Source organism: Pholis gunnellus (genome assembly GCF_910591455.1).
Source record: "Pholis gunnellus genome assembly, chromosome: 8".
Classification (NCBI taxonomy): domain Eukaryota; kingdom Metazoa; phylum Chordata; class Actinopteri; order Perciformes; family Pholidae; genus Pholis; species Pholis gunnellus.
Window position 1 is genome coordinate 7,506,036 of NC_136534.1, and position 288,358 is coordinate 7,794,393.

A 288,358-nucleotide genomic window follows, 5' to 3' on the forward strand; every position below is an offset into this window, starting at 1 on the left:
TTCCCCCCGACTGCACTCACAGAGTACAGCATTAATTAGTCAGATTTTAAGGCACTTTACAATTTACAGCAAACCTAAACCATTGCTTTTTACTGAATTTAAGGTTACGATATACATATAGCTACATATAAAACACAACAGTAGTGGCTTCCTCCTGCCAAACAGAAACAAAGAACCTCGGCATCTGGGCCATGCTGTTCAACTCTCCAAGATATGCAGATAACATTCATTTACACAGGAACACAATTTATCACTCCCTCACTCCCTCATCAGCAATCGACCTGTGCGCTCTGATCCACACCCATGGAACTGACGGCAGCTTCCGTCTCCCCTCTAAACGAGGCAGATGTACACAACTCAACACCAGATGCGTACAACTTAACACAAGTTAACAACAAACAGTTAACCCCAATTTCAAGGTGATTCTGCATTTATTCGTAACTTACGCTGACCCGTAGTTCAGGTATTTCTAATCAGCTCAGTCCTCAGCAGCCTCTGATTCCCGCTCTTTATTTACACATGTCGCGTGAACTCAGTCCTCTCGCGTAGCTCACGCTTCACGGTTCTTAAAGTGACAGTACAAAAACCTTCCTACCCCCACTTCGCCTGGCTACACATATATATATATATATTTGTGAGCTGTGGCCAGGTTTTAACACGTCAAGCACTTCTACATATCACAATTAGAAGAGCAATATACACTCTAAAAAGCACAACACAGCAAATGTGTAAACCATTCGCCGTCAAGTCAAGGCTCGCTCCGCCGTCAACTGCCGACAGGCTCCGCCCCGCCCCATCCCGCTCCGCCCCACCCTGCCCCGCTCCGCCGTCAAGTGCAGACAGGCTCGACGGGCTCCGCTCCGCCGTCTAGGCCGACAGGCATGCCGACAAGCTCCGCCGAGCCACAAGCTCCGCCTGGCACACAAGCTCCACTGAACCGACAGGCCTCTGCCAATGCCAACAAACTCCGCCGAATCCGACAAACTCCGCCGATGCCGACAGGCTCCTCCGATGCCGACAGGCTCCGCCAATCCCGACAAGCTCCACCGAGCCGACAGTCTCAATAGACTGTCGGATCGGCGGTGCTGCTCCGCCGAGGCTAACGCTCGGCAGAACCTGTCGGATCAGCAGAGCCGCTCGTCGGACGCTCGCGGATACTGTCGGATCGGCGGTGCCGCTCCGCCGAGCCTGATGCTCGGCGGAACCTGTCGGATTGGTGGAGCTGAAGGCAATGAAGGCAAAGCTCCCGGCGTCAAGGCTCAAGCGGCCGCCGTCTAGGCTCAAGGCTTCGCCGTCTACACTCAGGCTCCAGCGTCAAGGCACAAGGCTTCGCAGTCAAGGCTCAAGGCTCTGCTCCGCCGTCTGTTCTAGGTAGGGCCATCCAATCAATTTCAGCAAACTTCCCAGTATGATTTAATGCAAACAAATTTAGGTATCAAACACGCATTACTACCTTGCAGTTAAATATTTAACATTATTCCAACACGAGAAAAAGCAGTAAATAACATCTTATTTTTGTCACCCTCACAGGCAATTCAATATATATATATATAATAATAATAATAATAATAATAATGACGACTATAATACATTTAGTTTCATTATATTTTTTAAATAAAGATGTCTACATTTCCCTTTCTCTCCTGTAAGCTAAGCTCTTTTTTATTCTACTAAGTAAATAATCAATGTGAACAATTTGATATTCAAGGAGGGATTTGGTAATCCTAAAATCAGTCTGGTGGCACCAAACATCCTGAGCCAAATAACAAAAAGTGGTAGCAGTCAAAGTCTATTCTGAATCCGAAGTTACAGGTCAGATATGCTACTGGTTTACACGACAGGAGTTTGGTGCAAGTATCTTACCACAGCATCCTACATCAGACCCACGGGAAGCTTGAAGTGAGCTCTGAGGCAGACTGGCACAAAGACTTCCTGCCGCCAGGTAGCACTGAAAACTGGCCGACCATCTTTACACTCTGCTGACGGCAGCCTGCGGCTTGCCCCACGCAGCGAAGTAAGCCACACAGTGACCTATCATTGGCAGGACTCAAGAGCGCGACTGAGTCTTCCCCCCAGTTCAAACACTCACCGTCAGCATTGGCTCCGAGAAGCCAGCTACTACCTGGGGGCAGTTCTGAAAATATGCTGCGGCCTACCTCAGAGCTATCCAGCTGTCCTCTGTGGAGTTGTTTTTTTCCATACTATACAACATTTCTACAACTGTGTGATTATAAATACCGTGGCTCATTGGGTAGAGGGGGTCGTCCGGTAACCGCAAGGGCGGCGGTTTCATCCTTGGCTGCTACATGTCCTGTGCCGAAGTATACCTGAGCAAGACACTAAACCCAGCCCACTGCTCTCAATATGCTAGGGATTGGTTAAATGCAGAGCTTGAATTTCATATGTATATAATGACTATAATACATTTAATTTCACTATATTTTTTAAATAAAGATGTCTACATTTCCCTTTCTCTCCTGTAAGCTAAGCTCTTTTTTATTCTACTAAGTTAATAATCAATGTGAACAATTTGATATTCAAGGAGGGATTTGGTAATCCTAAAATCAGTCTGGTGGCACCAAACATCCTGAGCCAAATAACAAAAAGTGGTAGCAGTCAAAGTCTATTCTGAATCCAAAGTTACAGGTCAGATATGCTACTGGTTTACACGACAGGAGTTTGGTGCAAGTATCTTACCACAGCATCCTACATCAGACCCACGGGAAGCTTGAAGTGAGCTCTGAGGCAGACTGGCACAAAGACTTCCTGCCCCCAGGTAGCACTGAAAACTGGCCGACCATCTTTACACTCTGCTGATGGCAGCCTGCGGCTTGCCCCACCCAGCGAAGTAAGCCACACAGTGACCTATCATTGGCAGGACTCAAGAGCGCGACTGAGTCTTCCCCCCAGTTCAAACACTCACCGTCAGCATTGGCTCCGAGAAGCCAGCTACTACCTGGGGGCAGTTCTGAAAATATGCTGCGGCCTACCTCAGAGCTATCCAGCTGTCCTCTGTGGAGTTGTTTTTTTCCATACTATACAACATTTCTACAACTGTGTGATTATAAATACCGTGGCTCATTGGGTAGAGGGGGTCGTCCGGTAACCGCAAGGGCGGCGGTTTCATCCTTGGCTGCTACATGTCCTGTGCCGAAGTATACCTGAGCAAGACACTAAACCCAGCCCACTGCTCTCAATATGCTAGGGATTGGTTAAATGCAGAGCTTGAATTTCATATATATATAATGACGACTATAATACATTTAATTTCACTATATTTTTTAAATAAAGATGTCTACATTTCCCTTTCTCTCCTGTAAGCTAAGCTCTTTTTTATTCTACTAAGTTAATAATCAATGTGAACAATTTGATATTCAAGGAGGGATTTGGTAATCCTAAAATCAGTCTGGTGGCACCAAACATCCTGAGCCAAATAACAAAAAGTGGTAGCAGTCAAAGTCTATTCTGAATCCAAAGTTACAGGTCAGATATGCTACTGGTTTACACGACAGGAGTTTGGTGCAAGTATCTTACCACAGCATCCTACATCAGACCCACGGGAAGCTTGAAGTGAGCTCTGAGGCAGACTGGCACAAAGACTTCCTGCCCCCAGGTAGCACTGAAAACTGGCCGACCATCTTTACACTCTGCTGACGGCAGCCTGCGGTTTGCCCCACCCAGCGAAGTAAGCCACACAGTGACCTATCATTGGCAGGACTCAAGAGCGCGACTGAGTCTTCCCCCCAGTTCAAACACTCACCGTCAGCATTGGCTCCGAGAAGCCAGCTACTACCTGGGGGCAGTTCTGAAAATATGCTGCGGCCTACCTCAGAGCTATCCAGCTGTCCTCTGTGGAGTTGTTTTTTTTCCATACTATACAACATTTCTACAACTGTGTGATTATAAATACCGTGGCTCATTGGGTAGAGGGGGTCGTCCGGTAACCGCAAGGGCGGCGGTTTCATCCTTGGCTGCTACATGTCCTGTGCCGAAATATACCTGAGCAAGACACTAAACCCAGCCCACTGCTCTCAATATGCTAGGGATTGGTTAAATGCAGAGCTTGAATTTCATATGTATATAATGACGACTATAATACATTTAATTTCACTATATTTTTTAAATAAAGATGTCTACATTTCCCTTTCTCTCCTGTAAGCTAAGCTCTTTTTTATTCTACTAAGTAAATAATCAATGTGAACAATTTGATATTCAAGGAGGGATTTGGTAATCCTAAAATCAGTCTGGTGGCACCAAACATCCTGAGCCAAATAACAAAAAGTGGTAGCAGTCAAAGTCTATTCTGAATCCAAAGTTACAGGTCAGATATGCTACTGGTTTACACGACAGGAGTTTGGTGCAAGTATCTTACCACAGCATCCTACATCAGACCCACGGGAAGCTTGAAGTGAGCTCTGAGGCAGACTGGCACAAAGACTTCCTGCCCCCAGGTAGCACTGAAAACTGGCCGACCATCTTTACACTCTGCTGACGGCAGCCTGCGGCTTGCCCCACCCAGCGAAGTAAGCCACACAGTGACCTATCATTGGCAGGACTCAAGAGCGCGACTGAGTCTTCCCCCCAGTTCAAACACTCACCGTCAGCATTGGCTCCGAGAAGCCAGCTACTACCTGGGGGCAGTTCTGAAAATATGCTGCGGCCTACCTCAGAGCTATCCAGCTGTCCTCTGTGGAGTTGTTTTTTTCCATACTATACAACATTTCTACAACTGTGTGATTATAAATACCGTGGCTCATTGGGTAGAGGGGGTCGTCCGGTAACCGCAAGGGCGGCGGTTTCATCCTTGGCTGCTACATGTCCTGTGCCGAAGTATACCTGAGCAAGACACTAAACCCAGCCCACTGCTCTCAATATGCTAGGGATTGGTTAAATGCAGAGCTTGAATTTCATATGTATATAATGACGACTATAATACATTTAATTTCACTATATTTTTTAAATAAAGATGTCTACATTTCCCTTTCTCTCCTGTAAGCTAAGCTCTTTTTTATTCTACTAAGTTAATAATCAATGTGAACAATTTGATATTCAAGGAGGGATTTGGTAATCCTAAAATCAGTCTGGTGGCACCAAACATCCTGAGCCAAATAACAAAAAGTGGTAGCAGTCAAAGTCTATTCTGAATCCAAAGTTACAGGTCAGATATGCTACTGGTTTACACGACAGGAGTTTGGTGCAAGTATCTTACCACAGCATCCTACATCAGACCCACGGGAAGCTTGAAGTGAGCTCTGAGGCAGACTGGCACAAAGACTTCCTGCCCCCAGGTAGCACTGAAAACTGGCCGACCATCTTTACACTCTGCTGACGGCAGCCTGTGGCTTGCCCCACCCAGCGAAGTAAGCCACACAGTGACCTATCATTGGCAGGACTCAAGAGCGCGACTGAGTCTTCCCCCCAGTTCAAACACTCACCGTCAGCATTGGCTCCGAGAAGCCAGCTACTACCTGGGGGCAGTTCTGAAAATATGCTGCGGCCTACCTCAGAGCTATCCAGCTGTCCTCTGTGGAGTTGTTTTTTTTCCATACTATACAACATTTCTACAACTGCAGTTGGCAGAGCGCTACCGAGTCTTCCCCACAGTTCGAACGCTCACCGTCACCTTTGGTTCCGAGAAGCCATGGGCTACTATCCAGAATGTAGTTGTTAACATATACTGCAGGACACTCTCCAAACAGCTCAACACAGTGAGCATGAATCTGCTTACATGAAAGGGCAACACCCGACTGTAATAGGTTGAAAAGCCTCAGCCAACTAGCCGGATGATAGACCTTCACGTCAACAGGGAGCCCCCCCAGGAAGTCTGACCACAGTCAAATAAAATAAAACTGTACTATATATTATGAGCAGTTGTTTTCCCACGGCCTACCTCAGAGCCTCAGAGCTGTCCGGCTGTCCTCTGTAAAGTTTTGGAAGATACTGAGTTTAATTTGCATATTAACCTGGCTTCATACATAAGATGACACGTCAACATTCTAATTTATTCGAGTCAGAGAACAGTGCGTGTTCCATCCAGCATTCTATTCTATTCTCAAGGGCAGATAATGTCTTCTTTTATGAATTCACTATTTGCTAGTCCAGCGTTCACTATGTTTTCCATGGCACAGTTTTCACAAAACTCCACACATTATGACCAGTTAGCAGTAATGAAATAACACTGTATATTACAAATAAAATGTGTCTATTGCTTTGCAGAGTCACAAGTCAGAACAAAAGTTTAAGCTGTTGCAAGTAACTCAACAAATTCTCCTTTTAACATTGTTAAGCTGTCTATGTTTGCAAATTCATATTCAAATGCTAATATATTGCATCCCGTGTACTTGATGGTAACTATAGCAACATCCAATCTCACCTGCTCCTGAGTTTGGGAATTAGTCAGTTGATGGATTTAAGACCTTAAAACTGTTTTGAACTGAAGTATTTGGTGGTTAATAGTTATTAAGACAAATAATAATAATAAGTCTTTCTATTACCCAATTTACATTTTACTACTATGACTTTTTTTGACATAATATAGGCCTACTATGACTTTATTCAATATGCTATACTGTGACTTATTTATTACTTTATTCGACATGCTAAAGCTAAACTATGACTTTTTTAGCTTGTGAAGTAATTCATATTTTTCTAGCTACAACGTTAGCGAGCAAGCAAGCTAAGGTTAGCCAGCTAGCTGCAATTTAGCTATGCTGCATGGATTTGGCAAAAACGTTTTGGACATACTTTATATGACTTTTTTCAATATACAATACTTAAACTTTTTAGACATACTGTAATATGACTTTTCTTTGACTTGGTCCATATTATTTTGCGACAAAGGATGCTCTGCTTAATATTTAAAATGTAAAGGTATTGTGGACTCTCATCTTAGTATAAATATTCATTTTTAATTGAAAGCTTCCTAAAATTCCTCTTTTTGGGGTCCCAGTAAAGGAGGACGATGCTGTAGGATCTCTGAAGTACTTAAACTGCAGGCTTGCTATCTTAGTGAGTGTGCAGTATGAGAACAACGGAACTGTGACATCAGTGGCGGCTGGTGGAAAATCCCAGTATGGTTTAATGCAAACAAATTAAGGTATCAAACACGCATTACTACTTTGCAGTTAAATATTTAACATTTATTCCAACACGAAAAAAAGCAGTAAATAACATCTTATTTTTGTCACCCTCACAGGCAATTCAATATATATATATATAAATATTAATATAAAATGCATATATAGATATAAGCTATGATGAGTTTTCACTGTTAATTTACCATCTCAATTAAATATTGATGCCTCCATGACCAAGTTAAGCAGATGAGACTGAGGACAACTATGTACAAGAAAAGATGTTCACTTTGCCTAATATGTAGCTTGACAGAGTTCTCATGTGTGCCCTGGTGTTCTCATGTTTCCTTACCTCCTCATCCCTCACTCCCAAACCTGGTTTTTTCATGTTTCCTTACCTCCTCATCCCGCACTCCCGTAACTGTCCGTGCTGGATCTGTTCCCATTGTTTTAAGTTATTAGCATGACTGCATCCAGCTAGCCAAACCTGTCTGGTACAGCTAGTAGAGAAGCTTCATGTACTGCTTCCTTTTCCCGCTAGTCTGCTGTCTGATTGTGAGGTCAGGCTTATCTGGGGTCAGCTCTTTGGCCTGTAGTTTCTCCTAAAACTTCTCCTCTCAAACAGGTCTTGGGGGAGTAGCGCTCGCGCTCGCCTGTGGAGACTTCTCCTGACGAGAACGCGCAGCTTGAATCTATTTGAGGACGCTGATTGGGTAAATTGTATGTCACTCATTTCTATCTTTAATCAGCAATTGGCTAAACTGCTTCATAGACCCGCCTCGGTGGGGCCAGCCCCACTAGCTGCGCGTTTTGAGCCGTGCACACAAGCGGAGATGATGAGCAGACAGGCTGCATACAAAATCCCCTTCAAAATAAAAACACAGGATTTTCTTTTCTTCTTTTTTTTTGGGGCTCAAGGTGGGGTCAGGCCCCATGGCCCCCTATTGACCAGCCGCCACTGGAACCAATGTTCACAGGGTAGGCATTGCACGTAGAAATGTGTTCTCAATTATATGTTATCTATTTGTCTTGTCATATGCAGGCTTTATAGAGTTAATTCAGATACTGTGTGATGGACAAAGAGAACAGCCAATAAGAGGTGCTGAAGGTGACGTGTCAATGAAGTTTTACTTTGAAAAAAGAGTTCCACTGAACAGAAGTGATGCCCCACGTTGTTTTATTCCTCCGTAATTACATTCGGGTTAGCACTGGGTATACACGCCAGCATCGCTGTACAATCTACATCTGCTAACAGGTTATGGGCCCAGAGTTATCCAGAGCTACCCAGGGTCACCCAGAGAAAATTATGCAGCGAAGTACCACCGAGAGAAAAAGTCGCAACGTACCGCGTGTCCACTGAGAGTTCGCATACTATGCTAGCACCATGAGTAGGCGAAATTATGAACTGTGGGAGACAAAATTTTTGGGCCATCTTCGGTTGCAAGGGCTAAAGGATACTATTTTAAATGAGCCCACCGAGGATGAAGAACCGGCAGCCTACGAGACGAAAAATGCCAAAGCATACGCAGAGCTAATCCAGTTTCTGGATGATAAAAGTTTGTCGCTAGTAATGAGAGAAGCGGCAGACGATGGGCGGAAAGTACTGACGATTCTGAGAGACTATTATGCTGGCAAAGGGAAGCCACACGTAATTAGTGTGTATACAGAACTGACTTTGCTTCAAAAGTCGAGCAGTGAGAGTGTGACGGAGTATGTTCTACGCGCAGAGACCGCCATCACAGCATTGAGAAACGCAGGTGAGACATTGAGTTACGGGCTGTTAGTAGCAATGATTTTGAAGGGACTGCCAGAATCATTTAAGAAGAGGGAGATTGGGAGCTTGTATGTCATATGTGATGAATATTTTCTTGTTGATACAACGCCAAAGTTTATGGGCTGTTAAGTCCCATTAATACAAATATATATATACATAATCAATCAAGTTGTTGTCTTGTAATAGCTTTGCTTAGTTACACTGACATTCCGTGACTGTTCTTCCTTTTTGTGCGGTTCACCAGAGCTTTGTGTACATTATAGCCCAAACCTGAATGCTCTGCTATACCAAATTGTGAGAAAACAGAAAATCCAGAAAAAAGTATTTCCTATATTTTAAATACAAAATACATGTATTTTGTTACATTTTCTGGCACCAGTATTTTGTATTTTGTATTTTGTTGTAATACATTTATTTGGGGGTATTTTGTATTTTGTATCAAAATACATTTTGATGTATTTTTGCCCATCTCTGCCTAGAATGAACATTAAAGTGGTATCACATTTGATAAAACTTTCTCATAATTCTAGCATCTTAGGATTACTTGACCTGTCAGTATGAAAACAAAAAAAACAGCAGAGTCATGAATATACATGAATAAATAATGGTGGACATGAAATAAAAACTATTAAAAAAACTAAAACTATTTAAATTGATTGTTGGCATTAATAGAACCAATGGCCATTTCATTTCTCAGTGTAACTCACGTCTGGTCAAATACAGTCTCTTGTGCAAAAAGCAAAATCCCCGACTTCACTCACTTTCATTGACTGAAAACCCTGCTGGCCTGTGTGCTCACTCGTGTCACATCAGTGTCAACAAACAGAACCATGAATGGCTCTACATCTGTTATTTTTAATATGAAGAGGAAGCATCACCTTGTCTTTTAACAGTAAAACCAATCACTACAATTTGAGTAACTACTACCAGCGGTCTGGAGTTGTTGGTCTGGACGCTCACTTGTTTGAAGGAAGCTTTTCTCAAATCAGTCAAAGCAACAAAACAAGCTTGCTTCCACTTGAAGATGAAGAAGTGTAAGTCTACATGATGTTCCACAAGATAATATCAACACTTATATTTCATTTTCTTGAACGGTAACCTGTGGGGGGTGGAATACGTTGAACTTTTATAATACATTCAATTTTACGTATTAGAAACCTTCTGTATTTGAGTTAATTTCCAAATGTCTCTGATCACGTCAGCTTTAATAATCAAAACCCTGTTTAAATATCTGAGTCTATCTGTAAAGCCTTGCTGCCCAAATGAAAAGTTCACTCTTCTCTTGTTCTAGTTCCAGAAAACACGTTACTAAACTTTCTGCACGTCGTCATGTTAGCAGGAGGATTGCCCGTTTACGTCCTCGGTGTGCAAAATCCCCTTTTTATTTTGAATACATTTATTATTTGAATGGTGTACAGTCACCCTCTGAACACAACCGCAACATTTAGTCAATGCAAAAATACAATATAATAACCTTTTTTTCATAATTTCTCCAATTCGTAAAAAGAGCTTTGTTTTCCCCCCAAAATGAAACATTTTTCAAAACATGCAATGAAGTTCTCGGCCCATAAAAGAGATCAACTAAACACATCTTAACTCAGTCTATGTTCACTTAACATGAACTGAGTAGAACTGAACGCACCAAACTGAACCCAGAGGGACACAGGCCATTATAACGGCTCATCAGACCATTTTACAAACAAAGAGGTAACACTACCACCTGCAGATCTACAAATATAACAAAACTGGACAGTAAATCTATCATTATGTTGAGCAATTATTACCTATTATGGTCTGAAGAAATAAAGAATATCTCTGAAGTCGCAAACCCAGTCACCCCCATGATGTGACTTGGACTTGGTACATTCTGATTGGCCACTTCCTGATTTACAGAGCTCTGCTTAGGGGCTCCATCTTTTGCTCAGGTCTGCCAAGATGTCCCTCCAGCAGCAGCAACCAGCGGCGGCCCCCTCCTCAGCACTGGTAACTCAACTAAAATGACTTAAGGAGAACTAAAATGTGACCGTAGAGAAGTTAACTTAATGTGTGCTCTCAGAATGGAAACCAATGTATTGCCAACAATACTGAGACTATGAGGTAATGTGATGCACGAAACCAAAGCTCTGTGTGACATTCATCTGTTTGCTGGTGGAACCATAGAAAACTAAGGTGTGTGCAGGAGGGTTAGAGACATCTAAAAGTGCAGCCGTCACAACCACCATCAGCCTTTTCACTGGAAATATTTAACTTGTCATGTCAGGAGAAGGACATGTGTTACTACTAATATTAAAGGTGCTCAGTTCTATTCAAGTATCCCAGTTGAGTCACGACAGTGAGCCAGCATGCACAATACCAGGACCTGAAGCAGCTAAATGGAATTCAGCCGTCATTCATGTTCTTGTCTCCACCTGTGCTTTTCCTACTGGGACATTTCAAAGTCTCTTTTGTGGAAAAAGCTCTGTTTGCATTTGTAATTAAAACACTTTAACACACGTTGATGTAGTGACACTAAAGTTTATTGTGATAATACACTGCAGTATCAGATATTTATTAAAAACATGGTAGTTGGAGCAGAACTCCTCAGAATTTGCAGCACAATCCACAGACTCCGGGACTGCAGCAGTTGCAGCAAATTTTGCACTTAAGGCCGCGCTTCACTCTGTTGTTATACGTCATCTGTGTGAGAGATAAAAAACATGATCAATGTGTTCATCTCCAGCATCATCACTCACTCTGTTTATTCTCTCTCCTTCAGAGAGCATCAGGGCTCTTTGTGGGGGAAACACATCCACTTACACTCAAATCAGCTCATTGTGTTCGTCCTCATTCATTCAGTGAACTCAACATACCTTCCACGAGTCCACTGATGTCTCCTCATGTTCACCAACGGGGTGGTCAATGCTCATTGGCTCCTCCAGCTCCTCGACCTGTTGATGAATCGTGCACATGAAGAATAGGAGCCACATTTTAGGACCTGGAGAACATTTGTAGATGATAAGTGAGTATAAGTCAAGTTCTTACCTCAGTGATTGGGACGGCAGAGCTCTGCTGAATACAAATAAAGGTGAGCACGACGGCCACTGCAACAGCAACACTGAATGTCTTCATCTTAGCACGGTTTGACTGGTTTAAGTTTTCAAATCAAGCAGATTTCTTCAGATCTTTTGGTGACTCTTGTCAGCTCCTCTGAGTTCTCCTGTCTGATGGTTGGATGTGTAACATGTGCTGGTATTTATACTCACTTGGACCACTGTTGCCTCATCACTGACAGCACTTGCCACACTCCCTATTCCCAGCATCCCTACGTGATCCTGCAAATGGGAAATTCCTGAAGACTGGGAAATTCTCTGTTTTTGTTTGTGTGCCACAGTTTTGGTCCAACATTAAATCAACCATTACTTTTGTATTGTCCTACTTTACGTCTTACTTGCTTAGAAGAACAGCTCAATCATACAGCACCCTAATAGGTAATTGATCAAAACAAAAAATGTGACAAAGCGCAATGGAAACCGACATTAATAAAGAATAACTCATGAGGTATGAAGTGTGACCTCCACTGAAGCTTCCACTCCTCTGAAGAGACAGAGGAATCATACACAGATCTGTGTGGAGCAACGTTGTTCCTTATTTCTTTGCAATTGTTAATTGGACCCCGACAATTAAACAAACTTTCAATTAAACCTGGAATGAACATTAAAGTGGTATCACATTTGATAAAACTTTCTCATAATTCTAGCATCTTAGGATTACTTGACCTGTCAGTATGAAAACAAAAAAAACAGCAGAGTCATGAATATACATGAATAAATAATGGTGGACATGAAATAAAAACTATTAAAAAAACTAAAACTATTTAAATTGATTGTTGGCATTAATAGAACCAATGGCCATTTCATTTCTCAGTGTAACTCACGTCTGGTCAAATACAGTCTCTTGTGCAAAAAGCAAAATCCCCGACTTCACTCACTTTCATTGACTGAAAACCCTGCTGGCCTGTGTGCTCACTCGTGTCACATCAGTGTCAACAAACAGAACCATGAATGGCTCTACATCTGTTATTTTTAATATGAAGAGGAAGCATCACCTTGTCTTTTAACAGTAAAACCAATCACTACAATTTGAGTAACTACTACCAGCGGTCTGGAGTTGTTGGTCTGGACGCTCACTTGTTTGAAGGAAGCTTTTCTCAAATCAGTCAAAGCAACAAAACAAGCTTGCTTCCACTTGAAGATGAAGAAGTGTAAGTCTACATGATGTTCCACAAGATAATATCAACACTTATATTTCATTTTCTTGAACGGTAACCTGTGGGGGGTGGAATACGTTGAACTTTTATAATACATTCAATTTTACGTATTAGAAACCTTCTGTATTTGAGTTAATTTCCAAATGTCTCTGATCACGTCAGCTTTAATAATCAAAACCCTGTTTAAATATCTGAGTCTATCTGTAAAGCCTTGCTGCCCAAATGAAAAGTTCACTCTTCTCTTGTTCTAGTTCCAGAAAACACGTTACTAAACTTTCTGCACGTCGTCATGTTAGCAGGAGGATTGCCCGTTTACGTCCTCGGTGTGCAAAATCCCCTTTTTATTTTGAATACATTTATTATTTGAATGGTGTACAGTCACCCTCTGAACACAACCGCAACATTTAGTCAATGCAAAAATACAATATAATAACCTTTTTTTCATAATTTCTCCAATTCGTAAAAAGAGCTTTGTTTTCCCCCCAAAATGAAACATTTTTCAAAACATGCAATGAAGTTCTCGGCCCATAAAAGAGATCAACTAAACACATCTTAACTCAGTCTATGTTCACTTAACATGAACTGAGTAGAACTGAACGCACCAAACTGAACCCAGAGGGACACAGGCCATTATAACGGCTCATCAGACCATTTTACAAACAAAGAGGTAACACTACCACCTGCAGATCTACAAATATAACAAAACTGGACAGTAAATCTATCATTATGTTGAGCAATTATTACCTATTATGGTCTGAAGAAATAAAGAATATCTCTGAAGTCGCAAACCCAGTCACCCCCATGATGTGACTTGGACTTGGTACATTCTGATTGGCCACTTCCTGATTTACAGAGCTCTGCTTAGGGGCTCCATCTTTTGCTCAGGTCTGCCAAGATGTCCCTCCAGCAGCAGCAACCAGCGGCGGCCCCCTCCTCAGCACTGGTAACTCAACTAAAATGACTTAAGGAGAACTAAAATGTGACCGTAGAGAAGTTAACTTAATGTGTGCTCTCAGAATGGAAACCAATGTATTGCCAACAATACTGAGACTATGAGGTAATGTGATGCACGAAACCAAAGCTCTGTGTGACATTCATCTGTTTGCTGGTGGAACCATAGAAAACTAAGGTGTGTGCAGGAGGGTTAGAGACATCTAAAAGTGCAGCCGTCACAACCACCATCAGCCTTTTCACTGGAAATATTTAACTTGTCATGTCAGGAGAAGGACATGTGTTACTACTAATATTAAAGGTGCTCAGTTCTATTCAAGTATCCCAGTTGAGTCACGACAGTGAGCCAGCATGCACAATACCAGGACCTGAAGCAGCTAAATGGAATTCAGCCGTCATTCATGTTCTTGTCTCCACCTGTGCTTTTCCTACTGGGACATTTCAAAGTCTCTTTTGTGGAAAAAGCTCTGTTTGCATTTGTAATTAAAACACTTTAACACACGTTGATGTAGTGACACTAAAGTTTATTGTGATAATACACTGCAGTATCAGATATTTATTAAAAACATGGTAGTTGGAGCAGAACTCCTCAGAATTTGCAGCACAATCCACAGACTCCGGGACTGCAGCAGTTGCAGCAAATTTTGCACTTAAGGCCGCGCTTCACTCTGTTGTTATACGTCATCTGTGTGAGAGATAAAAAACATGATCAATGTGTTCATCTCCAGCATCATCACTCACTCTGTTTATTCTCTCTCCTTCAGAGAGCATCAGGGCTCTTTGTGGGGGAAACACATCCACTTACACTCAAATCAGCTCATTGTGTTCGTCCTCATTCATTCAGTGAACTCAACATACCTTCCACGAGTCCACTGATGTCTCCTCATGTTCACCAACGGGGTGGTCAATGCTCATTGGCTCCTCCAGCTCCTCGACCTGTTGATGAATCGTGCACATGAAGAATAGGAGCCACATTTTAGGACCTGGAGAACATTTGTAGATGATAAGTGAGTATAAGTCAAGTTCTTACCTCAGTGATTGGGACGGCAGAGCTCTGCTGAATACAAATAAAGGTGAGCACGACGGCCACTGCAACAGCAACACTGAATGTCTTCATCTTAGCACGGTTTGACTGGTTTAAGTTTTCAAATCAAGCAGATTTCTTCAGATCTTTTGGTGACTCTTGTCAGCTCCTCTGAGTTCTCCTGTCTGATGGTTGGATGTGTAACATGTGCTGGTATTTATACTCACTTGGACCACTGTTGCCTCATCACTGACAGCACTTGCCACACTCCCTATTCCCAGCATCCCTACGTGATCCTGCAAATGGGAAATTCCTGAAGACTGGGAAATTCTCTGTTTTTGTTTGTGTGCCACAGTTTTGGTCCAACATTAAATCAACCATTACTTTTGTATTGTCCTACTTTACGTCTTACTTGCTTAGAAGAACAGCTCAATCATACAGCACCCTAATAGGTAATTGATCAAAACAAAAAATGTGACAAAGCGCAATGGAAACCGACATTAATAAAGAATAACTCATGAGGTATGAAGTGTGACCTCCACTGAAGCTTCCACTCCTCTGAAGAGACAGAGGAATCATACACAGATCTGTGTGGAGCAACGTTGTTCCTTATTTCTTTGCAATTGTTAATTGGACCCCGACAATTAAACAAACTTTCAATTAAACCTAGAATGAACATTAAAGTGGTATCACATTTGATAAAACTTTCTCATAATTCTAGCATCTTAGGATTACTTGACCTGTCAGTATGAAAACAAAAAAAACAGCAGAGTCATGAATATACATGAATAAATAATGGTGGACATGAAATAAAAACTATTAAAAAAACTAAAACTATTTAAAATGATTGTTGGCATTAATAGAACCAATGACCATTTAATTTCTCAGTGTAACTCACGTCTGGTCAAATACAGTCTCTTGTGCAAAAAGCAAAATCCCCGACTTCACTCACTTTCATTGACTGAAAACCCTGCTGGCCTGTGTGCTCACTCGTGTCACATCAGTGTCAACAAACAGAACCATGAATGGTTCTACATCTGTTATTGTTAATATGAAGAGGAAGCATCACCTTGTCTTTTAGCAGTAAAACCAATCACTACAATTTGAGTAACTACTACCAGCGGTCTGGAGTTGTTGGTTCTGGACACTCGCTTGTTTGAAGGAATTTGGAACATTCATAATACATTCAATTTTACGTATTAACCCTTAAATGCTGTTAGGGTCAAATTTGACCCGTTTTGACAATTGACAGCAGTAAAAATACCCTAAACGTCATTCCTTTAGCCTGAAATTTGATTACTTTTCCTAAAGTGACCCAAAATACACAAAAATGAAAATATTTTAAAATTGTATACTTTTGTACCAGTGCTACACATTTTTGTACACTGAGGCTGTTTCGTATTTATTGAGATGGATTTTAGATCTTAGTGTGGGTCAAATCAAGGAAAATGGTGTTTTTAGGGAATCTTGAAACTCTACAGGCCATGTTAGTGTGTATTTCTTATGGGACAGTGGTGACAGAGTTCAATTGGGACCTTGACACTGTTATGAGAACTGTCTGCGTTTCAACAACGTTTGCCCAGGTTCCCGCAGAGACAGACACCTGCTGGTCTTTGAAGGGGCATGGGGGGGAAGCCTCGAAACAGTGAAATAGTAAAACAGCACAGGATTGATCATGGCGCACAAAGGGAACGGAGGTCATCCAGAGGTCAGAGGGTGCCTTGTCACAGACACAAGATCTGTACCAGCAAGCACAAGCACTTGCACCTGCAATATTATCAAATAATCTACAAAGTAACACATTTGAATCAAATTGGGTTGGGAGGGTGGTGGTGGGGGGCTTCATAACATTATAAAAGGTACCTGAGCTGCCATCTCACTAACTGACATCATGGCAGCAAGATTTAGTGTGCAACAGGCCGTTGATCTGTTCTTCCAAGATGAGGAGGTTGATAGTGATTTGGAGGATGTGTCAGAGCAGGAAGAAAACTCTAATTACTGACTGATTATTGACTAGTTTATAATAAGCATTTTATTATGTAATGTTTTGTGTTCTTAGTGGTAAATGTTGAATTAATATTGATAATTATGATGTCTTATGATATAGCAGTGGGGACAGCGTTTAATGGTTGCAATGATTAAATATGGTTATATTATAAATTCCAACAGTTCCAGAATGTTCATGCCATTTTCAAATTCAATAAAATATATTTAAGTCATTATGGCTTTTATGTTTTTATGTCTTATGTAAAACAGGACATGATAATGTGTAATAGTAGAGGTTTTTCTCCAATAACGAATGTTGTAGAACTTAAAAAATACACTCTCCCTGCTCTCTGAAACATTTATTAAGGATTAATCATACATTTATGAATGGGACATAAGCTACTTTAGACATTCTAAATAGATCTGTAGTTTAAAATTTGGTATAGACACTTACTATGAGGGAATTCTTGATCCCGAACCAAAACCAATGGGTGACGTCACAGGGACTCTACGTCCACTTCTCATTTACAGTCTGATTGTCACTCTCACTATCTGACAGCATTTGAGAGGGCTATACACTGAGGGTTGTGATGCTCCTTACAACACAACTTCCATCATTTATTTTGCTTATTAGCTTCAGTATGTTAATAAAGTTTTGTTGTAACAAGTAATCGTCAGAGAAAATGCAGAATGAAGTTTGAGTGTATTCAACTTAAATAGTTACTTTCAGTCCATTTGGCATTCAAGTCGAATCCACTTAAACAAATACATTTTCTCTAGTGTGAATAACTGAAATGTATTTTTTAATACAATCATCTTATTTGAGTTTACAGTGTAGTCAGGTCTCTGGTCCCTCATAACGTGCTATTCTGGTTCATGTGTTCTATAAATGCTTGAACTAGGAGATGCATTCGACACACAGTAAAAAGAAAAGTTCACTCTCACTATTGACACCAGGACACAAAACATAGCTCATGTTAATGCCGTCATCAACGGTATGTCTGTCAGTTGTGCATATTCAATGTTAAAAGAACATGTTCACACGTTGTATAAATGTATATTGTAAAATGAAAGTTTATTGCGATAAACCACAAGTACAGTTGAAAGTTCCACAATTGCTTTAAACGAGGATAAAAAGCATAACAAATAAATATTCAGTGGTTGTTGTGGGAAACTTCATACAGGTGCGAGAATCTTCAGAAACTGCAATTATAATCACACGTGATTTCACCCAAAGAGTTCTTGTAGCAGTAAGGATTGCAGATAAGATACTGACGCTTCTGCCTGATGTTAATCGGCACCTGATTGAAAGAGAGACAGGAGTAAAGTTTTCACATCCAGCATGATCTCTCACTCTGTATGATCCCTCCTTCTCTGGAGAGAGCATCAATTAGCTCATGGTATTTGAATGAATTCATTCAGTTAACTCGACGTACCTGCTGTGGTTCCTCTGGCATCTCTCCATGTTCAGCAGGATCGTCGTTGCTCATTGGATCCTCCCGCTCTTGCACCTGTTGATGAATTTTTTTCTCGTTTAGTAACGACATCTTAGCATTACACTGATAGTAACGGATACAAATGAAATGATTGAAGTCATGTTCTTACTCCAGTGATTGGGACGGCAGAGCTCTGCTGAATAGAAATAAAGGCGAGCACGACGGCCACTGCAACTGCAACACTGAATGTCTTCATCTTTGGAGAGTAGAAGTTGTTTAGTTGTTGGTATCAACTCGATTTTCTCTGATCTTCTGGTGACTCTTGTCAGGTTTGGGTTTTGTCTGTCTGATGGCTGAGTGTGTAAAAAGTACTGGTATTTATACTCACTCGGGTCATTGTTGCCTCACCACTGACACAAACTTACCTGCTTCCCGGAATGGGCTGTGCTGGGAGTAGAATATGGAAATGTTCTGTTTGATCACTGAGCACACATGAACTACAGTGTGAGCAAATCCAATAACACAGATATTTACAACCACAAGTACAATTGAAAGTCGCACAATTGCTTTAAATGAGGAAAACAAAACATAACATATTAATATTCAATGGTTGTTGTGGAAAACCTCATACAGGTGCAGGAATTATAATCTCAATTGTAAAGAAAACACCCAGCTATTATTGGATTTAAATATTTTTTTCTTTTTTAAATTGTATAAGATTTGTAAGAAAAACCTTTGAAAAAAAAACAAATAAAATTAAAGCTGCGAGCAGCATTGGTCGGGCCTTCGCACATTCACGCACGTCGAGGATACTGACTCTGGTTGACGCGGCTATGCATTTCTGTGACCATCAAACACTGCGTGCACGAGTTAGATGATATTTCCTGTATCGACCAGCAGCGTAGCAAGATCGTGTTGCCAGGTCTCAAGCCCCAAATGTGCTGAGAGTCCCTCCAATACATCATAAATGTAAGCCTGTTAAGATCATTAAGAAAATGAATGTGCGTGAATGCGCTTCAGTGTTAGTAACATATCAGACTGTCAGTTTACTGGGATGGGGTTCAACTCCCTGCAGTGTCCTGCTGATTGGATTTGGACTTACATGAAAGTTAAGAAAACAGTAGTGTCATTTGTTTTCACTTGAACACTTTAATTTAACACCGTTTTCATTTTAAGCTCTTCTGTAACTTTAGATTGTAGTGTGAAGCATTCATTGTAATATTTAACCTGATTCTCATGTAGAAGATCTGGACAGATCATTTATACTAATGTCGACTGACATGGTTTGAAAACCCACTGTTATCTAACTTTTGCTCTCCAAGCATCTTAGTTTGCACATATTTAGATCAAAGAAGTCTTTATCTCATGGTGTGCCCACAAACCCTTTTAATAAGTTCAGTGTTTGGGCCGCTGTAATTATAAAATCGTGCTTACGTCTGTGGTTGCCAATAGGTGGCGCTATGAGTATGAGTTAATATTGAAATGCAGAAGTCCTAAAGTCATGACAGTCATCAAGAATGTCAAGTTTGGTGGACTTTAAGGGGGGGCGGGGGGGGGGGGGGGGGGTGTGACGGACCTGCTGGCGTGGCTGATTGACCGATGCAGAGCACCTGGTCCTAGAGGATAAAGCCCTGCTCCAGTGTTGCTCTGGCTGCGGGTTTTCTCTCCGGCATACGAGGAGTGATCCCTGCCATTTGCTGCCGGTTATGTTTGGCTTTCTTTGGTTTCACTGACGACACCCACACTTTATCACACGCATCCACGTTGACATTACTGATGTTACTGACTTCATAAAGTTAACTATTTCTTTATTTGGTTAAAATAAATACTTTACTTTACCATCATCTGTTGTGTCTTTTCCGTATTTGTCATAGCCTAGGAGCCGGGTTATGACAGTTGATGACACCATTTTCCTACATGGTAATGTAGAAATACATTTTTAAATGTGCCTGCATGAGAGTCCTCTGATCTTATCCTTTTTCATTTAGGCTATGGCTTTGCTCCATTTAAAATCTAATCTCCCAACTTCATGTCTCTGTTGTTTTAAGCAGCATCGTCTCTAGCACTCCCACACATTGAAGTATATATCCAAATCATTAGCCAGCAACACAGAATGTACGGCGAGAGCTATCATAACATCCTTACTGTAACCCAGTTGTAAATTATTTGTCATTGTCACAGTACCATATCCTATGTCATCAAACTTTCAAACACATGATGCATTATTGTGTTGACTGTGTGTGTGTGTGTGTATAAACAAAGCAGAGACGGGTTACACTACAGTGGATGATAAGAAAAGCTAGTGAAAATGCTTAATTTAACACCACTAACACATCACCAGGGGCCTGCATTACAAAGCAAGATTAGTGGGTCAACTGAACGTGGACAAGCCTTCTTTTGTCTGACGTCATCAAACAATGAAACCCATGGCTTTGAAAATGAGTCTCTTCACATCTTTCAATTCTGAGTTGAAACACATTAAGCACCAATTAAAAGTACAGCTACAAAGAGAAAGTTGAACCAGCAACCTAAGCATAACTGCCATTAACAACCTACAGTCCTCTGCTGGCTTTAAATGTTGGAAAATACCAATAATTCAGGAAAGATGTGGAGGCATTGTACTGACAACATCAATAAATAGAGAAGTCCTGAGTGCTTTTGTGTCAAGTCTGTCACACTGCACTAATTAGCTCATTTCAATCAGCTGTCTAGGAGCAATCAAAGGTTTTCAGGTGATGGTTAGTGCTAAACACAGCACACGTTCCAGCAAGAATGTGATCCGAATCGGAGAGAAATAAACATCTGCAAGCTAGATTAAAGCTTTCTCTGACGCTTTTGTTCCAGTAAATATTTGCCATTTACTTTACTAATAATGTCCACAGTCTGTCAATGTCAATGTCCACTCTGCTCCAGGGTAGGACGCTGCTTGGGGTCTATGGTAAAACATCTTCGCAAGAAATCCAGGCAATCTGGAGAGAAAGAAGGAGAAGAAAGGTGAGGGCGACGGCTACAGTGATCCATCAGAATGTCAACTGAAATCAACAGATATGTTTCTGCTGACATGTTCGTGAGTATGTTTTTCTTACTTTCGGACAGCGTCTCGCTGATTTTCACATGGTGTCTCAAGTACATGTTGGTGGAAAAAGCTACATCACTGTGGAATGTGTCATAGAGGACCCCTCCCACCTGCCACACTGAGGTGGGTCCGGCTCTGTACCTACGACATTTCCACCACTCTGGGGGGATGTAAGCAAGGGTACCTAGAAGATACAGACACAATACGATGATGAGGATGAGGAGCTGTGTCTAATTGTAAAAGTCACAGATGGGTAAGTTAGTGTAGAGCAGGAGTAAAGCCAGACATCTTACCACAGAACATGCGATAAGTGGCTCCTTTGTTGACGAAGCGGCTCACACCAAAGTCAATGAGGCGAACTCGCGGGACGTCCGAGCTGGTCTCAATCAAGATGTTTCTAGTCTTAATGTCCCGGTGGAAAATGTTTTCCTTCTCAAGGTCAATTGCTACATCTACCAGCTGTTTCAGTATGATCTGACAGACAAAAAGAGAGAGAAATGAGGGATCACAGTGGAGGATGGTTTGACATGTTTTCATGGCTGTGACTCTGAGCTGACTACAACTACAAAACACAACGTTTCTAAAACCATCTTTAAGCCATAGAAACTGAAATGCACAAGAGATTTTTAGTAGATTGCGTAAAAACCACATCTGTTTATTTTTCTCCTCCAAATAAGTTTAGTTGACCTGGAGCTTTGTCTACCATCTGTTTGACTGCCTCCACTACTGTTTCTTGATCCATCAGAACAATTACTTTGGTGAATACAATGTTACCATGATCAACAGAAACAATGACCTAAAAACTAGGAAAATAAACCTTAAATTGCAAAAGAAATCCTTTAGGTAGTCTCCAAGTTCCTGTTAAAAGTTAAAGACACACAAGGATCGTCCAGCAGCTTACCTTAGCCTCCTGCTCTGGTAAGGAGCCTCCGTTTCCTTCGATGTAGTTGTGTAGGTCCTCGGCGGGGATCGGTCTCTCCATTACCAGGATCAGCTCCTGGTCCAGATCGTACCAGTCCAATAGAGACACGAGTGCTGACATCCCCACTGATCTACTTGTCTTGTCCCCCAGTTTCAACATGATGGCAAGCTCCACGGACAGCTGCTTCCCAGTTCCATCCTGAAACATCACAACAGAGTGGAGGATGAGAGAGAACCATGATTCATCCATAATACATTCAGAAACAGAGTGCAGTGTTGAATACAGAAGATTTTAACAGCAGCAGGTGTTGCTCACTCACCACGTGGTAGAGAATGTTCTCCTTGGGAATGTGTTTGATGGCAACCTACGAGATACAAAAAAGACTTGTGTTAGCACTCCCTGACCATATCGTGTGTGTGTGTGCAAGATTGTGTGTGTATAACACTTACAGGTAGATTATCTGCTTTGCGATAGCCAGCAAACACAGTTCCACATCCTCCTTCAGCAAGCTGATCCTGCTGTTTGTATTTGGCCTCAAATTCAGCTGAACAGAACAACACATATTATGTCTTAATACAGTTGTGAGTAACACCAATTATATGCTACCTAAGCTCCTATATGAATCCCTCCTATATTATACTTAATATTGACAGACAAAGCAGCAAAAGCAAGGCAATAGTAACAACACTATACTGACCTCTTAAGGCATCTAGAGACTGTCTGATCTTCTTCAGGTCTTGCCCGAAGGTTGGTCCTTCCTCATCGGCGACGGCCTTCCTCTTATAAACTGCAACAATTATGTATTGAATGTCTATTGTGATTATTTTATTTGTTGGGAATTAAATGCAAAAGTAGCGGGTTGTATTACACTTTGTCAATAAACGGTAACATTCTGGCATATATCGTAAAATCAAGGTAAAACCTAGTTATCCTACTATCACCAACCGTAATCCAGTAAGTTACCGTTCATTTACTAAGATGAGGTCAAACCTTACATTTAATAATAATAATAATGTTATTTATATAGCACCTTTAAAAAAAGAGTTTACAAAGTGCTTTGACAGACAAAGCAGCAAAAGCAAGGCAATAGTAACATCACTATACTGACCTCTAAAGGCATCTACAGACTGACTGGTCTTCTTCAGGTCTGTCCTCCTCTTCTTTTTTGTCTGTGGTCCTTCATCATCGGTGGCGGCCTTCCTCTTACCGACTCTCACATCCTCCACAGATGTATTGCAGCTTTCTACAGAGGAGAAAAACACCCAGAGGAACATCAACTGTATGGTAATGTTGTGATAGCTTTTTGTAAAGATTAGTTTTCTTCTAAACATGCAGTACATTGTGAGTTTTGTGATGTAATACAAATGTCCCTTTAATATTTGAGAACAAGTAATAAACTGCAACAATTATGTATTGAATGTCTATTGTGATTATTTTATTTGTTGGGAATTAAATGCAAAAGTAGCGGGTTGTATTACCCTTTGTAAATAAACGGTAACATTCTGGCATATACCATAAAATCACGGTAAAACCTAGTTATCCTTCTATCACCTACCGTAATCCAGTAGGTTACTGTTAATTTACAGTGAAATAATTTAGAGTGTGGACAATAGACATCCTCCATACTAAAAGACAAAATGGGCAGATTCAAAAATAGTTTGCCTGCCAAAACCTCAATAAAAATAAAATGTCTCACTGTCCTCTAGTGTAATCTATCCAAGCAGGTAGTTTTATCTGTCCAGTTTTTGACATATCGGTCTCCAGCCCAACACAATTAAGGTGAATGCAATTTAGTTTCTTGTGCTCACAGCATTGAAACATTTAACAACAACATCTATTTCCAAAAACAGGCTCCTTGTGACTCTGGATAATCTACAAGCCTCACTGTAATCAGTATCTATTGGACCAACCTTCTACCAAAGAAATAGTCCAAATGAAACTACAGTGTGTTTGATAGATTATCCATCCAGGGTACTTTTTTGGAAAGAGATGTTGCTTTTGAATTTTAAAATGTCAATTGTTGATGCTGTGAGCACTAAAAATGAAATTCCTCTTTAACACCTGGGTGAAATCAAAACTCTCAGACACAGATCTTTTAAAACCTGAGGAAACCTGGGAGAAATTATCCAAACTATCTGCATAAATAGATACCATTAGAGGGAAGGGATAATTTGTTTTCTTTGTCATTTAAGTGAACTGAAGTCTATTTAGATCAATACCAACACCCCAGTTGATGTACATTTCTGTAAGAGATCTGAGTACATCTTCCACCACTGTCTGAACCCCGTGTTTAGTAAACTGATGATTGGATACACTCCCAACAGCAGATTCACATGATCAGCTTACCTTTCCCAGAGTGCTTTGAGGAGGATGCCGACTCCTTGCCAAACAGGTTGAGGTCAAGTCTTCCCTTTTTCTCCTTCTTCGTTGGTTTTCCCTCTCCATCTTCTGTGGCTTTCCTCTTCACTTCTCTCGCACTGAAGCATTCCTCGGAGGTGGTTGGGTCGTCACTTTCTGAAAGCCTTTTCCTGTTGATGGGGGTTAAACTATCCAGACAGGTCTTTCTTTTAACCCAACTTGTCGTGTCATCCTTTCCGGGAGCTGAACTTTTTGACCACAAGATATTGCCCATGCTGATATAGTTGTGAACTAATTATATGTAGAGATATATATATACGAGACTAAGAGTCCATAAGGATAAAGGTTGTCGAGTGGTAGGTGTAGGAGCCAGGTATGGCCTGTGTCATTTATACCTTTTTTGGTCACTTCCGGTACACTTCCGGTAATTGAGTCACGTGGTGTTGGGGAAAGCAATATAAGCTGTTCAGTTGTTTAGTTGCAGGATTGAAAGGAGAGGCGGTGAGAGACGGAGCCTTATTTTTTGTTGACCGCTACGTCACGATATTACGCACTATTGTCATTGTTTGATCTATGACTGCATTCCAGAATCAACGTTTGTTGTTTACAAATAAACACGCAAAGCTCAACCACTGGATCAGGAAATCATTGATAGCCAGTGCGTCTGCAAGTCTAATCTCCCCTACTTAGCCTCTCGGTGACTATCTGAATGTTGCTGTTAGTCACCTACATTTGCCAACAAAAATACTAAGTACAACGAAGCCTACGGAGCCATACTACTTTTGGCGTTGATGAGCCAGACGCGGAGGATTGCGTTTGCCGTGTTGAGCCTTCACGTTGCTCCCGACAGCGGCCGCCCTACAAGCTCGCAAGCCGAACGGCGATATGTAACCTGTGTTTTCTACTGTGTGTGGCTTGTTTGGAACACAGTTTGAATCGGTTACTGCCGCACATCGAAGTGGTGTGTTGTTTTCTGCGTGGGTTTGCTGCTGAGCAACAAGATCAAGACAAAAGGAAGCAGTTAACGCCGTACATCTCCACCAGGAGGCACCAGAGCTCATAAGACAGAGCACATTTCCAATCACCACAGCTCAACCAGTATCTTATCATAAAGATGTCCATACACCCTCTTTCATGAACAGCAGTAATAATCCAAACCAGTTATTTTCTATAATGGAAAAACAAAATGAAATTAAAGCTGCAAGCAGCGATGTATGGGCCCTCGCATCCTCCCGCACGTCGGGGTTTACTGGCAGAAGCGGCCATAAATATCTGCGACCATCAGACAGCGAGCCCACAAGGTAGACATATTTTTAATGCTTGGACTGTGTGACACTGGAAATTATGTAGTGCAAATATTTCACCAGTTCCTGTATCCACTATGTGGTGCTAGAGAACACGCGCAAACATGCGTTATGTTGCTCTATATCAAGTATAGACCACATCATGTAAATCCAATTCAGTGTGTCACATAACGCTGTCTTCCTGTTGCCAGTAGGTGGCACTATGACTTTAAGTGGAAATTAGCTCATAGACATCCTCAGGCCATGACTATTATCAAGTATAGCAAGTTTGGGACAGATTTGAACAAGTCCAGTGGAGTTACATCAGCTTGTTGTTTAACTGCGAATCACTTAAAATGGCCGCCATGCCACGGCTTCACCATTCCATCAAACGTAAAGCTTTGAGTAAATTGTAATTGCAAAGGGCTTTAGATTGTACTGACCAAATTTGAAGTGGATCTGACAAAGTCCCTAGGAGGAGTTTGTTAAAGTATAGCGACTAAAAATCATGGGAAAATTCACACACAAATCTAAATGACTTCCCATTAATTTTAGAGCATGGTCCCCTAAGACTTTATATTAAGTCACCATGTGATACATGTGCCTACCAAATTTCATATATGTAGGTCAAACGTAGCGCTGGGGCTGCGTTTTTGAAAATTTGTAGGGGGCGCTATCGAGGCAATTTGAATGGGTCAAGCCAAAAAGCCATATGAAATATTTATTTCCATCACCTGTGCAAAGTTCCAAGGCTTGTTGAGCACCCTAAGCCACAGAAAAATAAGCTTAATTTTTCATGGTAAATGACGCGTTGCCACGGCAATGGGCACCACATAAAATGAAGGACGTTCAATGTAAGTAGACCATTTTAGTAACTTTTCATCATTAATATCTTTAGATCATCCTAACCAAATGTGAAGTCGATCGCATTAATTCTGTGGGAGGAGTTTGTTAAAGTACGTCTGAGAACGATGAAAATTGACAAAAAAGCCAAAAATGGCTTAACTACTGTATCGCTCCCTAGTGGTTGAATGGAATGAAAATTGTAGGGTACGTAACAATATACGATGTGCACATATGAGATGAATTTCGCGATTATAGGTTAAATGGTTTTGAAGTTATGAGTATTGAAAAACAGAGGCATGCCTTATGAAGTTCATTGGTCCATATCTTCTAAACGTAATGAGATATCAAACATCTTTTGATAACATTTTATTATATAGATCCAAAACTGATCCACAGCAAATTTAGTAGAAATCGGACTCAGCGTGTAGGAGGTTGCAAAAATGTTTTTTTCACAAAATTCAAAATGGCAGAACATTTTGGTAGGCGGAGCTTAGGGGTCCAGGAGTCTATTTTGTAGACCTCATTTGGTTGTATGCCTGTGTCAAATGTCAAGTTAATTGAACATACGGGATGAGGGGGCTAAATTCTAGGGGGCGCTAGCGAGCAATTTTGTCATGCTCGAGCATGGGACCCATAAAATATCAAAATTTCCCGCAGTCCTGATATGCTCGCCAAATATGGGGAGGTTGGGGACATGATACATACCCTTAAACAGCTTTTCATTCGAGAATATAATAATAAGAATTCCTACAGTTTCAATAAGGACCTCACGGCCCAACGTTGTTGGTGCTCGGGCCCTAATAATCACTGTAATTAAAGTAGGGGCCCTTTGAATCTTTTGTAACTTTGGTCTTTCCAAAAATCTTGCGCAATAATCAAAATCCCTTCCCTCCTGCCACTCTGTCAAAACCCTTCTGACCTGAGCACTTCAACTGATAACCTCTATGTCAACAAACACAACCATGAATGGATCCTGACTAAACTCTTTTATTTTTCAACATGAGAGGAGAGCATCACCATCAGCAAGTCTTAAAACTACTGTTTGAACTATTTCATTTGATCTAATCATGATGAACACAGTGTCATTTAGTTTTCAGAACATCTCTTAATCTATACTTCATCATATTTGTTCTTCATGTGTGGTATTTATTTGATCAATAAAACTCTGTGTTTTGACTGGAGTGGTTGGATAGAAGCGCTGCTGGAACACAAGTCAAAGTTTTAGTCTTTACCCCAACTGGTTAGCTTGTTTCTGCTTCATCTTAGCAATTAAAACTACTCAGTCAGTTTCTATAGTTCAATGTAGTATTTTCTGACACAGTGTAATATCTAAGTGATGCAAAAGATATGTTGGGAGTGATAACTGTGTTTGCTGAATGAGGGACAGTTCAGCCCACAGCACTGAGACAGCTTTGCTCAGGGTGACGAATGACCTGCTGATGACAGCCGATGCAGGATCACCCTCACTCCTCATCCTCCTGGACCTGACTGCTGCATTTGACACAGTGGATCACACTATCCTCCTAGAGCGCCTCCATACCACCATTGGACTATCAGACTCTGCACTCAAGTGGTTTCAGTCCTACCTTTCTGGCAGAACTAAATATGTCTCACTGGGAAGATGCAAGTCCAAACTGCTCCCTGTCTCCTGTGGTGTTCCGCAAGGGTCGTTCCTCGGCCCCATCCTCTTCATTACTTACATGCTCCCCCTCGGTCGTGTCATCAGCAGATTTCCACTATTATGCCGACGACACACAGTTAAAGCCGCCCCAAGCCCCTCTGCAGCCATGTCATGTCTCACCGCCTGTCTTGGGGAGATAAAGGCGTGGATGAGCAGCAACTTTCTCCAATTAAACAGTAGCAAACCAAAGCCCTCCTTGTTGGCACTCCACACCAGGTTCAGTCATCCTCCATAACTCATCTCACCTTCGACGGTCAGGTCATCCCCCTCTCCTCCACAGTCACTAATCTGGGAGTTAGGTTTGACCCTCATCTGACCTTTAATGACCATATAAAACACCTGTGCAAAACCTCCTTTTATCATCTCAAAAACATCTCCAAACTCCGCCCCATTTTAACCCTGTCAGATGCAGAGAAGCTCGTCCACACCTTTATCTCCTCAAGACTAGACTACTATAACTCACTCTACACTGGGATCACTGGCAAGAGCATCCAGAAGCTGCAATACATTCAAAACAGCGCTGCCAGGATCCTGATGAGAGTCCGGAAGTATGAGCACATATCACCCACTCTACACTCACTACACTGGCTCCCTGTCTCATTCCAGATTGATTACAAAGTCCTACTACTCACACATAAATGCATAAATGGACATGCACCTCCCTGCCTACAAGAACTCATCACTCCCCAAACCTCCACCCGCACCCTCAGATCTTCAAACAGCTCACTCCTCCGGTGTCCCAACACCAAGCTCCACACCATGGGCGACCGGGCCTTTGACTCGGCAGCACCGCGCCTATGGAACAGTCTCCATGGCCGCCTAAGGGCAACACAGACACTGGACTCTTTTAAGACTGGCCTAAACACCTTTTTATTCAGGAAGGCGTTTCTGACCTTGTGCTAAATCACCGTCAGCTATTTCTTTTGTGTTTCTGTTCTTACATTGTTTTCTATTGTGCTTATGTTTACTAGTTTTTTTATTATAATATTTTTTAACCCTCCTGTTATGTTGCGGGTCAAATTGACCCGTTTCAAAGTTTGAAAATCTAGAAAAAATATTTTAAAGTACTTTTTCTGTATGAAACTTCTTCTGCTTGCCTTAATTAGTGTAATCAACGTGAAAAAAAATTAAATAAAAAATATCATGCATTTGCAACCCCCCCTGCAGGTTTATATAACAGAGATGATGTTCGGGTCAATTTGACCCGGCAGTAGAAGTGGAGGCTGTAAGGGGTCAGAAGGGTCAAGTTTAGACCATTTCTTTCTTTGAAAATGTGAGACAAAGTATCTGTTACTCCTCCCAACATGTTTCACCCCATTTCACACACACACACACACACACACACACACACACACACACACACACACACACACACACACACATACACACACACACACACACACACACACACAGGTGCGGTCTCACTACCGCACTTGTGCGAGAAAGATACTATTTTGGCGGGAACCTTTTTTTTTCTCGCGGGAAAACTCCGCCCACACTTAGCAGGAGAGGGGAGAAACATACGAAAGGGTTGCTTGGGAGTCCTACCAACATTACACTCTGCAGATACATACAACACAGCAGCTTACTGTAGGACAACATGAGCAACAGAAACAAAAGGATGACAGCCCTGGAGGCTCTGGAGCACATCCTTGATCACGACAGTGAAATAGAGGAGGATGTGTCTGAAGATGAAGACCATCTTGAGGTCAATTCAGATTATAATGGTGCTGATTATGAACCATCAGATGAGGAAACCGATATACCTGTTCCTCCAAGTGAGACATTCGTGTCAAAAAATTGTGAAATACAGTAGTCATCCTCACCCAATACACGTATACCGAAAATATTATAAAGACAGTGGCAACATGTATTAGCACAAAGCACACCGTGACGACATGTCACTCGTGTGCTGTGTAGACACACACACACACACACACACACACACACCTTGTTCATTGTGTTCATATCCTGTTAAATTTTGTAAATGTCTGTTTCTTAACACTAAGTAAACATAATTAAAGTTTACTTTCAATACAAATCCTTATGACTCATTTGGCTTGATTTTGAGTGAGCGGGTCAATATGACCCTGAACAGCAGAGGTGTCTCATCTCCATTTATCTACATCACCCCATGAAAAAAATAATGTTTCAAAATGTAAAAATAATTTAGAGAAAAATACATGTTATGGTAGACTAATGAAATTTACATCTAGATTTTTCCAATGTACCTAAAAAATTGTTTTAACATGTATTTTTCATTAAAACAAGTGCGTTATCCTCATTGAACTATGATCTACGGAGGGGTGAATTACTTCAGTCCACTAAATACTGATTGAATTGTTAGTAAGGGTGTTGGTGATGAGGTACAAACTATATTTATTAGGATTTTTTGGTTTCTGACAACTTTTGGATGATTAAACATGCACCGGGTCATATTGACCCGCGAACATCATGGCTGTACCTAAGAAACGAACATAACAGGAGGTTAACTATGTTTTAACTATGTTTTTAACTATGTACTGGCTCTGTGGCACTCTGAGATTCTCTGAATGAAAAGTGAGTTACAAATAAAATGCATTATTATTATTATTATTATTATTATTATGTATTGATCATCCACCTTAATAGATATTCAACATTATTCATTTCAGATGTTATTTAATGACAAAGTGTGCTCCATCTTTGTTAATGGAGGTAAAGGATGTGTTGTGACTGTTAACCGTGTGAGAGCATCTAAGTGTCTATTAAAAAAACACATAATACTCTGTTTTAAGTTGGTGTGTGCTGTCACAGTTTTACCAGGATGAGAGTGGACAGACAGTGAACACAACAGGAGAGCAGAGAGGGAGAACGTGTTCATTACACAACACTTTATTTTCACTAAAGAGCATTAACAACACACACGCCCTCACATATGCAAAACATGGATCCAGAGAACCAAGTGATATACAGCAACAACAACAAATATACATTTGTTCATTAATATCTCCATATGTGTCCAATGCAGCTTCTAATTTGAAAAATACCCGGTGTAAGTGCAGGACCTTTAACCGCAGTTAATTTATGATGGCTCAATATGTTTAACATTGAATACATTTGTATTGACATACAGTCCTCTGTTGGACACAGCTGGAACATTCTGTGTATGTAGAAAGTACAATACTATGTCATTTTTCTACATAGATGTTCTTGCAAGGTGTTCTGTAGTTTCTGCAGATATTTAGGATAGTGTGTACGGAGGATGCGGTCACATCACTGAGCACACATGAAATACAGCGGAACCAAATCCAGTAACATGCTCAGATATTTACAACCACAAGTACGACTGAAAGTCATCAAATTAGGAATGCCTTGGTAGCTGAGTGGGACCTTTTGTTTATTATGTCATGCCTCTCTGTCTATCTCTCCTGTTTCCATTCTGTCTCTGATCTGTCAAAAGAAGGCCAGAACTTTACCCTCAGTCTGAGTGAGCCATCCTTGTTTAGCGTTAGCTTAGACAAAACGGCAATTATAATCACACACGATTTCACCCAAAGAGTTCTTGTAGCAGTAAGGATCGCAGATAGGATACTGACGCTTCTGCCTGATGTTAATCGGCACCTGATTGAAAGAGAGACAGGAGTAAAGTTTTCACATCCAGCATGATCTCTCATTCTGTATGATCCCTCCTTCTCTGGAGAGAGCATCAATTAGCTCATGGTATTTGAATGAATTCATTCAGTTAACTCGACGTACCTGCTGTGGTTCCTCTGGCATCTCTCCATGTTCAGCAGGATCGTCGTTGCTCATTGGATCCTCCCGCTCTTGCACCTGTTGATGAATTTTTTTCTCGTTTAGTAACGACATCTTAGCATTACACTGATAGTAACGGATACAAATGAAATGATTGAAGTCATGTTCTTACTCCAGTGATTGGGACGGCAGAGCTCTGCTGAATAGAAATAAAGGCGAGCACGACGGCCACTGCAACTGCAACACTGAATGTCTTCATCTTTGGAGAGTAGAAGTTGTTTAGTTGTTGGTATCAACTCGATTTTCTCTGATCTTCTGGTGACTCTTGTCAGGTTTGGGTTTTGTCTGTCTGATGGCTGAGTGTGTAAAAAGTACTGGTATTTATACTCACTCGGGTCATTGTTGCCTCACCACTGGCACAAACTTACCTGCTTCCCGGAATGGGCTGTGCTGGGAGTAGAATATGGAAATGTTCTGTTTGATCACTGAGCACACATGAACTACAGCGTGAGCAAATCCAATAACACAGATATTTACAACCACAATTGAAAGTCGCACAATTGCTTTAAATGAGGAAAACATAACATATTCAGTGGCTGTTGTGGAAAACCTCATACAGGTGCAGAAATAATAATCTCAATTGTAAAGAAAACACCCGGCTATTATTAGATTTAAATATTTTTTTCTTTTTAAAATTGTATAACATTTGTAAGAAAAACCTTTGAAAAAAACAAATAAAGTAATCACTGTGTAATTAAAGTAGGGGCCTTTTGAATCTTTAGTAACTTTGGTCTTTCCAAAAATCTTGCGCAATAATCAAAATCCCTTCCCTCCTGCCACTCTGTCAAAACCCTTCTGACGTGAGCACTTCAACTGATAACCTCTATGTCAACAAACACAACCATGAATGGATCCTCATCGGTTACACTGTACAGCTGACTAAACTCTTTTATTTTTCAATATGAGAGGAGAGCATCACTATCAGCAAGTCTTAACTATTGTTTGAACTATTTCATTTTGATTTAAACATGATGAACACAGTGACATTTAGTTTTCAGAACATCTCTTAATCTATACTTCATCATATTTGTTCCTCTTGTGTGGTATTTATCTGATAAACAGTTGAAGTTGCGACTTGCAAGTTGTCGTCCAGGATTTGAATTGTGCTGCGTTCTATGAACTTCTACATCCCGATCCTGCTGCAGAGGAGCATCCCCATGGCTTCGTAATTCCACCACTGTTGGACGGTGCATTTTTTCTTTTATCTGTGATGTTTCGGTTACAGCAAGCATGGTGTTATCAGGCCATGTTTCGGAGTCTTTTACATGCTGACTGGCAACAGCCACATGATTTCCATTGGTGACTCACCATGCAGCATCGGATCCTGTGCAGAGAGACTCTGTAAGCTTCTTACAGAGGTATAGGCCTCCGTCAATAGTGCCCTCTTGTAAAGAAGCAGATTTACAGCAGAGCTTTATTCTTTCAATTTCTTATGGACTTATTTAGCAATTTTTGCCAGTGAAGCTTCAGGTGTATCATTTTAAATGTCACAAATTTCCAGTGCAAACATTTATTTAGTGTTTTACACATAATTTAGTCCAATTTGTTGGACACAATTTCTTTCAACATGAAAGTATATATCTTTTTTTAGTGATCGATGTCAAAAAAACCCTAGTTACATTTACAATGTTTTAAGAAAACAAAACTTGAACAATACTGGCAGTGTATAGGCCTGGATTTTTCAAGCTTTCTTGTTTTGGTCTGCGTCTTCCTTAATATTTGTCTCTTTTCTTACCCTGGCTGACAATATTCTGGCCAAATAAAGCTGCTGTTAACAATCAATACTGTATACTGTACCTATCCGCCCTGGTCTGGGGCATTTACCCAGTCCGTCTACGTCTCAACATCATCCTGTTTGGGTCTCTGTCCAGGTCTCGCCCCTGTTTCCCTCCGCATTTCTGTTCGCAGGAATCAGCTCAACTTGACAGCTTAATTAATGCCAAACCCACCACATCAAGCCACTCTGCTCCTTGCATCTCTCTCTCTCACCACACTCGGGTACCACAGGTTATCAAACTGTTCCGGTGCCATGGATCTTTACATCCTCCCTCAAAGACCATACCATGGCAGAAACACTGTCTCTACTTCATCTCATGCATTTCTGTGTGAAAATAAAGACGAGTACTGATTACGGCCCTCCGACCGTCAGAAGCACACAACAGCCACTGTGCTAATCCGCTAGACCTTGTTTGCTTCCATTGTTGCTCTCTCCCCTCCTTCCTTCCCTCTCCAAGCATGGCGGTTAGTACCACAGCCAGAACCAGTGAGACGCTCTGACACAATACTGGGAACGTTGCCAAAGCATGTGTAACACAGGATGAAAATCCAATGGGAGACCATTGTAATTAGTCCAATAAATGTTTTCACTTGGATGTATTCGAAACAAAGCGGGGCTTATTACGGCGGGCATGGGTTTTTATTGTGAGAGCTTGTAAGTGGATGATGTCTTCTGCACAGAGTCAAAGGGCACTGCTTTTGCTGTGGCAATGAAACAACTTAACGGGAGCCCTTGCACCAACAAAACCCCTGTTCTGCCACTGTGGACGCAAAAAAAAAAAAGTTATACTGCTGCTCTATTTCCAAATATGAGGACGTAATAAATGCATCAATGGATTTTGCTTTCATTTAAGCTCTGTTTTATCCCTTTCCACTAATCCTGATAAAAGATATAAATAGCAGATACCACTGCAAAGGCCCACTGTTTTTAATTAAGTAACATTGATGCTTATGACTTTCATTAAATCGGCGCACTGAGGCTGTTTCAGTAAAGATTACAGAGCTCCTGAAACTGTTATATGTGTTTTAATGCAGCACAGTAGACTGCCGTGCTCATTGCTGAAGTCACATACAGGCCCCAGAACAGCGTTTTGGAGCCTGTAATACCTCCAACACGTAGATGCAGACACACACACACACACACACACACACACAACTCTGACAGCCCGGCTTTAATGGGCTGGGGCCGCCAGTGAGGGTCCTGCGATAGATGTGGCTTTCCAAAGGGTGTCGGTGGAGGGGATAGTGTGTGTGTGTGTGGGGGGGGGGGGCCAGAGGGGGCAGAGAGGGGGTCAGGCACATTCACCACTGGGTGTCGGCCGGCATAAAATTGCTGCCACATGAATGGCCTGTGCACTTGTGATTAGGGAAGAAGAGGGACGGAGGTGTAGAAGCTGGTCTCTAAGTAATCCCGATAGGTACGAGCACCGAATAAAATGCTAAACAGGGAGTAAACATGTGTGTGTGTGTGTGTGTGGGTGGGGGGTGGACTGGGTGTGCAATATGGCATCGATGAGTGATATGAGAGGCCATTTGCATTGTGGTCGCCATGTGGGAAAAAAAGCCTACAAAGCATCCAGTCAAAGAGCTTCCACCGGCCTTTAATTAGCTGCGCCCGTGTCCCGTGTTCGTTAATTAAGCCACAAGATAGCCAGTCAGACTCTACGCTCTCTTCTTTTTTTTTTTCTTTTTTGCTCGGCTCCCTGGGAGGCGATATATTTAGCCGTCTCGTGTGGCCACGCGGGGCGGCTGTCTTGAGGTGACAGAGCTGTCTGTTGCGGCCCGCTCGGTCGCAGCCTGTCACGCCTGTAAAAATGTTTGTGAAGTGAAGAACCCGGAGAGCTGTGGTCTCTTGCCAAAAAAAGGGTCTTCGCTCGCTCTTGGTGTGTAATGACAGAGCAACACGCAGGTCGCTCCCTCAGTGACAGATCTGCCTCAGGCTGCGACTGCAAGCTTCTTTTTTTCATCTTTTATCGAGAATTATGCCGGAGAGTAAACAAGGGGGGAGGGGGCTTACTTGTGCAGGTCCCATCTTCTGTTTAGATCTCATTAAACGTACCTAGACTGCAATTAGCATGGAATCTTGATTTGCCTGGAAAGTTAATTAATCCATATAACTTTCAAGGCAGGCTCGTAAAGACTCGCACTCGTATGGCTGTAACACGTTATTGGAGACATTCGCCATGGAAATGCTTAGTCTCCCAGCCACCCAGGAGTATTTAGTAAGCAGAAATGGCCTTTTCAACACTGAATCTTGTCCCCAATTCTCAACGGCCCACCGCTTATTTCGAGCGGGCGGTTAAAAAAAAATGAGGTGCGCTGGAAATGGCTCCTGTTTTATCCATGTCGCTTTACACCCAGCTTTTATAACATAACGTGGCAAGCATTACACGATGAGGGACTAATGATATATTTTCTCAGCTGGAACGTGGGAAATGCACCGCCGACCCAACACAGTGTAGAGTCTCAGTAAATTAGTGTGTGCCGCTTAGTGAAAAGTGAACAGCTTGCCAGAGCTGCACTGGCTTGGGACCCATAGGGAACCCGCTATACCGCGCAGTGGGGGGGGGGTGCAGGAGATATTGAACCTTATGGCGAAAGGAAGCCCACTGTCAGCAAGACTCTCCGAAAAACCCAGACTTCACCCTCTGACAGCTCGGAAATATCCATTTTAATGAGGGGGAAAAGTGGATTTGGCCAGACGTCTTCGTTCCTCCCATGGAAACTCATCTGTCCTGGTGTGAGGCGACACCCTCAGTGACTTTTAACTAAAGGGTTGAGCATAGCAGACTGCTGCAGACCAGAGGGCCCCACAGAATGTATCCGTAATGCTCTCCTCTGGTTCCCTTGAAAACAAATTCACTTCAAACACAATTAGCACGAGCTCCTCTGACTACTGCAGGTTGTCTAAGTACGTTGTGTTTTTCTCAGGTTTTTTTATCTATTCTTTTGGAGTTGTTGTTTTTTTTTATATCCAAGAGGGTTCTAAGTGTCAAAGGTCACCGCCAGAGATTGTGAGCATCGTGCGGCTGCAGAGCCCTCGTAGTGTCGAGTTCTTTGGAAGCGACAGTGTTTCAGTCAACATGCTCTGTAAACTCTTTCCTAACAGGGGCATTTCCCTGGATGCATCATCTGGTCCAAAGAGCAAACACCGAATGTTTGCATAAATCAAACTCGTAATCACATGTACCATTTCTTTAAATACGTCCAACAGAGCAATATATTTGTTACGAATAATTGCTTCTTTGATGGTTGCCTAATCTCTTTCTTCCCGAGATTCAATTAGGACAAAAAAATATATAAATGCTCACAAAGGCTTGAACTCTACATTGGTTAACTTAAATTTAAATGTTTAAGAGAGCCACATTACCTTTTTTATGATTTTGATTATAATGGGCTCTTATTCAAAACACATGGGTGTAGTAATATTCAGCAGCTGCGCAGCTCTGCCTCTGGGGCATTCTTTGTTCAGCTAGGAGGAAGGGGAGGGGGGAGAAAGGAAAAGAAAAACTTCCACATGCTAACATTTACACAGTGATTTCTTTTAATTGCACTCTACTTTTTAATTTGCCCTGGACTAATGCTTTTAAAAGCAGGACTGGAGGTATTTTATTGAAGTCGTGCCTAGCACCGGACCCAAGTTTTCCTGATTGCCGTGGCCTCGTAGCCCGGCTCTTTCCGACCTGACAACCTGCGTTATTCCTTTCCTTCACTATGTCAAACATGCCACACGGCATTTGGACTTGGAGAGGCGACGGGAACACACCGACTGGGCGAGCTTCCTCCAGGTCCCCCCTCTTCAAAGGATTACGATAAATTAACGTTCCTTGTACTGGGTGAGCGGAATTCAAAGTCCAGAAAGGATCATGTTTAAAAAGTGGGGTTGAACTGGAAACGCAGATGGCCTAATGGATATGTGTTGCTTTTTAAAGGGGAAAGAGAAGAATGTTAAACAGATCCTAATCTAAGGAGCCAGAGGGCGGGCGTAACGTTTAGTTAAACACTTCCAGTCGTAATGAAGCATCTGTCAAACCAGTGACTGTTTTGACAGTGACAAAACATTCTGCTCATCACTTTTGGGCTTTTTCTGACTTCTTCGGTCCTCTGATGCTTCACTCAAAGCAACAGAGACATTTCCCACCTCATATTTACAATTATGAGCAGCAATTACCCCCCCCCCCCCCCCCCCCCCCCCCCGGGTATGAGGAGGACCTGGCAGAGCCCAGATCAGCAGTAAGACAAGCGTGAGAGCTCCGTCCTCTATCAAGACACAACCGGAGACTCAAATGGATTCACATTTGCGAGGTTAATTGCAGAAAAATAGATACAAAATGAATAGAATCACGTCTGATCCTGTCACAACCCCCGACGCTCAAGTTTTACTTTCACAATATCTTAGCCGCCATAAAATGCTCACTTCTATGATCACAGTTTCCCAAAGACGCTACATCTTCTTGCACGGCTGTGAGTGTGTGTGTGTGTGTGTGTGTGTGTGTGTGCGTGTGGCTGAAGCCAATATATCAGTTTGCAGATATGCTCTTTTTTTATATAGATTCTATGTAACTTTTTCGAGTGTGTGCTATTTTGTTTAACAGCTTCAGAGGTGGCAATCTGTAAAACCTGCGATTAAATCCGACCTCACCCTGCCAAAAAGTAAACTATCCTCAATATTTTCCTGTGATTAAAAGCCCGTTTCTATTGCCAGGGCCTACAACGGTGTTTCAACCTTTACCAATTTTGTATTTGCTGTTCTGCCCACTGTTGTTCCACGTTTTATGTGTTTTATGTTTCGAAGAACTGGGTAAACAGTGATTCTCACCATGGCTGAACAAAAGTGCACCACAAATACCACGCAGTGCTGGCAATAGGGCTTCAGTTATCATTGAAGACAGTGAGGTCGTGTGCTCTGGAACTTGATTTCTTTAGATTTGACTACTTTTAAGGCCAACAAATGGCAAGCAGGTATATGCCGGGCTCCAAGCAATTGATGAAGTTCTGAGTTAGAGTGACACCAAGCTGAGAGCATGACTGAACAGAGCTCAAACAGGTGGTTTAGTTCACACAGGTGTGTGGGTCTGGCACATGGTCAAGATCTGTTCCCGTCTTAATCCATGAGGGCCGTGGATTTTGTGTCCCTGCTGAGAAATTTTGTCGCTAACAAGCTCACATTTTGTAATAGAAAGCATTCAACATGTTTATACAGTAGCCCAGAAGGGACAAACCAAACACTGGCTCTAGATAGGGCCATTCACTTTTCCGAGTTTAGTTTGGCACACGGTAGAAGCTTCAGTTGGTTGCAATCTGCAACCTCACCACTAAATTGTAAGCACTGCACCTATAAGTGTGTTTCAAGCCACCTGTTCAATGCACACTTTAGATTCTTATTTTCATAAAAAAAAAGAGCGGAAACTCATAAAATAAGAAAAAATAAGTCAAAGCAAAACATTCTTTTTTACGCTTTGCTGAGGTAGAAAATTCCACTAAAGATGTGGACCTGTGGGGAGACTTTCCTCAAAGGAATGCATGGAACATAAATGCCACACTTGCAGCATGTTTTCAAAATGATTTTCGTTCATTTTAGGTTTGATGGGTCAAACCACCGTGTTCACCAGACTGGAGAATTAGCTCAACCAGCTTGTTTATCTTGATGTGCTCGACTCCTCGCGTAAGAGCAATGGATGAACACTTGAATTTATTCTCATTTCCTTTCCGGAATAAAAAAAATAAAAAATGTTTGTGCTAAATATGGATGGAAACTTGGTGATTGTTACCATTTCAATTGTTCTTCATACAAAGTGTTCTAACTGGCCTTTTATATCAGATATAGCAGCAGCCTCAGCACATCGGTGTAGCATCAGCTCTCAGAAAAACCACTGCGCCCGATGCTACTGTACGGTGCAGTGAGCCTGTTTATGCTGCGTCCTGTACACACTCTGGATTTGTTGACATCCCTCATCATGACTCTTCACTCAGACTCGCTCAGAGCTGATGCTCTTTTTTCTGATGAATCGGCCGCTCAGAATAAACAGGAACGCTTCATTAGAGGGGTAAATGGAAAAGTGAGTGTTTATGATCCCAATTACCACCTTTGCTTTAGTGCCTACTTTAATCATAGCCATATCCCCTTTTTTTTCCTCACTCAACACTACTAAGCCTGCCACTACAACACCACACGCACGCACACAAATAAAACTGCGCTCGACCCAAGCAGTTCATTTCCAACTGCCATGCAACGTGACACGTTTACGGAATTAGTGTCTGAGCTATTGTCTTTTTTTAAAAATTGTATTCACTATGATACAAGTTTCTCTGCTGACTTGTAAATCATCTTCATCTTCTTGTTTCATCGGCTACAATATGACTCTTCCGGTCCACGTGCAATATTCACAAGCTGTAATCGTTTTTAGGGGCTTTCCTTTTTAGGGCCTACTCTTCCCTGACCGGCTCACACAGTCAAATAACCTGTGGCACAGAACCTTTCACCATGATGATCATCATTATAGTTAATCACCATTCATTTCCAGTTTCACAAGAGCCCACAAGATCAAACATGGAGTATTTTGAGCATTTTTTTTTTTTTCCTATGGCATGGTCTGCAACAACAGTTTGGAGTAATTGAAACAATATGCAGCACATCAACACTCACAGTTACCGAACCATCACCGCAGTTTGCAGATATCGTGATAATGACGCGAGGCCTGTTTTCCTCTTTTGTTTGCTGCCACAACAGCTGCCGCCGCAGCTCGGACCGTACGACGCGCCAGCGACGCCATCTTGTGGACGGAGCAGGTAAAGCCGCTCGACGGCAACCAAGAAAGGAAGCAGAGTCGACCCCAGTCCAGTGGAACCTGTGGGAAACAAACAGTGTTTCCCCTACCAAAGAAAAAACCAAACCTTCAGAAATGAATCAACAATTAACTACAGTCTCCACTGAAAACATTGGCTGCATCAAATCCGACATGAAGACGTTTGCGGGCTGGGAACTAACAGAGCACTTGCTTGGACACAGCTAGAGCATGGGCTGCCCCAAGTCACTTGAAACCTCCACAATACGTTACCCCAAAAAGACGTTCCCCTCTATTATGGCCAACATTTGATTTGTGGCTTTTGTTTCGGAGTTTGCTGGATTAGCCCACATCTTCAGGTTGATGTTTTTTTTTCTTCTTTTTCTTGCGTGTTTCTTATTTCACTGCGTCTTCCTTTTCATGTTGAGGCCTGGACTGCTTGTACGGTGAGATGCGACAGTTCAAACACACTGTGGTTCATTAAAGACATCCTGTTGGCTTCGAGAGGGGGGGAAAAGAAAAAAAAAGATGCCGAACTAGCCTGCTGTTGCTCCGGTCTGCCCTCTAAACCCACACGGGCCAGACCACATCAGCGCTGAAGCTGGAAATCACAGGACGGCGCGCGGTCAACCAAACACACACTGCCATTTCCATTTGTCATGACTTTCCTCCGCCGTTCAATGGCCGGTACAGGGGCGAGCGTTGCTCCGGGACGCCCGGTAAGCCGTGCACATGGCGCCCTGTGATGTTTAATGTCACGTTTTGTAGTGGCAGGAACGTCACACAGGGCCCTCAAAGCCTGACTCGTACTGCACTTCACACACAATGCCGAATTTCTTTCTTTAATGAGACAGATTGGGTTCAAAGTGAGTGTAATAAGAGGGAACAACCGCTGGCTGTAACTAATGGCGTCAGGCAGAGGAAACGTGCATTTCGGGCACTGGAGGGAGAGTTTTTGGTTTCAATAAGTCATGTTGTAATGAGCTGAAGGAGTCACCACCTCGGCTGACTCATGGGAAGAAAGTTGATAGCTGAGGTCGGTGCAGACATTGCTGGGTTCAGGGAGGAAACACAAAGGAAGAGAGAGAGAATCCTGAGGGATCAACGGCATCCACTGCCCTCATTGTGGATGGTTAACTTGAACTCCATTTAGGGAACAGTGGTCACAGTTGTTGAGAAAAACAAACATCTAAAGATGAATTCATTTCACATCCTTCTTTTCTTCTTTTTTTATATACTGTAACTCCCTACATGTGTTGTTCAGAAGCCAAACTATTTCAACATACACCTGCTCTCTTACACCAAATGTCTTAAACAGTCAAATCTGTTGGTAGTAGTAGAGTGAGACTTTTTAGTGGTGTGGCCTCTGTTGCCTTGAGACCATGATTAACAATGTGATTTTTCTTTTTTTAAATTATATTTCTTATATTATTATTTTTTTTATTATTTTGTGTTTTGTATTTAGTTTGGTTTTCTCTCTTAATTGTTTTCTGTTATTTATTAAAGTAATAAAGTATAAAAATGCAATGGACTTTGAAGTGAACAATTGCCTGGAAGATGATGAAAGAAACATTGCAATTAAGTATATTTAAAAACAAAAATGAAAGTGCCAACTCTCAGCCTCAGTTTCAGTGTGTTTACATCAAATTAAATGGGGATTTGTAGCCCCAATTTGAGTGGTCCATTAATAATGTTGACGGTTAACATGAACAATTGAAGTCATCCTATTTAATAAAGTTTTTCTTTTTTTTTGTTCACTTGTTCCACTGACTTTGGGTCCAGCAGTTGTGAAGCAACATTAACATTCATGTGTTTCTCTCCAACTTACGAATAAGTCCAATATTCACACTCAGAAAAAATCTGTCTCTTTAGCTGCTAAATGCTCCACTATGTCCATTCACCAGCTAACTGTGTCTGTACGCTGTTTGGTGCTTGACAGGTAGTGCACTGTGAGTTCACCTGAGTTTCTTGCTGAAAACTGCTGCTGCTGGAAACTACGCTGATGAGAGCGGCGAGAGTGAACCTAAACGGTGTGGTTGTGCACCGTTAAACCAAAACAATGAGCTGAAAGACACCAAAACTCTCCATACAGCTGAGGGAAACCTGCAGAGTCGAGTGATACATCTCTACTGATTGGTGCAGCTTTAATATTTGATTGCAAATCCTTTGACTGAAGTCTGTGAACCACTGACATTCGCAGAAACTTGGTATGTCCCCTGCCAGGCCTGGAGTGCAGCAGGGACTTGTCTGTTCTTCAGAAAGTGAAACACTTGACATTTTGGCTTTAAAAACCCTTGGGTTGCCTTGTACCATTCCTACGCTGTGTTTAATATGGATGTGAATATATCCAACGTCAGCACTTTCACCTCATAGTTACTCTTTCATTCCAAATGCAATATGCTAGTCTGCCAAATCAGTGCACATCTTACAACCCATTCGTTTCCTTTGGAATCTTCTTGCCTTTGTAACTTGCACATACTTCTTCATATTTCTATATCTTCTATCTTCCTTTTTCTCTTTCCCTAAACAAAGTCAGCTTGCTTCGAGCTAAAATAACGCCACTGTCCAAACACTTACAGACGGCACTGTACATCCCGTGTGTGGCATTTGAACATCAGTAAATCTGTATGGTAATAATAGTCCATGACCTCACATCTTCGCTTGTTTAACAGAGCACCCACAATGCATCACCTGTAAATACTGTGTGAACACTGGAAGCAGCATAGGCAGGGGCCCGTTCAAACAACTTGAATGAGTTCGTGCTCATGCATGCATGTGTGTGTGTGTGTGTGTGGGAGGGGGGGGGGGGCAATACAGTAGCTGTGTACCCAAGGCTCCCATCCAAACAGCTGGTGCCCATCTGTTTCTTCTTCTACTCCTGCGGCCTGCGGCTCAGGGAGCGAGGTGCACTGGCATGCGGTGTCTGGGTCTGGACCAGTAGTGGGGAGGTATGCGCTGCAGGAGTGTGCGTGTGTGTATGAATGTGGTTTAAGGCGAGCGAGTCCTCCTGTGTGTGTGTGTGTGTGTGTTTGTGTATATGTGGTTTCGCACTCGACTTGTGTGTGTGGATTGGTGGGTGTACCGCCATGTGTGTGGATTCTGCGTGTTTGTGTGTCGCTGCATCCTGCACGCCTGCGTGGTGCGACTGTGTGTGTGTGTGTGTGTGTGTGTGTGTGTGTTTGGCGGTTAGTAATATTCACATTATGTATCCACTTTAATATTGTTGATACACAGTCGTACGTTACAGCAAAACACAAAGCTGCTCTGCTGCCCGCACAAACTCTCCCATGATGCAGTCTGCTCCAGAAGTGACTCATTGCGGACAAGCGTTCAGTCTTTCCACTTATTGTTTATGTAAATCATATAGAGTGAACATAACGTTTCCCATGGTGTTTTAGATTTCCACCATTACTTTATGGCTTCATTGGCGTGACGCTCGCAGAGAAATATGCGCCTTCCATCACACAAACAGATAAAAAAATACCAGTCTTATGATGCTTTAAACAGAAAAAGGCTCACAGTGGCTAAGGTGGTATTTCCGCTGGGTGAGGGAGTAGATGCCTGGTGAATGTGAAGTGCTTGAGGGATAGGCTGATCTTTATTGATGTGGCCAATGTTAAGTCTGAGGCTTTGTGGATGAAACAGAGTTCCTTCCAATTGGTTTAATAAGTCTGTTCTCATGAAGAATTGGTCAAATAATCCACGACCTGCCTTGAACTCAATCCCATTATTTAATAGAATTTTAAATATATATATATTTTAGAATTCCACTGGAGGGCAGTGTTGGTTCAGTAATACATCCTGGCTGCTGCAGGTGAACGTGTGTTTGGGTGTGTGTTGTCATTGGAGACACAGACGAGTCAGCATCGCTGAGGTCGATTGACGGATGTTTCCCTTCTGTCTCTCTCAGTCTGTGCTCACACGATGCACAGGCCTTCCAAATCCTCCACCGTGAGCCACAAAACCTAGGTGGCAACCTGGCAACCCTTACTGTTGAGCCCTGGGAGAACCTATAGCTTCCAACATTAACTTTCAATAAAGTTTTTCAGAGGCTGTAGTGTTTATGTCTTTTTTTTTGTCCCTATCAGTTACACTGAGTCAGGACACAAGGACAGGGCCCCTTGCTGTGAGATGGAAACCTCATCATAACACAAAGCTTTTCTACTTTCATAACTCCAACAACAAATCCACATAAACCGGCCCCACCTCAGGCTTCTCAATGTACCCTATTCTGTAAGTAAGCCTATACTTCACAATATACAGTATCTGGCCTGCAGTATATGTTCGTTAATACTCTTTTATGATTTGTTCCAAAGTAAAAAGTAATACAAAAAAAAGAATGCATCCACAGTTATTTAGGATTTATATAGTTTGCTTTCCTTATTCTGTAATCACCTGTACCCCTCCAGTGTAGTACGCTCGTTTTAAATCACAGCAGATTCAAGTGCTACGAAGCTCATTCCCCCATCTCCCCCTAAACTTCTTGCTTTGTTTTATTTTCACATGTACACGTATCAAAAAAGACGGTAACATTTAAATGCAAAGTTTGAAGATTGTGCAGGAGAAGTAACATACCTCCCTTATTTGATATAGTCATACTTAAAAAGAAAAATATAAAAACAAAACTTCATAATTCATCACACTTTCAAGACCAATAATGATATAAGCAGCAAATCCAGCATCAATAGAAATGTACAATTTATATAGAAATGTATTGTTTTCAACTTGAGATGCATTACAATGGAGTCCATGAAGTCTTATATAATCTTTGCTAGTTAAAGTCCTTTCCAGATGTTGAATAACGATTAATGCAGGTATTGCTTGCAGTGATGGAAGTTGTTCCAAAGAGACGGTATTTCAATTCATATTACATACACATTTATTTTAGGTTCACAATTGTTACCCTCTTATTCCCTAATATCTTGTTCACTTGTACTGCTATGTTTATGTACATATCAGTATCTACTCTATTGGTATATGTACTGTACTTGTTCATGTATTGTACAAAAAAAATAGATATATATACATCTTGTAAAGCGTTATTAAATATCATCATATATTGTGACAAAAATCACATTTAAACTTATACGTATAGAGAAAGGGTCAAATAATGGGAAAATAAAAGTATGTCAATATAGAATAGTACATTTGCTGTGGTACACCTTGCTTCAAAGTAACCTTCATTTGTATTTCATCCACAATGGAGTTTGTCAAAAAGGCTTTGTTTTGAATGTTGTCAGCTCTGTAGGTTTAACGTTGGCTCTACTTTGATGCTGCCAGCTGTAACTTCACACAGGGTGACAGACTGACACATTTATACTCATTCAACCAGACAGCTGACAGCGGTAGTTACATGTGCTGCATTAGAAACTATAGGCCATTATTTCATTCATGACAACAACTGCACCGGCAGCGGTTAGCCACTTTGTACAACAATGGCAATGTCTCCGGTCCCTTTAGCTCTGTAGTCTCTGAGAAAGTCTTTTCAGCTCTCATTGTGTTCAATGTCTGCCTTCATGTGTATCACTTCTGTTTCTAGTGTTCTCCCTAATGCCCATACTGTTAAAGCTGGTTCTGTGCATGACCTCAAAGAACCTGTGTGATTCCATTAAAGATGTTGTCAGACAAAGATGTATCTAAACCTCCCATATATTTATGGGCCCTTTCCAGGTCACTGGATGTATAAGTGCTGTACAAAGCTGTACACGCCTGGCTGTGAGGAAATAGTGAGATGTTTGTCACTGACAAGATTATTAAGTTCTCCTTGTCGAGCGGAGGTGAGCGGGTACACAGTCAGCGCGTCTTGAGAGCATGAACAAGCCGGGCTGTCTATGACGGACACGTTTTACAAAGCAGGCATTCACTGACAGCGTTGAGCGATATCTGCAGGCTGTCTCAGGCTGCACTGTTGTGCTGCAGTGTGCTGTATTATAACATGTATGTGCTGCGGATGTCCAGTGGTTGTGACATTATAAGTGGCGAGATTCACAGTCTGTTCGACAGGTATAATATTTCATCAGTGAATGCTTATTTCATATCAGCATGATAACTACTCACAACGGGTTGACCAATAAATACCCATTGCTGTTGGATCAATTCCAAATCATTTCTAGCAGGGCACATTTCTTGATGTAGGGCCTATATTATATAATACAGAGCAGTGTCGTCCTTTGACCTTTTAAATGAATTAAAGCAATGTCCCCCTGTCACAGAGTTGTGGTCAGTTTAAACAACAAACAAAGATTATTCCTCTGATTTCTTTTTGAAGGATTTATAGAGGCCTGAAGATGTTCAAGCATTCACATGAAAAAGCCAAACATAATCTTGGGAACCACCGGGTAATTCCTTTTACAGTCTCTGACAGGTTTTCACACCACCTTGAATTTATTTATTGTAGATCCTGTTCAGCGATCTCTATATTTGTTTGCCCTGTATGTGTAATTAGGAACCTGTTTGGCTGAGCACATGAAGAGTACACAGCACCGCATAAAGCAGGAACCAACCCAGGACTGTTCATAGCAGGCTGGCCTTGTGGTGGCTCCCTACTGCTTTGTTATTGATATTATCATTTTATTTTACAAAATTACATTTTATTTCTTAATTTATTTGTATCAACTGGTTTTATTGTCTCATCTATTGTACAGTTTAATCAGGGTTTAACTCTTACCTTGGGTTGTCATGCTTTGTTGTCAAAGCACTTTGTAAACTCTGTTTTGATGGCGCTGTATAAATAAAGTTATTATTATTATTGCCACATGATCTTACATTTTTCTAAAGGTCTTTTGCTGCTTTTCACATTGTAAGTCAAATGTTGCCTGATGGTGAACAGTGACATGATCCCAGGTCTCACTGCCTTTTTTTTAATTTAAACATAACATGTGTCACGTGATATCTGTTAACAAGTGCATATTTAATTGACCGACCTCCCATCCAAATAAGGATAGTCTAATCCTGAAACCTTGTATCCTCAAACTCTGCCCTAAGCCCGGGACGCACAGCCAGCCAGGCAAACCAATCGAGCAGCGAGTCATGCAGCTTTTCACCGCAGCACAAGACCCTGCTGGTGGCGAACCGCCGTTAATTGCCTTCGCTCGGGTCCAGTAGCTCCGCTGCAAGGTGCAGGGGTGGTGTGGATCGAGCCTCCCAGCAAGGACGCCTGCTGCCTCTTGATCTCTGCAATCATGCCGATTACAAGCAGCATTCTGCAGCTTTTTGGGGGGTCGGTGTCAGTTAACGAATGCGTGATCGATTGCCGACCTTTTGAGAGGTGAGGTGTCGCCAGGGTGGCATGTTTAGATGAGAATAAGCGGTGCGGAGCTAAACATCGCAGCTGAATGCGGATTCTGCACGGCGGGTTGTCTCTCCAGCCTCCTCCTTCTCCTTCTCCTCCTCCTCCTCCTCCTCCTCCTCCTCCAGCAGGAGCAGCAGCAGCCCTGCCTCCCGTAAAAGGAGTGGCTTACCTCAACATTACCGGCACACGCAATGCAATGCGCGACTTTTATTTGTTTTTTGCTGCAGGACGCGGACAGAATCCCCGGCATTCATGGCTGTTTGACAGGCTTTTACGCACCGATCCAGCACAGCAGTAAGGTAAGACGATACTGCTCAACACCCGCTGCTACTGTGTGTGTGTGTGTGTGTGTGTGTGTGTGTGTGCGTGTGTGCGTGTGTGTAGGTAGGTAGGTAGGTAGGTAGGTGTGTGTGTGCATGTGCATAGTCGAGTGTTAACTTGCCTTGCTGTGTCATCCCATTATTCATATAAAGAAGTGTGGTTTTAAGTCCTGAAGGTGCTCGTCAGAGATCAATTGCACCATAGCCCTGAATAAAATGTCTCACTTAGAGAATGTTCCAATGAAACTGTAGATGGCACCTCTATTCCAATTCATAAACACACAGGCTGTTTAATAAGGACTGAATCTTATCACATCTCATGAAGTCTCAGACTCTGACATTACAAAAATGCATGACCCAATTAGTTGACTTGCTTTTAGTGTAATTCTGCAGCGCCGGTCATTAATTTATGTGTCAGTAGTGTGTGCTCTATAATGCAGTATACTAAGAATAATGAGTCTGAGAACCTGTGGTTGCTGGAGCTTGTTTATGCGATGACATCATGTGCAAAAACATTTACATTTACAGCAGGATAACTTCCCAAAGGACTGAACTCTGGGCTCGGGTCAGCTGGGACATCATCGAGGCTCGTTGCAGTAAGCGCTGCTGTAACAGTCATCGTCGTCGCTGTTGTTGTTAAGTGGAAGCGTGCTTTCCAGAGCTCTCGAAACATTTCTGCTGACAGAAAGTTAAGTGATTGTGTCAAGAGGTGTCGCCTATATAGAGAGGGCCTCTCAGGAAACGCCACTTCAGTAAACAGACGGTGTTAATGCATGCTGATGACTCCTGTAACTACTCCCTGTTGAGCATAGCTCAGGTTTATCAGTGCAGGTTTGTACTTTCACTATGCCAAGAACTTTGCCAGGGTGTGTGTGTGTGTGTGTGTGTGTTAGGCCTGTTCTCCACACGTGCTCTCACACACCTCAAAACGTTTCTTGATCGTTTAAACTGTCAGCTATTGTTAACAGCCACCATCAGGTTTGAACTGGAAATGAGGCAATACTCAAAAACCCTTTGCACTTCACACAATGCTTTGTGCAAGAACTTAATGGGGAATAGGATGAGTATGATGTCATATGTAGTAGCTTGTGATGCATCACAGTGACACTAACAGATGATTTCCACTCTGCTTTGTCACTATTTACTCAGTAACCCATGCTGCGCATTAAGCTACTGGTAAATATTTAACCTGAAGGCAAAGGTCAGACTGAGCAAGCAGTCGAAACTACACCAATAGTTTGTGATTGTCAGCGGTGTACTGAAAAGTGTTGTGCAGGGTTGACCGAAAGGGGAACTCAAATATGCTGGGGTGTACTACTGCATATGTGGAAAAAAAAGAGCTAATAAACATTATTGTTTGGTTATTAACTGGCCCTTGGGTATTTTTCCAGGGTATCTATGAAATGGTGGACATTTCTGATGGACACTGAAGAAAAACATTTCCCTACCACTGACCCAAAAACTTTCTCCCTTCGTTTCTCATACATTCAATTATCTTTTCTCGTGTACGACGACAACCCACGGGGCGTCTAGCGCAGGTCGATTTTCAGTCTGGTTTCAAATTCAGATGCACTATATCAGAAGTTTACAAAACACCTTGCAGTTACATAAAGGTGAGACGTGGCTAATGAGTGAAGCAGGCTTTAGCCTATTGGCAACTGACGGATTTGAGCAGCAGCAGACCACCATTATATAACCTCTTGATTCTACATGAAGGCACAAGACTGTCGAGCCTGAAAACATGTCAGCCTTCATCTTCAGCGAACAAAAACTAGGCCTGAGTGGAGTCCGTAGTCATTGAACCACGTCCCAGAAAAGTACCACAACTCAGCGGGGCTGTGCTGGGTTGGATGTTGGACTCAGTTGTTTTAAATTACATACAAATAACAAAAACGTGGAATTGGAACCAGCCAATCCAAGGGCTTCACAGAAATCTGTGGGTGACAATGCTATATGATTAAATGCAATGTAAAATATGATTAGAGAATAAACTGTAGTTTTACCTTAGCTACCAAACTACCATCTTCAGTATACTGTATCTACACTTGGTATGTCATTTGCACTTTTTTAAATAATTGTTCAAAGCAGCTAAACATTCTTGTAACAGTGCGTAATCTGATAAGTTGCCTCAAGTGATGTCACTTGAGTCTACGGGGCTAAAGACTACAAGTTGTAAAATGAAGAAAAAAAAAATAACTGTTGGCGTGGAGTTAGAAAGAAGTGAGCTTACCTGTCCTCTACAGCCTGACGGAGGTTAGCTACAATAGCAGCTAGCATCACATAACGTGACTGTTGGCAGTCTAGCTGCATTGTGGGTAGTGTAGGTGCCATGTTTTGACATGAGACAAAATGATATCGCTGGTTCTGCAGCATTTGATTTTGATACTTAAAAAAAAACACCAAAAAACAGATTCTAACGATGTTATAGGAATGCAATACTAAGTCGGTAGAGTCACCCTTGAATAATTCATTCATGTTCTCTAGAAATGTTTTACTTTACCCATCTCTCATCTCCTGCTCAAAGCCCACATACGTAGACCGAACTAAGTCATGGAGCTGCAATGTAGCATATCTCGTATTTTGCATGAGCTGGTGAAGGTCCATGCGGTGCTGTTATCGTGGTCATGGAGCCTCACCCTACCGCCGACATCACCACACACCACCGAGGATATATTTCACAGGACAATGTGTGTCTATCCCTGCGTTTTGCATTTTATGGCACTCTATTTTGAGTTTTATCTGGTCACACATTTCAATGGCAGTTAAACGTTCGGAGAGTGAGGTCACAGCAGACAGGAGATAGCTGACACAACGGCTGACCCCTGCCTGCTTTAATGAAGCCTGGATGTCTCTTTTTTTTCAATTTCTAATGCCTTGGACACCTTATGATCAGTATTGACATGATTTAAACTACGTTATATTATATGATAACCAGGAAAATGAGCCTGACAGTTACTGCTCCAGCTTTTCTCAAACTCTTATATTTTTTTTATCTCGCCTGTAGGAAGGTGATGGCGACCCGTAAAGACAGACGCAGGGATCAACCCCCAGCGGAGGAAAAGTACGGCGTCCCCTGTCCCGGAGACACCCTGCCGTGGAACCTGTCCAAGCTCCAGAGGGTCAAGCGCTCCAAGTCGTCCTCAGGGGAGGTCCTGGATCCCGCGGAGAGGGCTGTCATTCGTATCGCAGGTAGGATGAACACAACAAAACGTACATGTGCTCGGTGACGCAGAAGCGTACCCAACTCACCTTTTTAAGGCCTGGTCACGGCAACATTGGAACATTTATTCCCCCTCTGGCACTTTGGACACTTTTTTCATTCCATACAGAGGTACCAAAGAGGGAAAGAGAAAGCGCTCTGGGCTAGCTTGCCTGCTAACTGTGATTTAGCAAGCTCATTAGTTCGCAAACAGGATAACAAGTTCTCACATTCTCAAGATGCATTTGTACCGTTGACTCTCATAACTGTCAGCAGTTAGTATTCAGACAGAGGACCGTTTGATAACAGTGGATGGTGCCGCGACACAGCAAAAATACTACAAAAGTCCTCCATTAAATGTTAACACTCGTTGGTCAGTGGCTCCATCAGCAGCACACATCTGCTGTGCGTGGTCACATGTGCAACACACTTGAGACTTACAACCAGAAGAGGTCTATGAAACAATCCTTTTGAGCTTGTTGTTGATTTCTGTTTAAAGAAGGAATGTTTGGAAATGTGAGTTGGTGTCCTGGCTGAAGTGGAAAACCAGACTGCTCACCCTGAAAATCAGAAAGATCTTTATTCATAATGTTGACTTGTTCCACTTCTGAAAAGCGATTGTTTATTTATTAATTACCTCTGTGCCATTGTCCTGTGTGGGAATGGCCTTGTTTGCATTCTGGGTAGAACTTGTCAGACAAAATGACATCAATTGGTAGAGAGCTCACTATGAGACATTGATCAACAGGTCACAAACTCCTTTTACAGTGTGCATTTATATTTGGTGTAATTATGCTCTTCTGTGTCATATAATAGCAGAGAGAAGTACGTGGATTTTGTGGACGTCAGTATTGTAAAATCGCTTCAAAGAGATATTGATAAAGTAATAAATCCTGAACTTCTTTGTGGGGGTTGAGGACAGATTTACATGCTGCTCGGTAGGATGCTCTTTTCCTATTGTTGCCCTACTATACATTTCAAGCTGCCTTGACCTGTCCCGTGCAACTTCAAATGGCAACTCACCAAGGAACAGTTAACCTTGTACTGAAATACTGTAAGCAAAAAGGAAAGAAAACAGAACATATGTACGGTTCTTATTCCCCCTGAAGACTGGTGCAGGGTTTTGCCAGCTGAACAGGATGTACACTTTATACATTAAGGCAAGGGCAGTAGTAGCGAGAGACTGTAGTTTTTTCAAGTGTGAGGTGTGGTTCATTTTGCTCAAACAATAGGCTGGGATCCTGTCCAGGTCAACACATTATTTATTTACGCTACGGGCTGGCGGTGCCATCGCCTGAGAACAAGTGTCAGTGAAGAGCTTGTTGTTGACTGCAACAATCAACCTACAACATGTGACATGTCTTATATCAGCACTATAATAGTACACTAGTCACTTTTTAATAACTGAAATCAACCCCGAGTGATATAACTGTCATAATGGTGTCAATGTTATTAACTGTAATGGCCTGTACTTCATCACATTGCAATGCGGTGCAGTAGAGCTCAACTCAGCAGGCTGATACTATCAGCCTTTACACATATATGTTAGGGTCATATATTAGTATCAGGGTTGGCAGATATGCCAAAGGAAATTGCATGACATAAATTCACAAAAATATTTTAAAGTCATCTCGAAAAAGTGCCGGCATCACTGTCGTAACCGTCAGTGTAAAAAGGCTGAAATAATGAAGAGAGGACTGGACAATTATGATGAACATAATGGACGTCATCGGTCATTGAGACAAACCGTGAAACATGCCCTAAAACATTTGTATGACTTCAGTACTCCCCTTTTATTTTTAATTCGCCAATTTTAGCACAATAAGCCTTTGATGGAGTTTGTTTTGGAACGCCGCGCCCATGCTCGGGCTAAGAGGAAGTTTGGATAACTTCAGCACCTACAATAGGCCTGCATCCACATCCTGCACTGCTCTTCCTTTAGTCATCAGAAGGCCAGGTCAGACTGTGTCAGCACCCATGGGCGAGGCTGAGCTTTTGTTGTGGGCTCTGCTGACTGACTGACTATCTGGCTGCTACAGAATCCCTGTCTGCATATAGATGAGCATGTGCTGGACGGGTATCACAAGTGGACTGTGTGCACAGTTCTGTTTAGCGATTAGCTGCTGTGTGGCTGAGGCAGCACTCTACGCTTTCTGTGGTTCCTTTAAGAGCATTACATCCTCCTGTACGGGTCGAGAAATCCAACAGTTCTGCCATTTGTCAAACAGCGTTAGCATCAACTGGATACACGCTGAAAGTCAAAGACATCATGGTAATACAAAGGCAATGTTCCTTTGTGCTAGCTGCCTTTTTGGGAACACGTTACATCCACAGCGACCAGAAATGCGGATAGTTGTATGTATTACGTAGTCTGAAACAACTCCTCATGGCTTCAGATGTGACGGTATCCGTTTGACATTGTAGGAAAAAGGCTTATTCGCTCTCTTGCCGAGAGTTAGATGAGAAGATATCACTCTCATAGCCACAATATCAATATGAAGCTTACAGCTGGTTAGCGTAGCTTAGCATAAAAACCTGAATGAGGCATAAACAGCTAGCCTGGCTCCGACCGAGCAAAGGTAACACAACCCACCTTCAAAGTTTACGAGCTCATTTTATTTCCTTATGCCTAGCAGTGACATTAGATGTAAATAGCAATGAGGAGACTCTGTTGGGATTGACGAGAAGACTTGACAGGACCATCCAACGTAACCACCAAAGCCATATCATTGGGGTAGCTCACCTGGTACAGTGGGCGCTCCATGTACCAAGGCTGAGTACTTGCAGCATCGACCCGGCTTTGAATCTGACCCACGGCCCTTTGCTGCATGTCGTCTCCTCTCTCTCCTCCTTCTGTTATTGCATGAAGACAAAAAGGTTTTAAAAAAAGAGTTCAAAGGTCATCTCTGATGTATCGTTTAATCACTTTAGTGCACGCATGAGAGGGGTACTCAAGAACTGGCACCATGCTCTGCAACATAACTCAACATGAGGTTAAACACTCCACCCTGCCACCTTGTGGTTGACTCCTGTAGTTTAAAAAAAATAAAAAAATTTCTTGGGGTACAGCAAACGGAATGTGTCAGATCTTTAACGGTTTTACAAAGTGGTACTAGTGGTACAGTCTGCCAAATAGTTTAAGTTGTATTTATCTTGGTTTTAAAATCTCTACTGCCACCAAAATACAATGGAGGTTAATGGAATTTCATCACCACACAGCAAAGAAAGCTGAAACTGTCAACCTGGCTAAATACCATGGGACGCCAAAAACACGCATTTCTTTGAGCTTCTTCTCGTCTGTCTATCGTATGCTTTCATAGGTTATTCTGCTCTCATCCATGGATGGCCTTATTTCATATCAAATAGTTTCACTTTCTTCTTCAACATACATTGAAGAGAACTGCCTTCTTCCAGATAGAAGTAAGACATTGACTGATGCTTGTGTGTACTGTGGTTACCTTATTTGAGCACCACTGAAATGATCCAATGACGTCTATAGTGGACGTCCTGTAGGTATTGAATCGAAAAAAAAAGAACATTCACATCACCCTCTTAGTGATAGTCATGTGGTGTAGGATTTGGGAATTTATGGTATCGTCCACTATCTCCCACAGGGAAGCACAATTTGTGAAGCAAGCACCAAACGGCAAATAATGATGATGCCATCATCATAATCGTCAAGCTAGAGCTATTTTAAAGGTTGTTGTAAAAAAAAAAGACGAAAGGAAAAAAAGATATAAACTCTCATATGGCCTTTGGGTTAATTATGGTGTTCATTTAAGTAGTTCAAATACATTTTCATAAACTCGAGAGTCCAAGCTGTACTTAAACTCCTCCTAGCATCCCTGCAAAGCACTCCTCAATTATTCATTATGAGGAGGCTGTGATGTGATACCGAGACGCCGCCGCACAGAGACTCTCTCACACACTGTGGCTGTGGAGATTTACTGTGGGAATGATTAGTGTATAGAGCCCTAAGTATCTCAGTAGTATTTCACTCGTATATTACAGGCTGTATAGGGACTTATGTGAGTCACCCGCTGTCTGTTCCCCCATGTTATCAGTGCCACTGTGACAGGGCCAGAGAAAGGATGCCCCCTTTTTTTAAGGTGTAAATCTTCAGCACCGCCGACGGTTACTCCATAGACGCATAATAAGACCCTTGCCCTCAGGCGGCGTTCATGATAGTGCAATAAAACGTATTTAATGGAAGCATTAGAGCTAAATACAATCATCATATTATGCCTCGATCTTTCACTTACTTACAGCGTGAATGCCTCTTTGTGTTTCTAATCGTATTCGTCAGGTTTTCTTTACAAACGCTGGCACTTTACCTATTCTTGGATCTCAGCTGCAGTTAAACCACAAAAGCTTATCAAATGTCATCTCTTCAGGAATCAAGCTATTCGCTGTCAAATGAGCTGTTAGTCCTCCTTCAAACCGCAATAAGCCGTTTGCCCGCGAGGTGGCACTTTCTGCAGCCTGAAAGTGTTCATCCTCAAGAGTCATCACAGCTTCTGGAAAATGTGTCTCATTTCTCACACCCGTCTCAAATAGCATTGACTGCACAGTGTGTTCCTTGTGTGTTCCGCTCATCTATCAGACAGAACAGCTTTATTTCTTTTTTCTTTTCTTCTTTTTTACAGATTTGACCTTTGCACCTTTCCCCATTACATGCTGAATCGGGGGAAGGAATGCTGAACCTCACCACCAGTTTTGAAATTCTGTAGCTGGGCCGTAGAGAAATGGACAGACTCAGGCAAAAAAAAAAGAGGAAAAGCACACAATAACTTCTGTGCATCAGTGCAGTTTCAGTTAGATATTGTTGTGGATATCCAGAAGAGGGAGCCATGTCTGTTTCTGTGCTTGTTTTACTGTTATTACAGCAGCATTGTAACATTATTGCACTATGCTAGAACAGAATCCAGTCAGCCCCATGCTCTGGCTAAACTCCTTCAAGCCCCCAGACGTGTGATGATGACTTAATACACTGACAAAAAAAGGGTGACGGTCCTTTCAATGCGAACACACTGATTACAAGCGTAGGATTTTATTTTTACTCCAAATGCCTTTGCAACGCTACTAATCATCGTCTAATGTCTGCTCTTCACTATGGCATAGGTTCAGTTTTCGTTAAAATAGGTTATAGCAAGGAGAGCTTTAGTTGAAAATACGAGGAAGGAAGTAATCACAGAGAGATTCCCTTGACTTTCAAACCCTGTCTCCACGGAAAATATCATTTCCATTCCATCAAAATCCAGCAGAGGATAAGTCCTGTTTTAGTGGGAGCCGGACATAAATTCTCCCATAATAACAACCGTCACACTATTGCTGAGAGGTTTGTCATCTTCCAAAGCCAGACTATCACTCTAGCTGTTGGATAGTGTTAAACTCCTTCCTCTGTGTGTTTATATGTGTTGTGTGTGTGTGTGTGTGTGTGTACACAGTGTTTGTTCCCCCCGTCTCCTTCCATCAGCGCTGAGCTGTGCTTCAGTAACCCCCTTGACATTTAAGCAGAAGAGATGTGCTGTGATTTGTAAAGCAGACTTATTCTCAGAACAGAATGGTGTGAAAAACAACATTAATAACATTAATGATGTAGCTTCTCTCGTCTTGAGAGTCGGCCCCACTAGAATATCAAGCAGACGGAAACTCACCTGGAAGAAAACAGAGGCGCAGGCTGTTTACTGCAGCTTCTGTAATGTCTGAATGTTGCAAAAATGATGTTCATAGATCAAAAATGTAATAATATATTTAAATAGTATTAACCTATTGAGGCCAAAAAATATGTGGAAATTCAAATTTTACAATGTATATTATAGTTTTGAGAAAAAGCTATGTAGTATTCAAGGACAGAAATATTGAAATATTGCAAATTACATTATTGTGAATCCAAATAATTGCAAGATCCTTATATGCTAACTAGACAGACTAGACTTAGACCATAGACTGTATATAAGAAGCGGACGTGGTCGCCGTGACGTTACCCATTGGTTTGTGGACTGCAGTTTTGAAGACTCGAGTTTGGCATTTTGGCCGTCACCATCTTGTTTTTTTGCAACCAGAAGTGACACGTGAACGTACAACTGCACGCTGAATAAGACATTTTTAGGCAACCAAAAAAATATTACAATTAACTTTCATGAGGTGAAAAAAACCCACTGACAACTCCCAGACCGGACAACGTCGTTTTAGCGACCTGTTAATCACATGTTAGCCCCGTCCTAAGGCATACCCTGCTTTATGGTCTATTTGACTTTAAATGGGACCCTAACTTACTAAATGAACATCATGCTGTATTGAAAGAGACTTGAAACTAGAGATTGAGACCATAAACTCATGTTTGCAATGTTTACTGAGGTAATAAATCAAGTGAGAAGTCGCCCCCTGCTGGCCATTAGAGAGAATGCAACACTTTGGCTTCACTTCCCAGAACCTGAGGTTGCTGCTTGACTTTAATACAACGTGAAGCGGTTAGTGGTTCATACATACTATTTTTACTTTTACATGCCTGGTATACAGGATGCAGAGGAAATCTTAACTTACACACACACACACACTACTGCATGTATACATGAGGCAAGAGTGCACATACACACATGTTAAGGGGTTCATACATTGAAACATGCACAAACACAAGCTCAAGAATACTTCACGCCTGCATGCACCTGTTGAGTATTGTTGATTGAGATCTGGGAAACAAACCTGAGGCTCCACACACACACACACACACACACACATGCACACACTCATACACACACTCATACATTTTCACATACACATTCAGTTCACGAGATCATGAGCCGTTTAAAGACGCAGCTTGAGTAAATAAACAGATGTGCTGGAGCCAGATTTGGTTGTCCAGCTATTTAGGAGTGGACATGAAGCTGTACTTGTGTGTCACCACTATGTGTGTCAAGCAACATGACATGTTGAGATCCAGTGTGAGTGAGTGTTAACAGCGGGTGAGGTGCTAAACGTTTAGTTTTTCAAATATCTTCACCTTGCTTCCACATGTACAGTATTAGCCAGCAGTTTAAGACGGACATCGCTCTAGTTTGGGCACCTGGAAATGTGAGTGTGGCCTGATGGGAATAGTTTTTGACAACATCAACATGGACATTACACTTAATCATGTTCTGGTTCCAGTGTATGACGGATGAAGAGTTCATTCCTTTGGTGTGCTACTGGCTTCTGTTTATAGTTCTGAGCAGTTTTATCAGTCAGAGGCCTTCAAGCCAGAGTCAACATGATGATGTCATCCTTCTGTCAGGCCTCAACCCCATTTAAAGGGATAAATAAGCATTTAGCTGATGTGACTGCAAATATGAATGTCTCTATGTGCGCTGGGCTTTTAAAGGATGCTGATATGTACAGCCACCCACTCTGTTTTTCACAAGAGAAGCCCCAGCGTTTTATGGCGGACATGCACTGTGTCTTTTATAAAGAATGATGTGAACAATTTGGGATGCACAGGTGCACATATGGTTGTTAAATTATATGTGTATTATAATATGCCTTAAAATACTTCTATGTTCACAATTCATGTTGTAATGGACACTGAGTGCTGTTCCTTAGCACTCAGCTCTTGAATCAAGTCCACTTATTATATTCTATAAAATAAAAAAACAATAAAATGATTCTCATCAAATTGATATAGGAAGGCGGGCTGTCTTTGCCCAAAATTATTCTTAGTTGACTAACACTTGACTGCAGGCTAATTAGTTGATTAAAGCACCAATTATAAAGCACCACTTTATATCTTATGTTTATTAGAGATGTACTCGTATGTTTTTAACAAATAAGTCCTTCAGCATAAAAAAAAAAAAGCATAAAAAAACGACTAATCAACTAAAGAAATAAAACGACCGTTTGGTCGACTTATCGACGAAGACGAAGGAGCCCTACTAGTTAGGTCTGAAAAAAAATTTGAAAAGATTTAATTGAAATTGTGTCTGAACTTTGCTATTAAGAAAACATGCTTGAGTGCGTGCCTCACAATTTCCTGTTGGAGAGATTGTATAGATATACACACACACACACACACACACACACACACACACACACACACACACACACACACACACACACACACACACACACACACACACACACACACACACACACACACACACACACACACACACACTCCCTCTCCTCTGCAGCAGCAGAGAGTTCGGAGTGGCCTTATCGCGTTTCCTCTCAGGAAAGAGTCCTGGCTGATGTCACTTCGGCCTTGGCCAGAGAGATGTCTGATACTCAGGCTGAGCTGCAGGGATTTTCCTTTTCCTTCATCAAATCTCCACTATTGTGCTGCGGCGGACTCCTACGCAAGCCAGCATGGAAATAGGGCAGGCTGATATCGTTTTTTACTTCCCTCATCGTTTTTATGAGCCGTGCCGTCATAAAACTCCTCGACAAGACATCGTTTTTAGATCCAACACAGTCGAGCTGGCTTCAGACGTTAACTATGCACAGTATGTCTCTGTTTGTTGACAGAATCGACGGTCACTGTTATTAATCTTCTTTAATGCCACAAATTGCTATTTGGTATTAAAATACAAAGCAGCTTGCAAATGTATCATGTTTTTGACACAACAATAAAGCCGCTAAATTGAATTAAGAAGACCACTGAAGTCTTGGCAAGTATGACTTGCAGTTGTTGTTGTGTTTTATTTTTTTTACCCATAATTTATTGTGGTCTGGACTGTCATCAGCTTGGCTGGTCAGCCTGTTGAATATTCAGTGGCTCGCTAACCCAACAGTTGACGTTCCCGGTTGATGTCAAGGGCATATCTGCACTTTGAATGTATTCATGGCGCTGCGGGCATCAACTTCCTCCGTGGCTGGCTGGAACACAACCGCTACCAGCTGGAGTGTGTCACTGCGGCACAAACAGGTTGGACATCTTCTCTGTTATGAGATTACGTCCTGCAGCGACAGGCGGCTTCCTGTTGAAATGTGATTAAATGAAGGAGTTATGACTTGGCCTTAGTATCTTTGAAATAATAAGGGATGACTGAGTATTAACCCTGATTTCATTTCAGGGCACCTATGAAGGTTTTGCAGCGACTGTGGTGATATTATTTTTGACGGAAACAATGTTGGGGTTTTGATCTTATATATGGACGGTTTCTCTTTTTTAGAAATACGGCAACTCTTCAGAGGTAGAATTGTTCTTCTCATTCTAAAATTTCCAAAACATTTCTTTTTGCGAGACATCAATTGTCACAAACCTTTTTATAGGCTACATGGGTTAAAAAACGCAGAAGCCCTCAAACAAGTAACGTTTGCATATAAAAATGTCACTTTCTGGCCTACACAAGTTAAGAGCACAGAGGCCTCCTCATTCTGGATATCAGTCAACCAATCGATCAAACTTTATGTGTAGAGCACCTTTCAAGGCAAGTTTATTTGTAGAGCACATTTCAACAACAAGGCAATTCAAAGTGCTTCACATAAAAGCATCAAAAACATAAGGCGAAAGAAAATGATTAAGAACATTGATTGAAACATTTAAAACAGTCATTAAAACATTAAAAAGCTAAAAATAGAATAAAAGTTGCAGTGCAGTTTAAGAAATAAAATACAGTAATGAAATGCAGGACATTGATTAATATCCTTGAATCTGGTTCAATTAAATGCAGCAGAAAATAGAAACTAATATTTCATGCAGGTTAGTGTGGTTCAAAATGCTTCACAGGTCACTGACGAGCCAAAAATGAGACAAACGAAAAGTTACATTTTCTTTTTCGTTTACAATTTGAGACGAATGCACACAAGATGATAAAATGTAATACATTGAATTAAAAGCTAAGATAACAGTTGTAGTAGTAAAACAGCGTGTAATAAAAACTAGAAAAAAATGACATTAGTTTTATTTGTTAGACACACAGGATCACAAACGATACTCCGCACACCAGTTTGAATGAAACTGAACAGCAAAGCATCGATCATAGAGCCGGATTAACGTCGGCAGTGCCTGTAGTGTAGTGGCTATTTATGGATACTCAACTGCCATCATTGTACCATTTCTTTTTTTTTATAGATTCATGAGGATATATATTTCAGTCTTGAGTATATTACAGGGTCACACCCAGTTGAGTTGAATCTGTAACATTGGTCTGACAGTAAGAGGGCTGTATCTCGCCATCCATCACGGTGCTGCTCTGCTCTCCGTTGCTGCTGTGCTCGTGCCTGGAAAGCAGGCCCAGTCTGTGTATCTTTAAGAGGAGGGGCCTGACATTTATATTATTATTTCTGAGCCGGGCTATGGGAGGGGTAGGGGGGGTGAGGAGGAGGAGGAGGAGGAGGAGGAGGAGGGGGGGGCGGCGGCGGCGGGGCTTTGGAATGAAGTTGGGAGCTGTGGAAGGTTCACACACAGCTGAGAGAGAGCAGACCGAGGACAGCACAGGCTGCCTCACACACACACACACACACACACACACACACATCCAAACGCACAGAGAGCTGACCCAATAGAGAGAAGGGAGGAAGCAGAGAGCAGCAGCAGGAGGAGAAGAAGAAGAAGAAGAAGAAGAAGAGGAGGGTGAGAGTGCCAGCATGGCCGTGTACGAGCCCGCCTTCCTGCCTCCCAACGCCGAGGAGCAGGACTTCATCCAGGCTTACGAAAACGTCCGAGAGAAGTACAAAGGTGGGAGCTCACATTACAGTGATGACGGCCTCTGCACGACCACATGTGATGATGGACGAGGTGTCTTTGCATGTCTGTGTGCCGGATAGAGGCTTTCATTCGTTTGTCTATTTTGGGTTTTATTGACTCTGCACAGGTGCAAACACGTGACTGTCTTGCACCGTTATGCTGTGTGTGGAAACAGAGCGAGAGCTGCTGCAGCCACGCGCTGCATCTCTTGACTGCTGAGTGTTTTATTGATTGGAGCACATGTTCGCTGTCACTCTTCCGCGCCGCCTCTCTCGGTGTGTGCCGCGAGAGTCCGCCGGATTTACACGAGTGCTTCCCTTTTGATATCTGCACCAAGCAAACAAACCTCTGACCTCTGACCTCGGCGAGACTTAAGAGAGGGGTTAAGCTAAAATCTGAGCGCTCGGCTCGATTGTTATACAGTCACAACGGAGGTGAACAGGTGCTGCCAACGGTGAAAGTCATTAATTCGACGCAGGGAGCTCGAGCTTTCCTCCGTAAACATTCATCTCGGTGTATCCCTTCATCCCTTCATCTGCGCGTGTGCAGCCCTACATGCCTTCGCTGGCTTAATCTTGCATTATTTTGCTTTTTTTGGGAATCTTCGTGTGATGCAGAAATGAATCCACAGGGAGATGGCGATTTGAAGGATGAGGACGAGTTAGTTCTGTCGGGTGAAAGCAAATCCACATCCATAGCAGAGCCAATCCATCCCATAACACACCTCTGTACCCACTTTTGCTTTTCACTTTGGCCAGCAGCACCCTCCAGGCGCTTTCATTTCAAAGTTTGGTTTAGGTTTCATCCCTGTCCATATCTGGTGATAATATTCTCTCCCTCTTCCCTCCGCTAGATGTTTTTCCTCCTGCATGTCGCATCTGTTCCGTTCCAACAGCTCATCCGGAAGAGGAAGAGCTCCTCTATAAATATTGCCCCATTTTTCAGTTCCCCCCCCCCCCCCCCCCACACTTTCTTTCTCTCTCACTCTCTCTTCGAGGATCTGCCGACTGGGCTTTTGCTGAATCCACTGTTGCTTATTTTTCTCCGTATCAGCGTGTTTTTATGTTTTTCTTTGTCGGTGGGTCTATTTGTGTGGATGCCTCAAATCCTCTTTTTTTTTTATTGTAAGTGCTCCCCGTCTGGGAACCATTCATCGATTTTCGACGTCAGTTGAATGAGTGTAAACAAACGGCGTCATTGCCAGAAAGGCAGCTTCTACTGGCCTCTGCATTGTGTGTCACTGGGTTGGATCTCGTAGGAAATCCAGAGGACGAAGGGTAGATCGCTCTGTGACACAAACTGTTATCATGTGCAAATAGCGCTGAAGGCTTTGTGGTTTTTGGAGGTTGCGTTGTTGAAAGAGTGAACGACTGATAGGAAACTGACTTCCAACATGTACTGTAGAGTAAGCCAACCAGCAACCGGGTTCATGGGAAATGCGGTCTTGAATTTGCGAATCACCGGTGTGACACGGACCGCTAATCTTCGTGACCATACATAAATGCATAATTATTTATTGAGAAAATATCAAAATGCATTTGCCAGTGTACATGTGTTCTGTTTGTGAGCGTGTGTGTGTGTGTGTGTGTGTGTGTGTGTCAGATGTCTGTGTTTGAAGTGCTGTTTTCTGTACCAGGAGGTAATGGGAAGCAGGAGCCGGCTCTGTGGCAGGTGTTTATGTTCCCGACGTTCTGCTGGGTTCCTTCCTCGACAGGCGTCTGTGCTCCACCGACGTCCCGCTCTCCTTATTAAGGCACACCGATGACACAGCCAATCAGAGAGCTTGACTTTGTCACGTTCTCCTTCTCATTTAAAAAGTTTTTCATATATGCATGTACATATTCTGCAGCATCCTTCTAAATCATGACACAGAACCTCAGCTATATTTCTGTAGAACATTGAACACTGTAGGAAGACTTGTAAACCTATGAGTCTTATTCCTAGTGTTGGGACTCAGTATTCTTCATAATAGGCTATGTGTGTGTATGTGTGGATATACCTTATGATGCTTCATAATGGAAGGCATTTGGTTCGTAAACATTCTCAAGGTACCCAGCAGTATACCAATGTCTCTGTGTTGCTCAGATACTCATCTTTATCCTTCCAGAATACAACCAGACTGTCCTATATACCTGTCCTTGTCCATATCATCCACATACTGCCACATACAAAGACAGACTCAGGCCGATCCGTCCATCATTTTTCTCACAAAAAGGAATATATGTCCTACATACCGGCTCAGATACAAAGACTAATATTTCTCGCTGCCATCAGATGGCCGTTGCCACTCGACTGGCTACAGCTGCAAGCTGATATTATGTAAAACCTTTACTGGAAGTTAGAAAGCTGTCTCATGATATCTTCAGCATGCTGCCATGCAAAGAAATCATTTGCCTATGTAATCACAGATGACTTCTGCATACAGCACACGACTTCCAGGTGTGGCTGTTTGCCTATCAGGACGCTGTCATATTCTAACTTGTAGGGAAAGACTGTCCCATCACTGAGCCGTAACAAAGAGGATGAAACAACTTGTCCCCCATTCCTCTGTGGCGTTTCTGTGTGTTGACATCTCTTGAAATTTATTGAAACAATAAGTGGTGCAATACTTTCTTTGCTGACGTTTTTAGGAACGGACGCAACGGGGCTTTAGGGATGGCAATGTCGGCGTGTCTGTTGGTTGATTCATCACTTTGTTCCAGACTGAAATATCTGAACAACTATTGGATGGATTGAACAACTTTGGACTTTTCTCAATAGTTCTACCATGAGGTTAACATTTGTCGTTTAGAGGGTAATGTTTCGACAACTATTGGATGGATTTTTGTGAAACTCTGTACAGACATTGATGTTGGAGTTGACTTTTCATCCATTTCATTCATCATCAGCATCATTAGTGCTGAAGAGTAAATATTTGCATGCTTAGACGCTAAACTAAGACTGTGAACGAGCAACGAGCATGTTAGCATACTAAGGTTAGCATTTAGCTCAAAGTGCTGCTGTGCCTAACTGCAGCCTCTTGTAACCTGCTAGCATGGCTTAGTTGGCCAATCGCACATTGGATTCTTCAGCTTGTATCTATGCTTGCTGCATCAGCAAGGGTTGAAAGCCAAAGGCCAAAGTGACGTCACACCTTCAGACGCGGACCTCGTCAACATTCCGCATCAGCTCATGTCCGTCCTTGCGGAAAAGTATAACTGAGGCTTTAATCTTGCTCATCTCTGTAAAAGGTAGTGAAAAAGGCTAGAAGCTTCCGTTCTCATTTGTGGATCATGCTATACTAATGTCTACAGGTAGAAGTGGTAATACTTTCCTGATGGTAAAATATTTGAAAAAAAACGAGAAGATAAATATCATGTTGGATTTAATATCAATAGAACTTTCCAAATGGGTTAAAATGCAATTATTGTCAATCGGTCGGTCTGCTGCTCTCTCTAATGTGACTCTCAGCTGTCTCACTGCCTGCTCTAAATTGTAGCCTTCTGGTCGGTAAAAGCCTGGCTGTCTTCCCACCGTCCTCTACTGCAATTTGTGCAAGCAGCTGATGTCGATGTTGCCAGGCGGCCTGAGCGGGGGGGATTGCCCTGTTCATGTCAGGTGGACTGCTGAGGGTGCACAGGCACGGCTGGAATCCATATTCCCCCCCCCCCCCCCCCCCCCCCCCGCCGCGTGTCCTGCAAAGCCCTGTCCTATGCCCCACAGGGCTTAAAATAACCCATAAATTTAGCCGTGGCCATGTTCAGCCGGCCAATTAAACGGTTATTTTTGGCCGGCTTGATTGTCTGCTCAGGGTAATTTGAATTCCAGTTTCCTCTCAGCGGAAAAAAGTCAAACATTTGTGAATTATTAAGCAAAGTCTAGCATTCATGTGCTTAAAAGACACTGCGGTGTCTGACAAGAATATAAACCATGATGACTGTATCATTATTTTTGCCAGTGATGACTATATTAAGGATTTTTATCACCAATACAGACCTACAGTGTAGCTATCTTTATGAATGAGGGCAGTGGATTGTATTGAACAGTAGCCTATGTGTCATTGTGTGAGGTGAGAAGGGGTGTGGGAAGCGATTCATCACACAGACTTGTGAATGAATGAATCTTTAAAAAGCCGAGAGGCGACTGAGCGTGTGTGTGTGTGTGTGTGTGTGTAGGTGTGTGTGTGTGTGTGTTTGCATGCTGAAGTAATGTGTATTTTAAAACCTGCTGTTGGGGTGTGTGTCTGTTTTAAAACAGCTGAGTGAGTGAGTCGCCCGCAGGTTCCCATCACACACTAGTGACTGGTCAGAACTGAGCCCAGTGAGTTCTTTTCTTTTCCTGTCCTGCTGCTACGGTATGAAAAATCGTTTCAATCCGAAAAGTTTTTTTTTGACGGACATCTTAGAACACGTGGAGCTCTTCTTTTGCCATATCTTCACCTGAGTCTCAGAGTCTTATGTTGGCTGCCTGCCACAAGTTGAGAGGTGTTGGCAGAGAGGTCGGAGAAAATAATAGAAGAGCGCCCTTGAGAAAAGCGCTTGACCCGCAGTAAGTGGGAAGCACTCACTTATGTGAGGCCGAGATATTTTACTCATTACTCGCACGAAGAGATGTTGTAGTTCGAATACGTTGATTTTCTGAACTAGTTTCTGTTTCATTGTGATGTCAAACACACGTTGCCCCCCTCAACTCTCGCTATTACCACTTCCAGTCCTTTCATTACATTACCGCCTGAAGAGTAGAGAGAGTTATCTTTGCCGACTACCTCTGTGGTGGATTTGCATCTCCACTAACCGTCATTTAATGTCCGAGGGAGAATTTCTTTCCAGCCACAAGAAGATAAACTACACTGAGGGTCAACCGCCACGCGAGCTTTGAGCTATCGTCATTCATCAAGTTACGACTGGCCAACGGATCAAGGCAGAAATACAGAACAAAATGTGTCCCCCAATACAGATAACACAACTATAACAACCTTGCATAAATATGATGACCGTTTTATCGGTGCCGGTAAAGTATCGGTGCCGGTCAGTTAAACTTGGTCAGTTTATTTTCCTTCCTTCCCACCGCAGTAAGCCGTCCTTTAGCCGGAGCTCTCTCTGGCCGCTGCTGCTACAAACACAAAGTGCTGAATTCATATTGAGGTCAGCTATACACGGACGTCAGCGCCAGGTGAAAGAAACGCTCATGGAAAGTAGGCCGTTGGTGCTGAATCTGTAGATTTGGTGTGTGTGTGTGTGTGTGTGTGTGTGAGTCTTTATACAGTTGCAGGACATTTTAGGACATTTCCCCCGATTGCAGGGCAGCCAAACGGTGCCCTTTCAGAGCTGAAGCTGCCAGTTACCCGCCGTGCAAACCAAACAGGGAAATCTATGTAATGGGACTTTTCCGTTTAATACACCAGCCCAAATGAAGTGCCACATTGAGCTTGTCACAGGGCGTGTCCGTGTGTGTCCGTGTGTGTCCGTGTGTGTGTGTGTGTGTGTGTGTGTGTGTGTGTGCTTCAGAAAGTGCTTAGCTTTGTCCCTGCTGCTGATTTGCTGTGAGAGTCGTCACATTTGTGTTGCCAAAAAGACAGTGTGTTTTTCCTGTTTTTTTTAAAGTTTTATTTAGTTTTTCACGCGTGTCAGCATCCTGCTGCCTGGGATAGATCAGCGCAGACACACAGCTCCGGCCAAAGGTTACTGTGGGGCTTGATAAGCGCAACTATGCTGGGATTCCTCAGCATCCTTTTATGGGAGAGAGAAGAGCTCCGGTGGGATGCTCCCTCAATCTGTCGGCCTTCCCGTCAAAACGCTCTACATTTTCACAGAGCAGAAGCCGCAGTTCTTTTATGCTTGAATCTCTGGTGTTTTATGACTGTTAGTGTGTGAGTGGGGGAATATGTGAGAGAGAGAGAGAGGGAGAGAGAGAGAAGCTGAATAAAAGGAAGGAATAGAGAATGTTTACAAGAGAGAGGCGGTGACGTTGGATACACTAACTGATAAATATATACTGATACATAAAACAATATAAACTATATGCAGAGGTGTCATGACACTAAACCAGATTTATAGAATACAGAAACCAAATGGTGCCTTTTGCTTCGGTATCAGACGCCGAGGGGGCGGGACGAAGCCGAGGTATTTGACGCCCCTGGAAAGAGAAGGGGCTGGTTTTAAACAAGCTTATTAAGCTTTAACAAACTTAAAAAGAAGACAAACACTAAAATGATTACATAAACTGTCTTTTGTAAACATTTTTTCCAGCAATAGAGCTGTATCCTGGGTCGACTTTGACCGACTGTACTTGCTGTATTTGCTGTATTTGCCATATTTGACTGTAGGTCGACATTCTGCATCAATTCCACATTTGGGAGCTTGAAAATGTCAATGTGCTGACAACCGTTCTTTTTCTTCTCTGTGCTGCATTTAGTCCTGAACCTGTACTATGGGGTTACCTCTGTGTCTTTATTATGCAGTCAAACAACCTTCCACACTGCAATCCCAAAAACAGATTTGAGAGCAAAACTAGCAGTCAAAAAATGTTTTGTTGCAAGTAAAATGAATTAGTGATTTAAAATGCATTAACAATAATCCAAAAGTGTTGCTTGCTGTTGAGCTGACTGTACAGTTCAGTTTGAATGCATAATAAAGACCAAAGTAACCCTACACTGTACCCAGCTCGGGTCAAATCACACAATTCACACTATCCTCTATCTGTTTCTTGCTTCGTACACTTTTTATAACTATAGAAAAGGATGTGCAAAACAAAAAAATTAAGGCTGCAAATAACCGCAAATTTTACTTCAGTGGATTAAAATCCAACCTCTGTTGTAACCAGCATTTCCCTAATATTACAACAAGATCCAGGATCTCTTGGCATTGAACTTCAAGCTGTTTTCAGACCGTCACAGTCACACCTAATCGGAAACACTGATGTGCCTTTCAGTCTCAAGGATGCACAACATTAGCAGTGTTTCTGATAAAACGTACAAACTGAATTTCAGACCCTCTGACTCTAGATACGCCGTCACATTCAACCTTCACAAGCCAACACGATGCTAATGTATACAGACCTCACACACATTCAGTTAAACCCATTTCAACTCTGACTCAGCCTTTCAGAGTCATGCTCCTGCCTGAGTGTAAGACATCGCTGAGTCAGACGCATGTACGTCTGCTCTCTCACTGCCTATTGCTGCGCTGATGATGATGTCCGCTACCGACGGCACTGATGATCCCATTTAATCTGACATCGTGTTTGCTTTGGAACTGCAAAATAACTGCTTAACTAGCTGACTGAGTGGCAGCTTTCATTTCATTATACCATCATGCATCACATTGGAGAGCCAAACCTTTCAGTCTGCAGCTTGCCAGGGTTGGACCTGTAATTTTAACACAAACCAGGAGCCCTGCGGAGTCTTCCCCCCACACTTTTTACAGGGGCTGAAACACATGGCTTTGTGGTTTGAGAAGGAAAAAGAAGTGTGTGGAAAACACATTTGTGTGGAAAATGCTTAGGTTGTAACACCTGGGTTGTTTCTGACACAAAGACTCTCTGTGTGTCTGCTTTCTACTGCAGGGCGCTCTATTAAGTCCAGTATTAGTCTGGGATGGTGGCTTCAAGGCTTCAATGAGCTATGAAGAAGTTAATGGGGAAAAACAAAAACATCCCGACGTAGTACAGGTTAACACACACACACACACACACACACACACGCGCGCTCACATGCACACCGTTGGTTCAGTACTACTGTAGATGGAAAGGTCTTTTTGAAAGCCAGAGGAGTCACCACCTCCAAAGCTTAGAGAACATTCCCTCCCCCTCTTTTCCCACTCCTCCCCTCTCAAGTGGAAATTAAAATTGGACTGAAGCGCCTGCATGTGTGTGTGTGTGTGTGTGTGTGTGTGTGTGTGTGTGTGTGCCTGAACGCAATAGTGTGTGCGAGAGAGAGAGGGAGATAAGGTCATTATCTTTAATGGAACAGTTCAACATTTTGGGAAAAACTCTTTTTAGTATTAGATGAGCAGATAGGTACCACTGTTATCTCAGTACAGTAAAAGCAAAGAGCCAGCAGGAGATTAGCTTAGCATAAAGACTGGAGGGCAACATAACATAAATTCTGTGTGTATGCAGATCAAAGGACACTTTATGTGTTAATTAGTCAAATTTGAGGTACTTGTATCTATTGGAATGAGCCGGGGTAGCCGTTTCCTCCGCACGGTGACAGGTGTTCGGGCTTCATCCTGAGACTGCCCCTGTAGAATTTTTGGATTTAGGAATTGAATAGCCGTGTTTGATCTTAAACAAAAAGCTGTTTTGCCAACATTTGATCCTTTCAAAAGTGTTCAAAAATGACAATGAATTTAGTTCCGTTCCATGCCCTTATTTTGGAAATGGTGAGAGTAGAGCGTGCCAGTCACAGGGAAGGCCCTGAATCCGCCTCGCCGCTGTAAACACAGACCAATTTCCATGGACAGTTTGAAAGAAAGCAGACAAATAAGGACAGGATTCTGTGAAAGCGCACAGTGCACAGGCTGTTCAACATACTCTTACAGTAGTTAAAGTATATCTGTGCCACTGGGGCTTGAGTTGATAGAAACCTCTGTCTCCACTGTGAAGGAGCACTCTGTTGAGAGACGACAAGAACCTTTTTGATAGCTGGAGCAATTTCATTCGAATTGAATAGCGTCCAGATTCTGAAAGCCCATGAGCAAGTGGAAACATTTCCGCTTTGTTGCCGACAGTACTTAAATAGACTTATGAGTTATTACAGTCAAAGTGAGCAATAATGGAAACACCCCTCCGCACACGATGTGACGCGTGGCGTTGTGTATTATTACCTGGTAATGATTAATGAGAGTTCGGGCCTATTTCGTAAGTCAGCCCCGTCATTTCCTGACACCGACAGGCAATGAGTTTATTGCTGGTCAGTGGCATTCAGGGCAACTGGAGCCGGCCGGTGTGACGGTCACCGCGCGAACCGGGAATGTCACAGCAGGTCACCTCACGCAGCTGACAACGGGGGGAATGTGGCCCACAAGCGCACGCACACATGGGCGAAAACACACTGACACTCTACTTGAAGTTTCTCACTACTCAAATTCTCACACACACACACACACACCCTGCGGGACGGCAAACACGCCATAAGGAATAACTTGTTACATTCTACTCTGTTAGCAGATCACTTAATCTCTTTGGGTCTGAGATACCAAAGACGGAGGAGTAAAGCTTGTTAGCGGCTCCAAATACCTTCCGCAGACGTATTCTCTCCGGCTTTGACAGAAGATGCGGTTAGTTTGAAAACTACCCTAAATGGCGTGGCTGGCTCCATGGTTTCACCAAAAAAGGTTGCGCAAACTGGCTGTTACATAAAAGGGATGATTTGTTTGAGAGACAAAGCAGCCTCTTGAGGTGATAGAAAACTAAGCAGGGCTTCTGCTGCGTTCGTGTGTTTGTTGACCGGCAGGTCTCTGAGGGGCGGTCCCGTTCTCCCTGCGACCCACGGGTCAAACTACAAACCTGGAAAACACCCCCCCCCCCCCACACACACACACATAAAAACATGCTTGTTGTTTGCTTTCTTTCTTATCTAAAAGTTCAAATCACTGCTAATTCTGGCCTTCCTGTAGCTGCACTGTGACACGGTCGAACTATGTTGTGTCGGGGACACAAAGCATGGGCCGGGCTCCAGTTGCTCTCCCTAAACCTTTCATCCCGTCAAGGTTGTGCGTTTGAAAAGTGCATTTGCGTGGAATGGAACCAGTGTGCGATATTTTACCTTGCTCTCGCTTAGTTGTTACAGCTGTTCTCACAGTTAAAGGCTCTGCGCAGATACTTGATGTGTAGCAGAACCATGGAGGCTCACATGAAAGGGGGGGGGGGGGTGGAATGCCACGGCCTCCGGTATGAATCATTAATCGTTGGTCTTTACATTCATTCCATGAATTCGCAGCTGAAGCCCAGGAGTGATGGTCACGAGTATGACGTTACTCACTCAGTTGACGTGTATACTGGACTTAAAGTTGTGCCAAGAGCAATGTTGCACCACTGAAGTACTTCTACAATGACTTCCAACAGTGCAGTATGTCACATGTAGAAACATGAGGGTTTCTAATAACTGAGTGTTAGACAAAAATGCAAGAAATACACCAAATACAAACTTGGAACGTCTACTTCTACTACCAGAATATTAAATATATAGATGTTAACAGTAGGTCAAATTTTGAATTCAAAGTGACAGCCCTCTACTGTGTCTTGGCCAAGGGAACCGTTGAATAATAATATTCTTCTAGTCATGAGTCTCGACTGCGAAAGCATTACGGTCTGCTGAATTTGCTGAATTATACTACAGCAAGACCAGAAATATAGTCAGCGGCCAAACTATGTCCCACGACTTGCAGTAGGAGGCAGTCGACTGCAAGAGCCAGTGTTGGAACAGAGACAGACACAGAGGTGTCAAGTTTTGGGAGAGCTGAAAGGTCTCTGAAAGAATCGATGTAAATCTGTCAGACGTGTAGGAAGAGTCCCTCCGTCCATCCTGGGAGCAGAGCTTAGCGAACCAGCCGTCAGAGCGGCGCCCTCCGGCAGAAACTCCCCGTCATGCATGGCGGAGACAGAAAAAGATGAGGAGGCAGTCGGAGAGTGTGGGAAAGAAGACAGACAGGAAGTAGGGAGACAAATAAGAGATGCTAAGCAGAAATTAAGAGGAGGACAAAGCAGAGCCCGTAGAGGAGCATTGGTCACTTAGCATTGATCAGGTTAGAGGTTGCAGTTTGTTTGGGATCTGTGTAAGGTGAGACGGGAGGCCTGTTCTCATGGTGGGCCTTGTCTCTCCTGCTGGAGTGGTTTTATGTTTGGTTTTCCAAAACGGTCTGTGCTAATTCAATGACACAATACCTAAACACAGTATGATTCATACACATGCTGTACATCAAAATATATACTGGTTTTCAGAATGTATATACTAGAGCAGAACATAATTGGTCATTCGTGCATTGATAGAAAATTCCGATTATAAAAACTATGTTAATGACCAATTAATCATTTTGTAAAGCAAAAAAAGAAAATGGGAATGTTTTCAAGTTTTCTTAGTCCTCTATGGTAGTAAGCTGGATTTACGCCTGTCACAATCTTCCGGAGTCCAAACTTCGTCCATATACGACAAAGAAAAGCAACAAATCTTCACATGCGAGAAGCTGGAGCCAGATATTTGTTTTTACTTGAAAAATGGCCAAAACAATTAATTGATTATCAAAATAGTTGATGATTAATTGTCTTTTAAATAATTACTTTGATTGTTGCAATCCGAATTTCTTTGGGTTTTGACGTGGTGGTGGGAAACTTTGGCTTTTCCACTATTTACCGACATTCTATAGAGTTGATTAATCAGTCCTGAAAATAATCAGTAGTTGCTCCTATAGTATACCTTTTCATATTATTACTTTGTATGTATCTGCTAATATTTGCTTTTATTTAAAGATGTAAATAATTGAAGATTTGATAAAACAGATATCTATCATTTGACTCCCTTTCTCTTTTACCAGAGGTGTCATTCAGATGGAAAACATTACGAGCCGCCTCTCATTTGGTTCTCTTCCCAGAAACGGTCTGAGTTTCAGGTCTGGAGGTCTCTTAGCTCATGTTGTCATCCTCCCTGCTGTGCCTACAACAGTAAACAAAGCACCAGTGGCGTGCCCTACCAGTCTAATCTGACTGGTTTTGAACGGTGACGAAAGCCCGCGGCAGTGTCACGCTTTTCCATCCTCACACACACACACACCCACACACACACACCCACACACACACACACTGCCAGCTCCCTGTACTTCCCCCTCAAGGGCCCATGGGAGGCATCGCTTGGCAGAGAAGGTGTTTCCAGCTTCATGAGAGCATCCAGCTTGCAGGCCTCTGGAGGTTTTCTGCCTCTCCCCGTAGAAGCACTGCAGGTTTAGAGGGTATCGGATGAGAGGAAGTGCGTCTCATTTATTAAGTATGCATATTACTAAGTGTAGTATTCATAATTGATGGAAGTGTTCAACTGCTCTAACGTTTACCGCTGCTCTTGAGAGTACTCCGGTTTGAATAAGACATTACTTAACATTTAATTCTACAGATTGTTCGTGATCTTTTTTATGACTGTACCTTCTAGTACTGAAAAGGATCATAATGTTTAGTTTGCTGTCGGCTCCTCTCACAAACTCCCCGTGCCCGTTGAGCTTATTTGGGCTTCGCAGGGTAAGCACAGCCCCTAGTGGATCATTGTCCTCACAACAACGGACCTGACAATCAAAGAAGCAATAGTCTTTTAAGGAAAACCTGAGGGGGATGAAAAGCTTTCCAGAACGGTAGCTGAAATGGATATCTATCATATTCCGTTGCACTGCAGGCACCTTTTGAGGTCTTCTAAGATCATTTTTTAATCAAAGCGTGGCTTAACCTCCTCTCTTCTCCCTCAGTAGCCGAATCTAAATAAAGATGAAATGACAGCATCTCTCCAGTAATGGTGTTGGTCCAGCTCCAAGCGACTGATTCTCAGTGAAAGCCAATGAGTCAGAGCGTGGGTGGGGGTGGTGGGGGCGGGCCCTTTGGGGGCCCTATCTTGCTCCTTGTCCACTGCAGACATCTCTAAATCGCACCCTCCATCTCTCCTTTCTGCAAATAGGATGTGACTCGGAGCAGAACCGTCCAGCGTCCGTCTCTCTCTGCTGTGATTTATCCAAAATCTCGGAACGGGAGGCTCTTTATTAGGGAGCGGCCGCACACAACTTGAAAGCCCCCCCCCCCCCCCCCCCCCCCCCCGCGGGACCTGGTCTTAGGTCTTTTTAAGGGTGGAGCATGGGAGGAAAACCCACAGGGGTCATTTGCGCCGCGCCTCGTTTCCCCTCCGTCTCAATTCCCAGAATTCCTCAGCAGTCACGCTTGTGCCAGTATGGAAGGAAAGTCAGCTCCCTGACAGCTGTTAACATGGATGCATTCTTTTTTTTTTCAGCTTTGTATACACTTACAATACATTCAAATCAGACAAAATTATTACCTAATAAACTGTCATTGGCTCTAAGTAAATTCTAGCTGAAATAGCTGAAACAACAATGTCTAACAAAACAGACCCCTCACAGAACACCACGTCCCTGATTGACAGCCTGTGATCTGTTGTTTTTCAGTCCGTTGGCTTAAATATTCTTTCACAGGCTAACACAGAGGCCGTCTCTCTCACCGCGGAGGCTGGTCTCCATGCTGACTGCTGCCCTGGGCTCTAAGCCGGCGCATTGGGCCGGAGCTTTGAGTGGCTGGGTGACCTCAGACAGAAGGAATGTTTTGTCTGGATGTCCACAGCGGGGGCTGCGAGCCAGCAGGACCATGAAACCACTCGTAGGTGAAGAATATTAAAAAGAAGGGTTAGTAAAGTAGCTTTGTCCTGGACAATAATACCAAACAGAGAAAGAAACGGATAAAGTACAGTCATTGGAAATGTCTGTAAGCCAGTTTGTATACCTTCACACTGGTACCGGGTAGCAAGCAAGGCTAGGAAGCTCAATGCTATGGTACGGCTTTATGTTCTAGCCACTTATGACAATTGTAAAATGTGCATGGAAAAACCTTTTTGAAGCGTGTTTCATGTAGACATACTGCTCTTATCTCTAACTTTTCAACACAGAAACAGCCAACTTCATTTATGTGGGATGAGAGGCACGAACTTTGTTACAGAGAAAATGTGACTATACCAGAGAAGTACTGAGTAGTACAGAGTTTTACACACAAACTGACCCGTCTATATGTGAAAGGGTTTAATTTGGTAACCAATGAATTATAAAAGGCCGCCAAGTCTTTGCTCTGCGACTAGATCAGAGAGTCGTCGCCAATTTTGATTTTCCATTAAACGCCACTCGTCTCCAATCTGAAAGCTGCTCAGCGATGGGGAACAAAGCTGTACGTGAACAACCGACAACACAATTTCAAAAAAAGTTACATTGATCACTTTAATGCTCCATGTTGTGTAGTTCTTTGATATGTTTACTAGTACTGCTTATCAGAAGCATTGTATGTACTCTAGGTATGCCTCCATAAACAGTTTTTGACAGCAGCGTTTAGGTTTTTATTAGGAACCATGATGCCAGCGTGAAATCTATTCTCAACCTCAAGTTCCACTGACTATTTTTTCCGGAGTGTTCGACTGCATCTCATGGTCTTCATCAACAATTGGATTTTGCTCAGACGTTTGCTCATTTTCTTTCCCCATAAAATGCTTTTGTCGGTGCATTGCATTGTTGGGCGTGTTACCACCACCAGCTGTTTATCATTGGAATGGCGTGAAACCATTAGCAGGTCAACAGTATGTATCTTGTTGTCAGGTATGCACAGATATGTGTGTGTGCATAAGATACTAAAGATACCCACTCTTTAGAATCATTGCTCCATGGTTCTACTCGTGGTCAAAGTCTGCTCACGGGACCTTTTTAATTGTGCAATGTGGGTCACATGAAAACACCTGCTTTTTAGTTTTCACTTTTCATTAAATATCCCACGTCATTTAAAAGAAGTCCACACACACACGCACACTCACTCTCTCTGTTTTCTGTCAAGGTAATAAAGTGAAGGACTGATGGGATTCTAGTAATCTAGCTGGCGTGCTGTGCAGTGATACACTCATCACGGATGCGGCGAAAAGGAGGCTTAAGTCAGAAGCTGGGAGAAGATCTCCATAGCAGGCCTTAACAAATAAACCTCAGCAATTTACTGGCTGTCCGGCTGCCAGTAAACTCTTGTGTAGATTGGCAGGTTCCTCGCAAAACTGCACGGGAGCCAATAACTCCGGCTCAGCCTGGGCTATAGCATGACAAAAGCCCCGCTCCTCATAACTCTCATTCCTCACAAGACCCAGTTATGAAACGCTGCCGCTGTAAGAGAGACGTAACCTTGACCGGCCCGGGGAGTTGGTGTTTGACATTGTTTGTTGCAGTGTGTGTGTAGCCATGTGAGCATCTGCAGACCTGCGGTTTGTTTAACATCCGAGTAAAACACTTGAGAAAGGATGACGGAGGACAGTGTTTGAGCATTCCAAATGTTAAACACAGAGATAAAAGTGAAGTTTGGATTTAAAAAAGACGTGTTAGATGAAGCATATGTTGCCATATTAGGATGAAGTAGTTTTCTCAAGATCCTCTTCAAACATTTTACACATTATGTAATAAATCTGCAACAAATGCAGACAATGGGGAGAAATCTGATTTTAAAACCTGCAACCAGACCTCCTCCTGGCTCTTCAGCAGACACGGCTTACTCACAGGTTTTTATTGCATCCAGCAATTACTGGTAAATCCCACTATTAGATTTCCAGTCTTCGCTCTAACCGAGGAATTTACTCCTTTAATGAGAGGCATTATCTGCGATTGAATATCCAGCTGCAGGCAATGTATTAATGCGTATGGCGTTGGTCAAATCCTCCACGGCACAGCAGAATCGGTTCATTACTAAACAATTAAACACGAGTCGTGTTGGGAAATAAAAGACACAAACACATATTGCTCATTTCCTCATTCCGCGTTAAGAGAGTATTGTTCCCCCTCTTCAGGTCACTAAATGCTCACAGATTTGTTTTCTCACTAAAGCTTGGCAGCTTTTGAATGTGGTAGAAACACACTTGTGCTCACGGATTATCATCATCACAAATATCTGCTGTGTTTTTATAATATATTTTTTCAAATTTGATTTCTATACAGTGTCAATTGGCACATTTATTTGATGTGGTTCCTAGTGTTTTCATATTTTTGGTCATAATTTTTCTAAATAACAAATTTAATTCAATTCAATTTATTTAGTATAGCCCACATTCACAGAGGGCTTTACAATCTGTACACATGCGACATCCTCTGTCCCGGGACCCTCACATCAGTACAGGAAAAACTCCCCCCAAAAAACCCCTTTAACAGGGAGAAAAACAGAAGAAACCTTGAGAGAGCAACAGAAGAGGGATCCCTCTGCCAGGATGGACATTGATAATTCATTTACAATGATCAGTCTATGCATAAAGTACTTGTCCTGCCTATTGTTAATAACTAATTACATATGCAGTACATCTCTGGCTGCATTGTCTGGCCGTCATTAATGGTGCTTGTTCCAGTGACAAGAGTCGGCCATGCCAAAGAGAGATGGGCACAGGTCCAGAGGTCCAGAGGGCTGCTGGCCAAAGCCAGCAGACACAAAACACTCAGCCGGGTCCATCTGTAAGTCTGCGTGCGTGCGTGTGCGTGTGTAATTATGTTTTATAAGTGTTGTTGTATAACAAATCCTCAAGAAGTACTCAGATGGCTGCCACAAGCAGCACACCACACACACACCACACACACACACAACACACACACAACACACACACACACACACGATGGAATTCTCCTTGACTGTGCAGAACAGCTAGACTTCTATTTCACCTGCTGCCAAAAATGTGTCAGTCATTTCCTCCAGACGTCCTTCATTATGTACAATGGGCCATAGAAGAGCTGAATCAAATAACCGCTCCGCAAAGAGGCCGCCTGCTGTTCGAGGCGAAGCGCGGAAGCTAACTGATTATTAGAGCGTGGATTGACTTTTGCCGTCATTTGTCCTGTTAGATTGTGATTTGGTACTCTCTAGTCCATTTCCTGTGGCTTTGACCGCAGCCTGTGCTACTGGCTACAAGCAGGGCTTCCTGCGTGATGTCGGGGGGGCTCGATCAGCGGTAATGCTGAGCCAGCCGCTCACTACAAAGGGAGTAGTTTATTGACAAAGGGTAGTTTGGGATTTGTTCACACTAGGCACAGATTGTGTGTCGACGGAGCCAAGTTTGTCCCTCAGTTCATTCCCACATCGAAGGCTTTTCAGCAGATTATTATTAGTGCATCACATTGGGGTCCAGGAACAACAGTAAGTTTGTGATTGAATGTTCTTTTTGAGCACAATAAATTGGCAGACTTCTCCAAGAAATAACATCAGGTATGAACAACATCGTTGTGAGTATATTCCCTACGACCGAGCACGAGGAGGCTTAAGGGTACCTCCAGTTCAGACACTTCTTCAGTACATTTTTTGCATACCTGCAGATATGAAAATGCACAGCCAGTTATCATCCCCCTTCCTTTGGTGCTTCAGGCTTTTTGTTAGCTTTTCATTGACCTAGCGTGTCTGAAATGCCTGTGGAGGTTATGAATATATTGAAGCTGCCTCTCCTGCTGTTGCTTGTTTGCACAGTTGTTGTTTTTCCATTTTTCCTACCAACCCAGTGTCCACTGTAGCTAGTAAACAGATGGTGTGGGTCTGTACTTTGTTATGGGATGAAAATTACACATCGGTCATTGCGGCTTTAGACGTTAATCTGTTAAATTATTATTTTATTTTTTTATAGATGCATATTGACACATAAAATAGATTTTAGCATTACATATGCAGACATATTTTATTAAACGTTAACTGTAGGGCTAGGCATACGGGGGATATGAGACTAGACATCAATTTCGGTTAATGTAGTATCACAAAAGTGTCTTCTTCTGGTTTTAATGGCTGATTTACAGTTAAATGATGTAGTTCTCCTATTTGTCTTTACTCACTTCATCATTATTTCCACATTACCGATGATTATTCATCAAAACGTAACAACATTCATGTAATTTGTGTAAACAAACTGTGCAACAACAGACAAAACTTCAGTATCGTTGCAATATCGATATCAGGGCATTTCGTAAAATATATCATGAGATTTTTATTTTCTTCTCATCGCCGAGCCCTGATTTACAGTAACACCAACACAATATTTGATTTTCATTAAATTGCATCATGTTACCCAAGATTATGTCCAAGCTGAATGAGTGTTTGATGTGCTACTGTCACAGAAAGAGCCTTTGTTGCTCACGGCGATGTGGTAAGATGCTCACAACTGCTTAATAAGTGTAATTAGTGCTGAGCTACTTTGCTCAGGAATTAGACAGAGACGGTGGTTATATCTCCCCTTTCTGTTTGTGGTCGGGCTGGGCAAGCAGCAGGCTCATCCTGGGATTTACTGCAGGGCTGTGGGTGTGGCTCTGGGAATCTGTTCCTCCACACACACACACACACACACACACACACATTACATTACTTTATCTTTTTCTCTGTGTTGTGGTCAACACATGAACAGAACTTGCCTCCACCCTCTGCTTTCTATACATCTGTAACCTTGACAGACTCCCTCCTAATGTCATTATTGATCTACGGGTAATCTGCTCTATATGCTGATTGGATGGTTTGTGGTGAAGCAGGTGGCTGTTTGATTCACTGACTGTGTTTGTGACTGAAAAGCCAGTTTTTAGGTGGGAGAGGAGGTGGAGGGAGAAGAGGAGGGGACATGGGAGGAGCTTTGCACTGTTCTGATGCTTGCACACACAAAATGTTTGTGTGTGTGTGTTTGTGTGTGTGTGTGCGCGCACATGACGTATCACAGGAACCAAAACAGAGCAGAGTGCCGGTCAGCAGAGGAGGAAAGTGACCAAGGAGAGACTGAAAAGACTTTGCTGCTCTAACACTTGAGACACAGGAATCTACTTTAGACAAGGCATCAATTCTGCCATCACGTCAGCTAAACAAGGAAGGAGGCAAAACCATTGAAGCTGCAACATCAACATTTAATACATTCACTATCATCATTCTTCTCAAGGAGGCCAGGAAGTGACTATGGACTCCGGCAGGTCCATCCAAAATGAGATCACGTCTCTCAAAGGTATTTCCTCATTATGGATCAAATATTTGGGTACTTTGTTGCACGTAAGGCGGGATTGAAATGAAATCAACAGCCCGAACCGCAGAGAATGGGAGGGACATTTTATTGTGCCTCTATAGGAAAGCAGACGGGGAGGGGTGTCCGACACAGGCATTGTTTGAGGAGCAGCGGAAGCTCCGAATATCCCTCAAGCTGAGACACTTTTAACGGCTTTCACGGTGACATTTGAAGAAGAATAATTTAGGTGGATACAAGTAGAGAATAGGCTGCTGTTGTTGTGTTGGACTGCTGTGTTTCATCACCGTCAACTACCTTTTGTGCTGTCGACACAGAAGAGCGTGTCACGGCATCCCGGCTTGTGTAAACAGACAAATACTGAAGTAGAGTAGAACACATTTGAGTGACGTACACGCAGACCTCATATTTGTCATGCAAAACCCACCATGCAAATTTAAACATCACCTCACTTGAAATTAGCAGTGGAACTTTTACTTAATGAATGAGCAGCGCTGCCATCAGTCATCTTGATGTGTGTATCAGTGTGTGTGTGTGTAAAAGACGAGAAGAGGTGTAGTTTTTTTGATTATCACAAAATACATCGTTTTTTTTCTCCTTCTTGTTTCACCACACTCTCCCATAGTGGAGGTATTTTAAACATGGGACCTGTCAGGTTCACTTTCTGCTATTTGAAACAGGGGAATGCTAAGAATGACGTCATCACTGTGCTCCGTGTCTGGCCTTGTGCTTTGTTACACTGATGCTGGTGGTGATGGGGGAAGAAAGAGTTGATGATAAAGGTTTTCGGAGGTGTGACCCGTACGAGCTGGTAGGCGTATTGCTTAGCAACGTGCCTTGTTTTACACAACCGGAGCAAACGGGCAAAGAAGTGCCGGTCAGTTTAGCCGTGAGGAAGGGTATACAGTGTGTCGAAGCTCTTCACAGGCTTCATTTCTCAAAACCATTAGCATCGATGCAAAAGAAAGGAAACAAGAACAGAACCTCAGGAGAGGCAATTTAAACAGAAATGTTGCCTTCGTGGGCAGCCAGAGGTGCAATACAGCTTTGTAGCATTCAGAAGACACAAAACAATCCATCAATAGTGTTATGAGCTAAGCCCAAAATGTGTATAATTAATTGAATACAAGATCCAAGCTGTAGATCCAAAGCAAGATGTAATGTGATCTGATGCCACTCCCCAGCTCTAAGAAGGCTCTCAGGGAGACATGGAGGAGGATGGAGATGGTTGTATTGATTTCCTGCGGATGAATGAATGCTGACTTAACACACGGACCCCAGCCATCAGCCGAGCAGGAAGTGTGCTCAAATATGATGGTGATATTGAATCGCCCTAATGAATTAATGAAAAAGCCAGACGGTATTTACGATGGAAACATCAGAGGCAACCGCGTTAAGCGAGCTTGTCGGGTCTCATCGGTGCACCGGAATAAATCTTAACGTAATTACAGCCGTGTCACCGTCTGGCGCTTTGGCTCTCTCTGTAGCCGGTGTGTGTGAGTCTTCACACGGTCGCGCTAATGGGAAACTATTTATTGGATCTCACCATGGTGCAAAAGTCGGACATGGACCCCAGAAAGCAGGCCTCTTCATGTACAGTATCAATAGATAATACACAGAGGCGAGTGCAAAGGGGGGGAGAGGGGGGGGAGGGAGGGGTAGGATTCCAGGAAGCTGTCAATCGTAGCGTGCGTGTAATTAATGTGATCTCTCCGGTAGTCTCCCTCCCCCTCTCTCTCCCTCTCTCTGTGTCTCGTTCTCGGATCGATTTCAGTCTCAGTTGCACTTCCTGTGGGGGGAGATCTTTAGACATATAAAATCCCTGCGGCCTTTCCTTGTTTTACCTCGTGACAGATGTCCACGGACAGCTACTGTCTACTGTGTGCATTAGGGTGGGAGCTTTAGCATCCTGCTGTCACCCTGCAACCGCTCTATGGCCGATACAGTTCAACAGCTGGCTATTGAGGGGAGAAAACAATGCATTCTTCCTTTCTTCGTCTCGGTTTTGTCGGGGCCGTGGAGTAGCACGAATGTTTTATATGCGTAGGGTTAGTTTGAACAAACTCCTCACATCACTTTTCTATCAATGTGGACAGAACAGTGATGGTATTTTTTTAGGATTATAAAGGTGGGACTTTTTACTTTGTTCACAAATGGTGGTAGTAACTGCTCGCCGCTCTGTTAATCTCTTAAGGGGATTTATAGTTCCGGGTTAAGGGGTTACAGCGTAGTCACAGTTTTGACACCATAGGCTCACGCCGTGGCCGACGTCCACCTCCTCAAGAAGGTAACTGCACGTCGAGATGTTGTTGGGTAACGAGATGCCACCTGGAGACTGCAAGAACTTTAATTGGCCACCTTGTGTTTTTCTCCTGCAAGCATGTGATGCCGGAAAAGAAGGAAATTGAGGAAGGGCTCAGGAATCTTCTCCTTTTCAGTAACACACATGTAGATGAGATGTTTCCACCGCACAACCTACACCGCGGGTATCCACGGCGACACTGCTATTGTCAATTTCCTTCGAGTAGAAATCCACCTTCTGTTTTCCAGAGTTCGTTTAAATACGCAAAATGTAAAAACGTTTAATTAATCAGTATAATAATGATATTTAATTAAAGATATGAATACCAATAAAACAGTATTTATGCAGCACATTTCATACAAAAAGTTGCAATACAATGTGCTTCTCAAAGAATATGACTATGACAAAAAATGCAATGAAACAATTATTTAATTGACAATGTTACAGAATATTTATTTATGTCAGTAAACTGGGAACAAAAACAAACTAACAACTATACTCAATGTGTGACACAGTTACTGCCCGTTAGTCCAAGTGAGGAAGAGAGTGAGGGCCTTGCATGCGTGCACCCTCCTCTCCACCATTGTCTGAAGGAAATAACTTTTATTATGCAGGAAATGTTCCGTGGATCACCGTAATGTGTTTGTATTGCATTCCAGCATGTTTGGAAAGGAAATTGGATTTTAAGTGGGACTTCTACTTGACCATTTGTCTACCAGCCTGCTAAAACACTGCAGTGTGAGCTCATGATACTTTTTGCTTTAAGGGACTGACATGATTACACAAATCCCCCACCTTTATCCATTGTTGAAACAATGTTATCTCTACAGTGTCTGCATAAACCATGCTCTCCGAGTCCCTATACATACACTGCACACACACGCACAGACGCATGCTGCATGCTTTGTACCGTACACACACTACTCAGAGTCAGAGGGAATTCCCTGACCTGTGTGTAGGTATTTTGGGGAGTTCCTGTCTCCTTTCCCATGTTTTATGTGCCAGACAATTTCAGCCAGTGACCTGCCTGACGGACTGTATCCCCATTTCCCTTTTGACGAGCGCACTTACGTAGACTTTGTTTCCTTCTGTCATACTTTACTGCACCTCTGTTTCCTGACCAGAACAATCCGTGGCAAAGGTGGCATTCAGTGCCGTTTGTCAAATCTGATGTGAGGGGAAGAACAAACAACAAAAAGAAAGTAGGTGCTGTAGGTAGCCGAGGACTTAGGACTGAAAAGCAGTGCAAGCAGGCTCCCATCGTGTCACAGTGTGACGAGAAAGTGTCAAACTGTTCATTGGGAAGTTTTCCCAAAAGTGATTTTCCCAGAATGGCATGTCGTCGTGTCAGCGTTTTTAAAGGGCTGCCTGAGCACTCATTGAAGTGTGTCTCTGCGCTGCCGTCATGGTGCATTCATGTGAGCGACGAGCAGCGCCAGTAACAAACTGGCCGGCCACATTGTCACCAGTTTGCTGATTACAGTGAACACGGTCTGCATTCAGGACAGTTTCGGGCGGTGTGTTTGTTGCCCGACATGAGGTGGCGCCACAGCACGGGATGCTTGATGAACGCATACTCATTTGACAACAGAGCGAGAGGCAATACGTCTTCTGTATACCTCACACCGTGGTAGTTTATAGCGGCATGACTCAGTTTGTGTCAACGCACCTGTGTGTGTGTGTATGTGTGTGTTTGTCATGTGAGTGTGGGAAAGTATGCTCTGGGAATTTCTAGCCCTGCAGTGTTATTTTCCATCTAGTCATCACTGGGGCCTGGTCCTGGTTCTTGCCTCATGAGACACACTAAGTAACACCTTTAGGTCGAGATCCCATCGGCTACAATGTTTTCACTATCGCAGAGCTTTCCCATCATTTTGTCTTTACATGATGTCATAACAGTTTAGTCTCTAAAATATGAGACATAATGACAAAGCCTGTTTATAGCGACTAAAGCTCTGCTAATCAGTCAAGAAGACTAAGTGTCGACAGCCATGCTAGCGGCTCTGTGGGGCTTTGCTCAGGCAGCGCTTTGAGCTAAATGCTAACATCAGCATGCTAACATGCTAACCATGACATTGCCAACATGTTGATGTAAAGGAGGGTTAATGTTGACCATGTTCCCTACCTTAGTGTTAGCACCCTTTCACTAGCTAATTAGCACTTCACACAAAGTGCAGCGGAGGCTGATGGGAGTTCCATTAGTTTTGCAGGTGTTTTATCATAAACCAAAGTATTGGACCAATTGACATTCTGCCTTGATGATTTTTTCTGGATGAAAAGTAAAAGGCCCACTAAAGTTATTACAATCCTGAAAGAGATGTGACTGTCTGAAACACATTTTAAAGGTCCTGATCTATAAGGGGGCTCTCAAAAATGATAACGGCAGATAATTCTGCTGGAAGATCTAAGTTAGATGGCCACGCTAGACACCCGTATATATCCTGTATACATGGAGTTGGACATTACTAGTCAGCTGTTGGCCGAGCAGCTGTTTAAGAATAAAAGAGGCAACTGCTGTTTATTAATTAATGGACCAATCCTATGCTCCATATCATTAACTGTCATTTACAGTAGCTCTTTATGCATTGACTAAACAGTGCCCTCTCCCTGTTTTGCGCTGTACAGAACATCTATCACATCTGAGCCGGTAACACAAGGCTGCAGCAGAGATGACTGTATGCTGCCACTCGGCCCATGAGTGTCTTTGTGAATTTAGACTAATTTCATGTTTCTGAATGAATGCAGTCATAATGAAATGATGGTTGTTAAATTACTATGTTAATTAGTTTACAGTCAGTAGTCACTAGTACTGTGTGAATGACATTATTTCCAGATACTGTTATACAATCTGCAGTCCAGATTGCTCTCTTTTACTGGCGATTGTTTCTTGTAAGTGCTGCTATATTGGATCCATGTCTCACGTCTAGGAAACAGAGAGCACAAAGAAAGGAAGGAAAAGTTGCAAGAGGCTTTTGAAGACTCAGGAAGTTGTAGCTGCTTTAATGGAGACTTTCGATTTGAGTTATTTACCTTATCTCTAAAACGCTGCTGGGCAGTCTTTGCAGTGGTGGAAGGAGTACTTTGTAGTAAAAGGACAAAAGTATTAGCATAATATTCTTAAAATGCCCGAAGTGAACTTATTCATTATGTGGAAAGGCCCAAATCAGAATAATGTACAATTCCTATGATAATAATTATTGATGCATTTATGTTTGTATCATTTTGATGTTGCAGCTGTTAAATGAAAATGCATTGAAATGTATTTGTTGATTATATTTTGAACAATCTGAATCTGAAAAGTAGTTAATCAAAGCGTTTAATAAATGTACAATATTCCCCTGTTAGTGGAGTATAAAGTAGCATACAATGGAACTACTCAAATTAAGTATAAGTACATCTAAATAATACTTGAGTAAATACCGTTTCCTTCCTCCACTGCTCCCTTGTGTTGAAATGGATATGCTTGCTCGTTCAGTGTTACAGTAGCCTGGATAAAATCTAAATTATCCAATCTGGCAGCAGTTTCAAAGTAAGACATGATGTTACTCTGGCCACAAAAATGTAGTCTTTGATCGGAGACATCCAGCTGCCAAAAATGCCAAAAAAGGCAACAAACTGACAAAAGCTGCATGTCAGAGGAATGGAATGAGACTTAATTACAGCTCGGATGAGAATAAGATAAGAATTGGGAGTACAGTTCATTATTTGACTCTGACCTTAAAGGAATGATCAGCAGCGGGGCCGCTGGAACTTGAAGTGTGAAGAAAGGTCATTATTCTACAGGTCGGGTGTGTCCATGCCAGTGTTTGACTTTCCCAGGAACTGAGCAGCTTCATTAACTAGATGTTAGTTCAGATAGGAAGTGACTCGCTGACCATTTCTGTTTATTTATTTTAATTGATCAAAAACGATGCATGATCCACAAATGACTCAAAGTCTGAAAGACTATATTTCTGACCACAAGCAAATGAGTCATACCGACAGACTGCACTCTGACGGGCAGCTTCCTGGTTACCAAATCACAAACTGCAAAGTTGAATGTCCTTTAGTTAATGACAAACTTCCTACTGTTGGATCATGAATACAGAGACACAGAGAAATGTGTGATTTCAGAAACGGCTAGAAACTAACTCTGTAATGATGTGGATAGGTTGCGATGACGTACAGAATAGATATATTAGCACTCAACTTCAAGCAATTAAATATAAAGTAGAGCCTGTTCCTCTCTTGATGTTGCAATGCTTCAACATGTCATCAGTTCATCATAGTCGTGTGATGTATTTAAGAAAAACTGTGTTAAAGTATCCGGCAGTAACGGCACAATATGCCGGGAGCATTTTAAACAGTTTTAGCTTGCTTTGGCTCTCAAGTGGAAAGCAACGATACCAAAGAAGCATTAGTACCTTTCAGGCTAACATGCAGACATGGCCAATAAAGCTGATTCTGATTCTGTATAGTTATACACACACACATATATATATATATATATATATATATACACACACAGAAAGTGGTCATTTGAAATTGGGCGTGTAAATACAAAAATGTTCCCTCTCTGATAAAGCTGGATTCATCAACAATGATTGAAGTCTTCAGTGAGAATACGACATTCATTATCGGCACAGGAGTGAAGTCTGATTGTCATCAAACTGTTGAGATCAGTTTGCTTCTGTGAGGTCTGAACTGTGTGGTCTATGTTGATGAAGATGTTGCAGGACAATGGATTGTGCAACTCCTGTTATTGTTGACTTGGGGAACAGCAACTCCCTTTTTTTTGTCTGTTAGTCCACCACATGGGAATCACATTAAATTCCTCTGCTGTTTATTATGTGTCGGGCTTTCTTAAGCATGTTACAGCTGTCCTGAATCCCTCCTACCGTTCTGCTACATTTCTATTGTGTGGAAACGTTGTTATGCTCACTTCTGCACATCAGCACAGGCCCTCTATGTATCCCGTTTCACACCCTTGTCCAGAGTCCCTGAAGCAATTTGTACACAATTCAGGACATTCCTGCTGTAACATGGTATCCCTGCTTGGAAATGCATCATGGGTAGTTTCCCCTCCCTGTTGTTGAGCTATTTTTGGTGATGGTGAGACCCGGGGGAAAGACCTTAGAGTCGGGCTGACCCACAGCTGTGATTTGACTTAGTGTCCCCCTCATGGCGAGCATGACCAGACAAGCCAAGAGAAGCCTGCACTCTTCACTGCCTCGTGTTGACAGTGTGCTCAAGAGTGAAAAATGTGTGTGAGCCTGTAGCTTCGGTTTCCTGAGCGGGCGATGCCATTAGCGTCACAAAAGCAAGTGGGTGGTGTGGAAAACGTGTTTTCATGAAGCACATAATCAGTTTGCCAAGTGCAACGGCAGCACAACAAGCTGTAAACACAACGTTATTAGCAAACTGTTGGCAATGTACACAACCGTAGACTCACAGCAACAATAGCATTCATTTGGAGGAACTTGTTTCCGGGGACCTGGATGTAATTACAATTTTCTTTCTCCTTTTCATCTTGTTCTCCACCAACTCCTGGGGGAAATATCTGGAAATAAAGTAAAAGAAAAGTAAATAAGATTGGAAGAGATAAGCTATAGTTCAACAACTTTAGTTCAAAGTTAAACAAAGACAGCAAATGCACAGTCTGCCCTCATTTTAAGTATTGGGCTTTGGGGACATCCAGCAGACAAGAGTGACTTACTGAATGGACAAAGCAATGAGGAAATGCTCTCAGAGACTTCACCATATACTTTATGTGCTATGTTTGCTGTGCAGCTGACAGGCCCGGCGATATCCACCCTTTTCAGGATACAATGAAATAATAGAAAGCAAACATGCACCACTGCATATACACGACTGGTCTGTTTAAAGGAAATGCATTAGAGACGAGGACTTTTCCCCTCATGCGGTAGGTGTGCTGCACTGTTGGTTTTTCTCAAGGGACAGGACTCAGCAAATTAACTTTTGGCTCTCAGAGTCAGAGGAGGATCATAGCGGGCTTATCAGACTCCGAGAACAAAGAAAGGCTTCACCAGCTTAGGACTAAACTTTCACGTCCAATTAACGTAGAACTACTATTTAAGTAGCTGCTATTGGAATAGAGAGGGACCATTATCCTACAAAAAACACTCGTATGTTCATCTTTTATAAAGGAATTGTAATGAGTCACTTAAAACTGAAGCCTTGTCTTTGGGCGTCGTTCACAGTTCTCTCTCTCTCTCATGCGTCCACTTGATATCTCCATGTTGGGTTAATGAGTGTGGTGCTTTGCTACAATTTAAGAATACGTGTTAATCTTTAACCCACACATTCATACAAACACCTGCTTGACCAGACACCGCCGTAGTTGCAGTCTACTAGAGTCTATTTACTCTACACGCGGCTTATACATTATTTAGCATGTTGAACTTTTATTGGCTGAGAAGCATCCGCCTGCGCCAGCTTTAACACCGCGAGCCCGATGAATGTTAGGAGACCCAGTTAGACGGCCTGATTGCATACATGTACTATACATAACTTTGACACTCTTTCACCCGCTGACACTCGTCCTCTCTTTACAGTATATTACACAATGCATGTACACAGTGTGTGGCACTGCAGTCAAACGCGGCGGGCCCTCTTTGTCCGTGCAATCTGTAATGCTTTTGTCTCCCTCCGTCTGAATGTCACCCAGTCTTTTTCTCTCTGCATAGTAGAGGGGAATTTGACACGCTCTCACAGCACATTAGATGTTGAAAATGCCTTTTTTGTCCCCACACAAAGCTGCACGGAAACCTCGCATTTAGCCTCACCAAATAACCCTAAACTGTGTGTGACTGTAATTACTGAATTAAACGTCTCATCTGCCGTTGCAGCGGGAACGCAGAGTCGGCGCTTGTGCCAGACTTAATTTGATCCTTTCACTCGTGTTCGCTGTTGTTCCCTTTCAACTTGACGCCCTTGTTTGCCTTTGTTGCAGCTTCGAAATCGTAGCTAATTTTTTTTTTCAAACACTTCAGCGCCGTACACACACATTAGCACACACACACACTAGCACACACACACACACACACACACTAGCACACACACACACACAAACAGAAGTATTATTATGGAGGGCGGCTCTGACCTGTGAAGGCGGAGAGGGTGGGGTGGGGGGATGGGGGTGGGGGGGGGGGGGTCTGTTGATCTATACACAGTGGGACGTGTTTGAAAGAGAGAGTTGAGAAGGAACATAGATTGGGAGAGAGAGAGAGAGAGAGAGAGAGAGAGAGAGAGAGAGAGAGAGAGAGAGAGAGAGAGAGAGAGAGTCAGAGATCCGGTGTGACACACTTGGATCAAAAAGAAGAGAGGGAGTGTAGAAAACACTGTCAGGGAGAGGGGGGCAAAGTCGCAGCGGTAACTCTTGAGGCTCCAAAGTTCTTCACTGCAAATGTTCAGCATGGAGTCCTTCTGCTCGGGCAAAGGTAAGCGAGCCGTTGCGTGTACTTGCAAGTGAACAGAGCTGCAGTTGAAAAGGGGAGAAAGGAGACGGGTAGCGAAGCCAACAGGTAAAGTGATACAGGTGGAGAGCAGACGGAGAGAGGGTTTTTTTTTCAGGCTGTGGGTGGGACTGCACAGACTATAAAGCAGCAGCAAATGCGTAGCACGTGTCCGTCTGAATCCATGATGACTTGTCGGTTTTGGAAAACACAACGATAAACGGCACATCATGTGACGATGGACACGTGTCACTCGTCAGATTTTTGCCACGACACTGAAGGGATGCTGTCCCTCAAGTGTCTCTGGTTGCCTTGAGACCAGGATGTGTTGCAAATCAATGAGCTGGACTGCTTTATGGCAACATTCCACTGACAGGATATTTTAAATTTGTATTCCTGAATTAGCCTGTAAAAGACAAAACCATTTGTTATACGATTTATATCTCGATTTACAGTATATCAAGATCATGACCTTAAATATCACATACACACAAATAGATTTCGTACGGAAACAGAAATAAAAATGCATGTTTGCATATGTGCATGTGATGGAGAGTATCTGGGAAGACCATTTTATCACTGATAGTCACTTGTTCTGTCAGCTGGAAGTTTATTTGGTTGCCAATAGAACTTTGTCAGAATACAAGTCTGCATAGTTTATAACATCATAAAAACCAAGTATGTTTGAATATGATACTGTAACAGTTGATATTCCAGCAGCTATTACATTATGCAACCATGCAACAATGAAGTATGAGTATACCTTCATGGGACGAGTGTTCAGCAGCTCGGTCTGGTGTAACAATGACACGTACAAAATGTGTACAAGCAGCGCTGAAACAATCAATTGATTATCGTCAACAATAATAGTAACGCTTTCAGTAATTTCTCAGAGAAAAATTCCTAAATATTTGCTGGTTCAAGCTTTTCCGATCAGTTTTATATCATTCAAAATGTAATTCCTCTAGTTTTAGATGGTTGGTTGGATAAAACAAGCCACTAGACGATCATTTTGGCTATTACATTTCCTTTATTCTGGACATTTTGTAGAATAAGTAATTGATCAGTTCATTAAAAACAATATAGATATCAGTTGTTGCAGCCCTAAATATAACTGGATTCACCAACAATTATAATCTCTTAATGTATATAATTGGCTTAGCACCTTACCTGGTCAATCAAATACAGTGTCAACAAAGACCCCTGATGGAAATAATAACATCAGACGTGGCCAATGCGGTTCTGCTGTATTTTAAGCGCTGTAGAGTAGAATGGCTCAGGGTCACAATAATGCATTAAGAGATGCATGGAAGTAAACAAAGGTGCTATCAGGTTGTCTTCTATATTGAAGAAGACCTCATGAGCCTGACACCAGTTGGCATATTGACCCAGCATACCTTTTCCCCACAGCGCCTGAAGAGCATTTTCTCCTCTGTCTGCTGTGTTTGTCGCTGGATCAGTGTGTCATCCACATTTTGTTTTGCCTATTTGCTTTTCTTGTCTGTGCTTGCAGGGGAACACAAGACAACGTGCTTCAAAGCGGCTAACGGTTGTGTGTGTGTGCTGTAGTATAGCGGACTGCAGGTTACACGTCCTCATACCGATCCTCAAAACATGTTATTTACCCAGAATTCTCAGGGGTTTGTTTGCTTTATTCTTCTCGAGAAGGAGCGACATTTTGCAGGAACCAAACCTCAATGAACAAAACTGGCACTAATAATCTACTCTGTTTTTTTTACAGATATTTTATTATTCTGCCACAGATTGAAAGCAGACAGAGCTGATATGTGGTCCTTACTCAGTCTCTATGTACTGACGGAGAAAGTTCTGCATTAATCTCATAATGCCGCATTAAAGATGGATTAAACCTTTCGAGGTGTAACTCAGAATAGATGCTGACTTTGGCCGTGCTGTCCTACAGAGATTCCCTTCACTAGCGGCTCCCTAATTTGCCAGTTTATGCCCCCGTTTTAGCAGCCTGAGCAGTACCATATATTACCCTCCGTGTGCTCTGCTGACTGCGATGTTGCCGTGCTGCTGACTCTCAGTCCAGAGCCCACAGGGGAGGGATTTCTCCTCTCACTCCAAGGCCTTATGCTGTGGCACTCTCTGGGATTAGCGAGGAAGAATTTCCCGCTGCGAGCTTCCATCAGGCCGCAGCACGATTCAAAGACCTCCCACAGAGCGAGAAGAAGTAGGGCACTGTCAGTTAGTGTTTGTGTCTGGCCGGTGGAGGTTTGTCTGTCTGGCCACTGCCAACACTGCAACTAACTGATCACTATCAGTGTTTCCCGACACTGCAGGAGCGAGAGGAAAAGCCAAGGGCAGGTTTCTGGGGCTGTATTGACTGGTGGAATGTGTGTTAGGTTGTTGCTGGAGATTGCAGTCTGCACCCACCAGTGGGCAACCAAAGAGTAGTGCGTATCAAAACAGGAGCTACGGACCCCCAAGAGTTGATATCACTGCATAATTTCACTACTCATAGTATCATTTCTTTCTTTTTTTATTTACAATTTTGGTCTTTGACAAGTGGCACTCCAACTATTTCACTCATGCAGGTCATAATACTTTACATAGTTCTATTCAGTTTGTGGAAATAATGTTTTCTGAGGACTTTTCATGTTTGAGAAAAATACTCTCATGATGTCATCAGGGTTTGTTTCTGATGATGTCATCGAGTCATCTTGAGTTCTGTTTGAAACATCGAACTAATATTTATTAGTGGAGATGGGAAGTAGGGAATGATCTATTGACTGACTCCTTAGTTGCATTGTGGGATTTGTAGGATTCAGTGTTTTTTTAACAAAAGGGACTAAAAGTCAGGATATCTTGGCAATTGCTTCTGTGATTTCAACTTTTCTTTTTTTTGGAAATCTGTCTCTTGTAAGTCATCCAACTTTATGGGAGTGCACTTACTTTCTATCTTTTCCCAGCTTGTAACTACATCTCACAGTCTTCAGTAAAGTAGAGCAGAGTCCCCATACAAACACAGTGACATCACTAAACAAAGGTCTACTTAGGCAATTAACACAATTAATCATAGAGAACCAACTGCACTCATTTTCTGCCTTGTCAGACTTTGTAGTACACATGCCCCCTGAATGAACCGAAAGCAGGGCCAATCACACTGGCTGGATGCCATCCCATCACAAATAAATGGCTCTGAGAGTCCCTTTCCTAACAAAGATAACGCTTTCCTGTCCCATGATGTTGTCCTTGATACGCATATTTTGAAGATGTCACTATCCGGCAGCAGACCGTCCATCCGGGAAATGTGACCATGGGATGTTCCAGAGGAGAGTCTGACTGCTCTTTCAGAATGCTTCCTCTCACATCTTGTTGTTCTGTATTTTATAGTTATTTGATGAGTCCCCCAAGCTTACAACACGACGTGATTCTGGCAGCAGTTGGCATCGCATGTCACTTATCGTACGAGTGACACAAGGCAGCTTTGTGACCTAGAAGTAATGTGACATGATGTCTGTAACTGCTGTAGATTTCTCTGTCCTTAGTGGTGAATTTGAAGATGCTGAAGAACCGTTGTTAGTTTCCAGCTTTCTCACGCCTGTTTTTAGACACTTTTTTTAATTGATTCTCTTCACTTTAATATGTCAACTCTGTGCTCTAATTTCCGACCATACACACCACCTAATGTCGTCATATCACGCTTATATGGTTTGTTATATTAATAGGAATGGGACTGGATGAGTAGTCGATTGACAGAGAAATGAATATGCAGCTTCTGTTGTAAAAGAAAAGTTGGTACCCTGAAGACGTCACCTAAAACTGTGCTGGAGGTTTTACTAGTTTTAGACCAAATTAATTGATACATTGATAAAATGATTGGCTGAATGAATGACAAGGGTTGTTAGTTGCAACCCTAAGCCTCATTAGCGGCTGTGATTTCAACTGAAAAATGTTTTGTGTTTTCACAGAGACATGAGTCTTGCATAGTTTTAAATATCCCTATCCTAAATAAAGTAATAAGGTGGTTGGATTCTTGTTTATTGAGGTGTAATATTCTGAAGCAGACACAACCATTTAAAATGAGCTGCAGAATGTGAAGCATGGGGGACCCCCCCAAAAAAAGAATAAGCTGCCCACTAAAATGTAATCATCCTCACCATAACCTGATCATTTATTACGTCAAGTATTTACCATAAACACCTGGGACAGACAGCTGCTCGGACGTTTATTTTAGATCGCAGATGTCATAAGGTGATGATTTAAAACGGTGTCGGTTACTCAAAAGAAACACTAGCAGGGCTGACTGTCGGTAGCCGGTCTTCATACGTGACTCACACGCACAGGAAACGGCACTGGTGCTCATGCGGGGAATGTCCTGCACAGTAGCCGGGCGATGTGGGTGGGAGTCGCTGGGGGCAGAGTGGAATGACCCCAGTGTGAAGGACAGCTGTACAAATTGGACCCTTTCTTCACCAATACTTTTGGAATGTTTAAGCTTACAGTCGATTTCTCTGGAGCTTGGACATCAAATCTGGTTTACTGTGTTGCTTACATTTTTCTTATTGGGCATTGTATAGAATGTGTATCTTGTCGACACTAGGGCAGTGAAAGGTAAAGATAAAAACTCCCAGTGATGGAAGTAGTATTCAGATCCCTTTCCTTGTGGAAGTATTATCAGCAGAAGTATCCAAAGTCAAAGTAGTCATTGCTGTATTAATGTGTGTGTGTGTGTTGCATTTACTGCTTTACGGTTGTGCAGATTCTAACTCCTTTATGTACTGTCGGATAGTTTAATCCACAGCAACGCATCATATTCTATTAGATCATCGTCTGTTGGTAGCGCTGCGGTCCTGTGAGAACCACATATCTGTGAAAAGTCAACTTTTTATGAGTTAAGAAACTACAAAAACAAATCTTTAAAAGGATATATAAACATATAAAGGAACACATCATCCCACAGTTTTATAACAAATGTTCATATTAGTAATAACTTTATTTGGAGATGCACGGTTTTCACTGGACAGGAAGGGGATGAAAAATCGTAATCTGAAAAGTAACTGCAGCTGTCGGACAAACGTAGTGGAGGAAGAAGGACAATTATTGGCCTCTGAGATGTAGAGGAGTAAAAAGGAGAACATTTGCCTCAAATGGAAATACCCTGGCAACTCTATTATAATTGATTTAGACACCAGATCCGGTTGTGAATGTTCAGGACCAATGTTCCCTTTACACATGAAGCTATGTGCTTGATGAATTATGACACTCACCAAATAATTATTGTATCATATCAATGTCTCAGTTTGTCCACATGAATTATTCTGTGTACCATAATGGAGTTTGAAAGGTATGGTGCAAAAGCAATTTGAAATAGTTTATTAGAGTGTGGTGACCCGGCTGAAATACTTTGTAACTTACCATCATGCTTTGCAGCACACAACTTGCTTGTGTTCTCTTTGTCCAGTAGATGGTGATATTAGCCAGTTAACTTGACTTTACCTCCTGGACGTGTTGTTCATATCCAGGGATTACTCTTGCTTAATCCTCCGTGCAGCAAGATTCCCGAGATCAAGATCTCGCCTCACTGTTGTGCAGAAATCCTTTCACCTGACGTGAACTTCCCCCAAGGCTCAAGCGTGGCGATTAATTTGTAACTCGGCTCTTTTTCGGACAGCTATGAAAACCTGAGTGCTCCAGCGTGAGGAGAAAGAAATGCTCCCATTTGACTGAAGTCTTTGCGAGTGTCTCTGCTAATGCAACACACTTGGAACAGTCGGTTACAGTTTAATGAACAGATGTGTCTATGAGAGATGTAGTAACTTTACCCATATTTGTGTTGTGTTGTATAACATGGCGTACTCATATCTTTATTCACCACCAGGTGAGATTAACACTAATACTTTGTTTTTCTGTCTGTTTTTTTCAGGTGAGTGCCTCTTCTTCTTCTTCTGTGGTTTCATTGTTGCCGGAGGATGGTCCGGATCGTCTGAATATCTGAACCAATAAGTACTGCAAGAAATTTATGAAAGAGCTTTTGTTTGAGCTTTGAGTGTCACATTTTCCTTAACGACACGGTTGCAACACTAGTTCAGTGATGACACTTAAAAAAACCCTCATACACTCACTTCAGCACATGCTTTTTTTTTTTTTTTTTTTTTTTTTTTTTGGCTGTCTTGAAAGAGAAGGGCTCGGTCAAAGACCTGCCCTCACAGGCCATCGTTTTCCTCAGAAGTACATCTGGAAGTCTTCTCGTCCCAGTTTGATAAACCAGCGGAGGGCCCTTTAACACCTGGGTGTAGCTTGGCCCCCTTAACAGAGCATTAGGTGAAAGTATGTTTTCTTACAGTGTTTAAGGAGCCATGGAGCCTCTGTTGGGGGTTCTGCTTATGTTGATATCTGCTGTGCAGTCAAGATAGAGCGATAAGAGGAGAAATAGCATCAAATGTTGCTGAAACAAATGTGTGGGCATGCGATTGAAGGGTGGGGTGGGGGGGGCGAACAATGCCAGCTCAGTTACTCTGAACTTTACCCAAAAATGCCAAGATCTTCGTGTGTGTGCGTGTGCGTGTGCGTGTGCGTGTGCGCGTGTGCGTGTGTGGTCGCGTGTGTGGTCGACTAATGTCGGCAAACTTGTGTGGGGCTCCTTACTGGCCATGTGATAGATAGTACTACAGATGTCTCTGTGGCCCAGCTTTTCGGCTTCACATTTCTTCACCCGAGGGTGAGTAACTACTCCAGCCAAGACCTTGTCACACCTCACATAGGTGCTTTTTAGAAAGCGAGGTGGATCGTCGTTGAAGCTGATCCAACTGGTTTGGCTTTCCCTTCAAAGGGCATGCCGCTTTTAAAGCCATCAGCCGCTCGTATCGTATCTCATTCCCCTGCAGCACATGTGTCGCTGTCTGGCATCGGGTTTTGCCACAAGAGTGTACTGGTCGTATGCCTTTTTCTGCCGTGTGATTGTATATATGTGTGAGTGCAAGCAACACAACTGTCCCCACACCTTTTTTTTTATCAGTGCATTCATTCCTGGATTCATTGCAGTAAAATCTTTAAGAGCTCATACTGTATCCTGAGAGGAGGCTGGAAAAACATAAAGCAATTGTCAGATTTGTCAGGGGAGTAACCCGATAGGCTGCTGGCTGTAGTTACTCTGCTGTTCAGTCCTCACACGCCCTCAAGGACAAACTGTTAATGTACTGACTGTTACTTCTCTGGGCTGTCATATAATAGTTCTTTTTAGGCTTTTTTTTTTTATAGTAGTGCTAAATTACTCCACTGTATTGCTCAATGTTGGAGCAGCTCCCGCTCACTGGCTTTTATGACAGTTTGTAAAGACAAGCTGCCCATTGTTTGGACTGTTACTCTCTCTCAAAGGAAGGCAGGAGTTTCATTTGTAGGTGTCCCGGTGTAAAAACAGGATGTGGAGTCAGCTTTAGCCATGCCGATGAGGACAAGGAAGGAGGAAAGCAAAGTGCCATCTCCTGCGGCAGTGAGGACACTTGAACTGTGGACATGAATAGCCTATGTTAAATAATACATTTACAACAAGTCAACTGGAAACTCGATCATGTGGCTTAGTGTAGGTGTTCTCATTGCCTACAGGGCATTGTACTTTGAACATGCACCTTAGCAGACCTCATATATTTTATTAATCCGGCAGCAGAGCAGCTCTGGGTGTGGTGTATTCTGTTCCCAACGTTTCTGGCTTGGACTCTCGCCAGTCTCACAGACAATGCTGTGTGAAAAAAAAATTCAACCCTATGGCTATAATTAGAACTTAATAATTCAAAGGTGATCAATTATAATAGCTCTGCCCCTGCATGATATAATATCTCCTGTTGTTATTGTGGTTTAGTGGCAAGCGCAGACTCGGTGCTGCATGAGTTGTTGTGCTCCATAGGTGCCCGGCTGTGCAGATTTCGGTCACATCGTTGCATGAAAGGACACGTTGGGTTACATTTTTTTTTTTTTACTTCAGTAGTTATACTCTGCTGCAGATGAGCTGTCATTCGGACAAGCAGAGAGCATTCCTGTAGTTGTTGGTGTACAAAGAAAAGAGCAAAACATGTTCATGGAATGTGTTCATGAATTATCATGTGTCATTTCCCCCACATGGACACTTCTTCATACCTGTCTGCTATGGCACCGCGGTGGCGCTCTGTCTCAGGCGACAGGAATTCAGGAAGTGAATTCTTGCGTTGTGTGCGTCAGATAAAACAAACACACTTCGAGCTCCACAGGGGCACTCTTGAGGCAGAGTCTTGGTGACTTTCTTGCACATTGGAAATATGTCAACCGTCAGAGCTTCACTCAAAAGAGCAGCAGCATTGATTCAGAATGCCACGGCTGTTGTGTTTCTTTCCCACACGATGGAGTTACAAGAGCCCTCTTGTGGGTGGTTCAGCTCAGTTTATGAATGTCACAGAGATTATAATGATGGTGAGTCACCCGCTGTCTGAAACAGGACTGCATTATGGGAGAATAGGCCTTTTTCCTTTTCTCAGCCAGAAACAGACTAAGTTTACTGCAGGTCTTTCTTTTGTGAACGGAGCCGCTCGTGCGGCCACTTTTTTTTCCCCTCTCTCCACTCTGAGGAAAGAAAGAATGCAACTGATTCATTCTCTCCAGATGGAGCCACTTTATGGTAGTGAGGATAATAAATCACCTGTCTGTGTGTGTATGGGGGGGGGGGGGGACTTGCATGCATGCATGTGTGTGTGTGTGTGTGTGTGTATGTGAGGAGTAACCTGTATTTTATTTGCGTGGGTACAATTAGAGGCTGATCATCAGGGTGCCTGTCTAAATATAAAGCTCAGCCTCTTCAGGTTACAATGCAAATCCTCACATTGTGGCAGCCAGTCAGGAAAGACGGAGCCCGGATCCTGTGTCAAGTTTTGTTGTTTGATAGCCGGTTGCCCGTGGCAGCAGCAGCAGCAGCAGCAGCAGGCCCACGTTTCCCCGAGACCTCAACTGTGGACGGGGCACATGGTATTTGAATAACCTGTGGGCGGCGTTGCTACAGCGACCAAAGCCCGGCATGGCCACACCCATGTGTGGTTTGCAGACACTGAGTCATCGTGCAAATAGTTTTTTATTCCTAAAACGTGACTTTGTTACATTGTTTGGCACATGTTTTCATATTCGCGCAGATGTTTCCTCTATTGCGCTTTTTTTTTCATACACACACAACTTTAGAGGAAGAGTGAATGAGCTTGCCCACTCTGGCATAAGTCTGTGTCTCTGTGTGGCACAAACCGGCTGGTACCGGCTGGCACTGCCAGACCCGTCGCTCCCTTCCAGCCATTTTATACCCTCCCCACCAACCAGACTGGAGCTCCATTTTGTGAAGGTCAACCTCCATTTAATTTTTAGTTTATCTTCACACAATACTCCCATGTACTTTTTTGCACTCTTTACTATGATTATGGCCAAAAGGAAAATCCCGATTATTTTGTATCATTATTATAAATCACTATTATTAATTTCAAGGATGCACTATTTTGCAATGCTTTTATTTCCACGTTGTGCTACGTTCCTGGAGACTTGAAATAAGGTTTCTCTTCACCTGAAGTCCGTGCATTTTCGTTTTAATATACAATATATTACTTTTCTACTATGTATTGCGGCCACAACATTGAGGAAAGTCTTTCACAGGCAGTCGCTGTAGGCAGAGATGGGCAAAAATACATCAAAATGTATTTTGATACAAAATACAAAATACCCCCAAATAAATGTATTACAACAAAATACAAAATACTGGTGCCAGAAAATGTAACAAAATACATGTATTTTGTATTTAAAATATAGGAAATACTTTTTTCTAGATTTTCTGTTTTCTCACAATGTGGTATAGCAGAGCATTCAGGTTTATATAATGTACACAAAGCTCTGGTGAACCCCACAAACAGGAAGAACAGTCACAGAATGTCAGTGTAACTAAGCAAAGCTATTGAAAGACAACAACTTGATTATGTATATATATATTTTTATTAATGGGACTTAACAGCCCATAAACTTTGGATTTGTATCAACAAGAAAATATTCATCACATATGACATACAAGCTCCCAATCTCCCTCTTCCTATAGCTAGTGTTAGTGAAAGAGGACACAGACTAAACTGAACTCAATAGACTTAAAATCAAACAAAGTGTTTATTCATAACAGGAGTATTCTGACGCAGCAGATCGATACGAGCTCGGACCTCAATCAAAACTATCTGTGACAGCAAAGAAAAAGGCGCTCCCCAAGGGAGAACACAAAACTATATAGTCCTTAAGGGCATTTTTGTGATTGGTTGACTATTGTTGGAGGCGGCTCTTGGTTTAAACTTTCTGAGAGCCTCATTGGTGCACAGGACGTCCGTCCCTACCGGCACCCGGATAGCCGCTCCAGCGATGAGTCAGATCAATGTGTGTGTGTGTTTGAGAGTGCGTTCTGAGGCCAAGGTCGCTTAACTGCTTCTTTGTTGAAACTGTTATTTCGTACCAAGCAGTGGCAAGACCGGGAGTACCTGGTTTCTGCTATTGGTCAGTTAATGATGGGCCTCTGCGTGGGTGAGAATCACTGCAGCCTCACTCTGTGACTTACACTTCAAGACATATTATGATTACTGCACATAGCATATGGTTTAAGCTTCACTAAATGTGTTTACGAATACATAGCAGTGTTTACAAATACATAGCAGCAACATAAACACTGGCTATGCACTAGCCTAGACAGCATGCTAGCGTTATTAGCATGTTAGCATCGATCGCTAGCTTGATATTATAACCATCACCATGTGTATATACAATAATAGGCTATGTAGCCAGACCCAGCATAAGTTATACATCAAGCTAGTTGACATCTGTCAAACTCAGATAAAATATTTTACTTGACAGATAATCCCTTGAACTTGAAGATCTGAAGACTGAACTCGTGAACTGTTTTTTGTTTCGTGGAGAAAGTATTTTGAGTATTTTAAATACAAAATTACTCCACTCTAAAGTATTTTGTTACTAATTACGTTAGATTTTTAATCGGCCCTATCAAATACAAATTACAAAATACTCAAAAGTAATTGAAATACATATTTCAAATACAAGTAATAGAAATACTGCCCATCTCTGGGCTGTTGGATGCACACACAACAGAGGGACAGCTCCCCAAAAGTGAAGCCAAAACGCTTCTGTGCTTACAAATCCTCCCTCGCCTATCTAGTCATGTATGTCAAGGGGCCAAGGAAGGGGCCACATTGTAATTTTGACACAACCAGGAGGATTATGCTTTGACAGGTTTGGCGCACCACAAATTAGTCTGAACAAAGTGCTGCAGTGTATCCTGTGAAGCTCCGTCTCAGCTTTATCTCTTGGTCTACCCCTCAGGCTCAACTGCACCCATTGGAATCAAGCCAGCACTGATAACGACCAAACAGTATTAGCTGTTACCTGTCATCTCTCGGCTTAAAAATACGGTTACACCATTTGCACGTTAAAAAGGAAATTTGCATTGGAGCTCTACATGGCGGGATTGTTCTTTTTGGTTCCCTAATACTTGTCTCCAGTTCTAAGATTAACTCACCGGTCTTTAACTTACGGACTTACAAAAAGCTTAATTGCTCCCCATAAACCAAGAAATAAGACAAAGGCAGAGTTGTTGTTGGGTTTCTTGTGGATGCCTTGGTAGTGATTTTTGCAGTCTGGCGATTAGTTCTTTGTCTTTTGTGTTTCTCCATTTAGTTTTCTTGTCCGCCCTTTTCATCCAGTGTCCACACTTCATCTTAACGTCTGGGGCTGTAATCTGCGAGGTTTCTCGAACAATGCGCCCAGTGTGTATCTCCCAGTTAGCCGCTGTCAGAATAAAGCGTGGGCGTTTCGGGATGTATGGGACATGGCGCAGGGTATCCAGGGTAGCAGGGAGGATGTGTCCAGGCTGGCAAGGCCTCTCAAATTTATGGTGTAGATGTTCCTCTGCATTTATGGGCCACAGATGAAAAGATTCCCTTGTTCTTTCCTCGCAAACACCCTCCCTACCCTGAATGTACCCCTCCGCTCCCATTCCTCCTCTCTCTTAGACCCATCTTGCGTGCCCTGTTGTTCCGCTGGATGGGCAGCAGGTCTCACGAGGGTGAAAATAAGGAGTAGCAGTGTGGTGTTGACTGGGTGGTGGAAGCAGAAAACAAGGTGTTGTGTTTTGTCGGAGCCACCGAGGCCTTTGTGCGATCAGATCAAAGCAGCATGGACAGAGGGGATCCTCTTGGAGATCGGTTCTGGCTCAGCCCGAAGAAAGGTAGGTGGCAAACATTGATCATAAATCGATACAGGAAAGGGAGGCAGGGTGCAGCGAGTGAATGGTTGTCAGCATTGGTCGGATGAAGGTTTATGTCATGAAGAGGTGTGGCCACATACAGGCAGCAACTCATTTTTCACACTTTGGAAGCTGGCGAGTTAAATTGGGAGTTGCGCATGTCAAGGATCCGTCTTATTCATCAATAGTTGAGCCTTTTCTAGCACCTAAATTGCGTAATACCTCTCTTGCATGCTGATTCTGATCCCTGGCCGCCGTCTAGCTGAGCTGGCGACCAGCTCTCACAGAGGAGAAAGAACAAGAGAGTCGAGGGCTGGTTTGAATTTTCTGTGCAGATCGCACTGCTGGAACTTGTTTGCAACACAGAGAGTTTTTTGTAGTCTGCGGCTGTCCCACCGAAATCCCACCGAAAGCTGATTTCTATTAGAGAATGAAAAGAAACATTTTCCTCCTGCAGTCCAAAAGCAAAATATAAGTACTGTGTATAATGGATGTAGAATGTTGGGGGAAGGAATACTTTGGCATCCTCTGCAACAATCATAGGGAACATTATCTATTATTATCCACGGACGACGCCGTTGCTGTTAGACATGGCGCATCTGTCACGTTACCGATCCTGCTTCCAGTTCGTCCTCATTTGCCCCCCATCATGGGTGGGCTCCTGTTCAAGTCTGAGAGGCTGCAGGGGGCGGTGTGACGCTGGACACATAGAGACCCCACCACTAACAGAGAGAGAGAGAGAGAGAGAGAGAGAGAGAGAGAGAGAGAGAGAGAGAGAGAGAGAGAGAGAGAGAGAGAGAGAGAGAGAGAGAGAGAGAGAGAGAGAGAGAGAGAGAGAGAGAGAGAGAGAGAGAGAGAGAGAGAGAGAGAGAGAGAGAGGGCTCCTTCTTATTTTTGGTCGGTAAAGAGGGTGAAGGGACGCATAATCTGTGACTTCATTTCTTTCCACTCTGGAAAAGGAGAAGTCGGTGTGATCCGTGACTCGAAGGAGTCGAGAACACAAGCGGGGGCCTGTCATATTTACCTCAAGCGCACATCAGTTTATAGATTTTCCATGTGCACTTATGCGTATACTGGTCAGACCTTTTTTTTCTTCTTCTGCTCACACAGTAGGCTATTCTCCTTGTGACGTCAATATGGTTTTATATTGCTTAGCTTAAACAAATGACTCTTTGCTGACATTTACTTTTACTTTTACACAGACTTTATTTTATGAAACAAAGATTAATCCACAATTGCTTTTAACGAGCCTTATACAACTCCAAAGATATTTATGGGGCAAGAAAAAGCAGTGTTGGCAAAGCAGCAAGAACAGTTCCTATAGCGTCTTGATTGATTTCAGACCATTGCTTTGTCTATTGTTCTTGCCCCTCCGCACTGAAACACAGCAACGAATTTTCCTCCTTCTACTGTAATTTGCCCCTTGTTTTTACTATCAAAGGACAGTTGATTATTTACTTTCGTAGCAGTGCGAGGAATGCCAAAGACACCTCTGTCTCCTTCATTTCATCTAACACACAGTGCTTCTTTGTCTGAAGCCATTCTGTGGTTTAACACACTTCTGTGGGTTTGTGTTTGGTGAAACAGCATGAAAAGTTGTTGTTTTTTGTACTGGTCACCCCTCAAATGATCTCTAGTCCCTTTTGGCATGCAACTCAGTTCCCCTACAAAATCGCCAATGTTTAACCACTAGATCGCCCCAATTATGCACAGAGTGGCCAGGGACCAGTCAGTGCAGTGGGGTTAATCCTTGCAGCTTTGTCCATCTTGCATTTCAAAGGCTACTTTCTCTGCTTGTACAAGCACTTATTGACACTGTCGGGATTAAGGCCTCACATGCCGTCAATCGGCAGGTTCCTATCGTCAAGTCAACGAGTGAAGTTTATATATAGCCCACAAATCACAAATGTGTCCCTGAGGGCTTTTCAATCCGTACAATATGACACAACTTAAATCTTTAGACCCTGGTCAATTTCTAAGTACTAAATTAAGTATGAAAAGATATGACACATTTTGTGGATTTAGCCTTTTTACACTGCGGCCACATTTAAAAACTATGTTAGCAGCTCTTTGAGACTGTACTTAGGCACAGTGGTGCTTCGAGCTAAATGCTAATGTCAGCATGCTTCAGTAATATTCTTCCAGACCCAAGCTACTCCAGTTATACCATGTCAGTTATTTTAGTTTAGCGTGTTAGCATGCTCACATTAGGGCTAAACACAAAGTACAGCTGAGGCTGATGGGAAATGTCTTCAGAGCTCCCAGTCAATGTTATGGTGGCACTAGAGGAAGAGTCAAGACACCAAAGTCAGTCATCTTCATCCTCTTGGGACCATGAATATCTTTGCGAAATCCATCCAATAGTTGTTGAGATATTTGAGTTGTGGCTAATATGTGGTCGACCCAACAGATTCCTAGCATGGCTAAAAAAGATCCTGTGGTTGACTGTTCTCTTTACTCCTCTACACTAAAAGCTGCAAACGTGTGATATCAGTGAAAAAAGTTTATATTTATTTTATTTACATTTTCTTATTTGAAGCAAAAAGACAAAATGTTAATCCTCTTTGGCATATTTGTTATTTTCCACCATAGTGCTCTTTCAGTCTATGGAGGCACCTTTACTGTATGTTTTGTATTGCACCAGCTACAATTAATGAGTTACTTAATAATTAGTGAAAGCATCAATTCATTAATCGATTAGTATTGACATGTGGGACAACCGATAATTACTGTGAGGACAACCCCCGCCTCCATATAGCGCTGTTTATAACAATGTCTAACTTTAGCAGGTTCCTGGGTCAGAGGTGTTTGTGATCTAAAATGCATCAGCCCTGTCAGGGGCCACAGCTGACCCCGACTGAGGGGGTCACTCACCGCACTATATCCAGCCAGGGGACAAGCTCCTCAAATGAATATATTCTTATTGTCCAGATAAAAAGGAAACTCTCGTGCGTTGCAGAATGACTCTTCTTCACTAACACAAAAGTGAAAGTCATGATTTGTGAGTCACCCTTCCAAAAAATATGTTAAAATCCCTTTCTGTGTTTTTAGCCACCTCATACACGATCATAATCTATGGCATCTTTTTTAAACCGGATTTTCAGGTCAGCGTGTAACACTTCAAAGCACTGTGGGAGAATCAGTTCCTGCTGCTCAGCTAGAAAGTTTCAGTGTGTCATCAGTGGCTGGCAGATGGCAGAGACTTATTGCATTTGTCCCTGCTTTAAAAGCTCAATTAAACTGTACTGTAAACCAAAACAACTTGATCGTCGTGTATGAAGCTAACCCGTATGCTAGAATTACATGTTACATTCATTAGGAGGACCCATCTTTCTGACATGGTCTTCACTTTCGACACAGGTGTGACTTCGCGCTAACTTAGCGCTAACTTCTGCTAATGTCAGCGCACACATTAGTGGGCAAGAAAGGGCTCTGTTGACCTTTGCTTTCCCTGGAAGTGGCTGGAGTGGCTTGGATCTGATATCAGAATGGAGGGTACGGGTGCAGGACCAATAGAACCAGAAGCAGCAGGCCTTTGCAGTGGGCCAATCGCCAGCCACCGCCAGTTTGGTGGTGACAAGTCTATTCTGGGACTTGTGGAGGTCTGAGTCATCAAAGCAGAAGTGGACTCTTAACCAGGAATCTATTCTTCCCCAAAGTCTTATTACTTCTTTACCTGCTTCAATCAATCAAATCATGTTTCCATTTGCAGCTGTCTGCTGTTAATAGACTGAATGAAATCGGACCGTATTAGCTCTATAGTGAGCGTTCCCATCTGAGAGTCTATTTCTAATGATTTATTATGTTGCTACCGCCACCCTCAAACCTTCACACAGCTATTGTAAACCACCAGGTCGCTGTAAAAAGCAGCAGCACCGTGTTCATAGCCAGGGTTTGTCAGGTCCGGCGATACTGTATTCCTCTTGAAGCTGGGCATATTTAGTATTTGGTTGGCTGAAGGGGACTGGGCCTCAAGCCAGAATACGGGTCACTGTGGGAAGTTTGAAGTTCACTGAACACTTTGTGCATAAACAGTGCATGAAATCACACTGATATGGGGCCAGGAGATCAAAGCACCATGCATGGTGATGCAGATTACCCCCCGATTTTAACACTTAGTTGACTGTCGTATGATTGGGGCTAATGTATTTGGTTATTGTCTGTTTGGATAAGTTCCTTATATTGTTTTGCATGACCTCTATAACTGCCAGCTAGACATTCAGCAGTGTGCCACAAAATGCCAAATGGGTTGAGTAGTAAAATGCTTCAGAATCATTCTCATGTCACTTATATATGCCAATTTAAGCCCAAACCTGCAGATTCACACATGCATTCACACACAGCCAGCTTGAACCAGCTGCTACCACCACCGCCCCTGTTTCAATGTCAGGCAAACTGCAGCAAGTCGGTGATAAAACATTTGTTTCGTAATACAGAGGAATGCCTGTCTTGTACAATGAACCTGAGTATACCTTTGTTCCTCTACTAAAAACTCCTCTAAGCCAAATCATTAACTTCACAAGCACCGAAGAAGATGGAACCCGTTGAGGGATGTTTCAGAGCATATCTGCTGTAGGTGGAGTACACACATGGCCATAGGCATCACCTACTAGTCTGACTAGATAGATGCTAAAGAAGTGTTGAATGACAGGAATTGTTTTCATGACACTATTAGTAGACACAAGTGTCACCACAGTACTGCCCAAAACTGTTTTTATCATGTCCATATTTCATATTTCTTCTGTGGTTTTAAGCACATAAGACTATAATGTTGCCCTCAGATCATTTTTTATTTTATTAATTGCTATCAAAAGCTTGACAATGTGCTGAATGGTTTGTTTCAGATCACAGTGTCTTAGCAAATAGCTCTGATGAGTAGGTCTGATTAATGACAGTTCGGTCCAGCTGTCCAGGAGAACAGATTTATGTCCCGCTGCTCCACTGCGGCCCAGAGAGCGCAGACATGTGGCCTACTCAGAACTGGCTCGCTTAATTTGAGTGTTGCCATGGCAAACAAAGTGAAAACAGTTTTCAGCCAGTGTTTAGATGTGTAATAGCGTGTGTGGTTTCCACCAACAGGCGGAATGCATCATTTCATCGCTGCCACCAGAATTTCGCAACTGGATCGCTGTGTTCCAGCACAGTACTGTGTGCTTTTCAATGGGATGAGTAAACATGTACTCCTCTGCTCTATCCAACAATGGTCACTTTTCCTTCCAGTTTGGCTTGGACACTGGCCGTGAGAGGACACTCACTGACACATAGAGACAGATGTACGGAAGAGAGAAATGATCTAGGGACAGAAATCTGATATCATGTTCCTTGGAGCTCTGGAAAGGTTAGCTATAATGCGCAGCTCTTTATATAGTTGTGCAAGACAGAATCTTGGTTGCCAGCTAAGTCGAGGCATGAAGCCTGAATGTTAGCCGTCTGAAGCAGCAACACAACTTTAGGGTGCTTTACAGCCTGTTGCATCACTTTAATGAGCTGCAATGGGAAACACTTATTAGTCTATGTAATTTCCCTCACTTGGTGTTTTGGTGACCCTCCAACAAACACAGACATGAATCTCTCTCTCTCTCTCTCTCTCTCTCTCTCTCTCTCTCTCTCTCTCTCTCTCTCTCTCTCTCTCTCTCTCTCTCTCTCTCTCTCTCTCTCTCTCTCTCTCTCTCTCTCTCTCTCTCTCTCTCTCTCAAACTACTTGTGTGTCAGTTAAACTGTCATTGCAGTTTTCTCCCTATACCAAAATACATTGTTTCCTCTTAAAATGTCATCTTTTTCTTTCCACATTCAAAAGACTGTGTGACATGAGATCCCCAAACCACACCTTGTGCGTATAGTAAAAGTTCCCCAGTGATACCTGATCGGGAAATGTGTAAAACTATACACCTTGTACATGATAAGCTACATAGATGCTCAGGGATAGATGCATGCCAAGGGGATGACTGTCTTTTCTGTAAACTAATCCCTGTTTAGAATGGCCCAGTAAATGGGCCGTTCTAAACAGGTGTGTGTGTGTGAGACACGCCAAAAAGTGTTTGTCTGCTGGTCGTTCTGTGTGTTTGAAGGTGTGTGTACATTATGAAGGAGGTGTGTGCTTTTGTGTGTGGTTGGGGCGTCTCCGCAAAAGTCACAGAGCTGCAGAACATGTGCTCAAACACACTTCATAGGTTTGTTGTTCCATTCGTTTAACTTTGTGCTTTCTCGATTTCAATCAATTTATTGCCTACACTTTTATTATTCGCTTCCTACTTCCTGCTGTACTATTTACTTTAGTGAGGATTTTTTTCCATGCCAGTTTTTTTCTAAGAAATAGAGAGAGAAGGTGGGAGGAGCCCGACTGAGAAGTGTGCCTCACTCTCTCTCTCTCTCTCTCTCAAACTCACACACCACGCTCCCTCTTCCATTCTGTCATTGCCATCTCGGCAGAACGGAGACTGTTCATTCCCAGCCACGCTGAATGTAAGGGGGGGGGAACAGCCCACGTTTGACTTTGTTTGAGTCAGATTTCACAGAGGAATATTCTTTTTTCTTCACGATATCCAAAGGATCGGCAAGAACGAGGAAAAGAAAGTAAGATAAATAGATTTCAAGGATTCTTTCTTCCACTTTTTTCTAATTGAATTGAGAAGCACGTGACAGCCGGTTCTGCCACTGGATTCTTTTAAACAATAGGGCGTGAGATTGTCTTATTTATGTTCCTTTCATGTTGTGATTTTCAGTTTTTGCTTTGAGAGACCACATTGACATAAAGCACAATGGTTGCTGGAATGCTGATGCCCCTGAGGGAACTGAGGGCCATCTATGAAGCCCTGTTTAAAGATGGCGTCATGGTGGCCAAGAAGGACAAGAGGCCTCAGGAAAAGCACCCTGAGCTAGAAGGTGTGAGCAATCTACAAGTAATCCGTGCCATGGGGTCTCTTAAGTCTCGGGGCTACGTGAAGGAGACATTTGCCTGGAGACATTTCTACTGGTACCTGACCAATGAAGGCATTGTTTACCTCCGTGACTACCTCCGCCTGCCCTCTGAGATTGTCCCTGCCTCCCTGCAGAGGATCAGGAAGCCAGCCGCCACCCTGGCCATTGGCCACCGGGCTGCACGGGTCCAATCTGTGGAGGGTCCCACATCTTATGTTCCCAAGCCAGGCCGCAGGGGCGAAGCAGAGAGCCTAGAGTCTCTGACTGAGCGTCAAGGCTACCGCCATACGATGATGGGTCCCGGAGAAAAAGAGAGCTACACTGATAGGACCCCCAGGTTTAGGGGTCGTCCGCTGGCTGCGGAACCAGTCAGGCCAAAAGCATCATGGGAAGTGGAGGACCAGCCTCAGCCTCTGTATAGGAGGGGGAACAGCTTTAAAAGTGAGGCAGCGGTGATGGAGGAGAGCAAGGTAAGACGAGTCTCTCGTCAGCATCCTGATGTGAGCAGTGAGAAGCCAGCAGCTACATCACAGGAGAGACGTTTTGAAGTCCAAAAGGAGAAGGCACCAATGTCTTTCCAGATTCAGAGAGCAGCTTTGAAACAGGATGTGCCGCAGACCACTCTGACATCAGTGTCCTCCAAGACAGCCCTACCATTAACTGTGGCTTCAGGTGCTGTGACATCAAAGATTACAGCTGAACCCTCTTCTCCTAAAACAAATAAAGAGAAGCTCAAGATCGTTGATGAAAAAGCTTCCATGAAGCCTGGTTATGTTGTAACAAGCAATTCAGCTATCACAACGCTTCCTGATTCAAAGATCAAAGAGGAGAAGACACAAAAGGTGATCGTGGATCCGATTACACCTTCAGAGGTCAAAGCTACAGCTGAAATGGCAAATTATAAAGCGAAGCCCCAAACAGTTATTAAAATGGCTGCTGCTGAGGAAACCACCAATCTCCCTACTGCCACAGCAACTGCTGCCCCTGTCATCACAAAACCTGCCAAAAAAGATGTCAAGGAAGAGACAACAAAAAAGGGTGTTGATCCAGTTAAATCTGCAGAGGTGAAGCCTACAGCTAAAACAGCAATTGATAACATGAATGCCCGGACAGTTATCACAATGGCTTCTGCTCAAGAAACTTCCAAACGTCTTACGGACACTGTCAGTGCTACCCCTGTCGTCACAAAACCTGCCAATAAGGACGCCAAGGAAGAAAAGACGAAAAAGGTGATTGTTGATCCAATTAAATCTGCAGAGGTGAAGCCTACAGCTAAAACAGCAATTGATAACATGAAGGCCCAGACAGTTATCACAATGGCTTCTGCTCAAGAAACTTCCAAACTTCCTACTGACACTGTCAGTGCTGCCCCTGTCGTCACAAAACCTGCCACTAAGGATGTCAAGGAAGAAAAGGCAAAAAAGGTGGTTGTTGATCCAATTAAATCTGCTGAGGTGAAGCCGACAGCTAAAATTGCAACTGATAACATGAAGGCCCAGACAGTTATTACAGTGTCTGCTGCTCAGGAAATCTCCAAACTCCTTGCTGCCACTGCCACTTCCACCCCTGTCATTCCAAAACTCGTCAATAAAGAGTTAAGTGACGAGAAGACAAAACAAGTGACTATGGATCCAGTTAGGTCTGCCGAGGTCAAGGCTACAGCTCAAACAGCAACTGATAACATTAAGGTCCAGACAGTTATCACAATGGCTTCTGCTCAAGAAACTTCCAAACTTCCTACTGACAATGTCAGTGCTACCCCTGTCATCACAAAACCTGCCAATAAGGACGCCAAGGAAGAAAAGACAAAAAAGGTGATTGTTGATCCAATTAAATCTGCTGAGGTGAAGCCTACAGCTAAAATTGCAACTGATAACATGAAGGCCCAGACAGTTATCACAGTGTCTGCTGCTCAGGAAACCTCCAAACCCACTGCTGACAATGCCACTTCCACCCCTGTCATCACAAAACCTGTCAATGAAGAGAAGCCTAAAAGAGCAAAGATTAATGAGGAACCTGTTAAACTGGCAGAAGTGAAGACCCCAGTTGAATCCAAAATAGATCATGAGAAGGCCAAGAAAACTGCCGAAGTTTCTGTTACTCAGGAGACCACCAAACCACCACCCGACAGTATCACCAGCAAGTCAGTAAAGGAGATATCTAAAGTAAAAGTCACTCAGGAGCCCATTGATGTTAAAGTGACCACAGTGAATCTCTCAGCAAAGCCCAAAACTGATGAAGCTCCCCAAAAAACTACTAAGGTGACGGAGTCCTCAGTACTCAAAGTTAAAACTACCATTACTACAACGACTCTCTCAGCACCTATGGCCGGTTCTGAAGACGCAAAACCCGCTAAGGGGAGAGCTACAGAAACGGAGATTATTACAAAACATGAGAAAACTGATGTAAAGGTGACTCCTCATGTCCTCATGAAAGATGAAACAATAGTGCCAGAAGAGGTGCGTAAAGTCTCAGTACAGGGTGTCACATCCCCTCAACTCAGTCAAAATGTTGCCACCACGGAGGTGGTTAGGGAAACCAAACAAATGGTTGAGGGAAGCTCTAAATCAAAAAGGAAAAAAAAGAAATCTCCAGGTGAGAGTTCCAAGATTACCGATGCTGAGGAGCTGCCTGACTTTAAGGAAAAACCTCGTGTAGACAAGACGCCTGAGGAGGTGCCTGAAAATACCCTCCAACCCACACCACTGACTACCTCACAGCCACTGAGCATGTGTACCAGCATAAAGACTGAGGGACCAGCAGAGAAATATAAGGCTCAGGCTAAAATAGATATAAAGGAAGTGCCTAAACAAATTCCAGGGAAGCCATTAATGGAAGTCCCTAAACAAACTGCGGACCAGAGTATTTCTAAAGTAGCATCACTACCATTAGATCAGATTTCAGCAGTGCCCCCAGTGGAGCTTCCTGACAATGCACTAGTAAAAGGGAAGGTTGAGGGAAGCAGTGTCAGCAAAATAACACATGGACCATCGTGCTCTGAGGACAAGTTAAAAGCTAATTTGCCCCACACAGAGTCAGTGAAATCTGAGGGAAAGACTGTGACTAAAGTGGAACCAGTGACTGTGCAGAAAATAACTCAAGTGGAGCTCATACAAGGAAGTCCGAAACCTGAGGGCAAAAGCCCCGCAGCAGCGCCAGAATCCCAGAAACCCACAGACACTAAATCACTTATAAATACAGGGAAAGCTGTAGAAGAATCTTCAAAGGGAAAAAAGAAAGGGAGAGGGAAAAAGCAGGCTCAGGCAACAGTATCAGACACCATAAACACAAAGCCTGTGCTTTTGCCTGAAGCAGAGGCCTTACCATCCACTAACATTACATCATTGCCCAAGGCTACAGTTAAAGACACCTCTGAGGTGACCAAACTTAATGTTTCTCCAAAGAAGACTCCCAAAAGAATGTGCAGCGAGGAAGCCAGGCAGGCAGCAGCTGTGCTCTGTGAGGCCCCGGCAGACAAAGGGGAGGTGGAGCCATCAGGGCTCTTCGCAGAAAAAATCAAGCGGGAGGTTCCGAAAGCAAAAACATCCTCCACTGCGAGGGAAGCGCCCGCAGCCGGAGAATCAGCGTCAGCAGCACCAGCGGGGAGAGCAGAGGCAGCTGTAGCTCAGGCACAGGCCAGCCCCCTCGGCAAGCAAGAGGAGCCTCCCAGAATTGCACAACATTCAGACAGTCAGGCAGCAGAGCGCAGCACAGAGAAAAGGCTCTCTTTCGGTAAGGCCTTGAAGCAGGAGGAAGAGAAGAAGAGGGACTTGAAGGAGGACACACCCTCTGCCCCTGCCAAACCCGCAGCTGCCCAGCTTGACCAGCTTCACCTGGGAGACACCTGCAAGTCCGAAAACCCCGATACAGACGAAGCAGCCATGAGGAAGAAGATTGTAGTGGTTGAGGAGATAGTTGAGGTGAAACAGGTTATTAGTCCAGAGGACACTGGGGAGCGCTCGCCTCCTCCACCTGTGCAACAAGAGGATGAAGACGAGGAACTGGACATGGATGTTCTGGAAGAAATTGCCTTAGAGCGGGCACTTTTGTCAGCTGTGCCGGGGTCCAGGGTGCAAGGAGCCTCACCTGAGGGAACCTGGGACCACTCCCTGGACGACCCGGAGGAGAAGACATGGCCACACTTCATTGAAGGTTTGTTTGAAGGCGTGCGCCAATTAACCTACTTCCTACCTTGCCCGACTCTCGCTTTGCATGTGACGTAATTGCTCTCTCAGCTCGGATCCCACCTTTCTTTGAAGTGTGGGAGGTCTTAGGTTGGGTGTTTGATGAGGGCTTTTCTGTTGCCCCTCCACATTGTCATGTATTTAAAGCAGTTCGTACTCCGAAGAACATAATTGTCTGTCTCTCACTTCTCTTCTAAAGTGTTATTTGGGGTGATTTGAAGACAGTTTATGGCTTAAAGTTGCATGCTACAGAGCCCAGCCTCTACTTTTGCGATGTGGACGAGAGGTTCTCTCTCTTTAGGAGTGGTTTCAGTGAGCTGGTGAGAAGAGTCAGTTGCAATGTGGCTGGGACTTAATTATCCCTGTGTTAAAATAGATGAAGTATCGGTAACACACTGGCAGATTTCACACTGGCATTGTCACCTAATCTCAGGTGAACGCTCTACTTAAAAGCTGTTTATAAAGCTATACTTGGGCATTAAGTACTAAATGAATCTGACCTATACTTTACCACACCGTTTACATGCAGAGCGTGTTGCAGTGGCTATTATAATTATTTTTAACAAATGACAAAAATCACATTTTATTTGGGTGGGGAACTGGTAATAAATTGAACTCTACACGCATGACAGTAAAGGCAGTACTCTCTGGAGCCGTCTCTGAGTGTTTGCCAAATAAGATTATGCAGACCTGCAGTTATTCCAACAAGGTGGGGCTGTTTACTGAGAATCAGCCTCGCCTGTTCCCTTCAGAGATAGTTGTGTGTGCTAAAGCCAGAGACAGGGAGGTGTGGTGCTTTTGGGAGCATTTGTTCCCTTTCCATAGTAAGACTGTGTTCTCTGCACTGTTTTATATTCTGTGGTTGTTGCTCTTGTTTCTCTTTTCTTGTATATAGGAGATTGGCATTCCCCTTGCATTCCATTATGCAATGGCATGCGTAGGATATGGGAGTTATGTAGACATTGTGATAACAGGAGTGTATGATGGCCTCCTTTTTGGCTGGATCTGGAAAATAACAGTTCTACAACTCCCTGAAAACGATGCCATTCGATGCTGCGGTTGGTTCTGCTGAAGTGAAACTTATGAATCACGATGAAGCATGTTCATGTGACTCTGGGTTTTGGATGATGTCTGATATTTCCTAACTTTCAAAAAGTGATATAGCATGTTATGTTGACTGTCATGTGCATATGGGTGTAGAGCAGGGACTTCACATGGGCGTTGTCTTTTGTGGGTGTGAGCAACGGGACAAAGAGTCAGGAAGTTGGAATAGCTTGCTCACAGCTCTCAGGGTGTTTGTTTGGTTCCACACGTGACAGACTATCTGGATTCAATTAGCAGCCTGGACCCTCGATTCAATCTGTGGCACTCATCAGGGAAATAAGTCCCTTCTGCACTTTGATAAAGCTATATGTGTGACACACATGCACAGAAAACAGCATATGCAACTCATCATGAACAGAACTTGAATTAATTGCTTCAACATTTAAAAAAACAACGACTAATAAATGCAACATTAACAAAGATTTAAATTTTGCTTTTGACTATGGAGTTCTATGACGCTATCAGATGTTGACAGAGCGGTGCCAGTCTATCAGACGACCACAGTGTTTGGTGACCCACTGCTGACATCTGCTGTCCATTACCGACCACTGTCATCTGTCACATAGAGCAAATGCTACAGCTATAATCAGTTTTGATAATGCTCAAAGTTATGCATATTTCACATCACGTAGTGGACAGGCCTTGTTTTCTGTTTGGTTATCAAGCTTGGCACTAGCCAGCTTTTTGCACTGTTGCCAAAGCAGTTTCCTTCTAATCTGACCTCAGATATGATGTTAGACAGGGCAGTGGTTAACACAGGTACAACGTTTAGTGCTGGGATCCTCCTGAGTTTAGTATTCTTGGTATGTTAGCTAATCAAATAGCTGTCAGCAGACACAGTTACACCCTGAGACATAGTTGCAGTCGAGCATGTCTGCTTTTGTCTCGCTACAATCTGTCTTTCATTGCATCAGCGATGTGGAAACCAGGAAAAAATGAAAGTATTTGAAAAAGTCTTGCGCAACAAAATAATTTAGCTTTTTAAAAAGAGAGCTCCTTGAACTGGTTTTGATTTGAAGGGAACGCTTTGACATCACTTTTGATTTCTTGAATGGAGGGGCGCTGTACATGCTTTGTATGACGTGGACACACATGAGAAGGCTGTTTAAACTCTGCCCACACATGGCACCAGGGGCAATTAGACCAAATCACATCCCAGACATGGCACTGAGGCCCTCAATGTTGCTTTATTTTTTTTCTTCTCCTTCTACCTCTGAAATCATGCCCGACGCATACTTGTGTGATTGGTTAAATGAAGAGCCGCCGTACGCTGCAGCTTCGTGCCTTTCATTATGGCGGCACGTCATTTTGATGTTATGACTCACCCGGAGCGTTCTCGAATCCGAGAGCTTGAGTTATGAGCCTGAACTTTTTGAGTTAGAAAAAAAATAAAAATAAAGAATTGGGGACATAATTAATGTTCAATCTCATGCTATCTATCAATAGCCTTTGTTGTGAGCTGCGAGCTTAAGAGTCTGCCGCCTCCTTTTGCTGTTGACCGCCGCCGATGTTTTGCTCAAAACAAAGTAAATGACCTTAGCTGCCGTGCCCTGTCTTTTACCGCTGACTCAGCCTGCGAAATCACTTAATATGCTATGGCACCCACAAGTGTCGGAGCATATCGGCCTCCCTTTCATGAACTGAGACAGAAGCACACCGAGCAAACATTTTGACAATGAAGAGATGTTGTTGATACATTCGGAATGAAACTTGAGCAGGCGGCTGTAATACTCCAAGGCTGCTGCATCACTCCGGTTAAATCAGGATTTAAATAGGAATCAGTTGTCATTAGCTTTGTGATGTCAGCATAGAATTGTGAGGTTTCTTGGAAGAAGTAAATGATGCAGACGTGACTACGCAGTGTAAAGAGAAACCAAAGCGCAATCCTGTCTCATGGGCCAGTTGTTTGTCACCCTCCAACGCGAGAGAGCGAGCACAAAGTGTTTGATATCAAATTTAACAGCAGTCCACTGCAACATAATGACCAGAGGCTGCACAGTGACGCAGAATCAGAAATCTGTTATAGCAATATAACTAACTGTAGACCCAACCCTGGAAACAAGAGGGATCGATAACATGTGGAATATATTGAGGGTTTGGTCAAGATGGTTATGATGTGAGTCATTTCCCAGAGCACATGTTTGGCCGTATTACAGGGGCTGACTAACTCCACTCCAGTTTGGTGAGTGAGTTGGTGGAATAGCTGTAGTTCAGTATTCTGTAAGTTTTTTTTTTTTAAGCCTTATGTCGAATTTGTCTTTTGACCATTGCTTAATGCGGTATTTTCTGAAGAGAGACCCCACCACCTGTTTAGTCAAGATGGTGTTTACAACAAAATGACGCTCCAGCAGTAAACGGGTGTAGATTGAGACAAGAGGTGTATTCCCCTCTGGACGCAAGCTTCGAATAGCTTTCGACCATGTGTCGTAACATGAATGATGCGGCGTGTGAGGCTCGGTTAAAGGTTCAGGAGTTTGTGGAGGCACATGAGGATGTTCACGGGAGGAATTCCCTGCGATCCTTCGTAAAGCCCCCCTGCGTGGTTTCTCAGTATAGCTGCCTCACACGGGGGCGGGCGTCCATCTATAGTGTCCGTGTTTCATGAGAGGAGACAATCCCACCTCTACTCTCCAGACACTGGGTGGAATTGCTTTTAGCATTGCAGAGAAATGGAACTAATTGTCAACACGGAGCCTTGTGCGTGTATTAGAAGCCACTCTATTTCCAGAATGTTGTGCATTGCTGTGATCCCAAAAGCGAAAGGTGATGAACACCGGGAGCTAAACTCTCTTCAATCTGTCCATCACTAATCTCTGTGCGTGGCTATTGATAATTATTCCATCAAGTCCGAGTTCTCAGTTTTTATTTTTACCGTTCTATGACTGTTTCACGTTACGTCACTTGTCATATATAGTTTTATCATCGAGGATATAATGTCCCAATGATGCCTCTAGCATATGCTGAGAATCTATTTTCTGGCTGAGAGCTAAGTTTAAAGAATAAACCGGCGGCCGTCATCCTCCTCAAAGAGAAGCAGGCAGGCAGGGAGGGAGGCTTGTGTTTGTGGAGTTTGTCTCTAGGGGGCAAGTGCAGCCAAGTGTCCAGCCAGAGCTCTTCCATCAGTTTCTAACTGTGACACTGTGTGATCATCTGGCTTTGGTGGGTATTTATAACCCTCAGTCAGCTCCACGTCCCCCCCCCCCCCCTCTCAGCCCTGTGAGCCCCTCGCCCCTGCCCCCCCCCCCCCCCCCTCGCCCCTGTCCTGGTGTGTCGTCCCGCCTCCCCTGGCCATGGGAGAGCAGGCTGACGGATCCAAGCAGCAGGCGCAGCCTGTCAAAATTCAACACAACGGAGAAACGAGGCGGTTCAGAGCAAACGAACAGGAGCCTCTCCTGTCCTCTTCATTCCCCTTCTGTAAAGCTCTCCTTTTCTTCGCCCTCGTCCTCATCTTCCTCCCTCTACCGCCTCTTAGATGAAGGTCATACCTGGTAGGTCCACAGAGTGGGGTTGCTGTGGCGTGTCTGTCTGTGTCTAACTGCGTTTTGTCCGTCTGTGCCGCTGACCGGAATTGTTGTTTTTGGCAAACGCCCCGTGTGAAGTCTTGTTGTGTTGTCGTTAGGTGGGAAGGCTGAAACACCACAGACGCACACTTTTAGGGAAGAGAAACCTTCAGCACAGATTCTAATCCAAATTTAAACATGTCTACAACGTGACTGACTTGGATCATGAGCTTGGCTGGCTTCTGTATTTTCCTTTCTTTGATGGTATGCCGATAGAGGTGGGTGAGGGCAGGGGTCGAGGAGAGAAATGTCCCCCTCCTTTCCGCTTACTCTCTTCAGGAGGTGTCTTTCCTGTCAATCATGCCATCTGATGTGCGTCACCACGCTGGGGTGACTCACACAGAGTATATTTTATTCATTTTCTGAGAGAGGGCTATTTTAAATTTGTAGTTATTCTTACCTGTTTACCGTCACTGCGTCGCTGTTTCTTAACACTTCTTATCACTTGCTGGTTCAAGATATTCGATAGAGATTCCTTTGATGGGTGTTGTAATAATCACAAAGTCATGTACCTGTCATTGCTCAAATGGGCTTCACCCTATTCTCCAGAAACTGGTGATCTGCCAAGAATGCAGAGGACGAGCCCATCCGGCTCGATGACCTGAAGTGGCTGTTGGATGATGCATCTGATAAGCCACACAGATTAACCATAGTTCTTCTTTTTTTTCATGCTTAATTGTTACAGGAATAAAGCTTAAACCATTCAAAATAGATATTTATAACATGGATTAACAGCAAAACGTGGATCCAGAAAACAAGTGTGTTTGCTCTTTTAACACTGTGCTTAGGAAAATAAAGTTGCTCTGATTGTATAGAACGCATCTGTCAGGCAAGTGTTCAAAAAACAGCTGAACAAATCAGGAGAAGCGGACCAGACCCTCAGTAATAGCCGCAGTCTGGAGCAGCAGGAATGTGTCCATTTTTTTTTTTTTTTTTTTTTTTAAATGTCCCTGCCACACCCTCACCGATCCACTCCCCCCCCTCCTCCCTCCCAGTAAAGGCCCACCTGTCACCACAGTCCGGGCTCATCGCCTGAACCCTTCTTACTTATCTCTATCTGTCCAAACAAATGCCTTCAAGCCCCCCAGGACCCACTCTCCCCGCCCTGGTGGTTTTGGGGCACTTAGTCACCCTGATTTTATTCTGGCGCTTGAGACGACACAAGAGGATAGGTAAGAGAGGTGATTTTGTAAAGGTTCAAAAAGCAATGAGAGTAACATGAAAGCCTTGAATGCTAGAGGAGTGTTCGCTTTATCTCTTCCTCTTCGGTCTAACTGGAGTTTAAGCCTCTAAATGCTGATTTTGGTGCCAATACTGTGGCCGCAGGATGTTTTTGCATATTTGTCATTTTGCCTATGTCTTATTTATTCTATTTACGCCTGTTTCTTTATTATTATTGATTTTTTTGATCTGTACAGGTCATGTTTCTGACACTGAGAGGTCACACACATCTTCACATGTGGTATGTTTACCTCGTGCATTAGTCACGTTTCATGTGCAACCTTGAGACTTGTCCGCCGTTGCCCACTGTGACCGGTCAGAGGCGCCACCAGGCCTTTCCGTGCCAGTTTCGCAAAGTGGCTGCTCTTACTCACAGTGGCAAAGAGATTAGCCCCCATTAGGCCCAGACAACGTTTGAGGCCTTCTCTATTTGGCTCTTGTCGCAGTTTCCCTCAACACTGACGGCCTGACAAGTCAGTGCATTGTTACAAACCAGTCCAGACTACGCGGAGCTGAACTTAGCTCATTTTCCCACCGTTGTGCTGCAGTGCTGGTGTAACAATTGCTACTGGGTCCCTCCCCAAACCTGTCTAGTCAAGTTTGGTTATGGATCAAAGGGGTGGGGTGGGGTTTGGATGTGTGTGTGTGTGTGTGTGTGTGTGTGTGTGTGTGTGTGTGTGTGTGTGTGTGTGTGTGTGTGTGTGTGTGTGTGTGTGTGTGTGTGTGTGTGTGTGTGTGTGTGTGTGTGTGTGTGTGTGTGTGTGTATTCTTGCTGGTGGGTATCCTCTAGTTTCTTTAGATTGATGAATTGCTTTCTCTTAGCACTGGTTGAGTACACAATCCCCAAACTGGCTGCCAGCCTTTGAACTGACACACAGCTGTACAAATGAATCCATTAATCTGCTCCCAACAGACTGTAGATAAAAAGTAAGCTGTTTGATCCTGCGATTTCGCATTAGTCTTTGATTGCAACAGTTTGTTGTGTTACTCACAAGTTACTCAATTACTTACCTTGAGTTTTGAGCCATGCTAGCGTTGTGGCTCAAGTTTTTTTCAGTCTGTCTGCTTACGCCTTGCTTTTGACTGAAATATCTCAACAACTATGGGGTCCATTGCCATGGCATTTTGTACAGACATGCATGGTCCCCAGAGGATGAATCCAACTGACTTTGGTGATCCCCTGACATTTCCTCGAGCTGTGAGGTCACAATTAAAAATGTTCCAACCCTGCTAAAATGATTACACTTTCATCAGACTTAGCTGTGTGTTTAATGCTAATGGTAGTAAGCCAGCACATTGAAGTAAGATGCTGAATGTGCTTGACAATATACTTGCAAAACCTCCGAACGTAATCATCGTCACTGAGACCATTTATCTACGGACACACATATCGAAAGAGAAGCATTGATATCTTATCTAATCTGAGATAGCCGTAATTCAAAGGAAGGTGACTGAGGTGAGGGACTTGATATACTAAACATCCAATCTTGGCTGTTATACTGTAGTTTCCATGACCCCTGACATTACCGTGCTCTATCCGCTAATGTTTTATCGTCTGATACTGAAGATGCAGCTGCTGTCCCTGGTAATCTGTGCTCTTGGCGCTTTCTGGTCTTAGCTGTCCCCTTTTCCCTGGCATCCATTCCGCACGATGACGAACTCTGTCCTGTAGTTAGCCAATCAGCTCGAGCTATCGCATGTTACAGCGCTGAGAGCAGCTTCGGCTTCTAGTCCGATGCGCAGCACTGTGCTGTGCGCGCAGAGGTGAGAACGCGTCGCTGAACACCACCGACCATGTTGGAATGAGGTCAGCTGAAAGGTTGGACTGTAAATACTCTGTGTCACACACAAGGTGCATCACTCGGCATTCTCACGCTGAACTTTGACCTTTCTTCTGTGTTTGTTTTCCTTTCCTCGGCGACTCCAGGGGGAAATACCAAAGCAGATTTTTGCAATCCATCTCTCTTAGCTGAGAGTTGAGAATTTGTCAAGTTCTTTTATTTTTACAATGCTGGTAAAAGGTAACATCCTGTTAGACATGCTAAGGCCACACATGCCATTTAATCACACAAACTGCCAAACAAATGCTTTAAGAGATGAATGTAAGACACGCACACAGAGCTGTATGGGCTGCGGTGGTTGAGCTCTGGCTCTGGCTTTGGCCTGGTTTATGGAAAAGTCAGCATTCTTCCTGGAAACAACCACGACTCCTACTCTGAAGCAACCCAGCTACTTTACTGTACACCAGTGTGTGCGTATGTGCGTTTTTTTTTTCCAGCCCTCATGAGTGTATATAAAACAGCCTGGACGGCCTACACCACCGTGACTGGCGCTGATCAACCAGTGGGCATGAGTCATAAGATAAACAGTGAACTTGTGCCTCATAGGAACCAAAGGGGCTGTGGATACATTTCGTATGTCCTCTGGGAATAGTAAACAAACCCAGATGAGACAGAAAGACACATGGAGCACATGCATTCATTATTCATGAGCAGCACTGGGACCGTGGATACACATCCGGTCCTGTGCTGGGAGTTTATTTAGACCTCTTGTGACCTCCATCAGGGATTCTTTCAGTACTCCTTGGGGCAGAAAGTGTAGTGACATCAACAGTTTACTTAAAGATGTCACTTTATAACTACGGTTTTTGTATGCAGTTATAGTGATTAATGAAGGACAGAAAACATAATTTCTGAGTCAAATAAACAAAGTGTGATTGCAGGTCTTTTTTTCACGACTTTTTTTCAGACGGTGCCTGAATTCAGTGCCCCTTTCTCTAGCTGACCAGTCTGTCTGTTCGGTTCAGTTAGTGCCGTCACAAAACCAAAATTCTGACCTCGGTACGATACAAAACCTCAACGCGCTTATCTGGATTTAAAGTAATAGTTTAACATTTTGGAAAACTTGCAGATTCCTTCTCTTGCTGAGAGTTGGAAGAGATAAGATTGATCAATTTGAAGCTACAACCAGTTCGCTTGTTAGCATGAAGACTGGAAGTACGGTGAAGCAGCTAGCTCGGCTCTGTCCAAAGGAAATCTTGGCCAGACACGGTGTTTTTCTTGTGTCTTCACCGTGAGGTTGCAATCAGCCGAGGCTCGGCAGACGGAGTAACTGTGCCTGGTTAAGAAATAATCCTGCACATGTCCAGGCTAGCTGTTTCCCTCGGTCTTCATGCTAAGCTAAGCTAACCGGCTGCTGGCAGTATATCTTCATATTGTACGATAAATAAGGAGTGTGGTGTCAAACTTCTTATCTAGCTCTCAGCTAGAAAGCAAAAACGTCAAAATATTCCTTTAATACCTTCCTTGAATTTTGAAGCTTAAAGGACGAGAAGTGGCTCGCACCAGTTCGTCAACTAGTTTTAGATGAACTGATACGATGATATCAAAGATTTATTTATGGTTCATAGCCATCCCTTTAATATACATGGCTGTATTAGAATATTATGGCCAGTATTGCATTACTAATCTTTTATTTGCCGTATATTCGGCTCATATCTCAGATTTCGATTTCCAAATTGCAGCTCTGTTCATTCTGAGGTTGCAAGGCTATGATGTCACCTCAATTAAATTCCAGACACTATTGACACAACCTTGAAAGTCTTGCATTTGGCATTCTTGAATCCAGTTACATTGCATATCGCACTGAAAACGTGTTATCGACAACAGATTCTTCAGGTCAACAGAATGATGTTGGCTGTAAAAAGACTACAAGGAGGCCTTCCTAAAAATGCTGCCTCTGCGAGTGACTGTGGTCAACATGTGAGGAGATCAGAGAGCATCCCGTGTAGTCCTGGGTCAGAGGTCAGCATCCTGTAAGATCACAGCACATTCAGGTCACTTTCCCTTTCAAATGTGACCTAGGAAGAGCTCAGCTGTGCCCTGTCGTAAATTGTCACATGCTAAAGTTGACTTGGCATAACACAGTCAGGGTTTGTTGTTTGTGTTTTTATTGTATTCAAAATTCCTTATGGAAGTTCTGCAGCTGAGAGTGTGTTTTTGGATTGATTCTAGAAAGCCCAGAGGAGAGAAACTATTAATAGTAATATCACTAAAGAATTGTCACTGTTGCTCCAGGGCTGCATCAAACCTGCCAAGTCACATACGACAACACACCCTTAGGATTCAAATTAACTCCCCTTTTTACTGCCAGTGTATGCAACAATACACCGGCTGGCACACTGTGGGCCCCTAATGGCCACATTATGGGATCATGTCCCAGGGGCCTATCTGCATGAGATGGGCTCATTTGGAGAAAGCAGATATTTGTACAGTGTAAGATGTGCAGGTGAGTGGAGAGACCTGACGTGCATTATTGCCTGGATAGGTAGTGAGGGAGTTAGTTTGTTTTCAGTGTGGTGAAACTACATGGTTGTTACTGCCAGAGAGACTGAACACAGTTAAATGTTTTAGGGGAATCTACTTTATTGTATTCTAGTATTTCAGTTATATTTTGTTAAAAAGTGTATAGTTGTTCCCATTGTTACATTTTGTAATACTACTACCAATAATAATATTTATTATATTTATTATAATTATTATCATAATTATTGATATAATTATTATTTTGTTGTTTTTGTAATTATTATTTAATAGTATTATTATTATTATTATTATTATTATTATTATTATTATTATCATTATTATTATTATATTTAAGTATAATTACAATAGTAGCTATTATTACAATGATTACAGTTACAATAAAGTGGTATTTCCTGTATTTAAATGCAACAATATTTGCCTTATAAGGCAATCGTTCAAAGAGCACGCTGAAGTGTGAAAAGAGTTAAGTAAGCAAATATCTGAAATATAAAGCAATATTCAAATTCATTACCTGAGTGAAATTTAAACAGAATTTCACATGAGTTACACACGTGCACATGATATGAACATTTATAAAAGTACCATAATACTATATTAAGATCGGAATTTCCTTTGTATTCATTGATGTTAACATTACAGGAGAGACTATACTGTCTGTATATCTGTATATAACTAGCTTTATCTTTTACTTTTTCACTATATTTATTTACTTAATTTAAAAGGTTTTATTCAGTTTTCATATCAGGGTATATTTACATGTGCGCAATGAGGCCATTACATATCAAAATATCAAAAACAGAATAAACATAAAGTCAAACATACAGGTGACATTGCTGTTCTCTGTCCATTTATTTTTGATTCTAAATTATGGTTTTAGTTCTCTCTGGGGAAAAAATAAAAGATTCTGACTAAGAAAAATAAATAAATGAAGGATAACAGAGATAATGGGTTTGTAAATGGAAAAAAAACACACACCTACACACACACCTACACACATAAACACAAATAGAGAGCAGCCTCTGCTTTCCATTTATTTCAGTCCTGAGGGGGGCGCTCTCTCACAATACACTACAAGGTATAAAAATGGGTTGAATCACTTTTCTGACCAGCTGTATCAAAAATCATATCAAATTCAATATAGAGGAATATTTAGTTTCCTTAGAAGTTGTGTCTGCAGATGAAAATCAAGCCACAGAACTACTCTCCTTGGAGTGTTTTGTAATACACTGAGGTGCTGAGAGTTTTGCCTCCTGGCTGCTGCAATAAATCCCACAATGACTTGAAGCTGTATCTCAAGCAATTCATATGTTACAACCATCAACAAGCACTTGGGCACACCTGTGTTATGATTGGGGGGAGGCGACATAACTATGGGAGCTGTCGCTCTAAATCCATGCTGTGATGTGTGGTAACATGTCTGAAGATGATAAAAAGAAGTTGTATAGTGCCAAAGAATTTCAGTCATTTTCTTGGCTCATGCCTTGTTGTAAATGAGTAACTAAGATAGATATGAAGTGGTCGTTCTGGTCAGCATTATCTTTATTAACTAGATCAAAATCAGCATGCCCACCAGGATAGCGTCAGCTTTTATCTAAGAAATGTTATATAGGCCGGAAATATCTATACATGAGAACAATGCGTTCATCTTCTGCATAACCAACGATCTAATTATGACTAATCATGACAACATAAACACTACCGTCCTTACATCTATATTTCACAATTATATTCTACTACTATATTGAGTGACAGGACATTAGTGTGTCAGTAATTAATTACTTTATCAGAAAATCCTTCTTTTTTTCTGCTGTTGTGTAACATGATTATGAAATGTTTCTTTTTCTGAAGAAGCTTTTGCATCAAGGGGGTTGTTTAAGTTGATATAGTATTTAGTAATTAAGCTTATTCCTACTTTTCTATACATTGTTTCCCTATATATTTTAACCCCAGTAAAATGTCAGATATCCATAATAAGCTTGCAAAGTTATTGGGAGAAAACGATTTGTTTTCCTTCTATTCTTTATCTTTTTAAATAGTTGCTCTTCTTATCTCCCTATAGTCCATAGCTTCATAGTTGCAGAATCTACTGGGGTAGAGTTTGGGTGTGGTTGTGCTCCGGCGCCATCTAGTGGTGAGAACAATGTCTCGCCTTCTGCCAGTGGGAGAGAGCGGTGCATTGGGTGGAAGATGGTGTTTTCCTTTCCACGTCAGTTATGGGGAGACTCCTGTGTCTAAAAATACGGCCGTGAGTAAGAGTCAGTCACAGCTCCCACTGCACATGCTTCTGTATGTTTATAGCTGTTGTCATAGAAACATGCTCAAGTTCCCCTTTTTTTCCACATCTGCAACGGTAAGATGGAAATAGCGCATGTCATAATGAAGGATTCATCAAACACATGAGAAAAGGGGAACCTACAATATTCAGCTTTCAGTTCATTAAAAGCTCTGATATTCCGTAGAGCTTCTTATAACAAACACAACATGTAATTAAGTAGTTTTTGATGTACTTTTAGTAATTCCTCTCTTTTTTTAAGTGTGTAAAAAAAGGTTTAGGGTCCAAAAGGTTATTAAGTTGTAATTTTAGTAAAAATCCAATCTAACATTTCCAACACATTTTGCTGCTACTTTATCACAGATTAATGGATTCACTGTGTTCGGCTTTGAGGTAAAACATTGAATTGATTCATTGAGTCGTCAATTTACAGAAAATGAAATCGGCAACTATTTTGAGATTTGCTTAATTGTCATTTTTCAAGCAAAAGTGCCAAACGTTACCTTGTTCCAGCTTCTATCACGAGGTGCTTTGATATATAAAGTGAGATGATGAACTTTAGGTTTGGGGATCCCACTTTGTTTGGAATAGGAGAAGAAGAGAGGTGCTAGGCTACAGCTGAACAGCAGTATGCAAACAAAGACGGCATGTATATTTAGTGTTTTTATTGAGGTCAAATATTTCCCTATGGAGTGAAGTAAACAAGGCAAGGAAAGTTGGTGGTCATAACCACGTCCAAACCCACAGTCATGGATATTTCAAATGTATTTATCATCAGAAAATGCTGCTCTGACTCAAAACACCAATACTGCTGTAAATATGTTCTTACTTACATTTAGGCACTTTATTTAGTAAATTTATATAAAACAAATATTACAAATTGTTCTTTAACTCAGAGAAAAAAGAAACATAATGCGTTTTTTAATTACATTTGACTTATTTCGGCAAAACAATAATACGTTGCGTTCTTCACGTCTTATTTGACATCTACATGTTCAGCCACAACACTTTAACTGTGTTGCTCTCGCCTGCAGAGGGAGACACATGCAGCTTTAAACGTTGTCCTCTGAGCCACTGGAACTGCAGCCACCTCAGCTATTCACCCCCATCAGCCTGTTGCAATTGATTTCTCCAACTCAAACATTAGCAACAGTCACAATCCCAGATGTTGCTCTTTCCACAGCGGCTTCCAAAGGTCAGCGCTGAGCTATTTTAAAACTCAGCTGTCGCGGCGGATCCAGAGGCCCGTTAAGTGGGTTTTCAGCTCCATTGTTAGATCTAATCATAACAACATAATTGAGAGTCTGCTGACGGGCTGGAGATCCTTGTGGATAATAACTGGACATCGCATCGCGGCACAATGGCTCATTAGTTTTGTTCGACTTAGAAACAGGCCACCTATGACCGTGTATTGTCTGTGTTTTGTTTTTAGATTTGTTTTGGTTTTCAATAGAATAGATTAATTCATGCAACATTAAAAAAGGGCCTTTTTTAAAATGTTTTAAATTCAGTGCGCCACATGTCAGAGTGTTTTGAGTCATGGAGTGAGCATCACGGCCTGGATAATACTGCTTTTGATCTTTATGAATCCTCACTTTCAAAAACACAGTCGCGTCGCGGAGGATCTCTTTTTGCTCATCTGGCTTTGCATTCAAAGCGTAGCAGAAATCTGATCCGGCGTGCACTGTGATTCAGGTGGCAGCTATCTGCCCTGCCTCCTCCTCCTCCCTCCTCCTCCTCCTAAACAACTGAGGTGATAATCCAGGGTGTGTTTAGGCTGCTCCTAGTTTTATTAACATTCCTTTCCCTGCGGGGTGTGGTGGCCAGATATCGCAGTAAATACACTTTCACCTGAATTGACCACGAGTGACTGAGACATTAAAGGGAGGGATAGAAGAAAAAAAAGAAGAGCGGTAGAGCAAATCCTTTCTGCGGCTTTTTCCATCCTCTACGATGAAAGGTGTTGTCCATCCTCCCTCTGTGTAAACCCTTAAAGTTGCTCTGCAGTTCAGCGCTTTCAAAAGCCATAATGACATATTCTTAGAATTCTTTTGTCCTGTAATGTGTTGGCTTGGTTTGGGAATGGAGTCCCCCGGGAATCCCCCGTGCTTAAATACAGGTTGTTCAAGGCTGCAAGCTCAGCCCAGTGTTTGTAAAGTAAGTACAGTACGCCTCTAATACTGACAAACAACATCGTGTGTTTTGTGTAGTTTGATTCAAACAGATTGATGCTTAAAGGATAGCGTTAAAGCGAAGTGATTTTAGCTCGCCGGGTCCATCGTCTCTTTTTCTACTGTACTGCTGCGGTAATAGCGATAAACAAGTCATGTCAAAGGCACGCATGAGTGATTAGAAATGTAATTGTCACAGATGCATGTGAGATTACCTTTTATACAGGATCACAAAACAAAAACAAAAATGGTTTATGGGGACTGTGGTTTTCAGGACCACAAGCACCGGTTTGGGAACCAACACATGATGTTGGTGGTCGGATTTGTTTTAATTAATCATTTTCACAATGCTACAGTATCTTGTTTGTTTAGCCTACAGCCACGCCAGCAGCTCTGATAGGCGGCATTCATGCACAGTGGTGCTTTGAGCTAAATGCTAACGTCTGCAAGCTAACATGCTCTCAAAGACGATGCTAACATGCTGATGTTTAGGAGGTGTAATGCAGGGTATCCCACGCTGAGCATCTTAGTTTAACATTTGCTAGTCAACACAAATTAGAGCTCAGGCTGATGGGAGTGATTAGTTTTGCAGGTATTAAATCAAAGTATTAGACAATTAGAAATGTTGACTTAATGGCGACTGAAGATCACCAAAGTGGTTTGAGCAACCAACTGACATTTCCATCTCTAGCCTCTTGCATGGCTAAACAAATGGCTACAAACAGAAAGCTATCTGTAGACTGGGAAAATAAGACTTTTAAAAGCAATGCTAGAAGTCCCAATTTACCCAAACCCAACCTTCCTCTAACAATAGCCTGCAAGCATGTAAATAGATAGTAAGTATCAGTGTGGGAAGAAGGAAACCCTTGTTCCCTGTCACTTCCATCATTGAAAAAAAATGATCAAACCTCAAACTTGTCATTGAGAAAGAAAAGACTTTCTCCTCTTACTTTCACCAAGCTCATATATAAAAAGCCCAAACTGTTCCATCTGGTTTTAATGAAGCCAGATGAGGCAGCAGTGTAATAAGCATGTTGAGATCTTAATGATATGCTTCCTTTCCCGGTGGAAAGATCTCATGACTAAGATGTTCCACACGTTCTTTCGTTCTCGCCTGTTCCCTCTCGGGTCTCCCGCTAGTGTTGCCCGTGAGGTTCAGAAGAGCTCTAGTAGGTGTCGGTGCGTGTTTCACTGCCAGCACGCCACCGAGTTACCGTCTACTGTTGCTTCTGCAGCTCAGATAACCTGGACAACCGTTAGTATTCTGTTCAATTTTAATTCCATTCCATTCTATTCTACACTGTACATCGTTAATGAGAAACTTTATAGACCTTTCGCTGTTCTCATTCCTTAAAGTGTTACATGCTCCAACTATTTGATTCAAATTACAGCATGTATAGTGTCAGGCTGCGAGGTTAAATGAAAGTTCGGCATGATTCCTTTCCTTTAATTGCCTGCCCACATACCACTCCTTAATTCCTTAGCTTGCCCAGACATTGAATGGACCTACAAAGGTGTGTCTCCGAAATTTGCTAACGTGGCTCGCAATGAGTCAACGCTCTCACACGCCCACACGGACACACATTACCCTGACACATGAAGCACCTTCATGTTCCTACAGGTCGCGTTCAGCACTCGGCGCTCTGGGAGAAGAAGTGGTTTTGGATGCCTGATTAAATCATGTCAGTCAGTGGGGGGGGGGAACGGGATATAGTATTATTAGTGCTAGAGGGGCGGGACACACCCTGCCCTCAAGCTTACCTGTCAGCACTAGCCGTATAGGGCACCACTATGGAGGAACTTTGTGTAACTAAGCCCCAAACTCCTCGGATAAACTCTGAATACATGCAGGAACTGTGTGCTGGAGAGACACTTAAAAGCAAGAGTGACCTTTGAAATGAGAAATAACACAATCTCCCTTTCACAAAAGAAAAGTTTAAAGTCATAAGTAAGATATATGCACCATGCTTCTACAGCCTCTCTTGGTCTGGCATGACCAGTAGCTTACGGTGGCTAAATTTGACTAATATTAGCTATATTTACGCACACATTGCTCTGTGTAATCTGGCATTACTGACTCACTGTACTGCCTGAATGCCGCTTCTCCACTTCTGCTACATTTTAACACTTTAAATGAAAATCTGATGACAGTACTGGTGGTTTGGATTTCATGACTGATTGATTAGTTTCAAGTTTATTTTCTGCAGTTTTTCTGCAGATTAATCGATCATAGAATATAACTTTGCATCCAGTATGACCCTTGAAATATGTTTAGAATGGTTATTAACAAAAACCCAGAATAATAATCTTACACAGCATTCACGCAATGCCTGTTGTTTTGCCTTTGCTGTTCTAAACACTGCCTCCCTGCACCTCCTCCTCTGGATAGCAGGAAGTAATGCATCTGATGTTCGCTAATTTGTTTAGGATTAGTCACCACAAAGCAGGAAATGGGTAGTCAGGCCGAGAAACAATGGTGGCGGCGACTGAACGGCCGAAGAAAGAAGCTCCGGCTGCAGAAAAACTTCATGAAAGAGGCAAAATGGCTTTACAGAGCTGGAGATAAGCTTCAGCGAAGTAGTGAGAAATGCTCTGCGACAATGAAAACTCAAACACAGATGCTCGGACGCGTGTGTCGACTTCTCAGAGCAGCCTGTCATCACACACATTCACAAGCGTGCTCAAACACTGAGCTATAAGCTGCTGTATCTCTCTGTAAAGCAGTGATGTTCAGGGTGTGGTCATCCATCGCTGTCTGGAATCCAAATCAGCCCTTCCCAAAACTATCTCATCCCCCAATCGCTTCTCTTTTCTTTCTTTTTTCTCGTCGCAGTGAGTAACTCCTAATGTGAGATGTCTGAGGAATGCTGTGACTAAGTAATGATTAACCATGAGGTTGTGTGTTGGTGTGTATGTGAGTGTTTGACTGACTGTTTTTGTACTTGTTGTATATCTATCTTACTTCTGGCACTAGATTGTATATCTTTTATTAATGTTCTATTCAGTGCAATATAAATTCTTAAAAAGTAATCAGCTCAGACTTTTTTTATTGCACCTTGAGACTCAGCTGGTGTGTGTGTGTGTGTGTGTGTGTGTGTTTTCTTGCGCAAACGAAGCAATGAAGCAATAGTCCATGCAGCTAGGTTACCACACCTCGTCCTCGGCGAGGCATGGGCAAGAGGAAAGGGGTGTGTTTAGAGCCCCGCCCACCGTGTCCTCCACACACTAGCGCCCACTAAATACACCCTCGCTCATCCCACACAAGGACAGGCCCAGACTTCATAGCCCACAGGCACCATTTCCTATGAAAGGGATAGAGTGAGCGGGAGCAAAAAAGAGAGAGAGAGAGAGAGAGAGAGAGAGAAAAAAAAGAAAAGAAAGCGGGGCAGAGTCGAACCCGATGAGGGAGTGAGGAGTTTGAGAGGCAAGGAGAGAGGGAGAAATCATAGGTCTGTGAAGTGCTGAGTGGATTGTGGCCACAGGACTGCATGCTCCGGGACGAGCCAGAGTGACAGATAGACGCGAGAAAAGCAGAAGTTTGCTCTCAAGGGCGAAAGCCGGCGAGGATATTTTATCATTAGGAATATTATTCTGCGTGCTGATAAACAGTGAAAATGAACTCTCAGCAGCAGAGGTACAGGAATTTCTCCTCTGGCAGCACGGGCAGAGAGAGGATGCCCTCAGACGAAGGCTATAACCGGGGGATGCTGAAGGCTACGGACGGCAGGAAAGGTACCAGTATGGTGGCAATCGATGGAAAACGGCTCCATTGCAAGTCTTGATCTTGATGTATTTGCTCCTGTGTGTGTGTGTGTGTGTGTGTGTGTGTGTGTGTGTGTGTGTGTGTGTGTGTGTGTGTGTGTGTGTGTGTGTGAGTGAGACGCCGCTGGGCAAGAGTGAGAGGAGCGTTAGACAATGGTTTCAGGTTTTGTGCATCTTTGTCCGTAAGAGCTTTAAGAGGTTCATGTGATGCGCCTTGATTGGCCAGCGTGTTGTTTAATGTGTGGTTCTGTACATCAGTTAGCTCATCAGTCAGATTCCACAAGGTGGCGGAGTGTCCCGTGTTGTCACAGGCAAGTTTGAATGTCAAAGCAATCTAGCATTGAGAAATGGCAGACATGCAGTTATTGTGATCAGACTGTAGTGTCTGTCCAGTGTTTCTCCATCTCTGTGACTTAAAGGAGGATACTCCCCTTTTCTAATGCATCAACAGCTTCCTCACTTCGTATTGGTCAGCAAAGCCCATTCACATCTTTTGCTGTGTGGCATGCATGTGTTTTGGGGGTTGAATGAATCACTGCAGCTGCAGTCTATTTTACCTTAACTTGTGCTGGAGACAGGATGAATAGTGTGTTACATTTTCTTCCTTTTTTTCCCCCCAGTTTGTTCCTCTTTTTTTCCTTTTTACCATGCAGTGGAATACATGAGTTCCCCTAATCAAGACACTTTGATTGTGCCATTGTGATTCCCTGAGCAGTGGTGGACAAAGTATTTGAATTCCAAAGTGAAAGTAGGAATTAAACAAGAATTAAAAACTCTAAAGCACTCATCACACAGGGAAGATTAACTTGTGCTCTATTGTGATTAACTGCAGTATTATTACTAATGCAATAATGTGTAAGTGTTGGGTTAAGGTGGTGGCTAGTTCTAACAAGACTGTTGGATCATTCCATCGATAACATTAGATCGTACTTTATACGTTTATTGTACAGTATGTTCTGCGTGTACAATCTTAATCTGCAAAGCAAACAAAGTAAATGTACTTTCCACCACTGCTGTTTTGAACTTTTTCGCTGATGTGGGCAGTGAGCTCCACACCTCACCGAAACCTGTTTGTGTCCGGTGACATTAGATCCTTGAAGGTCACTCAGCCCCTATCCACTCGCATACCCTGCGCTTATAAAGAGCAACGAGGCCACAGAGAGTAGTTAAAACAGCATTAGGTAACGTGACGTGAACAGAATGCAGAGACCCAACAGGTCAAGGTGCAACTCCTCTGGGAAAACAGCTTCGTCTACGGCCGCGTCCGTGTGAGTGTGTCACCAATCGTCACTCCTCCGCCCTGGCAGGAAGTACGTAGTTATAAGCTCAGCCCCCCCCCCCATTGGTTTCAATGATAAATGAGGTGGTTAAAAGGTCTGCGGTGTCGAAACAAGGTTTCCTTGGAAACGTGGTTCCATAACACACTTGCGGAAGTCATGCTGACACCCTCCTGAAAAAAACAAATGCAGCCTATATGGGCTCCTTGAAAGGTTGAATCACAGCCCTTTGCTTCTCTTTGCTGGGTGTGTCGCTGACCGTTCAGATAACTCCTATTAAACTGATAAGACAGAGGACTTTCATGTCGGTGTCCATAGTTCATTCTGGCTTAATGTGGATGGAATTATTTGCTGTGTGAGTCAGTAAAGGAGGGTTTATCAGTAAAAATACAAAAAAGTGCCTGATTGGCTCCCTCAGTCCTCAAAAAGCGCCACTTGTCATGCTGCGTAATGAAAACGGTGCATTAAAGATCAAGTGAAAACGAACCCGATCCATCCACTGTGTCCATAATAAAGGTTGCAGCGCCGCCACACCTTGTGGGTTTGGCCTGAACTCCAATAGGAATTGGGTGTATGCAGGGTTGTTGTCTCAGTGGGCGTGCTTCTTGCCATGATCTTGTTGTTTCTTGTAGGAAAATTGCACTCTCCAATAGATATGCCATGTCTTGTTGTAACCATGCGGAGCACCTGAAAACATCCGTGCCTCACGATGGAATCCTTTTTAGGAATGTTTGTGTCCAAGAGCACAGCTGGCAGCGGTGTCATAGGGACAGATGTGACCCCGCAAATACAACGTTTCCCAGACAACGGGGGGGGGGGGGGGGGCAGCTGCCAACAATGACTGTGATCTGAGGCGGTCTGACTCGGGTGCAGGCGTGCACAGTCAAGAGGCATTTTTTTTACCTGGTGATGAATCAGTTTGTCAGATTTACAGATATCAAACAAGTCTGGTATTTTGGGGATTTCCTCTTTCCTTTGCTGCTTTTATGCCAAATAAACGGAGCTTCCAACCGCCATACATCCGTCATCACAAAGCTACAGCACACGATTTGTAAACATTTAGGCTACATTCACAAAGAATCATGTCGATTTTGTTTCCTTTTAACACGTGTCTGATGATTAACTGTGGCGTCTCTGTTTTGCAGATGAACGAGATCGAGTACAGAAAAAGACCTTCACAAAATGGGTGAACAAGCACTTGATAAAGGTGAGGAGCCGTCCTTGATCTTATTCTTTACCCTAAAGGTACATTCAAGCTCTCACACGTCTACAGTGTCATGTTCATTTTCACACTCCCGAGGTACACGTGTGCATAAAAAAAAAAAATGCCCACATATGTCACTTTCTCTGAACCTCACAAACATGTGGTTGACTGCTTTCTTACATAACAACAACAACATGTCACAACTCCGATGTTGAGAAGTGTTGACCTTTGATTAGAATGAAATCCATGTACTTTACAGCTGCAACTAGTTTGGGATTCTTTATTTTTATTTTGGCAAGAATTTCAATGCATTGTTGATATTTTCACTGCAGAATGATGGGCGATCCAAACAATAATCACACGGGATAATGTCTTTATAATTAATTCATTACATCATAATATAATTAAGAGTTGTGAGTGACTGGTCATGATGATCTAAAATGTAATCCATCCCTTACCTGTGCATTGGAACTGACCCTGTGGAAGTGACTGCCACCATGACACCTCACCCCCCCCCCCCCCACACAAACGCACATTAGCTTGGCAGTCGTTGTCTCACACCTTGTCTTTAACATGGCACCGTGATGGGGGAGGCTAACAAGAAGTCCGGTCCGTCATCAGCTTGGAGGCTGTGTAAACCCTCCGTCAGCGGGCGTCCGCTCTCGCCTACCTCGCCCTCTGTTCTCAAACTACGACCTGAAAGCAGGCCGATGCATCACGCTTTTCGGGGGAAGACAGGGCCAAACTCCTCACTCTGGAGTTCTTCATTACAAGTGAAAAATGAGCCCCCGTAACACAATACCCCTCCCACAGAGCAGTAAAAATACCCCTGTCTGTGCCACTTTTGTTCCAGAAAACTCCCATTGGCAGCAATGCATTAACAGCCATCACAACATTAAGCGCGTCCACATTATTTGAACATTCGCTCCACAGACACAGGGCCATTCATTTTTTTTTTTTTAATGGAACAAGAGGGGGGGAAAAAAGCACAAAGAGTGTTTTCCTTTCCATGAATGTGCGGTGCAATACAGTCTATGAGAACGTACTGTAGATCCTCTTGTTCCTCTTTAGTGATCGCTGTGAATTTTGGAGGGTGAGTCACAGACATCTGGACTCATTTACCTCCTTCTGGAAAGGCAAATTCTGGTCTCGGCCCAGGGCCCACGGTGGTTATTAAGGCCAACGGTAGCACGTGTGCTGCACAGACTCCCGGGTCTGTCTGTCTACCTGCGTTCATGCCCGGCCTGAACTGACGTTGATGTGTGGGAAGTTGCATAGATTGCAGATATTCACATCGATATGGTACGGTTTGATAGCAAACACGATAGTATTAGCATGACTGTTCTGTTTTCAAAAGTTTGAAGGATTGCACGTCAATATTTGGTATGAAAAATGTAACTTTTAACTTAAGAAGAGCAACGAATAACAAGAAAGGGATCATCATCTGCACCTACATTCAGCTACTGAAAATGTCGGTGAAGAAAAAGGCACATGTTCGGTTTGCAAGACTGCCCCTCTCAGGTTAAACTGATGTTAAACTGATTTAATGGCCTGAGTTGTTTCCCCAGCGCAGTAAATCTTTTTATACTGAGGAATGTCACACCAGCTGCAGAGCAAAAAATCTGCCTCTAGCGTAATCTTACAAACTACAATCGTTGCAGGTTGATTTCATATTATACCTAACTACTGTTGAAAGTATCCCCTTGGGGAGTTTTAGAGGAATTGCGCAAGGGGTCCTAAACATCGCGTTAAACCCCGAAGCATGTCGAGCGTTTGTCTCCATGTGGAGGGACCAGGATGTGGTGCTGCCAGCCATGTGCGCTAACGATTTTCACCTTGACAAGTTTACAGAGCAGCTTTGTTTTTTTGCGTCTGAGAGGACAATTTGTAGCACAACACTTACCTTTCAGCTGCAACAGTGTCACATGGAGCAGAGCCTCGAAGTAATTGAGGGGTGATGACAGCTGGCTCTTGAGTACACACTAGGGAAACACACTACAAGATAATCGCATAATTCTATATTTGAACTGAGGAATGTAACAGTAATGTTTGATTAAGATGTTCAAAGTTTTTAATAATGGGTGTGCAGCTCAAGAATATTATATTACAGTACTCTACGCAAGTTGATCCCACCACACAACATAGCCCCCGGGAGTACGTTTTAAATGTGTAGACAGTGAACCCTAGTGGTGGCAGTGCAGGCTGCCTTCACTCCACTCGGATCCAGATGTGTTCATCTGGGCTCTGCCAGAAGGGGCGGAGCATATCTAATGTTTGGAGAACTGTGTTGAAATTCTTGCCGACATAAAATGAGCCACTGTTGTAACTTGCAAGGGAGATGCGCTTTCATTCCATTCGAGGGCCGAGGCCTCCTTCACACATAATGGCAGAACGCACTCAGATGACGGATGCGCCGTCTGTCGCGAAAAAATAAATGTTTAACCACTCTGTGTTTCATCTGTCCCGTCTCGTGTGCCGCCGTGTCCATCATCTATGTCAACCAAATCGTTGCCCTTCGTTTTATTGTCATTTATTTCTCCCCTTCTCTCTCCTTTTTGTTTCTGTTCTCTCCGATTCTCCATTATCCTTCTGTTCTCATTCCTCCATCTTTCACCCCTCTTCACCCAGCATCGGAGGGCAGAGGTAGGTACTGGCACGTTCCAGCGGTTGACTCTACTAAATGTGTCTGGTCATGGGGACGACTTTGCATGGGGACCTCCCTCAATTTTTTTTGTTCTCCCCCTTTCCAATCTTGTGTTTTCTGTCATCGCCACAACAACTGTCTTGGTTGCAAGTAGACCACGCCTCACTTTTATAACCAGGGTCTGCACTTCTGACTGGTGATTGATTGAAATCCAAAAGATTCATTCGGGCTTTTTTTGTGTTTTATTTTGTTTTGTGTGTGTTTTTTTTTTTTTTTTTAAACCTCACTGCTCTGGCTTTTATGCGGTCCCATCTATCACTTTTCAAGGATGACAGCTGACATTTGGATTTGGAATCAGGCCTGCCTGCTCACGGCGATGCATTCCTGTCCCGGGTAGAACTGTACCTGTGGAGAGAATGATCTGAGCACTCTACACATATAAAACACACAGCAGTTCTCAAATCAGTGTAAAGCACTTCTGAGCTGAGCTTCAGCGCATTTGGAAACATTTGGAAAAATAGACCAGCATTGTGATTTATTGTGTTCCGCCTCAGTCACTAAAACAAATGTCCCAGCTGTTAGTCCTGATTAGCTGTCCCTGTATATGCTATGGGGTTGTCGGTGTTATTCACGGTGCTTGCCTCTTGAATCCCTGTGACATGCTCTTTTCCCTTTTGTCCTGGCAGTCGCAGCGTCACGTGACAGACCTGTATGAAGACCTTCGAGATGGACATAACCTGATCTCGCTGTTGGAGGTCCTCTCTGGGGATACGCTGGTGAGTACCGCCGCCGTGTCTGATTTCTGACCAGGGCGAGGGGGCCGACAAGTCTGCCCAAGCTCTGCATCTTTTACCTCCCAGACGTCCTCCAAACCAAAACCTAATCCAGACTAATTACACAAAGAGTACTCGTCTTCGGTCGAGCTGGGATATCATCCCTGTGGCAACAAGTCGTAACCAGTCGCAGCCACGTTGTCGAGTCAGAGCCTTAACCTGAGCTGAACAAAGACTCATTTACCGGCGGCTCTTGAGTCCAGGATCCCTTTCTCTCTTTCCTAACTATCTATCTAGTTTGTATTCATATGTGACTTCTCATAGTTTAGCCTGTCTATGTCTTCAACTCGAATCCTAAGGCTTACACACCAGCTCTGTACAGAGGCTGCTCTGCTGCTGTATAGTTCACCGCTCCCTCCACCAGCTCCAGCTCTGCTCATCTTCTGAACGCCTTCATAGCCTTGACACATTAACCCCACTTTGGCCTGTGTGTGTGTGTGTGTGTGTGTGTGTGTGTGTGTGTGTGTGTGTACTATACTTATATCTGATGAATACCGTTCTCCTTCTGTACTCCTCCTCCTTCTTTTCCTCGCTGTGACCTCTGTCTGTGTGTGCTGATCTTTGCCGTCTGTCCTTCGCCTCCTCTCTTTGCACTGCTCTTGCTGGGGCTAGCCGAGGGAGAGAGACGTGGTCAGGACCGCTGGGTTGGTGAGTGGGTCGATAACTTACAATAGTTCATTTTTAATTATCATAATTTATTCTTCTGCGCTTTCTCAAGTGTTTTGTTGCCTTTCTTCCTTTCTTTCATTCATTGACATGCTCGCTTTAAGCATTTGGCTGCTGGATTTGAACTAACTGCTGCTGCTGACATTATTTATTTGAACTTGGCAGCTTTGGCCTCTAGCTGTGCTTTGTTTTACGATGCAGTATTTCGACGCGTTTGTATTTGTTTAGGAATTTTTCGTATTTTGTTCAGCATTACTTTCCCGATTTACATTTGAAATTCAAAGGACAAACTGAGAATTGTGCATCATGAGCTCTTCTTAGCTTGCTGTCAGTAGGTGCTGTATTTAGTATTCTAAAGGTTTTTTTTTTCCAGCATATTCCCCCCCCCCCCCCCCCCCAAGTTTTGGGATGGTTGTGAACAACAGGATGATGAAATCAAAATAATGACTCACCTGAAATCCTAGAAATATATACAAGATTCACCAGTTATTACTTCATTTATTCTTTCTGTTAAATGTCTTTCCACATGAGTTTCAGTTTTCCTCCCCATCATTTCTCTGTTTTGATTTTGCTTTTCGTTCTCCTTCACCATGAGTATACCAAAAGTATCGTCTCTGACAGTCTAGTGTCCATCATGTAACCAAACATCTCTTTTTTCCCCGTCTTCAGCCCAGAGAAAAGGGCCGTATGCGATTCCACAAACTACAGAATGTACAGATAGCACTGGACTTCCTCAGACACCGGCAGGTACGAAACATATGAGGATACATTGAACCCGTCCCTGTCACAAGTCACCTTGTTGTGTGTGTGTTTTCACCAGATGCTGTAATCCTGAAAATAATCGCACCGCGTTTTGTCTTCTCAGGTCAAGCTGGTGAACATCAGAAACGATGACATAGCAGATGGAAACCCCAAGCTCACCCTGGGGTTAATATGGACCATCATCCTCCACTTCCAGGTCTCCTCTTCTGTCAGTGTTGTGTTCCGTTATATTATCGCTCTCTATACCTCTGTCTCTGGGATCTGCACCTGCTGTTTCCTGGAACCTATCGGGATGGATTCTGCTCTCCAAATTCCCTTTCAAAATTGACATTTTCGAACCAAAACGGAATATGTCATACCATATTTCTAGAAGCATTTACAGCTACATATTAACACCGCCGCCACATGTTTGGTGTGCTTTGGCTGATTTATGAACAGGATAAAGAAAATAAACACCACCAGGGTGTGTACGAATGAGTCATTTTCACCCTAACTCCCAAGGGGAGGGTGTGTCAGGCCGAGTGTACAGCTTGTTGTCATGCTACTCTCCCGACCACATCCCGTGTACTCTGGCCTTTTTCCTGCTGTTCCCGAGAATGCCGGAGAGCTGCCAGGCAGAAATCCCTGGGCACCAGCCTGACTGTCAGAGGCACGCCTTATAATATCAAATGATTCAGGTTCGGGTTTCAAAAAGCGGAGCATGGGAAATAAAGGAGACACTGGTGGTGAGAGTGGTGATCGGGTGAAGGTGCCAGGGTGCCCTGTAGATACACATAATGAGCCTTTTATACTTTTATAGAATAGAGAGAACAGCCGGTGAGTCATAGAGATCAGAGGGGAGAGGAAAATTCCAGTCTTACCAAGTAATGATAAGTTAATAAATCTCTCAACGCAAGTAAAGAAGAAGGTAAATAAAAAAGAAAATCTGCAAAAGAGGTGACATCACACCCCATTATTTTTTAATAATTCCTCATTTAAAAATGTTTGCAGATTTGCACGATAGTGTGTGAGAGGAGATGCATTTGAATGGCGCAAACACATTGATATACACACACACACACATGTACACAAACTGGAAAACTAGGACTATGACTCATCTTTTTTCAATTTTTTTTAAATTGAAAGTTATCTGGATGTTACAGCAGCGTTTCTCAGGACAGAAATCCTGCTGCATCCTGTGAGTCAGAACACTTAAAATCTACTGAACTCCTGATAAATGTTCAGCGTGTTAATAGACGAGACAACCAGGAAAGACATTAAGCCAAGGAATGATGAAAGCTTTTAATTGAGACTGTTCTGAACGTTTTATTCTAAACTATGGGTGTCTGGTGATTCCATTTAAATTACATCCTATGGTTTCCACTAATGACTTATCTCTTCCACATTTCACCAATTTTGCACCAATTCCACCTTTTCCAACAGTGTATTTGTATTTATATATATCTATATATGTACATATTGTTTCAGATCTCAGATATTCAGATCAACGGCCAGTCAGAAGACATGACGGCCAAGGAGAAGCTGCTGCTCTGGTCCCAGAGGATGACCGACGGCTACCAGGGCATCCGCTGTGATAACTTCACCACCAGCTGGAGGGACGGCAAGCTCTTCAACGCTGTCATACACAAACACCAGTGAGTGGGGCAATTTATCACTGATTATTTGCTGGATTGTAAAATCATAACAGCGATACAAACGGTAGCGAGAGCACGCGAGTCACTGCACTGGCATGTGAATCAGTTTGAAGGGTACGCAAAGAGACAAAGACACATATTAACTGTTGATTGTCAAGTTAAAAAAACAAAAATGCAGGGGTCCTGTAATAGGACCAGAGGGGCCGTGTCTTGTCATGACAGTGCTCATGAGTTTAATTTAATATATTGAGTGCACTGGACCAGGAGTGGGACCTTTGCCCAGCTTTCAAATGGCAAATTACGCCGGATTCAACATGCTCTGTAATTAAATCCCACTTTCAGTATTGACAAGATGTGTCTATTCCAGTCAGACATGATAACTATGGTGCGGCTTTTTAATGGTTTTATATCTTACGTCATATTTTAATGGAAAAACATATTTCAATAGTGCAGATCCTCTATATCGCAATGCTTAAATGAATCATTCACTTGCGTCTGATTAAACTTTCTCATAAAAACGTCTTCTGTTGACCTGTTTTCTACTTACTGCACCTGACAGTACTGCAGCTTTAATAAAGCTGTATTAATCACTCTCCATGAACATTTGAGGCCTTTAGGCTATGAATAACACAGGCGTTGGCCGTGAGTAACACTCTATTAAACAGGATTATCTTATTAGATTGTTTCCTAACCCTAGGTATTAAAAAGTCAAAAAGTCAAAGTAAAGTCCTTGCTGTCGACCACCAAATATGCTAATTCCCCTCAAGTTGTGTGTCTTTATCGTATAATTAGTGGTTAAGGATCGCTTTGTGTGGTGGCATCCTGGGAAATGAATGCCCGTTTATTTCTCAGGAAGATTTGTGAATGCAGTCTGCCATTGGTTGGTTTCTTTTTAGACGTTTCAACAAAGGGATGCGTGCAGAAGAGTCCAGAGAGCGACGTGGTATTAGATGAGAGAAAGTTAAACACGGAGCACGTTAAGAGTCTTTATGCATTGGAAGAAAGGGATACCTGCAGGGGCAAGTTTTTCAAGAACTGGAGTGTGCACCTGAAACTTTGAAACCTTTGAAACTTTTTTTTTTCTCTCTCTCTCTCTTTTTTTGGAGACACCTGAGGCTGCATTAGTGCTGCCTTTCATAATGGTCAGGGGTGTGGTGTGTGGGCGTGACTGTGGCTCTTTGTTGCTGCTACATGAAAACTGGGGCGTTGCTTTGTGTGTAGGCACAGTTCACAGCATCCCGGAGCAGAATGTGTTCGCTCGTCCAGAGAATTGTCCAGGGTTTATGTAGGCGTGTGAAGGGTTACTAATTTAATTTGTAACAGTGGAATTAGACATCACGTGGAAAAAAAAAGCAGTGACTGGGCTGCACCACTAGGAGGATTTTTCATCTCCGCAACCCTGCAGAAGGATTAAGGGGATCTTCACATGTTGATGGACACCTGAGACAATGCATTGGATTGATTTACATGCAACCGTCAAGCAACCGAAAGATCTGTGAAGCCTAAAGGCCACTGAAGCAAAACCTCTTTTACTTGCCGCTGGGCGAGGGCCGTCCTGCAGATCTTAAGATGCTCAGTATGAGGAAGAAGTCCAAGAAGAAGAAGGGAAGCATCAGCTTCACTGGCGGCTTGTCACGATCTGTCAGCGATGCGGACGACCGGGTGGTCATGTTTTGCGAGGACATCCCGTCAGAGGGATCCTCCTGGGACTCGGGGCGGGGTTCCCAGAGCTCGGGGGCCCGCTCCAGCGGGGACGAGCTGTGCCACGGATGCAGGTCCCGTGGCTTTCATGATAGAGAGGGACGGAGCATGAGCAGCTCCTCTGTGCCGACAGAGCAGTACTCCGTGCGAGAAATCCGCCACGTGGAGGCTTCACCTGCTTGCGGGCAGAATGCAGGTCGTTCCACTCTACGCATCAGAGAGCTGTATGAACCTGCTCCATCTGTTACTTATTGCACATATTGGATTTGCTTTTGATCATTTGTGGAGTTGGTCATGCATTTGAAAGAGTTTGTGATATAATGATTAGAAGTTCTGTAATGGTCAAGTATGCATGCGTGACAGATGAGGTTTTGTGATGCATTCAATCATTCTGCTTTGCAATCTGAAGACGTTACCTTTTTTTTTTTATTAATGTCCTGAGAGTCAAGTAGCGGGCGGCTGCCTATTTAAAATAAGTCAGCTGTGATTACATCAGCTGCTCTATGAATTAACATTCCAGCTATAGATGCTCTGCCAGGGAGAGTCAAACACCCAGAGGACAAAAATGCAGGTGCTCATACAGAGAAAGTGGGACAGGTGGGATGTAGCCATTGGCAGAAGGTCTTAAAAAAGCACAGCCACCGCTTACAAGTGAGCCGAACCTGTACAGACTTCATGAATTCTTTATTATGTTAATGTTATTGGCATTTAGCCCTCCATTCTATCCCACTTCCCAAGAGTTAACTTTGGATTTCTGAGGCTGTAAATACAACACATGTGCGCATATAAGCTAAACTTTTTAATTGCAGCTTTACAGTTGCTCTCATATGTTGATATCAAATGTATCGTGGCAGTTCTGTTGTGGAGACTCAAAATGCATGTCCTTACACTGCAGATCGTAGTCGGTCATACTATTAAACTCGCGTGAAACGTTTCACCAGACCACCCCCTGAAGATTACTATAACTTATCACCGAGTGATTAATCGTCCATGTTTGTGTTCCCCTAGTCCCAGACTCATCGACATGGGCAGCGTGTACCGACAGACCAACCTGCAGAACCTGGAGCAGGCCTTCACTGTGGCAGAGAGCGACCTGGGGGTGACCCGCCTACTGGACCCTGAGGGTAAGACTGGCCCCAGAGGCGATTTAATCTTGTAATCATTTGGTTTGTTGTGCTGCATTATGTCTGTATTCATTGCAACATGCAACATGAAATAATGAGCTGTCCTTTCAGATGTCGATGTCCCACACCCTGATGAGAAGTCCATCATCACTTATGTGTCATCCCTGTACGATGCCATGCCTCGGATGGATGTACATGATGGCGCCAGATCTAACGTGAGCGGAACTTGTTCCATACCATGAGTCTCGGTTGACAGACACAAACGTTTGCTCTAATTAGATCTGATTGAAAGCTTGATCAGATTTATTAAAACATGAACGGGCTTGTGACTCTGCTTATAAATTAGCCTTTTGTTGAGCAGTATTTACTGCTGCTTTCAAAGAGAAATAGAAGTCTTGTGAAACCAAGTATCACAGGACATTAGCAACCTGTGTTGTTTACACTGCGTTAGCCAAAAGGCAAAAGCTCATATGTGTCGACACGCATCATGTGTTCACATAAAACATACTGTATAGTAGTTTATGCACTCATTGGACTCATGGTGTGCTGCTGGTGCATTTAATGTGCTGTTGTATCTCAAAACAAGTAAAGGTGAATGCTGATCTTGCATCTTTTCTAGTAACAGCAACCAATGGCTCTGGGAGAACCAGAGATATATTTATTTATTCATTTGTTTGCTTATTTATTTTCTATTTCGAACATGAAAAAGGAAAACAAAAATAACCAATACAATGCAAAAACAGTAAACATATCGCAAACTCTAAAAATAGAAATTCTTATAAACAATATAAATCAACAATGTAAATAAATATTACGCGTCTGAAAAAGAGCAAGAAGAAGTTTACGCTTATATGATCTTACTCCACCTCCATAACTCAAACAATGATTTATCATATAAATAACTACCCCAATGCCATTATGTTCAACACGAATATCCACCGATTGGCAATCAGTTATCACTCACACAATTACCTCACATTCATTCAACCGACCCATCCTCACCCCGATACCTCTTAAAAGATATTGTTTGTACCTCTTCTTAAATTGATTTATATTTGGACTTTGCTTGAGTTCTATATCCAAACCATTCCACGAGTTGAAACGCTCTTACTCTTCATAGTTTTACAAACACAAGGCTTCTTTAAATTCAACTCTGCCTGTCTGTCTCCCACCATTGTCTTCCTCCCCCTCCACTGTCTCCTCCACCTTCATCCACCTCTTCTCCACACTCTGCCTCCTTGTCCACTCACACAAGACCCCGATTGTTTGGTGCCTAATTGAGTTTAGCGTGGTGTGCGAGCGATCGAACATGGCGACGTGGGAGGAATAAGCGCCATCCTGTCTGTTGTTGTTGTTGTTGTTGTTAAACGCCCGACTGTCTTTTCTGCTGTGCTGGCTGCAGGAGCTGGAGCTGCGCTGGCAGGAGTACTACGAGCTGGTGACTCTTCTGCTCCAGTGGATCCGCCACCATGTCACGATCTTTGACGAGAGGAAGTTCCCTGCCAGCTACGAGGAGATAGAGGTGAGACGATGTGCCGATAGTATGCCTCTCTGCCAGAGATTTGTCTTTTGTTGAAGAGCACAAATATCTTAGTATTTAATACTACTCATAATAAACAATTAAAACGCATTGCATGTCTTAATAATGAAAGTATTGTGAAAAAGAGGTCAAAGAACACGCTTATATAATGTGTAACTGTGGGCAGATGGCAGTAACTGTATTCCCAGACATTGTTGTACTGTAGGTGGGGCCCTGTCAGTGCTGAGAATATGCAGCCAAAAGGCAGATCATGCTGAACCTAATCCTGAGAAACCACTCCCTGTCAGCGCTGTAGAATAAAAGCTTAGCGTGACTTTAGTGGTTTTTCTTAATTCTCTCTCAAGTGAAATTATCAGCAACACAGCATCATCCAAAGTAGCAGTTTGGCCGTGCTTAGATAAGTCTGTTTAGAGAGCGAGTAACATTTTTCTTTCGTAATACAGGCAGTGAGGTCATTTGAGTCACTTTATAAGTTCAACTCAATTTACACCAGTCATGGGAATGAATAAACAAAGGACAGCACCCCATTGCGTAGAGACTCCTACTGTAGCGTGATGTGTTAACGTGCTAATGCTATTTAGGAAATGTGTATTTTAAAGTCATTTAAATGTGCCAAACATGTAATTCAAGACATACATCAAATGAAGATATAGATTACTAATTTAAACTTTCTTTTTTGTGTGTATTTTGTTTTCTTTAGCTTCTTTGGCGCCAGTTCTTGAAGTTCAAAGACACGGAGCTGCCATCGAAAGAAGGCGACAAGAACCGGTCAAAGCACATCTACCAGTCCTTTGAGGCAAGCTAACCCTTCTGTCCTTTTGTATTTTATTGTGCTCTGTTCTATTGAGTGGCAGCTAACACATTCTGCTCCCAACATGCCCACAGAGTGCCGTGCATGCCGGCCAGGTGAAGGTCCCTCCAGGCTACCATCCCATTGATGTGGAGAAAGAATGGGGTCGACTTCACGTGTCCATCCTGGAAAGAGAACGGCTGCTCAGGATAGAGTTTGAGAGGTTAGCACAGCGGTGGATATGCCACAATGTATTCTTTTATTCATTTTCCTTGTACTTGTGTTTTTTTTCTAATACTGTCAAGCTAATAACTGAAGAAAAATGCTACTAGCTAGTAGCCTAGCTTTAGTCTGAGGGTTATTGCGTTAGCTAGCCTGCTAACCTTCCGACACCGCCAAAGCTGTGCTCATGAAGGTCTCACAAAAGTATGTCATTCCTAATTACGTTGTTATATACCTAAAATAAAGGTAAATTAAGTTACTCCTTTATCTAACAACAATGTTGTTTCACCGTCATATATATTTTGTTGCAGCTGTAATGCATCATTTCCCCGCTTTGGTAGAAGATAGACAAACATTCTGGCTGGTGACCAGACGTTTTGCATCAAAACAAGTCATGTCATGAGATGGTTCGGTCATCTCGCAGCCTGACAGCCTCGTTCATGGTTCTGAGATGAGGAGTGACTGAGTGAGCAGACAGGATGTCTTTGTCAAGAGGACATATTCGCCTCACTCTGCTCTGTTGAGTAGTCGGCAGAGTAATTTCAGGAGACACGATGGGCGAGGAGAGCTGACTGTCTCGTAGCTGTAACTGTAATCTTTCTAAAAGGGTTGAGGAATGGCATTTGTGAGTGACCCTCATAAATTGGAGTATTTGCTGCAACGCAGGTGGCCGTCAGTTTTGATTTTAAGCTTCTGTTGGTCTAAATGTAATGTGGTTGTCTAATTGAATGTCTTATTGATCTTAATTTTTTTTTTCTCAGACTCGAGAGGCTCCAGAGGATTGTCAGTAAAGTCCAGATGGAGTCGGGGTCTTGCGATAGCCAACTCAGCCACCTGGAGACCCTGCTGCAGACGGTGAGTGCCAACATTAGAAATACTCTTCAATGTGTGTTCACGAAGCAGAAAGAATCCAGATGATTGTTTGGACCTTGTGGCTTTTTTTAAAATTTTAAGTTAAAAGTTACGTTTTTTTCATACATATCAGTTATAAATTTGGTCTGTTTGAGTCGAAAGTACAGACTTTTTAAGCCTCTTTTATGCTATTTGGTCAGACATTTAAGAGAATAATGCACCTAAAATGATCTGCCAAATATGTCACACAAAGCTACAGAAAAGTAAAAGGAGATAAAAATGATAGGAATCTCCAGTATCCTTCAGGCAGGGAAGTGGCTGCTTATAAGTCCATCACTGTCACAAGCCTTTATATTCCTCTCTAAGTCGTTGGCATTTATAAAAGTAGATAAAAAATGCATGTTTTTAATTGTCTCTCATTCCTTCAGGACATTCGTCTGCTGAACGCGGGGAAACCAGCTCAGCACACAGCAGAAGTGGGGAGGGAGCTCGACAAGGCCGACAACACGATCCGCCTGCTCTTCAACGATGTGCAGATGCTCAAGGATGGGCGCCACCCTCAGGCTGAACAGATGTACCGCAGGTTGGTGCAATGTGTATTGCATTCAAGTGAACCTTTGACGCAGATCTGAATCCCCCCAAAAAAAGATCAGCATTATAAAAGTGCTGTGTTTCTCATCGCCACAGGGTTTACCGCATCCATGAGCGCTTGGTGAACTTGCGCACCGATTACAACCTTCGCCTGAAGTCCACTGTGACGACTGTGACGACCCAGATTCCTATTGGGCAGACCATCCAGCAGGGCTCCGCGAGGGTGCGGCCAGAGTTGGATGATGTGACCATCCGCTATGTCAAAGACCTCCTGGCGTGGGTGGAGGAGAACCAGCTTCGCATCGATGAGGGGGAGTGGGGCTCCGATCTGCCCTCTGTGGAGTCCCAGCTGGGCAGCCACAGAGGCCTGCACCAAACTGTGGAGGACTTCCGATCCAAGATTGAGCGGGCCAGGGCCGACGAGGTAGCACCGTCACCAGAAGGGATCGCACACCGTACGATGTTGTGCTGTTGATTTTAAAAGTATAACCTCTGTTGCATCTCTCGTTTATTGCAGAGCCAGCTATCTCCTATCGGCAAGGGCTCGTACAGACAATACATGGGTAAATTGGACCTGCAGTACGGCAAGCTACTGGTAAATATGTTTTTTATTTTAATCTGCACAAATTTCAAGTTACAATTGTAGGTGATTGAAAGCTGATTTTTAAACTCCTTGTATTTTTTATCTTTATTTCAGAACTCTTCCAAGTCCCGCCTAAAGAACTTGGATTCACTCCAGCACTTCATCAGCGCTGCCAGTAAGGAAATGATGTGGTTAAATTACAAAGAAGAGGAGGAGGTCAACTTCGACTGGAGCGACAGGAACACCAACATGACGGCTAAGAAAGACAACTACTCGGTGCGTTTTAGGAGTGGACTTCACATTCTGCGTTCACGTGCTTCAGTTTCTTAAATCTTGTCTCCAATTCCAGCCCATTGTGTAAATTATGTTTGGATAAAGTCATAAAATGAATGCACAGGAGTTTTTTTTTTTTTTCTCCTACCAGGATTGACATTAACTGTTTCATTTTGATTATTCAGGGGCTCATGCGAGAGCTGGAGCTGAGGGAGAAGAAAGTCAATGATCTCCAGGTCATAGGAGACAAACTTGTCAGGGACGGACATCCCGGCAAGAAGACAGTTGAAGTAATTACGCTAATAAGCCCAGCTGAACAGTGATAATCCACATGCTGTGTAAGAGCTACTGAGTGAGGCCTCCACTAATGCACCATCATGTCTTCTTTGTCTCTTTCAGGCCTTCACAGCCGCCCTGCAGACTCAGTGGAGCTGGATCCTACAGCTGTGCTGCTGTATTGAGGCTCATCTCAAAGAAAACACAGCCTACTACCAGGTATGGGACAGCTATGTGAATTCCAATAACCCTTATACGTCCATCAACATTCAGTGAGCAAAGAGTCAAATTTCCTGTCACCTTTGCAGTTCTTTGCCGACGTGAAAGAGGCTCAGGACAAGATGAAGAAAATGCAAGACAACATGAAAAAGAAATACAGCTGCGATCGCTCCACCACGGCCACACGGCTGGAGGACCTGCTGCAGGATGCTGTGGTGAGTGAGCACTGCTGACATGTGTATATCTAGCTGTACGTGCACACGATCGGGCCAGATGAGCTTCTTAAGAAAATGTCGGCGATGACTATTTTGATTCAGAAGCAACATTTTCCCCCTTTTTTTATTTAGTGCCATCAGAAAACTTTTAAACTTTTTTAATTTATTTTAATCTTGTTTATGTTTTATTCATTTAATCATATTTATTTTCCCCCAGGAGGAGAAAGAGCAGATGAATGAATTCAAGACCCTTGCGACCGGCCTGAACAAGAGAGCCAAGTCCATCATCCAGCTGAAGCCACGCAACCCCACCACCTCCATCAAAGGCAAACTGCCCGTTCAGGCCGTCTGTGACTTCAAGCAGCAGGAGGTCAGTGATCTGTGATTCGTCCATAGCAGCAGAGTGGTCAAACGTGTCGCGGAAACCTCAGCACGCCCTCTTCGATGTGTGTGTGTGACTCACCAATCGTGGATTGTGTTTCAGATCACCGTCCATAAAGGAGACGAGTGCGCGCTCCTCAACAACTCGCAGCCCTTCAAGTGGAAGGTCCTGAACCACTCCGGAGACGAGGCGGTGGTGCCCTCCGTCTGCTTCATGGTGCCTCCAGTCAACAAGGAGGCCGTGGACAGCGTGTCCAGGTGAGAACACTTGTGGACGAGCAGCAGGGTTTATGGGAAAAATGTTGGGGGGGGGTGGATGTAATGATAAATACATTTTAACTGGTAACCGATTTAGGAAGACAATTCTGTTTCTGTCAACCGGTCCAATCCAATGACACCAAATACATATTGAGTTTAAAACTAAACTGTAAATGGCGAAGACAGGTATAATCTCTGGAGTACCGTCTGCTTCTTGATTCTCACTGCGTTCCTCTCCTACTCCAGTCTGGACTCAGGTTATCAGCTGATGGTGTCTATGTGGCAGACGCTCCATATAGACATGAAGAGCTTGCTGTCGTGGCAGTACCTGATGAGAGACTTCACTCACATACGCTCCTGGAACATCACAATGGTGAGCGTGAACACTTCTTTACAAAAAATGTTAAATATAAAAATAAAAAAAGAGAGTTGTTCTATTCGGTGTAAACTTCATGAGCTGACCTGTATGTGAAAAGTGAGAAAAACAATACAAAAAGTATTTTATTTTATTTTTTTAAGAAATATTAAACAACATATAATCTCCTGCCAACTGCACTCATTTGAAAATAAGACCAAACCATGAGCTTCCATGAGCTGTAAATAGCTACTAGAATCTAAATAACTAAATGAAGGCTTGACGTCTGTTATTTTAAGAGCAGGCTGCGCAGGGAAGGGTTTTATTACGTTAAGTGTTTGGAATCACATTCAGTTACTGTAGGATGATTTTATAGCTCTGGAAAGAGTGCGCTAGCCGTGATACAATCAACAACGAAACCGTTTTGTTACCAAAACCCCAAAATACATCATTAAATCAAACAACAGCATCAACCTCCTCAGAATACGCAGAATAAATCCTGCCTTCTAATCCCTCCCCCGTTCTTCTCCGTCCTTTGCAGTTGAAGACCATGAAACCAGAGGAGTACAGGCTGATGATGAGGAACCTGGAGCTCCACTACCAGGACTACATGCGCGACAGCCAGGACTCGCAGCTCTTTGGCCCCGATGACCGCATTCAGATCGAGGGCGACTACACCAATTCCACCCAGCATTTTGACCACCTGCTCCGCTCCATGGAGAAAGGTAACTTTTTTTTTTCTCCAAACAACAAACGATTCATGGATGTATAAAGGGAATATACAATAAGTGACTAGCCACTTCACAGCATGTAATTGTTCACCTTTCAGGACTAAAGGTTGTTAGGCTCAAAGGTGAGTGATGTCAAGCCGGTCAAAGCTTTGGATGACCATTAGCGTGAATAGAGTAGAGTTCTAAGTGACCGCATGTTGGTTTGGTTCCCATGTTGCTTTTCTTCTTCATGTCATGCAGCCTTATCACCTAACGCTGTGATTACTTGTGTAGAAAATACTTGCTATGTACCGTATGTTATGACTGTACTTTAAATGGCGCTGCGTGTGTCGCGACACATAATGAGCTGCATGTATGATCGTGCTTTTGCACACGGCAAATACGTGGTAGATGTCGCAAAAAAACGGGATTCACGTGTGAAAGAGGGCAACACGTAGTTACACATCAACAATACCACACCATACTGTGCCATGTACACACAACTTGTATTTAGGCTGTGTGACAGTACTTTTTGTATCTACAGTATTCAGTATTTCTATGTTCTTGGCCCTCGAGTGCATCCAAACTCACTTCTTGCCATTTGATTTCATTCATCTTTTGTTTTGCTCTTCTAAAGTAATACATATGCTGCTACACAGGTCAACAGGATGAAACTCTGTGTAAGAACTACATCTCTGAGATCAAGGACCTGCGTCTGAGCATAGAGGACTGCGAGGCCGGGACTTTATCTCGCATCCGCAAACCAATGGAGAAGGAACCTCTGAAAGAATGTGTTCAGAAGACAGTAGACCAGCAGGTACTGTACATAGCAATGTGGCCATGATAATTACACTACATTACCATATTAATTAGACATCAGTGCCTATGGGCTTGAATCATGGCGTTGATGATTATCTCAAGGGCTTAGTTACATTAACTTTTCTTGTATTCTGACTTGAGGGGATGAAGTGGAAACGCGTACTAATATAATCTTTTCAATAGGACACATGCCTCAATGTAGTGAGAGATACTGACCCTCGGGACACTATTTGAGTATCATGTACTTGATTAGTTTTGTAAATAAGCCTGATGGCAACATCTATGGAAGTAAAGTATGGCTCTTAGCAACCCGCTGGCCCTAGAGGCAAAACAAATCCATCCACATAGAGAAAAGAGGGAAAGATGAAAGTAGAGGAAGGTAGAATGGGAATTCTGTAAGGGGCAGTGATAGGCAGGATTGGTGGAAAGAAGAACTAAACCACTCGGCACACTGTAGAATTGGAGTAAGAGCTTCAATCAGTGTAGCTCAGAGTGTGAAGATACCGCAGAGAATTGTAATCGCTTTAAGGTCTGGAATTTGTAGCAGTTCAGAGAGAGTTGCAGAGATTGCAGTACGACTTCTGGCTGCTTTCCTACAACGGCTGCTCAGGTGCCTGCTGATCTGAGACTGTTCATTTAAATTATAAAAGGTGCCTTGAAGCACATTTTTGGAATCTGCTCCTCATAATAGTCTGGTTGGGATTTCTTTGTCAGTTGATTGCTTTTCCCCCCCCATGCTTAAGAAGTTCTGACTCTTCTGACATTTTGCTAACTCTTGTTGTCTTCTTCTGTTGTGCAGAAAGTCCAGGTGAAGCTGAAGGGCCTCAAGAAGGAACTTGATAATGTGTCTGTGAGGACACAAGAGGTCTTGGCCTCCCCACAGCAGTCTGCCTCAGCTCCTGTTCTGCGCTCAGAGCTTGAAATCACCGTGCAGAAGATGGATCATACCCACGTGCTCTCCTCGGTTTATCTCGAGAAGTGAGTCCCCAGTCAAGTTAAATGAGAATGAAGAAATGCACTGATGCCCCTTTCCCTTGCTCATTTATTTACTTTTTGTTTCTTGTCCCAGGCTGAAGACTGTGGAAATGGTCATCCGTAACACACAGGGTGCTGAGGGAGTTCTCAAGCAGTACGAGGACTGTCTGCGTGAGGTTCACACCGTGCCAGGCGATTGCAAAGAAGTAGAGACTTACAGAACAAAGCTAAAGGTAAACAGCATATTTTTTTACTAGGTGTCAACTTCTTGTGGAGGAGAATTTTCTCAACTGATCGGATATTTGCATACAGGAAAAAATGCAAATCCTCCTATCAGCCAATTGAGAACTGTTCCCATTAAGTAGTTCAGCCTGACTGGTGATCTTGTCCTTGTTTGCGCTCTGCTGACTGGCCTTTCTTTTCTTATGAAATCTGCAGAAAATGCGAGCGGAGGCTGAGGGTCAACAGCCAGTGTTCGACTCTCTGGAAGAAGAGCTGAAGAAGGCCACCGCAGTGAGTGACAAGATGTCACGCGTGCACAGCGAGCGGGACGTCGAGCTGGACCACTACCGCCAGCTCCTGTCTGGTCTTCAGGACCGCTGGAAGGCCGTGTTCGCCCAGATGGACATCCGCCAGAGAGAGCTGGAGCAGCTTGGCCGCCAGCTAGGCTACTATCGTGAGAGCCACGATTGGCTGATCCGCTGGATTTCTGACGCCAAGGAAAGGCAGGAGAAGATCCAGGCTGTGTCCATCACCGACAGCAAAACTCTGAATGAACAACTGACCCAGGAGAAGGTATATTACCGCTTGATACTAACCAGCATTCTTATTTTGATTTATTTCAGGTGAGCTCAACTAATTATTTAAAACCCGTTTTCAAAACAGAAACTGCTGGAGGAGATTGAGAATAACAAAGACAAAGTTGATGAGTGTCAAAAATATGCTAAAGCATATATTAACACTATCAAGGTGAGCATAAACAACAACAACAGCTTTCGTTCATTATTGTAAATATTGTAATTTGGAGCAATACTAATGTATGGAGGATTACCTTTTTTCCATTCAGGACTATGAACTCCAGTTGGTTGCCTACAAAGCCCATATGGATCCTCTTGCTTCTCCCTTGAAGAAAACCAAACTGGATTCTGCCTCTGACAACATCATTCAGGAGGTTTGTTTCCGAGAACCCATGTTGGATGCAGCTTGAAGAACATAGCTTTGATAAAGGATGACTTAACCGTTAACTCATTTCACTGTAAATGACACAGATGTTTTCTTTGTCTCTCCCCGTATCAGTATGTAACACTGAGGACCCGGTACAGTGAGCTGATGACTCTGACTAGTCAGTACATCAAGTTCATCACCGACACGCAGCGCCGCCTGGAGGACGAGGAGGTGCGTGACAACTGGCTGAGGATCCCAAACAAACTAAATTCTAACATTAACCTAACCAACCAACCTAATAATAAACCAACCAACAAACGAGATCACCCGTCGATCACCGAAACACATGCATGCACGTACTGTTGTGTGTCACGCACACACACACACACACACACATCACATTAATGTACGGGTGACAAATGGTTCCTTTGCACTGGTTACGCTTGAAACATTGGTATGCTGTAGCTGATCTATATGCTGGAGAAGCATTCAGTAGTCATTATATCAGGACAAAAGGATTAATGATGTATAATGATATGATTAATAATATCACCAAATTAAGAATTGCAAACAAACATGATGCATGAGGTTTGAGTGTGTTTACATTCAAGGGAATATAGTATTTTATTAGATTATTCTTTCTGTTACATTGAGACGGTAACATTAATTCTCAATGCAGTCTAAAACTAGACTAAATAAATACAGCACACTGTGTGTTCGTATAGCTACCTCATCTCCATTCATTTTGCATATTGTGATGTAGGTTTAGAGTTAGGGGTTCTTTCTTTCACTACAATTCTCATTCCTTTCTTATCCTTCTGGCCACTTCCTTTCCTTAAAATCAAAATGTTTCAGCCTGGTTATCGTGGTTTTCAGTCCTCCTTTACCCCCTAAATTAACACAAGTTTAAAGTTTTACTTTCTTTTCTAACCCTAATGTTTTGTTTGTTTCTTTGCTCCTCTTAACTGCTTGCCAGTGCTTTGCCATGATGAATGCTTAACTTGTTTGAGCATTAAAGAGGTAAATTATTCACAGTGTTTCTACTGTATTTTTTTCATTTTTCACTCTTTCATCCTCACATCTGTGTCTCTCTCAAATGGCTTTTCATGGCATATTTATTTCCTTGCTTTCACTGCAGCCTTTTATAGAATTACAGTAGCTATCCACACTTCCTTACTCACACTATGTACTCAGTGTTCTTTTAAACCCACCTTACAGTGCTTCTTACACTTCCTGCATCTATAAACAGGTTTCGTCATCTGAACCTGTTATCCTTGACCTTGCCTTTCCTTTCCATTCCATGTTGTGGCAAATAGTGATTTAAAGAACCCCGAGTGCATGGATGAGATAAAAGCTAGTCTATGTGAATGGTGTGAAGCATTTAGTTCTTATTTTGAAAATGTAGTTTTATGTGAAACGACAGAAACCTACCAAAAAAACCTGAAAGTTATCAATATCTAAATAGTGACAATACCTATGTGTTGGAAATACTCTTTCATACAGGAAATGGCTTTTCCTCCCACTTATGCAATAAATATTGGAAAAAAAACATTTCAACAATTTGTTAAGAATCAAAGCTAAATTGTAGACATACAATATTATGTTGGAATCACAATTGTAAGGCAGTTTTGAAAGTTAGAAACAGCTACAGTTGCATGCCATATGGTTTTCTTGCTGTGTTGTGAAGTGATATTTTGTTTCCATACATTGATTCATTCATCCCCGTCATCCATTTGTTTCCTGAATTGCCTTCATTCATTTTTTTAATCGCATCGTGAATTTAACATCACTTTTATGAATGTGCATCTAATTTGTGTCCTGTGATTGATCTTTGAGCTAACATTAACATTAACATTGCCTTGGTAATACAGTACATTAAGTTGCTCTTATTCCGGTGTGGTTTGGCTGTGATTACTATAATAATTACAATTTTAATCCACACCATTTTGAGCTAGTTAATGTACAGTGCTACCTTTAACATGTCATGCTTGATTATAATCCTTTCTTTACCATTTGCCTCCACTAATGCAGAAAGTTGCAAAGAAACTCAAAGCAGAAGAGCAGAAAAAAATGGCCGAGATGCAGGCTGAGTTAGACAAACAGAAGCAGTTAGCTGCAGCTCACGCAAAGGCCATTGCCAAAGCTCAGAAAGAGGCTCAAGAGCTGAAGCTCAGAATGCAGGAAGAAGTTAGCAGGAGAGACACTGCTGCTGTAGATGCAGAGAAGCAAAAGCACAACATCCAGCTGGAACTGCATGAGCTCAAAAATCTGTCAGAGCAGCAGATCAAGGACCAAAGCAAACAGGTGGATGAGGCTCTTTACAGCAGGACCAAGATTGAGGAGGAAATCTGCCTCATCAGGATCCAACTTGAGACAACAGTAAAACAAAAGTCTGCCGCGGAATCTGAGCTCAAGCAACTTCGTGAAAGAGCAGCCGAAGCTGAGCGACTCAGAAAGGTCGCCCAGGAAGAAGCTGAGAAGCTCCACAAACAAGTCAAAGAAGAGACCCAGAAAAAGCGCATGGCAGAGGAGGAACTCAAATGCAAATCTGAGGCAGAGAAAGAAGCTGCTAAGCAGAAGCAAAAAGCTCTGGAAGACCTTGAAAATCTCAAGATGCAGGCTGAGGAGGCTGAAAGGCAAGTGAAGCAAGCAGAGATTGAAAAGGAGAGACAAATCAAGGTTGCCCACGTGGCAGCCCAGAAGAGTGCCGCGGCTGAGCTCAAGACCAAACAGAGCTTCTTTGTGGAAAAGACCTCGAAGCTGGAAGAATCCCTCAAACAAGAACATGGCGCTGTCCTTCAGCTGCAACAAGAAGCAGAACATCTCAAGAAACAACAGGAGGATGCGATAAATGCCAGAGAAGAGGCGGAAAGAGAGCTTGAGAAGTGGAGGCAAAAAGCTAATGAGGCCCTTCGTCTAAGACTCCAGGCTGAGGAAGAAGCTCACAAAAAGAGCCTTGCTCAAGAAGATGCTGAGAAACAAAAGGAGGAGGCTGAGCGTGAGGCCAAAAAGAGAACCAAAGCCGAAGAGTCAGCCCTGAAGCAGAAAGAGATGGCCGAGAAAGAGCTTGATAGGCAGCGGAAGGTAGCTGAGAGCACGGCTCAGCAGAAACTGACTGCAGAACAGGAACTGATTCGACTCAGGGCCGACTTTGACCACGCAGAACAGCAGAGATCCCTCCTTGAAGATGAACTTTACCGCCTGAAGAATGAAGTCATCGCAGCGCAACAACAAAGGAAAGAGCTCGAGGATGAGCTGGCCAAAGTGAGGAGTGAAATGGATATACTCATTCAACTTAAATCCAAGGCAGAAAAGGAAACCATGTCCAACACAGAGAGGAGCAAACAACTTCTTGAGGCTGAAGCCAGCAAGATGAGGGACGTGGCTGATGAAGCAAGCAAGCTTAGAGCCATCGCAGAGGAGGCCAAGCATCAGAGGCAAGTTGCTGAGGAAGAGGCAGCTCGTCAGAGAGCAGAGGCTGAGAGGATTCTCAAAGAGAAGCTGGCTGCTATCAGCGACGCCACTCGTTCGAAAACAGAGGCTGAAATCGCCCTGAAAGAGAAAGAGGCAGAAAACGAAAGACTCCGCCGTCAAGCAGAGGATGAAGCTTACCAGAGGAAAGCTCTTGAAGACCAGGCTAACCAGCACAAGCAAGAGATTGAGGAAAAGATCGTCCTACTCAAAAAATCATCTGAGGCTGAAATGGAAAGACAAAAAGCAATAGTGGACGACACTCTGAAACAGAGGCGAGTCGTCGAAGAAGAAATCAGAATTCTGAAGCTCAACTTTGAAAAGGCCTCATCTGGGAAACTTGATCTGGAGCTGGAACTGAACAAACTGAAGAACATTGCAGAAGAAACTCAACAAAGCAAACTAAGAACAGAGGAGGAGGCAGAGAACCTGAGGAAGCTTGCCCTTGAGGAGGAGAAGAGGAGGAGGGAAGCAGAAGAGAAGGTTAAGAAGATCACTGCTGCAGAGGAGGAGGCAGCCAGACAATGCAAGATTGCCCAAGAAGAGCTCGCTCGCCTGAAAAAGAAAGCAGAAGAGGCCAGGAGGCAGAAAGACTTGGCCGACATTGAAGCAGACAAACAGATTGTTGCAGCCGAACAAGCATCCCTAAAATGCAATGCAGCCGAGCAGCAAGCCCAAAGTGTCCTTGCCCAACAGAAGGAAGACAGCATCATGCAGAACAAGCTTAAGGAAGCATACGAGAACGCCAAGAAGCTGGCCAAGGAGGCAGAGGCTGCTAAGGAGAAGGCAGAGAGGGAGGCGGCTCTGCTTCGTCATCAAGCAGAGGAAGCAGAACGTCAGAAGGCAGCTGCTGAGAAAGAAGCTGCAATCCAAGCCAAAGCTCAGGAGGATGCGGAGAGGTTGCGGAAGGAGGCTGAATTTGAAGCTGCTAAACGAGCACAAGCGGAAAGTGCAGCACTCAAGCAGAAGCAACAGGCCGATGTTGAAATGGCAAAGCACAAAAAACTGGCAGAGCAAACTTTGAAACAGAAGTTCCAAGTGGAGCAAGAGCTCACAAAGGTTAAACTTAGGCTCGATGATACTGACAAACAGAAATATGTCCTGGATGAAGAGCTGCAGCGCGTAAAGGATGAGGTTGATGATGCTGTCAAACAACGGGGCCAGGTAGAGGAGGAGCTCTTTAAAGTCAAGGTTCAGATGGAGGAGCTGCTCAAACTGAAAATCAGAATCGAGCAGGAAAATCAACGCCTCATCAAGAAAGACAAAGACAACTCACAGAAATTCCTTGTCGATGAGGCTGAAAATATGAAAAGGCTCGCAGAGGATGCTGCCAGACTTAGTGTAGAATCCCAAGAGGCTGCACGCTTGAGACAGATTGCAGAAGACGACCTCAATCAGCAACGAGCTCTTGCGGAGAAAATGCTCAAAGAGAAGATGCAGGCCATACAGGAGGCATCGCGACTTCGAGCTGAGGCAGAGATGCTTCAAAGACAGAAGGACTTGGCTCAGGAGCAGGCTCAAAAGCTGCTGGAGGACAAACAACTAATGCAACAGCGTCTGGAAGACGAGACCGAGGAATACCAGAAGTCACTTGAAGCAGAGAGGAAAAGGCAATTGGAGATTGTAGCTGAAGCCGAAAAACTCAAACTTCAGGTTTCTCAGCTCAGCGAAGGCCAGGCCAAAGCTGAGGAGGAGGCAAAAAAATTCAAGAAACAAGCTGATGATATTGCTGCCCGTCTTCATGAGACTGAGATAGCCACCAAAGGAAAAATGACTGCAGTGAAAAAACTGGAATTGGAGAGAGCAAATACCAGCAAAGAGGCTGGCGATTTACGCCACGCAATCGCAGACCTAGAGAAGGAGAAGGCTAGACTGAAAAAGGAAGCAGAGGAACTTCAAAATAAATCTAAAGAGGTATTGTGTCAAAAATGGCATAACAGAGTAGTTTATGTCATTGTTAACTCTTTCTGAAAACTAACCCACTTCTTTCTTTACATTTCCTCTATTCCTTTCTCTTACTATACTAATCATGAAACCACATCTTTTAAATATGATTTTTACAGTGCACTGTGCTCATGCAGATCATATCCTGAATGTCCCCTCATATCCTGGAATGTTTCTTCATTTTGAGACATGCTTCCTATATCTGTTCCATTTCAAAACTCAAATTAATACAAATATGATAGTCCATTAGCAATTTAGCCAAAATGTTAAACTTATGTGTGATTAGAGAGATAACCTTGCATTATACTACATCCATATTGACAAGAACCCCAGACCTCTAGGAAGATTTTTGCCAGTGCTCAATGAGTTTTAAAGAAATGTTCCACTGCATTTGTCCTGGATGATAGCCAAACCTTAAATATAGGCTGTATTTGCAGGATTAAAAGACCAACCCATTAGTGGCTAAGAAAATGTTACCTTCATTAACCATCCCATTTGAAACAATGCCCAGATTTAATCTTGAATGCTGTGTTAAAATATGCAGAAATCTCCACCAAACTGGCCTCTACCCTGACAATTATATGTATTCGTACTTTTCAAGCAAGCAAAACTCATATGTATATGTTGGCGTCATTCACATCCCCCCCACCCCTCAGTTTATCCATCACATCTAGTGGAAGAGGAGAGAATTGCAATATATACGATACACTAAATTGGGAGCTTTGTTGATGGGATCATTAGAATCATTAGAATACAGAGAGGTAAAGTTGAATAACAGTGGCGTATTCCTTTAATATTTAACTATTTGAAAGGACACTATCCGAGATCCTTGCAAACAAATTATATGATGTGTCCTCCTGAATTCTGATCCTTGCCATTTACTATAAGTAATATATCAGGTGAATCTGTGTGTAACACCTTAGAATGTAACACAAGATTTTTGGTATATAGTTGGCAGTAAATTCTGATGCAACAAAATGTATTCTGTGTTGCAACACATCAAATAATACAAAAAACTCTACAATCAAAACAAGTGAGAGCATGCAAAACATTTTGCCAATTTATGGTTACCACAATTTGGTACAATATGTTATAATTTAATTGTCAGTTTGTAAAAGCTTTCGGATCTATACAAAAACTGGACTTCATTAAATCTAGTTCATCATAATCCAAATTGATCATGTCAGTGACTTTGCTCAACTGATTTGTAGCACTTCCAGGCAGAGTACTACGGTGGCCCTGAGAGCTCAACGCACAACAGAAACGCACTGCAAAAAGAGAAAACCCAACCAAATACAGAAAACATAACCAAAAACAGAAACCCAATGCAAGTACAGAAAACAACCAAGTATGGAAATGTGCTGCAAATTGAGACAACAACCAAACACGGAAACGTGCTACAAATATTGCAGCACACAACTCAATGGAGAGTGTTTCCAGGGGGTACTAAAAATGTATGCACACAGCTGGGGCACATGGCTGAGGCACGTATGTTGTTGCCGTGGTTTTTAGATTATGACATCATTGACGTTAGCTATTCGTCGATGGTGTTGGAAAATCAGCTTAAATGTAGTTACAATTGTTTGGTTCATTTTAACATTGAGATTGCAACATTCAGATATCGTTACTGCTGTTAACCTTGTGTTTGCCATTATCTTATTATTAGCCTGCCAATTCAAATAATCGGACAAAATACACACAATTAATTGTGAAACAGGGTTCCGTTATGTTAGCCGGCTAAAGTTATATTCAGAATTGTCACCAAGTACAGGACAAAAATAAATTGCAAATTGTTTAATTAATGGTTTAAAACAAGGCAAAATGGGTTTAATTTGTTTTCCTAATTTACAGTGTGTTGAGCTTTCAGAATCACTGTAGATTTACCTAATTCTTTTACAGGGTTCTTTGTAATTCTATTTCAGTCCAGTGTGACCTCCTAATAAGCAGAGCCACCAACAAATTCCTACTCACTTTACTTACTTTGCAGATACATTATATGAGGTTACACAGTCCACTCCACTCTTTTTAAAATGAAGATTGTCTCTAATTACATATACATTACATTCACAATTAATTGAAAGTGATAATCAATCTCATGAAGGTAATGTCTATGCAGACAAATTGCAGTCCAAATTCTTCTAGGCAGGACATTCACATCAAAATGTCTCAGAAAAAAGGGATTGTGACAATTTAATATAATCAATACATTTTTTTGCTCTGCATTTTTTGCTAGTTGAGGAAAGTCATTCTGGACTTATGTTTTATTTATATATATATATATATATATATATACAAAAGCTGCACAATCAAATTTGAACAATATTTTATCTCCCTATGCATAAGCAGAGTGCATTGTACAAATTGTATCCATTACAAATTAAATATACAAAATAAACAATTTCGATAAAGAAAATATGTACAGAATATGTTCTTCACCTATATGCCAATTGTAACTTACTTTTTCTATTTTTTTATCAGATGGCTGATGCACAGCAGAAACAAATTGAACATGAGAAGACGGTGCTCCAGCAGACATTCCTGACAGAAAAGGAGATGCTTTTGAAGAAGGAGAAGCTAAATGAAGATGAGAAAAAGAGGCTGGAGAGCCAGTTTGAAGCGGAATTAAAAAAGGCCAAAGCTCTCAAAGGCGAACAGGAACGCCAGAAACAACTGATGGAGGAGGAGAAAAAGAAACTCCACGCTACCATGGATGAGGCCCTCAATAAACAAAAAGAGGCTGAGAAAGATATGCTGAACAAGCAAAAAGAAATGCAAGAACTGGAGAAGAAGAGACTTGAGCAGGAAAGGATTCTTGAAGAAGAGAACCAGAAATTGCGCAATAAGCTGCAGCAGCTTGAGGAAGCACAGAAAGACCAACACACTAATAAAGTCCCTGACAAACAGCTCATCAGTGTTAAAACAGTTGAAACAACAAAGACTGTTTACAATGGACGAAATGCCAGTGATTTGGTAGACAGTGGGGCGAAGGAACCAGATCCTTTGGCTTTTGACGGCATACGTGATAAGGTATCTGCAAGCAGACTTCGTGAAGTTGGCCTCTTATCCAAGAAGGAGTTTGAAAAGCTACAAAAAGGCAAAACAACTGTTCAAGAGCTTGGTGAGACTGACAAACTTAAAACAACTCTGAGAGGAAATAATTGCATTGCTGGAGTTTTGACACAATCTAATGAAAAGATGTCAATCTATCAAGCATCAAAAGAGAAGAAGATTACTCCTGGCACAGCCATGATCCTTCTTGAAGCCCAAGCTGCCACAGGTTACATTTTAGATCCTATTAAGAACCAACAACTTTCTGTTAATGAGGCTGTCAAGGAAGACTTGATTGGCCCTGAACTGCACAACAAAATGCTTTCAGCAGAGAGGGCAGTTATTGGCTACAAAGATCCATACACTGGTGGAAAGATCTCTGTCTTTGAAGCTACGAAGAAGGGTCTGATCGAACGTGATCATGCCATCAGAGTCCTTGAGGCTCAGCTTGCAACTGGTGGCATCGTCGATCCTATCCATAGTCACCGTTTACCCAATGAAATTGCCTACAAACAGGGACAATATGATGTTGAAATGAATAAGATTATGGAGAAACCTTCAGATGACACAAAGGGATACTTTGATCCCAGCACTCAGGAACCATTGACATATTCTGAGCTAATGGCGAGATGCATTACGGACCCTGAGACCAATCTGCTACTCCTGCCAATCACAGACAAAGCTGCTCAGTGCTCAAGTATATACACAGAGGAGGAGACCAAGGATGTGTTCAGCAAAACCACTGTGTCTGTGCCATTCGGGCGATTCCAAGGAAAGAATATCACCATTTGGGAAATAATCAATTCTGAGTACTTCACTGAGGACCAGAAGAAGGACCTTCTCCGTCAATATAAAACAGGGAAAATCACAATCGAAAAAATCATTAAGATTGTCATTACTGTGGCAGAGAACAAAGAGAAGAAGAATGAGATTACCTTTGATGGTCTGAGAGCACCTGTTCCTGCCACTGAACTCCTGGAATCCAAAATCATTGACAAAGACCTCTTCAACAAATTGCACAAGGGCAATAAGACAGTTAAAGAAGTGTCTGAAATGGAGCCTGTCCACAAAGCACTGAAGGGTACAAACTGCATTGCAGGTGTAATGATTGACTCATCCAAGGAGACGATGTCCTTCTATCAAGCTATGAAGAAAGACATGATGAGGGCAGGGCCTGCCTTGAATATGCTTGAAGCCCAAGCAGGAACAGGCTACGTGGTTGACCCTGTTCTTAATAAGAAGTACACTGTTGATGAAGCTGTCAAAGCAGGTGTGGTTGGTCCTGAGCTGCACGAAAAACTGCTGTCTGCAGAGCGAGCTGTTACAGGTTTCAAGGATCCTTACACTGGGAAGACTGTATCTTTGTTCCAGGCAATGAAAAAAGATCTCATACCTAAAGAACAAGGAATCCGACTGCTTGATGCCCAAATGACCACTGGTGGTATCATTGATCCAGTAAAGAGCCATCACATTCCTCATGATGTGGCCTGCAAGAGAAATTATTTTGATGACGAAATGAAACAAATTCTGAACAGTCCCACTGATGAAACTAAACGCTTCTTTGACCCCAACACAAAAGAACATGTCACATACTCACAGCTCTTCAAGAAGTGTGTCACTGACAAGAAAACTGGTCTCCAGCTTCTGCCTCTTTCTGATGAAGCAATAAATGCAAAGGAGGAGCCAACATTAACTGATGCCCAGACGAAAGAGGCTATGACTCAGGCAACTGTGGCGCTTGACTCTGGACCATTTAAGGGCAGGAAGATGACCATATGGGACATCATCAACTCAGAATATCTCACTGAGGAACAAAGGCTTGACTTGCTCAGACAGTTTAGGTCAGGAAAGCTTACAATTGAAAGGATGATCAAGATTGTCATCACAATTGTAGATGAGAAAGAGGCCAAGAAACGAGAACAGTCCAGCTTCAAGGGCCTTAGAGCTCCTGTTCCAGCAGCCTCTCTGTATGATTCCAAAATCATTGACAAACCAACCTTTGACCTCCTTCAACAAGGTAAAACAACACCCAAACAAGTCAGTGAGAATCCTGATGTCAATAAATATCTCCAGGGCTCCGATAGCGTCGCTGGCATCTACCTGGAGCCAACAAAAGAGAAAATAAGCATTTATCAGGCTATGAAGAAAAAGCTCCTCAGACACAACACAGGTCTTTCACTTCTTGAGGCCCAGGCTGCCACTGGGTTTCTTGTGGATCCAGTGAGGAATCAGTGCCTGACAGTAGACGAGGCAGTGAAGTCAGGTCTTGTTGGTCCAGAGCTACATGAAAAACTTCTTTCTGCAGAAAAAGCTGTCACGGGCTATAAAGATCCTTTCACAGGCAACACAATCTCCCTCTTTGAAGCAGTGCAAAAAGATCTCATCCTGAAAGAACATGGCATGCCTTTGATAGAGGCACAGATGGTTAGTGGAGGAATCATTGACCCTATAAATAGCCACCGTGTCCCAACAGATGTTGCATATCAGAAGAACATTTTCAGCAAAGAAATTGCTAAGACCCTATCTGAACCATCTGATGATAACAAGGCTTTCTCAGACCCAGAAACCGATGAGAATGTTACTTACCGACAGCTCAAAGACAAGTGCAACAGAGATCCAGAGACAGGCCTGTACATCCTTCCACTCTCCAAGCCTCAGTCTCCAACTGTTGTGGAGAAGACATACCTCTACACAGAGGAACAAACACAGAGTGACCTGACCGACACCCAGATTGACATTCCACTCGAAGGCCTTGCTGGTAAGCCAGTGAACCTGTGGGAAATCATGAACTCAAATTTGCTTCCGGATCAAGAGAGGCAGAAGCTCATGGATGAATATCGCTCTGGTAAAATCACTAAAGAGCGGATGATCATCATTATTATTGAGATCATGGAGCAGAGAGAGATCATCAGAAGTGATAGTCCATTGTCATGTAAGACTATAAGGAGACGGATAACGATTGAGGAGCTCTACAATGCCCGCATCATTGACTTGGAGACTTACAACCTCCTTAAACAGGGCAAGAGGGACATCCGTGATATAATGGAGATGACCAGTGTGAAACAGTATCTCTATGGCACAGGCTGTGTTGCTGGGGTCGAAACAGACTCAAGCTCTAAGATAAGCATATACCAAGCAATGAAGAGAGGTTTTATCAAGCCAGAACTAGCCCTCAGCCTCTTAGAAGTACAAGCTGCAACAGGATTCATTGTCGATCCAGTTAAAAACGAAACACTCACGGTTGACGAAGCTGTTCGTAAGGGTGTTGTTGGCCCTGAGATCCATGATAAACTTCTTTCAGCTGAGAGAGCAGTCACAGGATACAAAGATCCATACAGTGGGAAAACCATATCTCTTTTCCAGGCCATGAAAAAGGATCTTGTTCCAGAGGATTATGCTCTGAAAATGTTAGAGGCACAAACCGCCACTGGTGGTATTATTGATCCAGAATTCCAGTTCCACCTGCCAGCAGACATTGCCATGCAAAGGGGTTACATCAACAAGGAAACCAACGAGAAGCTGACTGACAGTGTCATGGGATTCATTGACCCTGTCAATGACGAGGTCCTGTCATATGCACAGCTGCTCAAGAGATGCAAGTTAGATGGTGGGATGCGCCTACTCTCCCTGGGAGACAAGAGAGTGATGTTAGACGGTCTGAGGAAAAAGATCACATTAGAAGAGCTGCTCCGCTCACAGATTATTGACCAGGAAACTATCACTGAACTGAATGAAGGTCGTATTTCAATGGAGGAGCTTAGCATAAGATTATCAAGCTACCTTGTGGGCACAAGCTGTATTGCTGGTGTATTTGTAGAGTCCACAAAGGATCGTCTATCAATTTACCAGGCCATGAAGAAGAACATGATCAGGCCAGGCACAGCATTTGAACTCCTTGAGGCACAGGCATCCACAGGATATGTTATTGATCCCATCAAAAACCTCAGACTGACTGTCGGTGATGCAGTGAAAATGGGTATTGTAGGACCCGAATTCAAAGACAAGCTCCTCTCTGCTGAACGTGCAGTCACAGGATATAGAGATCCCTATTCAGGCAAGACAATCTCCCTGTTCCAGGCCATGAAAAAGGGGCTCATCTTGAAAGATCATGGAATCCGTCTCCTGGAAGCCCAGATTGCCACTGGCGGAATCATTGACCCAGAGGAAAGTCACCGTCTGCCAGTTGAGGTGGCCTACAAACGTGGCTTCTTTGATGAGGAAATGAATGAGATCTTGACAGATCCATCTGATGACACCAAAGGCTTCTTTGACCCCAACACTGAAGAAAACCTAACTTACCTCCAGCTCATGGAGAGGTGCATCACTGATCCTGACACTGGGCTGGTGCTCCTGCTTTTGAAAGAAAAGAAGCGGGAAAGGAAGTCCTCCTCAAAATCCTCGGTTCGTAAACGCAGAGTTGTCATCGTAGACCCTGAGTCTGGTAAAGAAATGACTGTGTATGAGGCCTACAGGAAGGGACTCATTGACCACCAAACCTACCTGGAGCTTGCTGAGCAGGAGTGTGAATGGGAAGAGATCACAATAACCTCCTCTGATGATACTGTCAAATCGGTTATTATTGACAGGAGGTCTGGCAGACAGTATGATGTTGATGATGCTCTTTCACGTGGCCTCATTGACCAGAAAGCCCTTGAAACATACCGAGCTGGACACCTGTCAATCACAGAATTTGCTGATATGCTTTCTGGAAGCACAGGAGGGTTCCGCTCACGCTCATCCTCCTTTGGTTCCACCACTGGTTCTACCTACTCCTCTCCCATGAGCCCCATACCCACCATTAAAGCACCTGCAGTCATATGGAATGATCCAGCAGAGGAGATTGGCCCTGTAGCTGGAATATTGGACATAGACACACTGGAGAAGGTGTCTATTACTGAGGCCATACACAGAAGCCTGGTAGACAACATCACTGGCCAAAGATTGTTGGAGGCCCAAGCCTGCACAGGAGGAATAATTGATCCCACAACTGGAGAGAGATTCTCAGTCACTGATGCAGCAGAAAAAGGCCTTGTGGATAAAATCATGGTTGATCGCCTGAACCTGGCTCAAAAAGCATTCAATGGATTTGAAGACCCCAGAACTAAAGTAAAGATGTCTGCCTCCCAGGCTCTTAAGAAAGGCTGGTTGTATTATGAAGCTGGGCAGCGTTTCCTTGAGGTCCAATATCTGACTGGTGGACTTATTGAGCCTGATGTCGAGAGCAGAGTGACACTCGATGAATCTATCAGGAAGGGCACAATTGATGCCCGCACTGCCCAGAAACTGAGAGATGTCGGTTCTTATTCTAAATACCTAACATGTCCAAAAACCAAACTGAAAATCTCCTTCAAAGACGCAATGGACAAGAGCATGGTCGAGGAAGGATCAAGCCTGAGACTTCTGGAGGCCTCCTCACAATCCAGCAAAGGCCTCTACAGTCCCTACAATGCCAGTGGCCCTGGATCTGCCATTGGCTCCCGGACTGGCTCGAGGACCGGATCCCGTACAGGCTCCAGGAGAGGCAGCATTGATGCTGGCTTCAACATGAACTTCTCCTCCTCCTCCTTCACATCCTCTTCAAGTGGCTACGGCCGCAGATACTGATTAACTAGTTCTGTTCCTAACAATAGCCCAAGTGTCTAATAATTAACAATAATAATGCACTTTACGGTTGCATTTTTAGTTACAGTAACAAAGAAAATATTATTTATTTATTCTGCCCTGCATGTTGTCACATCAAGAATTGCCAAGGCTATTGTTTTTTTTCAGATAACAGATGGGTACACATGTGCCTCATATATGGAGACATAATAGATATATATATATTATGTTTTATGTCTTTAGTACTAACTACCAAGTCAGTTTATATTTTTCAAAGCAAAGCATGACATTTCTGCTGTTTTTAAGTGACTTTATACTTTTCATTTTACACTTGTTAAAAAGTTGTAAACTTGTTCTTTCTGAAACTAATATATACTGTATGTATGTCAAACAGAGATATTTTTCCAGTATTCTTTTGAAATTCAAGGATATTTGTCTATTTTTTATCTTTTTCGACACGCCTACTTAATGAGATGCTGTATGTCGACGTAGTTCTAACGTTTTTTAACAGATTCTAAAATACTTGGATGCCTTCACATTTCTGGATGTTTGTATAGAGTATAGAGAAATGATGTGTTATGTTTTATGTTAAATGTTGTCTGGGTAACTAAATAATATACCGAGTAAGAATACACCTGAGACACTACAAGAATACAAAAAAAAGACATGCCAGAATTAAAATTATGCAGACTATTCTGAAACCGGTTTCACATCTGTCATTTTTTTGTACTCATGCCCATTTATATTTAGTGGACTTTTGCATCCTTTGGGTTCATTGTTTTACACACTCCCAAGTTTTAGATTCTATATATTAACCATCAGTCAAGTGTTCCTGGTTAATCCCAAGATGATGTCAGACTTCATCCTGCTCTCCCATACAGACCTGCGTCCTGTTCTTTTGATTCTTGTAAGTTGAATTTTTTTGTTTTGTTTTGTTGTCTGATTTCTTCAATTTATTTTGATCGCATCTCAGAGTCTAGATAATTTCCTTTATTTAGGCCATTTTCCCTTTATCCCACACATGGTGATATCACTAGTGAACTGTTACTATTCAAAGTTCTCATTGCTGCTAATTGACAGGTTTTTTTTGTCATCTTGTTTCTGACAGCTGCCTCAGTCCAACAGAATCCGACACATGGACACAGATACTGAGTTGGCCGCAGCATACAATCCTCTCAACTTGGATGGATTTGTGAGTCCATGTCATCCTCACGCAGTTGCACAGGTACAGTGTGTTACTGTTTTTGAAAACATTGTCATTTTCATTTCATTTGCTAAAGATGACGCTAAGTTTCATCAACATTTGTTTGGCAATTTTCATTTCATTTCTATTTTTCCCGCTGCATGGTTTAGTTTATTTTGATTTTAATTTATAGCTATTTTCTTTTATTTCTAGATCTGCCATTGAGTATATCTTTTCTTCCATTGCACATCCCATTTGAAGAGAGCTGAGGCAGAGTCAACCTGAAACCATCTTGGGATACCTTTCTAGGAACACTTTTCATTCATTACCTTTTTTTTTATATATTTATTATTTGAATGCTAATAGTGATATTTGTGTGGTCATATCCTTTTTTTTGAGAGAGAGAGAACGCTCCCAAACATACACACATCTGCATGTGTAGTATTTCTTTTAAATTGGCATGAACAGTAGTGGTAGAGCAGCACATCTTCATTTAGCTGCTCTTAAGTCCACTGAGTATATTTTTGTATTATCTCTCTGTAAATCCAGTCCTACCAAAGTGCTCAAAAGATACATTGACATGTTTGATACAGCAGCAATTTGCATGAATGTATGTGTTGTATCAAATGAACTCATATCAGTTGATTTGCCATTGATTTTCTTTGCAAACTGAGAAAGAGCTTGATGCTTTATTTTGCCTATAGTTGTTTTTCCACAAGTATTTCTGTTCTGTATCTCTAAAGTGTTTTACCTCTGTAAATCTTTTTAATTTGTTTTCATTAAGTTTTTGATTAATTTGCCTTGCATGTTTTACCAACCGTATAAAGGATTTTGGGGGATAATGATGATGTAAAATAAAGAAAACTGTAGCTGTGCTGATTTAATTGTTTTTGCAACATATCATTTCACAAACCAACTGGTTTGTTTTGCTTCGGGGTTTTGCTTTGAATGATGTGGTGAGTGGATTATGCTGTAAGTTCTAACCATTAACTCTATGTTGTAAATAAATACGCTCTGAAGAGGTCCTCTTGTCATTGATACATCAATACCCATGCATCTGAAGCTATTTTTAGAGTAAAACGTGCTTTTTAGTGCCGCTTTCTTAAATTACATATAGGAGCAGTAATGACACACTAGAAAACAAAAGTAAGACACTTCACATAATGCCTATTTCCCATCCCTCCATGGTCAATCACAACATTAGAGCACCACAGCTGTAGAGCAGCTACTGTCGGGGTTGCCACGCCTCCTAGAAAACTGTTGACCAATTTTTCAGCCACTGAGAAAAACATGGAAAGTGAGAGACAAAGCAAAATGTCCTGGAAAGTTATTTTAACATTCTTTTATATTCTGCTGGCTGAGATTTTATGCCATTTATCAGAGTTCCCCAAAACTGATAACATTGCCTTCTTAAAGGAGTAAGTTCAGGATCATATTAACGTCCAATTCATAGACTGTATGGTTCAAACGTTTGGAGAGATAAGGGATGAGACAAGAGTATTTTGAAAAGCCTGCTCTCGTTATATGTTGCTGTGAACCTGGGCCATGTACGTTTTGATAGTCTGTTTTCTCGTTTAATCGAAAATACAGAAATACCATGTTTTTTTCATTTTCGTTTTAGACCAAAAACATTTTTTTTTTTTTGTCAGAATCCAAAAACGAGACAACCAAACTCAAATAACGAGCCAATATTGTTTTTCGCAAACCACGACAGGTAACCCGAAAGTAAGAATATTTAAAAAATAAAAGTCTCAGCAATAGAATGAGTGTATGCAAGCAATTATTACAGTCTGTGATGCAAGCACATACCAGGGTAACATTGGAAAAACAATTAATGAATGTAAATAAATAAACCTGGGCCGATGGGAGTGTGTTAGCAACAGTAGTTGACTACATGCAGTTTAATATGCATTCATCCATACAATACACAGCAATAATCAGGTTTTCTATTAATTGGTGCATTGTGTGAACGCAGTGCATAGACGCAGAGGAAACGTGTTTACCATTTCTACCAGTAGATGGCAATCTACGTGTATTTAAACCATAGATTTAGTTAATTATCTTCTAGGTTATTGATACAGATGCATTTAATGCGGTTTATTTCATCTGATATTTGATATTTATGGTTCATTTGCAACCTAGTTGTATACATCATGCATTTACTTGTTATATTTATGTCATTTAAGAACCAAACATACCTACATAAGAGTGAGCATGTGTTGATCACAAGGCAATAAATAATGACAATTGAAAAATGAAATGTAGTGGCAAAAACTCCTGAAGTGTGTTTTTTTTCCTTAACCCTATTTCAATCGCAGGCTTGTTTCCAAAAATAAATAAAGGGGGAACTTATTGTTCACCGTTTCTTAGAAGTTGTAAAATAAACATAATACGAAAATAAGAGGCAGTTATTTCAGTGTCCTTACGTTTTCACTGTAGCGATGATGACAGATTTGTTACTATTTTGAACATAGAGAACCTTAAATTATCACTGATTATGTTCATTTTAGTTCCATCTTGAAAGCCAGATTTTAGGTCAGCTTCTCGAATGCACAGAGGGCCCACAGAATTAGAACAATTTGATGTCAAAGAGAAAACCATCATTAAAGATTAAATTCTTATTATAGGGAAGGTGATCCTAGTTACTTGGCCAGACAGTGATGCCCTAAAAGCTGTCCACAGGCCTTTTGCTGGATGCATCAGTGGCTGCAGACTGGTATGAACGAGAGGTGGGCTCACTGACACGAGTGTCACACTTTGGCAGCAACCCGTTTCACAGCGCACAGGACCAGGAAGCGGCAGAGAGGGAATATTTCAAATGTTCTTACTTCGGGGTGACCTGTCGTCACGTCCTGTAGTAGCACATATGGGTTGAATGAACTACATAAAGCTTTCTTTCCAACTTGTTTTAAACGAGTCAATATTGTTAAATTGGTTAGCATGTTTGGTTCAGCTGCAAGCTTGTTTTGACTGCAATGACCTCAGGTTTATGTTCCAGCTCTTGACTTTGGGTCATGGTTTTAAATGTTGCATTGGGCATTGCTGAGAGTCGGATGATTATGAATGGGAAGCCGGGGTCCAACTCTATTAACATTTGTACCGTTAGCAGTAGCTCACAGTGAACATCATTAGCATTTTTAATGACTCTTAGCAAAGGGGCTAAAGTATGGCGACATGAACTGATAAGAGTCCGAGGCCATTAATAATTCTAGCCAACTCTAGCTTTGAATCCTGCATTTATATATGAATAGTCCAGTCAGTTGGAGAAATTGAAGGCTACTATTTGTGTTATCGTTGTTCAGGCCATTCAGTTAAGAGTGGGAAACATTCGTTATTATAGGAGAAATATGCAAAGAAGAGTAATAGCCTGCAGACTTTCACATAGTGAATTTGAAGGATAATACCATGAGTGTCTTATGTTTATCTTCTTTACCACACTGCGTCTGTCTCTGTTTAGTGGTATGAATATTCCCTCTGCAGTAGTTGACCACATGAGGGCATTGTTGGACCAACCAAACACTCATCCCTAAGGAGGCCAGGGAATCAGGTCAGACCCTATGGTCAGACCATAGTCCAACACCTGCTAGTCTAGTGATCATATCATGAACCCACTGAGGTTTATCGTTACAATAATGTTTATTTGTTAGATTAATGAGCACCTGACTAGGTTTTAGAGGCTGATGATAATGCAATAATGGTTTTAGCCCCCCCCCCCCCCCCGAAATGTATCTGATCAGGGTTTGAAAGAAACACCATTTAAATACTGATTAGAAATTCCATCTCCATTGGACAATACTGGTATGCATGTAGATTTACAGCCAATTCCTTGAGACCAGATGTGTTTTGCTCTATGTGCCAACATTAGCCACTGGGTTTGATGGAGGAGCCTGCCAACAGAAGAAATGGGGCATTCACCTCCCAGAATTCTTCGCTCAGCTCCCTTGACTACTCTGATCTGACCCTGTCCCTCCCAGCGTCGGAGGCTGGAGACGGGGAGGTAAGAACACAGAGACGAGTGTACAAACACTTGCATCATCATATCTTGTATACAGTAAATGAACTGTTGAATGAACAGTGTCCGCTCAAGCAGCTGGATATGCTATAAAAGTAAACAAAACGCAAGAACAAGGATCGCTTTGTATGGTTTCTCTTCTATGCAGGATAAAAGAAGTGCTTTGCTCGGACCGCTAACGCCTACATCAGAGGAACCTACATCATATGGGTAGGCTAATTTATGACATTGTCATTCCTTCTTGCCGCAATAATAGGTTACTAGCATCCATGATTATTTGACAAATTATAACATTTGTAAGTTAAATGGCCAACCTTAAAATAATTACTAAGATTATGTCCAATATAAGTACAAATGGCCCATCACACATGCAGATACTTAAGATTTAAACTTATTTTTAAGCAAATATTGGAATCCAATCGTGATTGCAAGTGGCCACCAACAGTCCGATTGAAAGATAATGTACAGCCTGTGATGACAGTTGGTCAATTGTATCGGCTTTGTAGACCGGTGCGTCTGCATTTGCCAGCAACACAAAGACAGAGCTCGTATGAATTGTGAAGGGACCACACAGTGTAAAGCATCTAATTGCAGCATACTGAAACAAGAAAACTAAGGTTCCTGCCCAGTGGACAGAGAGAGAGAGAGCAGATGCCTCCCTAATGAGATATTTTTCCAAGCCTGGTTATGTTATCCTTTGATAAGAGTAATAGTTCTTGAAGGCTTTTGCCTCTTCCTGTTGTAGTACAGGTCTTGGCTTTGCTGTTGTGCCTGTTTCCCCAATGTTGTTGCTACCTGTCATCACAATTTGGCACATTTCAAGTAGGAATTTGCGTCCTAATGTTATTCTACAAATACACCGAATCACTATAAATGTGATCTAAATAATAAATGATGTTGCTCATGATATGACACAGCAAACCAAAAGCTTGGGACAGTACAAAATGTATACATTACAGAAAAAAACATATTACCAAGCTATCTCTATTCAAACCAAGTAACAATAAGGTGATATTTATAATTTGTTTTGGCTTGATTAGATTATCCTTGTAAGTGCATGTGTTCCATTTTACTAACTTTATTTAATACATTTGATTTTAAACGATGGATCAATATGACTTCTAACACTCGTCTCTGTTTTAGGAGGGACGTGGAGGACTTGAGTCAATGGCAGTGTGAGTTCAGGGGTCAAATCATAGCACTGAGAGAGTGGCTGAAGAGCATGGAGATGAGGCTGCCTCCTCTGGACCCAGGGGTTAGTTGAGTTTACTGCCTCTCTGCCTTCTGCTGTCTCTCTACCGTTCACCATATGTTAAAGTTGTCAAAACAAAACCTGCATGTGTTTCATCCAATCATCTAACTTGGGTTTTTTTTTTCTCTCCACACGGTCAAATTTCAGGTTACTGAATATTATTAGGCCTATTAACACTACACAATCTGTATGAAAAAAAAAGAGTTTTATTATAGTCTATAGTAGTTTTTATTATATTTTCCTATTATATAATCTTTACCATTTACCATCCTGTCCTTTTTCAGAACTCATGACCTGTTTGTTGTAGACTCTTGTGTGAGGCACCATTGCCCTCTGCAGACTTCCTGTTTCGTTGTGCCCGGCTACGTCGCCTGGCATCCCGCCAGTACCCCCGACGTGTGGGAAGGTTTGAGGGCCTGTTCATAGCGGCTTGCAGCTTTAATCTTCATGTGTTTTCAAATATTCTTATGTATTTCTTTACTATAAAAACTTGAATTTCGACTGTGTTTAAAAGGTGCTGTGACACTAAATATACCTGAAAAATGTTGCTGAAAAACATGATCAGGTGTTTTGGATTTAATTATTGTCTTTGCATTACCTACATGTAACAACAGACCAAAAACGTTTTTTTTACCAGCATATAAAATCATCTGAGCCCACCTAACTAGAGAACTTATATTTTCAGGCTATAGAGTTCAAATTAGAACTAAATGCTTCAAGGATTGAAGGATGTGTTATTGTCATTTTGTAACACAGGAATATGCAGTTGCCTATGCCATACAATACTCCAATAATAGAAATGAAAAGACGATGAATTAAAACAAAAATGTAATTCATCGGAGCTTCTGGCCAAGGTTGCCATCAGTGCTTGTCCCCTGATTTATACATCTAACAAAGCACATGTTACACATTACACATGACAATAGTGAAAGTTATAACAACCAACCAACAAACATGACATAATTTTTCGTATTTATTTTGCAATTTTTCCTTTTTCCTCTTCAGCACAAAGCTCTGTCTGGATTGCATCCACCTCTTTTTGACGGGCCTCTTTGTCCGCCTTCACCTTCTCCAATTTGACTTGAAGGTCGTTGGTTTTAGAGGTCTGCTGGTCAAGATGTCTCTTAGTTATCCGCAGCATCGTGCAGGTCTTCATCACCTGGGACTTCAGGTAGTCTGTTTCCCTGGTGTGTTTGGCCTGAGCTTAATCCAGCATGGCTTTCAGGTCACACATCTCTATTGTTGTTATAACTTCAGTACATCGTGTCAAATCTGCTCCAGATGTCTTTGCAGTACCCCTGACGCACAGAACAATGCGAGGGCCCGTTTCATCGCTGCGTGCAGCTTTCATTTGTATTGTTGTTTTTTATTGTTTAATGGTATTTTCTTACATATTTTCTCTTTCTATTCAATTTTCCACCATGAGGCATCTTGACATTTTACAATCCTATTATATTAGATAGTGCAACATCATACTTTCCCTGTGGAGATCAATGCAGATTGAGATTGCATTTCATTTGAACAGTAGTAAAACTGGCACCTGTAAAGAATATTAGAGAAAATGTGGGTTAACGAGTACAGAGGAAAGTGAACCAATGAGTCATGCTGGTCAGGATACAAACACTTAAGTTAATTGAGCATTGCGAAAAAGAGAAAAGGGACTGTGGAGGTTTTTCAAAGTCCGACATACTCAAATGGATACTGAGGTGGTCTTCCTTCACTCATGCACTTCTTTAGGCCACAGAGGGGCTGGGGAATCAGGCTCCATTGTGCCTGGCCTGGACAGCCGGGCTAGAGAAGTGCTTAGCACTGGAGGCCCTCTGCACACATGAGCACACACGCTGAAAAGACATTAGACTCAGATGGATGGAAGGGCCAAGAGGGCAGAAAAAAAGAAAAGTAGGATCTTTGTGCTGAGACTCAGATGCGAGTATGGAAGCATTTATTGATCGCTAACTTTAGATTTTGTCATGCACCATTTATACCAATATTTGAACAGTGAGATTTGTCAGTCAAAGCTGCAGCAAGAAATGATGTTACCAGCTGGGTTCAAAAATCGCTGGGCAATTTTAGGAAGGGCTAACTATTTAACGACAGGCTTGAATGACAAAAGAAATAACTTTGATCAAAATAGTAACTCATATTTATGTATTTGTGGCCACGGCAGATCAGCAGGTTTGCTAACAAGCACTAGCGTTGCTAATGTCAGTCACCTTTTCTAATTGGTTATTTAACCTGTTGTGCTTCGGTTCCTCCCATCAGGTCAACCACTCAACCAATCAGATTACGTCTTTTCCCGAAGCATTTCTGCCTGTGAGAAAAGTTTGCATTGCTGAACTCTGATTTGGCTGATTTGGCTGATTGCTAATCAATACAATGGAACAATGAAACAGTAACATGTGTCTTATCTTATGGGGCAGTGTTCATTGGCACAGAGTTCAGCCTTAAGCTTCATTGAACTTAATCTATTGTACACCAACAACTGAAAGCCATTCTAGCACAAAACATCAACATGTTACATCTCCGTAGTGCAGCGAGATGGTGCGGTAATAATTCATTTAAATATACTAAGTGAAGGTGTGACTGCACCTTCGTCAATGAGCTGTGAATCAATTTCACAAAAGGATCAAGAGTTTGATGTTTTTATTGTGACAGTAAAAATTGGTTTTGGTTGATTTCGTTTTAGGGTCCATTGAAGTAGATGCGTTCCGTTGTCCTAGCGGAATGTTTGAGCCCTTAATTGATTTAATGGTTTAAAAGCACAAAATACGATCCTGCGTTTGAACCCGTATGACCTTTGAAGGAACTTACTGAGTGCCATCTCACTAAGAGAAAACACTCTTCAACAGAGGACGTTCTTAAAAAAAACATTTTGGTGTTACATTTTGTCTCCGTTTGAATAAAGCCACTGTTTCCCTGGGGACTGACGTGTAAGATGCACAGGCATGTCTGATCCCGTCACGAAAGCTCAAATGCTTTGGAGAGCTTCCGTCTGACCCCCAATGAGAGTGTGTGAAATAAGGGGGTTCTTCTTCATCTCTACCATGCCTTTATCATACTGCATCCGACCACAGACCTTTGTCATGGTAATGCTCTGAGTCTGCTGCACCGCTGGTTTCAGTCTGGGCCTTGAGGGACTCGTTAGTTAGCTGCATGAATGAGGACGTCCCTCAGCAGCAGCCCCCCATACACAGACCAGTCTACAACACACAGGAGAGAGACGCACACCTGCTCCTTAACACAAGGCATGCACCAGCACATCTTCAACTTTTCTTTCCCCATCAACACTGGGATACATATGAGCCTCAAATTGGATATTGTCAAGCATGAATATAATAAGCATTTCAAATGGTAATACCATTCAATTGGAGAATTCATGCCTTATGGACCAGGCAAGCCTAAATATGAAAAAAAGATTATGAATAACCCAAGAACTCAAAGAACAAATGATCACTTCACCAAATGTGCACGTTTGCATAATTTGCTTAACTGTCAAGCAAGCTTATACTAACTACATAATAGAATACACTACATCAGATCAGGCTCGTATAATACTTCATATACTTCAGATATTTCATTTAGAATAATATATTTAAATCTCTTGTAGCGATTCCACAAGGTCCCTTCAGTAGCTGCTCTGGAGCTTTCGATGGTATCACACAATCTACCTCAGCTGATGCAGTTGTCCTTTAGGGTTTTATTTAAGGAAGATCGTGTGATGCAATCACAAGCTCCAAAACAGCAACTGAATGGACTTTGTAGTAAGAATCTTTTGTTCAACGGCTGTTTTCCAGGCGAAACATACATTCATAATTTCACCTTTTTAGATCAAATATCTTTAGGTTAATACCTGGCGGCTGACATTTTATTTGGTCAATGTGCTCATTGGATTATTAGAGGGAGGTCACAAAACTGTCTGAAACCACAAGTGCATCCTTGATTTAGCTGATGACTTCCATACCTTTTTTTGGGGATATGATGCCTGCTGTTTAATCTCTATTTTATTAATAAAATCTAAAACATGAACAATCGACTAAGGTGTGCCAAGTGCTCATACCTTGCCACAATCAATTCATGGCAATGATGAAGACAATCAGTCCTTTTCAGTCATGAGAGGCAGTAGAACGAGAAATCCTCATTTACCTGAGTAATAGTAAATTAGGAAGCCTAAATTACATCTCTTCACTTTGACAGTCAGTTCCTGTTTGTGTGGCTCTTCTGGATAAAGCTCTCTGTGTCTTAAAGGTCTCTGGGTTCTCTGGGCCTGTGGCAGATGCTGCATCCTAAATACGTCTTGTACACACAAGTTGAAAACAGGCCCTGTAAGAGGGGTGAGAGATCACAGCCTATTATCCTCTCCTCTCTCTGTTTCTGACAGTCCGCAAACAGCATCCCCGCTCCCTGATGCTGTCATAACCTTTAGGATAAAAGGGGGCTTGTTTTCATTGCTGTGAATCACCTACAAGAGGAATGAAGGACGCCAAGATGGCGTTAAAGTCAATTAGTTTATTCTGCAGACTCAACTTTCGATTCAACCTTACATCCAGCTTACTGTTTTTCTCAAGCTTGGCGTGTCTTATAGCACATCAGGAAATCTCTCCTATGAGAGACATTTTTGATTCACACACTTTATCAGGGTTAATGGCAACGTGGGGCCTCTCCCTTTATTGCCCCGTGACTTCCTGTGCTCAACAAAAAGTGGTAAATCCTCTCTTCCTGGGAGCAGTTGAATCAAACGCAATGTGCCGATGACGAGTCGAGCTCCTCTACCCCCAAGTGGCTAAATCCTCTTGTCACACATTACTGTGATTTCCAGCATCCAGGCGGCCCAGCAGGGCCCGGGCACCCCAGCGGGGAAGCCCATCATCCTTTCATCCAACTTTTCTTGGAAGCAACCTCTTTTGGTGATAAATGACTGTGTGCATTCTGAATGGTGCTTCTTGGTTTGACCCTCAAAAGGGACCCCCCTCTTTTTTTCATTTCTCATGAAGAGGGCTAATTACCATGTTCTGTAGAGGAGCCATTGAGGTCTTATTTATTTTGAAGACAGCAGAGAGGTTGTGATAGCAGAGGAGGAGGAAAACAAGTCTGTAAAATGAATCTTCTTCTCTGGTCTTTTGGCACATGGGATTTGTGATCAAATTGAGGCTCCCATTGGATGCTAATTTGTAATCACATTAATTTTGGAGACTTTCTTCTACCTCCCAACCTGTGTCCACTCCATTCACGCATGCATTTTGGAAGGATAATGAGGGCTGCTGACAGAAGGATGAGCTTTCTTTCTTGCCACCAGTAGCAGCTTATTGCATCACCTCATAGCTCAGCGTGCCAGCTGCTCTTTAACCACATCAGCTCTTGTCTTTTTAAGAACTGTGTGCAGGCTCTACATGTGCACCTACCGTGAAATGGAGAGGAGAGATTTTTGGCAAAATCATTCAATTAGTGCAGAGGGAACTGGAGGTTGCTGAAAGCCGGGATCAGGTGTCATGGTTTGACAACAATGTCTTCCTGGAAAAAGTGGTGCCTCGTCGCTGCCAGCTCCTTTTCAGATAAAGACAGGAGGGGACGGGGAATGCAGGCCTTACTTGCTCATTAAGCAGCTAAAGACATTAGCTCTCCAAGTGACCTGAAGACTCTATGTCTGAGTGTGTGCATTTTTTTTTTTTTTTACAGTTAAACCGTCTGAGCTGGGTCTTGTCAGCTAAGAGTGCTCATAATGATATTGATATAATAAGGATTCCCTGGTTGTTGTACTATTGTACATCTCCGAGACTGTGAGATACAGGACATCTTTAGTGGTGTGATTTAGGAGAGACTGGGAACTCTTGCATCAGCACTGGAGTACTCAGGGGTTAAATGACTTGACCCCACAGGGGTCATTCTTTTCAATTCTCTCTCTCTCTCTCTCTCTCTCTCTCATCGGCCACAGTGACTTTTTGCCTTTTTTTTTTTTTAAATCACTATTTGCATAAATTAAGGCTGGAAGAGGGTCAGGGGGGTAAGTAACAGAAAGGGGCTGAGGATCGCTCTGAATACCTGAAGCAGCTTCAAAGTAGAATTAACAGCCTATTTTCACCACCAGCAGCATCTTTAGCGCTCATTCACTGAGGTTCCAAATGTTATTGAATGAATAGCTATATGGACAATGACGTTTCAAGACAGGAGCTGCGCCAGGAAATATTTTCAGCAGTTTTTCTCAAATTATTAATCGGGCGCTGTGTGTGACAACTGGCAGAAAATGTTATTAACACCCATATGTAATTATTCAAAACGTAACCTTCATCATGGCTGAGCTTCCACACATCCACCTTCAACAGACTAAGAAAAGTGTCCCGTTTTTTTGCAACGGTAGCATCATGGTTCTAGGGTTGGCAATGTCATCCCATCACTTTGGCCCAGACTGAAATATCAAAATAACTATTGGGTGGATTGTCATGACGGGTGAATACCACTAATTTCTTAAATTAGAATTTTCCCAATACCTTGCTCTATGACTACAGAACCTATTAAAATTACATTCCCATTAGCTGTACTTTGTGTTTGATGCTTAATACACGATTGTCAGCATGCCAACTAAAGGCTAAACCAGGATGGTGAACATTGTAAACATCACTGCTAAGGATCAGCATGTTAGCATTTAGCTTAAGAACAGCCTCGCAGGGCCACTAGCATGGCTGTGGACTCTTCATATTGTTAAGTGACGCAACCTTCAGTATTCAATCTTTTCACTGATATGGCAGCAAAATGACAAAATGTGTGTCTCTGGTTGAACTGAACAGTATGTGTTTAATTCTGAAAGGCACACACCCTGCATGAAGCTCCGGCAGCATATACTGAACTTGAGACTTTGTTAATGGAGTTACATCATGATCCTGTGGACCAAACCGAATAAATCAGGACTCTGCACACATCTCAGGCTGAATAAACCGGGTTTGCATTGACAGGTTTAAAGACATTTCCCCTCATATGTAACACAGAAGGCACTTTACACTGGAGTGGTATTGATTATATGATATTTTATGAGGTGATATATGTACTTGCATGGTGGAATCCACGTAGAAACATGAACATTCCTCCTCATCATAGAAGATATTATTTTTGACTGCACAGGCCGAGAGACTAAATACAGGCAAATTATAAATTGTATTGTTATTATTATTATTTCATGTATATTTATGTATTACTTGATGCTTTGGCATTGTTGTTCTTGTTATATTCATTCGGATAAAGTATATTGAATTATATTATATATAAAAAGATATAGAAATGTGAACTAGATGTGTTGTTTATTGTGTCAACAGTAAGGTTTGTCTTCCTTCATATGCGTTCTCCTTTAACTAATCCTAACACTCGATGAGTGACCTTCTGGATTAGGGAGGAGGCTCAGTGGCGGGTGTCTGCATGCATGTGTGTGTGTGTGTGTGTTTACTGTCGAGACTGTGTGAGAGAGAGTGTGTGGGTGTCTACTGTACGTGCATGCACGCATTTGGTGGATCAGTCGATTGGTTGATTATTTGGTTGGCTGGAGAAAGACAGAGGGAAAGGACTAAAGAGGGCAGGATTTGGGGCGTAAAAAAACGTCTTTGTGAGACAGTCACCTGTTTGCACGTTGCACCTGCACATTACCTCATATCCAAAGAGATATTTCTGGTGTATTAAAACGAGTCAATCCCACATCGCCTGTCAAAAAAAACACCGGACATCATTTCAAACGCCAGTTGCTGTAATGGTATTTGTACACAGAATGTTTGGTGTTCTGCATTTCCAAGGCAAATATTGTGACTTACTGAAACAGGGCACGATAGAATTTCACCATAGGGGTCCTTCCTTTGCTTTCCCATGCCAAGACTGTATTATCTTCCCTTTGCTCTCTATCTTTGTGTGTGTGTGTGTGTGTTTCCTTCCAGCCTCTTTGTTTATGGATGGGCCGGAGTAGCAGTGGCTGAAACCGAGTTGAAAAGTAATCTGAGATGTTTTACAGTAATTAGTCGTCTTTGTTGCTGCTGTGGGGACTGCTGCACTGACTCTGAATGGGGAAGGGGGGGGGGGGGGGGGGGGGGGGAAAAGGGGGTTGGGGGTGAATCTGTGAGTGGGTGGGTAGCAGGGTGGGTGTGGGTCCCTTCTTTTGTAGCCTGCACTTCTCTCACTCGCCATCGAGAGAGGGAATGGACTGAGGCAGCTGTCACTTAACATGTGAATGTTCCCGAGGGCGGCCCAGGGGTCTTTAGAAAACTCTCCCTTTTTTTTGCCCCCCACTCATCCCATTTTATTTCAAGCAGAAGCAGCATGGAGTTTCTGAGCCCCAGTCAAACCCAGAGGAGGGGCTTTGTTGGAGGAGAAGGGGCGAGAGAGTGAGGGGGAAAAAAGCCTGGGGAAGGTAAAGGGGGCACTTTACCGCCTCGCTGCCTGGTACAGGAGCAACCTGAGCGGCGGCAGCAGCAACAGCAGCGTTGGTTAGAATGCCACCATTACATGGAACCGGCTCAATCTGACCTCCATGTGAAAACCGCTCTTGGCTGGGAACTGTGGGAGTTCAACTGAGCCGTTGGAATACATTGTCTCCATCTGGGCGCACTATCCCATCGGCGGCGCTAACAAGGAAGGAATTCCTCTATCACAGCTCCCACAACAAAGAAGAAAGGGAGAGGAGCAGAGCTGGTGGGAGGAGAAGTGAAGTGAGGGGAGGGGAGGGGAGGGGTGCGCTGTGAGGGGAGAGGAGGACATTGTTTGCCTGTGACCGTGGGCAACGGAAAAGCATGAGTTATCAGGGCATGTGTGAGTGTGTTTAGAAAGTGTGTTTGTTTGTGGGCATGTGTGAATGAGTGGACTTGATTGAGTGTGCGTTTGGAGGGTGCATGCGTGTGTGTGTGTGTGTGTGAGGAGCGTTCATGTTTGGGATGCTGGAGCTGGGAGGCCGTTCAAAGGATGCCCAAACAAAGCTGTGTTTTTTTTTCTCTCTTTTTTTTTTTGAATGGTGATTGAGGACTGGCTGGATTCCTTTACTCATGCTGTTTGGCTCAACTGTGCTTCAGGGTAAGTGTGGTTCACGTAAGATTCAAACCGCCAAAACTGCCAGTAACACAGGATTGGCTCAGAGAGAGAGAGAGAGAGAGAGAGAAAGAGTTTGATTTTGGACTTTGTGTTTGAGGGAGCCATGTGCCGGTGGACGAGTTGTGACTTTCTTCACTTATTCTAAGCAAATGCAAAATACAAGTGCGACAGGCAATGCAATATTCCAGTAGAGGCAGCATCAGTGTGAATGGATCATTCTGATGTAAGTATGTTTTATTCAGTTTGTTCTCTCTAAATAGTGCTTGGATTTCATGAAAGGATTCAGAATTCTGATCAACATTTTCAGAGTAGGCATGGCCATTTTCAGCAGCTACTCGTTTTGCCAAAGCCATGCTGATTTGATTCAACACAGCAGCTTTGTGTTGCATGTTCAGAGGGCTGCCTTTGAGATGAACGTGTGACCTTGTACGATATCCACCCGAAGATGTTACGAGTCTCACGGGTGAATGCACAGCTGCCATCCTTGATTAGGGACCACTACCATGATTACTACTTTGGGACCTCCCTTAACAGAGGCAGACGCACACCAGTGGCACAACATTATGGCGCTCTACTGTTGTGATTGATGATTATTGTTCCGCTACTAATTGCAAACCCACCCATATATGGGTCAATCGATGCAATAAATAAGACGAACATCAGATCTTTTGTGTAGTATTTGGATATGTGAGGTGTTGCTCAAAACATTTAAAATGTCTCCCATACTGAGATGTAAATAAGAATTAGACATGAAATGTGAAACTGAGGTATTTGCAAACAACAATGTTCGGATTGTTGTTCATGTGTTGTTTGCGCGGAGAAGCCCCTACACTACGGTTGTAATCCAATTCATCAGGAAATGGACTGTGGTCATGTATCATAAATCACTGTTGAGAGCAGAGAAAGGGGCCGTTCTAAATTAAGGGCCATTTTAAAGTAGGTTAAGTAATGGGATGGGTAGGTCATCGGCAATATGAGTTAAATGGTGGAGTGGTTCCCTGGTTCTCTTTCTAGTATCATTATGCTAGAGAGTGGGAGGTGCATATCAAATATACAGGCTCTGGGCATTTTGAGAGGGAAGCTCTGGTTTGCGTTGGTTGTAGAATAATGTAGGTCATTGTATTCTTACTGTATGATCTTTGATATGAGGGCTATTAAAATGATTAAAATGACTTATAAAAAAGTATGTCGTATATCAGCGTCTGTGGCCTAGTCATAATAAAAATAAATATCTGCATATAATAACATATTCCTTGTATAGCGCTCCATGTGCACTCTAATGAGACTACTCAGCATATCCTCACATACTGTATATTGCTGCGAGAGTACGCTTAAGGACACTGTGTTTTTTAGGAAATGACCACACATGCACGCTGCAAGTAACCAGACACGACACACCCTCTCTCTTGAATTGTTAACCCATACGAACACGGCCACAGACACACTCTCTGCCCTCCTCCGGAGACCGCTGGGCAGTGATCTGAGCTAACTGAGTAATCATTGATCTTGAGGCCGGGGCTTTGTCTGGGCACCACTCTCTGATCCGACTGTGTTCTCCCCTGTGGATCCACTGACTGCATCATCTGCTCTGCAGAGACATGCACGATGTTGGTAATTACTTGCCTAATGCACATGGAGCCATCATATCAAACTAGGTCATTTTTGGGATTCTCATTTAGTTAAAAGCCATGATATATCTTAATTATGATTAGTTTGGGGGACACGCAAATGAGATTTGATTCAAATTTGGCGTGGATATTGACGGCAGCACAAAGTTCTCCTCCGATGCAGACTGCCTTTGTGTCTAACCTCTGGTAAAGATAAGAGAGCTGCACATTCAGCATAATCTTGTCAGCCTGCAGCATGACTGTAACTTAGTTACCATACAGCATCATAAATCCTCTTCTTCTGCTTTTTTTCAAACCAGAAGAAAAAGGAATCCCTCTCGATACTTTATGGAGCCAACATCCCAATTTCCCCTTTGTTGACCCATATTGCCCCCCCCCCCCCACAGATCTTTAGTCACCAAGCATGACCTGAGGTGACCTGTATAATTCTGAATGGACCAGTCCAACCCCGCCTGCAGAGGAAGGACCCAGCCTCAACAGGAACCTTGTGATCTCCTGATGGGCTCACCTCAGCTCCTCTAGACCAACATAATTACATCCACCTTTAACCCTTCTGTCAAAACAATGAAGGCGCTGAGCTGAGGGGGAAGCAGACGGGCTGACACAGTTTGAAAATGTCACTGCCGATGATATGCTTTTTGGTAATATACTAATTTAGGACAAACAATATGTTGACGAGATCATTGCTGGATTCAAAATTGTCATTCGGGTGATGTAGTAGTGAGAGAAAAGCCCTGTGTTATCTTGGTTGATTGTTACTGTTTTCCTAACTACCCCCCACTGCCCCCATGCCACTCGGTGTCCCTAATCTCCCCTCTTATTGTCACCCCTGAGAAATGAGGCGATGTCTGCATTTTTATGGCTGTCATATTTTATTATTGATCAGATCCTTAACGGGTTTCCCAGGAGTGGTCCAGGCTGAGCTAGAGAAAGAGCTGGCTCTCTGCCACCGGTTCTGCTTGCCAGGCTCAACAGTGGGATCCTCGACAAGCCTGTCACATTGATTTCTAAGCCCAGAATATTTTGGTTAGTGATGTGAGATGGAAGTGCGTATGTGGTCTAAAGGAAGACAAAGGGACAGCGAATATCTAGGCCAAGTATCTCTGTGGTCTTTCATTGCCAAGAAAAGGGCAACGTTGGCACAAAAATTGTCGCATTTAAAGGATGTGAGACTTGTTCATTTTGTTTCATGGCAGATGTAAACTGTGGCAAGCAGTACTTAGTGACTTTAAAGCAGGGAAGTTGTGCTTCCAGGAAACAAGAGCAGCGGTATATATTTTTCTATGATTTACACAATGAGCACTTGTTTACTGCATGATGACCCAGAGCCCCCTTGTCTTATTTTAGGTAGCTGAAGGAGCTTCCGCATGCATGGCCGAGGGGCCTTACCTCACCTATTACCTCGCTAGCCTCTGGGCTGAAGGATTATGGGTAACCTCATCAGCCGGCCCAGCTGCCTGGGCCAGAAGTCCAAGCATGTGAGGTCAGACGAGGACTTCCTGAAGGAGTGCTACCAACGCCGAAGAGAGCGGCAGCCCCCGGAGCAACATGGGGAGGTCAAACCAGAAGTGCCGGTCAAAGACAAAGCAGGAGAGGAGGCACACAAGGAAGGAGAGGTGGAGAGGGACAAGGAGGCAGAGGAAACTGATCATAAGAGGGAGGAGGGGGCTCATACTCCCATTTCGGACAAACTCCTCCGCAGCTCTCCCACCTCCACAATCAGGAGCACCAGTACGCTGGACAACGTCTGGCACAACAGCCCTTCTCCGATAAAAACATCCCGAAATGGGACACTAACAAGAAGGACCGTGCCTCCAGAGTACACCCGTTCCCCTTTGGCTCAACCGGACAGGACCTCTGCTGAGAGGAGGGCCAGCTTCCAGAGGAGAGACTCCAGAGAAGGAAGCCCCTGGTCCTGGAAGACTCTGGCGTCACGTGAGGTCACAGAGGTGACGGAGGTGACGGAGACGGTCGTGACCGAAATTGTGGAAGTGACAGAGTATCCGTCTGGAGATAAAGGAGGGGACCCCATTGTCACCAGAACTGTTAGAGTCCTGAATGGTGTCGCCGAGGAACTCGCTGAGGTTGATAAAAAAAAACATGACAAATCTCACCTTGTCTTCCTTTTCATCCTTTCTTACTTCTTCTCATCTGAACTTAATAATATCACCTATTTCTTTACTGTTTCTTTAAAATCAATGTTTTGTCTCTTTAACATCGGGGTGGATCTTTTTGAAACAGCAATTTTGTCAATTGAAACAACAGGTCCACTGTCTTTATTTTGCAGCTCCAAAGTGATGGACACTCAAGCTCAGATCAGGATTCCAGCCTGGATAGATGGAGGGTACGTTCTTCTTCATGTGATTCTTTACTCTTTTGAACTCTTTTCTCCTTGTGTCGCGATCATGCTGCTTGCTGACAGTATTTTCATTCATTCATACTTAATAAGCTAATCATTTGTTCTGGACTCTCTCAAGGGAACAAGATCTGCCTTGGCTCTGAGGGATGTGTCAACAGATTCTGAGACATTTCTCCAAAACCTGGAAGCTTTGCTCACATGGGTCAGTGAGATAGAGGAGCTCACAGCCAATCAGAAACCCCCATCCTCGGAGGTCAAAGTGGTGAAAGCACAGCTCCAAGAACAAAAGGTCTGTTACCACCGACATCACGTCACCTCATTTCTTGTTCCAGAAAAAACACATCTTTGAAGTATAATAGTAGTTTGAAGACACCTGAAAGGTTTACCCCTAGAACGGTGTGCCGAGGTCATGAAAAAACGCTCAGCTGCTTCCTTTACAACGTAAATTCGGTCCTATTCAGTGGTGAATGGGAGGTGTTCATAGCCACAATAAGCTTCAGTGAGTCTTTGTTAACATTTCCTGGGGGGTATGAAAAAAAGCAGGGAAGTCTCTCACCTTTCAGCTGTAATCTCACCCATTGTATGCTCTGTGGATGAGGTGAAACCTGCCTGACTCTTGACAATGTAAGCTTGACACATGAGACAGGGCTTCCTTCACACTGACCCAAAGACTGAAAAAACAAGAATGGGGCTTTCATGACTGTTAATTCTTACTGGAAGCAATGTCATTTCGCTAAAATTAAAGTATAACGCAAAACATCTTCTGTTGCACTGAGAACTGATTTGATTTTAAACAGACGGAGGGCTCTGAAGTATTTGTCCTTATTCTTGAATCGTCTGTCTTTCTACAAATATGGGTAAATATTATTATTCCTCCATCTGTAATGTTCCCTTACAGCTCCTGCAGCGCCTCCTAACAGATCGAAGGCGTAGTATGAACTCCATGATGTTGGAGGGCCCTCGACTTGTGGAGGCCCACCCAGGAGAGGAAGGGGAGCAGGAAAAAGTCAAGCTTGCCTCTCTCAAACAGAAGTGGGAGGCCTTACAGCTGGGGGCGGAGAAAAGGTCAGCTACCTTTACGGGCAATGCCACACTCACATCTTGGCAAGGCTCACAGCATGAGTCACAGAACCATCATTGTAACAAGTTACCATCATTGTAACATCATCCGGAAGTATGATCTCATGAGCTTTTGACTGCTTTGTGTGTCTTGCTGATGCTAGTTTAGTGTACAAAGTGATCAGTGACCTGGCTCCTCCATTAAACGAGTTCATATCACAGCGCTTAGATAATGGGACCACCAACAGAAGTGACTGTGCGAAACAGATTTACTGAGTTTGGCCGGTCAGCCTTCTCGACCTGCTTCTAGACGGGTTCAATATTAAATTATAAACGAGAGTGCTGCAGTCTTACTGATTTAAAATTCAAGATGAAATAATGGCTAAAATCAACTCAATGATGTACGCATCACGCATGAAGGCAAGGGACTGCCCAGGGACTGCAGACAGTTAGCTTATAGCTAACAGCTGTGCACTGTCCCTGTCATTATTAAATAAATGATTCCATTCTTACTCGCTGATGGTAACATGTTGTTGTTGGTAGGAGAGCGAGTCTGGAGCTCATTCTGCCCAGGGCCCAGCTCTTCCAGGAAGGAGTAGACGGCCTGCAGCAATGGCTCATGTCAGTGGAACAGACTCTTGCTCAACTACGGAATGCAGAGCGAGTGATGCTGCATCTCTCGGAGGCCACAGACAGGGCCAAGGTTGGAAATCTACCATGTGTGGTTCAACTGCATGTGCAGTATAGTAAATGTGCATGATGCTGTTTGAGTAAAGAATTATAACTTTGACGTATTTTCACTTTTTCATTTAGGCTGTTGTCACAGAGATTCAAGTCAAAACTGCTGAGCTCGGGAAAATACAAAAGTCGGGACATGGTCTGATGGAAGCAGTTTCAGGTAATATTCACTACATATCGCAAAAGCTAATGGGTATAGTATGGTCATTGAGGTTAGAAAAATAGTACTTTCAAATAACAATACAAAACTGCCGGTGCCATCAGAAGACCTACTACAAAATGTTAAAGTCTATTGATAATAATATGAATACATACCTGATTAAAATCTGATTAAAATGTCAAAACAGTATGACCAATCCAAATCGATTTCCAGCAGCTCTGTTAGTGAATCAATTCAATATGTCCAAAGTCTGCCGTTTGTCCTTTGTTTCAGAGGAGGAAGCCCAGCAGGTGCAGGAGAAGATGGATGCTCTGCGTATCCGCTGCTCTGTGCTGAGTCTAAGCAGTCTGGATGTGCTGCAGAGGCTGGAGCAGGCCCTGGAGGCCTCCAGTCGCTGCACCTCCAGCCAGGAGGACCTCCACCTGTGGCTGGGCCGCATCGAGAGGGAGCTGCTGGGGGCGGCAGGAGCGCAGACGCATGCTGGAGATGCAGTGCTCTGTGCAGCTGAGAGACAGAGGGTAATGTTCCCACACTAATGTACAGTGAACAGATCAGATGATTCTGCAGTGTTGCTAACTATCATTCAATGTAAAGTAGCGGAAATCTGCTCCAAAGGTCGCTAGATTTCAGTAAACTAAGTCACACCAAACTTAACTGGCTCCAATTGGCTTTATCATTAGCAGTAATATTTAAAAAATACATCTACGTAAAGGATTCCCAGATACCTAGCTTGCTATAAAAGGTCTGTTCAAGGGAACATTGTTGAATCGTGAAGCTAACAAGTTGCAGCAATTTTCCAAGCAGGCCTTATTTGGATAAACTGACCACATATCTAAATAGTTACTTTCTCGAATGAAAAAATATTAAAACTTAATACAAATCTCTGACATTGCACAGTGTGTGGGGCAGTTGGTATGTGCAGTATAGGCTCATGTCGCATATTCATAAATTCTTGCTAATGTAGTATACATCTGTGCATTTCTCGCAGCCACATAAATCCACATACTATGCCGCTGGAAAGCTCCACATACTTAATTTGACTTCAGACTTAGTATGACAAGTATGTTAGTATGCAATTCCAAATACAGCTTATCTTAATGTTAGTGGACTCTCATGATGCCCGTTTTTGTTGTTCATTTGTAATTCAGCTGTAAGGCATCTAATGTACGGCAGACATTTTGACACGTCATTGCAGGTGTAACGAATGTAAATACAGGGAGTGTGATTATTTAAACCCGTGCTTTGCCTGCTTTGATGAGTCACAATGTCTGGCTTATCTGGGGACTTGTTTTTGACCTAGAATGATACTACTTCAAGTATTTGCTGCCAAGTGGTATTATATTTCAGAGATAATAGTATCATGTTTTAATTAGGATTATATATATATATGATATTATGTTCTATTGTATATGTTTTTAATGCTATACTAACATACAGTATATTCTAATCAGCTGGAACAGGCCGTGGTGAAGGAGATGGCTTGGTTCAGAGACACAGCGCTGAGTCTTGAAAAGCTGAAAACCATTCATCTGAATCCAGAGCTCATAGCAGAACAACTCTATGAACAGAAGGTTGGGACATTATACAAATACAACTGACTAACTAATAAACTAAATGAATAGTTTCCCACTTAGAATAAAAAAAAAACATTACATATATGTGTTGTAAATGTGTTCATTTCTACGGTGTTTTTTGAAGTTTAATTCATTTAAATGATGATTGGGTAAGTGAATTTAATTTGATGTATCATCTCCTGAATAGATTTTGGCAGTGGAGATTCTCCAACACAGGTTCAACATTGAGAAGATGGTGAAGATTGCTGAAATCTTGCTGACGTACAGTGATGAAGGAGAAACATACGATTTGCAGGTATTCGGCCACAACTCATTTACTAAATGACACATTGACTGAAAATGTAAACAAATGTAACTTTACGGTGTTCATATTTCACGTGCACTTATTTTGCTGTCACCTCTCCCACGCAGACCCCACTAGATGCCTTACAGGAACAATGCAACACCACCTCAGCCACCAATTCCCACGTGGTCCTGCAGCTCGAGCACGCTCAGTCGCTTCTCCTCCAGTTCTCTGAGGGCATCGGTGAGGTATCGCCCTGGCTTGAAGAAACTCAAACCCTAATTGGCCAGCTTTCCATGAGCACAATCAGCTACGAGGCATTTCGGGAACAACAGGACCTCTTACAGGTAGAAGAAAGCTGCCTCTCCACATTAGAAGGCCAGCCTTTCTCTTTTTTGTTATAATACCTTCCTTTGGCCAGTTCAACAAAGAAGTCCTTTTATACTTCACAGTCTGCCACCGTTTTCCTGTCGGTGAATGAGCTGATCTGTTCAAGGACTGTTCATTAATGCTATCTACTGTACTTCCCAAGAGGGTTACTTTTCTACGTGGCATTTCTGTTTTTTTCTAACTTCCTCTATCCATTTTCGGGATTGAACTCAAATCAGGTTCTTTCTGGAAAAAAAAGGTATGCTCTCCATAATGTAACTCAATTATTTGTGTCTCTTCTCTCCCAAGGGTCTGAGGGAGTCTATAGCAGAGCACAGACCTTTGATTGCACGCTTATGCTCTCTGGCAAAACGCTTGTCAGAACTAAACCCCATTCAGGGGGATGAGTTCTGTCGAAAGGCGACGGAGGCCGAGGAGCAGCATAGAACCATCAGAGACCGGGTCAGAGAGACTGCTAATCTACTGGAGGAGTCATTGCCTCGATTCACGCAGGTAGGACTGCTGGGTTAATGCAAAAAAAAAAAAAAAATGCACTGATGGCCCTACACTTTGCAATATAGTGTAATACACACCAGCACACAACAAGTCTTTTCTTCTGTCTATAGCTGAATGAGAGGATGACCCTAATCAGAGAGAGTCTTGACCGCCTGTGCAGTCGCATACAGACTCACACCTCTCTTCAAGGCATCACCCCGAGGATCCAGGAGCAGCTGCAGGACAACAAACACACCCGGGCCGAGCTGTCCAAGCTTGAGCTGGACCTTGGCAGTGTGAAGACACAGGCAGATGAACTGCTGGCCAACACGCAGGCAGCTGGTGATGGATCTGTCGGCACAGGTAACGATCTTCTCGGGAATTGTATTGTTTGTATACAGATGTGATATTGTCCTGGTACACATGGGGCTGCAAGTAGCAACACTGCTTTGGGAAAAAGGGCCGATTCTAAGCAATCTCCCTGTTATTTTCTTTGGGATCTTAGCAATCCAAGAGCGTGTGTCCAGCCTGTCCCAGCTGTGGGACGAGACGCACACTCAGGCCCAGGAGAGGGAAAGCTGGCTGCTCACACTCTTGGATCTCGCCTTGAAGTTCTGGAGCGACATCAGCGATGTCACGGCTGCTCTCAGTGACGCTCAGCAGGCAGTTTTGGATCTCAATGCTAGTCGGAGAGACTCGGAAACAATCCGCCAGAGCCTTGAAACCATGGAGGTTTGTCCAGAAGCTCTTAACGGAATCACGTATGAGAAACCCTCATTTCTATATAAAAGACACAATATAACCTCTTCTATCTTTTCAACTCATAGACTCTCAGGGAGGATATTGACAGTTTACAGGGAGATTTGGACACCCTTGGTGTTTTGGGAATGGATCTGATGTCAGCATGTGGCGATACAGACAAACCAGATGTCACAAAGAGCCTGGATGAAGTATGAATTACCTTTGAATACAAATAAGTTTTCACTCATGACGTTATGTTGACTAACTGAATACCTTGTCTGTTTGGTGTCTTGAAGCTTTATTGCACGTGGAACAACTTGAGCAAACTGTGGAACGAAAGTCACAAAAAGCTGGAGGAGTCCTTGCAGATGGCACTACATTATCAAGACACTATGCAGGTGTGTGTCTACTACAGTATTGATGTATATGCATACCCATATACTAACAAATATGTCATGGTCCGTATCTGGCCATATCAAACAGGACGCTTTGGCTACCCCTGCCTCGACCAAGCAGTGCTATGGCATCCTGCCAACAGCAAAGCTCGTCTTTTATCCTGTTACAATAGTAGAGTTCAGACTCTTGCTCCCTGTAGCTTTACATTTTAGCTGCTGACAGATCGTGTGGGCCTCTGCCAAAGGCAAATGAGTTTAATGGTGCAAACTGCATCAGACAGTGAAAAGAAAACGATGTGAAATGTATCCAGCTGTATCGGGTTGCATGTTTTGCTGTTGAGAAGATTTCTTCTTGCCACAACATGGCAAGAATTCAGGATTGAGTGGTTGTACGTTATATCAGTTGTTGTGCTTTAATGCCCACTCTGTTATTGTCCTGCTAATAGGGTCTTTTTGAGTGGTTGAAGTCAGCTGAGCTGAGGTCTACTGAAGAGTTCATGGTAGGAACTGACCTGGAATCCGTCAAAGAGCAGCTACGTGATCTCAAGGTGAGTTTATTTGCTGAAGTACACCCGTAACCAGCAATGATCAAAGTTATTTCTCATACATGCAGTATAATATTTGGTCTCATATTCTACAGAGACAGTGCTTTTGGCTATGTGTGTTGTATTTTATTAAAACAGAAAACATACACGTCATGATAATAGCTAACTTCCAAACATATATTCTGTCTTCATTCTTTCTCTCAGGAGTTTAAGCGAGAACTTTACCAGAAGAAGATAGAGATAGAAAGCCTGAACCATCGCTTTGTGTGCCGGCTGTCTCCAGGCTCGGAGCGTCCAGGCTCCGTCTCACCGCTGTGTGACTTCAGACAGCGCTGGGACAGCTTGGAGTCAGAGACTGTCAGCAGACAGGTGAGAATATGCAATGAGATATCATTATGTAACATTGATATTAGCATGCCACTATAATCCATTATATGCACAATGTCATCATGCTATCCATTAAGTTTGATCTAATTTCAACAACAGACAGCTACCCCGGTAGAAACTGCATTTAGCGGAAAAACGGTTTAGAGTAAATATATGTCTTTTTTTCCTGTGCATCAGCATCAGCTGGAGTGTGCTCTGCTGGGTCTGGGTCAGTTCCAAAACACACTGGATGAGCTGCACACATGGCTCTCCCGAACAGCTGACCAACTCCAGGGCAGCCGGCCAATCAGCATTGACCTGCAGGCCTGTGAAATAGAGCTGGCCAAACACAAGGTTGGTGGTGGCCTAAATACAATGAATGTTATGTACTAAGTATAACAGTGCTCCTTCTGACCAGGCGACAACCTTCTGTAATGAAAAGTGAAGCCAATACCTTGAATTCTTTCAAATAGCCATCAGGGGGCGACTGCTGTGATTGCAGAAAGAAGTCCGATTGTATGCTGGGTGTTCAATTCACAATGGTGGAATTTGATTTCCACTTGTCCTCTTTTGCTTCTTGCTCCTACAAGGTGTTGCGTAATGATGTCATGTCCCATGTTCGCACCGTGGAGTCCCTGAACCAGGCAGGCAGGGAGCTGCTGGAGGTCGGGTCCGGGGACAGCCCGCACGGTCTGCAGTCTCTGCTGGAGCAACTCAATGACAGCTGGGAGTTTGTCCGCTGTGAGACTGAACGCAGGCAGCTGGAACTAGAGAACAAACTGAGTCAGGTGAAGTTACGGTTGCAACAAAAGTCACAAAGTAGTATAGAAAAATAAATAACTATATATATATATATATATATATATTACATTGTTACGCTTGTTTAGCAGTTAATCATGCGCCCTCTTGTGGTGATTGTAAAGGTTACATGAAGATTGTTTTTTTTTTACTTTGAAATATAATCTACAAATCTACTGTAATAACAAAATAATATTTTATCAGTTTGCAGCCATTGTTTCACTCTTGCTTGAATAAAATATATTACAAAGGTTGATGACTGATTGATGTTCATTCTGCTGTTTTTTTTCTGCAGGTACAAGATGTTACAATGGAGATTCAGGATCTCCTGCAGTGGCTGGAGAACACAGATCTGAGACTGTCCTCCTCTAAAGCCGTATGGGGTATGCCGGACTCTGCCAGTGAAAGGCTCAGCGCACATTTGGTAAAACGGACCAGATGTTTAACTGTACAAATGAAGAGATACACAAGAAGTAAAGAAATTGTAGCCCAAAAAAACTTCTTCCGTTAAAACTCTTTATTCTTCTCACCCATAAAAGGAGTTGTGCAACGAGATGGAGTCAAAGCTCCACGCCTACACAGATGTGAAGAACGCCATCCACAGGATGCTGGAGAGCAGCGACGTTGTGCGGGGATCAAGCTCCGAGCACAGCTTATCAATTCTTGAACAGAAATGGGCATCCGTTTACAGCAAAGTCCAGGAGCGAAAGGTTATTTAACTCTTCACGTGTCATCCTGTGGATTTATCATTAATTGAGTGCATCCTTATATCCGATTGTCGTGCTGTTTCCACAGGCAAGGCTTACAGAAGGACTGAATCTGGCCAAGGAGTTCCACAGTAACGTCCAGGAACTTCTCACTAAAATGAGCAAGTGTGAAGAGTCTATTGGGCTGCTTCCTGCTCCCAGCTTTGTTCTGGACAAAGTTTGTTCTCAACTGCAGGAACACAGAGTAGGTCTTTTTACATCTGCTGTGGTCTTTCTATGTCTGCTCCAGATCCAGAGTACACAGATATAAAACTATTCGGTTTTGCTTCACGATATACTTTTATATGTACAGACACTGGTGAATGAGGTGAACGTTTACGGGGATAAGAAGACCACCATGGAGAGCACAGCCCGCAGACTAATAGAACTGAGCAGGAAGGAAGACTGCGATGTCATTCATAACCTAATCATGACCGTCCGGGATCGCCACAAAAAGCTCCAGCAGCGCGCTTCAGAAAGAGGCAGAACGCTGGAGGAGGTCAAAAAGAATGCCAAACAGGTACACTATAACTATATCAGCTCCAAGAAATAGTAAATGGCTGACCTTCTTCGTCTTTCTCGCAACCATACATGCACTTAATAATGTTTGACTTGTGCCACTCTGAGGATCTTTTGTATAATATTTGTCTTTATTTCTCATGCTTCAGTTTAACGAATCGTGGCGCCTGCTAGTGGACTGGATGGCGGAGGTAGAACAGATATTAGACACGCATAAAGAGATTGCTGTGACCCACGAGGAGATTAAACAACAGCTGACCGAACAGAAGGTGCGGCAGGCAGAACAATGAATGCAACTTGGTTGTGTGCTATATGTTTATGAATGCCCTTCGCTGACCTTTTTATCTTGTAATCAGGAGTTCCAGAAACTGCTGAGGTCAAAGAGGCCCATGTACGACGCAACATCGAAGAGTGGCCGCTGCCTTCACGAAAGAGCTCAAACCGGCCATGATCGACAACATCTGGAGAATCTCCTGGCTGAACTCAAAGACACATGGGACACCATCAGTGGCAAGTCTATGGAGAGGTACGGATCTGTGTTTACAGTCGACTGGGGCACATTTATATTCCTGACAAGTATTTCTTTTTTTTTAAATCTTGATATTCCAATATTGTGGTTTGCTTCTCTCAGACAACACAAGCTGGAGGAAGCACTGCTGTTCTCAGGCAGATTCACCGATGCCCTGCAGGCACTGAACGACTGGCTGTACAGAGCCGAGCCACAACTAGATGAGGACGTTCCTGTTGGCGGAGACAAAGACATGGTCAACAACTTGATCGACAAACACAAGGTACAGCGCCCAGCATGTTTTTTAATGTAACAATGAATACAGTACAGTTTACAGCTACTACTGTACATACATCACATCTACAGTAAACATTCAGGATTCATGCTAACTTGTGTAGAATGTCTGTAAAAGTAATTGTAATGCCTTGGTTTAACTGCTATTATAAGCTTGGTCTAATTTCTTTACAGTGATTATACTTTTAAGCTGGTACTGATTTATTGATACCAAGTTGTTATATGTCTGTCTTTGCGTGGCAGGTTTTGCACCAGTTTCTCCACAATGCAGTCTTGCAGCAAAATTGCACTTTCTTAGCAAAATTCCCTTTTTTCCTTTAGGCCTTCCAAAAGGAGTTGGGGAAGCGAGCCGGATGCATCAGGACCCTGAAGCGCTCCGTGAGGGATCTGACCAGGAGCAGCACAGCCGACGCTCACTGGCTGCAGGAGCAGATGGATGAGCTTGAGGGGCGCTGGGAGGCTGTGTGCAAACTGTCCGTCAGCAAGCAAGACAGACTGGAGGCTGCACTTCAGCAGGTAGTTCTGACAAATGACAACGGTGACCGATAAATGAGCTTTTAGGTTCTGAAGGAAATTATGACTGAAGCTGTGGTTGTCTTTCACTCAGAAAGTCCCCTTTTATGAAATGATACCCGCTCATCCATCGAATTCAGGCTGCAAGTAGCTGTGGTCATGAGCAAAACTCTATTGTATGAGGAATGGATAACAGTTGATTTGCTGATAACTGACCGTTAATAAAAGTTGATAAGTAGGGCCGACCCCCTGCTCGTATCTCAATCTTTGTCTTTGTTCTCGTTAGGCTGAAAGGTTCGATGGCCTTGTCCACTCTTTCATGGAGCGCCTCACTGAGGCAGAGAGGATACTGAAATATGGGGTGATACCAGAGGAGGAAGAAGGCCTGCTGGCGTTCCGCAAACAACACGAGGTCAGTATAACGTGATACTTTATCACTCGAGAAATGAGAAATGCATTCTGCCTCAGGGGAGGTCAAAGGTCAGGGTTTGCTACAGAATAACAAGTTGAAGCCGGGTTGTAAAGCAGGGTGATTATTTGCGGACTCTAATGCTTGAACCCATTCAGCCGGTTGAAGGACGGACACTCATGTTATGCTAATTGATCATCCTTCTTGAGAATATGTGTTTTACTGGATAAAACGCTGAATAAATCCATTTTCTCCCCCTCTAAAGGAATCAATGGGAGCCTTGCAGAATCAGGTGGTGGAGTTGCAGAACATCCAGTGTCTGGGTGAGGAGATCCTGGCCTCCTGTCACCCAGACTCCATAATCACCCTGAAGTCTTGGATCAGTGTCACCAAGACCCGCTTTGAGGAGGTGAGTGCTTTTGTGCTCAAATGATAAACAATAGCAAAGTTTCCCCAGGGATTAGATTTATGATAAATAACTAATTATTTAGGAAACCATGAGTTGCTATCAGTAAGTTTAAGCATGTTTTGAAGATAGAGGGACACGGCTTTCTAAACGTAGAATGGAGCTGGTGTAACTTCCTCCCCCTCTTTGTTTTGCGAGTCAGGTTCAGACCTGGGCTCAGCAGCAGGGCCAGAAGATCCAGGCCAGCTTGGCAGTACTGGAGTCAGAGAGAGAGGAAGTCCAGAGGCTGCTGGACTGGATCTCCTCAGCAGAGGAAGCCCTCAACCTCAGAGACCAAGAGCCTCTGTCTGAGACCACGGAGCACAACCAAGAACTGATTGAGCAGCACACAGTACGATTCTTCTCTCTTCTATGAGCTATACCATCTACTGATAATCATACTTTACCATTAAGTGCTAAAATATGTGCTTAACGTTAATCTAACAACATTGAAACGCTTTGACCTTAACGGCAAAATTCTTTCCCAGATATTACTGTTCCAGGGTGCTCATGTCATGATGACTTTCCACCATAATCAATACTTTACCCTGGTTACAGAAGTACAGTACTTTGCTCTACCATGTTATGACTCATCATTCCTCTCTGCAGGTATTCATGGAGGAGTTGAATAAGAAGTTCCCAGAGGTTGAACATGCCACAAAGTCCTGCAAACACAAGAGCATTCCGAAACGGCAATGTTCCCCCAGCAAACGGCCGCTCACAAGTAAGCCAGCACGAAAACAGCATAGTTTAACTTCTGCTAAAAAAAAAAGAAGTAATTGTTGTAATGTAAGTTTTTTTACAGCTTGACGATGACCTCACTGCTAATGTTCTGTAAAGCATAAATGACTTGCCTAAGCTGATTCCATACTCTCATGTTGTTGTGTGTCCCCCCAGAGAGGAGGAGCACTCTGAAGCTGCAGCCTGCTGTTCCTATTCCCCTGGAGCACCTCGACCCCCAGACCCCAAAGCTCGGTCAGCTGGTCAGTCAGTGGCAGAAACTTTGGCTCCTGGCTGTGGCGAGACAAAGCCACCTGGAGCAACACCAGCAAACACTCAAAGAGGTTATTGTACTTTCTTTATATGTTTATTGTAAGAGGTTATGGTGTCATTAGAGTTGGGGGGGGGAAAAGTCATTTGACTTCAATTTCTCCAACCTAGATTTTGTGATATTTTGCATTTCAGATGGAAGAATTTGCAAACTTCGACTTCAATCTTTGGCGAAAGCGTTACATGCTGTGGATTAGTCATTTGAAGTCACGGATCTTAGACGTGTTTCGCAGCATCGACCGGGACCAGGATGGACGCATCAGCCAGAAGGAGTTTGTTGATTACGTCCTCGTCTCCAGTAAGACTCCGTTGTCATAACTCAGCTCAGTGTTTCGACCCGTATATCGCTCATTTTCAGATTCCAATAAAATGCTGAAACATGAATTCAACCCTATTGCCATTATTTTATGTTGGTGTTATGAGAGCATCGTTTCCCAGATTTCCTCTTCTTAAACAAAGGAATGTCTTTACACCTCTCTGCTGCAGAATTTCCCACCAACTCTCTCGAGATGAACGCAGTGGCAAACATCTTCGACATGAACAGTGACGGCTTCATCGACTATTACGAGTTTGTGAGTGCCCTTCACCCGAGCAGAGACCCCTACAGGAGAACGCTGGATGCAGATCAAATCAACGAAGAGGTATGAACCGTGTGCACACTGGAAAACACAAAGATGTCGTGGTTTATTTACTGTGACACTGCACTTGTTATACTCTTTCCCTATTTAGGTGAGTCGACAGGTATCGCAGTGCAACTGTCCCAAGAGGTTCCAAGTGGAGCAAATAAGTGCCAATAGATACAGGGTGAGTTATTTTTAGAGACAATGATTAAAGAAAACCTTAAAGCAGCTTTCACAGTTGGTCCTCTGATTTCCAGCAAAAATATAACTTGCAATATGTATTTTGTCCGCAGTTTGGAGATTCCCAACAGTTGCGGATGGTTCGTATCCTGCGTAGCACGTTGATGGTGAGGGTGGGAGGAGGCTGGACTGCTCTAGATGAGTTCCTGGTCAAGAATGACCCCTGCAGAGGTTTGTGCACTCCTCCTAATCATTCCAGTCATCCCTGCAAACTCTTATCTTTTAAAAAAAAAAGACCTTTTAATAAATATAATTTACTGTAATATGACAAGTCTTCAGCACCTGGTATGACTAGAAGTGATACGTGCTGCTTGGATCCATACATTCAGTAGATTTGAACCTAAATACATTATTGGCGTCGGGTGAACAGGTAAACATTCTACATGAAACTATTCTTACTTTGGTATTTAGATATTGATTGTGTACATTTAGCATTTTTGAATAATTAAAAGTGCTCAAACATGTCAGCGTGATCCTCTATATTTCTGTTTCTGGCAAAGTTTTGATATTGGAGTAATATTCCTGTGAGTATTGCCTACCATTAGCATACTGATGTTTTTGTGAATGACTTATACTGGCAATCTTGCTTCAATTATTTATGCATACAGTGTCTGCTGGCTTTTTATTAGAGGCTGCTATAAATTCAAACAAAGGTGTGTACGGTATTCCGTTAAATGCCCCTGCTGTGTCACCAACAGTGAAAGGCAGGACCAACCTGAAGATCAAGGAGAAGTACTTGTCTCCTGCAGGAAGCACTTCTAAGGGTTTGACTGTCAGCAGGTCCAACTCAAGCCTCAGCCTCTACAGCAGCGCCTCCGCCCCCACCAGCCCCATGACACGCAAGGCAAGGCAAACGCCGCATCCTGTTAAACTGTCGTTTACATGCGGTATTTTGATGTCAACATGTCATGACCGCACTTTTTACCATAAACACACATTTCATAACATTTGCCGTCTTTACTCCCCCCCCCCCCGTTTCCTTTTAGTTAAGTAGTTATTTCTTTTCATATTCACCTCTTTTCATTTCCAAGTAAGACACATAATCCGGTTCATGCATTTCCACTCTTCTAACTGCAAAGTTTAACTTCTTGTTAGTTTAAAGGGAAAGTTACCCCCAAAATCCAAACTACATATTTTTCCTCTTACCTACAGTGCCATTTATCAGTCTAGATTGTTTTAGTGTGAGTTGCCGAGTGTTGGAGATGTCTGCCTTCTCTCCAATATAATGGGACTATACGGAACTCGGCCAGGTAGGAACTATTTTCTTTCTACTGAACCACACTGGCTAACCGTATCACCGCGCAGAAAGGAAGGCCGTATGCATCTACTCATGGACGAGAGGCTTGTGCTTGTATACTACTGGCTCACCTGAGCTAGCACCTGAGCTAGCTAATGTTACAGCTCAGCTGAGGAGGACGCCACATCTTGTTTACATCTTGCGCTGCACCACAAGCCGGTTGCCACATAGTCTCATTACATTTGAGAGGAGGCAGATATCTCTACGGCAACTCACACCAAAACAATGTAGACTGATAAATAGCACTACAGGTAAGAGGAAAATATGGATTTTTGATTTTGTGGTAAACTGTCCCTTTTAACGTGTCAAAATGTAGAATGTTATCCAATATAAAATCAATATGAAGACAGGAGTAACATCCTTTAAATTGAGTTTTCATGAATGAGGAGCATGACATGTCCCACATGCACTATAAGATATTTTACCCCATCTTACTCTAACTAGTCTAACATGTCTCGCTTTAGGCATTACTTCGCAGAAGTTTCTCAGGTGACCGCTGCATCCGTCCCAGGAGCTCCATCGCTGCTTTGGGGTCTGACCTTCAGTTTGCCACAGCAGGGGAGGACAATTCTCCCTCCCCATCAGGTCAGTCAATCACCTCCGGTATTTTTAAGGACGTTTGCTATTCTCATGCATCCATCCATGTAAGTACAATTCTCTCTGGATACGCAAACATGAAAAGATCGTACAACTTGAGATGGTGAGTTAACCCCCGCTCTTTCTGTTTTCATTCTTGTGCACCGTCTAGACGAAGCTGAGAGGTTACCCACATGATCATCTCTGCCTCTGAGAACCGTGTGTGTTGCTGCAGTGTTGAACCAAAACACAGCCTTGGGGCCCCCGAAACGGAGAGATAAGCAGAAGTAGCGTGATGAAAGGGGCCAAAAAAAAACAATGCTTCAGTCACATCTGAAGAGCAGACACTGACAGAAGAGGTCACCAGATGTGATGGTAAAGGGTTTGAGAAATCTGTGTGACGATCATGTGCGGACAATGAGGAGGTCTGCAGATGCAAGGACCCTGTTGCATCGCATACAGTAGTATGTGATTAGGAAGAGTAGAGAGTAGGAATTGCAAATTTCTGCATGGATCATTATTGCATGATAGCCAGAGCCTGGCTTGAACCCGATTATAGTTTTTTTTTCACCAGCTTGTTATTCTTTTTATTTGTAAAGATAAGCAAAGTAGCTGAATCTGAGAATAATGCTCTGTCTTGGGCAGTAATGTGGTGTAAGTGACTTAAAAGTGACTTACCGCAAGAAGACATTTGTACATGGTATGTAAAGGTGTTGCGCTGTCCTAGCCTCCAAAAAAAAAACCCCACATATACCAAAACCATAAGTATGTGAACGGCACAGTATGCTGTCCTTCAACTTTGTGATGTTATTGTTTTTTTATTTCATTCCATGGAGATGACATTGTTGGCAGGGCCACACAGTTTTTTGTCTTTTACCTTTTTTGACACCGTGTTCTCCAATAATTATGTCTTTTTATTGTTCTTTATTGTAAGGATGTTTTAAACACTGGAGATTGTGTAATGAACAATGCACTGAAGTACAACAGGTCGTTGTTGATTTGTAGAGATTATTTTCTCAGGATTGGTTTTGCCTTTGGATGTATGTATTTCTATGGAACATTACTGTGAACATGTAGATGTGTTGTTTTCTTTATAACAGTGTACTTCCTGGGAATGTTTTGTTTAGCACATTTTCATAAAAATGCACTTTTTCTGTGTCCTACTACTGTAGATAGGTTGTTTTACTAATTGGAAGATCTGTCAGTTGTCATGAGTAAGTGAATTCATTTTTCATAAGGATGCATTGGAGGCGATATTTCAGTGAAATCTACCTTTTTTTCCCTTGTTGTCCCTTTCCAGGCTGTTTTACCTAAAGCAGAATAGTTTTAATTTTCTGCATTTCTGTCTCGATGTTTGTCTTATCTGACCTCCAGTCCAATCGGAAATGTTCACAACTGTCTTGATTTTATTACTCTACCTTCAAATATGTTTAAGAAACATGTAAGACTCTACATCTGTGTCCTCCGAAGTCTCCTCGTGATCCTGAGGATACCTATGCATTGTTTCAGCAAAAGATACTGAAAACCATTTTCTCTGAGAGAGAAGCAACTGCAGCTCCACCATCAGTCTACAGCAGAGGCTGTTCAGTGTTGCACTGTGCCTGGCGCTCACTCTGATTCTATTATAAAGCAGTTAATACTTACCCAATATGTTACCAGCAGTGGAAAGTTGCTCTATTTGTATGTGCACCTTTGTACTAGATATACCTGAGGTTGAAGACAATAACTTATGTATTTAATTGCATTTGGTCTATGCAGTTGTCGAAATGATTTTTTTAAAGGTCAAACAATGTTTTTATGCGATGAAGTACCTTTTCCTCTCGGCCTCAGTGTGTTAATGTTGGAGAAGGTTGAAATTTGACTGTACTGTAGAAACACAATAGCCAGATTTCACTTCTATTGCTATGCACCCTACTCTTTGTGTACTGTAAATGTTTCTATACCCAGCACTCATTCTAATGTCTAATTTAGGGAAACTGTCGATTTAATATCACTAATAATTTGTTGTCCACTTGTATAAAAAAATCTTTTTGTTAGAAAAATAAAAAATATTTGCCATGATCTTTCCCTCATTGATAGTATACAGTGCTGCATTTGTGTGCAATTTTGCCGGATATCAATGAGAGATGACGATTGATCGCACTTACAGACTTTCTGAAAATGGTGTGTGTAAATAATGCTGATGTGAAAAACAACCAGTAGTCAATGTGCAAGCTGCCAATTGAATGGTGATTTAAGCTATTCTATTAATTCGCTCATCCGGCAGTAACAAAGCAACATTAATATTCATTTGGAGTTTTCTTTTTTTTTTGGAGCACCTGGATATGTAAGTGTAATATTTACTCTCTTTTAGCTTTGTTTTTATATGCTAATTTGTTTATATCTGGTTCTTCAGCAGCTAAATGCGTTGCTGTGCTCACTTTGTCTGCAATTTGGCGCTGGGCAAGTAGTGTGCAGTGGTTTTCTTTTAGATTTTTCATTGAGAACAACTGCCTTAAAGTTTCGCGAGCGAGCAGGTTTAAACTTCGCAAGCGACTTTTGCTCACGCGAGAGTGAATTTTGCTCGCGCGAGACGGACATTTGCTCGCGAAGTGATATAAAAGTGCTCGTCAAAGTAAAATACGCTCGCGGCTGTTTGATTTTCGCGCGCGCATGGATCTCATTTGCGCTCTCGGATTTTGACAGTGATTTGCTTTCATATGCGGCGTGTGGTGTTCAATGTATGGCTCTTGTAAATAAATGATTCCGTGTCGGTAGAATCGATAGCGCTCGTACAGGAAGTCATCATGATGTGATAACGGATTTTGGCGATCTCGAAGAACTCTTTCCCTATAAAACGCTAATCTAACTAATATCGCTTCCTCTTCGATGGGATCTCTGAGGAAGGGAGCTGACACTTTTTTCCGGGGGAGTGGCAAGCTTATCCAGCTCAAGCCTGCGCTGGAGCAGGTTCAAGCATATGGATGTGTTGCTATGGTGATTTTGCCAAACTTGCTTCGAGGAACCGAAAAGCCTGATTTATGTAATCTCATCCTGAAAATTATCCTGCTAACTCAGTTAGCCACGTACGAGGAACGGGGCCCAGGACAGGATCCCACACTGATCCTCTTAACATTAATAACAAAGTTAATTTCATGTCAAAATGAAATAAATACATGAACAACAATGTGAATACATCCTGTATGGGTCACATTCTTCTAAAGATAAAATTATTAATTTCCCCAGATTTTAGTTTACATCACCGCAAATATGAATACAAAGCACATCACATGTATTTTACAGCATCCAAAATATGCTTTTCCAGGTCAGATCAGAGTTGAATCCATGGAAATATTATAATGCATGTTTGATTCCTATATTTAAAAATGTTTGAAAATTATCATCCCACAAATATGAGTTGCTGTCAAGTGCACCTTTAACATTTTAAAGTGATATTCAGAGATTCATTTAGGGTTGTAATTGTTTTAGCCTGAACACATTGGTCAATTGTTATTGGGGTGGATATGTATAGATATGTTAATTTATTATAATCTTCTAATAAATTAAGTATATGTACGTATGTATATGTATGTAATATATGGGTGAAGGGGTCAGTTTGTGTTTTCTTCAGGATTTAGTTTGGTTCATTTAAAATGGTCAAGATTAAATAACATTTACAATGCACCACCAGTAAACAACATTTTCCTTTATAATGTATCAAATCTGGAGTCGGTTGTTTTAAAACAGTTATGTGAATAGCTCTGAAATGTAATAGTGTAGTTAGTTATGTTAGCAGGTTGTAATGAAGTTATTTTTAAACCTTTGTTCTAATTCTAACTGATGTAAAAAGAATGACTGAAAATACAGGTGGATGGACCATAATAAAACCAACAATAACAACTTAAAGTTAAAAGGAATTTTATTCCCAATGTAATACAGTTCAACATAACATGTAACAATATGTTAGAAAATGAACAAGTACATTCAGCATTTCACATCATAATACCGCGGGCACCACTCCACTGAGGCACTCATGTGTTAATTTCAACACAGCAAATGTGTAAACCATTCACGTCAAGTCAAGGCTCCGCCGTCAACTGCCGACAGGCTCCGCCCCACCCCTTCGCCGTCAAGTCAAGGCTCCGCTCCGCCGTCAACTGCCGACAGGCTCCGCCCCGTCCCGCTCCTCCCCGCCCCGCCGTCAAGTGCAGACAGGCTCGACGGGCTCCGCTCCGCCGTCTAGGGCCGACAAGCTCCGCCGAGCCACAAGCTCCGCCGGCCACAAGCTCAACCGAACCGACAGGCTCCGCCAACGGCAACAAACTCCGCCGAATCCGACAAACTCCGCCGATGCCGACAGGCTCCGCCAATACCGACAGGCTCCACCGAACCGACAGGCTCCGCCAATGCCAACAAACTCCGCCGAATCCGACAAACTCCGCCGATGCCGACAGGCTCCTCCGATGCCGACAGGCTCTGCCAATGCCGACAAGCTCCACCGATCCGACAGTCTCAGGAAACTGTCGGATCGGCGGCGCTGCTCCACCGAGCGTAACGCTCGGCGGAAACTGTCGGATCGGCGGCGCTGCTCCACCGAGCGTAACGCTCGGCGGATACTGTCGGATCGGCGGTGCCGCTCCGCCGAGCATGACGCTCGGCGGAACCTGTCGGATCGGTGGAGCCATGAAGGCAAGGCTCCGCCGTCAAGGCTCAAGGCTCCGCCGTCTAGGCTCAGGCTTCGCCGTCTACACTCAGGCTTCGCCGTCTACACTCAGGCTCCAGCGTCAAGGCACAAGGCTTCGCCGTCAAGGCTCCGCTCCGCCCTCAAGGCGATCCGTTACTCCGTCAAGGCTCCGCTCCGCCGTCAAGGCTCAAGGCCGTCGTCAAGGCTCCGCTCCCTCCGCCGTCATGGCTCAAGGCTCGGCTCCGCCGTCAAGGCTCGGCTCCGCCGTCAAGGCTCCGCTCCGCCGTCAAGGCCCCGCCGAGTCTGCAAGTTCAGATGCAAAGTGACAATCTGAGGTCCGCTGCTGACCTTTTATAGCGCCGTGGTGGCGTCGTTTCCATGACATTTACTGACGTATGCGCGTCCGTTGTCATGCACCTGATAGCAACAGAGACTCTGTTTTTATTTAAAAATCTAGAATCATAGAAATGCTCATCAAAGCACTGAACTTCAAGCACTCTAATAAGAAAGAGTAACTTCTCCTCCTGGGGTAGAACATGATTTATCTGACCAAATAAGTGCTTCCCATGATACTGTGTTTTTAGTGGCAGCACAGATGCAGTCCTGTATGTCTGTCCATTTACAGTCAGTGAATGTGTAACATAAATTATGCTAATTGTGAAATCTTTGTGCATGGATGACTTAAGTCCCTCGAGTATAAGATCAGCTTTCTTTAAAGAACCAATCAGTGGCAGCTGGTGGAAAATGTTCTAGGTAGGGCCATCCAATCAATTTCAGCAAACATCCCAGTATGATTTAATGCAAACAAATTAAGGTATCAAACACGCATTACTACTTTGCAGTTAAATATTTAACATTTATTCCAACACGAAAAAAAGCAGTAAATAACATCTTATTTGTGTCACCCTCACAAGCAATTCAATATATATATATAATAATGACGACTATAATACATTTAATTTCATTATATTTTTTAAATAAAGATGTCTACATTTCCCTTTCTCTCCTGTAAGCTAAGCTCTTTTTTATTCTACTAAGTAAATAATCAATGTGAACAATTTGATATTCAAGGAGGGATTTGGTAATCCTAAAATCAGTATGGTGGCACCAAACATCCTGAGCCAAATAACAAAAAGTGGTAGCAGTCAAAGTCTATTCTGAATCCAAAGTTACAGGTCAGATATGCTACTGGTTTACACGACAGGAGTTTGGTGCAAGTATCTTACCACAGCATCCTGTCAGGATTCCTGTCTGAACCATTGTGTGTTAACCTCTGTTTTCCCCCAATCTCCTCTCCTCATGTGTCTGTCATTCCCCTGTTTGTTATTGTATGTCATGTGCTCGGTGTTTGTTTTCTTGGACCTGCCTCCAGACGATTTCCATGGCCACACCTCTGATTGGCACTCAGCTGCGGACAATCTGGATCGTTACCAGCTGATCCTGATTCCACTGATCACCGCCTGGCTGCTTATCGACCCTGGCCCTGCAGGCCTGGGTAGTCTTAACTCTGTTCCGTGAATTATCAGTTGATGTTTTCCTGGACTAACTTCCTTCCTCTCCACTACGGTTGTAGATTATTCGATGTTCTGCCTGGCCTCCGGTGTCGAACCACGTGATCTCACACCGTCGATCTGCCTGCCCTCCGGTGTCGAGCCACGGGACTCGCATCGTCGATTTGGCTACCTGTGTCGGACCACGGGCTCCACACATCCTCGCCTCTAAATCCTGGTGAAATAAAATCTGTTTTGCCAGACTCTGTCTCCTGTGGTCTTGCTATTGGGTCCTCATCTTGACCTCCCGTGACACATCCTACATCAGACCCACGGGAAGCTTGAAGTGAGCTCTGAGGCAGACTGGCGCAAAGACTTCCTGCCCCCAGGTAGCACTGAAAACTGGCCGACCATCTTTACACTCTGCTGACGGCAGCCTGCGGCTTGCCCCACACAGCGAACTAAGCCACACAGTGACCTATCACTGGCAGGACTCAAGAGTGCGACTGAGTCTTCCCCACAGTTCAAACACTCACCGTCAGCATTGGCTCCGAGAAGCCAGCTACTACCTGGGGGCAGTTCTGAAAATATGCTGCGGCCTACCTCAGAGCTGTCCAGCTGTCCTCTGTGGAGTTGTTTTTTTTCCATACTATACAACATTTCTACAACTGCAGTTGGCAGAGCGCTACCGAGTCTTCCCCACAGTTCGAACGCTCACCGTCACCTTTGGTTCCGAGAAGCCATGGGCTACTATCCAGAATGTAGTTGTTAACATATACTGCAGGACACTCTCCAAACAGCTCAACACAGTGAGCATGAATCTGCTTACATGAAAGGGCAACACCCGACTGTAATAGGTTGAAAAGCCTCAGCCAACTAGCCAGATGATAGACCTTCACGTCAACAGGGAGCCCCCCAGGAAGCCTGACCACAGTTAAATAAAATAAAACTGTACTATAAATTATGAGCAGTTGTTTTCCCACGGCCTACCTCAGAGCCTCAGAGCTGTCCGGCTGTCCTCTGTAAAGTTTTGGAAGATACTGAGTTTAATTTGCATAAGCACCTGGCTTCATACATAAGATGACACGTCAACATTCTAATTTATTCGAGTCAGAGAACAGTGCGTGTTCCATCCAGCATTCTATTCTATTCTCAAGGGCAGATAATGTCTTCTTTTATGAATTCACTATTTGCTAGTCCAGCGTTCACTATGTTTTCCATGGCACAGTTTTCACAAAACTCCACACATTATGAACCGTTAGCAGTAATGAAATAACACTGTATATTACAAATAAAATTTGTCTATTGCTTTGCAGAGTCACAAGTCAGAACAAAAGTTTAAGCTGTTGCAAGTAACTCAACAAATTCTCCTTTTAACATTGTTAAGCTGTCTATGTTTGCAAATTCATATTCAAATGCTAATATATGCATCCCGTGTACTTGATGGTAACTATAGCAACATCCAATCTCACCTGCTCCTGAGTTTGGGAATTAGTCAGTTGATTTAAGACCTTAAAACTGTTTTGAACTGAAGTATTTGGTGGTTAATAATATAAAATACATATATAGATATAAGCTATGATGAGTTTTCACTGTTAATTTACCATCTCAATTAAATGTTGATGCCTCCATGACCAAGTTAAGCAGATGAGACTGAGGACAACTATGTAGAAGAAAAGATGTTCACTTTGCCTAATATGTAGCTTGACAGAGTTCTCATGTGTGCCCTGGTGTTCTCATGTTTCCTTATCTCCTCATCCCTCACTCCCAAACCTGTTTTTTTCATGTTTCCTTACCTCCTCATCCCGCACTCCCGTAACTGTCCGTGCTGGATCTGTTCCCGTTGTTTTAAGTTATTAGCATGACTGCATCCAGCTAGCCAAACCTGTCTGGTACAGCTCGAGAAGCTTCATGTACTGCTTCCTTTTCCCGCTAGTCTGCTGTCTGATTGTGAGGTCAGGCTGATCTGGGGTCAGCTCTTTGGCCTGTAGTTTCTCCTAAAACTTCTCCTCTCAAACGGGTCTTGGGGGAGTAGCGCTCGCGCTGGCGCTGGCACTCGCCTGTGGAGACTTCTCCTGACGAGAACGCGCAGCTTGGGGCCAAATCATTTTGGCCCCACTCTGAATCTATTTGAGGACGCTGATTGGGTAAATTGTATGTCACTCATTTCTATCTTTAATCAGCAATTGGCTAAACTGCTTCATAGACCCGCCTCGGTGGGGCCAGCCCCACTAGCTGCGCGTTTTGAGACGTGCACACAAGCGGAGATGATGAGCAGACAGGCTGCATACAAAATCCCCTTCAAAATAAAAGCACTGGATTTTCTTTTCTTCTTTTTTTTTGGGGCTCAAGGTGGGGCCAGGCCCCATGGCCCCCTATTGACCAGCCGCCACTGGAACCAATGTTCACAGGGTAGGCATTGCACGTAGAAATGTGTTCTCAATTATATGTTATCTATTTGTATTGTCATATGCAGGCTTTATAGAGTTAATTCAGATACTGTGTGATGGACAAAGAGAACAGCCAATAAGAGGTGCTGAAGGTGACCTGTCAATAAAGTTTTACTTTGAAAAAAGAGTTCCACTGAACAGAAGTGATGCCCCACGTTGTTTTATTCCTCCGTAGTTACATTTGGGTTAGCACTGGGTATACACGCCAGCATCGCTGTACAATCTACATCTGCTAACAGGTTATGGGCCCAGAGTTATCCAGAGCTACCCAGGGTCACCCAGAGAAAATTATCCAGCGAAGTACCACCGAGAGAAAAGTCGCAACGTACCGCGTGTCCAGTGAGAGTTCGCATATGAGCACCATGAGTAGGCGAAATTATGAACTGTGGGAGACGAAATTTTTGGGCCATCTTCGGTTGCAAGGGCTAAAGGATACTATTTTAAATGAGCCCACCGAGGATGAAGAACCGGCAGCCTACGAGATGAAAAATGCCAAAGCATACGCGGAGCTAATCCAGTTTCTGGATGATAAAAGTTTGTCGCTAGTAATGAGAGAAGCGGCAGACGATGGGCGGAAAGTACTGACGATTCTGAGAGACTATTATGCTGGCAAAGGGAAGTCACACGTAATTAGTGTGTATACAGAACTGACTTTGCTTCAAAAGTCGAGCAGTGAGAGTGTGACGGAGTATGTTATACGTGCAGAGACCGCCATCACAGCATTGAGAAACGCAGGTGAGACATTGAGTGACGGGCTGTTAGTAGCAATGATTTTGAAGGGACTGCCAGAATCATTTAAGAAGAGGGAGATTGGGAGCTTGTATGTCATATGTGATGAATATTTTCTTGTTGATACAACGCCAAAGTTTATGGGCTGTTAAGTCCCATTAATAAAAATATATATATACATAATCAATCAAGTTGTTGTCTTGTAATAGCTTTGCTTAGTTACACTGACATTCCGTGACTGTTCTTCCTTTTTGTGGGGTTCACCAGAGCTTTGTGTACATCAGGGGTCCCCAAACTTTTTCCTGTGAGCGCCACATCACTGAACATATCGTTTGACCTAGGGCCCGATTATGGGGGGGGGGGGGGGGTGTAAATAAATTAAGCACAAGTACTCGTCCTTCAAGCTCCCGTTTCTCGGCTCTTCTACTTCTTCTACTCTTCTACAGGGTGCGCGCATGACAGCTCTCATCTCGTTCGCCCCCTGGTGGTTGGCTGATTCAGGAAGCGTTTGATTTGATATGTAGCAGAGCACGTATTTTAAACGTTAATATCGCAGACGATCATGCTCATTTAATCGTGGCAGCCAAAATCGTGATCGCAATTAAAATTCGATTAATTGTGCAGACTGAAAAAAAATCATAATGCGTCTCTGGTATTGTTCAGGGGGCCGGACCAAATGTGGAGGCGGGCCGCATCCGGCCCGCGGGCCGTAGTTTGGCGACCACTGGTGTACATTATAGCCCAAACCTGAACGCTCTGCTATACCAAATTGTGAGAAAACAGAAAATCCAGAAGAAAATATTTCCTATATTTTAAATACAAAATACATGTATTTTGTTACATTTTCTGGCACCAGTATTTTGTATTTTGTTGTAATACATTTATTTGGGGGTATTTTGTATTTTGTATCAAAATACATTTTGATGTATTTTTGCCCATCTCTGCTCACTCTGCAACTGGTTATTAGACTTCCTCACAAACAGACCCTCGGCAGTTCCAATGGGCAACCACACTTCCTCCACTCTAGTGTAAAACACCGCAGCCCCCCAGGGCTATGTGCTCAGCCCCCTCCTGTTCACGCTGTACAACCACAACTGCTTCCTCAAACATGAAGAGAACTCGGTGTGAAGGTTGCACATGACACTGCAGTCATTTTTTGTGCTTTGTTGTGAAGCAAAATAGGACTGCAACTGACTTTTATTGTGTAATCCTGCAGGGGTTGTCAACTCGCTTCACTCTTGTTTCCAGTCCACTGAAACTTTGTGAAGTGGGCAGATTCAAAGGTCTGGACCCAGGCAAGAGCAGCAGCCGAGAGGTGTGCGCGTACCGGTAGTTCTGTTAGCTGTTAGCTAAACACACCGCCATAAATAACAGTGTGCTAGCTGTTTCTGCCCACTGTCACTCTGGGCACAGAGTAGCGGCTGAAGGTTGTATGCACTCAGTTGTGTTATCAGTAGCGGCCCCTAGCGGCCGGGGCCAGTAAAGCTAGTGGTGAATGAGGAATAAGCAGGCAGTTCTCGGCAGGCTATGAGACTGTGGGAGCTGCGTTTTGAGAAAGTGTGAATCATCGCAACCAGGAGAGGTCCTTGAGCTTGCAGCCATAACTGGACACCCAACATATTGTGTCAGCCGGCTAGCAAGGCAGCTCCCATGTGTTTGCGTGGCCGTTCAACCTCTGACTCCCCTCATAGTTTACAAGAAACCCCTGTTCGTTCTGTGGTTTTCTTACAGCCTATCTCCTTGTACATCCCATCCTCCCTTTTATGAAGTGAATTATAATAGGGAGAGATTCCTGCTTAGTTACAGACACCATCAATTATTTCCAAAAAATAAAAATCTTTCATGAATGTGTTGCGTGAAGAGGCACGGTGGTGGACTGACTGTGTTTGTTTAAAAAAACATATCAAATTCCATCTGTGGATCCCCCAGCTCCAGTTGCCCTCCTGTTGATGTCTAACAAGTGAATCTTTTCACACTCACACGGACATGCAATACCAAAAACACAGATATATTTGTTCAAACACACGGGCCGGCGGTTTGGAGAAAGAAAGCAAAGTATTGTACTTCTACGCAAATATCCAGCATGACAATCCTGAGGTTTTATCAAAATAACTCTGTCCTGTGACTGGCCCTCACAGTGTAGCAGAGCAAAGAGGTCATGCAATCAGGGTATATAATATGAACTTACACTGGGTAATGCAAACATACTGCTGTTACAGTAGAGACTCTCTGTGTAGCCCCCTCCCACGGACACATTTCATCATTTAGACTTAGAACATTACTAAACTCAATGCTTAACTTAAAACATTTCAAAGGCCAATCAACACAGTGAGAGCAATCATTATTTCCTTGTGCGAATTAAGAGCTGTTTAAATGTGTTAGTAACGCAACAGCTGCCTTAATCTCACATCCACGAAAGCTTGAATCATTTTTATTTACTGTATCAAAAGCACTTCACCTTACTGTCACGGGTCTGAAAAGAAATTGTGTTATTCAGGAAGGGAACATGTCGTGCCAGTGAGTGCCGAGGTGGATGCAAGGGCACTCGAATGAAATGCCATGGCGTTAGTGCCCAACAGGGGTCATTCATTTGGAATTTGTGCTGAACAAAAGCCGGACCGACCCCGACCAAACACCCACTCAGAAAGCACAGAAAGCTGTCCAAAGCCATCTTCTGGTTGGCTAAGCCGCATTCGCCCTCTGCGAAAAACGGAAAGGACAATCAAATACATGTAGTAGACTCATCAGATTCAGTCTGTTCCCTTTTTCTCTACTTTCTTGCCAACATTTACTAAGCTCCCTTTCCTCCATCGATCCATCCTCTCTCGTTCTTTCCTCCCTCTGTTCTCACTCCCTTCACCCCCCCCCCCCTCCACTCCCGCCGCTGCTGAGGACTTTGGTTCCAACACTGGCCCCCTGACTCGGCCCTCTGGAGTCACCTGACACAGACTCAGAGATCCAGAGTAGGAAAATGCAAAGCACTCTTGTGCGTGCTTACTCCACACAAAGCAACATCACTGTGTTGTTACACCTCTGAACAGAGTGACCCTGGGCTCACTTTCCGCTGCTATTGTGTGACCTCTCACCAGCAGTGTCTTTGCACCTCCTTTCCCACGAGCAGGTAGGTGGTATCTTGTTTAATGTAGAATGATGAATAGAGGTGATTTAACATATTGAATGGAGTCCAGAGAGTGTATTGTGTTTTATTTTAAGCTGTGTAATCGTTAAAAGGAGGAATTTTGTCACAAGACATGGTCCTGTTAAAAGTTTTGGAAACTAACACAAAAAAAACGTTTTTAAACAATCAAAGTAAACTGGCAGGTTCTCCACTATATGGGATTAAAATGTATGCAGTATTTATTTATGATACTTAAACATTCTGTGATGCAAAAAAGCTAAATTTGACACTCTAAAGCAGTTTTATATTATTATATTATTATCACTTAGGTCATTTGTTTTTCATTGGTTTAAAAGTGTGTAGTTGTATGATATAAAATAAAGGTAGCAATCTCAGTTCAATGCACAATAGTCACTATTTTCAACTCACAAAGAATATTCTTGAATCTTTGAAATAATGCTATAAGCCTGTGCAGTGCTCCTGATCAGTCTGCTACATAACATGGAGTCGTATACATTCTCAGCCTTATCAGTCAGCTCTCACTCCTGATGTTTTGTTAGCTGACAACCTTGACAAAAGATGCTTTGATTCTCTGTAGACAAGACTATCACAAATTAATGGGTGTGTGTGTCTTTTTTCTTTTGGGAATGTTTCTTGATTTCAGCTGTCTTATAATAATAATGACTTTTTTAATATAATTAAAGTTTGCATGATGATGGTACAAGATGAAACATTTAAAAAATCACCACAGTTAAGAGGGGAGACATGGATGGCTGCAACACATTTCGTAGCAATTCATCCAAAAGTTGTAATCAAATTCTTTAGAGCAAAGGTATCATCTGCTGGGCACCATGAATGTCCGTACCGAATTTCAACCATCCAATAGTTTTTGACTATCCTCCAGGCTGAGCTCCTCACTTACATACATGCTATTAATGAAAGCATCCCGGCTTGCTGCGATGACAGGAGGCTCATCAGCAGCAGTCAGGGTAGCCGGCGGACAGAGGAGACAGCCTTTGTGGTCCCAGCAGTCATATCACTGCTGCTGGTAGGATAGCTACAGTATATCGAAGGAGGTGGTCAGAGGAGGCAACCAGAAGCCCTGCAGAACCTTTCAAACTGCCGCCTTTGTGTTGATGATTGTGAAACTAGAGATGCAACATAATGGCCTGAACAAAAGAACTGCTGGCACAGGGAGAAGCCAGTCGAGGCTAAGCAGGCCAAAAGAAATAAAACCGAGGCAGGGATCAGAGGATTAGAGGGACAATCGGTGTGTTATGTGTAATATCTCGTACATCACTTCATTGAGTGGGACACCAAATGCCGGTTCACTCTTCTCACTCACACTGCAGCCTGTGTATGCGAAGGAGGGCAGGCCACAAGGTCGTATGCTGGTTGGGGGAGGGAAAAGGAAAAGGAGGAGCTAATCTCAGTGAGGCCTGTCCCGTGACTCCCTTTCCTCCAATTGCTGATCTGCCAGGCCCACACAGAGCACATGGCTGCATGATTTTTGAAAGCGCTCTCCAATAGGATAGAAGTGTCATTTCAGGACATGTGCGCCTGTGCAGCCCCTCCCCTGTCAAGTGCAGCACAGACACGGAAGTAGAGTAAGCCTGTGTTGGTGGGTTGGTGTGGGTTGGTGTGGAGGAGAAAAGGGGGAGGGAATGCATACATACACACACACACACACATATATACGCACTCACACACGCTTGCGGCTGAGGTAACAGAAAACAACTGGGATCACAATGGAGTGACCGTTGTTTGAAAGGAAAGAGGGAAGAGGAGAGCCTTCTGGTTATGTTCTGACCGAGGTAAGATGAGATCTCCTGACACCAGCTGTGGAAGGTGTCTGTGTGAAGGAAGTGACGGTTGTGTGATTTCCTGGTTACCCTGGAACAACCAGGCTTAACTCTTAGGAACCAGAATGATTGTACAGTTTTAGAAATTAGATTTTGAAGAGTAGCCAGCACAGTTAGCAATACTGACAATACATGATACAATGATGACTGATTGTATTTGAGGACCTTTTTTGTTTCAGCAACAGAACAACGATATGTAAATGTTCGGTATAGTATAAATGAGTTTACTATTTGTTTCTGGTTTTAATTAGAGCAAGTCCCAATGACAGTGTTGATGTAGTTTTGTTCCACAGCTTCACAATAATGTCCCTTTATTATGTCTGTTTATGTCACAACCACATGGGGCTTTTATGGGAGCAGTGTGTCAGTGTGTGAAAGGTCAGGCCTTACCAAAGCACATGAGACAGGGATGGAGTAAGAGACAGAGGGAGGGGAGACTGGGAAGGTCAATCCCAGCCCCATGGGGACATGCTTTTGTTCTCAGTAACACCTATGTGACATTCAGTTATGCCTATTCACTGAAACTGGAATTTTATTTTGATATTTTTGGTATAATGTAGTTAGCAAACACCATTCCTAAGACAGTTTGTTTCCCTTCCTTTTAGCTATGCTATAGCTTTAGGGATGCAATGTTGGTTAAGGTCCTATTTGAGGGATTGCTGTGAAAATTGGTACATACATCCATGTCACTCTCAGAATGTCCAACACATGCAGTGCTATCATTATGTCAGAATTTTAATTTGTTTGGTTTGTGACTAAATAATACAAAACCGCAATAACATTCTCTTTGCATTTAGTGCTGATACGCAAACGTTTGCATGCTCACGTGCAAAATTACAAGATGGTAAACATGGTAAACATTACTGAGATAAACACCAGCATTTCAACTTTGTCATTGAGAGCCTGTTAGCAGGCTGGCGTTAGCTAAAAGCTCCGCTCCCTCTAAGTAGGAAACAGACTCACAGAGGTGTCTACAGCTAGCATGGCTGTAAATTCTTGATCTTGTTCATGACCCACACACATTACATCAATCCTAAACAACTCCAGATTCCACTTTTGAAGCCAAGTAATTACATTTTTGAGTGGATGCTAATTTAGCCAGTGTTCTGGCCATTTGATATTTTCTTCAAATGGGACAAAAGGCCTACACACTCAAGAGCACTTTGGAAATAGTATTCATCCAAAGTATTCCCTCCCTCCAAGGTACAACATCTCTACTAAACAATAACTGTACATTTTGTTTTATATACAGAGTTCTAGATGAAAGTGAAAGGCTCATATTCCAATTTTTCAGCTGCCAGTTAAAAACGAAACATTTCTTTTCCCAGATTTTGATGAAGTTAATAAAACTATCCTATCTTGCGTCTGTATTTCAGATTGTGCACGTCTACATTTCCCGATTGACCACATTCCGGCATCCATCATGTCGCTGCTGACTCACGTACTGGCTTGCCTGTTCGGTATGGGCTCCTGGGTGGCCATCAACGGGATGTGGGTGGAGCTGCCCCTGGTCGTACCGCAGATCCCAGAGGGCTGGTATCTGCCATCATACCTCACAGTCATCATCCAAATGGCCAACATAGGTCCTCTCTTCATCACTCTGATGCACCGCTTCCGCCCCGGGGTGCTGGATGAGCGGCTGATCATCTACTCCATCGTGGGGCTGGGGATCGTTGCTACATTCCTGCTGGCTTTCTTCTGGAGGCACACAGTGACGATAGCGGCCTCTTTGCACAGTGTACCCCTGCTGGTGTTGAGCTTCCTGCTCTCTGTGGTGGACTGCACCTCCTCTGTTACATTTCTGCCTTTCATGATGCGGCTTCGCCCAGAGTACCTCACCACGTACTTCGCAGGCGAAGGCCTCAGCGGTCTGGTGCCTGCACTGGTGGCTCTGATTCAAGGTGTTGGCGTAGTCCACTGTCAGAACGCCACTTTGGCTGATGCCGCCAACAAAATAGCAGATAACTCTACTGTTGGCAGTGGAGAGCTAGAAGCTGTCTACCAGCCAGCTAAATTCTCTGCCCAGGTCTTCTTCATATTCCTCAGTGCCATGATGGTTGTGTGCCTTGTAGCCTTCGTCCTACTCAACCATCACCCAGCTGTGGCTCGAGAGAGAAAAAATGACTTGTACTTCAGTGGTGATCTGGCCTCTGGGAAGAGAGAGGAAGGTCTGTCCCTGCACGCCCAGACACCAGAGCAGAAGCCTATGATCTGCCCACTGGAAGACGTTAGGAGGGAGCCCAGGAGCTCTTTTGGGATGGGGACATATAGCAGTCTGGAGGTGGTGTTCATCTTTGTTGTACTGGCTTGGGTCAATGCTCTGACCAACGCAGTGCTGCCCTCAGTCCAGTCCTACTCCTGTCTGCCCTATGGGAACAAGGCCTACCATCTAGCTGCCACCATGGCAGCTGTTGCCAACCCAGTGGCCTGCTTCATCGCCATGTTCGTGCCTATTAGGTACGTATGATTGCTGGAATTACATTATAAAGATTCTCGGTCTCCTCCAAACATAAAATTCAAATAATTGCAACTCCTACAGATGACTTGAAATTGTAGATTTAAAGTACTGAAACCATTGACACTCGCATCAGTGGGTTTCCTGAAGCGGTTCACTGAAACAGAAAATGCACACATTTTGTTTCCAGGTCTCTCATCTTGATGGGTTTCTTGGCCATGGTTGGGACTGGATTTGGAGGCTACATCATGGCCATGGCTGCTCTCAGTCCCTGCCCCCTGCTGGTCCACAGTGATTCTGGCACTGCAGTCATAGTAAGACTCTTTCTTCCAATGGATTTGAAAATAAAGATGTTTTATTTAGACAATGCAAAATGCCACTTTATAGCAGTTAGTTTTGAACCTCATGTTCTCTCTTGAAATTGGTTCACCCTATACAAGATTGAAAGTGCAATCCGCCTGTCATAGTCACACATATTTGCAGTGTTGTGTGATTGGTAGGTTTTGAAATCAAGTTGTGTCAACTCTATCGCTGATCTGATTAAGACAATACTGTCAAACCATGTTTGTGCCAACTTTGTGAACATTCTAAGGAAAGCGTGCACCCTCACAGACGTGTCGATTCATGTGCACATTAGCTGGTGCTCTTGTATTATACGATCACCCCCCCTTGCGAGCGATGAGTTTTGTCAGCGTAATCAAACATCATGCTGCGATGTAACTGCTATAAAAAGTCAATGGGCTCACACACTCTTTCAAAATATAGGTTTATAGTGGAGAAAGACGAGCTTAAGAAATACCTAAGGAAAGAACATGGCAAGTGAGCAGGAAGAAAGGGCGAGGTGTTCTGTGAAGCAAGATGTGCTTGCAAGACTGCGAGATGAACGTCAGAAAGATTAAAGCTTTGACAGATTTTGACCCCAAGAGCTTTGGAAAGTCAAGTTGTTGGGCTTCTGACCAAACAAATCCGATTTTTTTCCTTATGGATGTATCATATTTTCAGTCATCATCATTGTTGATATATACTATACTATACCACCCTATGATATATCTAGCTCTCTAAGCAGAGTTCCAAAGTGCTAAACAGTAACTAAGCAAAACAATAAACTAAATTGCTAAAATAATGAGACTATCAGAAAATGTATAAATGAGTAGAATGCAGGAAGTTCAGTCACTAAAAACAGGCAGCCTTGCCTTTAGAGAGGAGGAGCTAGCTGGTAAACAGAGTCAGTTTTTGATAGGAGTGAAAACATCCTGTCCCAACCTGTTCTTGATGGCAACCCATTGAAAGCCACTGAGTTGGACACTAGGACACTTTGCGTGTTTGATTTGCAACTGAATAACAAGGACCGGGTGTCAGATCATTGCAAGGTATAACATTGATCTTTTTCTGTGATGCAGGTGCTGGCCTGGGTCCTGTTTGTCCTCTCCCTGTCCTACGTGAAGGTCATCATTGGGGTGATTCTGAGGGACGAAGGCCACAGTGCCCTCGTGTGGTGTGGAGCAGTAGTGCAGTTGGGCTCCATGGTTGGTGCCGTGTCCATGTTCCCATTGGTCAGCGTCTATGGACTGTTCAGGTCCGGTGATGCTTGCAACACCAAGTGTCCAATGTTGTGAATAAATATGTTTAAGTTAAACACTGCTGTACAAAACTGAAAAAGAATGTGCTTTGTTTTTGATGCACTGAACGCATTGCAGTCGTGAGCTTTACATATTCCTATTGTTACAGACCTGAGCTGCTCACCTACAACAGTATCACTCCCTGATGTTGTTTCAGTCAGATGGTTTATGTTTTATACAGATGTCTGTCTGTATTGACTAACGGAGCTCAGCACAAGGATGAAATGACCTCAACATTATTAACGTGTCAGATCACACAAGACCACTTTGTTGTCGAGCATATTACAATTCCTTCTCAATTCAGAGGTCAAAGCCAGTTTACTTGAACTGTTAATATGATGTGGAAGTATAATTGATTGATGTACTTTGGGCTTTAAAATGTGCCTTAATTTTGACTCTTTTGGTGTACATGTTGTACATTCTAGCTTGCTTTGTATATGTTACTTGTGTGGAGAAACTGTTCAACAATACCAAATAAAACATGTTTTATGGTTGCCTAAACACTTGTACTGCAAATCCTCATAAACATTCTCCTTATCCTCTGTCAGCTAGGGCAGAAGGTTTTATACCCATGAGTAGAGAGGTTACAGGGGCAACAAGTACAGTACCAGAGCAGGGTCAATGGTAGATAGGGCAATAGGGGGAGACACAAATAGCATCAGTTTGTTTTAAATATCTTCCATTGTGTGTTTTGGTTAAAGTGACATAACCGAGAAAGAAGTCGAAAAGGTCACTTTTGAACGAGGGGCTCTAAAAACATGGCTAAATGTGCCAATAGATGTTTGATTACAAAGGGTCAACATTGGACTTGGAATGATCTCTGACTGCATCTCTGACTTTATAAATAATATCTATGAATTATTATATGATCTGATTGCGACTGTTCAAAGTCTAATAAACATTTTACTATATTATTTTCCAATTAATAGTCCAACCCATATGAATACAAATAGTTATGTATTCCCCTGGTTTGCCTTTGAGAGAAACGGATGGCTTTGTTTTCAATATATAACAAATTATCATGTAATAATGGTCTACTGTTTTGCCCGTCATAATCAAATAAGCAAGTATTGGCTCAATACACGCACACAATCTTCATATGACGCGTCATTGAAAAATGCATGAGCATCGGTTGCCTGCGCGCCTTTAAAACCAACACTAGATGTCACTATATGATTAAAAGACACTCAGGAGGAACCAAGGCGCTCATCTTACCTGCAACTTTTAGATTCAAGTACTACAGTTTCGATGTGCAGGAATAAACAATAAAAATGACTCCATTTATTGGATCAAGTCACATTTGCTTAATAGGTCGTGGAGAGAAGGTTGTGGTTATATATGCATGGATCTTGGACGTCCTTTGGATTATGCAAAACCTTAAACTCAATGCGGTTGAAAACCCTGAGCATGTTCATTCATTTCTTGGTTCCCTTTGACTTTATTTTAGGTTTTTCAAAAGTATAGAGTAATTTCTGCGCCTCAGTTTAGGAGGAGGAGTGATTCATGTCTCTGGATAGTTCACCCGGGTCACCAGAGTCGTGTCTGCATCATATCCTCCTCACACTAAATCAGAGTGTCTTAGCCATGTAAGTATTAATGTGTGTGTGTGTGTGTGTGTGTGTGTGTGTGTGTGTGTGTGTGTGTGTGTGTGTGTGTGTGTGTGTGTGTGTGTGTGTGTGTGTGTGTAGGTGTGTGTGCGTGTGTGTGTGTGTTTATCCTTCCTCCACTCCTCGGGGACGATGAGGAATGAGGAGCTGAAGGCCAGTCAGAGTCTGATTCAGATCCCAGTGGTTCCTCAGAGAACATCTGGGGTCATCATCTCCTGTGTCTCACACTTCACCTACTCTCCTTATCTCTTCCAGTAGTTTTCTATGACTTATGGTGTGCTGAGTTTAAAAGCAGCAGACCTGTTTGGAGAGGATTTTCGCAAAAGCTCAAGTTTGGGAATACATATGTTTTCTCTGAAATTGTCTAATAAAACAACTGAAAGAAATGAAAGGTTCCCTTTAAGAATAATGCCATGATACGAATGCACTGAGATCCAGACAGGTGGACCAATGTGAATGTGGGTGGCAGGATGACTGTACCATAATGAGAGAAAGGAGTCTTCCTTATCTTTCTGCCTGCCTCTCTCTTACTCTCCTTCAGTCCAACTATTTTTGATATCTCATTTCCCCCCCAAGCTCCTTGTCTTCCTTGATTCATGCATATGGCAGACTTTGTGACCTTAATTTCAATTTAAAACACATGAGGGGAAATCCTAGCCCTCGCTGCTCTTTAATAGGCCGTCATGGGATTGGAGTATGCGGAGAATGATTGAATTTTGTGAGAAGGCCAGGAACGATCACGTCTCGCCTTCCGTTATGCAATCGACCATTCCCCTCTCACAACGCGACGTCTGGTAAAAACCTAGAGGAGGAGGAGGAGGAGGGGGGGGGGGGGGGGGGGGGGGCTAAGGACTCACGTCTAGACCAAACGACAGAAAAAACAGTTTTTCTTCTAAAGGACTCAAGGCAATATAAAAGAGAAACTCAGCTATCATATATAAAAAAGAGCCAAATGAGATGTGAGCCACCACATCAAAGGCAGAGATGTTGAATCGGGCAGCTTTTAATGGTTGTAAATGAGTCTTTTTACACTGTAATGCATGACATCCTATATTTCCTCACAGACGGAGACATATGGACCCTATACAAAAGCCCGTCACACTGTTTTATTTATACGATTGTGTCATGTCTGTTTTCTCCCTTGACTCGCTCCACCTGCTTGGCCCACTTTGACAATGTTGAGATCAAAACTCCACGACGCACACAGTATCGCTTTGTGCAAACTTCTTCACACCCACTGTGTTGGATTACACCACCGCGATATATCCTTTAAATGAAGCAAGAGAGACTACCTTTCCCGTTAAGTCCATTATATTCAAATGGGCCGGGCCTTTTTCTTTTTTTTCTTCTTCACAACAAGACATAAAGTAATCAAAAGTTAAAAGCAAACACTCAAGGAGGCACTTAGCAAAAAAGAAAAGCTTTTATGATAAAACATTCATATATAGTGCAGGAGACAGGTAATCTTTGAGGATGATAGGGTTGTCTTGTGGTCAGTTTCAGAATAGTATGGCTTGGGGAGCCTTGTAGATGAATGCTCCTAATAACATCCCCGCCCACCCATCACCCAGCGGAGCATCCAGGCAGAAGAACTAATACCTGAGTGTATTTCTTCAGTGGTGTGAAGTAGGCCTTAAAGAGCTGTTGGAGGCTGCAGTAAAGTAGGGTTCATTACCTTGACAGACTGATGACAGCTAAGACTGGCTGAGATGCGCACATATAGGCTACATTAATACTAAAAGAAAGGCTAAATTATCTGCAATCAGTGCTCGTTGTATATGCGCACACAGCGTGACCTTATATATGAAACAGAACACCTTAGATACAGTCAGAAAAAGGAAATACATCAATGTCTGCTGGGGCTCTAAAATGTTGGATTACTCTCTCGAAGTGCTTTGAACGTCGTTCGCTGAAGGCATCCAAATCAATATGTGATAAACATGCTGCGGGTGCAGATAACATATCTGTATTTGAAAAAGTTTAGTGGGAAAGTGTTTTAAAAGAATAATCCAACATTTTGAGAAATGCTTGCTTGTTTGTTCTCTTGCTGACGGCTAAAGGATTAATACAACAGCCTGCACAGTCAGTGTGAAGCTATAGCCAGCATGCAGCTTTGCTATGCACAGGGGAAACAGCTAGAGTGACTTTGTTCAAAGGTAAAGAATTCAGTACCTCGTTAAATGTATATGTTGCTTGTTTGAGCCGTTCGAAAACAAAAGAGTAAAAAACAAGTCATGGTTTTATGGCTGGTTGTGCACTTGACTATTTTGTGGTGGGACGCAGTGACTTCCTGCGACTTTTACTGCGCGATATATATCTAAATATAATGTGACAGGCCAACTCTTTCCTACATTTCCCGTCTTTATGCCAAGCTAACCTAACTTTTCCTGCTGTATAGCTTCATACTTATCCAAAGGCAGTAAAATCTGTATTTTTTTGGCTGGGCGCAGTGACTTCCCAGGGTCTTGTCGTCACTGTGAGGTTGACAGGGAACCAGTGGAGACTCAAGGAAGTTACATTACCAGCCAAGAAATAGTTCGGCACCTCATAAAACCCATCTTGTATTCAGACTCAAGTTTTTGTACGGATTAAACAAACAATTTATCACGTGCTAATTAGTGCGCTTGAGAGGTGCTTGTGGATTTAGTTACCTTTGGACAGAGCCAGACCAGCTGTTTCCCCCTGTTTACATTCTCTACACTAGGCTAAGCTAACAGGCTGCTATTTGTCCTTTAATATTTTGATATTTACCAGAGAAATGAGAGTGGTATTGATCTTCCTCTAATTCTCGGCAAGAAAGCGATGGAAATGTAAACTATTGCTTTAACAATTTGAGTTAAAACACATTCCCCAAATCAAGCCTATGGCTTCGGTGACGTAAACGCTAAATCAATATAGTCCACTTTGACTTTGTGCTTGGACATTATTTATTATAATCCCTAGTCCTAGTTGGGCAAATCATAACCAAACCACTAACAAGAGAGAAATAACTAAAGCAGCGAACTCTCACTCCATCGTGTCGGGAAGTCAGTTCGCATGGGTTGCATGTGGGGTCAGCTTTAGGTCATACTGGGCATCCATTAGTGGCCTTATTTAGAGTCTGATTCTTTTAAGAGGAGTGATTGGCTAGCAAAGACAAAGAATCATTACCTTTGCCCGCCCCCTCCCTGCCAGCAGTCAATAATGAGGGATCATTAAAATGAATAGATGGACATTCCCCTTTTCTCCGGATCCTTATTGCAAAATCAGTGTCAGGGGAAATGAAGATTGAGCTTGGAGAAGGCGTCTAAAAGCCTCACAGTGATTGTCGTGAACTCATCTCCAGTGCCAGGCTCCTTTATCTACTGTAAGAGTCTGCACCTGCCTGAACTCTTGACTAGCAAGGGCTTTTACTGTAGCCCATTAAGAGCATCCCTAATGTGCGCTACAATGTACTTCAACGTAAACATTCTGCATGTGTGCCGAAACATTTACAGCAAACAATGGAAGAATTATTGCTTTGGATGTATTGGAGGGTTTCTTTTTTTGATGCAGAAATAGAGCTCTCAGAGTAAAAGGGATAATGAAAACGTCGACGTTGATGTGGAGAGTGGAGTACTCACGTGTTGTGATCATACAAACAGACTCTTAAAAGGTGCAATGTGCAATGTCTAGACACACGCTCCAAAGAAATAGGGGGCAGCACTTCACCACTACTACACATAATAACTTAATTTACAGTCACCAGTCACCAGTGGCTCCAGGAGACTTATCCCAACCCAACACAAATCAAGCTACCGCGGCACAAACCCCAGCTCCGGGAGTCCCAGCAGGCTGGTCGAGTGCTGGGTTTTCCCTGTGGCTGAATTCAACCTAACGGCTGACTGGAGGTCTTTCCGTCTCCCGGAGCCGCCGCCTCCTCTTCTCCCGGCGAAGCAGCTTCCCGACGGCGGGAAAGACTAAACAAAAGGGTTTTCTGGTTTGTGCCACTTGACTTAATCCAATGAACACAATATGAAAACGTGCACAGACCATGGATTTGACAAAAGGGTGGGGGGTTGCAGGTTAGCGTGCTCACTTCAGTAGAGTTCTCTGCAACACAATACATAGAGGTCTTTGACTTAATGTCAACACTGCAACCTCTTTACATTTAGTCGATAGTGTTACTTTCATCTTTAAAGAGACATCCGTCTGTTACTCAAACATCTGTCCCGCTGCTAAATTTGTATAAATCCTTGCACAACATTTCACGCATCACAAAAGAGAGAGAGCGAATCAAGCTGAATGATCGCAGATGGAGAATAAAAGACGGCACAAGATTTTCCAGGCCCCCATCTGGTTGCCTTTCGGAAGGTCTCTTAAAGTGTCTTTTAAAAAGGTGATTTGTCTGTGGGTCCACAACGATGTGACCATGTCAGCGGGTCATCTGCTGGTCCTGTCACACGTGAAACGGTCCCATGAAAGGGGGTCGGTGTACACCTGTGGAGCCCCCACCAAAAACCCCACCCTAAAGAGATTTAAAAAACACATGTAAACACATGCTCGATTCCACACACACATGTGGTCCTCATCTTCTTTCTTTATCACCCATAAGGTAATCGATCAGACGGTCTGTTTATAGTCATCTGACACGTAGCTCTGAAAAAAGAAATCACCAAAAAGTGGCTCAAGGGAATTCAAAAATCTAACGTCGGACTGGCTTATGGGACAAAACTATCAAAGGTCCCCAAGTATGGTCAAGCAATCATCTCTTTAAGCATCTCTTAAAGCCACCCCCATGGTTCTCTCAACATGCCCTCCATAACAGAGGTATACTGAGGATTTACTGCTTTCAGATGGCCGATGAGAGACGAGGGCAGCAGCTCCAGTGCTGTGCCTATGCACTCACTTTATAAAAGCCCGAATCAAGGGCTCTGTGGGAATACAACGGGGGAGGAAGCAGGGCCGTAAAGACGCTATAAATCCATACAATGAAACTTCTGAGTCGTGCCCTCTGCCAGGTGCTGTGAGCATGCGGACCCTGGGGAGAAAATGGCACGCGCTGCAATCATCATGAGCAGGGAATGCTTCTTGCATGTCTGCGTTGTTGTCTCCACTGCTTGGGGGGGGGGGGGATGCTGCGTCTGCCAGTCATTCATTCAGTCAGTCAGTCAGATCACCACTCAGTCAGTCAGATCACCACTCAGTCATGGCATTGTCACTCTGAAAAACGAAGACAACATAGAGCTAAACTGTGATTGTCAGTCTTAGAAATGAAAACAACAGATTCAGCAGACAGGAGACAGTTAGCTGAGCTTAGTGTAACAGAAACAAGAGGAAACGGCCAAATGCTACGCCTTTTTTGCGTAGTATCTTGACCCTAAAGGTCTGCGCGTAGTTAGCGTTGTGAAACGGTCTCGGTCAACGTTGTAACACGTGGTTAATGTTGTTAAATGGCGGCGGTTAAAACCACTTAGTCAGGGTTACAAAAATAATTGTGGTTCAGCTTAAAATAAGTATGTTTGTGGAGTAAGCTATGACTCAGCGGCGTAACGTGACACAACGTTGTCAAATCACTTAACTCGGTTTCACGCAGGATATGAGCACAAGTCCTGTGTTTGCATGAGGCACCCGCCCACACGCCCTTAGAGGACCTCTTTCTGCTACTTTCACTGCTCTGAGTGTCTACTACTGATATGGATGGGTTTACATTGGAGTTAGTTGAAAATCCAGTGCGTCTCATACGACGCAAAAGGGTGCCTTGTGCATCGGTATCGAGACGCCAAGGACCTCTGCCCAAGCGTCAGTATTGCCGGGTGAGACCGGGCTGGTCCAAAGGTAACTCAATCTGCCAAATCAGCACCTCTATAGCTCACTAATAAACACACTGTATCTCATTATATATTGTAAAGAAAGTCATATTTTGTCATCCCTTTTGTGTCGTTAGTAGCTTTTTTATGATTAAAAGGAAGTCTTTTGTCTCAGCCTGCTGGAGGAGAATGAGAGACAAACACATTTGAGTTGTAGTTAGTTGTTAGTGCTATTGAGGAGTAAGGAGCACAGCAGCATCTAACCGGACCCACGTGATATTTGCAGGTATGTTTGTATGCTGTTTAATGTACTGCAGCTGAGGAGTTAATTAGCTATCTAGCCTACAAACTGAGGTTAGCGGTGCGTTTTTGCCTCGTGAATGATTTCAGGACAAATGATTTCAAGAGCAGATGTGTATGTTGAAGTAAAGAAAAGAAAAAAAAGCAATTAAATTTCAGATGGACTTTAATGGTCTAGCACATGCATAATTCAGTGTTTCACTCTTACAACTGAAATATTATGAACAGAATATAATGCAGTGATGTGAAATGATTTTAAAGTATTCCATGAATTGTATTGCTGAGTGCAGGTTATGAACTTTTGCTCATCAAAAAGTAGATGCCAGTCTTTCAACAGATGCCAATAGATTTTGAAGCTCCATTTGTTTTCATATCATGGATATTCCACTGCTTTAGTTAGTCTCTCTGCTTGACTGCTGCCTCAGTGGAAACTATGGCCCGGGGGTCATCTCGCCACTGTGTCAAAGGGTACGGCGCCGTCAGAGGAAGATCAAGGTAAGAAGGACAGGGTGCTAGGAAAAAGGGGCGTGGCTGCATCTGTAAATAGTGGGGCTATTTTAGGTTTACCACGGTCATACAGGGGAGCACCGCCTAGGCCTGCCTTCTGTCACTATGGGGATGGGCGCTTCATAACTTTGCTGGATGGAAAAAGTCTGGAGGACTGGCAGGTGGTACACAGGAGCTCCCATGGCGCTGTGCCGTTTCACTCATAACTACCCACCGCTAACAATACTCACCGGAAAACACACAGGCCTCTGCTTGTACTTGGCAGATCAGCAGCTTGTTGCATTTCATCCTGCTAAAAGTACAGTGGTAGGTTTGTTCGTATTTCACTTTGAAACAAAAGTGGAATGCCAAATGCCATCTGTTGACGGATTTAAGTGCCCTCTTTGCTGGAAATCCCATAGGAAAAATTGTAAGATATAAAACACAGAGTGCCTGCAACTATTTTGTAGCAATAGTAACGCTAATAAAGTAAAATGGATAAATACATGTGAATATTAATTAAAACATCTGTGGTACACTATATTTTTGTGCATCCCCCAAAAAAGTATTTGGGATAAAAGAAAAAAAAAGTTTTCGCTCCTCTTGTCAATGTCGAAATGTCTCTATTTCAGGCTTTATTAGGGATATAGGTACAGGTTGGAACAGTCAGAGGTTTACTAAGGTCAAGCCATATAACACAAGAAAATCACACAGCCAAGTTAAAGTGAAGACCTTAAAACTAAAGCATAGCCATATGGGCCAAACATGTAATGGTCAAAGAATGCTTTTAGAGGAGAAATACTGAATCCATTACCAAATGATTCACTATTTTAGTTTGAAACAAAATGTATTATCTTGGACACATAGAACTAACTAAGTTTTTGCAAATAATCTACTCCAAACATTAAAACATATTTAAAGAAAAGCATTTACTTTAAGTAAAAAAAAAAGTACTTTGAAAAGGCTTTAATCATTGATGCACTTGCTCACACGTAAATACAACATCAAAGTGATCGAGAACTTAGGTTATGTATGGTCACCATTATGCCATTTATTAAGTCATTGTTGAGAACACATTAAATGCACTTAAAACACATTTCATTTTTCATAAATATTTCATATTAAAGAGAAATATGTTTCACCTTGTGCCTACAGAGAAAAGCATTATAGAGTCGCAACTATCTTGTAGCCAAGAAAGAGAGTAAGGCACAAAATAGAAACCTTATTCATACAGTTTAGTCATGCTATTATACTATATGTCCGGAAATGTATTAGGAAGCTATATTGTGAGCTACTGTCAGCTAAATGATCCCCAATGTTAGTACTCTGTGCATGCTCCAAAAAGACAGATAACATGGAAAAGACTGCAGCTGTGTGAAAGAAGAGTTGACGAAGATACGTTTATGACACGACAGTGGAAATCAATCTACAATATTTGGTCTGGAAGCAAGGAAACTTGCTCCGTTTCTACGGTAAAGTGCATAATGTTTTTTTTTTTTTTTTTTTGTACGGGGAACCGCTCTACGCTAAAGTCTCCGACAGAAAAAGGAAACTTGGACAATAATTTCACCAAAGATAAAATCCTTTGGTTAAAGCACATCAATTATTGCCAGCTGTAAGTAACAGTCCTGCCAACTCCAAGTCCTGGAATTGGCCGAATGACGAGTAAAACTGAACCTGCCGCACGCGCAGATCATCCCTGTGCCTATTTACATGCAAACTTGCAGTGCAGAAGAAGTAACAGACAAATATCTATATTGTTCCCGGAGTATTCTCATCTAAATTCAGCAGGTAAGCATACCGTTGTTCAACTTTCTTATAGCTGGGGGAGAAGAAAACTCTGATACCTGCCCCAATAAGCCTGTGTAACCAGGGACTGCTGTCATAGGATATGTGCTATATTTTTCTCTGATTGTCTGTGCATCATTATGTCATGGTGTGGGTGGGAGGGCTGGAAGACCGGGGCAGGTGGATTTAAAAAAAAAAAAAAAAAAGGCACTAAGGTGAAAAGCATAATACAGGGTAGTAGAAATGGTAGTCATATGGCAGGAAGTCATATCAGAGAGAGAAATTGAAAACTAAATAGCAAACTGCATGATATAAGCATAAGGCATACATGAGTACATTTTCAAATAGATGTTTATACAAAAGAATATCATACAATAACATTCAGTATAAATGAACAATGAGATAATAATGAGGAAGCGAGAAAAAAAAAAAATACATTTCTAATCTATTCACAGATTCCCTACATATTTTCCAGCCTTTTATTCTGTTTCCCTGTAAACAAATCATTGAAATGATACAAAAAAGTCATATAAAAACGTCCAACTTTGGGTTACAATGAACCATTTGCATTTGTGTCACTGCCGCCGTCGTCTGCTGTCAATATCACTGCTGTAAGGCACCAATTCGGTTGTTGTGGACTGACTGCACAAACAAATGAACCAAAGTGATGAAGCATGACACCTATTGTCCCATTAGCCTGTCCATGCATTAACATATAGATCACACTGGATATGAAGATTGTCATTTGTCAACGATAGAAGTATTTCAGTCTCATTGAGCTGTTTGGTCCGCTAAACAACATCTGCTGTGAATTAAGGCAAGTGTCGCCGTATACGTTGCCCCTGATTTCACTTCCCTTTATGTAAATATAACATTCATCTGTTTGTTCATATAGAGTCTGCCAGCGATTGTCATTGTGAAGCTGCAGCGAGCCTTCGAGCTGATGGGGATGATGGTCAGGTGGGAGATCCTGGTCAACAATGTATTCTTCATCATCTGGAGCTCTAGTTTTTTTGTTGTCCTCTGTTTGAGTGCATGTGTGTGTGTGTGTGTGTGTGTGTGTGTGTGTGTGCTGCTGCAGAAGACTTCTGGAGGTCTATGCATGAGTATGCACGGAAATGCTGGAGAGGTCGTTCCTGATGATCTCGTTAACTGTGGAAAGAAAAAAGAAGTCGTCAATTATTATCAACTTGTCACTTTGAATGGCAACTCTGATCATTATTACATTTAGTGAAGAGAGGCGGCCTAGAGGTTACAGAGGTAAGGCTTATGACAAGAGGGTTGTCAGTTTCAGTCTGGTGTCCTAAAAATGACGTTCCCATACAACGAAACTGCATTGAGGGATTACGTATCTGTTTTTCACGTATCACAAATACGTTTCTATTCTACTCCGCAGATTTCTATGTGGGTAGGAATGGGTCAAACAAACACAGGACTTTCACACAGGAGACAGCTGTTTGTGTCCCGTGTGAGACCTGAAGATGACATAGACTCATTTTAAGTCTGTGACTTAAATAATGTTACAAACATACTTATTCTGAGCCAATCCATGATCTTTTTACTAAACATAACCAAGTCATTTTTATGTTTTGTTTCAATTTACAACATTAACTACGCCTTTAGAACTGCAACTGTAATCCGGGAGAAAATAATTTTCCCTCGCAACGTCACTGAGAATACAGTTTCATTTTATGGAATGTCATTTTGCAGGAGACAGTTTGAATCGCTGCCATTTTTCAACCAGGCAAAGTGTGCAACTGCCCTGCCCCACAGCTCGAAGGGGCTAGAGAAGTACTTATCACAAGAGAAATGGGAGACATGTTCTATTTGTGTTTGATTTGAAAAGTTGCCTCTAACCAATGAAATCACATCAAATGTGGCATTTACACATGAAACTTTGACTGAAGACGTTGTTACTCTAGTGCTTGCAGCCTGCAATAAATAATGTCACACGAGGCAAAGCTGCACTGAATACTCGGCGTAGATGGCGTCAAGTTGAAAAATACTGCAATCCAAACATATCACTGTGGATACCAGCCTTTTTAAACTCCTATCTGCCCCGTACACACATCTCTGTTTTGAAGTCATCGTCTTGTCTTTCCTGCACTAGTTCCTGTGCCCGCGCCTTTCCCACAGTCGGGCAGACACAGATCTGTCCCCTGCCTTTATCGGCTCTGTGTTCTTTGGCAAAACAGAGGGAAGTGGCTGTGAAGATGGCGAGGACCCTGAGCCCTGTAGCTCAACGCAAACAAGAAAGCCCCTCAGTCATAAAGCTTGCCGAGATAAAGTGGGCCGATGCAGACAGAGAGAGAGAGAGAGAGAGAGAGAGAGAGAGAGAGAGAGCAAGAGAGAGAGAGGGAGAGAAAGTCTGGTGAAACCACCATCCGCAGTGGGGAGCCGAGACAGGAAGTCCACCCACTCGGAGGCCCACAGGCCTGCAGTTTGTTATCACTAGATACTGTTTGGCGATTGGCGAAGCATCTGCACGAGTCCTTATAATACTCAACCGTTTCAATGCTGTCGGTACAATGCCATATTGAACGGCTATGCTAACTTATCTTTGACAGCAATGTTGCTGATGTCAGCTGAACTGACCTATGGGATATGAAGTGCAGAAACCGCACAGCAATATGTACATTTGTAAGGATGGAGACAGAAATGAATACGCACATAACAACATAAATAATGTGTCACAGATTGCAATTTTTAAAGAAGTAGGCCCCCCCCCCCATACACACACACACAAACAAACAGATTGCTTGGGACTCACCTCCCTAAACAGGAGGAACTCCCATTGGAAAAATCCCACCTGTGCCAACACTGCTGGGTGTTTTCAACTCTATTCCGCTCCAGGCCAAACATGCATTTACACGCTGAGGTTATTTTTAGCTGTGCCATCGCAGGGCATAAAGGAAGTGCAAGCGAGCACATGTAAAAATTAGATGATCAAACTTTTAATGTCCATGCTCTTCTCTGTCAGCCGAGGTGAGAAAACAGCTCCAAGGTAATTTTGAAGAAGGGAAGGGAAAACCCAACAGCTCGCCGGCAAAAAACCACAAATGTACCCTTTATTCTCCTCAGAGGGAAAGCAGTGGCTTCCTTTCTTCTTTTCAGTTATGGTGAAAAAAAAAAATAGTGACGTCTCCTCCGCCCACATGTAAACTGCGGTGTTATTTTGCTGCGTGTTATCAACTAATATTTTCCATCGGCATGCTCGATGATGTTCCATTCTGAAGAAACGAGTGATAAAGAGAGAAGAAAGGTAAAACTCTGGCCTCTGTGCTTTAATCTATGTACTCTGTGAGCAATGTGAGAATCTCAGAAGCAGGATGTGGCCGACTGCTATACCACAAGACAACACCAAGCTGCTATTTATAGCTGTTCAAAAGGGTAGCTTGCTTTTTACTTGCACCGACTTCTGGGAAACCGAGAAATTGTAAAGAACCTGAATGTGCACAGAAACACATAAACAGGTAATTCCTTTGAATTAAATGCATGTGCACATGCTATATTACAAACCTGTCAGATTGATTTTGGTGACAGCTATCCAAATGCATTGGGTTTAATTTTGCAAAAAAGAAAAAAAAGAAAAATTAATTGAATAGATTTCATTTGGTTTACACTTTTGATGAAAAAAAAAAATGTCTCAATGCTGACAAAAGATCAGGTGTCAACAGTTCTGCCAATGAATATTTTTCTGTTTTTCCTTTTAAGTCAAACGTTTGAGTCTAGATAACCACACATGTGCAGCATAAGAGGAGGCAGGAAGACATGCAGGGGAACAATTTGTCCAGACAGAGAATTGGCTCCAAAAATTAAAGATCTCTGTGAACTAGGCCGTGTAAAGCTAGTTGCAGTTGTAAAAACATGACAGGTAATTATTTTCCTCTTTCCTGGTTTCTATGTGCTATTGTAATAAAGAACGCAATGTTACCCAATAATATGTTTGCTGTCAGACACGTAGATAAATGAACTCTCTGTGGCCTGGCATCGTTCTCAACAGCATCGGAAACTTATTTTTATTTTTTTTATTTTTCCAGTTGCCCCAGGTTAATAATGGAAAGCTGTAACTGGGAGGACACCCTCTCATGACTAAACAAAAACAGTGGAAAATTAAACTCCAAATATTCCACTGCTGTAAAAAAAAAAAAAAACCCTGCCCTGCTAGTCTTCGTTAAAAAGAGTGACATCCTTTATTAGCCGTAGTGCCGGTGCAACAGAGTTAGGGCTGGGCGGCTGCGAGATCCATTTCAGGCAGGTGTGAGAGTGTCACAAAAAATATGACGGAGCTTCACACTGATGCCAGCCGTGTTGAACACTTCAATGGACAATTCACCTCCTTTGTGAAGGCCTACCAGTGTTTCTTGGCAGTGGCTTGCAGCCAGTGTGACTGTTGGCTGAATGAACGTTGACATCGCTAAAATAATCTGTCTGTATCAACTGTGACGGGGAATGATTTGCTCCGACCTGCCAGAAAGGGGTGGCGCAGTACCTCCGGTGTGGTGCTTACATCAACAACACAGTGCGTGTCGACTGTTATAAACTGCACCTATGCAACTAGACAGGTCGTCTTAGACCAACCATAGCGGAGAGCCCAGACTGAGCGGGCTCTCAGACCAGAAATAGCACAGCTTTAAAATAACACCAGGGGCTGCGTAGGTGTAGACATGCTGCTACAGGTACTAGCGTGAAGACACAATCCAAGCAAGGAAGTGCAGTAATGCATCCATGTTTTTGAAGATGCCAAAACAATGCAATAAACCAGGATTTTACAACTGTGGAAAGTTACCAATTCTCCATGAATCGCTGCAAATATTGGAAAAAAAGGCAGCGATTCCAAAACCAATCAAGACTAATAAGGACACGTTGAGATGTACATGATAACACAAAGTTACTTCGTGCTTTTATGAATAAAAACTTGGAAACAGTAAAAATGCTAGGAATCTTTGAGTTATGGTGCTGCAAATTTGGCCTCTTTTGTGCTCAGTAATCCAAGCACGGGCGTTGTGAGCTCACTCGTCTACTCTGAGAGTTCAGTGTAAACCTGACCTGCACTGGGGATTTAGTTAGCATTGTTAGAGGAGAGTGCTGTGCATTGGGGTTCGATAACAGCCGGGCTTCCTCAGAGAACAGAGGATGCCCTATGTGGTTGGGTGAGAAGCAGAGCCTCCAGGCCTGAGAGCCGCTTCGAGGTTCCTGCCGTCGTAACACGATCTCCGTTCGGCCAAATCAGGCCTGACTGGCAATGACCCGGCAGAGAGTGACTTCACCTTCCCCTGGCTTCCCTCAGCTGACCATCAAAAACACAACCTCTGAACTCTAGTTTGTAACGGAGGACTTCCTGCCAGGGACTTCTGTTCTCACTTGGAGTCTCTTGATGCCGAAGGAGCAGGAGGGCACCTTCCTCAGCTTCCCTCACTTTCACTGCATGAATAAACGGCAGCTGTGCGAGGGTCAAGGACCTTCACACTGTAGCGAAGGCGAGTGTTTCCTATGCTTACTCGCACACCCGGTAGTAGCACACCAGGTTTGTGAGAAGGAGGAGGTAGCTTCCGTCTATTGTGGCACTCACGGCATCGTTTGAGGAAACAAGTCTGAGTCACGAAGGCTCTTTCGCATAAACACGGCTAAACAAATCTGTGCAGGCTAAAGGAGACTGGCTGCACGACAGCCTCAGATTTAAACGTCATCTGAACCGCTTTCATGTGATTTGGTGGGGAAGTCGAACTAAAGCTCAAAACTTGCTGGGAGAGAGACAATTGAATTTCCTGGTACATGTTACTTTTGTTTCCCCACTATATCAAATCTTCTCTCGGCCTCAGCAGAAACACTTAATGGACAATTTGCTGCCTCCCACGCACGGCTCAAGCGGCTGGACGCAGAGAGAGAGAGAGAGAGAGAGAGAGAGAGAGAGAGAGAGAGAGAGAGAGAGAGAGAGAGAGAGGCTCAGACAACGTTACTCATCTTGTGCTGATAACCAGCAGCGTCAGAAATAGGGAGGGGTCAAAGGTCAGAACACACACATAAATGACACGGAGGGAGAGGGAAATAAAGACGGAGCGACTGAGAGAGAACGATCATTATTCCCACAGATAAACACAAATGGAAAGAGACAAGAGTGTTCCACTAATGCTTCATCATGATAAAGTGCTTCATAAATTCATCCGAGCCTCGCAGGTAGACAGCTTCTAATCCATCGCAGGGATCCCTTTGGGCCTAATGATGTGATGATATGTACAGACAGCATATTTCATCCCCACAGCCAGGCGGATGTGTGAAGCCCTGGGCTTTCCCATGTGGAACCACTCAGTCTCCTCAACTGACACAGGAGATGGGGAGAAGAAGAAGAAGAAGAAGAAGAAGAAAAAAAGAGATAGGGCTGCAGAGCCACAGTTTGTTTTAAAACAAAGCTGAGTTTACTCTGAGAGCTGAGGTTTTACAACTGCCCTGCAGCAGCTGTGTGGTACTGCGAAAACACAGCTGTGCCACGGGCTGCAGCCAATCATCTCCTCACATGGTGAACGACGACGCCATGAAATCTATGATTTAGACGTAGAGTCAAGGGTGTTATTTCTACTGGGTAAATCCTTCTTTTGTCCCCCACACTTTTATAGTTTCAGGTTGATTTTTCTCTCTGAACAGTTACTGTGGCCATGTTGCTGTCCACATGGGGTACATCTAACTGTCCAGCAGCCACAGTCCACATGACAGAAGATCTGAGTTGATAAAAAGTGTTGAAACACTTTGGCTTCCAGTATTACCTCAAAGCGTCGAATTTAACGAGACGTGGAGCTGCGAGTGCTTCGCATATGTCCTTCGGTCTGGCCTGTGGGGCAGCATACAGGCTAAGCTACATTATTGCTGCAGGTTGTTTGAGGTAGTATGCAGACTGGAATGGATACCTGCAGATACCTGCCATGGGCAGTCATGGAAAGAGTGTTCATTTTGTTAATGGCCATCAGTGGGCGACCCTTATGGTTGCAAAAAGTCTGATTGTAGAGAAGTCTATGATAAAATGACCCTACTCCTCACTTGATTTATTATCTCAGTTAACATTGTAAACATGAGTTTATGGTCTCATTCGCTAGTTTCAAGTCTTCTTCAATACAACATTATGTTCATTTAGTAAATTATGGTCCATTTAGAGTCATAAAGCAGGGTATGCTTTAGGGGCGGGGCTACCTTCTTGATTGACAGATCGCTACCATGGCGTTGACCTGCCTGGGAGTTGTCCGTGTTTTCGTCTTCGAACTTAAAACCCTTTCACGGTGTGCTTTCAGTTCATGAAAGTTGAATGTAACATTTTGGTCGCCTAAACATGTCTTACTCAGCGTTTGGTTGCACTTAGCTCCACCCTCTGGTTTCATTTCTGGCTCCATGAGAAACAAGATGGTGAGGGCCAAAATGACGAACTGCAGGCTTAAAAACGGCAGTCCACTAACCCGAGGCTGATTTGACTAAGACGAGAAGATGATGAGATGGCACTAACAATGATGCCATCAAACACGCGATATCATTGCCAAATAAAGACAAGCCTAAAACACCTTCTCTTCCACTCTCTTTCTCAAAAGCACACAGAGCAGGGATGCCAAAAGAGGAGTGATACGAACCCTCTTTTGGAGAGGTGAAGAGAAAAGAAGAAATAAAGCACAGAGTGTAAACAACAAGTGCTCTGATGTCACTGAGGAGATCTCCAATCAATATGTCTGCTGCTGTTTTTAGTCAAGGGCTCCTGGCTCAGTTGGATAAGAGAGCTGGAGCAGGACTGAGAAATAACAATGACACACTCAGTGCATCAAGTGGCGAGTCAGAAGGGAACTGGGCTCTAATGTGCCTCTCTTTTCAGAGGACATGCTTCATAGTTGACAGCGGAATCGGACACGTTGCCAAAGCGAATGGCCTGACCCTGGAGAAATTGGGTGTCGGCCTATTCCAGATCAGAATCACTCAAAAACACTCGAAAGCAGTTACTAGAAATGCTGTGATCCGGGCTGGCTTGAGAACCATAAAAACAGCAGTATCCCAAATTAGAAATCTAAAGACAACAACTTTTAGCGAAAGCCCCACCACTGATGTGCTTATTTTGGCCACGGCGGTGCACAACCTTTGTCTTTGATCTAGCGTGGTGTGCTGCGCCTCTCCCTATCTCACCTCACTCTGTCTCTCTTTGTGAGCCTGCCACTTCCCTCTCCTCCTCCTCCTCCTCCTCCTCCTCCTCCTACTCTCATTTCCTCCCGGGCCCAGGAGGCCACGGGTGTGCTCACTCGAGGCCGGTCTCTTGGGAGGATGAGGGGGAGGTGTTTACATGGTTGGAGCTGCTCTCCAGTGCCCTCATCACTGACTTCTCTGTAATCATTGTGCAGTCGGTTTGCATCGCATAACAAAATAAAACATTTATATTAACAGTCCAGGAACAATGAACCTAATTTAGTTTAAGAAACTGATATGTTTTTCTTTTCTTATCCATTTCATAATCTTGTGACCCTTATTTATATTTTGGGTTCTGACCTCTAGGTTGGGAACTATTGATCTAGCACACTAACTGTCATAAGTGCACTGGCACATAAATATACTGTGTGCACTTTTTCAACAGAAAAAGAAAAGGGATGCCACAGTACCGCCCACTCAGTCATTTTGATTGCACAGTTCAGTTTGGTTGTGTTGAGTTGTATTTATTTAGCTGCAGCGGAGGAACAGCACGGCCGAACTCAACAATCAAAGTGTTTATCAAAAGCTAACATAAAAGTAAGAAGCTAAAGAGCTTCTGACATTCAGGGTGCATGGATGACTTGAGACTGTGAGAAATCAAAAGCTCAGTTTCACACAACTAGCGAAGCATGACCGCGTAAAGCAAACACTGAGGCCCGAAAATACACCCAACTGAGTGAAACGCAGACATTTTTGCGATTGAGATATGAAAGGAGACGGATTAAAACTCCTTGCACGGCTCATTGCCGATGGGGTCTCTGGTAAAATAACTCAGCCATCTGATGAACTCGCGGTGATTGATTCAGAATTAGAAACGTATGCTCCCGCGGAGGCCGAGGCGGACGGCTCGAGATTTCGCTGGTTTTGAAAATGGCACACTATGAAATAAAAAAGAGCATGTTGAAGCAATCATACTTCGGTGCGTTGCAGCCGTCTGAGTGAGAATTTGGCAGCGCACTTTGCATGCAGTACGATTTATAACCGCGCTTGTGTCGTGCTTCTTTAAATCACCTGTTGCCTGTCAGTCGTTACGTGGGATTTCACAATTGTTTTTCTTTTATTTATATGCAGAGAAACTGTGCTCCCCGTGTCCAAAACGGTGTACCTCAGTGCAAACTTTATTGTTCGCTATCCATCACAGATAGATGGCTCAGAGAGGCTCCTTCCTGTTTTTTTTTTAATGTGCATGTCTGCCTGTGAGTGTGCATCTGCACACCGTGGCCTTTGGTTAACCTGTCTGTTTGGCCATCCAAGCATTAGCTCTGCTTGCCGTCGTCTGTTAGCAGGAGCTTTGCTCTGTAAGGACGTCAGCTGTTTGCTCGGTTGGTCGGTTACTTCAAAACTAATTGGTTGTCAGGAGCATCCAGGCTTTAGAAGGGACCCTAGCACAGTTTTTAGACTCTTCCTCTCTTCTTCGTTTTCCTCTAAGAACTACAGCACAGGTCAGTCATCTTCAGCTCAAACTGGCAACAAGCATATTCTGATGAAAGTCACATTTCCACTGATCCAGCTTCTTGAGGTGCTGGAGAAAGTTTTTTTTGTTTTGCAGGCTGCATTACATAGTATACTAAAGGTAAGTAAATCTTAAAAAGCTCCTGCTGCACACAAGGACATGGTATCTCTCTCTTCAACATCCCCGCTGAGCTCTAGTGCTCTGTAGTGAAGCAGAGTGTGATCTGATTAACACCCTGTCTGCTGACCCCGAGAGCTACCCTTCAACTTTAAAATCCTCGACGCCCGCGGGGATTCGAAGACACAGTGGAGGAGCCGGCCTCAGGTCACATCGTGGATCTATTCAAGTAGACCAGTCTGGAGGCAGGATGAAGGCGCTCTTGGCAAATGTTTCCCTTATCTCCTTTCCATCGACCTCGCTTTTGATTTTCACAGACAGAAGAACTTTCATCCATCTGGAAACCGTGCAGTTTTCAAGAAACTCAGGCGTTGCCAGGGTCAGAGATGAAGACGGGGGCTACTCCTCAAGGGATCAAAAGGTGAGACAGACACGTTTGCTGTCATCTGTAAATCATAGAACCGCATTTTCACCTGCTTCTGTTTGTGCTGTTTCAAATCACACGGGTTTTACAGTTGCTGGGGCTCAGGGAGCGAACCCGCCACTTAAATACCTTCACAGAAACAAGAGCCTGTTATTTTACTCTATGACGCAGTAAATCTAACGGATTTAATTAAAATGTACATGACATTTCGGTTCACATGGTGTTTAAGGGGCGAGCTTTCCAACTCAAGCTCCCTGTTGATTTGAAACAACGGATTTACAACATGAACAGAGAGAAGTGTCTTGTCTTCTAGTACTGGACGGTCCAATGGGTTTGAGGAGTCGAACAGAAGAGTAAGTCGTGAATTTGAGCATTAAGTGAACACGGCATTACAATGTGTGTAATCGCATTCACTCATTAACTTTCTAAACACATGCATGAATCATTCAAAGAAAGGATTCAAAACTGTTTATAAATGTGTTCAGAAGATTCAGTTTGACGACAACTTTTCAACTCAAGGTCCACTTGCTAGATTTCTACCGGGGCTTTTAGCTGCATGCCATGACCTTCATCGGGGGATGAAATGTTTTCAGTTGTCACGAGACAGAAGAAAAAGTATGCATTAATAAATACTCAATTAATAAAGATAACACATAACTATAAAAGTATGCCATACTTTATATAATACTAATCATTTCAATACATAAACCCTTAAAATATCCTTATATCTGCTTATATACGATATCAAAGTTATGTTATAAACCATTTATTACTTTTTTATACTGTTTAGAAATGCTAAGTAAGGGATATAGGAGTAGAGTCAGGGGGTCGGTTAAAATAAAGAGCCATATTTCAGTGCGAAACACAGCACAGCAGTTAGTTAAAAGCCCCTTGGCCTTTCTTGAGCTAAAGACATTAACGGTGAGGTTAGGGTAGCGCCACTGTAGCCTTTCATCAGTTAATCTCTCAATGCTTAACACTATAAAAAAGGCTTACTGAGCGTGAAAGGATTTCCCTGTTTGTTAGCACGTTGTTTTGAGAGGAACTGAGCTCAGCTGAGTACAATCAGGAGAGTCGGGGGACCCGTTGAGGTTTATAACTGCCATGGGTCATATGTCAACAGTAGGACACTTACAGTTCAGTGGTTATGATCATTCCCTCCCCTGAAGTAAACCCTGGCACCCACTGCTTGGTAAGTCTCTGCACTGCAAGCGGCCACTGGTGGGAGAGGAAGAAAATGTGATCTTTAACTTCGCCGGTGTTTATCTTTCTTTGACTTTTATTGTTTTGGTTTTAACAGTTTGAGCTGTGAAAGGAGCACACACTCTCTCTGTGTATGTGTGTGTGTGTGTGTGTGTGTGTGTGTGTGTGTGAAGAACAGGGACAGTTGGAGAAGCTGCCAGGGAAAAATCACCAAGATCGCATGCTACTTTCTTCCACATCAGATTTTCCCCTCTTTCTCTTAGTCCGTCTGTGTGTCTGTGTCTCCTTTATTCCTATGGCTGACCTGATTCTCCTCATGCTCGCTGAGTATTCCTGGATGTGATGAGGACATGATGAGTATCTTCTGACCCCAAAATCTCAAAACACTTCAAATACATCTCACCACTGATGGCTGTCCCTCAATTTGAGGCCCGTAAGTCAGATTTCACACTGAAAAAAGAAGAAATCACAGATCCTCTCCTCAAGCCTCGGGAAAGAGTTCGAATGGCTTTTGACAAATTCATTATTTTGACAGTTGCATTTCACGTTGACCTGCCTGTGTTTGGAATAGATTTGTCAATGGACTGTAACACAGAAACAGGGCGCATTCGGTTTATTGCCCTGTGACAGATTCTACTGGGACTCTCACTCTTTCAAAGTTTATATCTACATCTGTATTTCCCTTCTCCATGCACCTCCTCCTCCTCCTCCTCTCTCTCTCTTTATGACTGACTGGCTCTCCCCCCTCTTTTTTCTGAGGTATCTACACATGGAGGAGACGGCAAACTCTGCCAAGAGTTGCAAAACCCGACGGCTTTCCCCAACCCCACCGGCTGGATCAGACTTCTCTGCTGACATCCGTCGCTGCAGGATACTATTTCACTGAGCTAACAGATTTCAGATGAGGGGCTGTTATTAAGCGGTCTGGGACGGAGATCTGCTCCTGTTTACTGATGCCGCAGGTATTTATTTCCCCTAAATACAAAACCCTGGAACTGTGGTTTTTATGTTCAAGTGTCCAAGAGCAAGACACCCCGTGAGCTCCAGGGATGTTGTCCAGAAGCTGATCCTGACCCCTAACCTCCCCGTGGAGAGCCAACAAATAAAAATTTGTTTTTCTGAGAATAAATTCTGCTTGTTGGGTGTTTAGTATGTTCCCTGGACTGTATGAGTTTTCCATGTGCTCATATTTTTTAATGCTAGCAGGAAATATCCAAGATTTGAGGCTAATTTATGGTTTCTGTGACTGCGTAGTGTTTGTGGTGTTCGCTTTAATATCAGATATTTCCACAGAGGAACAGTGTTTTATGGTGAAAGTAAGTAGTGGTGTAATGTTTGCGGGGATTACAGAATGTTCTTCTAATCACAAACACACCAACATATTATCAAAATCATAACCTCAGAGCTCTGCACATGTCACAGAGAACCTTTGCCCAATGAACACCTGACGCAGAAAAGAGCGTAAATTGATTGGATCTAGCCGTAAAGTAAGCGGATGCGGGCTTGGACCATGCTGAAGTACAACCATAACCAAGGCGCAGGTAGCAAACTCGCAGCCTTGTGGAAGAAGGAGACTGTCAGTTGTCATCGCGTCAACCACACTGACATTTGTCATGTTGTGATTCAGTAATGAGAGTGTCTGGGGTGAGGTTGTAGCTCCATGATCACAGATGTACACAGGAAGATCCCATCCAAGCCACAGGCCCTGTCTGAGTCCTGACCCGATGTGATCCGTGCGGCTCGGTGGCTTTTCAACGCGTGTTTCCTAAACCTCAGAATGTGAGCCACAGAGGCTGAGCCTCCTAAACTGCTGCGTCGGGAGAAACTATAAGAAATACATGACGTATGATGAACTGAAGTAATATAACTTTAATGAATAGACTCAAACTTGTTGGAGAGGAAAGCCCTGTGGCTTTTACTCGGCTATATGAGATTGTGTACTTCACTGAAGTCCATTTTGCCTTTTAATGCCGTTTAACTGACTTCCACACAAAGTCAATATTGTGTGCCTTGTTTGGAGAAATGGAAAAAAAGAAGACACAAATCCCTACAGTAGCAAATCTTGCGAATCTGCGTCACACATTTCTGACAATTGGGGCAAAATAAACACTAAAACCATTCAAAATCAAAAGTCTCCCATCTAAATGTGTGCGTGTATCAGGTCCCAGACACAAAAGAAACCCAATTTGTTTAGATAATTTAGCTGCAGACACATTCTTTCTCAGTGACTCTGGATATTATGACAGAGCGACTGAAACCAGACCAGATCCTCTGGCTAGCACGAACACACATAAAAGCCAGCGCGCTGTGGTAATGAATGTACTGAACTCCTACAGTATAAGCTCTTTGATTTTGAGCTCTTTGTTAAAGACCATTGGGAATATTAGTTTTGATAAGCACAGTTAGATGAAGCTGTGCTTATCAAAACTAATATTCCCAATGGTTTTTAATAACAAAGAGCTCAAAATCAAAGAGCTTATACTGTGGCCCCATTGCCACTGTCATATGTAACCACTTAGATCCAATTATTTGCTAAACTGAATGCAATCTTGGACAATAGTGTCTATAATTCCGTGGGTTTCATGAAAAAAACAAAAGAAAAACTGATCACAACCAGGAATCTAAAGGCTCTTATGTTCAGCCAATGGGACAGAGATAAAAGAGATGTAAGAGGAAACAGAGGATGCTAAGGTAATCCAGAGGACTTCCACTCAACTGCGAAGGTATTCCTCTCCTATTGCAAAGACGCGATGGCATCCTCTGGGTTTTATTACTGTAATGTACTGTATTACAAACTAAGGCAGTGTTTAAGCAGACCTGCTTTAAAAATCACTTCAAGTTTCCTGTGTGCAGCTACAGGTTGTCGTTTTTTTTTTACCACCCATTTAGCTCCTCTATTCCAATGTTATACAACCACAATTTATAATACTTGCTGCTTTGTTTCTTTTTGACCATGTACCTTGTTTGCACTCTCCACTTTGCTGCTAATAATTTGTGGGACTAATAAAAGGATTATTTTATCTTGTCTTATCTTACAATTAAGAAGTTTGTAAGATCAAGTGATACTTTTGTGTCTTTTAGTGAAGTTGTATCTGCGAATTGATCAATTCATCCACAACCTCTTATACAACCGGGTCAACAAATATCTTCACTTTCACCCCTTCAAGTATTTGGTGAGCTCTGTAATATCAGCATAGCAGCGCAGAATCAATTGAATCAAATCTATTGCTGATCCCAAAAGTGTAGTTGTTGATCCATTGCTTCGGTGGTCAATGACTCTTAAAATACAATCCTAGAGTGCAGCCGAGCTATTCCTTCTTTCCTACGACTATAAAATTGGCAAAGCTCTAACTTAGACTTAAACCTCACCGTGTTAAGAGCTACCAGGAAAGCAGGATCCCGAATACTTTATGAGAACGCAAGCAATGACAACAAGAGTCAAAAAACAACAGCAACACATCCTCTTTGTGGTCATAAATAATAAAAAAGCCATCACCCTTCTTCTTGCACCCGTCCATATCAATATGTCTAGAAGGAGACTGTGTTCTTGGCATTGCACTTAACTACAAGACAGCCTTTCTCTCTGTGCACTATTAGCTTGAGATTGACCTGCTCCTAAAAGGCCAGGGGGGGGTCAGAGGTGGAGTGTTGTGAAAGCACCGGCGGTCAGCACTTCCACATCTCCCTGATTCTATCAACGAAAAGAGACACACACACACACAAATACGTACTGTCTCAACATACAGGAGCAGCTCTGCGTTAGTGACTCCCATTAGACACTTCAACCTCCACTATAATGAACACCGCGCCCCCTGCCCCCCAAAATCCTCTCTCTCTCTCTCTCTCTCCTCTTCCCCCCTCCCCCCCTCCCCCTCCTCCAATCCCAGAGCCAGCCTTGCGGCACACTCCAATGTTAGCGACTCAGCAAGTTTTCAGCGCGGTGCGGACGCGCTCTCAATCATCATTAGGGGTTTTTGCGGAGTCCTGGGGTCTGGGAAACTTGCCAGAATGTGTAAAAGTTTCCATGAGGAAAGCCTCGAGTTGCCTTCGGAGGCATCAGTGGTGGACGGAGATCCTCAGGATGGTTAGAATGCCTTTTTTTTTTTAAGTTGCCAGAGGGGCGGGGAGGGAAGGAGGAATGGAGGGCCGACAACAATTCTGTTTTCATTTTGAGAAAAACAAGCCAAGTAGAGTTTCAAATGCATCAACCTTGAATTGGGGAGGAAACAATCACAAGGAAAACTACCCTGAAACACGAGGCAATCAGAGCGCACATGTCAAATGTCAGAAAAATCGACAGAGGCTGCGTTGCACCCTGTGTTTTTCTTATTTTGGGGAATAAGGGCCCTCTGTTTCTCGGAGAGGCAGCTGGTAGAAATCTGGCCCTCTGATTAGCACTAGCTCATTTGCTGTGTGCTGCGTTCAGCTGCACTTCATGATATCACCCGTCGCAGCAGCAGCTAATGAGACAGGACACACGGCAGCAGCTTCACAGGACCAAACTCCTCGCACAGCCAGCGCACTACATCTGCTCTACACACACACACACACACACACACACACACACACACACACACACACACACACACACACACATCTGCAGCAAAACACCGATAAACACCAGGAATAGAGCGCCAAGTGAAGGGTTTCGCAACAAGTGATGTGGGGAACTTTCCAAAATAGCTCAAAATAGAAGAAAAAAGCCACGTCTAAGATCAAAGGTGTCCATGCGTGTTTGCTTGGGTATATGTGGACGGACATGTGTGTCAGTGGTTGTTTGAGACAAGAGGGGGGTATGATGTCAGCAGGATTGCTCCTTCAGATGTGTGAGAAAGCCTGTCGTCACTTTAGCAATTTTTTTTTGGGGGCCTAATTAGTACGGCTAACACGGCAAACTCAAATGCGGCAGACCGTGTTTTTCATAAATTCTATTTTGGTCCGCACTGATGTCATTTGACTGGCGTTTTGCTCACAGTTATGTGCCTTGTAAAGTACAGATAGTGGGGCTGTGAGCAAGCACGACACGTCTGAAAACTTCGGTTTTATTTGAGTCCCACCATGCGTTGTTTACGACAGTGAGTCAACAATGCAACCAGGCAGAGTCATCCAGGAGCGCTGGGCGTTTCATCCTCTACTTGCTTCTATTCTCTGAACCCCGCTGACCTGCTGCTTTATGAGAAGTGAGACTGAAACAGGTGAGAGCCAACACGCCACCGAGCGAAAACAACTTCTCCCACGTCGATCTGACGGCCAACTGGATTCTTCCCATAAAATCTCACTGCAGACGCCCGAATCGTTGCCTCGTGTCTTGCACTATAGCTGGTAAGCTTCTATCGCAGCAGAGGGAAGAGTTTAGCAGATTACAATGGAGACTGTGTATGGCAGTCAGGGGGGTTTACATCCCAGACTCCCTCCACATGCTAACCGAGCTCCTCGCGGTACAGTAGCTCACCGTTGATAAGTTGAGTGATTTCTCAGGGGCTGCGTAAAATCTGGGCCTGGCCAGAGAGACACATTTCCTCTGGCTGATGAGAGCCGGAGGCCTCGGCGTTCGAGCGTGGGAGGCGCTCCGCTCTTGGGGAAGATCAAGTGTGCTCCCGCAGACTCCAAATCACCGGCCCCCAATTGCTGGAGAGGAACGCTGCTCTACATTGCTGGCGTTAAATCACCGCCGCTGTGGTGAGGTCACCCCACCCCCCCATCCCCTTCCCCCCCTATAATGGAGTGCTCGGCTCGCTAACGTACGGTGGTAATGCGTGCGGACGGGGAGCGGGACGCCCTGCGAGCTGCCTTCCGATCTTATTTATTTTAGCTTAGGGCTCATTTGAGGGGGTTTGGGATAGGCCCGGGCCCGGGAGCAGTAGATGCTTTTGGAGTATGCTGTTACCACCGCACACTTATAGGGACTCGGCGAGCTCACCACAGACGCTTGCGCAGACGTTAGGTGATGCAAAACGGCAGCGCACTGAGGTTTTTCAAAGGGGCTGCTTCACTGTCCTTGGGTCAATCAATACGCATTCCTGCACGTCCCTAATGCAACTGTAATCACTGGCTGAATACATTTGGCCACCGGGTTGGAGGGCGAGGGAGCCTGCTAAAGTGACAGTGGATGGAGTAGTCGGGAAGAGAAACAAGATTACATGAATTCACCTTAGCACTGCTATGTACATTCGGTGTATCTTCGTACTGTTGGTGTAAAAGGACCCCTTTCCAACCTTATTACAAAATGCTAAATAAAGCTACAGTTTCACTTTATCCAATTAAAGCTGAAATGAAAGCTCCTGCCTGCCACAACTATTGAAAACAGCCAGAATTTCAAATGAGCAGTTTTGCTTCAAATTAGATTTCCAGAGCATTGCCATGAACTCAAGAAAATGAGGCAAGAGAAAAGGAAGAGGGGGACAAGCGGGAGAGAGAAAAGAAACAAAAGTTGGAAATCAGTTCATAGAGCTGATAACAGACAGACATCCCCCCCCCCCCCCCCCCCCCCCCTGTCTCTGTGTAGTCTGTTTATGAGGTGAGGACTAATGGGACTCATCAGGACTGACAGATATGCTGACAACTGCATTTCAACTCAATTACAGTTCCACAGCAAAACTCCCCTGGTCCCCTCGTGCCTTTCACCCCTCTACTTCCAGAGCTGTTGATTGAAGTGTGCACACACACACTCACACAAACACACACACACACACACTTTACGTCAGTTTTCTGAACAAAAGGTGCACAGGAAGGGTGATATTCCTGAGTTCAATGCGGAGCTGTCTCCCCGCCACCTCTATAAGGATGCAGAGGGGGGGGGGGGGGGTTAACATTTCAATCTGGCACAATGCCATTGATGTGCTCTTATGAATCTATGTCATAACAACAAGTGGAGCCTCTGCTAACACAGATAACAGGTTGGCGAACTGAGAGACATCATGTGAGATGGACTCAGGAGGCAATAAACTCGACCATATGGTCTCTTGGGTGTAACTGGTTTCATTGCCAGAGGGAGACCAGTGACCCCACAGCCTCCCTTGATGACGACAGCCGCATGGTGTCGACTCCATGGGGAAAAAGACGGGAAAACAAAGCCTCTGCCTTCCGCCTCCCAGCATCCCTCCCAGAGAGATGATGGGGAGGGGGGAGAGGGGGGGTGGCTCAGTTCAGGAAACCCCTACCCATTGTTTTGCTTCCTTCATTAGTCGTTGTGTCAACAGTTTGGTTCGCTACGCGTGTGCCACTGTTTTAGTTCTGCTGCAACCCGACTGACCTCACTGCTCTCATGTTTTGACAGATTGTTTCAAAATCCCATCACGGCAATTTACCGTTTTACAGCGAAGCAGCCACTTGGACAACATAAGCCGGACCGCACGTTTCACCAAAAGCAAATAAATCTGCCGCGGTCTAAAATTAAACAAATGTCACGTAAATCTGCTGCCAGAATTCCGTCAGGAAATACTGAGGGGTGCAGCAGGGCGCGGCCATGTGTGGGGGCTTGCAGATAAGCAAGAGGTGTTAATTAAATGCAATGTCCTACGTAAACAGCCATCTTTTTTTGGCATGGACAGAGAGCTAAAAAAGAGAAGCTTTCATGTTGAAAAACAAAATGCCTCCCGTTAGTCAAATTGTTATCAAATGGAAACTTGCAGACAACGTCACCTTGTTTGTCTTAACTCACCATCATCTAGGTACATCTGGTCCAGTTCCTGGGGCTCCCGTTTGACGGTGATGGCCATCGAAGGGGGGCTGGCATCTTCGGGTAACAGGCTGGGTGAGCTCCCTCCGGCCTGGGCCTGAGCCTGCCCGGGGCTGTAGGCCTGAACGAACGGGCTTTCCGCAGTCCCCCCAGGAGTGGAGGGGTGGGATGCCGGGGAGGATGAGGGACTGCTGTTGGCATAGATAGGATGGTAACCATGGGGCCCTGGGCTGTTGAGGTGGATGGGGCTGCCTTGGGAATGAAGCATCCCTAGGGGAGAGTTGTGGTCTGGCGACGCTGGGTGGGCGAGGTTGGGGTGGACAGGGGTCTCCTGGATGGGGGGCACCCCGGGGCCCGGCGGTGCCGCGTGGGTGGGGCTGTTGGGGAGGCACTTGCTGTATGCCACAGGGGACAGGTCATGCAGGGTGGGGCTGGAGCTGGGGGACGACGATGGCATGGCAGCATGGCGAGGCGGGCAGGGAGGGTAGCCACCAACCAGGCAGGCATCAGGGTTGGCTACAGGCATGACGGGAGTGAGCCTGGGCCGGCTGTAATAGGGCTTTGAATGCATGGGCAGTCTCGCAATCCCCAGAGAATCATATTCATCATTGGGTTCTGTCTTTATTATCGGCACTGGGGGGAAAAAAAGTAGAAAGAAAGGTGGAGATATTAAAAAAAACGTGCAGGGAATCCACGTGGCGCAATGAGTGCACGAGCGAGGCTGAGTAAAGCAGTGAGCAAGCACAGTTGTGGCCGCGATACCCTCCGTAATCCAAACAAACAACCACCAGTGGATATGGGCTCTGTGTCAACTTGGCTGAGCTCTCTAACAGAGAAACCCTCACGCCTCCCAAACCGCCACCCCTCTTTACCGCATCATGAAAAAAAAAAAAAAAAAGCAAAAGAATAGGGGGGGAAAGAAAAATGGATGAGTCATCAGTGTGGAAAGCCACAGCTGGCTCTAATAATGAATAAGACCTATTTTCTTTGGACTCTCCTCCAGCTCTGATATCCAATAAAAGACTACTTTAAAGCACTGGGCTGCTGCTGCTGTTGCTGCTGCTGCTCAAGGAGCCCAGGACCCCAAGGTTTCCTCCACACTCTAGAAGTAATTGTTTCTCTCAGGACCAAAAGATAGAGGGAGAGGGTGAAAAAAAAAAAGGAGATGATTTGATTTTGATTAGGCCGCCTGAGCTCCTTAAGAGGCTGTGGAGCTGCGCCTGTGGTTTCAGGAGCTTCAGGCCCCGGCTAATGGAAGAGAGTGCAGTGGCCCCACTTGATCATCCTGCCTCCTCCCTTCTAATTTCTAATCCAGCGCAGATCGTCTGCACGGTTTCCTGATTGCTTCTGACGGACAGGTATCACATGCTTCCTGTTCGCTGTCAAGAGCAGTTACCGAAAACAACTTTCTATTAATTGAGAAATTTCAGAACGGAACCATACGGCCTGGGTTGAGAGATGGAGAGGGATCCGCATTAACAAGCTCGCTGCTGAGTTATTATATAAGTACATGTGCACACACTGTGCCAGCGCTAAGCTAATAGCGCAGAGTTAAGACACCCAGATGCATAGCAAAGGCCTCTAAATCACAATGGGCACACTGTTTCTATTTCTACACATTGTTAAAACGCGTTAGTGGGTGTGGAGAGCGTTTGATGCCAACCATTAAGAGTTTTTGGTTCCAAGTGACATTTACTCAAAGGCGTGCAGATGTCAATATGAATAGATGACAGTCTAAACTGTGTGTCTGCGTGATAGAACCTTTGAGCAATAGCCAACAACAAAGTGTGCATATGAAATGACCAGTGTGAAGTGTTTCCTATTGTCATTTTTTTTTTTTTGTGGGAGTTGGATTTGAAATGACATTAATCACGCTCGCAGGCCTCTGAAATTGCCGAGATGCGTCGCGGTGATAACGCAGCAGGGAGCACATTTACGTCAGCCCTGTCTGCTTTCAGAGACCGGGGACCGGGCCTGGCGTCTGGGGGAGCGTCGTAAGGCGAGTCCCATGATGCCTCCTCTCCAACAGCCTGGGGGAGTAACAGGCAAGTCACATGGCTCACGCTACATCCACAGCCTCAGTGATTCTCTGCCTGTTCCATGCCTTCAGTGTGAATGGATGGCACAGTGCCATGGAGTCAGGATGTGTGATGCCAGAGTTGCATCAGCTAAATGACTTGCAGCAGCTAAATGAGTGAAAATAGTGTCACATTTTCTAAGAATGTCATGGTTACCAGTCCTCGTGGTGAATGAGGATTTATACCAATAGGAAAAAAAAGGGATAAAAGAGGCCTAGCGTTGGTGTCTGGCGCTCACTCTGGATGCCCTTCTTAAGATTAAATAAATCTGATACCACGTCACAAGATGTCCTGCCTTTGAACAAAACCAGCAAGAGAATTTAATTGAGGGGAATCAGCAGTATCTCAGAAGGGATGGGATGCTGTTGACCTTTGCAGCCCCACTTTGTAATCCGGTTAGAGTGTATTTTTAAAGAGCAGTTTGGTTTATTGCAGCTTAAAGTTTTCATTTCTAGCCAGGAAATTTGTCAACATTATTTTCCTGTATGCCCTCTGACTATGAGCAAGACTGGCGAAACAGGAAATCAAATCACATTGGACTAATGACACTTCTTTTAACTTTTAAACTACCCCCCCCCCCCCCCGAGATTCTCCCTCCTCTGCCACAGATATAAACAGAGGTCTTCCCCCCCCAGCTCCATCCATCTGTGTGTCTCCTTTCCACTTTGTACAAGAGCTGAGAAAACAGATTCACCAGGCAAGTCGTCCCAACTTCAGCTGGCTTCTATTTCCTCCCAACCTGTGGGTTATATAGCCCACAGACAGTTGATGTTCTGCACATGGTTTTCTCTCCATCTCTGTCAGTTTCCCTCCCCTGTCTGCTCGCATTAAACTGATCAAGCCTGATCTGGGTATTTTATTGAGCACTCGTTTCCTCTCAAAGGGAATGGGAATCGGGACAATGTGCGGGACGTGTGCATCAGTGTATTCGATTAGGAATGACCAGCAAACAGAGCTTGTGTAGGCACCCTCTCAACTTGCCGCCATCGAGCAAGAGGCGATGCAGAAGGTAACGATTCTCATTTCCGACCGCTTGTTTGTTGGGATATGACAATGTCAGGGTACTGCGCAAACAAATGATATGAATCAGGGATTGTCGCGTTGCAGAAATGCTGAACTCATCTTGTTCTAACGGCGTGAATCTGCAGTGACATTTAAGATGGAGCAGGTGGTAGTTCATTAACTCAAAAGGTAGCTGGTGCACCATCCCCACTGTGTAGGCAATCTGGTCACCCTGTCCACTGTTGGCCTTAGTGTGCTGTAGGTATGTCTGACAAAGCACAAAGCCGTGGACATGACAGAAACAGTTCAGCCTTTGTCCAGTTTTCGGGGGGAAAACATGACTGTGCAAATATTTACAAAAAAAGAACAATGTGCGGTTCATTAACTTTTCCTGAATGTGTCATAGAACATGTTTCTGACGTCCCCCCCCCCTTTCCAGCTTCCAACCACAAACCAACGCAGCGGAGGGAGTCTGCACCCGTTTGCGTTAAGAATAGAACTCGATCTTACAGAGGAATCTCCGAACGGCCTGTACAAATAAAGGGGTTCCGAGAAGTTCTTCGCTCAAGCTTTCGGTCACTGCCAGGACTTTTTTTTTTTTTTTTGCCGTTTCTTGTTTAATGTGGTTGGTGAAAAAAATGTTTTTCTTATTCGAAGAGCGACACGTCACGTATCTACTCACCCAATAACGAATTGGAAGGGAGCTTGGAAAAGAGGGGCTCATTCCGGGAGCCAGACAAAGACGCGTGTTCCGTATGTTCATCTCCGCATTACAGGAAGGCAAACGGTGTTAATCAGCAACACATGTCTTCTCCATCCATCTGCTGATCTCATGTTCAATAACTTGTGAGCAGCAAAACATTTCTCTTGATCGCCTTTTTATGTTTTTATGTATTTTACTTAAATAAATCCATCAGGATTAAACACGTTGTATTGAACTTTCTAACGGCCGGGGTCTTTAATTCTCTGAAGCCCAACTGAAGGACATAAAGCCACTTGACCCATGTGCTCTCTGACATACTGTACAGTGCTAAAGACACATTTCAAAGAAGCTGTATCTGACTGGCTCAAATCATGCGTTAACATACCCCAATGGCAATGCATCAACAGGTCAACAGCACCCCTCTACTCGTATCACTGAGGCGTATCCTTGTTGATCAGCTAGAGTAAAGAGCGGCCATGACTCCACTACAGGCTGCATCTGATAATATGTTATGATTTCACGTTTTGGAGGCAGGGCGAGGTCGACAGAATATGAGCATCTGCTTACATGTGTGAAACAAAACAGTCTCTATTATCTTGTTGTGTTCAGCCGCAGTAGGTGCCAACTGCATTTGCACGAAAGAACAACAAGATGCTCACATGACCTGAATGGAAAATAAAGGTGGTTTTCACTAGCATCTGTGTCCCGAAGTGTTTGCTTCATCCTTCCGCTGTTTCAAACAAGTCAGGCTATTTAAAGGTTTGGCTTTGCCTTTTTATAGATGAGCAGACACCCGAGTGTGAAAGAAATGTTCTCTCTAAACAACGTCAGTGACCACAACTGTGCTTGAAGTGGGACAGCGGGCCGGAAGAGTCTTTTCATACGAGCGAGCAAAAAAGAAAAAAAAGGTGTTGACAACGGTGTGTGTGTGTGTGTGTGTGTGTGTGTGTGTGTGTGGGTGTCCTCCTCCCCAGCCCACCCCGAGTACCTGGCCACAGTGTTGGTTGTTTCTCTCAGTGTTGACACACACACACACACACACACACACACACACACACTGAAACCTTCAAAAGCAAACAGCTTCACTAGGATTTCCTCATTCTTTGTTGCTGTATTGAAACCGTGAATGTATTACGTTCATCATTGCCACAGAGGGTCTGCTTACACTCATTATAACCTTTGTACAGAATTCTTTGTGAATGCTTTTCAATGGGAGAGCGCTGATTAGTCACTATGTTGGTGTCATGACGAGGAAAATACATTTTTTGCCATCGTATCAATATATCTATCTACGTTTATAACTACAACTATTGTTCTCAACCCCCTTAAAATCTCATTGACAATGTATAGCCAGTGTCAGTTGCTAATGCAAGTTGCAACTCGCGACTCCGCTGGCTGTGATGTTGCTCCACCAGAGGAATTATGGGTTTTTTTGTGTCGCCTGCAGAGGTTTTCTCAATGAAATGAGATTACTTCTGCACCCAGAGCAGCTCTGCCTCCGCTGTTATCCAGCACAGTTCCAATATTACACTCTAGATTCCCTCTTTGACTGAAATACTGAATATTTGTTTTTAGAAATGTTGTATATTTTATTGTGTGCTTACAAAAGAGTGGTTCATCTCAAAATAGAACTCAAGAGCTCCAGCAGCCTCTTTGGCTGTAACAGTTGTGAGTTAATTATGCTCCTTTGTGAAGACACTGGCCCTACTTGTGTGGTCCGCACTGTACTTGCGGTTAACTTGGCAACAAAAGAGAGAACACAACAAGTCATCTTTTAATTAGAGCTGTGTTTATGCTCAGGGAAATGACTTAGAGATGCGTAGTGGAGGCTGATAAGCCTCTACATCTCCGCCCTTCTCTCTCCCTCTCCTCCCCCGTGGAAATACAGTTTGTGAAATGGATCTGCTATATAAGGACACTGTTCGTCAGCCCTACGCTGGTCCAGTTACCCACGATGAACTCGTTCGTCATATATTCAGGCATTTCCAAATAGGGCCTTGCTTGACTTTCGCTCAGAGCCTCGTCCAAAATCCCAAACACTTATCTCCTGTGGCCATAAATACATCTGCTGATAATCTAACTGTCACATCGTATTAACTTAAAAAGCAATGCATGCTCTCCCAGCAGCATTAGACGACTGATCAACGAATACAAGGTTGCACATTGTTTTTGATCTAATGGATTTTCGGTTGGGTTGGGTTAAGTAGGATGCAGGTCTCATAAAGGTAAGGTTGCTGGTTGGAATTCCTCAACTAGCTGGGACTATGTGGGGAAACCAGCCTTCATCAACTATTGATCAGGTGCCAGAAAAGTTGTTTAGTACTCTGCGAAAGGCCCTAAACTCCCGACTGCTTCAGTGAAGCTGCTCAAAAGCCAACAGCAAAAGGACTTTGCCACTATCAACGGGAGGCGTTGTTTCGCTGAAAGAAGAGCAAGCATGCTTAGTCAACTTTCTCTGAACACATAAAGATAAAATAACAGTATTCCAGTCGGAATGGTTGAAAGTGATACCAAAGCTGATAGTTCACCTGCGCCCATTGTGAAAAGTCAATAGCTCGCAATGCAATTTTGAGGCTGAACTCTTCTCTAAACTCTCAGCGATACATTCTTCAAATTCCAATGTGAAAGCCATCTCTAAACACTGAGGCCAGGGACACATGATAAACACAGAGAGAGGTATTCCTAGGGTTTTCAGGTTGCTACATGAATGACAGGGCAAAGCACTGCCTGGTAGATGCACTTGTGTGTGTGTGTGTGTGTGTGTGTGTGTGTGTGTGTATGTGTGTGCACGCATGGACTTGTGCCAGGGGAGGGGGGGGGGGGGCGTTTTGTAAGGTGGGGTGTGAAAGTCAGGTCGCCGGGGGGATTGACTTCTCTTCATCAACAGCGCTCGGAGGCTCTGTCACTCAGCAGGTACACCTCATCGCTGGGGAACGCCGTCTCCCTCCAGAGTAAACACACCTCACATCTTCTGCTCTCACTCGCAGGCTATGGGCCTAGCGGTGCCAGGTGTAAATGTTGAAAACACCGACCAACAAAAAAAAAACGGCCGCAAATTTCGCACAGCATGTTGACGGCCGCGAGAAAAACTACAGCGGACGGATGTCGAGACCTGGACAAATACTCTATGTGATGAACGCGGAGCGTGCAGCTTGTGAAAAGCGTACATGTCTGTCAGTGTCGCTGGTGATAAAAAAAAAAAGAAAGGAAAAGAAAAGAAATATCTATGATGATTACCGTTAGGAGGCAGGTAGGTGAAGCGCTGGTACTGGCTCCTCTTCCTTTTGCCGTTGCAGACGTAGAAGTTAACCTGCACCGGGCTGGATATTCTCTGGTTCCTGTACGGCGGGATCTCCACAACAAGAGTACTCTAAAATACAAAGAGACACCGTAAGATATTTCAACTTTGTGAGACAAGACAGCTGCCGATAGCATAACAACATAACAGTGCCGTCATTAGTTGTATTTACACATCAGATTTCACTCCCCAACTCTCAGTTTGTAGTCCAGCTTCCTGCAGCATATTAATCAACGGCTATGTTTATTTTACTTCATTTAGGGTACTGCTTCCAAGAGGCCAGACTGAGAAGTGATCTAAATGAGCTCGTCTGGACTGTGTAGACGCAGCAGTAGACCCCCATGAGGTTGGTCCAGTGCCCGTGTTTGTCTCCGAGGAAAACCCCAGGGCTTGGCTTTGTGCAGCATGAGAGGAGCGAGGTAGCCGGCTTATTTGTTTGCACAGCCATGCCTCCCTGCGGAGAGGCTCGCCTGTCCCCCTCCCCCTAGGCCAGACCTCGGCAAGTCTGGACGGATGTGAACTTTCGACTGCTGTCTTTATGACAGGGGAACATGGAGGGAATTTGCCAGAGATCTTGTGCCTAATTCCTGGGACGGCTGTCACTCTCGTTGAGGTCCAAACAGGTTAGAATGACAGGAAGCAGGTTTTTTGTAGGTCATCGCTGTGGATGGAGGGAGCCGTGGGGTGGGAGGTGTGTGTGTGTGTGTGGGGGGGGGGGGGGGGGGGGGGGGGGGGGGTTGGAGGTGAGGGACTTGCTGCCTCCGCCCTCGTCTGCCCTCCAGATGACGACAAAGAAAACATGCAGGTGGCTGATTGAGTGTGTCCAGTGTGTGCGTTTGTGTGCGTGCGCACATGGCTTTTCCCTCTCCATCCTAACCAATGAAAGTTAGCACGCTCTGGATGGCAATAAAAACACTGTCGGGCAGGCAGTCTGGAGCACTTTAGGGTAGTCTGGTGGCAACTGACATAAGAGGAAGGCCAGAGCCCTCTTGCCTTCCCTCCCCACTTGTTTGTTAGATCTACAAATAAACACGCATTAGTATTTGTCTTTCATCGAACCTCGCCTGCCCACACCGCCGCCCCCGGCCGAGCCTTGCACGCCCTGCTAATTTTTCCAGCATCTGGGACCCCAGCCATGGCACATCAGCAGCCCTACAGGCCAATTAGATACCGGTCCATATTTACTCTCCTGACGCAACCAAGTAATTTACCTGAGTGAAATAGCAACAACAAGAAGAAGAAAAAAACACCCTCAAGTTGCAGCATTTAAATGCGTGTGGGTTATTTTAGACCCTGTGCGAGCGTAAATTGCCTCGGTTAGTTTACACAAATAAAGGGGGAGGTGTGTGTGTGTGTGTGTGAGTGTGTGTGTGTGTGTGGGGGGGGGGGGGTGATGAAAGGCAACAGCAATGCAAAACATACTGTCATCATGCACAAGCAAACACGTTTTTCGCAGATCCCGTAGTCGACTCTCCGCACTGCGGGCAGACCTAACGAACCTCAGTGAAGTCTTAATTAATTACAGAGCAAAACCGGGCTTTCTGTGGCACGTACAACAACATCCGCTTCGTTCCCTTTCACCCCGGTTTATATGAACACAATCTGAATGTGTGGCTGAGCATCAGTAAAGCAACTGTACTGGTTTATTTTCTGATTACGGCTCTTGAAAAGCAGCAGGTAAAATCCACTCTTGGCTGCACGATCCCAGCACAGACTGTTCAAGTCCAATTCACCACACCGCAGCACTTTGCTGTGAACTCAACGTCTGGCTATGCTGGGAGGACTGTGTGTGAGTGTGTATGAGTACTTCTATTTTGTAATCCCTGCGTGTGTTTTTGTGTGTTGGAGGCAAAAACAATATGACAGCCTGTGTTTACTCCGTTAGGGTATAGAGATTTTGTGAAAATTCCATTCCGGATTGCGTGGGCTAATCATCGTATTCTATGTTGCAACTTGTAATGTCTTAACAAAGGTTACATCATTACAGGGGACAGATGAGGAGGAGACAGAGAGGAAAATATAGAAATTGTCAAGGGAGGGTGGGACTGAAGACAGCGGGAGCATTTCCAATGAGTCTTTGAGGTGCACTTACATTTTTGACGGAGTCCTTGTCAACTTTGGCTTCTGTCTCCCACAGATGATGCCCATCTATTGGCAAAAGAATACAATACAACATTTAGTATGACGCTAAAAACAAGATAGACCCTAGATGGAGGGCGGCTATAATCTGCAGATGACACTCATTATCAATGAAGAGATGTGTGGTCTGGCGGTGCGTAAGGGGATTAGGATGGGTAGTGTAGTGATGAAACAATTAGCTGATTATTATTAGTCTTTGAAAATTAGAAAAACTTTTTTTCACATTGATCCTATCTCACTATTTGGTGTTTCTTTTGGTGAAATATCTATTCATATTATTTTTTATATTTTATTCTTTATCAATTCATGTTTTGTCTCCATTATGTAACTGTTTGTTATTGCCAGGGTATATCCTAAAAATCAATCCAATGTGATCGCAATAAAAAGAAAAGAACATTGAAAACCTTTAGGTCCCAGAATTTAAAAATGCAAAACAAAACAAAGGGAAGATGTCATTTTAGGTTTTAGAAAATTGTGATGGGAATTTGTCACTATTTTATCCAAAAATATCATGAAGTTAAGCACTAACTTCAGCCCAAGGTCAGGTCTTCAACTGGAACCGCCCACTTTCTTATTCAGTTTTCATCTCTGTTAAATCCTTGATTAGATTGTTTCTATTCTCCCCCCTTAATTCTATTCTTAACTCTGCTCTGTGCAGCAGCTTTTCTTTCTTCTATTTCTTCTCATCTCTCTCGTCTTGTTGTGGTAAGGAGGTTCCCTTTGCTGCCATGCAATAAAAGGCCTGTGAGCTACTGCAGCTGTTGGAAGCCTGCAGAAGCTCAGCTCACATTCTTTGGGTTTTCTCCGTGATTTCATGCCACACCTTAGCGAACAGACTCTCGGGGCTCTGCTTGGGCAATCAGCACCGACCACAGTGCACTTTTTTTTCTTACTTCTTTTCAGAACCGATGACTCACTAGGGCTGTCAGAAATAGAAGTGACACAGAACAGTCTTTGTGTCAGTGGCACACCATGTGAGGCAATAGCATGGGCAACTGTGGCACCGCTACTGTAAACTAGCAGCAGCCGTGACTTTAGCTGAAAGGCTGTGCTTTGCTTCTGGGACAGGAAGCCATCAGATAAGATAATCAGAGTCAGTTTCCAAATAACTGATAGCAGAAGTCCAGCAACTCTGGGAGATGTAAAATCCTTTTTTTTCTTTGCCCCCCCAAAGAATGATGTTTTTCACATCATGCAGCGAGTAAAAGAATAAAGGATCCCAGCCACGGTTGGTTTATTATTGGTGAGCTGTGGTAGTGGGGGCCGGTGCTCCGCTTTACTATTCAGAGGGTGAACATCAGTAGATATCTCTTTCCAAAATGGCCATAGTAAAACCCAGGGAAAGAGAAAAACAGACGGTGAACAGATCAGATAAGGCTTTTCTATTTGAACTCGGGGAAATCAGAGTTACATATGGAGAAATGCGCCTCGCTGTAACGGAGACGATGTGGATGACCAGGGGAATAGAAGCAGGGTCCTGTAGGACTGCCGTGTGGGGCACCGGAATTACACTGCGTATTTGGCAGGTGATGCTGAAAAGAGGGGCGCACGTAACGCTGTGAAGCGGCTCAGAGTATGGAAGGGCAATCAGAGTGAGCACAGACAGGGAGAAGGTCAGAGAGACAGAGACAAACAGAGATGAGCGTTCCTCATGTTACGTCTAGGGGAACCAAGAGGGAATCTCACCCGCCTCCGCTCTGGGAGACACTCCAAGAGGGAAACCTTAGACCACGACGTCAATCCCAACCTCCACTGGTAAACATGTTTTTCAAACTTTTCTTTCTCTTTCACTACCTTCTTCTTCGTCTCTCACCTTTTTCACAGCTCCACGCCACTTCGTTCCTCCAAACTTTTCAACAATGTGCTCCGTCAGACTTCAGCAAATCTGAAACCGAGACGCGAATTGGGATGGGGCCACATGTTGCATACCTTTGCGAGTCAGAGAGCGTGCTGTAAGACTGATAACCGCAGAACTTTCCGTTCACTGCTTCTTCCCTGCAACATCTGCAAAATGCTTCTGTTCCCGACAACACCTCCGCCTTCGCGCAGCCTCCACCCACGCGCATCGCACACACGCAGCCACAGTATCCTCTACCTTTGTTCAGGCCTTCGGCTTGAATGGTAAGAGTGGGAAGCACGTACAATAGAGGGTATAGGAGATTTGTCCGGAGAAGTCTTGCTATAATCCAGTGAAATTTCAAAATAGAAATGAATGGAAGCACACAGACAAATAGAGACACTTGCTCTCGAAGGTAAACCAACCATCTGCCTATTGCTCTACATGACTCACTTGTGCAATTGATATCCACAAAGACTAACACCTACAGAATTCAACCAGGACAACACACTCATCATCAGGCAATTAGGCCACATGCAGGGTGAGGTGTCTTGGAGTCTTCTTCAATTCTTGACAAAGCATAATGTTGTGTTCATGGTGTTAACACAGCAACAGTGTTGCTGCTATGGTAAATCTCACACAAACAAATCCTCTCATTTTGAGTATTTTCATGAACTTAATCAGTTAATAATAAAGATCTGTGTCCTCCATCTGGTGTCATCAAAAGACAAACAAGCGCTGCAGGCACCAACTATATTTTTAGGACAATCCTATTCCTTGGGTTTAACAAAGCCAAAAATAGTAGAGTAATAGCATCTCTGTCCTCACAATGACCTTGGCTATTTTGGCTTTCCACAGGTGATTTCCTTTCTCCTGAAAAGTGTTGTGTAATGCACAACAACTTCCGCAGTCCAAAGAGAATATTTCTGAGGATGGAAAAAATGATTCAGATTCTTAATTGCTGAGAATTTCTGGTGAAACAACCCAGATGTATTTAGCAGCTACGATAGCCGATGTCTCCTTTCCCTGAGCGATTTTCAGGAGTATTTTTCTATCCTGTTTACATACATCAAGTTTATATTCCGCTTTAGTGCCGTTTTGCTGTTCCTACTCAAAAGTAAAATACTTAAGTAGTGTTACACATAGTTTCACATCAATTACTTGGTTGTCCAATGAGGAGCACACCTAAAAGGCCAAAAAGGGGTTCCCCCGTGACTGATCCCAGAGGTGCAGCTGCTTTCCCCTCTGAAGCACCTGACCTCTGCCAATCTGAGGAGTGGTGAAACTGGAGAAATGTGGGGCTGCTTCAAATTGAGAGGCTTCTGTATAAATCAAGACCTGACAGTAGATCCGTGATGGGTTTATAGTCCGGAAGTGAGTTATTCTTGGTGTAAAACAGGGAAAGCGTGAGCTGACTTGACCCGTGGGTGCAGGATGAGGAGGACGGCGGCCAGTAGGGACAGACTTGTTCCTTTTATCAAGGCTCCAGCTGTGTGGCATTGAGTGTGAAAAGGATCTAAAGACGAAGAGGGATGGCTGGAACATCATCCAGACATTTACATTCGTATAATATTTTGTGTTCACATGGAAGCCATCATGGTTGGTTGCTCTCCATGGTGTGTTGCACAGTATATCAGAACCTAGGGGAGGGTCACTGCAAGACCCTTACTGACAGTGCCTTAAACTGACTGTATGGTGAACGATGACTGCAGGTAGATGCTCTATACAACATTCAGGTCATTAACATAGCAGTTAACAAATATGTAAAAATACAATAGAGTAATGTCTACCTGAGCGGGTAAGTCACTCTCCCTCTGTGTGGGCTGCTATTCTGAGCTTCTCTATGCTGTGTTTACATAGCCAGGCCGGCACAGTGCATGTGGCTACCTCATGGCGTCTTTGTGGAAGCGTAGCGCACGCCCTCCGGTTCCCCCTCAGGTAAACACTATTAGCCGTCAGCACTGTTGCAGTTGTTTGCAATGTTAGCCCTGTTAGCACGGTTAGCTGCTCTGAACTATTTGCGGACAAAGTCAACCCGAAGTCCCATTTCATCCCATTTCATCGAGATATACTTATTCCATGGAAAGGTCATTTCTTAAGACCTGGCACAGAAAGGGAAGTGGAAACAATTGCCTCTCTCTGATCTGAACCACTTCTCTAGCTATGACATGTTCAGAGAAGTTTGAAGAAAGGGTGGAGGCCACGGGACATCTTTCTGTTATGATACCGGCGTGATCCCTTTGAAGTATAGACGTGCTCAATGAATAGGCATTCCAAAATAGTTCACTGGTCTGTTGCTGATGAAAACTCACACCATGAAAGAAATACGTTTTAATGAGCCAGAGGCATTGAGAGGCAAACTTTCAGTACTATTTCACATAAGCTTCATCCTATAACAGGACACTTTAGTTTAACTTTGCATTGCTGAAAATGTGTATAATACAGGCAAAGCCAGCCAAATGAGCGTGCCGCTCAACACCGCTCTCATATGGCGCTTAGAGCTGATAATGCTGTCTCGACCCAAAGCGTCGTCATATAAGTATTGAGCCACCCTCCGGTCCGCCCTCAGGTACACACTGTTAGCTACTTTGTACTGTTAGCGCTTTTAGCACCGTCTGGGGAACTGCCATGTTGAGAGGCAATCGACATGCTCCCGAACCGAAAATGTATCATGCGCCTTTAAAGTTGGCAGTGACATCTCCCCCCTCCAATATTGTATTCCATAGTTCGCTCTTTTGGGGTAGTGACTCATCCGTTTCTCTCAGGCACAGCTTTGGACCTGCAGTAGTTAATCGATGCTTTATGGCGGATGGCAAAGGAGCATGAGAGGTTGAGTCCCTCCAGCTCTGTTAGAGGGCTCCTCTTGGAACTACAATTATTGCACATAATCATTGATTTTGGTGCAGTATACCATCCTAATTAGACAGGATACTGTAACTCACACTGCTCTAATCTCTAGCCTGAAGCAGGGGTGGAGGCTGACCTTACACTGCCATAGTGGCAAAATATGAGCCAAGATTATGCAGGTTATTCTAGCCTGAAGCCAAAGGGCAGTCTAGACATACCGCTAGAAGTACAATACATCGACCGATTAGTCTGGTGTTTAGACTTGTCCACTGGAGAAGTGCTCAACGCAGTATAAACAGTCTATGAATGAACTCGAAGAGTACAGATCACAGACAGTGAGGCCTGCGTTACTCAGATTAAAAAGGCATGAGGATCCAAATAGTTCAGCCCTTTTGATGAGGAGTCTCCGCATGAGAAATAGCCAAAGGGTATTGCTGTGGACTCCTTTGTCCTAATGTTACAGATTAAACTGTAGCTCAGACTTCTCTTGGTCCTGAAGCAGAGGTGAAGACCAGACTTCTCCCTGCTGCAGTCCAGGCATGTGTGTGGTGCTGCCGAGCTCTCGGCAACGCTCCAGTCCGACCAGATGTAAAAACTATCGAGCTCACCAGGGAATTCCCTCACCTCCCCTCTGAGTCAGAGTGTAGGCTTTCCCCAGCCCTCCCTCCGTCCGTCTGTCTGTCTGTCTCTATTTTCCCTGCCTCTAGCACTCATTCCATCCATGGAAAGCAGGGCAAGCCAGAACGCACACTGCAATAGGTGCGCCAGGTATGTCCTCCAACTCCTGCGCCAAAAGAGCGGTTTGGCCAAACCGAAACACCGACACAACCTCAAGACATACATATAATAAAAAACCAAGCACGACGATGCAACGAAAAAAAAGGATGGAAAGTTTCATAAATGCCCACATTGCGGCTCCGTGGAGGGTACAACTCTCCACGGCAGAGAGAAAAAAAAAAATGATAAGGCCTATTAAAAATACATGTCAACAATAATTACCATTGAAAATAATGTTTACATTACAGCAGCAAGAAAAATGTGGACTTGAGGTTCTTGAGTCTATCATTATCCAGCTACAGTCCGATTCATTTGCTCTCTCTATGTGTGGTCTGTGATGAACAAAAAAAAATAGGAAGAGCAGTTAAATTGATTCATCCATTGAAGGAATAAATAAAGTTTATTCTCTGTATAAAAGTCACATGACCCTACTCCTGGCATTCGTTCACTAAACAAGTCAACATGAGGGCAGTATGTGATCACTTCCCTCCGATGTCTCAGTACACAAGGTCACAAATAGGACTTCTAAGGACACCCTGTCCTTTTTTTTTTAGCTCTCCTCTTCCTCTCCTCTTTCTCATCTCTCTGAGGGTCTTGCCTTTTCCGTTTCACCCCTCCACAGGGAACCCCTTGCGGATGACTCACTGAAAACACTTCCTACCGAACAACGCAAACAGGCCCGCAGGCGAACAGCAATAGCGCGCGCCCACGTACACAACAACAAACACACACACACACACATGCAGTGGCGGCACACAGTTTGCATCAGTTATCCTGTGGGTGACAAAGTGGAGCAGAGGGGATGGACGTGGCATTTGAAAAGTAGAAGTAATTATTTTTCGAGGCGCATTAAGGTCTCCCGCAGTGGCGACAGCTATGAGCTCTGCTCATTTGATACTGAGGGCGTCTCAGGAGGACAGACAGACAATGAAAACAACACAGAGTGAAGGAGAGAAGCAGTTAAGTGGCAGTGAGAGACATGATTTAACTGTACAGCAGGTTAAAAGAAAACACATATGCAGGTTTTTTTGCTGCTTTTCGATTTAGAGATAAGAAGAAATCTGCCCATCTATGATCATTCGCACTGGTGCAACATGTACTAGTCAAGCACACACTACTGTATGCTCACACCAGAAATAATAATATTAGGCAGATGCATAAAGTAGATCTTACTTTAAACATTTAACTTAACCTACTGTCAGATGGTGGAGAGTTTATTTGCCTTTTCATTGATTGATTTCTAGCTTAAAAAAAAACAAATCTGTATCACTTAAATCCACCCTGGCAGCTTTTTCATGAATTTTAAAATACTTTTCTCACTTTTAAGATGATGCCAGATGCCCCTAAAACCAGTGTAAACTATGATGATTTTGATGATTTGAGTCAATGATTTGCCAAGGACTAATGGATGATTTTGGGGTCCCTGTTCTCATCGCTTAACCAGAAACTGTTAATGGGACAATCTCTCAAATGTTGATGTCATCCATTATTTAGGAGTCCAATAATGAATTGACATCTGCTCTTGTTTTCAAAGCGGGCGATTCCAAAACAGTCATCTGGGTATGTTTGAGCTAAAAGCAGCTACATCCTTGAGTGTGTGAAAGCAAATGGAAACAGTTAAAGAAATACATGTATTTATGATTCATGGCTGTCTCATTTGGGTTAATAGGCTTTTGTGCTGTTTGTGATCTCCCTCTGACTCGACTTGGGCGATTTAATCGTTCACAAGAGTTGGATTGGGACACCCGAAAAACCGTCTGTTGCTCCTTAGGATTTGTGGAATTTTCTGGAAGGTGTTTATTGGAGTCAATTTTGGAAAATGAGCAGCCGTCCTAATCTCTGATGGCAGCAACAGTAATGGCTGTCACCACTGTGGCAAAATAAGTGATTTGTGTCGTGCCGTACAAAGAGCTCGGCTGTGCGTGCGCATGTGCACGCGTCCCACTGTGTGTATAAGCACATGTCTGTGACTAGTAATTATTGCGGCGCAATGCTCTGTATTTCATGGGTGCGTTTAGTCATGAACTTTTCCAAAGGAAAATAAAACCAAAGTTATAGAAGAAATCTGTAATATAATTATAATTTTATTGGGTTCTTTTTTTTTCCTCATTCCAGTTTGGTCCTTCTAAATCAACAAGAGAAATTTTAAGTCTGAGAACCATCATGAAACAGCAGGATTCTCCGATTAAAATGCCAAAAGACAATATTTTGCAGTATATTCGGGACATAAGCACTTTTCCACACTCATACTTGCTCGTAGATAGTTGCCATTAGTGAGTTCCAGTGTGTGTGCATGTGTGTAGTGTGTTGCTCTGTCTGTAATGGGCTTTTTGACTTTGGAGACCCTGGAAGTGGTGGGTCATTAAAGTTTACATAAAAGCAGACTAAGTAGTAGACAGACAACCTCTCTTTCGATCGCTCTCTCTCTCCTTCTCCACACCGCAGAGACGGAAAACAAACCACTGAAATGTCGATGGCAGGCGCGAGTGTGGGGATCCCGCTAGCGCAGAGCTCCACGCCGGCTAATGTCTTTAACGGGTATCGAGGATAGAGGTAAGAAGAATTGGAGGATGAGGGAGTGAAAGGAGAGAATAAAAGGAAACGGAGAGCCCAGGGTAGGCAGTGAGGGGGTGAAAAAAGGGTAACACAACCTTGAAGGGGTCATGAGTCTCAAATAGCAGGGAGAGGAGAGGCGGAGGTGTTGTGTATGTATGGGCTTTCCTCTCAAGGGGATCCCCCTCCATGACTAAGTAAAGCCAGGAGGAGGGAGACCCTGTATTACCAAGTTCATCCACCTCCCTTCACCCCATCTCTACCTATCCCTGAACCCCTAAGGCGTGTAAGAGTGTGCAAGTGTTTTAGCTATTTTGAAGTCACTGAAGGACATTTTTTGAATTTTTGGGGGAATTCAGCATTATTGAAGCCTTTCTTTTCCCTTCTAATGCTGAGACTCGATTTTGCAAGAGCTATGTTGAAGCAGCCATGAAGGTTTCAAGTATTCTCTATTGATTTAGGCAATTCATTCAGTAGTTTTCTAATTAACCTTCTTACCTAGTTAATAGCAAGTAAACAGCTGAAATGAGATTTGGGAGAAGCTAGTCTCAAATGTCTATTTTGCATCAAAATGTTAACTCTAATACCTCTATTTTGGGTCTTTTTGTTGTAGTACTGTTTGGGAATATAGCAGACTGGATCTGGCTTTTATGGACTGTGTCTCATATGCTCATGTGAGTTGGACATGGTTGCATGCATGACACAATAATAAAAAACTTAATTTATTCATTCATTTAGGCATGCAGAGAAGGTCATCTTCTGATGTTCGGGGCTTGTTTTGTCTGTCTTTTTATTTCACTGCCCTGACCAAAAACCTCTCGGTGACCTTCATCTAGAATGAAAAAAGGAAAAGTCGATGTGAAAGTGGTAAGTACTTTTCAGTGTAACAAGGGGATCATCACCAGAAATCCATGATTAATCAATTGGTGGATAGTATCAGAGATGCCTACCCACATCCTTCCTTACTTGTCGCTCATCAACATTGTGTTTCAACAAACTTCAGAGCCCACACTGTGCTTGACCTTTGCTTTGATTAAGTGGGTGGAAATCAAGGAAACGATCATTCACTTGCAATTTTGCACTTCACTGCCGTGGTGAGTATCCGGTAGAATGGGTGAAAGAGGGAGCTACAGCAGTGAGAGTAAGCGAGATGGTTAAATGTCAAAAGCAAGGGAGTCAGGGAGGGAGGGGAGAGAGGGAAAGTGAGAGAAAGAGACGTTGCACATGCCCTGGTTGTGATTCATTCCTTAACTTGTGGCGAGCACCAGCGAACAGGCAATGGAAACTTCAGCAAATGTAAATACGCTTTGGTTAAAAATATAGTGGCTTAATGCACACCACATGTGGCTCTCTGGCGGGGCCTGCTCTATTTTGACGGGAGGAGAGACGGAGGAAATGCGACGAGGGAAAAAGGGAGAGAGAGAGACATTTGAAAAGAGATATTAAGAGGGGAGATTGAGAGGCAGTAAACATGGCCGGGTGACGGCTGCTTACCCTGGGCCTTCTCCACGAACACCACCTTGGAGTCAGGGAGGAAGTTGAGGCCACTCAGGAGCATCATTTTGCCTCCGGTGGCAGGGTAACTATCCACACTCTGCTTCTCCACCAGCGGAAGCTCCTGAGCTGAGCGCTGGGCTGCGGGAGAGGGACACACACATTTCAATACAGTGTGTGTGTGAGGAGCCCCACATAAGCTCACTGGCTTATCTCCATCCAATCCACGGAGCACAAGCCCGGCACACAGCCAGTCAAACAGCAGTAAAACAGACTTATCAACGTTATTATGATGATTTCATGACCTCTAGCTAAGAGGGCTTTGGCCAGCTGCACTTTAAATGACATCGAGAAAAGGCAGTCGACTGATCAAAACAACATTTTCGTCATCTGATCCTAAAGTCACTATTTTCCATTGAGAAGCCTATCGCCAACCACCTGTCTCTGTTTTCTGTAACTGTGGCTAGCTAGTCGGCTTTAGCCTCTAGGATTTGGTGATCAGATTCAGAGCCAGAGTAACTCTTCTATTAAATCTATTATCCCACTGCATCATTTTAGAAATGGGAACTTACTAAAGCGCTAAAGAAATCTTAAATTCACCACATAAACCTTTCTCAGTAATGACGAACCAACTCAGATTAACATCCACTTTAGACTATAAACTATAATGCCAGCTCTGTCTCACCTCTTACCTTTAATTGGCTTTCCTGGGTGCAAATAACAGCACACCTTTATACACAAATGAATGACAAAGACACAAAGGTTTCTTTCAATGCGTTCAGTCAACCGTGCCAAAACTGGAGGCTGGCAAATGACCTTTGTGGAACCTGTGCTAATGGGGTAGTCTTACCACAATAACTTGTGCATTCAGTCATAAAATGTGAGTTGAAACAGATAACACGTGTGTCTGGCACCACGTACAATGCATCTATTGCCTCGGCCAAATTGCTTTGATCACATAAAGCGCATTGGCTGCAGGGGCACTGAATTTGCTCCAGCAGGCAATAAAATAGCAGCTCGGTTTATTGGATTACAACAATAGATGCCACCTTTTCCTTAAGTGTGCGAGCAAAGAGAGCAAGGCATGCCAGTTTATTTCTGTGCAACTCACAGCATTCGATGGGGTTGGAAGAAGCCTGCAGGGACAGTGTCCTGCCGTTGGGCTGGTTGATGTGCACACGAAACACCAGTCTCACGCGTGTGTTTTTACGTCCGATGTCCGTCTCTCCTTTGCGAAGCTCGATGTCCGAATTGCGCAGCTTCAGGATCCCCGCACAATCAATTCTAGGACAGAGGCGGGGGAAGGGTACAATTTAACACCATATTTCAAAGGTGACATTTTATATTCATTGTTTCAAGGCAGACCTGTGTGCTTCTACAAAACAACTGGCTTTTCAACAGAGAGTATGGTCAAAGAAGTGAAACGGGAGCAAATTTGGCTGTTTCAACATAAAAGATGTGCCGAGAAGCCCACTGGTGTTACAGATCAAGCTCTGGAGGTCCACTGGAGCATGACCGTGTCGTTATTAATACTGCGTGTCATCAAAGACAGAGTTGGACATTAATGACTTCACGTCACAGTTTTAAAGGGTCACGGTGGTCCAAGAATTAGCAGCTCTCTGGAGGAATCCTCGGGACTGAGCGCGCCATCAAACACGGTCCCATCAGCTGCAGCCGGTATACACAAAGTCACTTTTATTGCTAGCTGAGCGCACCAAGTCTCTCCGGTCCCTTCACACCAATGGAGCCTTACGCTTCATATGTTCAGGGTTGAAAACCCTCTGCTAATCATTGCCACGTGTGGCAATAGACTCTTTTCTAAGCTGTCTGTCTTTATTTCGTTTCACAATTTGGAAGGCAAAAGGGGTGAATTTTCTTTCCCTTTTCTTAGTGGAAAAAAGGCATTCATTTTCAGACACGGCCTTTCATGAATTTAAATAAAACTAGTGTGGCTGGTAAAAAAAAAGTGAGCGAATACGAATGGGATATGTTTTGGCACTTCTGTTATTTTACATGGTAGCTTTTTTGGTACTATTCCTGGAACAAGGTAAATGTCAGGTTTCATACCAATCCATTTCTCCCCTTTTTACTTTGGTTTGGACAATTTGAATAAATAAGAAAAAAAAAATGATATGCAACGCTGACTACCTGCCCTTTAACAGCCTCGCATGATGCAAGTGTTGTGTGATGCATGCAGTTTTAAAACAAACACAGGATGAATCTCCAGCAAGGAAATGTTTAGACTAGTTTTCACTCCAAGCAAGACATGCTCAATATGTGAGCTATTAAACAACTCTTTCATAGTTACTGTAGATATAACAGTCAAAAACCTATTCTAAGCATCCCATTAGTGATTAGGCTACATGTATTTATGATCATCCAGTATATTAATTTGTAGAAGCATGAACATTGCTTTAAATTGAGCTACTGTAGGTGTACGTGCATGAGATGGATTTTCCAAGAGTAGGAAAGAGAGACAGATTGAAACTGTCTGAAAGTTTGATTGCAGTTCTCGACTCTCCGCATCCCACACAGCGAGCAATGATCGCTGGCACGAGAGCAGGGAGATGGATGCTGCGTTATCAAGACGACTGTTAAACAGCTCAGTGGAAAGAGACAGTTGAAGGCTTTTCTTTGACCTTTCAGATAGTCAGGGGAGAAAGAGAGAACTTTCACTCCTCTTCCTTTAGCGTGTGCGCTGATGACAAAAGGGGAACAGAAACTTCCTCTCGAATATTTTTTCAATATCGTGTTTATCCTCAGGGACGCATTGAGTCAAATGGGTGAGGGGCGCCCCTAAATGTGATACAATATAAGGGCTATTGTGGTATTGTTGGAAATGATATTGTAAGGCAGTACGGATGTTAAAATCACCCATGCTCAGCAAAAGCAGACCACTGTCCAGTCAGGAAACTCTTGTGTCCCATGAATATATTCAGAATCTCCTGCATTTCAACCAACATGAAAAAATGTCCCAAGGAAATGGAGATTCATTAAATTATAACTAATTCTTTTTTTTCTTTTTTCAAAGCAGTAGGATAAACCTGAGGCGCAGTAAGAGGTAACGGTCTTATGTAACCTATGTTCGGATACAGCGGTTTTATCCATAACCCAGAGCTCTGGGCCCCAGTCCAACAAAATCCACTGCAGCCTAGTCTGAATGGAGCCCCAGGACAGGAGCTACTGCCTGGACACACTGCAGAGCACAGGCCCCTACTGCAGGCCTGGAGGAAGGATGAGGGAGGCCAAGGCTGATTTACCTCAGGCTACAAACCAATGCTAACTTTTTTTAAAAGGTAGACTGAGGTCATATTTAGGAGAGGACTTCAGGCAATTTTAACCACTCTTTCACAAAGTAAAATGTGTCTGTTCATTTCTGTTTGAGCTCACAGACCACAGGAAGTCAAAAGGAGCAGACAGGCTTCCTGACTGGCAAAGAAACCTTAGCTTGCTTGCTAGCTCATCTTATGCTGAACACAAATGTTTGCTCACACATTCATATTAGCAAAGTTAAGCAGGTAACGGCAAATTGTGCATTAGCACAACCTTCAAGTGCCTCGGAGTTGGCTAACAATGCTGCTGTTTGTTAGTGGATACGAATCAAGCACAACAGCTTTCAAATGGATTCAGAAGTTTTTATACTTTTCGTACTTACACTCACATAGTCTATTTTTGGGCATGGTGTTACCGGTGATAATTTAGATTGCCTATACTTCCTCACACCTTCATGGCTTACTGAGGCACTTGAATTGAACACCACCATCGTTACTGTTATTAGCAACACCTGTGTTGTCAAAATGTCTGCTATGAAGGCCTATATTTACTTGGGTTTTAATAAGCATATGTGTGCATTAAATATTTTAATTATACACCAAGAGTGACTTTGTGCACTTTTTATTGCTTTATACATTTTAATTGATATTAATTGTCATTGTTTTGCTATTGCTAAATGTCTACCACATTTGTTTTTTTTTATTGCAAATTACAAGCCACAGGGCTAAGGGAGAAATGGTGAGCATCAAACACTTCTGGATCACAATTTTGGGGTGCGGAATTCCTTTCAGCAGAGCTTTTAGGTGTTCTAATACATTCAACTTGTTGGCATATATTGGCCAGGCCTTATGTAATTGGACTACATCCTACTGGACAACCATGTGTCTCTCAGCGATTCATGGCTCTAGTCCGGTTGTTACTTTTTAAGTTTCGTGAGGGCTCCTGGTAAAACACTTACTTTACAACTGCAAGCCTCTCAACTTTAGAGTCCTAAGTCACCCAAGTGCCTATTTAATTTCCTTAGGAATCATGCATCTCTTGGAGTCAAAGCACGGCTCTCACTGTTGAAGGCCTATTCAGAAGTGTGTGCTGTAAAGCACCTATCATCGGGAATTCTGTTTGTAGAACCTAAGCAAAGAGGAAAGTGCTGAGAGAAAGAAGCCAGTGTGTGTTATTGTGGGTGCATTTTAAAGAAAAGAGTTACTGGTGAAGCGTGTCGAAAGTAAAAGACTGACAGGCGACTTGTGAAGGTCTAAGGGCACTCACATGGCTCTCATGTTGTTTTCAGGCAGCAGAGGGATCTCCAGAACTTTGGTGTTGGATTGCATGACTTCATGGCTGGCGGTGGAGACGGTTTTGCCAGTGATGCGGTGAACCTGGTAGAAGGCATGTGGTCGCAGGAGGCGGTCGTCTGCGGTCCCGATGAACAGCTGCAGGGTGAGCGGCTCGCTTTCCATGTAGCCATAAAGCTGGCGGGAGAACAAAGGGACCCAGGTGAGAGGCAACATCAGGTTTTTAAGACCTCCATCTCAGGCGATCCCTCATTTAGGAAATAAGAGATTGAATGCCCATCGGCTCCTGATGGTTAAAGGGGCTTTTAATGATAGCTCTGACATGGTAGAAGTGCTGCAAAAACAAGCCCCTTGTCTATGTTTGCTTTTTTGTTGGGTTGGAAACCTGTTTTTAGTGGTCGTTGTTGTCCTTTTTTAGCTAGTTCTAAATTCCTTTAGGGGTGGGTGAAGAAAAGAGTTTTGGGATGTCTCTGAGTCTGTCTGGGGTTAGAGATCTCCTCTGTACGGAGACATAGAGGCTGATGGAGATGCCGGCTTCATAAACTCAATGAAATGACAACCAGTACTTTAAAATAATTGGTGTAAATAAAATGTTAAATAAAATGTAAATCAAAATGCATGAGTGTTCAATAATTCTCTTTTCTCTGACAATTACCAACATACATTTAGAGTCGAATAAATGTGTCTTTATAGGTACGGTAGTCGCGAATTCAGCGAACTTCACACCTCAGGTTAATAACACCAAAACACCACGTGGGGCTTGGCATGCGGACGGGATCCAGCCCTTTACCTTTGGGCAGTTATGAACATGCATTATGATTTCCATTAAAGCTCAGAGACAGTGTCCCACTGTGATGAAAGAGACTCCTGTATCAGAACCACCACTTCAAACAACTACCACTTCCTCTTGAAGGCCTCCATTAGCTGCTACCGCTCAAGTAATAAAAAGATCAAATCTTTTAAAAAAGAGAAGAAAAAGCTCCGTTGCCATGTGTAGTTTGAAAAGCACTGTTGACTTTTTGGGGTCAACACCACTTCAAATATTGAGTGCAACTGCCAATTTACATTCAGCATCCCTGGATCATTTTCTGACAGTGTCTAAAGTAACATTATTTGATGATTTAACCAAGTGTGTAATAGCTCAAAAATAAGAAGCAGGGTTGCGAATTCCAAAGTGTGGTGAAGGACAACTGATACCTTGTGAGTGATTTCTGACCAGAATAATTTGCCAACCAAATGTGGACTTCTGGTGGAGCTGAGTCTTACGCTGCAGACCTCCCAGGATACGCTCGCTCCGTGCAGTGCAAAGTGGTCATATGGTCAAATGTGCGGATGTGTTGTGTGAACTTAAAAATCTCTCCAGATCTATAAAGACAACTGCAAAATCCATCTGGTTCAAACCGAGAGAAATCCGAGAGGACTGACTTCACAACGGGTGGATCTCTTTGGATCCACCCAGGTGGCTACTTGACCACGTATGACATTTACTGTGAGAGATCACTTACAGTAGACCAGGGCTCACCAAGCCATGGCCATCTAAAAGAAATCCCACAAATTGGTCAATTACCCCAGCGCACACCAGCGCATCGCTTCTGACCAATTTTCTTTCAGCTCAATCCGAGTGAAAGCAGTGGTAGCGTCGGATGGAATAAAAGCCCCCCGTTGTTTGTCTAAGACACTGAGTCATATAACAAAATGCAGACCACATGTAGCCTATGACATAATCTGATTAATGGGTTTATAATCACCTTTGTGAGGGCGGTCAGAGATGGGGCTGTGAGGAAGAGGTATAGGCTGGTGGAGGACTGGAGAGCTACGTCATTAGTAGTCTGTGGAAATTAGTGCTGCAGTGTCATGGACACCTAGTGTCTTCGGTTTGAGAGCTAATTTGTCTGGGTACTGTATTAAACGTTGTCTGGCCTGATAATAAACATCACGATTAAACGCCTTTGGTCTGTACTTGATGACAGATCTTTTGGATTTGGGACAAAGCAGATGATGTGTTCTTTTTCTCCCAAGTAGAGTCATTTTCAGTATTAATTACGTTGAATAAAAATAGGATGTGACTGGGCAGCGGAGGCGAGCATATATCCATATGTCTCAATATCCTCAGCAGCCAGTGCTTATTGTGCTTTGCTTTGATTCAGAATTCAAGGAAGTGCAAAGGGAGTGGCGAAGCTAAAGCTGTCGTTCATCTCCAGTTCCAACCATCCTATTTTTCGCTCCAGCTCCGCGTAGTGTCTCTAGCAGCTGTCTTGACCCGCGAGCTAGTCACACATGCTAGTCATCAGTGAGTTAGGCCGAGGTCAGGGGCTTCTTGAAGTCTTGGCATCCCAAGGGACCACTTCATCTATGTGGTGATCTCACCGGCAGACCCCGCTCTGCTTGTTATATTTTACTTATGGTGTCACCAGTGGTAATTATCCATAGCCACACATGCTACCAGTTACTTGTGTATTGACTCGTGAGAGCGCTACGGTGGAGCATGAGGTACAAATCTGAGACGCCGGAGCGTTAAATTGCACGACGTTTCCTTATGATTTAATAAAGCGCAGGCAGCCGCCCTACAAAGCCGTGTCGTCTGTCACTTTAGCCTCAGTAGACTTCTTTGGATGTCTCGGTGACCTCCAACCATTACATCAGCTGACACGTGGCAGTAAGGAGGCCCACAAGAGAGGCAGGAGGGAGGGAGGGAGGGAGGGGGTCTTTATCCCTTCACCCGTCTTGCGGTAGCACACGATGACGGTGGCGTCCGCGCTCAAACCCGTGGTGACCTCATGCAGGAGAGGAAGTGATTAATGAGGTCAGGTAGTCCTCTTGGTAACGGTGGTCTTCCCAGCAGCAAAGGGAAGGCGGTCTAGTCCCCCCTGGGCAACCTCCCCCGACTCCTTTACCATATGTGCTCCTCTGACCCCGTCCCTGAGACCCCCCTTTGCTTCTGTGATGCTTTCCTCAAATGCACACCAAAAGCAGAGCGCAAAACTTACTTCTTCATTTTATTCTCAAAGGGGGAATAAGATGAGAAAAAAGTTGATAGTGTCGTAAACCTTAAGTGTGGGCTGACAACAGAGGCTTCACACACACATACACACACACACACCTACACACACACACACATACACACACACACACACACACACCTGTGACCTCAGCTTTGTATTTGTGTCTAAAGCAGCCTGTGAGGTTGGACCGGAGCGCAGCTAATTTTGTCCAGATGAGCTTTCCGAGCTGTGACTGCAGCCTATCTGGCACGCGCACTGTATATTTATTTTGAGATAATCTAAACCGAGTTCGAATCCAGGCTTGATTTGCAGCTGTTTCAGGGTGCCAACTTCTGCCACTGTGTCAGCTAGAACCATTTACACCTCCCACCGCAGGCTGCCTCTGCGCGAGCCATTTCTGATAGCCGAGGCTCAAGTGAAACATTGTGGATACGGCAGATGATGCATTAATTGCGTAATTGCACGCAGCTGTATTGTCTGGGTCAGTTGTGATGATGTGGACGGGGTGTCGGGCTGAAAAAAGTGAGCGGTGGGTGCATCCCATGCACTTTCCACCATTCATCTCCCAGTGCCTTTGGGCCATTAAAGATCCATCATCTGTAACGAAAGTTACAGCACTTGGGATACAGCCCCCAATGTCTCTTTGATTCACTCACTGAAAATCAGCTGTGATCAAATAATGACAGAGGGCTTGCTTTTTAACTGATTGATATATATATATATATATATATATATAAATCCGTCTGAATGCTGCCTACACACCTGGCCTCAGTAGTTCAAAGACTTCAACATGCATTGTTTAATAATGACTTGCCGGTAAATTAGATGTGTCTGGCCTGGCTAGAGAGTGAGTGTGAATAAACTCTGCAGGCCTGCAGTGGGCTGCCTGCTATCCCTCTGCAGTGATTTCATCACTGCCTGGAGAAATGTCATGACTCGTAGAGGTCCACGTGGCGCAGAGAATTGGGGAGGGGAGAGGAGAGGCAGAAGACGACTGGAAGCAGCAAAGGAGGGTGTGGGGTGTGTGTGTGTGTGTGTGTGCGGGGGGGACTGAAGCAAGGGAGGAGAAATACAACAGCAGATTCAGGCCTTTTCCCATTATCACGCCCCCCCCCCTCTTTCTGTCAAGTGCTGACAGTCCCACGGCCAGCCTGTGCTGTATCCAATTAAATGTACACTCGTCCAAGTTGTCTCTCCTTCCAGACTTTACTCCATCACCCTCCTGCCCCGCTGATGTCTCCAGTCCCTCATATTGAATGCATCAGGCAACATATGCAATCCTTTAATGCGCTGCGTATCCATAGCTCCGAAAGCTGCTTCTTTATTTTATAAGCAACCAGGCCGCTGAAGTTTTTGTTGAAGCGAGCACTTCGGTGTTATGTCATTGAGGGCACAGTTTCAAGCTCTAGCCCATGTCTAGACCAGCGAGGGTCCAAATTCCACATAAAAAAAAGAACAGCTATATTACCAGCACATCCCGCCATAAGACGTATCACCCAAACCTACAGAGAATTTGAGTAAGATGATGCACGGGTGACTGCTGTGCCCCCCCCACCCCAACGGCACGACTAACCCACCAGTGTCTTACCTCATAAATCTGCGGGCTGTCTGGTTATCACCTCAAACCAGTGAAAACGACGCACATTTCGCTGCACTTTTTTCCACGTGCTATTAACCGGTAATTAGTGGCAGCCCAACACCAGTGTAAGGGAAGCCCCGCAGATGGAGAACCACAATTTAAGAGTGGCATAAATACCCCTTTGGGCAACGAATAACAGTCCTGACTAAGCTCTAACAGCACTACAGGGTACGCCGAGGCTTTTGAATATCAAACAAGAGGCGGCAGTGGATTTAACGAGCAATTAGCAGCTACAGTATAGGATGCTGCAGATCGGGGATTCTTTTCCTTTTTTTTTTTCGTCGAGACATTACGCAGCCAGCGAGCGCCGGATCCCAAGGTGAAACCGCACATGCGAAGGACCGAGCACATGTTTGCCAAGGTCTTTCATGTCGTCGTGGCGGAAACATACTGCAAATTTGATGTGCATTACATACAGTTGCAGAGGAAGGGAGATGGGTATTAAGTCACGCACACCTTAATAGGGACGATGGCCACATCCTGTTGAAATTACACCGTGTCTGTTGCTGCTTTAGACTTAATGAGAGACTGAGTGTGTGTGTGTGTGTGCGTGAGGGGTAAAGCCCTATAGGCCAGTCATCCTATACGAATAAGCCATATGCAGGACTTTGCAGTACGCCGTGCGATGGGTTTAATACTCCACAGGTGTTGCTGTCTGATGTTACTAAAGGTCTGGCAGATGTCTGTGTGTTTCCTGACTGAGGTTGAACCAGAAAAGCCTTTGCAACGTCTTCCGATGAACCCGCATTTCAGATCACAGCCGGGTCACGTCCTCGGTCAATATATTCTCAATGAAAAAAAGTATTCAGCACATTTTCACCATTTCCCCCAATCAATCAATATCGTGGTTACATTCTGAGTGAAGGTAGACTAGGTTGCTGTTTTGTTATTTTTACCCGGACCATGGCTTTGAAAGTCCTCCCGTGGACGTTTGGCATAGCTGTGGTGGGAGAAAGGAGAGTCTGGAGCCGATAGAGTAGCCGAGATCCCCTTAATGGTGCTGTGGTCTGCTGCAGTAAATAAAGTGGAAAAGCAGCCGCGGGGGTCACAAGGTAAGACCAATCGGGAGAGAGGGGGGTTAAAAGGCCGTGGATGCGGAGGAGGGCGAGTCCAGAATAAATGACGGAGATTCGGTGCAGGAAGCACAGAGAGCCGGCGCAAGCAGCAGAGGGGTAATGAGTCGAGGTAACCCATGATCTGGAGGTTTTCATCGGTGTGTGGCCGGAGCACAGACACTCCATTCTCCTCGCCCCGCTGTGGGTGCTTTGGGGGACCGCACTACATGTGGTGCAGTTGAGCTGCTGCAGCTCAGGGTGATGTCAGACCTTACAGATGATAAACTTTCCTGTGCGTTTGTCAAGAAAAAACACCTCTGCTTGTTATCGAGTAGCAAGACAACAACAGTAATTGAGCAGTTGGGCTTCTTGGTTTGATTAGCTGTCAGTCGCCGTCTCTCCTGGGGGGGGGAAACTGTAAACTGTAGTAACAATGTGTCCCTTCATGTTTTTCATCTTGCTGTTTTTTTTCCTCCGCTGTTGCTTTTCCAACACACATGTCACCATCACTCACAGCGCACATGTCTGATCATCCATGAGCTTAAAAAAAACAAAACAAAAAAACAACAGAGCTGTGGATGACTGGGCTTCCACCGAGGGAGGCCTGCTGGTGTGGGTTTGGGAGATGGTTGAAGGATGAGCGGATCACAAGGAGTGACATCCGCAGGCCCTCCAGGGAGGGAGGGAGGCACCGGTGCATGGAAAGGGGAGGTGGCGTCCGATGGGTGCTGGGATTCTGACTTCTGACTATCCGCCCCCACCACGGCTATGCTCAGCCAACCTCGGTGCCACCGAGGCTCTAATCAGCAGGATGCAGAGCATCTCCAGGGGCTGCCCAGCCAGGGCCCCAGCTGCCTGGTGACTCCCTCTGCCCTTCTCTCTCTCTCCCCCTCTCTCTCTCTCTAATCACTCCAGTCTTAAGCACAAACACACACACACACACTTCCTTCGCCGCTTCCTACACCCGTGTCCCTGTGTCATTATTGCACCTCACCCATCCAGCGCCTGCCACCCATTACCACAGGGTACCGGGGACTACAGCAAGCTCTATCCTCCACGACAACGCAATTTCACCCGACACTACAACAAAGACTAAGAGAGCGAGAGGCAGTCAGATTCATGATTTGCACTCCAAACTGTGCAAAGAACTTCCCTGAAGATACCGCACATGCTCTTTTTCTCTTTCTACAGTATACCCTCTAGCATGTACACATGATTGCGTAATCATAGTAGATTTATCTTTCTACCAGCTGCCATGCTGCCAGTGGTTTGAGCTGTGATGAAACCCTCGAGATATTCCGATTGACTGCACATGCAGTTTCAGAAGCATAAATCACTCCTCACCCAAAAGTAAGAGTAAAGTGTGAGCTATGCGAGTACGGGGAAGGTGTGACGGTAAAGCAGATGTTATCATATTTTTCACCATGACTACTACGACACCAATAATTGGATAACACACACGGTATGAAAACATCCTTGCAAAGTTGGCAATGAATTGGTGTCTGTGTCGTATGAAATAAACAACCCGGGCCATTGATGTGTACAGGGTGTATGCAAAAGACACACAGGACGCATACATATGACATATTTTGACTCCGGCCCCCGGAGTGAGTCAGAAAGCGGTCTGAACTAAATCCAAACCGGCCTCACCTGCCACAGCTGTGCACGGCAAGCCGAGTCTGTTCAGCCTCATCGGGGAGGTGCGAGGGAGAGATGTTGATTCGCCCGCATGTGGATATACAAAGGTTTGCAATGAAAGGGAATAATTACCTGTATGCACAGACAGACAGGCCTGCTTATAACACCACGTCGGCCAACAGCTGTCAAGTGCGTTTGACATCGAGCAGACCGGGATGTGCTGACAACATCTATTTGCACAATAGCTGTAGTAATGCCTAAAGTGTGAGACGGACCATCAACCTGAAACTGAAATCTGTGTCCTAAAATCTCTAAAAATCCAGTCTGCAACAAAATCCTCATCAATAAATGCCCCCTGTATATTACAGCATATACTGTATATTATATTATTAGTATGAATGCAGTTTCATTTTGAATTGACGCCATTGAAGGGTAAATTGACGCTCAACCTTCAGGACACACACACACGTACACGCCGCTAGATCCCCACCTTAAGTAAACCAATATGTCAGCGCAGTGTGATGACAGTGTAGCAGAGAAAGGAGCTCTGTGCTGTGCTGCTGTGGTGAGACTGACGTGTGCTCTTTGCATGTTCGCCAAGTACAATAGTGAGAGGCGATGGTCCTGCTCTATACTAATTGAGTCAGCATGCACTGCTGCTGGTCAGGGCACCTTTTTGCAGCAGTAGATTGACTCCCGGCTTCAGGGAACATTAATAGGACGGCATACAGGAACATGCAGAAACATATGGACGGTGGTGTGTGTGTATGCACACATATGCAGTCAAAACTTACAGAAACGCCTTGAGGGCTTTTGAGACTTTGCCTGACAAGTTAGCAGGGCTAATTTAATGACATGTTGAATATTCTGTACATTTTTTTTAAATCTCTTACTTCTAATCTTCTGATGCAAACTTTTAATAGATGAAGACAGTAGTACGTCCATTTCCTAATATTTTTTGGTCACATTTTAATTCTGCAGAATGAGCTGTAAGATTTTTGCAGATAATATAGATTTGAAAGTACATCACATAATTCAGAAATAAACTAAAACTGACAACTTAAATCTGATTTAAAGATGGTGAAAAAATAAATGAATAAATAAAAAAAGCAAGAGAATGTCAGTGTCTGGACCACATGCTGTCATAAAGTCAGCAACAGCCAAACTTCCATGTCACTAAGCTTGTTGTTGGACAGAAAAGAAATCTCCATGAATCAGTCATGAATGCACTTCTCTGCTTTTTACCACGTATGCTGTAATGACAGCAAATTATCAAACACAAAGCTAACCTTGTCTCTGATAAACACAAGTGTGTACAGTGAATCTACAAACCACCCGCTGGCTAACACGGTGCCGGTGACATACCTGTACGACAGGGTGGCTCCCACACAGCGCCTTCACCGCCCCTCGGCTGCCTTCGGTCTCATAGTGGGCCCTGTGGTGGGACTTCGGCTGCATCTCGACCTGTAGGTTGTACGGGCCGGAGCAGGACGGAAGCTGCCAGTCAAGAGCTGGCAGAGATAGACTGCAATAACATGACACATTTTTATTAGGATAGAAATTACAATACACTCTTGTTTCTTACTCTACCGCTGATTGATACAATAGTGGATCGACTTTTATGGGAAAGATTAACAGTTTCTCTGCTAAACACTTGGTGTCTGGTTAATTTAGCTGAAAAACAGGAATTGCTGTGACATGCAGTAGCTTATAATAAAAACAAAATTAAAAAGAAGCTTATGTTCCACCCCAATTTATTCTATTCCATTCTTAAAACTGTGGTCACATCGGATTTGCCAAAATATGAATTGTGAGGTTGCATTTTTTCCACGGTTTCTATCGCTGGAATCACAAAGTTCAAAACTTGCTGTAAATTAGCGTCAAATTAGGACACTTCTCCTTCTCCGTTTCATTATGGACTGTAATCTAATCAATTGAAGTAATTTGCTTACGTGTGGAATTCCTCGGCCCTTATATTTGAAAAATAAGTGAGAATGTGGCCTGGATAGAGAGTGGTGTGTTTTGTATTATGGTGACAGAAGGGAGTTAAGAAAGTGACAGTGGGAGGAAAGACATTTCTAGGGCACAAAAACAAATCTCACACAAAATGGCAATCCGCCTGTCCTTTCATACAATTATCAATTCCTAATTGATAGCTGTATAATCCTAAAGAACAGCCATGGTCGTTTTAAGACAATAGATGGAGTTATACCATGGAATAGGGTCAGCAGTACACCCTGCATGATATCTCTTTCTCAGAGCTGCAGTTGGCCTCCCTTAACATCATTGTTCTCGAGATGGAGAGTCAGAGCTTCCCATGTGAACACCGTGGAGATATCTAAACCAAAACAAACATGTGCAAGACAATATTTCGCTATGCCGGATGCCTGGTAAACGCAGAGCCCTGACCCGGAGGGTGGCTCAGCTGAAAACAATCTCTGGCATCTTTGTGGAACTTGCGGGCTGTTTGTTGACCCAAAACGAACTGATTTCCCCCCGCGGGGCTTTATCTGCCCAGTCAGGGCATGACATCAGGTTAGCCACACAGAGAGAGATGGGCTGATGGCGCGACAGACCACGGCAGCCAGCCGGCTGATTAACCCACAGACTGCTTCCCCTTCAGTCAGGCCTGTCACCATTACTTCCTGTTGCTCACTATCTTAATCAAACACTTGATTTCCGCCAGGAGACTGTGTTATTGGCTTGGGAAAGATGCCATGACGGACACAATTGAAAATGAAAAAGCCTGTTTTGCTCAAAAGTCAAAATCAATGATATAGTTGAGTGCAAACTTGTGTGCATTTGTGTGATTGTGTCTATATGAGTTCTTATGTTTGTGTGAGGGTTGCTATGGCAACAGTGCCACGCAGATGCTGGGCAACTCCACCCTGTGAAATATGATTTATGAAATAGTTTTGATCTTCAAAGAGAACTCCTTTGGAAGTGAAGGGCATGCAACTTTTGGATTTCTTCCTTTTTATATGGCCTTTGAAGATTAAAAACTAAAACTGAAATCTTGTCCTTGCAATAAATTAGCAAATAGAAACTCAAATGCAAAAACAGGGCAAAGTAATGGCATTATTGGATGAATTGTTTTTCCTTTGCACTGTCTGAAAAATGTTAATTAAGGCATTCCTTCGGCAGAATGTGTCTGTTTAAATAAGTAAACACAGTCTGTGCTTTATAGTCTTCTCAAGGCAACTGAGAGACAAGACAAATGGGGGGGCTTTCACACTGACTGGTTGGATTTGTATGCTTTAAGTTTGTTACAGTAATACTGAGTTGCCGGACCGGCTCCACCTACCTGAGGTAAGGCTTGGGTTTAGACCAGGAGTACGGATGCTGGGGCACATCCAGGAACCCTCCACAGTAGCTCTCCTTCTTGAGGGCCAGACGGGAGGGGTAATCCTCATGGCAGAGCTCCCCGTCGGGGTCCAACTTCAGGCTCATGGAGTGGTCCAGCATGGTCTTCCGCGTCTTGATTGGGATCCCTTCCCCCATGTCTACTACTCCATCTGTGGTCAGAGCGTTGATGGCGGCCACGATGGCAGAGTTGGTGTACTGGTTGGTGTTGGCCTGCCAGTTCTCATCTGTGACACAGACCCTGGGGGAGCCGTGTGGGGATGGAGTGGTGGGCGACTGGTTGGGTGAGCAGGATGTCTGACGGTAGGTGGTGCCGTTGAAGCTGTACTTTCTCTTCCCCATGCCGCCGTTGTTGACTCCGCCGCCTCCGCTGCACGAGGGGGAGTTAGGCCTGGAGCCACGGGGTTGTGCCGGCCAGCCCTCCTCGGCCACGGCTCCTATCTGAGGGGAGGTGGAGGGTGAATGGTGAGGGGAAGCTACAGGACCGCTGGCATGTGGGCAAGACATGAGCGAAGATGAGCCTTTGGGAGAAACGCAGGGGGACTGCCAGGGAGAGTTCTGTGGGGAGTTGTCGTAGTTGTAAAAGCCTGACTCGTAAGAGGACGCCTCTGAGTTACAGCTACGAGAGGAAATGCTACTTGCTGGGCTGAGGCAGCTGGGGTCGCGGTAGCCGTCGCCATTGGGCAGCGTCAGCGTCACGATGGAGTTGACGCCTCGCTTGATGATGTGGTCCTCACTATTGCTCTCTTCTACCTCATCCTCGGGATACTGGCTGTAGGCAGTGATCTCAATACGGGGGCTTTCCAAAGCTGGGGCCCCGTTGGGTCTCAGGCCGTGGGGCAGGTAATAACCTGATGCTGCGTGGTTATCATTTTGGAGGCTGTAGCCTGTCTGGTGGCAGGAGGAAACTGAGATGACTGGGCTGGACTGTAAAGTGTGGTACTGGGTGGCTAGACAAGGGTTGCCCATTCCCAGTGGAAGGGACAAGCTGACATTTGGTGTGTAGCTGTATGCATCTGAAAAGAAAGAAGCATATTGTGAGTATATGGAGGTATAGTATATGACAACAAACCACTGCAAAAGCACAGAACCATTACATTATGGTGGCAATTAAATATGATTGCATTTTAGAACAATACCCCTACACAAATCTTACCAATGTATCCCGCGGCGAATGACTGCCTCCCTTCTTTATAAACATCTGGAGAAGCTTAGCAATCATCTCCAAGCATTTACTGTATGTGGTTGCTGTGCAGTCGCAAGTTGCGCTGCCAGTCTGTTTGTTTGATCAGTTCATCTAAGGCTCTATTTGGCACTCCCTGCTGTCATATGTACTCTACACGAAATTCCTCCAGCAGCGCTGATGGATGCCTTATTTGATTGATTGCATCACTCACTGAGTGAATTAGGCCCTCCCCTGTGGAAAACTGACAGCACTCTCGCATCGCTCTGAGCTTGTGATTAAGTCAAAGGGAGTTTGCTGCAGCGTTGCACACAGATGCGCCGTGGTACACGCACACACAAACAAAGGGCACGCACAAGCGAGCGCACAAGGAGATCACTGGCAGACAAGTGCATTGACATACAAACTTGCTTAGTGTAAGCAGATGTCGCCGAGCAGGTATGCCACTCCGGTTGGCCTTGTGGCGGCCAGCTGCTGCATCACAAGTTGTAAACTTAATGTCAGCCTTTTAATTGAGAATGTCAATAAGAGTAAAAGTGGTTAAAGAATGACAATCGTTCAGTCACAAACCCGGGGAAGGGCATTCCCCTTGATGCAGCGCGCTATATTTGCTAACCACAACGCTGTGCATCACATGAAATGATGAATCTGTCACACACCACATAACGTGTGGGTAGGAAGTCTGAAATTAGTCTATTTTCAGAGGTGATTATGCGCCGTGCATCAGACAAGCTCAAAATACCACAAGTTGAGTGAAGCCTAGGACACTTTTGACAAACATTAACACAACACAGACAATGTTAAAATGAAATTTGAATAAAACTAGTCAGCTTTTGTTTGGCTAAATGCAGACCTTTTTACTGCCTTTTTCTTTTTTTTAAACATAGAACATAACATTTCTGATCCCAGTACAGAGGAGTGCCCTCGCACTGTACAATATACAGGACATACAAAAAAAGAAAAGACACCCTCCACTGTACCCACCTTTCTCAGGTTCATTCTGGACACCTTGGCTGTACTCAAACACATAGCTGAAATCAAACTCTTGCCCTTCATGCTGGAAACTCATCTCTGCACAAGTGATTATACACTAATTCTCAACATAAAAAAGTAACGCATGCCTTCAGCTCACGTCTCCTCTGATGCTCTTCTCCTCTGGTTTGCCCTCTTCTAGTGCCGAACAGATGATAACGCCCTGCCCACTCCACCCGGTGGGACACACCTCCTTACTTCAGGCCTGACTGACTTTGCTTGAGAGCCGCAGTTGTTATTCTTTTTCCCTTTGAACGTGTGCGCGATCGGCGCGCTACGCCGCAACATACTTGACTTCTTCTACCACCCACTCAAAACAGGCGCCGGGGCTTTCACTCCTGTGTGCTGCATGATCTTGAAACTTGGCTGTTTACCGGGACGCACACGTCACACGTCTGCTGTACTAACAAAATTATAGCAGATCATCATTTGTGGGGTGAAACAAAACGAAAAAGAAAAAAGAAAATGAGTCACTCTTGCACTCAAGGCAGAGCCTGCTTGCTGCAAGTGTATGCAGTGCATTCGAAAGGCAGCGCAAAAGAAGTTCATTTGAAAACGCATCAAACTGATTATAGCGTGCTCGCTCTATACTCCACAATTTTTTCTCAATTGTGCTATCACAATCAAAACACTCACCCCACAAACCGAACCAGCGTGACTAAAGAACGGAGGGTTTTATCCACAGGGATTGTGGTCTATGGCTGGGCTCAGACTGACGGGACCTCAGGGAGAGATAGGTGGTCGCCCACAGAAGTCATCTGCAGCCTCTGGAACTAAGAACCCTGGGGCCACTTATCACACATGGCTGACTCTGGGCTATGGCAAAACACCAGTACAGTGTGTGTGTGTGCTTGCATCTGCATGTCTATACGTCTGAGTTTATGTATGTGTGATAATAAAGAAGCCCGTGGCAATATTGCTGAAGCTGCACGTGGTTAAGCACGTCTCTTTGTCAAGCAAGCTACCCGGAATCCCTGAACGCACAGATCTCAGCTCTGTCTCTCTCTCTCACTCACACACACTCACACACAGACACGTCTGTTACCAATTATAAGGCTTAGGACTGAGGGACTGAAATGAATATTAATACAGCCCGCACCCGTCTGTCTGAAACCTCAAAGACAAAATGAAATTACCAAAATCCACAAAAAAGCCAGTTACATCAGCGCCGGGAGACACTGTGAATTATGACAAGGCAGACTATCAATGACTGCAGATGGACCAAATCTAATTTTTCTACCATAAATGCAGAATCAAGAGCCTTCAAAAAACTCCTTCAAATGGTAAACCGAGGCTGAATCATCCTCCAAGCTAAAGTATCTCCAAACAAGGCACAGAAGCTTAAGCTACCCCCTGATGTTGCTGTGCTGTGGTTGACCTCTGACCTCGCCGTGCATGGGGAGAATAGAAAATCTCCCGAATTTTTAACATTATGTATAAAGAACAGTTCAGGTGTAGACACCATCAACATTCTGTTTTTGCACACAATGAGAAGCACCTGCATAGACAGGGCTAATTTGATCTTCATGCGGAGTCAAGATCCGTCCAAATTTATTTGTTGACATTTTCAGAGAAAAACAATTGTCACACCGGAGGATCATTCAAATATGTTTCCTCAAAAAGAATTGTTTTAACCTGTAATAATTGGTAATATTCATCAAACT

General features: G+C 43.4%; 5 protein-coding genes across 22 annotated transcripts in view; 2 read left to right on the forward strand and 3 right to left on the reverse strand.

Annotated features, from left to right (window-relative positions):
• Positions 1 to 11,427: 11,427 nt before the first annotated feature.
• Positions 11,428 to 11,955, reverse strand: LOC306699524 (hepcidin-like; the record flags this gene model as incomplete). The annotated part of the gene is made up of 3 exons (XM_079164158.1): positions 11,428 to 11,523; positions 11,697 to 11,774; positions 11,869 to 11,955. The coding sequence occupies 3 exons, from the start codon at positions 11,953 to 11,955 to the stop codon at positions 11,428 to 11,430; spliced, it is 261 nt and encodes an 86-aa protein (XP_079020284.1).
• Positions 11,956 to 14,633: 2,678 nt separating this feature from the next.
• LOC306699457 (hepcidin-like) lies at positions 14,634 to 15,161 on the reverse strand (the record flags this gene model as incomplete). The annotated part of the gene is made up of 3 exons (XM_079164076.1): positions 14,634 to 14,729; positions 14,903 to 14,980; positions 15,075 to 15,161. 3 exons carry the CDS (start codon positions 15,159 to 15,161, stop codon positions 14,634 to 14,636), a joined length of 261 nt encoding a protein of 86 aa, XP_079020202.1.
• A 33,399-nt stretch (positions 15,162 to 48,560) lies between these two features.
• LOC306699623 (plectin-like) lies at positions 48,561 to 171,052 on the forward strand. Of its 18 annotated transcripts, none has more exons than XM_079164303.1 (37): positions 48,561 to 48,602; positions 51,628 to 51,812; positions 135,137 to 135,198; positions 137,824 to 137,838; positions 138,526 to 138,615; positions 140,008 to 140,085; positions 140,204 to 140,308; positions 141,568 to 141,734; positions 144,444 to 144,559; positions 144,671 to 144,774; positions 145,962 to 146,081; positions 146,800 to 146,895; positions 146,985 to 147,112; positions 147,873 to 147,966; positions 148,392 to 148,546; positions 148,651 to 148,978; positions 149,072 to 149,149; positions 149,252 to 149,413; positions 149,596 to 149,700; positions 149,810 to 149,905; positions 149,995 to 150,120; positions 150,338 to 150,490; positions 150,605 to 150,759; positions 151,006 to 151,132; positions 151,656 to 151,839; positions 151,944 to 151,967; positions 152,484 to 152,641; positions 153,443 to 153,621; positions 153,713 to 153,851; positions 154,057 to 154,413; positions 154,504 to 154,587; positions 154,685 to 154,789; positions 154,915 to 155,013; positions 156,814 to 160,167; positions 162,676 to 169,753; positions 169,955 to 170,071; positions 170,243 to 171,052. In XM_079164303.1, the coding sequence occupies exons 2-35, from the start codon at positions 51,635 to 51,637 to the stop codon at positions 168,847 to 168,849; spliced, it is 13,695 nt and encodes a 4,564-aa protein (XP_079020429.1). In that variant the 5' UTR covers positions 48,561 to 48,602; positions 51,628 to 51,634; the 3' UTR covers positions 168,850 to 169,753; positions 169,955 to 170,071; positions 170,243 to 171,052. The 18 variants fall into 18 exon arrangements, with proteins under 18 accessions (XP_079020429.1, XP_079020413.1, XP_079020416.1 ...); XM_079164287.1 differs by having other exon boundaries at positions 140,204 to 140,296; XM_079164286.1 differs by lacking the exons at positions 48,561 to 48,602; positions 51,628 to 51,812 and adding exons at positions 109,633 to 109,770; positions 109,920 to 114,267.
• A 46,072-nt stretch (positions 171,053 to 217,124) lies between these two features.
• On the forward strand, positions 217,125 to 221,949 carry LOC306700428 (riboflavin transporter 2-like). The gene is made up of 4 exons (XM_079165446.1): positions 217,125 to 217,335; positions 218,760 to 219,840; positions 220,029 to 220,152; positions 221,239 to 221,949. Exons 2-4 carry the CDS (start codon positions 218,807 to 218,809, stop codon positions 221,452 to 221,454), a joined length of 1,374 nt encoding a protein of 457 aa, XP_079021572.1. The 5' UTR covers positions 217,125 to 217,335; positions 218,760 to 218,806; the 3' UTR covers positions 221,455 to 221,949.
• An 8,739-nt stretch (positions 221,950 to 230,688) lies between these two features.
• LOC306700088 (nuclear factor of activated T-cells, cytoplasmic 1-like) overlaps positions 230,689 to 288,358 on the reverse strand; it is a gene marked incomplete at its 5' end in the record, with an annotated part of 57,982 nt that continues 312 nt past the window's right edge. The window contains 9 exons of the mRNA XM_079164988.1: positions 230,689 to 232,558; positions 250,472 to 251,122; positions 257,510 to 257,642; positions 259,663 to 259,718; positions 269,218 to 269,358; positions 270,329 to 270,501; positions 273,757 to 273,959; positions 282,482 to 282,641; positions 284,421 to 285,495. Of these exons, the coding sequence (XP_079021114.1) occupies positions 232,503 to 232,558; positions 250,472 to 251,122; positions 257,510 to 257,642; positions 259,663 to 259,718; positions 269,218 to 269,358; positions 270,329 to 270,501; positions 273,757 to 273,959; positions 282,482 to 282,641; positions 284,421 to 285,495 (2,648 nt within the window). The 3' untranslated portion in view covers positions 230,689 to 232,502. The remainder of the gene's footprint in view (positions 232,559 to 250,471; positions 251,123 to 257,509; positions 257,643 to 259,662; positions 259,719 to 269,217; positions 269,359 to 270,328; positions 270,502 to 273,756; positions 273,960 to 282,481; positions 282,642 to 284,420; positions 285,496 to 288,358) is intronic.

What these genes read in the sequence shown, in the direction of transcription:
- LOC306699623 (XM_079164286.1), top strand. Translation starts at nt 109,956, where the DNA reads ATGGTTGCTGGAATGCTGATGCCCCTGAGGGAACTGAGGGCCATCTAT. An exon ending in TCCTCTCTGGGGATACGCTG is followed by an intron (nt 138,616 to 140,007) that starts GTGAGTACCGCC and finishes CCCCGTCTTCAG; the next exon opens with CCCAGAGAAAAGGGCCGTAT. An exon ending in CCGGCAAGAAGACAGTTGAA is followed by an intron (nt 149,701 to 149,809) that starts GTAATTACGCTA and finishes TGTCTCTTTCAG; the next exon opens with GCCTTCACAGCCGCCCTGCA.
- LOC306700428 (XM_079165446.1), top strand. Translation starts at nt 218,807, where the DNA reads ATGTCGCTGCTGACTCACGTACTGGCTTGCCTGTTCGGTATGGGCTCC. An exon ending in GCCATGTTCGTGCCTATTAG is followed by an intron (nt 219,841 to 220,028) that starts GTACGTATGATT and finishes TTTTGTTTCCAG; the next exon opens with GTCTCTCATCTTGATGGGTT. An exon ending in ATTCTGGCACTGCAGTCATA is followed by an intron (nt 220,153 to 221,238) that starts GTAAGACTCTTT and finishes TCTGTGATGCAG; the next exon opens with GTGCTGGCCTGGGTCCTGTT.